Source organism: Peromyscus eremicus, chromosome 12, assembly GCF_949786415.1.
Source record: "Peromyscus eremicus chromosome 12, PerEre_H2_v1, whole genome shotgun sequence".
Taxonomy (NCBI): Eukaryota; Metazoa; Chordata; class Mammalia; order Rodentia; family Cricetidae; genus Peromyscus; species Peromyscus eremicus.
In genome coordinates this window covers 58,435,066-58,723,423 of record NC_081428.1, presented here as the reverse complement: position 1 = coordinate 58,723,423, position 288,358 = coordinate 58,435,066, and the positions used below count along the sequence as shown (strand labels likewise).

Below are 288,358 nucleotides of genomic sequence, written 5' to 3'. Positions count from 1 at the left end.
CACAGCTATGCACTACGGTTTTGACCGCTAGATTAATTGTCTTTTTGTAGATTCTCCCTCCCCTAGACGACATAGGCCGCCAAAGGGACAACTTCAAGGAAACAGCTTGTGGGGTGGCGACTGAGGCCCTTCTCCCCTTGCTAACCAACTGGTCTACCTGAGCCAAAGCCCGCTCCTTACGGTTGTAGTGACTGTCCCGGGGGCCCTTCAGGATCCCAGCTGCAGAGAGAACAAAAGAGCTGCAGTTGTCTCTTGATTATTCAGGGATGGATGGATCCTGTGTGCAAAGCACAGCCAGAGGCCTCTTCCTCTTCTCTGGGTGTCCTCGGTAATTCTATATCTGGGGTGAGAAGCTGAGAGATCTTATCATTTAGTACCAACTTTTGTTTCTAGTGGCCTGTCCCGTCTTCTCTTTCTCCAAGGCACCTTGAGGAAACAAGGAGCCTCCAAGAGGCCTCTGCCACCTCAAGCAGACTACTTTCAGGGACCACATATTTGCTCTGTTGACTGGCCAGAGTTTGTTTCTGTCCAAAAGCAGGGCAGAAGAGAAAAATACCACTGGGACCAAGTTTCGGTAGATGTCCCAGAATCCTGGCATCTTCTCATCCTTCTAGCTTTTGTAAAGCTTGTAGTTTGTTTTTGGAGTCAGTTGGTGCACTGGGTCTCATCAGGAATCTGTAAGAACACTGCAGTGTCCTTGAGCAAAAGCCTCCAAACAGGCCGAGACCCGATGAGGAGTGTCTCTGCTAATGTCCCCCAAGGCTGAAGGTAATTTTCTTACATAAGGCAGGTGCTTTAGGCTGTAGCTCTCTAGAGGTTTGGTGTGCTGGGTCCAGTGGAGAGAAGGCTGCACACCACTGCATATTGGGAGCACTGGCTTGCTCTAGGTCAATGCTAAATTCACTGGTTCCTATAAGAATCACCCAGAGAGCTTTAAAATGCACACATGACGGGGGTAGGAAGATGGCTCAGTGGGTAAGAATGTTTACGTTACAAGACTGTCAACTTGAGTTCAGAATCCACGTAAAAGTCCAGTGGCTGGGAGGTGTACCTTTAATCCCTGCACTCTTATTGCAGATGGGACCTGAAGACAGGAGAATCACCTGGAAGTTCATGGGGCCAGCTAGCTTTCAGAATGCTATGCAGTGGTAGATGGTGAGAACCAACTCTTGAAAGTTGGCCTCTGACCTACACACACACACACACACACACACACACACACACACACACACACACACACACCACAGCATGTGAATGCCTGCACTCACATACACATACACACAGAAAAATAAAATATTTAATTGGGCATGGTAGCACATGCCTTTAATCCCAATACTAGGGAGGCAGAAGCAGGTGAATCTCTGAGTTTGAGGCTAGCCTGTCCTCTGTCTACATAACCGATTGCAGACCAGCCAAGGCTACATGGTGAGACCCTGTCTCAAAAAAAAAAAAAATCTGAATTTTATATATATGCGTGTATGTGTGTGTGTGTGTGTGTGTGTGTGTGTGTGTGTGTGTGTGTGTGTATTTGGCCATGTATATGAATATGATAATTATACATGACTGTCCTATCCTAGACCTCAATTAAGTTAGAATTCCTGAAGGTAGAGCCTGGCACTGGTGTGTGTGTGTGTGTGTGTGTGTGTGTGTGTGTGTGTGTGTCCCATATGCAGCTCTGGTTGGGAGCCACTGACCTAAATCTTTCCTAGATTCCACCTGGCCTCGCGCCAATGGCATGCAGCATCTCTTAGCCCTCAATCTTCTCAACAGTCCATTCCTTTTGCTCCTAGCATTCAGATCACAGCCACTGCTAATGTTCCTGCATTTTGAATTTAATGACTTTTTATTACAAACTGATTATGGGAGCTCTTCCTAATATAATTTTTGGCCACTTTTTGTCTTAAAAAGCGTTTATAAAAATAATGCATCTATTCAACATGTACTCGAAGAGAGGTGTGTACTCAGTTGTGGTCATATGTGTGGGAGACTTTGCACCCAGCTCTTTTCACTCAACAACATATTGTGATAATTTTCCCATGTCTTCAGTATTTTTCTAAAATGGACTTCTTAATGGCTGCCTGTATTCCATCCTATGGATGCACCATAATTTATTTAGCAAATGCTCTGTGGTTGGACATTTAGACTGTAAGCCATTTTTCACCATTATAAATAATGCTGCAGTGAACATCCTTGGACATAAATCTTTAGGCTATTGATGATTATTTCCTCAGAACAGATTTCCTGAAGTGGGATATTTATGCTTCTTTTTGACGTGGTCCATTAAGACCATTTCTGTCTGATTTCCTATAGCAGTAATAAGTTCTTGAATTCAGACCTAAAAAAGCAAAGTTTTTCAGTGAATTCTGGGGCTATACAATGACTCGGTTGCTTTTTCTGACATGTCGGCCCACCTTCAGATCAATTTCATATAATGCTGCCTTGGCCTTTAGATGAACACTCAGTGTGGTCTACCTCTGACCTTTCACCTTCTCAGCCCTTTGCTCTACCACCTCCAACCCTTGAACTCTTTGCCCTCAGGGCCCTGAAACACTTATTCTGTAATAACCACTATTATTTATCCAGCTGTTCCTATGTACCAGGTAGTGTGCTAAACATTTTAAATGCATTGTCTTTTTTCATGCTCTTGTGCCTTATGTACAGATATTATTTTTCTCTCCACTTTCCACATGAGGAAATTGAAACCTTGGAAGATAAAACAATTTGCCCAAGGTTACACAGCCGATAAGCTGGGATTTAAACCCAGAATCTTCATGCTTAATGACTGCATATACGTTTCTTCAGTCTTTTTAGTAACTTTTGGCTTGTGTTCCACCAGCATCCTATGGGTTTATATTGTGCCTTTCTCTAGCAGAAGAGGGGAAACTGCTCACATGTGAACGGTAGGAAAGTAGGTGTGTTAGACATTATTTTTTCCTTTATTCATTTATGTGTTTTTGAGACAATCTCACTGTTTACCTCAGGCTGACCTTGAACTTGTGATCCTCTTGGTTCTGCCTCCCCAGTGCCAGGATTGCAGATGTATATCCCCGCTCCCTTCCTGTTTGCTTCCTTGATTATGTCCTTGCCCCCTCTTCCCAAATAGTCTGCAATAGGAAATACTCCTTACCTCCTCACCAACCGACTGCCAAGATCCCAGCATACCTTGCAGCTGAGCAGGTCCAGGTATGACACATCTCCGGTACAGCTTTCCCAGCAAGTGGGGAGAAGTGGGCTACCACTTTCTCAGGATGGACTACAAAGCTGTCAGGGTTGTATGCTCTGGTATTATGGAGGAGAGGAAGCCTAATTTTGTTGGAAGTCAAATATTGTTTCAAGTACAAGATTGGGTATATTCTTGTATTCTTACATCTATAGCATGTCATTGCTGAGAAGTGGTAACCAAGCCTGTCCGTTCTGATTGCATTCTGGCTGTGACCAAGAACCAGGTGGAAATGTGACACAATGCTCAGATGAAAGAGAACATATCAGCTCGTGGTTACAATGTCCAAAGAAAGAAATGACATGTCGAGAGACCTTTCTTGGGTTGTAGGAAATCTGATTTGGAGGAGAATGATCCTATGATTGGGGATTCCAAAAGGGAAGACGCTTTGTGGCAAGTGAGCTTCCAGAAAATGAAGCTTCTCATTTTTATCCAGTACTTGGATAAGACTAGAGTAATCGAGCTTATCAAATTTGTTGATGACAAGGCCATAATGGGCAGCTTCTATAAAAGACAGAATAAAGATTCAAAAATGATCTCAACAGACTGGAATGCCGGGTTTAAATTAACAGAATGAAATTTAACAGGGGCAGATGGAAAGTCGCATTTAGATTGCAGAAATTAATTACTGAAGTTCTTGAGGGAGCTGGAAGTGGGGGCAGACCTGATTTGGCTGAGAGCCTGAGAAACAGATCTGAGGGGTTTGATGCTGCACAGACTTCAAAGGAACCCCATAAGGTGATGAGGTCGCTCAAAACAATATTATCTTAAATGGCACAAAGAGATGCAAGACCCAGTATGTGTTCTCCCTGGTCATCTGGACTCATTTCTGGATGTGGATTTTCAAGGAGACCTCAGCGGACACAAGTTTGGTCAGTGGAAGGCACTTGGCATGAGGAGGGTCTTGGAACACTCAGTCATGGAAGCACCAGGGAAAGAAGCTACTGTGTTCAGAGAGGGGGAAATGCCTGTGACCACAGTCATGGTGGCTGACCACAGAGAGAACATAGAGCTCTTCAACCTTGAGGAAGCAGAGGACTGTTGCGAGAGATATTTGATCACACTGTGTGAAGATGTGTCTCTGTCCTTCCTTAGCTGCCTAAACCATCTTATAATCAGTTTAATAAAGAGCTAAGAGGCCAATAGCTAGGCAGGAGAGGATAGGTGGGACTTCTGGGGAGAGAGAGGAACTCAGGGAAGAGTCTGAGAGACCAGGGATTTGCCATCTAGATAGGGAGGAAGTTGGTACTGAGGAGAGCTAATGAGTCACATGGCAGAATATAGATTAATATAAATGGGTTAATTTAAGTTATAAGAGCTAGTTGGGAGCCGGGCGGTGGTGGTGCATGCCTTTAATCCCAGCACTCGGGAGACAGAGGCAGGTGGATCTCTGTGAGTTCGAGGCCAGCCTGTACTATAGAGTGAGTTCCCAGGAAAGGTGCAAAGCTACACAGAAAAACCCTGTCTCGAAAAACCAAAAAAAAAAAAAAAAAAAGAGCTAGTTGGGAACAAGCCTAAGCTAAGGCCAAGCTTTCATATTTCATACTTAATAAGAAGTCTCTGTGTCATTGTCTGAGAGCTGGCAGTCCAAAGAAAGTCTGACTGCAGAAGATTCTGGAATAGAAAGTCCCAGAAGTTGGGATTTTCAGAAGGCACCAGATGAGTTCAGTGAGGTAACTGTCTATTCAGTCCTACTGCCTGGGGAACTCCTGCCCCGAAGACAGATGATGGCCAAGTCTCAGCCTGGAGCACTCAGTTCCCTTCTGCTACTGGAAAGCAGTGGTTCTCCAGGTGAGTTCCCTGGTCAGCAGCAGCAGCTGCGCCATCTTGGCCTTGTCAGCATTTGAATGGCACCTACTAAACCAGCAGTTTCTGTCACCTAGCTCATTAAGTCTCCAGGACATTGGACTTCTTGCTGGAGTTGAAGCGCTGCTTTGGATCATGGCTCCTTCTATTGCTGGATGCTTGAGACACTTACTTCGAAGTCCTCCTGAACCAGTTGTTAGGGAAGCTGGGGAGAGCCTTAGAATGAGTGTGGACTGAGGGAAAGAGTCCGACTTGGGTTCAAATTCAGGGTGACTTTTTTTTGGGGTGCTGGGTTTAATACAACTTCTTTTCCATCTCTTAGCCCCCTCCCCTGCCCCACACTGTATGATTAAGGAATATGGGTTTAATGGTTTAATGGACAATAACAGGATGTAGTGGGAACTACTGCAATACCTGAGATAATCATCTTCTAAAGACAAAAGGTCTATTTTGGTTCACTGTTTCTGAGGTTTCAGCCCATGACTGATTGAACCCTTGCTTTTGAGCCTACAGCAAGGCAATATATGTTGGCAGCAGCATCAGACAGAACCGTTCACCTCACAGCCAGGACACAAGAAAAGAAAAAGGAAGAGGCCAGGGTTCCACAGTCCCTTTCATGGGCACACCCCCAAAGACCCAAAGACCTAGGCTCCATCTTTTAAAGGTTCCATCCCTTGGCAGTAGTACCATGCTGGGGAACAAGATGCCACTGCACGGGCCTCTTGGGGACACTGCAGATGCAAACTCTATCTGAGGCTCTTGTGGATGTTCATCGTTAGAACCAGATCATGCTGGAAGGTTTTCTCCCCATTGACATCACGATTGCCCTTCCCTGTGAGTGATCCTGGAGGCCTTCACAGAGAAACCTTGGGTATGGGCTCCCCTACTCTCTTCACGGCCCGCACTAGTGTGGGGCTCCCTCAAGTTGAATTAATTAACTTCTTTTTACTTCGAAGTGCTGGGCCTTGTGCATGTTAGGCAAGCCTCTCAGTGGACTCTAAAGTACCAACTCCCAACTCTGAAAAGAGAGAGCCAGGGCTGCGGTCCTTCTTATTCCTTATCCCCGAGACCTCCTGGGAGCATAGGCAGCTTCCTCCTTCCAGTCTCACCAAATCTCATCTGAATCTTGACTGCTTGCCCTTTGTGCACAGTTCAACCTGCTAAAGCCAACTAGGAAAAGTCTCGAGGGCAAAATATCTATCTCATGGTGGCCTCAGTTTAAATAGGTAGGAAGCCTACATTGGTGGCACACCAGGCAGGAATGTGAATGGCCCCTTCGTGGAGTTATCAAAAGGTGTGACTCTTGAGTCCTTCGGAAATAGAAAGCTCGTTTCTCCTAACAGGTACAAGGTATTTGATTTACGTATGTACTTATTTATTTGCGATAAGGCCTAGTAGAAAGGTCCCAAGTCTGTTTCTCTCCCTACGAGCTGCAAACCGTCTCTGTGTGATTGCTCCTAGCAAGCCCAGACCTTCTCCTCTGCTTCTCATCTCTTCCAAACTACTTGAATCCTCTGACGTGTCTCTTGATATCTGGGACCAGGACTCTGAGATTCCCCCCATCTTATCTCAAAGCAAGGCTGTGAGAATCAAACGTGGCCCTGGGGGGGGGGAGGCGTTAAAAGGGGGCGCTGACCAGTCCAGGTACCACACCTTCCATTAAGGTAGCTTCAGTTTTGACCAGGATACTTTGGGCAGCCACACAGTACTGCTGGTTTTGGATTGACTTTACAGCCAACCATCAGACGCTTCCAGGTCCCTTTAACATAAGCCGTTACAGCTCCATCTTCCTGATTTTGTCTTTGGGCATCAGGAACTTGCTAGGCCTGCCATAACAAAGTCCCATCAGTGTGGTGGACCAAACATCAGATACTTGCTGTCTCATAGGCTGGCAAGCTGGAAGTCCAATATGGGCTGGGTTGGTTCCCTCTGAGGGATATGATGGAGGATTATGCTGGTGCTTCTGGTATTAACTGGCAGTCTTGGGTGTTTCTTCACTTATAGATTTAATCTATTTCTGCCTTCATCTCCACTTGTATGCATCTGTCTCCAGATTTCCCCTCTTTACAAAGATACCATTTGTGTTGGGTGAGGGGTTCACCCTTTGCTGGTATGACTCCATCTAATTCAATCTACAGTTAATCCTATTTCCAAATAAAGTGACATTCTGAGATACTGGGGAACTACAATATTGGTATATGATTTTGTGGGGGCTATGATTCCCCGCTGTGAGTGTGCTGAAGCTTTTTGGTGTCCTGGTTGGGACTTTTACGTTTTTCCCTAATTCATTTTCTCTAGTTAAGTTGCATCTGTCTCTCTAGCCGATTGGGATCTTGCAGGCCCTGTTTCTGGCATCCAGTATTTCTGCTGTTGCTCCTGGCTTGCTGTGCTTCCTGTGTGTTGATCCAAGGGACTGATAAGACATTGAAGTAGGCTGGAGCCCTACAGCAGGCCTCCTCTTTCCTTCCAAGGCCAGTTGGGAAGCACTCCCAGGGTACGATCATGTAGCAGGGACACGTTCTGCTCACTTCTCCCCCTTTCCAGCTTCCTTGTCTGCCTTGTACACATCATTTTGTGAAGAGCTCAGACGTTTTGCTCAAGATCAGCACTGTGAGTAAACCCCATTTCCCTCGCCTGCAGCATGGTGACCCCGTCAATGGAGAGATGAGCTCTGCCTGACAGAACTGTATTACAGCACGCGAGCTGTCTGCCTGTGATCTCAGCGTCCTGCCCAAGTGCCCACCATCCTCCATTAACAGTCTCCACAGGAATTTTTCTCAGGCGGCACACTGGCTTTGCTACTCGGTGGTTTGCAAAAACAACCTCAGACCCTTCTGGAAATGAGGGCTGCAGGGGCCTGTCAGAGCCCCCACGCACCCCTGGGGTTTGCCAAGATCCTGTCAGGACTCCTGTAGGACCCCCACAGCTGTTTGGAACCTCGTCTGCATGTTCCCTCTTCCTGGGGCCAAGTGGCTTTGACTGCATTCAGAGCAGCTCAGGCTCTGGGGTTCCTGCCGGCCTCGGGTGGCCCTCCAGCCTCGGGTGGCCCTCCAGCCTCGGGTGGCCCTCCAGCCTCGGGTGGCCCTCTAGTGCCTGCACTGCTCCCTTATTCTCCTTCCCGGAGAGTCTCATAGCCTCCCAGAGGAGAAGAAGCAAAGGGTAACTCAGGACCTGACTGAGGAGCCGCTGGATCTGCCACTGCCATCTTAGTTCCTCTTAGTCTTTGTGACTCCCTCGTCTTCTCCTTGGGTGATTCCTGCTCCCCAGCTTTGTAAAGGTTGGGCTCCTACCAAGGTGTGCCCTTTAAAAGCTGGGTTGGGGCAGGGAGGGGGTGCTAGTGTGAAGACCTCATGCTCTGCTGAGGAGTGGCAGAAAGAGCCAGCCGCCATGCAAACCTGGGTTTGAATCCCCACTCAGCCATTTACCCCTAGGGTGATTTAAAACAAAACATTTCTCTTCCCCAAGGCTCAGTTTCCTCACCTGCAAAATGGCCATGATACTTGCTTCAGGATTGCTGTGGGACTGATCAAAATATGTTCCTTTTTTCGAAGCAGGTCACCGGGAAGACAGCTTAGTGAATCTCAGTTGGCTGAATAAACCAGTGTTTCTGCGGCGTGCAGGAGGGAGCCGTAGTCTGGCATGGTTGGGGAGGGGAGGCCCTGTAAAGCAGGGTCCAGTGTGAGGGGCTGAGTGCCTGTGTCTGCCTTGAGGCCACTGACAGGGAAAGTGTGATGCTGAGAAAGGCCAGGAAGACTGAGCAGTTCCCAGGAGGGGTGTACAGCGTGAGGGTTTCCTAGTTTTCTGAGAGCTTATACTGAAGGAAGCCCAGCTCTTTAAAGCTGTCTGTATTTCAGTCCATAAAAACCCTAAGGGTAAATGTGGTTTTATTACCCCCATCTTATAGATGGGGCTACTGAGGCCCACCAAGCTAGGAGGTGTGAGGCTGTCTGTGATGGAGCGCTGGGCTCTCCCGTGTGCCTCGGCTGCCTCCAGCTCTCTCCTCTTTCTGTTTGATTGATGTGCTTTTCTGCCTGCTTTCCCTATCATCTGTCATGTCTCCTGCCTCCTTGCTTCCACCTCCAGGATTTTGTATTGAAACAAATCCTCAGACTATCTCTCCTTCTTGGAGACAGGCTCACACCTCTGCTCCTCTCTAAGGACCAGGACTCCTATGGGGCCTCACTCTGACCTCCATGCTTCCCCCACTCTTCAGTAGGCTTGAGGGAGGGATTTGAGACCCACTCCAATGATTCTGGTGCGGCTTAACAGGAACTCTTTAGCATTGGGGTGGTGGATGGAGAAGGAAAGAGAGGGAGGTGGCCCATGTTGGCTCCCACAGCCCTAGATCTCAGGGACTCCAGGATGAGAGCGGGAGGCAGCAAGATGGCTGCTGCTACTACTAATTAACCCGTGGCTTTAATTACACTTCACTGCCCTGTCCTGCTGTGAGAGAGGATTACTCAGAGGCTGTCACACTGGGCTAAATGTCTGGAACTCTTCCACTTCAGAAACTCTTTTCCCTGAGAGGGCAGGCCTGGGTTTGAGGTGGGGTAGAGATGGGAGGGGGGACATGCTGGTGACTTACCCCTACCCTGGTCATCTGCAGGGAAGACCTTACTGATGGTGACTGAAGCTCTGTGGCCACATCCAGGGGTCCTAATAGGAGGAAAATGGGGCAGGGGGACACAGAGGGAGAAGAGAAAGGTAGCCTTAGGGTGGATGGAAGCCTCCAGCTACAGGAACTAATTCTGGTGAGACCTGAATTGTATTCCCAAATAAAAGCTACCTTGTGTGAGAATCTACTGTGAGCTAATCTCAATTCCTCATAAAAGCCTGAAAGAGAGGAGAAGGGGGAGAGAGAGAGAGAGAAGAGAGAGAGAGAGAGAGAGAGAGAGAGAGAGAGAGAGAGAGAGAGAGAGAGAAAGAACTCAGTCAGTAGCTTGTCTTGTAAGTATAAGGACCTGAGTTCTCTTCCGAGCACCTGATAAAAATGCTGGTCGTGGTGTTATGGTGGTATGGTGGTATGGTAGTATGGTGGTATGGTGGTATGGTGTATGGTAGTATGGTAGTATGCACTTGTAATACCCACACTGGGAAGCTGCAGGCAGGAAGATCTCTGGGGTTTGTCGGCCAGCCAGTCTAACCTAATGGGTGAGCTCAAGGCTAATGAGAAACCCTACCTCAAAGAAGGTAGACGCTTTCTTGGGGGACGACACTCAGGGTTGTCCTCCTGTCTCCATATCCGCGCGCACACACACACACACACACACACACACACACACACACACACACACACAGAGCTGTGCACATACATGGGCATGCACATACACACAAGCACATATAATAGATTGCCTGCCATCCCAGGACCAGGCCACAGTGCACCTAAGCTGGTCTTTTCCTCGGGTTGCTGGGCCTCTTGGGAGGAGGAGGCAGCCTGCAGTCTCCTGGTGAGCGAGGTTGGAATGAGATACTGAAGCGATGCTCTAGAGGTGGAGGAGAGGTTGAGAGCCTCTTTTGACAGGGGAGAGGTTCAAGTATTTAAGGGATGTGGCATTTCTCAATGAGGATTTGTTACTGGGAATCAGGGGGACTCGGGAATTCTCTAGGTCATTCTGTGTCTCGGGAGGTGACGAGTTTTCGTAGAAGCCACTCTGCCCTTTCCCCGTAGGAAATGCTTCTCAGCCAGTGCAGACCCAGGCTCTTCTCTCTCATCCTTGCCTCTCACTTCCCAGTCTCTGTCTCCTCCTTCTCACACTCCAGAACTAGGTCCCAGGCTGTCCCTCCCAGTAGTCTCCCCAAGGCAGCATCATTGGCTTCATCCTGAACCCTCTAGCAACCTTGACAACCTGTACCTGTCAGGATCCTGGTGGTCCTGAGCGGTCCTGATGCAGATGCGAACCTTGAATCAGACTTGGGTTAGGAGCTTCATTCACACAGGTCCCGGGTCGTCTAATGTCCTGTGGAGACCTCAGCTCCCTAAGGATTTTCTCTGTTCGTTCTATACGACAGGAGATCTGGGCAGTTGGGTCCTCTACAGTGAGTCAGCATGACTATGGGCTTGCTTCTGCTCCTGTGTGACAGGAGGTGGCCGAGGGTGACAAATTTAGATGGCTTTGTACATCAAGTACTCTGATAACGACACACTTCCTAATCTCCAGGAGACCATCCCACAGGAGCTCTCCCATCTTACAGATGAGAAAACTAAGGCCTAGTAGTCAGTCATTGGCCCCGGATTCTACTCTGCCTCCTTGGATCACTCACTGACAGGTGAGGACAAGGAGGAAGCTTATAGTTATACGGTAGGGCTTTTTTTATTTTATTATTATTATTATTATTATTATTATTATTATTATTATTATTATTATTTTGGTTTTTCCAGACAGGGTTTCTCCATGTAGTTTTGGTGCCTGGATCTTGCTCTGTAGACCAGGCTGGCCTCGAACTCACAGAGGATCCACCTGGCTCTGTCTCCCGAGTGCTGGGATTAAAGGCGTGCACCACCACCGCCTGGCTACGACAGGGCTTTCTAATACCCACCTTTTATTTGTGTTCAAGATTGACCTTTGAGTCTGTCCACTAGACAAGAAGACCCCAGGACAGGTTGTGTGTCCCCCATATGCAAGGAAATCCCTGGTCTCAGTGACAGGGTCCCATGGTTGTCCAACCTAGACACTCAGCTCAGTTCATAGCCCATATTCGTTTAGGGCTCAGCATTGAGGTTCACGTGCTGGCAAATTTTATGTCCACTTGACACAAGCTGGAGTCATCAGAGAGGAGGGAGCCTCCGTTGAGAAAATGCCTCCATAAGACTGGGCTACAGGTAAGCCTACAGGGCATTTTCTTGATTAGTGATTGATGGGGGAGGACCCAGCCCATGGTGGGTGGTGCCATCCCTGGGCTGGTGGTCCTGAGTTCTATAAGAAAGCAGGCTGAGCAAGCCATGAAGAGCAAGCCAGTAAGCAGCAGCCCTCCATGGCCTCTGCATCAGCTCCTGCCTCCAGGTTCCTGTTCTGCTTGAGTTCCTGTCCTGACTTCCTTTGATGATGAACTGTGATGTGGAAGTGTAAGCTGAATAATCCCTTTCCTCCCTAAGATGCCTTGGTCACAGAGTTCATGGCAGCAATAGGCACCCTAATTAAGACAGCTGGTGAAGAGATTTTGTGGGGTTCCTTTAAGAGAGTGTGAAGGTGGACGGGGGCAGGGAGGGGGTAGTTCTCTTTGGGGTGCTTGTTCTGTTGGGGCTTTTGTCAAAATTCCAGCTGGTTTTCAGTTTAAACTCTGAAGTGATCACAGTGTGCCTGGAAATGTTTTGGGGGACCTGGTGGCTCCCAGGGCTCAGGAGACATGGGATCACACCTAGTGCAGGCCGAGGAGATGCCATATGGAGGCACAGTGGCTTTGATCAGGGCCATGCCAACTGTGACTTTGGCTTCAGTGGACACTGACAGAAGCTGGTGTGAGGAGCCCACAGGCTTTCTCGGGGTTTGCTGAGAGATCCTGTGGGCTTCCAGTGTTTGTCCTTGTTTGCTGGTAGTATTGACATCTCCGCATGAGTAGTCAGAAATCCGGGTCTCTGGCCTCAGTCAGGCGTGTTGGGGAAGGGGATTGAAATGTGAAGAAATGGACAAATTTCTGTATCGTCACCGCAGCCTTCTTTCTACCCGCCATGGATGTGAAGGAGCCCCCATGGGGAAGAGGGCAGACACTGCTGCCTGGGGCCGTAGTCGGCTGTAGGAGTCTGGCAGCGCTCAGGAAGCACAGTGCTCCACAGAATGTCATTGTTTGTGGTTGGTATATTGTGCACCCCAATAAACTTATCTGGGGGGTCAGAGAAGAGAACAGCCACTATATTAAACATAGGTTCAGACAGTGGCCGTACATGCCTTTAATCCTAGCATTCAGGAGGCAGAGGTCCGTCTGGATCTCTGTGAGTTCAAGGCCACACTGGAAACAACCAGGCATGGTGACACACACCTTTAATCCCAGCACTTGAGATCTTATGTCTTGTTTGGGAAAGACATACGCCTTTAATCCCAGGAAGTGATGGCAGGAAGCAGAAAGGTACAGAAGGCATGAGGACCAGGAACTAGAGCCTTTCTAAGCTTTTAGTTTTTAGCAGCAGTTCAGCTGAGATCCGTTGGGATGAGGATTCAGAGGCATTCAGTCTGAGGAAACAGGATAGGCTGAGAAGTTGGCGAGGTGAGGTTGACTGTGGCGTGTTCTGTCTCTCTGATCTTTCAACATTCACCCCCATATCTGGCTCCGGGTTTGTTTTTATTAATAAGACCTTTTAAGAGTCGTGTTACAATTGTTTACTGACACCCCTAGGCCATCCCTTCTCCAAGTTCCCCTCCAATGCCTGGTGCACACTTCTCACTCTCTCATTAGCCAGATATTGACTTGAGCACCCGCATGTCCCAGGACTGCTGGGCCCTGGAGAGGTGGGTTGAATACAGCACAGCTCTATCCTCAGTGCCCCTTTGCTCAGCCCACTGCTAGGCAAAGAGGCCTCGATCACTATGTGCTGAATTGTTAGCACTAAGTCCATAAGCACCCAATCCCCACTACCCCGGGAACCTTTCGGTACATGCGCAGAGCATGTTTTCTTCCCGGAAGCCCCTGATTTTATATTTCCAGTGTAGGCCTACCTAGGGATAGAGACCCCGCAACCCCCAGGACCTTAAGGTGACTTGGTGATTCTTTCTCTCTGTATCTCTCTCTTTGTTTTGAGACAGGATCTCTCTACATGGCCCTAGCTGTCCTGGAACTCATTGTGTAGACCAGGCTAGCCTCACACTCTCATAGGTCTGCCTGCTTCTGTCTCTTAAAGGCCTGTGCCGCTGCCCCAGCTTCAACTTTGTGATTCTTAATTCTCAGTACCAGGAGGCAGAGAAAAAAACCCAGAACTCTGCCCTATCCTTTGTGGGGGCAGCCATGGAACGAACGCATGCATGCACACACATTCACACATACGCGCGCACACACACACGCATGCACACATACACACACACACACACAAACACATGCATACACACTCTCTATCTTCCTCCTCCTTCCCTCCCCCTCCCTCTCCATCGCCCTCCCCCTTCTGCTCACAACTGCGTCAAGGAGACAGTAAATCAATCTCTAAATGCAGAGCTGGGACTGGTGGTGTAAGGGTTCAGGGAACACCTTTTGCACTGTGCGCTTAGGCATAATGTCCGTGGGACTTGCAAGGGAAGCTGGTAATTAGAACCTGCAGAAAGAATATAGACTTTTCCTCAGCCTCAGTCCCCTCTTCTTTAACACACCACGCAGCACTCGGGAGGCAGAGCCAGGCGGATCTCTGTGAGTTCGAGGCCAGCCTGGTCTACTGAGCGAGATCCAGGACAGGCACCAAAACTACACAGAGAAACCCTGTCTCAAGAAAAAAAAAAAAAAGAGGGAGGTGGGGAAGGGGGAAGGGAGTCTCTAACCCGGCTCCTCAGAGCATGGAGCAGTGAGTGTGGGTGCACTTGATAGAGGTCGATGGGGGAGGATGCCCTTTCATCTTCAGCTGAACCACTGAGCCTTGATTTCCTGCCAGCGGCTCTGCCCGCAAAGCAATGGCCCTGCCCCGGGCCCACCGGCTCAGTCTCCCGCAGCCTCATTGAAAACTGGGTGGCATTGAGGAGCAGGCTGCCCAGGCTGCCTCGGGCTCCCCTCTGCGCAGCAGCCAGAGCTACATCAAAGGTGCACCTGCTGAGGACCTAAGGTGCCACCCTAGTCACTGTTCTTGGGTGACATCCAAGCCTGGGCAACTGCAGTCCTCCCAACTCCTCCTGCCGAAGTCTGGGCCCCGACCCTGCAATATGAACCGAGGGCCCCGGGGAGACAAGTGCCACATTCTGCTGCCTGAATGACCACTATTCTCTCCTACCTCTGTCCAGACCCTGCTGGCCTCTTTCCACAAGCCTTCTCCTGTCCCTCTGGCCTGAGAGGCTCAAGCTTCTTTTGTCTGCTAGGTTTATTCAAGGTGTGGCATGCGCCACGGCAGTTATATAACTACTCGGAGTCCGCACTGCGGGTGACCACCTCTCAAAAACCCTTCCTAGTGCAAGGTAGTGGGGGTCGGTGCTTAACACCTGAGGGGCCCTGGGTTCGAGTCCTAGCGTCAAAGAGAAAGGAAGGAAAACCCAGTCCTACCTGGTGTCCTTTACACCTTGTCTACACGGACCACCCCTGCTTTGGGCCCCCCCACTCCCTATGGCTCCCTGTCAAGGCAGATGCAGTGGCCCTTTTTTTTGTGGGGTGCAGCCAAACACCTACTGTGCACTCACAGGAACCAGCTGCTCCCCCAGTGCTGGGGAGGGAAAAAATTAACAAGAAGCCCTGTGCCATGGAGCTGGTTTTCTGAGCATGGAAGACAGAACTAGCGGGGAACTCAGTAAATCATATCATGAACCCCATAAGTCCTGTCAGTGTGCGAGAAGCTGATAAACACATGATAAGATGTTGTCTTGGTTTGGCCACTAATGTGAAAGCAGAAACAGAAATTCGAATTCCCGTATAACCCTCACGCTACTTCAACCCTTACTGGGCCCATTTCCTCTATTTTCCCCGCAGTGGGTATTTTTTCCCTATCATCTTTCAAAAAGATTTTAAAATTACAGTTGTGTCCTTGTTGTGTGCATCTGTGTGTGTGCACGTGTGCCACAGCTCAGGAGTAGAGGCCAGAAGAGAACCTGTTCCTCTCCTTACACCCCGTGGATCCCAGGGACTGAACTCAGTCAGTGAAGCTTGGTGGGAGGTGCCGCCACCTCTCCAGCCCCCCTCTATTTTAAAGTAAATTTCAGATATCACGAAATTTTGTCTATCGATACTTCAGTGTGCATCTCAACTGATAAGGATAAATTCCTCTCAACTGTCGCATCTAACAAAAGGGACAAGATGGGGAGGAGGTTGCTTAATTCTACCATTAAAAAAAATATGACAGGCTTGCCTCACCCCACATATTAAAAGCACCTTGAGGGTAAAGACAAGGGTTTGAGAAAAAGACATCCATCCAGTGCTTGGGAGTGACTCAAAGGGATGATTGTATATCTAACAACACTTCCAGGTCCATCCGAGGCTTATTTAATTTGAGAGGAATGCTCCTTGGGTATTCAGTTTGGTACTGATTAAGACCAGACCTTATGAAGTGAGATGTTAGCTTATAGACTGATGATTTTCGAGGCTCACAACGTACAATAAGTGTGTGTTTTCCCTAATAGAGACATAAATGATTTCTATGCCAAGGGAAAGATAACTCATACATCATGGTTTCACTGCCCTGAAGCTTGTTGGCCAGTTCTGCCTCTGCCTCAGACTGATTTCTGCATACTTTTTCTGCATGGTTGTCCAGACAAGAAACATCATTCTTAGAATCCCCTTTCAAATCAGCTTTACCCTTCCTCATCAGTGAGTCGGATAGTTTTACTCACAGGAACATTCTGAACTTTACACTTGAGAGAGGCTTGTGCATGCATGGCCCATGTCGTTCCTTGCTCAGCTCCCTACCTAGACTGTGCATTGGTGGCCTAGGGTTGGACTTGACTTGCCGTCTATGAGGGAGGAGTCCAAGTTTGGATGGGAAATGTTTAGCAGATGCCACTTGCTTGAGCTAGAGAGGAGGTCGAAACATCCCCCTCCAGTCACCCAAAGAGAGGTCCTGGCTCTGCCACATGGTGTCTCATTGTAGTGAGGGGGGGACAGAGATGTTCCAGGAGGCTACACAGAGAGCCCTTGACCTTCCTCAGCTCCTGGGAGCCAGGTCCTAAGAGTAGAAGATGGGAAGAAAGGGGACAAGAGCGAGATGTGTGTGTGTGTGTGTGTGTGTGTGTGTGTGTGTGTGTCTGTGTGTCTGTGTGCATGCAGGCATGTGTATAGAGGTCGGGAGAGATGTGCCCAAGAGGGCGTACTGGTTTGCCAATTTGTCCCGTGCTTACAGGGCAAGGGTGACGTTGTGGGAGTGTTCTTTTATGTCTAAAAATTACCAGCCTCTCATTCCTCACGCTCCTCTGGGTGGGAAGTTCTCTTTTATATCTTATTCCAATTATTCCATTATAGTTCAGGCCCCGGGATGCAGAGAGAGGCGGAGAATATCTGGAAATGCAGCTGCGGCTGGGCTGCCGTGGGAGGGCTTGTTTGGGGCTCTGAGCAGCTGCCCTTTTCATCCTGAGAGGCAGTGTTTCTGTGCTGAGAGCCCACTGGGGGAGGGGCCGAGTCTTCCAGGGAACCGTGCTGACTATGGTTGGGGCATCCCTGGGTTTCCAAGCCTGGGATGCTCAACAAAGAGGCCCATGACTTCCCTTTGTTTAAAGACATATAGTTTCGATCCCGGCCTTCTCAACCTTTCAGGAACCTGTAGGTTAAAAGTAGGTTACGCTCTATGGTCCTGCCCTGAGCAGAAAAGCCCGTCTCCGGTTTTCAGTCTCAGCCTCAGAGGTACAGCAGCAGTCATGCCAAGCTAATACCTTATTAGCTTGTTAAAGGGAAATGCGACTGTGTGTAAAGGCTGACTGTTTTTCGATATTTCATTTAAAACGACTTTTTTTTTTTTTTGGTTTTTCGAGACAGGGTTTCTCTGTGTAGCTTTGCACCTTTCCTGGAACTCACTTGGTAGTCCAGGCTGGCCTCGAACTCACAGAGATCTGCCTGGCTCTGCCTCCCAAGTGCTGGGATTAAAGGCGTGTGCCGCCGCCGCCGCCGCCGCCGCCGCCGCCGCCGCCGCCGCCACCACCACCACCACCCGGCTCTTAAAACGACATTTAATGACATCCTTTTCTATGGAGTGAGGACGACTTTTGAAAGTTGCCCAATCAGACACTGGGAAACTGACTCCGCAGAGCACTTGGCCTGAGTTTGGATCCCCAACTCCCACATAAAACGTTGGGTATGACAGCTAGCCATTTGGTGGGCTCCGGGCTCAGTCTTATAAGACAAAGTAGAAGGGCTGGAGAGATGGCGCAGCGGTTGAGAGCACTTACTGTTCATGCCGAGGACCTGAGCTTGGTTCTCAGCATCCATACCAGACGGCTCATGATTGCCTGTACTCTAGCTCCAGAGATCCAATGCCCTCTTCTAGCCTTCATGACACAAACTTACATAGACACACATGCACATAAGTAAAAACAATAAGTCTTTTTGTTTGTTTGTTTTTTCAAGACACGGTTGGCCTTGAACTCACTGAGATCCGCCTGCCTCTGCTGGGATTAAAGGCATGCGTCACCACCGCCTGGCATAAAAACAATAAGTCTTTAAAAGAAGAAGAGGAGGAGGAGGAGGAGGAGGAGGAGGAGGAGGAGGAGGAGGAGGAGGAAGAAGGTGGAAAATGAGAGGGGAAGATACCCAAATTGATCTTTGACCTTCGAATGCACACACACACACACACACACACACACACACACACACACACACACACCACAGAGTAACAATGTGTATGCATGCCCAAACACACACAAACATGAACACATACACTCACACATTGTTTAAAAAATTTATTTGTTTTTATTTTTTTTTTTGTGTATGAGTGCTTTGCCCGTATGTGTATTTGTGGACCACACATGTGCCTGGTGCCAGTGGGAGTCAGAAAGGACATTGGATCACCTGGAACTGGAGTTACAAGAGCCACCATGTGGGTGCTGGGGCCCCAACTCAGGTCCTCTGCAAATGCTCTTAACCACTCAGCCATCTCTCTGATGCTGCTACCCCTCCACAGATTTCTAAAAAAAAAAAAAAAAAAAAAAAAATCTAAAAGTGAGTTGCCTCGTCAGCGGAGGGGGTAACGCTCGTTAGGATCTGAGCACGGTTGGGAGATAGATAGGGGACTTCCTTCTCTTCTCCTTGACTGTCACCAGTCCATCATCTTGACTCCTGTCAGTCACTGCTCGATCCTTTCTCTCTTCCCATCTCTAGCCATCCCCTGGGACACCAGGCAATGGAGATATCAAAATGGATGACCCATTTTCTCTACTGTACCCAGCGCATGGTGATCCTCGGGGAGTGACAGTACCGTCTGGCTGATGGGGCTGTCGCATTTGTTGTGAGCCTGGGACGATCTGAGGTGGTGAGCTGATGAGGAGTGTCTCGGGGGCAAGCATGCTTTCTCCCTTGCCTAGAAAAAAGGAAAGGATATAGAGTCTTCCCTCCAGGCCAACTTCCATTTTGTCCCTGGGACAGCTGCTGGTTCCCCCAAGGAGTCTTGTGTCCTAACTCATTCTCTCTTCTCACCTCTCTGACTCCCAACATGAGGGCTAAATATAAAGTGAGCAACTTATTAAAGATGGAGTCGGGATGGCGTGGGAAATCAATTGTGAAAGGAACCCGTGAAGCGGAAATTGGCACGACGCCATTTAATAAGTAGCTGTGCCCTTCTTGGCTGCTGTGGGACCAGGTCTGTCACCCCTGGTTTCCCCCAATGACCTGGATGCTGTCACAAGTGGAAGAGGTCTCTAGGTAGGGAGAATGTGGGAAGGGGAACAGTGGGGGCTGTCTGCAGGTAAGTGATGCTTTTGAACATGAGGCACTTAGTGGATGGGCCGTGTCAGACCCTAGAGTCAGAACTGTGCATGTCTCCCAGAGCCCCCACAGTTTATACTGACCTTCCCAAAGACAAAAGAGATGGCCTCGTACAAGTTCCACGAGGCCCTGGCTCTCCCTTCCAGAGAGCTTTTCCTACAGACTATTCTGGATCCTCAGGGAGGTAATGGTAGGGTTGATCATCAGATTTACTAGGGAAACATTCATAAAAGACGGACTTCTGGTGCTACCCATGCTATTTGTATCTGCGAGGTCTAGGTGGGCTGGGAGTCTGTACGTTATGAAAGAGCAGCAATGTGATAGAGATGCCTACTATTCCCATGGCCTCTGTAATCAGCCGCCTGACCCAGCAAGGAGGTGCAATCCATTTCCTTCACAGGATGGAGCCTGTGGGGAGTCCAGTAGTTGGCTTATCGTGGCCCTGGGTATCATATTTGCAGTCTGCACCAAATCCCAGCTCTCCGGAGAGGCTGGGCTAGGTCCTTCCTGATTTTGAAGTTGTCTAGCCCTACATTTACCCCTTAAAGCAGCAACATTTTAAGATTATTAGCCACCATGTCTGTACTTTATAAAATATATTGCGTGTATCCCTGCCTTTTTAAATAGAGTAATGCAAGCATAAACATAACCTTTTCTGGATGCCCCAAGGGATGTTAGAAACCTTAATTAATGTACTAGGCTATAATTCACTGGGGCGTGTGGGACAATTTGCTTATACCAAATGGCCCCCTGAGGTTCGGGGATTTTGTTCCTGCTTTTTAGTTTTTAGTTGTACTTCTTGCTGATGGATGTCCCTTCCTGGTAGAGATGGTGTAGCTGCCTAAAGCCAGTTTGTCTTCACTTTTAATTTGCATTTATTAAACAGGTTTAGAAAGTGGATAACTGGGGCCAAGAAGATGGCTCAGAAGGTAAATGTCTTTGGTTGGAAAACATGACAGCTTGAGCTTGATCTGTGGAACCCACATAAAAAGCTAGATGTGAGCCAGGCAGTGGTGGCGCATGCCTTTAATCCCAGCACTCGGGAGGCAGAGGCAGGCGGATCTCTGAGTTCGAGGCGAGCCTGGTAGACAGCAAGTTCCAGGCAGCCAAGGATACACAGAGAAACCCAATCTCAAACAACAACAACAAAAAGGATGTGGAGGTGTGCATCTGTGATCCCAATGTGCGGTGGCCGTTCTGAATGAAGTGTGACCTCAGCCTAAGGAGGCGGCTCTCATGGGGTAGAGGTACGCTGCTTTGCTTGAGAGTAGGGTTTGCTCGAAGATCAGTGTAATTTTAACTCAAGAGATGTGAGGAGAGATTTTGGACCGGTTTCTAGAAATGGTTTTCCTCTCTGACAGCGGAACCACCGGAAGTCGCTCTCCAGGGAGACTCAAATCATTCAGATTGCCTTGATTGCTCCTGGGAATCAAATGATCTCCTCGAGAGCTCCCATGGGAAGAGAGACCCACTGAGGACCTCAGAAGGGCAGGGTATGGAGTTCTAGCAGCTGGCAGAGGGGAGTGATGGAGAACCTGAACTGCAGGGATTTCCTGAGCCTCTGAACTCTTCGCCTGTGAATTGCTCTATGTGCTTTGGTTTAAGGCACTTTGCACAGAATTGGGTTTTTGGTTATGAGTCTGAAAGCACACTCAGTGGTGGATACCTGGTGGGATCAGTGGTTAGTGGTGAGTCCTGAGGCTTTATACCCTGCTAACTGTTAGTGTGTGTGTGTGTGTGTGTGTGTGTGTGTGTGCATGTGTGCACATGTGTGTGAGCTTGGAGGCCAGAGACTGACACTAGGTGTATTCCTCAGTTATTCCACCTTATTTATTGAGACAGAGTCTATCACTGAGCCTGGAGATTGCCTGATTTGGCTAGACCAGCCGGCCAGCAAGCCCTGAGGTTTCTCCCCAGGGCTGGGCTTACAGACTACATTACCACATTAGCACACCTGGCTTTTACATGGGTGTTAGTAGCCCAAACTCAGGTCCCTGTGCTCTCATCTCAAGCACTTTACTGACGGGGCCATCTCCCTGGTCCCAGGTTTTACATTTCAATCATGGAGTGAGGCTCATCTCTTCATGAGATTTTCCAGGTGAGAAGTGGTCCTCTCCGTAGTCCTCCCTTTGGTTCTCCCCCTAGTTCTTCCTCTGATCAGCCCCCTAGTCCTCCCTCTAGCCCTCCAGTCCTTTCACAGCACCCAGTGCTCTCCGGACAGCCACAGGACAGCTGGGTTTGAATTCAGCCATCTGCATTCATCTGCGGTTTGCTTTTTCCCCAGGTTGCGTTTATGCTCGCTGCTTTTTACCAAGACAGGTTTATTAGGATGTTAAAGACGTACTACAAGCTATCAGGGCTAGCAGGAATCTCCCAGGGGTGCTGGGGACTGTGTTCACTGGTCCATTGCTGGACGCTGGGAATGACGGCGGCTGGATCCAGCCCTAACTTTCTGTTTGGTTTTGGTTTAGACAGTGCTTGGTTTAGAGTGCCACGTCATCCTCTTCATAGAGCTGGAGTTATTACCACTTTGCAGATAAAAGGCCAGAGGCCATCGGATTTACATTTCATAACTGGTTAAAACACATTCAATTTTAAACTGACGTCCCAAATCCTTTCTTTTGGAATAAATAATCCCGTGTTCAAAGAGGAGCCTTTCTTTTAATACTTCTGAAACAAATGTTCCAATGTTCTCTCGGAGAGACGTAAATAACTCCCTCAGATGGCTGCTACAGGTCAGGGCAGCGGGAGGCCCCTCCCACTGGGGGCTGCCTCTGCCCCCCCCCCCCCTTCTTCTCCTAGGAACGCAATTTGCCATCAGGTTAAGGCTCTTCAGGATTCACAGCCAGTGCTTCTCAGTTAGCTAATTGGTGCTTGTTCTTCCAATCGGCTGGAAGCAGGAGTTTGCCTCTGTCTGTCTGCTACAGCAAAGCTTTGCAGCTAAAAATGAACTGTGAAACCAGGGAGTTTCTGCCTTCAGATGTGTCCACATGACGGTTAGCTGCACAGCAGGACTCGGGGTAGGTCTGTTTCTGAGGAGACACAGCCTCCTGACTCTGTGAAGAGTGTAAAGAGCTCCTTGGCAATGCCGTGCGCCGGATTAATGAGGAAATTAACTCTTGCGATCCTTGTCTGTGACACATACCAGTGCACCTGACCCCTGCATCCAGCTCCGAGCCATGCTCTTAGCCTCTTGCCTTGCTCTCTCTCCATTGCCCCATTGGTGGGATTCATTCACATTTCCTTGTCCTTGGGTGTCTCCATCCCTCTGACCCATCAGTGTCTGGATAGCTGGACACCCCATTCAGCACCCTGTGCCTCTGGTTATCAGGCTGATCTTTCTCCCTTTAAAACATATAGAAAAACTATCGTGTGGAACACTTTGACGTGGCTCTGAAAATGGCATTGCATGTCTCTTTGACCCTTGGGGTGCAAGGATTATGTCCCCTATTGCTGTTGTAGACTGCATCCCATCTAGCATTCACTTCCTTTTGTAGACTGCATCCCATCTAGCATTCACTTCGAGCAGAATTTTAGAATTACCACAGATTTGTTTCCCCATAAATACCTGAGGAATGTCATCACTTTTCTCTGCTTTATAGATTCTCAGTGCTCATTCCTCCCGCCACTAAGTACCTTGCCTGGCTACTCAGTGTGAAGCTGAGAGCAGCGTGTGTTGTCAGAGTAGGACTTCCAAGGGAAGGAGTGGGTGTGGACTTAGCTCATATTGTCTGAATGCATTCTTCAGTGTGTTGGGAATACATTGTGGGTGTTCTGAAGGGAGACAGGTGGGAAGGGAAGAGATAGAGGGGTTGGTATAGTTGAGGACAAGGAGGGAAAGGTTTGAAGGCTACTCCACAGGCCTGCCAGCACATCAGATGAGGGATAGAGGGGTTTCCCCATGCAGGGGACAGGGGCTCTCCTAGCCTAGGTGCAGCTCTGTGGCTCTGTGAATTTTCCGCTGCTACCCAAGGTTTGAAAACAGGGTGTGGGCAGTTTCTTCCTCCAAGCCCACGGATCTTGGTTCGCTGGCTTCGTTCTCATCCTCTCTAGAAGGTTCTGGTTGCTGCCCAGCCTTGCTGAAAAGCCCACGCTCAGAGATTCTGAGCTGTGGCCAGGCTCTGCTTCCCACTGAGTGCAAGATGCAAAAGTGTGGGGCAGTTGATATGAGGGAAACCCCCACATTCACAGTCACCTGAGGTCACCCTTGCAAATCCTGAGCACTCAAGTGTCTCCTCCCTTCCCCCCAAGTATCACTTCGATCTCCTCCCCTGCTGTAGCGCAGTACCCTGGAATCTGAGGGGCTCTTGAACACAACATACACCTTGTTCCTCCCTAATGTGCCTTCCAAGGACCCAGCCAGCTCATTTCCAGCTGCTAGCCCCCTGGGACTCAGTGTGCCAGTCAGTCTATTCTTGTTTCTCACCTCAGACAGTTCTCCACCATCACCTCATACATTGTATCCAGAAGTTTCGGGAATCAAAATGGAGTCACTGTGTCAAGCCCAAACCAAACAATATCTGGATAAATGAAACTGGGAAGTGATGCAGGACATCTCATATGTGTTGTGTGAGATAATAAGAACTGCTCACAGAGACTCTGCCAGAGCCACAACCTTCCGCTGCAAAGTTACACAAAGGATGCTCCCGCAAAAATCTGTCCAATAACCGTGCGCCCTTGACCTGCTGCCTCCCTGGCTATTGAACCTGAGCAACCTTGATTTCAATCCTGGTGGCTAGGGATTATCACAAACTATTTTACGTAACCCTCCTCGGTTCACTTAAAAGCAAAAATGGCAAAACCTCTCCCTTGCGTTAACCTCTTTGAATACGCACACTGCAATGGTCTCCACAAAGAAACGCCATCGGTCTTTAGAGAAACTATTCGTCATTTAGTTTGACAGTGTCAAGGTGACTGGAGAACTCTAGCTATAGTCAGTCGGGTGGCCAGGAATACCAAGGCCATCCCTTGACCAGTACCACCCCCCCACCCCCCCACCCCACCCCCATCCAGCAACACCTTAGAAGCTCAGGTGAGTGAAGGACTTAGTGTGGGGATAGCTGGGGAGGCTCACAGTAGGTCTGAGAATGGTCTCCTGCTCTGCCACTTCCTGGCTCTGTGACTTTGGATCGCTAGTTCCTGTGTCCTTATTTTTCACATGGTTAGATTTGCTTGGAGGTGTAAAGCACTTGGGACAGTGCCTGGTGTGTGCTAAGAGCTCTAAAGCATTTTTTAAAATGATTTTAGTTTGTGCACACACACACACACACACACACACACACACACACACACACACACACGCACGCGCGCGCATAGGTGCTTTCAATGGCCCAAAGAGGACATTGGATCTCCTGGAGCTGGAGTTACAGGCAATTGTGAGCAGTCTAATCTGGGAAACCTAACTCAGGCCCTCTGCAAAGCAATATCAGTATGTGCTTTTGGCTGCTGGGCCATCAGCCCCTCTAAAGCATTTCCTTTCTTCCTTCCTTCCTTCCTCTCTCTCTCTTCCTTCCTTTCTTCCTTCTTCTCTCTCTCTCTCTCTCTCTCTCTCTCTCTCTCTCTCTCTCCTTCCCTCCCTCCCTCCCTCCCTCCCTCCCTTCTTTCCTTCCTTTTTCTCTTGACAGGGTTTCTCTATGTAGCCCTGGCTGTCCTGGAACTCACTTTGTAGACCAAGCTGGCCTTGAACTCACAGAGATCCGCTTGCCTCTGCTTTCCAAGTGCTGGGATTAAAGGCACATGCTCAGCTAAGCATTTTTTATTATTCGCTGGCTTTGTAAGGACTAATTCTGCCTGAGGCCTCCCACTAGCCTCAGGTGAAACTTGTGACAGACACTTGCCTCATGAGAAGAAGGTCCTTTGTCAAGAGACTGAGAACCTTGGTCCAGACTTCTACACCCACTATGTGCATCTGCCCTTCCTGGCCTCTCCCCTCAGCCCAGCCCCTCCTTCCTGGCCCTACCCCTACAGGTCTTCTAGAAGGCCGCTCATCTGTTTCTTCCTTAGTCCATTCTTCCTCTGTCTTCAGAGTTAGTGAATGTTCACTGCCTTCTTTCAGACAACAGTACGTAAAAGCCAGATTCTAGGGGCCATTCCACAGATCCTGCTCCAGGCTGTCCAGGTGGGGGGGGGGCCAAGAGCCTGCATGCCACCTGATGCTGGTGGCATTGCCCAGTCATTAGTTCCATGGGTCCTATCTGACTGCTCAGCCGCAGGAAGGGAAGGGTAAGGACTTGCTGACCTTACTTTCGGGAGGCTTGAGGCTCATTAGCTTGTTATACAGCTGGGCACCATCTGGCCCAGGTACACATGTCATCATCCGTGGTGGATTCTTAGAAATCTGCTTAAAATTTCACTCACGTTTTCTTGCATGCCTCAGCTTAGAAAGGCTCCTTTGGAGCGTGGTTGGTTATAGAAGCTGAGGGGTGGCATTGCCTTCCTTTGGGACAGTAGAGAAACGGGAAGAGGCTCCGGGCTAGATCTCCCGGGCCTCTGTTGTGAGTTTCAGCCTGTGCTGCAGGCTGCTGTGTGACCTCGGCCGAGTCACTCACCATCTTTTGACTTTACTTTCCTGGTTTGTAACACGAGGGGTTGGACAGGTTTAAAGTTGCCTTTCTTCTGGAAGTCTGCGAGTCCATGAGCCTATTTAATTGTGCTGACAGCTTTAGAACGGCTAATTAATGAGAGTTTAGTGGAAACACAATTAAGTGATAATGAAGGCCTTAGAAGTACATCTCTACTTCTTGTAATGAGTTGAGCCGATGAGACCACGAGCGTGTCTTCACTGAATGAGCCCCCGAGAAGAGGAACAAAGAGCCACAGGCTCCTACCCTCCTACCTGGGGACTGAAGGAGGCCAGGAGTCAGGAACAAAGTCACACACCCGAGGAAGTAAAGAGACAGACTGTCCTGCCTTAATGAATCTGACAGGAAAGGGCTGGGAACCACGTGTGTGAACCAAAATCTCTACAGGGATGGATGAGGGCGACTCCACTATGGTCCCCTAACATCTGCAGCATCCTATTCTGGGCTCTTCCATCCAATGAGATAGATAAGCTAGAAGTGTGTGTGTGTGTGTGTGTGTGTGTGTGTGTGTGTGTGTGTGTGTGTTTTACTGGAATTGAACCCAGGGCCTTGTTCATATTAGGCAAGCACTCTACCACTGAGCCACACCCCTAATTCTCTTTTGTTTTGAGAGAGGGTCTCACCAAGTTGCCCAGTTTGGACTTGAACTTAGTGGTGTAGCCTAAAATGGCCCTGACCTTTTCATCTTTGTGCCGCAAGCTCTCAAGTTTCTGGGATTATAGGCCTCTGCCATCAGGCTGAACTTGGAACTTTCTGGCCAGTTTCATGAAATGGAGGCTTGAAGTAGTGTCTGTCCTGAGTCAGTAATAGTAAGAACTGAGATTCACCTGGGCTTCTGAATTCTGCAAGGTGTCAGGGAAGGGTAAGGTCTCCTGCTCCAGCATTGGAGACTCTGAGCCCATGAACTTCTCAAAGATTCTCAAAGACAGCTTGTAACTTTGGCTGCAAGGACCTTCTCTGGGAAATGGGGCATAAGCATTATGCAGAAATGCTGTCTCTTTGCTGCAGAGGGAGGGAGAGAGGAGGAAAGAGCATTTGTCTGGGTCCTGCCCTAGAAATGCTTCAAGTAATAAAATCAGGACAGCTTAAGAAATCCATTACCCCCTCTGGGCCTCCCACAGCCACCACCAGCCCGAGCCCTGGAGGAGGTGGGGGAAGAGGCCTGGGGACTGGCCAGGTCATGTGGCTCCAGACTCCTCACCTGTACTGCAGGGGGTGAGGTGAGGTGATCCTGAGGCTCCACAGCTCTCTCCTCTGGTGGGTCTGGAGGACATTGTTGGTGGAGGTGGAGGCAGAGCAGTGGTTGAGAAGAGATGCCAGAAAGTCAGTGGGGAAGGATATAGACAGACAGGAGCCTGGCAGGAAGTGAGAATCCATGAGGCCCCTGGGCTAGCCCTGTCACTCACCTGGCTGTGACCTTGGGCCACTTAGGCCCTATGGACCCTGGCTCCTACTGTTAGGATCCTGCTCTCACTCTTCCGGGTCTAATGTCTTACATCAGGTGGGCGCAGGTACATACCCGCTGAATGGTCACGCAGTCCCCGCCTTAAAAAGCCGGACTCGCGGGACCCCCACCCCTCTCTTCCTGTGTTTCCTCTCTCTGTTCCTGCTCTGTTCCCTCCACCAGACCTGGTTCTCTCCCCGCTGCCCAATAAAGCTCTAAAAACTCATACTGGGTTCTTCCGTGGCCCGCGACTCTTCCATCGACCAACAGCCTCCCTGTGGTGAAGGTACATGAGCTGGTACAAACCATAGAGTGCCTGACAAAGTTATATAGGGGATTTACAAGGGGCTGGGGCGTGTTAGAGGGGAAATACCGCTTTCTCTGCAACGTAAATAAAGGAAAAGGTTGGAGTGGAGAATAAATGACCTGAAGGTAGACTGAGGAAAAACGAAAACCCTCCCTTGGTGAGGCTTTTACCTGTCCTCAAAGAGTCAGGATTCGGGGCCTGCCTGTGTAGCCTGCTTCTGCATCTCTGGCTGAGGGGGCTTTACCTGGCAAGCATGGAGCCAGAGAAGGCTGGATGCCACTCAGATCCCCTCCCACTGGCCCACATCAGGCAAAGAGCAGTCTTGGTGTATTAGAGTTCTCTAGAAGAAGACACACAGAATGAAAATGTATCTTAAAGGGATTTCTTAAATCAGCTGATGTCAAAATAGCACCAAGAACTGCCTCATGCCTGAGTGGCTGAGAACCCTGCAGTGGCTGCTGCTGCGTCATCCTCAAGGCTGGTGCCTCAGTGACCCCAAGCTGGTGCCAGAAGCCCAGAGGCTCCTGGAGAGCCATTGGTCCTAGTCCGCCATGGAAGATGGGAATGCTGCCTCTGATGTGATTGAAGGAGTCGGCAGCCACAGAGGTGCATCGAGAGGGAACGCTGAGCAAGCAACTCTTCCTTCCTCCATACCCGGGTGTTCAAAATCTAAACTGCTACAGAAGGTGCTGCCCACGTTTGGGGTGTGTCGTGGGTAGCTGTTCCAGCTTTGACCTGGAAGTACTACCCCTAGTGAGGCTTCTGGTAACTGCCATGCCTACCTATGACCTGCCCCTGGGGCGGGGCTGAGCTGGGGCCCCTTAAGACCTGAGATCTTGGTTCCTCGTGATCCTGGATGCTGGATGGCAGACCAGGTCAGAGTTCTCCAGAGAACCCCACTGGACTGCACCTCACCTCTCCTAGATCCTGTAACCAACCCCTTTACTGGCTGTAAGTTACCCCAAAATAAACCTCCTCTTTAACTACGTGGAGTTGCCTTGTTAAATCCCCACATTATGAGTGGGTCTCCCCACATCGCTTAAGGCAACCTGGACAATGCCACAGGTGAGGCTCCCTACTCAGGCAATTCTAAGTTGCTTGACAGTAAAACCAATCATCACGTTTGGGCTTCTAGTTCCCGGAGAATTCCTCAGTTTCTGTCAGACCTAAATCACTTAACCGGTTGAGAAAGCTGGTGTAAGGGTCTGGGGGCAGCGGTGGCGGGGTGGGGGTGTTAGTCATTTTTAGTGCTACGACAAAAATACCGAACGAACACAACCTAAGGAAGGATGGGCTTATTTGGCTCACAGTTTGAGGGTACAGACCACCACAGTGGTGAAATCATGGCAGCGGAAGCTTGAGGCGGCTGGTCACATGGCATCTGCCGTCAGCACACAGAGAAAGAGGAACGCTGGTGTCTAGCTTACTTTCTCCTTTTTATTCAATCCAAGACTCCAGGTCATGGGATGGTGCCTTCTCACATCCACGGTCAGTCTTCCCTGGTCCATGAAACCTTTCTAGAAACACTCACGAAGAGGTGAGTTCCCATGGTGATTCTGAGTCCTGTCAAGTTCACCCTTAAGATTGACCATCCCCAGGGCCACGGTAAAACCCCGTAACAGAGTCTCAGACCAAGGGAAGAAAGATTGAAAAAGTCAAAAGAGAGAAATCTGGGTGAGGAACGTTCTGAAAAGCCTAGACAGGCCCCCAGTGCAGACAGGTCTGGCCTCACAGGCCTCCCTTGTGCTGCTTGGGCCTGCACCCCATCTTGGCATGAGGCAAGGCCTAGGTGGGGAGGCACAGGGCTGGGGTCAGGGCAGCCGGCTCCCCTGGCAGACTAGATTTATGATTTGGCTGAGCTGGGGAGAGACGGAGCCATCCAGACTGTGAAAAGCAGCCCAGTGTTTCTTGGAGGAGCCTCGGTGCCAAAGGCGGGGGCATCCATCTGGCCTCTCTGTGTAGTACATTTGTCACCCTGGAGCTCAGGGCCTGGCTGGCCTCCCCGTTCTGCCTTCTAAAACCATTGAGGCCAGCTCCCTCCTTCAGCACGCCCCCCCCCCCCCCCCGCTATGGCGCTGCTGCCTACCTTAAGACCCTCCATGATCCCAGCCAAAGCCTGTGTCTGTCTATCTCTCCCTGGGGTTTAAAAGCCTGGCATGGGAGAGGTGCAAGACCTTCAGAGACGGCCAGAACTGTAGTTTCTCACTGCATCCCAGCTCTATTGCTGCTGGGAAAGTGAATTCAAGTCTACATAATTGATCTCATCATTTCAAAGACGAGATAGAGGGTCTGAGAGGACCAACAAGCCAGCCAGTCAGTGGTAGCATGGGAACTAGAACTCTGGCTTCCTGGCTCCCCAATCCGATCTCCCCGTAACTGGCTGCCTCTTGGTCATGGTCCACCCATCTTCCCAATCTCCGATGTGCTGCTACACTGTTTCAGCCTTACCTCTTTGAGAGATGCTTCAGGATGGATCCATACATGGGCCAGACTTGAGGTCAGCCTCTATGGTCACCTGCCCGGGGCCCACCTCTATGCCCAGGCCCTTGGGTGCTGGCTGCTCTTCTCTCCCAGGACCTTTGGGGGCTCCGGAGAGTTTCTTGAAGACTACAAGCTGTTTCCTTGTCTCCACTTTGGTCTCAGAAGCCCAGCCCTGGTCTCTTAAGGCCATAGTCTGTCCATGTTGGTTCTGGTTGTATATGCTGCATCAGCTGCCCTCTTGGCACCTGGTCTGTGTTCCAGAAAAATCCAGACTGATGTGTCTTAGGGTAAGGGGCTCCCTCCACCCCCAGAACTCCATGCCCTTTCTCTCAGAGCCGCCAGACCCTGGGGTTTTCTTTCCCAGCTTCACCTGCCCGTTTTTACTTTCTACCCTTGGCTCTGCACTTAGTCTGTTCTCTCCCTGGATGTATAAACAGTGGCTCTGCTTTCCTTAAATACTTTGACTTCCTAGAGCTGGCTCCTTGTGCGTTTGTTTGTTTAAGACAGTCTTATGTAGCGCAGGCTGGCCTGGAGCGCCCTATGTAGCTAAGGATGATTTTGAACTTCCCGATCCCCCTACCACCAGCTGCCAAGTGCTAAGATTACAGACATGTGACCCCATGCCTGGTCTTATGTGGTGCTGGGGAGTTAAGCTCGGGGCTTTGTGTGCGCCAGGCCACGCTCTGCCATCTGAGTTGCGTCTACAGCCTCGCTACTCTTTCTAGCCTCGCTAGAGGCCCCCTTCCCACAGTCTAGGTGGCCACGTGTGGGCTCCAGCATTTTCTGAGGCCAGACCTGCTGGGTAGGTAGCACCTTAATCCTTTTATCGCATTTGATTGTTCTACAAACTAGATACTTAATAATCTATGCGGTTAGCTTTCTGTTTCCTTGACACACACTGGGTCATCTGGGAAGAGGGAACCTCAACAGGCAAAAATGCCTTCATCAAATTGGCCAGTAGGCAAAACCTACAGGGCATTTTCTTGATTAATGATGGATGTGGGAGAGCCCAGTCCACTGTGGGTGGTGCCATCCCTAGGCAAGTAGTCTTGAGTTGTATTTTTAAAAAGCATACTGAGCAAGCCATGGGGAGCAAGCCAGTAAGCAGCACTCCTCCTTGGCCTCTGCATCAGCTCCTGCCTCTAGGTTCAAGTTCCTGCTCTGAGTTCCTTCATGATGAACTGTAAACTGAATTAAGCCCTTCCCCCTTCTCTCTTACACTCCCTCCACCACCACCCACCCAAAGGTGCTTTTGGTCTGGGTCGTCACCACAGCAACAAACAAGCTAGGACAGATTCCCACTGTCTGCACAGAAAAACCAATGAGAGACTTAGCACCTCATTCAAGGTCATGCCCTGAGCGTAGAGTGTTCATTCTGCCTAGTCAGTGAGCCTAGGCAGTTCCCCGGGACAGAGCTGCCCGGCCTGGCTCATGACCTTTAGACCCTTGCTGGCACTGATGTTGGTGGTGATCTGTCCTAGGACATTCATGCCAAAACCAAAGATGTCACTCCATCGCTACCTACTTGTCCATTTCTCGCTGCAAGTCCACCAACACAAACCAAGCATGGGGCGAATGAGATGGAAGATAGGCAGGAGCCTGCTACCGATTTCCAGGCCAAGAGGGACTTAAGTAGGTTTTGCCTTATTGAGGCAAGCCACGGTCATTTCCCACGGAGCGGGATGTTAGAGCCAGGATGGAGTTCTGAGCTTCTCCATGATGGCCAAATAGGAAGGTGTCTCTTCTCACAGGAGAGAGTGAAAACATCTCCTCTGTGGTTTTCCCCAGGCCTGCCTCTTTCTGTGCATTGTGTGCACAGCTGGAGTCCCCATTCACCCCCTCCTGGGGTTAGCAGGGTCTGGGACCAGGTAAGGCAGGTGGAAGAAGCCCGGAGGCAATGCTCCTCCTCTGGCCCAGAACACTCAGCAACTGGAGAAGAGGCCTATGGCTCTGGGTAGGAGCAGGTACTGAGACACTCTGGACTGTCCCAGAACGGGCACGGGGCAAGGGGCAGCCTGTGTAAACTGCCAACAGAAAAGGACCGGATTGGAGCAAGAAGCGTCTGAGCTGCTAGTTTCCTGGAAATGCTGCTTCTTCCAAAGTTATTCCCTGAGAGTGTTCGGCAGAGGGGCTGACGGCTGACAGCATCCACTGTGGGGGAGACAGGAGCAGACCAGTGGCTTTGTCACCCTCTGGGCCAGGCAGGCAGAGGATGAGGAGGAAGACATAGCATCGGCTGCTTGTTCTGGAACCTGGGTGTCTAAGGGAGCCTTTCGCTGGGCTCAAAACCAGGAGAGAGGTCTGGGATGGAGATTAGAGACAGGCCACAGACAAACTCTGCTTCTCATCCTCTTCTCTAGTACACACACAGACATACAAACACACACACACACAGACATACACAGACACACAAACTCACACACAGACACAAGCAGACATACACACACATACATACATACACATACACACAGACACAGACACAAAGACAAACTCACAGACACACACACACACACACACACACACACACACGCAAACACACAGACTCAACACACACACACACACACACACACACACACACACACACAGAGCCCTGGGTCACACTTTCTCCGCCTGTGTATTCCACTACTGCTTGCTGGTGGAGCTAAAAACCACGATCTTTTCTGGGATGAGCAAACCAGTCTGAGAGGATAAATCATCTTTACCCACTCTTGGGCTGCCTTTGAGGAAACTCCAAAGAGGAGGCCAGCCCTTGGTGGGGTGGCCCCGGGCCCAGCCAGCTGGGAGGACAGGCCAGGCGCTGGAGATTGGTGTCCCACCATTGAGATTTGAGAGTTGTTCACAGCGCTTTTGTCTAGTGCTGGGAGCGAGGCCCGGCAGTGCGAGAGACAATTGGGGCTGTGTAGGACTGGTTCCAGGGCTGTGCCTCGCTTTCCCTGGGGCTGGACTCATCCACCCGGAGCTGCCAGACAGGATGGAGATGTTTTCTTGCTGATCCCGCTTGAGCGCAGCAACCAGGATCGATTTTTACAGGCAAATGTTTTCTGATCAGCAGACCGACCTGTCCTAGCTCCCCTGGGCTGAGGCACACTGGCAGGTCCTGAAGCTCTGGTCCCTCATCTGCTGCTCTCTGGGACCTGGGGGCCTACATGGTCACAGCCTTGGTCTGCCTCTAGGTTTGAGCTGGATTCTGAGCTTTACTTCTGAGGGTGGGTGGCCATCCAGGCTGGTGTGCCAGGAGTGCGTCTCCTGCCTACCTTCTCTTTTTCCCACACCAAGTCCCAGCTGCTCATGGTGAGTACTGGCACGGATGTACCTGAATCACACAGAGAAGTGCTGAGGCATCAGAGACTGCACTGTGCCTTGGCTTTGTGCTACCTGCATGGGGGGAAACCTAGGGAGGAGAGCCCACATGGGATGAGGAGGTAGGACGCTGGGGGGTGAGGTCTGCAACTAGTTATCACTGGAGTAAGGATCTGGAAGGAGAAGTTTCTTACACTTCTCTCTCTCCTGGTTGTACAAAAACACATCTTAAGAGTATGTGGAGGGGACTGGGGGATGGCTCAGCGGTTAAGAGCACTGGCTGCTCTTCCAGAGGACCCGGGTTCAATTCCCAGCACCTACATGGATGCTCCTATCTGTCAGTAGCTCCGGTTCTGCATGGACCCAGGCAGGCACGTGGTGCACATCCATACGCGAAGGCAGTACACTCATACACACCAAGTAACTACGTTTAAACAAAAGTGCACAGAGGGATGGCCGCACCAACATGCCTGGCCTCACAGGTGTTCTAGGTTTCAGAGCCAGTGTGGGTCTTTTTCAACAAAGTAGTGGTGGTTGAAAGTCAGGAGGGCAGAGTGAGATTTAGCACCTTCCCAGGCTCTGGCTCTCCACCCTCCACCATGACGTCCCCACCCTTGGAGCCTTTGAGAAGGTTTCTGCCCTTCTGCTCACTTCCTCAAGAGGCCCTGTCCCCTAGGTTGCTTTCTGCTTCCCATCAGGCCCCAAGGACGGGCACCAAAATAATCATTTTTTTTTTCTAACAATGACAAATCCCACCTGGAATGTGTATAAAATAAGACAAAATATGGCTGGAGAGGGTGCTACAGCTTTGGGAGTTGGGGACCCTTTTACAGCTGTGCCCTTACCCTCATCCATGGTGGGACCGCTGCCTCCTGGTTGGGTTTCTTCTAGACAGAGAGAGGTCGCAAGGTTGCTATGCTGAGTGGACTGAGCTTCCTGCCTCCCTGCATGGACTCTCCTGTCTTTCACCTCCACAGTGCTAGAAGGACAGGCTGTCTTGCTTTCCTTGTGTACCTGTGACCCTGTCTCTCTCATGACTGTGCTGGCTTTGACTGATATCACTGGCGGTTTCATATGATGAGTGTTCCGGACAAGATAACCTCGAGGTCCCACTGGGAACATCGTCAACTTCCCAGAGTGTTGTTGAGGGGTCACAGCTGAAGTATACTTTGACCCCTGTTCTTGATATATCTCAATCTCCCCGTCTGAAAATCTGAGGCAGGACTGGAGGACCACGATTCTGACCCCTTGGATGACCTTTTCCTTGCAGTTCAACACCGATGGCAGAGAGAGTGTTGTGGGCAGGGTTTCTCAAAGCCATTGCTATGACTGGAACGGGTGATTCTGGATGGAAGAGGAACATCCTGTGCCTTATAGGAGATCCAGCAATATCCGCTGCTTCTGTCTACTACATGCCAATAGCATCTTGATTTGTGGCAATCAAATTGACTCTAGATATTGCCGAAGGACCTCCTAAGACAAAAGTACCCCTAGATGAGAAGGGTGGGTCCACACTTACCCTGCTGCTGGCCACCTATTTCCCCTGGATCTTTATGTGTCCTCGGTCCTCATGATACTGGGACTATGGGAGACAGGTGAAGCATCTGTGTGACAGGTGTGACATCTGGGCTCTGGGCTTTGGGGATCTTATTCATGATCTTACCCATTCTAGGCTGAAGGGTTGTTTTGGGTCCTCCCCGTGGTCAATAGGATGCCGATTTCTGAGTGGAAATGTGGAGGAGAGACTTTGGGTACTGGCTGGAATTCTCCTCCTAGGAGGTGTGAAGTCTGGCAAGGAAAGTCCCACTCAAGGCTACCACTGTTCCTGCCTGTCACTTCGGCGAGCCAAAGTGTCCTCAAGGCCAGGACAGGTACAGAGCCGTCTGTATAAATGCTGCAGCTCTGCCTACACAGTTGGCTGAATGAACATCCTCTTATGCACAATAAAGAAGTCAGTGGTGGAGGCACATGCCTGTAATACCAGCATGGGGGAGGTAGAGGCAGTAGAGTTGGGAGTTCAAAGCTAGCATTGGCTACATATCAAGTTCAAGGCTAGCACTGGCTACAAGAGACCCTGTCTCAAAAAATAATGAACAGACAAGAAGAATAAGAGGAGGAAGAAGGAGAAAGAGAAGGAGGATGAGGGATAGAAGTAGAAGTAGAGGAGGATGGAACGATGATGGTCACCAATCAAGGGTTTCTGTGCCTTCCTCGGATTGTGTCACCCTTTCATACAAAATACTTCTGAGGAAGTGTCAGCGAGGGCCAAAGCAACCTCTTGACTCTCCAGGAGCGCTCCATGGAGGAGATGTTTCAGATGCTGTAATCCAAGGCACAGAAAGCAGTGTGGTGTGTGTTCACACGTGTGTGCATGCACAACTCGAGCTCACTGTGAAGAGCTTGGGTCTTTTTTTTTTTTTCTTTTTTGGTAGTGCATTTGACAAGCAGGAAGAGTAGGTAACTCAGGGGTGCCCTTTCCTTCTTTGGTAGATAAGTGCCTCCCTTTTTCCTGCCTTCCATCTACTGTGCTCAAATGTGTCTCCAGAGCTGAAGGACAGCTCCCCACCCCCTTACTTAGCACAGAGGAAGGACTTACAGGCAGGCCCCCCCCCCCCCCCATTGCAGGAAACTTACGGCCAGACTCCGATTTGTGGAATGGAGCCGAGAGATGCTTCAGGTGCCACAGAGGAGCAAATCGTCTGCTAATCAGCCTGCTGGGCTTTTCAGTACCCGTGGGATCCACTTGGGCACATTTGATTGCGAGGATGCCTGATTCTGGCAGATGAGACTCCGAACCAAACAGCTACTGAAGAACAAGGACCGGAAGTGATGGGACGGTGCTTCTGAAAGTCTAAACCCAGACGAGCCAGCACACGGTCCTTTCAGCTCAGGTCTGCACGGCCCGTGCCCAACTACACGGACTCTATCCTCCCAGCAGCTGTTTCAGGGCCTCTCCCCTTTCTCTGGCTTTTTTTCCTCCATCAATGAACTGGTTTTCTCCGGACACCTTGATGGGAATGGGAACAGGGAAAGACATCTCACCAGAGGGGCAGCTTGAGGGCCATGTACAGCTCCATTGCTCACCACTTTCAGCCTGTGGAGTGAAGGATGCTCTGAGGTTTACAAACCCCTGTCCCAGGGACAGAGCTGGCTTCCAATGGGGCCGTGATTGCTTCGGGGCTGCTCTTCATATCTTCTTGTACTGGTGGAAGGCTTGCTCAGACCGATCCAAGGGTCAAGAGGTTTCCTCGAGTCCCAGAAGCCCAGTGTGCTCCCACAGAGAGTAGAGGCCAGACACAGGACCAGACATACTCTCAGAACTCTGATAGGCCAGTCTAGAGCTCACCCGGGTTCCAAGTCAGGACAATGCTTCTGCAGCACAGTGCAGCTCTGTGTGGTCCTTCTCCTCAGCACTGAGTTTGGATGACACCAGCAGCAGATCCCCAACTCCAAGTCTTTCCTGGTGCCCATAGGGCAGGTCTACGAGGCTTCTGGGAAGCAGCAGGGAAATGAAACCCTTCCATCTGAAACTAGATGGGACTGAAGAACCATGGAGCGGGCAGTCAGAATGTGTTCTGGTCAGATGCAGAAGGGTTTCTTCCTTGAGTAGAACAGAGAGAGAGAGAGAGAGAGAGAGAGAGAGAGAGAGAGAGAGAGAGAGAGAGAGAGAGAGAGAGAGAGATGTGCAAAGGGCGACATTGGGCAGAAGGACTTGGGCCCCTACTACACCACTTAGTAACAAAGGCCCTCCGTCTTTCCCAAGGCGGGGTGGGGGGGGGGGAGTGGGGAGACTTAGGCTGAAAGCTCACACAGGTGTAATTCCTGTGTCAATTAGGAGGTACTGGCAGGAAGGTCTGTTGCCCAGGGATCAGGGTGCTGTATTCATTGCTGAATTCATTTCTTTCTCCAATTTGCAGTGAGTGCTTACTAGCCCTATGCTGGGTAATGTTGTCTCCAACTTTCTGTAGCTCATGGGCACTGAAGACAAAGACAGAGCCTGGGGGAAATGTGGGTGCCCTTACATCACAAATCTGGCTATGAGATAAATTGGTTTTCTGGCTCTTCTCTAAGCAAAGCTCTCTAGGGTCTACCCCAAGGCCTTCAGGAGATAACAGATGTGGGGGGGGGGGGGGGAGGTCAAGTCACAGCTGGAAGCAACATTGCTCCTGGCTTCCAAGTCCTGTGGAGGCTTGCTAATCTCTGCCCCACTGCCCTGATTGTTTACTCTGGGTTAATTGCTTTCCATAATCTGTTAATTCCCCATCTTCCTCTTCTACTGCTTAGCTTTGGGGCAAACCTCTCCTAGGTGTCCTCTGGGACCCTCCAGTGAGACCCCCCCTTGGGTACTTAGCTCTCGCTGGGATTTGTCCTTGCCTATCCGGTTCACCCTACAACTGGGGTTTCATGCTAGAGCTGGGAGCCACACCTTCCTGTGTCCCAGGGGAGGAGGCTACCAGGGCTGGGGGCTGCCATCACTTCAGCTTCTCGGTATATAAAATGAGGAGTTTTCTAGAGCGGCCGACCTCACAGCGAGAACCATGGAGCTGCAGGAGCAGCACGGGGAATTTGTTAGAAAGTTCAGGGTCGAAGCGGGAGTGGGGGTACCGGCCTGTACTCCTTAGCTCTCAGGAGGCTGAGACAGGAGGATTGCCCCAAGTTAGAAGCTACCCTAGAGCTACATAGCAAAACCCTAGCTCATAAAGATAGATAGATAGATAGATGATAGATAGATAGATAGATAGATAGATAGATAGATAGATAGATAGATAGATATCTGGGCTCAGGGCCCAGCAATCAGGTTGTCACGTCCCTCTGGTGAGGCAGGTGCAGCTAGGATTGGACTGCTTGCTGCTGTAGGTCCCCTCTGGGGTCCCCTACCATTTTAGGTCCACTATTTCTCTCATTCTCTTCCAGCTCGCAATTCTGGTGATTTGCAGAAGTCCCGTGACTACATCCTAGACCACTGACAGTTATCTTAAGGGAGCCATTAAATTCTCAAAATGTCGAACCAAACCCCACCACGCTTTTCTTGCCCGTGTCTCCCACCCACTCAGCTCCTTGAGGCCTGGCCTGCTCCCTGGATGCCCTCCCAAACTCATGTTTTATATGGGAACGTTCCCATTCTCCTGGAAAGTGCAGCCAAGTTTGGGGGCGGGGGGGGGGGGAATGTCAAAAGGCTTTTGAAGAGGGTGGAGGAATGCAAGGGTTAACATGGGCTGAACGTTTTTTTCCGGGAGTCAGGCTAATTTATGTCTCTGCCAGTCTTTCTCTGGAGGAGGCTGCTGAGGTGCGACTGTCCCCCCCCCCCACTTGCAATCAAATGAGCAGTTGGGGGTATCCAGCACTCACAGCCCCCTGACAACTGTGTAGCCTCGCAGGATGCTGTAGCATAAACACTCCTGCCCTTTCGGTACCTCTGGTGAGAGCTGGACAGGGATTTTCATGCTGCCTCACCTGGGTCCCCAGAGGGACAGAATGCCCTAACATCTTTCTCCAGCTGCTGGCATTTAGCCCATTGCTGGGTTAATTCAAGCAATACTAATAACCGGTTTGCAGGGAGGAGACCTCTTGCAGACCCTTAAATCCTGCTCTCTGGGGCGCTGATAACAGACTAAAAATCCTGTCTGGCCCCCTGCAACCATTCAAACACAGTATGTCCAAGCCAGTGTAGCTGAATTCTGCAAAGACACCAAAAGAAACAGAACATTTGTGGGCATCCCCTGAGAACAGGCACTCAGGAGGAGGAACAGGGCTGTGATTTCAGCGTCTCTCCCACTGCCCACTCCCATGGCTTCCCCTTCTGAGTCTTTGGTCTCTTTCCTTCCGTGGTAGGTGGAGGGCCTCAATCTCCCGCAGGTCGTCAAATGCCAGCCCAGCTGGCTCTATAAGATCAGGCTCTCTATTCCTTTTCGGCTGCTTCTGTGAGGGCCTGGGCCCCAGTGGAGACCTCTCGGGGCCTCTGTGTGGTCTCCAAGGAGCCTGGAAGAAATGCAGTGTGAGAAAACAGCCTCTCTGCCCTTCCCCCACCGCGCTCTTCTTGCCCATGTCTCCCACCCACTCAGCAGCTCCTTGAGGCCTGGCCTGCTCCCTGGTGCCCTCCCAGACTCATGTTTATGCAGAACGTTCCCATTCTCATGGAAAGTGCATCAAAGTTTGGGAAAGAATGTCAAACCGCTTTTGAAGAGGGTAGAGCGAATGCAGGGTTATAGGGTTAACTTCAGCTGAGAGATTTTCCTGGCCGAGTGGATGCCCCTCGTGTGTGTGTGTGTGTGTGTGTGTGTGTGTGTGTGTGTGTGTGTGTGTGTGTGTGTTCCTTCAACACGGGAAGGGAGGGAAGGCAAACACTCAAGACTCCCTCCCACACTCCATATACCCCTCGGGAGTTTGCCTCAGCTCCCATGACCTTTATACCTTGACTGGGGACACCAGAAGGGGCTTACATTGGATTTAAATCTTCTTTGGTGCGTGAGAGAAAAAAAGCATTTGTTTTGTTTTCATATATTAGTAGAAAAAAAATGAAAATATATGTGAACTCTGGTCTGGGGAATTTTCACAAGCTCGGGGATCCCTCCGTTTTTGAAACATAAAAGTGGGTGAACTTGATTTAAAACATAAAAGTGGGTGAATGTCATTGATTTAAAACCCGGAGTCAGAGTTGTTGGCTATGTCCAATTGCACGCCACAGGATGCTCCACCAGTAATTCCAAGTTTCCGGTTGTGAAAACACCTGTCCCTTCAGAAGCCCGGCGGGCCCCTCCCTTCTGACAGTTTGTGAGAAGTGGGCAAAACCTTGAAGAGAAAAATCCGTCTGCAGCACACTCCGGTGTAAGACAAAAGACAGCCTTATGTTTTCTGGTGAAGACAGACAAGGGCTTGTTGTCAGCCCGGGAATTGTGAGAGGGGAGGGAGACCTTCGGATTGCGGCGCATGCAATTCGCTCACCAGAACTTCCTCTAATCAGATTCATTCTCTCGGCCCTCACCTGGACTCCGTTCTGATTCTTCTTTTTCTTTTTCGTTCCCAAAGACTGAAGATTTGCCTACACCAAGACCAGTGGCACTCTCTTTTCACATGTTAATTTACATCCCTTGATTTGTAGCATGCTTTTCCAAATGTGAGCCTGTGCCTTTCACATGTAGTAGAGGTCTGAGGAGACAGACTGGAACCCTAGAGTTCCACCATGGGGGGGGGGGGTCAGCTTGAGAGACCCCCAGCTTCTTCTGGGCCTAAACCACTGTCTGCAGCTTTGAAATGCTGACCATCTGGGGCCTTGGGGAGGGTGATCTCCCAAATGCTACAGCTACCCCTCTCCCCCTCCAGTGGCCTCCATTCCCTGAACCAGTACTTTCAATAATTCCAATTGCTGAGGACCAAATTTTCCCATTTTTTTTCATTGAAGTAATCACTTTATTTTCTTCTATACTTATGAGTGGAAATGTACTATGACTCCCAGGAACAATCGATTTTTTCTGTAGGTCGTTTAGAAAGGAGTGTCAAACAAGTTGCATCCTTATGTGCACACGGAAGATTGATGGAGCCTGTCTGCTTTTAAATCTTAGGGCATGCTTCTTAGAAATAGTTTGGGCTCATTAAAACACTCTATTCTAAGCAGTGCATTTATTCTAAAAAAGTTTTAGAAACCAGAATTGTAATCGAAATCATATATTGCAAAGAAATCTTTGGGACCAAATAGAGGAGGAAATATATATATATATGTATATATATATTCTCCTTCTGTATTTTTCCTAGGCCTTCTTCACGTTTTCAGCCTTGTCCCTGGGGAATCCTGTACTGGGCAAATTTAGAATAAAATCTACTTTGCACTCTCCTCCTCAGTGGCTTCCTTTGTTGTTAATCTTGAAGAAAAACATGTGTGATGTGCCTGGAATCCCACCATGGGTTTCTGTTGGAGGAGAGATGCCCGGGAGCTCCAGAGGATAGAGAGCAGAGGTCTAGCCGTGGGCCCAGACCAACCATGGACAGACACCAAGAGATCCTCAGGTCGCTTCCGCTGACAAAAGGGGAGGAAATAATAACAAGCTAACAATAATAAGGGCCTAATAAAGGCCCTTGGAACAATGACTCCACCCCCCCCCCCAGCCACAGTGGGAGTGGGGGCGGGGCGCTTCCAAGCACTTTGCCTTCCTTAGCTACAGGGATGGAGAGGTTGAGCACATAGGAATTGGGTGGGGGTTCCTTCCTGAGCCTTTAGACCATGTCTGCAGCCCCCAACCCTGGGGATTGGCCCTACAGGGGTGGGTTTACAAGGCCACTTGGGAGAGTCGGTAACAGGAGAGAAAGTCCCTCTGGCAGTGCATGGAGGAGAGAGAGGGTGGCCTAGGACAGCCCTGCTTCTTGTTTCTTTGGTGCTTGGCACAGCAGCAGGCCAGAGTATGAGGCTGATGAATTAATTTCCTACCAAAGCCAAACTGGGGGCGACCTTCCCTCCTTCTCTGTCCTTCCTTCTCACCCTGATGCTTCCCTTCCTTACCTCCGTAGCAAGTAACAGAAAGCCAAGAGAGCAGTCTATTGTACAGTTACCAGTGCTAGGCTAAGAGACTGGGCTGGTTACAGCGCCTATCTGACCCCATTGTTGTCTGGGTAACATCAGGAGCCTCCAGCCTTTAGCGGTGGGTGAGGCCTGGAGACCACCTCCTTACCTGGCCGAGGATTGCTGTAAAAGGCAATCGCAAGCCAAATCTCTACACATCCAACACAGCACAAACGTGCAAGCTGGTGTTCTGGAAGCCCCGGACGGCTCCCTGTCCTTCCATGTGCTCCAGACATACCTAAAAGGTAGTCTAAAAAGTTCCCTTGAGCATGGGCCAGGACTACAGGCTTTGACCAGCCATGCATGGCAGGGTCCCAAGTTTCACTAGGGGCACTAAAGGAGTGGGGTTGTTCACCCCAAAGAAGAGCTCCATGGAGAAAGAGCCATAGAGACGGCAGGGGTGAGTGGATGCTGTTAACGCTCGGATTTAATTTTCTTTACATTTTTAAGCTTTGAGATATTGTTAAGACCAAAAACAGAAAGCCACCCAAAGTAGGAGGTGATGAAGTATATATAAACTTGACCTCCCTTCACCCATGCCCAGGTCAAGTCAAGAGAGAATTCTGGCAGCCATTTCTGGAAGTTTCTCTGAGTTCTTTTCTGTACCTTCTTCCACCCCAAGGTTGCTAGACCTCCATGTGTGTCTTTCCAGGTTGGTGTGTTTACCCTAATGATGTATTATATGGAGGAGGCAAGAGTTCAGTGCCCACAGCTCAGAGCAGTACACCTACAATAGAAAGGTTCAAGTTAGACCATAAAAAGAATTTCTAGAAATTGGTGGCCTAGAGACAGAAAGAAAAAAAAAATGAAGAGAGACTGCCATATCCTTGAGATGACTCAGGTGTGGTTTTAATGGGAGTAAGAGGTAAAGGAAGGCCCCTCAAAGATCATCCAGGGCCAGGGGCTGCCTTCCAAGGATGAGCCTGGCTGTGCAGCTGAGGGGTTTGTAATTGAGTTGGGGGTGGAGACCCATGGTCACTTCATCATGCAGTAGTTCTGCCTGGCCAGCCTTAGCCTGCCTGGGTCTGGATCCCCTCCTTCTGTGGTTGGAGGCATGCTCTCACTCCTGAAACCTTTAATTCTGCCTGAGACTCTCAGAGAGAGTGATTCTCCAGAGAGAGAATGACCGGCTGGTGGACAGGCCTGGGATCTGAGCCCACCCCATTCCCGGGTGACCAGGGCAGCCGAACAAACACAGTCTGGCCTCAGTCCCAATAGACACCAGGCAAGGTGCCTGGAGGAAATGGGGCAGTGGAATACGAAGAAAGTGAATGGTCTCCCCGCTTTCTTTCCATTCAGTGTGTGGTTTCCATGGGGTTCCAAGTGTGTTTATAGGCAGGAGACCTGGGGGTAGGGGGCTCTGGGGGGCTCTGGGCTGCAAGGGGACAAAAAAGGCCAGGCTGGGAAGGGGAGGGAGAAGCCTAGGGCACTTGAAAAAAAAAAAAACAAATAAAAAGTTGGCTGTTGAATGCTTTTTGCTAACCATAGTCAATTCTTAATTACCCCCGTAATGGGAGGCAGCAGCAGCAAGAATGATTCAAAGCACCAAATAATCCCAAACCATTTAAATGACATGATTTTTAAAAGAGAGGAAAGGAGGTTTTCCTTCCTAATGATGTCTGGCTCAGGCTCATGTTCAATGAGGGAAGTATTAACAGCAAGCTCCCTGGGGATCAGGGCTTATTTAACATGTTTATAAATTATTTAGGGTTCACATTTCCTGATTTTGTGAACGGGTGCTGGGACGGAGGCGTTTAGGCCTCTCCAGGACTGGGTACTCCCTGGAGGAAGTCCATGAGGAAATACAGGAGACATAGATTTGTGAGACTAACCAATGTTGCACTGGGGTGGAGCAAGAGGTCCCGACCTGCGCCCCCAAACCTGTGACTCGAAGGAACTGTGATCTTTGCTCTAAGGCGTCTCATGGCCCCTAGTATCTCCTGAATTAAGTGCACTCAAGGCCCCTGCGGTAGGGTCCCTGCCTCCATACCTGTCACTCCAGCCATGCTCCTGATGTCACCTGTCACACTCTACAGCTGAGACAAAGCCTGAGACCAGGTTCTGGCTTGAGTTCCTCTATCTGTTTATGTCACACTGGATCCTGGCTGCCACCCAAACCTGCCTCTTGCTGGCTTCTGCAATGTGACTTCTACAGTGTCTCCTAGCCATGGCCAGAGTTCTGTGATTTTCAGTGGGTCCTCTCCCCACTCCCGGCAGCCTTCCCTACTCACTGCTAGAGCATCCTGGCTGTGAGCCTCTCCTGGTGTGGATGATCAAGCTCTGCTGTGCAACAGCTGAGGTGTTCCTGTCTCCCTCAGGCTCAGATGCTCCCAGAGCTCCCAGACACAGCCTGTCTGTGGTGTGGGCTGTCCAGGTGTTAGCTGAGAAGAATGGGAACTTCCTCTGGAAAAGGTGGTTCAGCTTGGATCTGACTCTCAGGGTCAGTCAGGCATGGTGGTGCACACCTGCAAATCCCTCCCGGCACTTGAAAGCAGAGCGTGATGGTTGCAGACTCGAGGTCAGCCTGCCTTAAAGACACAATGGTAACAATCATAGCAGCAACAGTTTAATGACTAATGCTACAACACGGGCGAGTCGTTCTAAAAGGCATTTATTTATTTATTTTACCTTTTTATGAGTGTACGTACGTGTGCATAGGTGAGTGTTTGCCTCATGTGTGGTTGCCCACAGAAGCCAGAGTGACATGGTCAGTCTTGTGTTCTATTTTACCACAATAAAAACAAGAACGGTAATTTGGGCCGTTGCCCCACTTCTGGGAAAGAACATTGCTGGTGGGAATGATGACCTTGAAGCTATGCAGAGAAGGTGGATGACAGTTGCCTAGCCCAGAATCCTGAACACTCAAGATCAGGGAAAACATCTTTAGGCCTTGAGCACCACACCATAGTAAGTCTCTCTGGGCTTGAGATGGGCTTTGTGTCATGAGTCAAAGATTGACTTAAGAAGGGAGAAGTCACCACTGGGGAGAAGACACAGTGGATAAACACAAGGACCCGAGTTCAGATTCCAGAACCCATGTAAAACTGGGCACAGTGGCAAGCATCCGTAATCCCAGTGTGAGATAGGAGGCAGAAGCAGGAGAATCCCTACAAGTTCACAGGCCCTCTAGTCTGGTATAGACATCGGTAAACAGCAAAGAGATTCTCCCTCAAATAAGGTAGGAGGCTAGGGTGAATCCCAAGGTTTTCCTATGACCTCCATACCCATGCATGCTGTCAGTGTAAAAGAAAAAAATTCAAAGCAATAGGGCAGAGCTGGCTCCCGTTAGAGACCTCTCTGGAAATCCGCCTGACGGGCTCCATCTAACAGGACTGCAGATACCGACCACACAGCCCAGCATCCCTGACCACTCATCATGGCCGCATCCCTTACTGCTTCTGCAGCATCCCTGAACCTGTTCCTATATTTAGCTTATACCAGCTCTGGGGGTTACAAGTTCCATATAAGTTAACTACCTGCTGGGTAAATAGCATTGGCTTTCATTTGTGCCAATGCTGCCTTTTGCCAGCTTCTGGGACTGCCCTCCCCACTTGCTCTGATTACAAGCACTTGGAAGTCCAAGCTACATGTCCCTCAGCCACAGCTTCAATAGCAGGATTCACAGTTGGGACGTCCCCCTCATGTGTCCTTCCTGAATGGAATCAAGATGGTCCCTCTGGCCCCAGAAAAGCAATCCCTTGAAGGAAGAACAGACCATACACATAACCTGGAGAGAACCATGTTTCACAGCGTTCAGCTACCTGACTGGTCAGTTTGGCGAACCCAGGGGGTGAGGTCAGAGCTTTTGGGGGGACATTCTGAACTCCTAGCCACGACTATGACTTCATTTATTTCCTCCCAAATGTGTGACCTCACACACGCAGTGTACTGCCAAGCTGACACTGATATTTGGGGGGGGGGGTGTTGTTTACCATATACAACAGCTGATTGACATTTCATCATTTGGAAGGTTTTGATATCATTCCCATACTCTACCAGACCCTGATAGTTCTCACCAGTCAAAGAAGGCTAATTTATTATTTCCTTTTTTTTGGGGGGGGAAGGGGGCATGTCCTTGGGTTTCTCTGCATAGCTTTGGCTGTCCTGGAACTCACTCTGTAAACCAGGCTGGCTTTGAACTCACAGAGATCCATATTGTTTCCTTCTTTAGAGGAAAAAATATCCATCAAAACAAAAAAATTTTTGTCTTCTAATTGGCCTTTGCCCTCCACTGGTCTTCCCCTCCTTCATGTGGGTCCTCGGGATTGAACTCAGATCCTTAGGCTTGGTAGCAAACATCCTTACCTGCTGAGCCATTTCACTGACCCCAATCTGTTGCTTTGGCTCTGGTATTTCTTCTTGGTAGGCTTGTCTTACTTTGTCCTCAGAGTGACAAGGAGTCTCTGCTTGTGCCCTCAATTTATATATAGCTCTTCAAAGAACTGGGGATGTGAGTTCTTCCTGGGGGGGTGGGGGGGCCGGAGGACGGGGGAGGCGGGTTGTCCGCATATGTCTGTGCGCCATGTGTGTGCAGTGCACTTGGATGTCAGAAGATGGCGTCATATCCCCTGGAACTGGAGTTACAGGCAGCCATGAGACACCATGTGGGTGTTGGGGATTGAACTTGGGTCCTCTGGAAGAGCAACCAGCAGCCACAGCTCCAACCCCTCTATCCTCTGACCATCTGCTCTCTGAAGGCCCTTTCCTGCTACTGTGCAGTCCCTTTAAGGGCAGGCTGATGAAGGTTGGGAGGACTGGGTGAAGAAAGTCCGGGAGTGTTTGAGGTCACTTGGGAGCACGGCTACAGAGCATTCCAGAGCTCTGGACCCATCGGCAAGTGTCAGGAGCTGCAAGAAGGAGCCACCTGCCACCATTTCTTACTTAACTATCCCCCTTCGCCCAGCTGAACAGAGCACACATTTATTGAGCACATTCACCCTGCATCAGGTGTGGTGATATTGTGTTCCCAAAAATATTGTGCACCTTAATAAACTTATCTGGGGTCAGAGAACAGAACAGCCACTAGACATAGAGGCCAGAAAATGGTCGCACACACACCTTTAATCCTAGCATTCCAAAGGCAGAGATCTGTCTGGATCTCTGTGAGTTCAAAGCCACACTGGAAACAGATAGGCATGGTGACACACATCTTTAATCTCAGGAAGTGATGTCAGGAAGCAGAAAGGTATATAAGGTGTGAGGACCAGGAACTAGCCTGGTTAAGCTTTTAGGCTTTGAGCAGCAGTTCAGCTGAGATCCATTCGGATAAGAAGACAGAGGCTTCCAGTTTGAGGAAACGAGATCAGCGGAGGAATTGGCGAGGTGAGGTAACTGTGGCTGGTTCTGTTTCTCTGATCTTCCAGCATTCACCCCAATACCTGGCTCCGGGCTTGTTTTTATTAATAAGACCTTTTAAGATTTGTGCTACAATCAGGTGCTAAAGGTAACACGTCCCTGTAGGAAGCTTGCTCTTCTGGCCTCTGCCCTGTGGAGGTCTTGGCAGGGATCTCACCATCCCTGGCTGATGCCTCTGTCCCCTGCTGCCCTTGATCTTTCCAAGTGATTCACAATGCTGGTGCTGGGACCTAAGCAATGGCCCAGTTTCTGGTTGAGCCAGCCCCCTTCCACTCCCATGTGGTACTCATGCAGCTGTTAGGGGTTTTTTTTTTGTTGTTGTTGTTGTGTTTGTTTTTTTCAAAGGGTGACATAACTTTGACCCATGAACCACAGCAATGCATTACAAATCAAGCTATGTCGTAACAGTCTTCTGCTGCCTAGGATCGATTTTTCTTCCTTTTAGAAGGTGCTTGGGATGCGGTGTGGGTCCCCCACAGCCCTGTGCCCTGCCTCCCCAGCCAGCCTGGGTGCATTCAGCTGCCAGCATCCCCTTTCCCAGCTGAGTGAGCACTTCTTTTCAGGAGCAGCGGAGTGCACATGGATTCCCAAGCCATGATCTCATCGGTGTGTGAGAGGCCAAGCACGTCCACTCCGTCACCCCACCAACTCACACACAAATGCCTGGGGCTTGGTTCGGGGTGGTTTTAGGGGGCTATCCTTTGGAGTCTTGCCCTCTCCCTGTAACTCTGGTTGCTGTTCATCTGCAAACTCACCTACGGATCACACCTGGGACCAGACTGTGGGCGAGTTTCCCCACTAGCCATTACTCTACCTGCCTCAGAGCCCCAGGGACACAGTCTGGCTGGAGAGACCCTTCCTGCCTACACTCGTACCTCCAGCGTTCCTTTGGCGAGTGCCAACTGCACAGCTTCCCAAAGAGGGCCCATGGAGCCCCCAGACTGGAACCATCTGGAGTGATGCTGAGAGTGCCCGCGGCTGGGCGCTGTGCCAGACCTGAGGCATCAGAATCGGCGGGAGGTGGGGGGCCGGGGGAAGGGAGCTGCGTTTTAATGAGTTCTCCCAAGTGATAACCTTGGGGTCTGAATGTTGAGACACGATGATCGTCATTGTTAATTTTATATGTCTACTAGGCTGGACCACCAAGCCTGGGTGTTTCGGTGTTTCTGTGAAGGTATTTTATCTAGATGAGGTTTAACATTTAAATCCTAGGAACATGAGAGGCTACTTCGACCAGGCAGTGGTCCCCTTCACCTAGCCCTGGCTTTTCTCTGGATGGAGGGTTTCAAACCTGCTGACCGTCACAGAACAAGACTTAATTTTAGGATCACCAGGCTTTGCAAGCACAAATATATCCTCTATCGTATCTATCCATCATCCCTCTACCGGTGCATTCATCCATTTCATTTTTTGATGCATTTCAAAATTAGCTGGATGTGGTGGCACATGCTTTGAACCCCAGCCCTTGGAAGGCAGAGACAGGAGGATCTCTGTGAGTAGCAGGGCCAGCCAAGGTTACAAAATAAAAAATAAAATAAAAAAGAAGAAAAATAGAAAGAAATGGATGAATTTCAGATAGTAATGATAATATTTCAGTGTAAGTATGTCTCATTCAATACTTAGAATATACTTACCACTAAAAAGTTGTCATTTACCCATGACTTAAATTTTATCTGGCAGTTATAGCTCTGGCTACTTGCTCTGTAGCCTGGAATTAGAGCTTGCTTCCTGACTCAGATGGCCTTTTTCAAAAGGTTTTCTCCTGTGTGATTTCATCACAGCCTTCTGTGGAAGGGATGGGGAGGCGGAGCATCATCGTCTTCATCATCACCTTCATCCCCATCCCCATCCCCGTTGCACAGCGGGAGCTGAGGCTTGGAGGCTGTCAGAGCTTCCCAGCTGGGATCAGAGCAGCCCTGGCTGCACAGTGTAACCACCTGGAGGGCTTTTAAATCACTCACATGTTTGTGTGATGTGTGTGATGTCTGCAACCTGCTTTGAAATGCATCAAAAAATGAAATGGATGAATGCGCGGGTAGAGGGATGATGGATAGATATGATAGAGGAAACATAGCAAAGTGTTGATGATAGAATCTAGGTGTGACTGTACAGGCCTCACTCTGCTATCTTTTAACTGCTTTGGGGGCTTAGAAATATTTCTAATAAAATTTTAGAAGGAAGGAAGGGGGTGGGGAGAAAACACCAAAAAGCAAAGGAATTTGTATGCATGACTCCCTTCCCATGCCAATTAAATCCAAATCTCCATAGATCAGGCTGGGGCAGCCATATTACTTTTCAGCTAGCTGCCCAGGTGATCTGATTAAGCTGGCCACTGCTCTCTGTATACCCAATGCCACTTGTAGGGTACCTTTCATCAGTGATCCCACAAATGAGAGTGAGCTTGGTTGAGGCAGATTCTGCAACCCTTACCTCCAGAGTTCTGGATGCAGCAGGTCTGGGTGTGGGGCCAATTTGCATTTTAAACAGTTGCCAGGGAATGCAAATGTAGGTGGTGCTAGTACCTAGCCACACTTGGAAAGAGCTGCCCACCTGTGCTGGGAGCAGGTAAGCCTCGCGCTGCACCTGTTGGCAGAGGGAGCCGGATTCTGAGAGAGACTGGCATCTGTCAGAGCCTTGGAGGGTAGGGGTTCTCACTGGAGGACAGCCGTTCTAGTCGGACGGCTAGATCTGTTTGTGACGGGGAGGTACGGACAGAGGGAGATGAGGAGGTTTGTGCCAGATGGAAAGGGCCTTGCTATTCAGGGCATTCGGATTTGATGGTGTCAGCAGTGGGGAGCGGGGGGGGGGGGGGGGGGGGTTTCAGCAGCCGAGTAATGTGACTGAATTGTCACTGGATTGTTGTCCTGGCAGCTCTGTATACAATGGAATGGAGAGGAGAAATGACAGATAGAAAGGGTACGGAGGAGGCTATTGTGAACGTCTGGAGTGAAAGATGGAGGGTCCACCGAGTCACAACACTAATAAGGACGGTAAAATAATAGCTGACATTTATTGAGTGCTCTCTGGATGCCAGACAGTGCTGTGTGCTTTTGCAAACATTATCTTTGCATCTTTGAAACTGCCCCCCGTGTTCTCTTCCAGATGAGGAAACTAACTCAGAGAAGCGAACAGAGAGCTGGGCTAGGATTCGGGCCCAGTGTATCCTGAGTCTTCAGCAATGATCCAAGCTGAGCCTGGGAAGAGAGCGGGGTTGGTGAGAATGAGGTCTCCGCATCCTTAGAGAGGCCTGGGTGCCCCTGGCTCAGGGTTGATGTCCTTCCTTTCCCTGTCCAGGCTGAGGCCTGATCTGAGAGAGGTGTGACTGACAGAGAGCGTCTTCTGCCTTCTCCGTTCACCCACAATGGCCGAGGCTGCAGTCACACAGGCAGGAGCCAGCAAGGCTGCCTTCCTCCCTGCCTGGCTCCAGCAGGGACCCTCTCTTCACCACTTCTGTTGGCCAGCACTTCCCAGGGCTGCTCACGCACCACACCGGCAGGCCCTCGCCTAAAGCGTCCAGGAGGATGTGACAGGGTTTCTCTTCTAGCTTCCATGTCGCTGCTTTCCTGGGGACCAAGCAGAGGCCATTTGCAGGCCCCCTTCCTCAGGACTCTCCCACTATGGACTTTCTTCCAGCAGGTCTCTCTGAAGGCTACTCTGTCCCCAGGCTGTCCCAGCAAGGCAAAGGGGAGCTGAGGGAGCCAGAGATGCAGGCCTGCACATAGTGAGCCTGTTTGCTTTCATATAACTGAGTTTCATCCGTGTAGTGCCTAAGGGGCCTCGGCACTAACAGCCAGGTTGAAAGAGGCATTCATTAAGCACTGGGAGGGCTTTGTCAGCCTTTGCCCATCTTTCTGTCTCTAAGAAGGGCTGCTTTGACACCCGGTCAGAAAGCGTTCACTGTACTTACTGCTCTTAATCCCCTTCCGCTACTTCTCATTCCCTTGTCTGGGCTTAGAGCTCCCTACTCGGCCTGTACCAAGCTTCATAACCTGCTGGCCTTCTAGATACTTCTACCTGAGGAGTTTGTGGGCTGGAGCTCGGTCAAGTGCACATCTATGTGTTCAGGGGTGTGTTTGGGACCGTGGTGGGGTGCAGCCCCAGACTCAGCCTTCATTCAGACCTGTCTCTTACCTCTCCGTGCAGGACAGAAGGGGTCCCTTGGATAAGAGACCTGGGCTGGGAGCCGTTCCCAGAACGGCTGCTTGCTAAGGCTGGACAATGGGCTGGACTGGGCTCTGTTCTCATTCCCAGGCTGTCCTCACGAGCCAGCCACCTGCAGCCTCCCCATCCCAGGCTGTGGCACGTGGCATGTGTTGGAAACAGATGGGGAGGGGTACATGGGCTCTTTCTCCCAGCTGCCGTCAGCCAACCATTTGCTCTCCAGATGGACTGGGCACTGTGGGGGTGGAAACCCATCCCCAGCCAGCCCAAAGCCTTGCCCTGATGAGTTGGGACACAATTATGTTTTAGAAGTTCAGGAATCTAAGTTTACAGCCTCACCAGGAATTCTGCTTTGTGAAGAAAATCCCCTGGCCTCCAGGAGGAGATCTGTGCTGCGTTTTCTCTTCCACTCCCACACCTCCACCTCTCCATCCTGGGCTCCACAGTGTCTCCCTCCCCAGGACTCTGCCGCTCATGATGTTCAAGCTTCGCCCAACTCCATCGCAGGTGGAAGAGCCTCATAACATCTCTGCCGTTTTACTGATTGCAGCCAATGCCATCCTAACAGAAATAACATAAAGCCAAAAGAAAGAAGCTCCATTTCACACCCTTCACAGATGACCTGGTTTCAGTTCATCCTGCTTCCTGGTCCCTGTCCATATTCCACTCACAGCCAAGTCTCTACAGACATCCATGTCCCCAACCACATCTATGTCCATGCCCTTAGCCCCAAGTAGCTCAGATCTAATCGAAGGTGCACTCTCAAAGTGAGACTTGGAGTACAGAAAGGGGACAGGAGGCCAAGGACAGACCAGAGGGTCTGGACCTGTGGCCTCCAACTTCCCATCTGTCAAATGGGAGCCAGGTAGACCCACCTGCAGATTTCACAAGACCCTGATGGCATGATGACTGTGAAGATGTGTGATATCCCATGCAGGTGAAGGACCTCACTGCTGGGTCACCTATGCTCCACCCACACAGCATGCCAGTCACCCTAACCATTCAGATGGAGGCCCTCCCCTCGATTTCCACTGGATCCTTTGGGTTAAATAAAGAGCCCAATAGCTCAATCTGTAATGGAGAGAATGCAAATCAAAGTGTGATCCAAAGACAATTTTTATTTGACTCAAACTCAGGGGTTGACTGGCCCAGGCTTTTTTTTTTGCACACAAAACTGGGTGTAGGACCAGATTTCATGTGTCATTGATGCCAGGGGAAAGAGCAGGCATGCATCATGTGGGACAGCAGAACCATTCATGTTACCTTTGTGGGGTAGTTTGAGTAAGAGTGACCCCACAGACTCATAGATTTGAATGCTTGGTCATTAGGGAATGGTACTACTTGAGTGGGATTAGTAGATGTGGCCTTGTTGGAGGAAGTGTGTCAATAGGGGTGGGCTTCGGGGTTTCGAATGCTTAAGCCAGGCCCAGCGTCTCTTTCCTGCTGCCTGTGGATAGCTCTAAGTTCCTCCAGCACCATGTCTGCGTGTGTGCCGCCATGCTTCCCACCGTGACGATAATGGACTAAACCTCTGAAATGTAAGCCAGCCCCAGTGAAATGCTTTCCTTTATCAGAGTTGCTGTGGTCATGGCATCTCCTCACAGCAATAGCACACTGACTAGGACACCATGGCTGTAACCTGCACTGGTTTGGACATACCAAAAGTCAGAACACGTTCCTTAACATTAGTGTGGGACCTCAGAGAATCTATTGCTGGATGCCTGGAAAGGCAGAAGAAACAAGGGTAAATCCACTCCATACTTAGGCCAGCCATTGATGGTGCTTCTCTATCTGTGGGCACCATGGACAGTGGGATCAGAGGCCTTCTGCTGTAGCAGGAGAAAAGCAGGCAATGGAAGACCTTCGGGCTAGAGAGGATGAGGGTTCTCCATCTCAGCCGCTAGAAGTGACTGGGCCGTGGAGGAGCTATTGGGAAGCACCTGCTGAGTGTTGCTTCTATTCACAACTATTTCATCTCCGCGGCCCGTCTGTGAGGTCTTCATCCTGACTACATGATGCGGTTGCAAAGAGAAGAGAGGCACCTGGCCCAGCTAGTTCAGAGTGCCATGTGAGGCTGGAGAGATGGCTCAGTGGTTAATAGCACTTGCAGCTCTTTTAAAGACCCTAGTTCAATTCCCAGCATCTGCCTGTAACTCCAGCTCCAGAGTATGTGATGCCCTCTTCTGGCCTCCAGGGGCACCTGCATATACCTGGCACACAACACCCACAGGAACTCATACATATACAAAAAAAGGAAAAAAAAAATGAAGTGCATGAAAGAGCGCCATGGCCAGTATCGTTCCCATCAGGTCAGTGTCTTTTGACTGGTTTAGGGTGGCTGGCCTCAGGCCTCAGGGCTTCCTGCTCACAGTCATGCTTTTCCTCTCAAACCCCATCTTTCTTCTTGAAAGTTCCTTGGATGGCTTCCTGTGTAGAGGCGCACGACCACCCACACAGCGCCTGTGACACCTTTTCTGTTGGGCATTCAGAGTGAGAGACACATTCATTCATTCAGCAGGCGTGGGGCTGGGGATCCTAAGATGAATAAGACAAAATTCTTGCCGGCTTTCAGCGGACCTATTCATATCTTGGCTTCTCAGTCCATGATGGATTTGCAAAACATTTCTGATCAATTATCTTGAACAGAATATCACCGGCCACATCTTCCTTCTCGAGGCTGACTGCTTTACGAGTGTCTACACTTTCAATCACGAGTGGGCATGTCTTCCAGAGTCCCTTTGGCTGGCAGCAGATTCCTCTCTCTTTGTCCTGTCTTCTTCTCGTCTCTCATTCAACAAACGTCTCAGGGGGGACTTGAAACATCGGGTGCTGGGTCAGCAGCCAACCGGGCAGCTCTCCTGCCCATAGAGACCCCGCAGACTGTTCTCTCTCCTGCTCTAATGTGGGCCCTGTGACTCAGGGGTTGTCATCGGGCATGGTATTTTGTCTGGCGATGCTGCCCCAAGGCTAGGCCACCTGTTTTCTGAGAATCACAGGCCAAAGGCTAGCACTCAGGGATAGCACATCTTGGCTGAGCCTTCTCTTTAGAAGGAGCCGAAGGACGCTCCCCCAAGTCTCTCCAGGCCATCCACCCACTCTTCCTGCGAGAGTGGCTGCTAATGAATGTATCTAGAAAGGCCCCTGAATAGAAAGCCGTTCTGCTCAGAACCAGGAGCGGGCATTGCCTCTCTGTTGTCGAATTTGATAGCTGGGAGAAGCCAAACCACCAGAGTTACACCGATGGCAATCTTAGTTCCACAACTGGTCAGTTCTTTGCTCTGCAACTTTAGTTGAACAAGCCATGAACGTCTCTGGGCCTTGGATCCTCTGGGGTAAAGTATGGAGCAATGGTCCCACCTTGTAACGGTGCTGTGATAGTTCAATAAGATGGTGTGATGTTCCCTTATCCTACAGCCAGCTTCCAAAGCATGGCCCCAGCCCACCCTGACAAGCATCACTTGGGAACTCACTTCTATGCCAGACCTGCCCAATGAGAAAACAGGAAGGGTCCCAGTGATGCGTAGACAAGAACTCCTGTGGATTCTGATGTCCACAGCAGGCAGGAACCACCAGCCCGGAGACTGCAGAGCAGTTGACAGTGGGCCAAACCCTCCACAGATGTGTTTTGTTGGCTTCTGTCATCAGCTGGAGCGGAGGAGCAGCTGTCCCAGGGGCTGTCATGCCTCCTGAAGAAGCACACAGTTATCGCCCTGTGCCTGCTCTGGGGTCCACCAGCTGCTCTCGCTCACTGGCCCTCCTGTCACCTTGGGCGTCTGTGTCTGCAGCCTGGGCTCTGCATCAGGGCCCCAGGTGATCCATCCCCAGGCAAGGAAGAGCTCTGTGTCTGCTGGTCCCGACACAGAGCCACAGGAAACAGGAACAGGATGGACAGCTTCCAACAATCAGGTCCTCCAGTTTCCCTTCAGTATTTTGTTTGAAGTGTTGTGAAATCCCAGCCCATCACACACACACCCACATTCAACTGTAAGTCCAAAAATACCCTCCCTAGCCAAACAGAGATGATTTTTTTTTAACATTCTCGCTACCTCGGATTATCTGCCTCGCTGATCTCGGCCACCCACCCCCGCTGCTGGCACAACTAATGAGCAGTGACGGTCCCTGTGTTGGCAATGGTGAAGGAGCAGAAGGGGCTGATGACTCCAGAGCTCACAGTAGTGAGCCGCTCAACAGGGTGCCAGGGACTCTGAAGGACCTGGGGACTGTGATGTCTGAGAGGCCAGACGGGATGGGAGCTGCCTGTGGTCTCATTGGAGAAGCTAGAATAGTGAAGCCTGATTAAAGGCCCCCGGTGGCGGCAGGAATTCTGACCAGGTGAACAACGTGAGTCCAGATGCCAGCATGGGATAGGACATGATGGCGGCGGCGGGACTCTGGGTGGAGGGAATGGAGCTTAGCTGGGCCCAGCCCGGGATCCCAGAGGAGGGAGACACCTGAGCAGCAAGCAGCTCCTCTCCAGTCCTCCAGGCTGGAAAGAGCCCTGGCCTTCCTTGTCTTGGCTCCCTGGGGAGATCCTGTGAAAAGCCTCCCTGAGAACAAGTGGGGAGCAGAATAAGCCTAGACCTTGCATCCAACAATGCCTCACTTCCCCAATGCCTGTGTGAGCCCTGGCAAGCCACCCGGCTGCTCTGAACTTCGGTTCCCCCCTCATCTTCAGAAACCCCTCCCACACACAAACACAAACAAACAGAAAAACAAACAAACAAAAACAACTTTTTTTTTTGAGACAGGGTTTCTCTGCTTAGTCCTGGAACTCTCTCTATAGACCAGGCTGTCCTCAAACTCAGGGATCCACCTGCCTCTGCCTCCTTAGTGCTGGGATTAAAGACGTGTGCCATCACACCTGGCTAGAAAAATCCGTTTTATTGGCACATGGAAAGAATAAAGAGAGGTCCCATTTGTAGACCAATTACCACATCATCTTCCCCAGAACAAAGGACACAACAAAACCCAGATGTAATGATAGTTTTTAGGGAGCACAAACTGCGTGTTTTTGTCAGAAGACCTAGTGTCTGGGATTTGATGAATCAAGGATCACTGGTGAGGAAAAAATGGAATTAAATATAAGCATTAATTAGGGCCAGAAGGTCATAGAATGATCCAAAGAATGGTTCCCCTGGGAACCTGTAATCCCGGCTCCGTGGAAGACTGAAAGACAGGAGGATTGCAACTTCAAGGTCAGGCTGTGCAACTTTGTGAGACCCTGTCTCTAAATAGAAAGTTTAAAAAAAAAAACCCACAGACTTTTGGGTGTAGCTCAGAGTCAAGAGCAATTACTTAGCATATGTAAGGTGCTAGGGTCACCCCTAGTCTCTCTCTCTCTCTCTCTCTCTCTCTCTCTCTCTCTCTCTCTCTCTCTCTCTCTCTCACACACACACACACACACACACACACAGAGCACGGTTTCCCTAAAAGACCCACTAAGACACATAGCATTCATTAGGGTCCTTCACAAGTGTTCCAATAGCAGAGAAACATGCAAGGCTGCTTTGAGAGTGGGGGGTGCCACACACCACTGAGGTCACCCAAGTGTGGCTGCAGTGAGGTGGTCCTTCCCTTCCTTAATCCAGCTACTCTGGATAGAAAGAAGAGCTGTCTTACCTGGAGGAAGGACAGAATGACCTCAGATCATGCCCACGCAAAGCATATTGTAGGGAGATGCATACAGTAGGGAGATCAGAACTGAACGGAGGTCCCCTGACTTTACCAAGAAATGTATTTCCATCTGTGTCAGGGGTTGGGGTGGGCTTCATAACAGCAGACAGCCTCACCTTCCACTTTTCAATCCAAGAGGCACAGCAATCGGGGTGGGACCCTCTTATCACACCCCACTGCTAGGGATAGGACCACCTTCCCTTCTCTGCCTCAGGTTCATCGTCCCTGGGGCAACCAAACCCTAAAAAACGGGCCCTGGGTGAGAGATTAGCATTCATGCCTGACTCTTTTCAACTCTGTAAATGGTTTAGAGGAGAACAGAGCAGACCACCACGATCAGAGTTATAATGAAAAGAGAGAGGCACGGATGAAGCCAAATGAAACTGTAGAGGGCTGCTCCCTTCCTTCCTAAGGCCCTTTCTACGTTAATACTTAGGAGTCTATGAACCTTGATGTAGCTGGGGCTGGTCTGGGTGATCTGGTAACTCGGAGACCAATTGATTTTGCATTTTCAGCTTTCTGGAGAAATATTTCTACGCCTTGGAGAGGATCTATAGTTTCCTTGGAGAGAAAGGATTTGGAAGGGCAAGAGTGCAGGACGGATGCTGGGCGATGGGATGGGTACCTGGACCAGGGATGGGAGCTAGGCTCAGCACCAGTCTTTCTCACATTTCTGAGTGTGGTTTAGAGGCCACCATCAGTGAGGTGACTGGGAGGGAGAAATATTCATTTTTTTCATCACACGGCAATCCACAGGATCATACTCAAAAGTGAATAATTGCTGAGATAAATCTTCCTACACAAATCATGTTTAAACACTTTGGTTGTATTGTCTTATTATAATAAACATCTTTAATTGAACTTCACGCTGACTTGATTCTCATAATGGTACATGAAATACAGCTTATTGTGGCTTCTATTCAAAATGGTTGCTCATAGTGGTGGAGTGTTCGCAATTCACCTAGTCAAAGTAATCCATGGCTAGTAGTAAACTTTCAGACAGTACTCCTGACATCTGGGGGGCACTATATTTAGGGGAGCTACTCTGTTATCAGTCTTTCAGTATTCATTCTAAATGTGAATCTCAAGTGAAAATATTTCTCATTTGTCTTTGATACTGGTGCTGGGAGCTTATGAAGGATGTTGCTATCTATCTCAGTGGGCTTGGAATCCAACCACAGAGCCAGATTTGGAGTAAGTGGGGAGGTCTGATTAAGTACCAGTTTAAAAGGTAGATGAGCATCTTTGGGACTAGGCGTGGGGGGGGAAGCGGGGGAGGGGGGGACTTCTACAGGGAAGACAGTCCAGGTCCAGGTTGGCCTTCTTGGAAGAATGGATCTTGAATCAGCTGGAGTAGGGCTAGCTGCTAGATCCCTTCTTGCCAGCTGGTTGTGATTGGGGCAGTCGTGCCAAGAAGTGGTACATCCATCCATTCATGAATTCAGTTACAGAGAAGCCCACGTTGGCTGAACTCCCTCTATATGGCAGGCTCTGGACTTGGCTCTTAGGAGACAGAGAGGAGAGGGCTCCTCAGAATTCCCATCCGAGGCAGACATGGCTCTCATGAATGTCTACTCTTGTTCCTAAACCCAAAGCTTAGGCAGTCCAGGGTAGGAATACAAGATGTCTGCTGGTGACTTCACCCTTATTAAATGATGCTCGCTTATCTTTTTGGAGAGAAGAGGTTTTAGGGAATGGAGTGTACCGCTTAGGAATGCTTTGGGCTTCCACTAATAGGAAAACACCCACAATAACTTGAAATATAGGGATTTAAAAATCCTTCACAGTGGGTTGTCTTTGCTCAGTGGCTCGTCAGTACCAGAATATTCTGTTACCTGCTCAGTTAAACCCTGGCTGCTGTAGATGAAGCCACCACACTCATGTGCTAGACAGAGGGTAGAGGCAGGAAAGAGGCTGACGTCCACTATCTTTCCTCTTCTTAAGAAGTTCAGCATTTCCCCAGGATCTGTAGCAGGCTTCTGCCTTAGACTCCCCCGGCCAGATGCATGCCCCTCACTGAAAGGTAAGCATCTCATCTGGGCTAGGAACATCACCACTCTGTAATGAAGGGCACAAGATGTTGGGGGATGGGAGTAAACATCAGACCAAAGTGTTCTTCAAGTAATGAGGTCGACTGTGTGTGTGTGTGTGTGTGTGTGTGTGTGTGTGTGTGTGTGTGTAGTGTGTGTGTGTGTGTGTGTGTGTGTGTTTGGTAGGTGTGTGTTTGGTAGGTGTGTCTGTGTCTGTGTGTGTATGTGTATGAATGTGTGGGATATCAGGTATCCTAGGAGGCCGGGAGCACTGGATTCTCCTTAGAGCTGGAGTTTCAGGATGTTGTGAGCCACCTGACGTGGGTGCTATGAACAAAACGTGGGTCCTCTGCAAGAGCACTACATGCTCTTAACAACTGAGCCATTTCTCCGGCTCCTCTCCTGTGTTCTGAAGATAGGATTTACACTTGACTTTTCCTTGGCCACTAGAGAGTCGGGGACTTCGTGTTGGGTCCTAAACACTGAGCTTATGCCCCCCCAAGTCCTGTCCAGGTCATCTGGGGACTGCTGTATTTAGGGAGCTCCTTTCTGAGTCAGTGTGTGTGGCTCTGGGCTGTGAGGTCCCTCCTGCCAGAACATAAGCCTGTTTCTTCCTCATTTGTTATCACAAGCTACAGAGCTCTGAGACTGCCCTCTGACTTTCAGCACTCAGGGACTAAACCCAAGCCCCTTCGGTTCCCTCTCCAACTCAGCCAGGAGCTGGCTTTCCTGTTCTCTGTTCAGCTTCACCCACCACAGAGGCCCTCTGGGAAAGTTAAAGGGAAAATGATTGAAGGCAGAGAGGGTGTTAATTAAACACCAGATGTTTAACTCTGTTAATTAATGGCTCTGTCACCCTGAATGGCACCAGACTTCTTCCCTCCGTCTCACTCACCCTCGTGGCTCTGACCACCTCTGGAGTCAGAGTCTAAAGCTGAAGAGCTCATGCTGTCCATTGAGGCCTGAGGACAGCAGAGGACTATGAGACCAGAAGAGAAATGTCAGACATACTGGTATATCTGAGTGACAGAGTAGAAAAGCCCAGAGGTGACAGACATGTTTTGTTTGCAAATGTAGACATGTCAAAAAAAAAAAAAAAATACAAGTGGTTGGCATCATTTAAACACAAGGGAACTGAACATACATCCAGATGTGTAGATTTCCTTTAAGATGGATAAATCTGGACCAGAATCCTCAAGGCAACAAGAGGCTGGAAGAAAAGGGCTGGAAGGTGGCTGTCTGTCCCACCCCATCCACTCTGCCAGGCCTGCAAACATCTCAGGTGGAATCTGCCGTCAAAGTTCAAGACCTAGACTTGACAATGGATTCCACATGGTAGATCCAGGAGAGGGGAATCTGGGGATGCTGGGATAGGAGGAACAGGTCGGGAAGGATTGCAGGAGCGTTATACAGTTGGTGAACAGTCCGTCTGCTGGTAACACCAGCACGGTAGGAGCTGGTTAAGGAGAAAGATGGAGGTACTGGGTGATAGTGAGAGAGCTATGTCCCTGTGGTGGACAGCCCAGAAGAGAGGGCCTGGAGGTTTAGGGAGCTGATGCCCTTCGGGGAGGGCCAGAGACCACCCAGGGGCAGCCATGGTGATGGAAGAGGGAATGCAGACTCCAACCTTGAGAGACGTTAGAACTGGCTCTCCAGTGAGACAGAAAACCAGCCACCATGTCTTGGTGCCTTTTCCTCTTTCAGGCCCTATCACTAACAACTTCAGAACCAAAGGCTTTAGCCCAAACGGAAGTGTTGATGGCATTGCAGAAATTGCAGGTAGGCGATGGCTGAGTAGTCTCTGTCCAGCCTCCATGAGTCTGTGAGAAGGGTGAAGCTACAGTTCCTGACAGTCTCTGAAAAGCTTCCTCCTCTGTAGAGGATGTCCCCGGGCCAGCCCTGGACTCGTCGCTTCCCTGGAGTGGTTTTACGCGTGTGAAATGAGGGTCAGCTGGCCATGAGGATTAACCAGCATGACTTTAGTGGCTGGGCCCAGAGCGGAGGAGTCTGAACCTGTCTTCCCTACTCGGTGGTTCTTTCCATCTGCTGGTGTCACCAGCAGCACAGAAGGCAATCGGCAGATGTGCCTGGTCTCACTTCATTTCCATAGATTTACAAGCCTCCCTGTATGTGTTACTGAGAGATCGGGTGTAAATCCTATTTTAAGACTATAGACAAGCTCGTTACTTGAAGAACGCTTAGGAAAGTCCTTTGGGGAAGTGAATAGCAATCATCCTTTCTGTAACTCTTGTGACAGTGTTCATGAATTTTCTGTGACAATGCATTTCACCTACGCTGTCCCTCTCATAGCCTCCTGTTTACATCTTGTGGACATCCTCTTCCTCACGGACAGACATCGTCACCCTGGCCTGAGCTTCTCACTTGTGGTCCTCTCTCTCCCCTGCTCTTTGCTCTACACCCGTGGTCCCCAATTGTTCCCTCCACAGTAGCTTTTTCTCACCTGACACTGTGGAGCTCTGGCTTACAGTTGACATTTACTGGCAACTCCTCCTCTGTCCCAGAAGTCAGGACAGATGACTCACTGGATACCAGGAATGTGATGGCTGGGTGGGAATACCTGTGGGGGGTGTGGCAGGCAGATTCATGGCCATCAAAGGGGTCCCTGACTCGATCTCAGGGACCAATGAGGTATCACTTTACCTAGCAAACAGAACTAACAGTTAAAGCTTGGAGGTGGGCCGGGCGGTGGTGGCGCACGCCTTTAATCCCAGCACTCGGGAGGCAGAGCCAGGCGGATCTCTGTGAGTTCGAGGCCAGCCTGGTCTCCAAAGCGAGTTCCAGGAAAGGCGCAAAGCTATACAGAGAAACCCTGTCTCGAAAAACCAAAAAAAAAAAAAAAAAAAAGCTTGGAGGTGAGGCGTCTGCTGGGACTTCCCTGGCGGGATAATCTCATGAGTCCTCGGAAGCAGAGGACCTTTCCAGGCTATGACTCAAAGGAGTAGTAACAGTGGAAGAACGGGAAGGGAGATAGGAAGTTCTTTGAAGCTGGAGAGTGGGTAGCTCCTGGGAGCTGGAAAAGGCATGAGACTAGATTCCCTCCTTCACGCCAGCCTCCAGATCAGGCTACGGCTGGACTCAAGCCCCGTGGGACCCAAGATGGACTCTAACCCATAAAACTACAAGACACTAAGTTCCTAATTCTGTGATGATTCGTTATAGCAGCAACAGGAAAGGAATCCATTGGGCAGTTGGTCTCCAACCATGGCTATGGTCGGGATGGACTTTTTTAGAATTCTCCCCTGCCTTGCCTCTCGGCTTCACTCCATCTCCTATTGTCCCGACCAGATGGCTAAATTGTGATGGGCAGTGGGGAGACTAGCTTCATTTAGCCAGGGTGGGTGTACCCCAGGAGAGGAAGAGGGGTGACAGTAGGTGCCAGACCGAGGGGTGAGCAGAGAAAAGAACCCACTGTCCAGAGGGGAGATCATCTACAAGCCTCCAAGAACCTTAGGCCAGCGTATTTTAGGAACCACAATCTTTTTTAATTAAAAAATAGTATTATATTATTTCATGTGTATGGGTATTTTGCCTGCATGATGTCTGTGCGCCAAGTGCATATCTGCACCAACTACATGCCTGGTGCCCATGGAGACCAGAAAGGCATCAGGTTCCCTTGAACTGAAATTGCAGATGGTTGTGAGCTGACTTGTAGGTGCTAGGAATTGAACCTGGGTCCCCTGGAAGAGCAGCCAGTGCTTTTAACTACTGAGCCATTCCCTTCAGTGCCAGGAGCTAATACTTTTAAGAAATTGTAGTAATGTGTATAGAACATAAAATGTATTATCTTAACCATTTTTAAGCATAGGTCTCCACGGTATTAATGCCAATCATGTGGTTGTGCTCCCGCCCTCACCACCGTCCAGCTCCAGCTTACAGCACAACAGTTCTCCTTTCCTCTCAGCCCTCGGCGGCCACCTTTCTTTTTCTTGGTTCCATGGATTTGACTGTTCTAGGAACCTCATGTAAGTGGAGTCATGCGATGCCTGTCTTTTTATCTCAAGCTTATTTCACTTAGCGTCATGTCTCAAGGCTCATTCATGTTCACACGTTTCATTCAGCACTTCCTTTCTTTTTAAGGCTGAAGACTATCCCCGTTTGTATCGATCATATTTTGTCTATACGTCCATCTGTCTACTGATGGACACAAAATGGAGTTACTGCTCCATTTTGGCTATTGTGAATAATGCTGCTCTGAACATGTTGCCCCAGATAGACAGACAGATACACATAGATGTACACCTAAGGTGTACAAATACCTTTAATTCTGCTTTCAACTTTCTCTGGAGATACCCAAACGTGTGCTTGCTTGGTCATATGATAATTCTATACTTAGTACTTAGAACAACGGTTCTCACGGGGTCCCAAATCAGATATCCTACATATCAGATATTCACACTACAATTCATAACAGTAGCAAAATTACAGTTATGAAGTAGCAACCAAATAAATTTATGGTTGGGGGTCACCACAACATGAGGAACTGTATTAAAGAGTCACAGCATTAGGAAGGTTGAGGACCACTGGCTTAGAAGAAAGAATCTAAAAATCCCTTTACATTGCCACCAACTCATCTCCACCATAGGTAAGGGTCCAGTTTCAGTGGCATCCACATAGTTGTGCCACCACCACCACCCATCTTCTGGGGTTCTCTCAATGACAGAGGCGGGTCTTTGGCCATGGAAGGAGAGCATGAGTGGGTTCTGTCCACTAAGGTCTGCATTCAACCGATGAATCTGGCCTGGGAAAGAAGTCCAAGCTTTCCGCTGGATTTGAATCTGTTTTTGAGCTGTGGGCGTGTTTTCAAATGCAGTTCCCATTTTCATCAGCCTCAGAACATCTGATAGCAAAATGTTTTCACAGAGGGCGCTTGCCCATGGGGAGGGGACAGGCGGCTGCTCTAATGAGTAGATAAGCGGGATGCGTGTTTGGCAATGTCCTTAGCATTTAATTCCAGTAATTAAAGTAGGCAAGCTTCCTTTGTTTTCTTTTCCCTTGCAAAAACAATGAAATATTACAGGCTATTTGGGGACCAGGGAATAAAACCCGCATCATATTGTCACAGTGCCACCGTCACCGCCCCCCCCCCATTTGTGATACTGACTGATCTGTGCAAGGCACAAACCGAACCCACTCTTCACCTGATTCCTTGAAGGCACGCTGCAGCCCCATGAGGTGCCCTGACCCATGACCTTCTCCCACCTGCATCCACCCGCTTGGCTTTCCCCACAGGGCTTCCTCAAGATGGTCTCACTTGCAGCAAGCACTTGCTAGCAACCCTAGCGCTTGGGAGGTAGGAGCAGGAGGAATTCTAGGTCATCCTTGGCTACATAGCAAGTTAAAGGACAGCCTAGGCTAGGCAGTCTGTCTCAAAACAAAGAAGCTTCTCATTCTTTTGTTGTTCTTCAGGTCTGACCTGTAGTTGACTCCTTCAGAGGAGGAAGTCCAGGCTCCTCGCTCAGACCATGTTGAGGAGGGTACCCCTGGAGTGGCCTGGGCTCTGCTCACAGGGCTCTCTCAAGTGCTGTACCCAAACACCTGTGCCGTGTGCTGAGGGCCAGCTGTAATGCCTGGCTGCCCAGGTTTGATCGACTTTCTCCTGGTTTGACCTTTTCCAAATTACTCATCTGTGCCTCTGTTTCCTTACCCAGGCAACGGGAATACACATTAGCTGCCCGATCCCATAAAGTTATTGTGTGGATTAAAAGGTGTGTCATCAAGAGCATGGGTACCTAACACTGTCGTGGTAGTGATTTATTTCTGAGTCTTGATTCAGCCACCAGCTCCCTACCCAATCTTGAGCTGGAGATGCCCTCCAAGGCCTCAGTTTCCCCAGAGCTGAAGCATGGTGTTGAAGCCAACCATCAACAAGAGTTTCATTTATCCAACCGTGTGGACACCTGTTCCTTTTCTTTGGGGCGTTTAATCGCAGGTGGAAGGTGTATGTGGGAGCGCATGGATGACTTCTAAACTCAAATGGGACAAACAGACAACTTGGCGGTTGCTAGGACCATGTGGGAGAGATGCAGACACTACCTTGCAGCTCCCCACACTGCTCAAGGCAGAGGAGAGGCTGAGTTGAGGAGCTTGTGCTTGAGAACGTGTTTGGGGTGAGGAAGGGATGGATGTTCCCCATACCCTCACTTCCCTGGTTTCAAGAGCTGGAAAATGCTGTGGAGCTTCCCAGCCCTCAGCAGCTGTTCTTGGCCTATCTGGACCCAGCCTTCCTCTGGGCCCCAGTGGCCCAGGGGGTCCAATTGGGAAGAAAGGAGAAAATCCGTATCCAATCTGTTCTATTCAGAGCAAAGGAATGGAATCTACATCCCAATGTTACCTTTGTGTGAGTTTGGCCCAACTGGGCCCCCCAAGTGGTGAGTGGTGTGTGGGTGGAAAGATGTTTCAGATCCTGGCAGAGAAGCACGCAGCTGGGCATTCGGTGGCCCAGGCCGAGTGTGGGAGTGAGGGGCAACCTCACACCTTTGCCTGCTGCCAAACCACAGGCCAAGGAGGGACCGTCTTCCCTGATCTCGTTCTCCCCGTTTCCTCTTTTAATTTCCTTCTCCTTTTCTCCTCCTTTCTCAGGCAGGCAGCCAAGTGGAGAGTTTGAATGGCAGCAGAGAGGAGGGGGTGGGTACGGAGGTCTGGCCTGAGCCCCTCCCCAACAGGTCTTAGTGGAGCTGAGGTGGGCAAACAGCTCCTTAGAGGATCCCTGAGCTTGGCCCCTGGCCTGGGGCCTGGGCTGGGGGGAGGCATCCAGGTGGCTGTCAGCACTGGCTGGGGGATCTGCACTCCGCCCTGTCCATCTGGAACCCCTGGCATTTGTTCCTCCGCTGATGCCCAGGACCTGGGTAAACGGGCTCCTGCAGCCCAAACTCACAGGAGGCTGATTTGTAGCAGGAATCAGCTTAATAATTTATAGCTAGAAAGTGCTCTCCTTGGGAAAAAAAAAAAAAAAGAAAGCCAACTCAGGAAACCAAATTAGACTCTGCAGAAGGCTGAGAGCACGAGGCACCAGGGCTGCAGAGTGTGCCCACAGGCCTGGGACTGTGTGTCCTGGGGGGAAGCTGACCAGGACATCCCAGTTCCATTGTTAACAGTCATGGGACCTTGGGCTGGTTCCTCAGCCTGGGTGAGCTCTTTTCTCCCAGTCAGGTGGACAACCAGCATCTTGAGATTTTTTACAAAGTTGCCATGAGATCTTGCAAAGCAGGAGCTTTGCACCTTCTCTGGAACATGGCCCATGTGTTCTAGCCATTTTTACTCAAGCCCTGCTCTTTGGGGTTGGGAATTGTTTTTTTTTCCTCTTTAATTTCATGACACCCCTCCCCCACAGCCTCTTTCAGTGGAAAAAAAATGTTTTTGATTGGTCTAGGAAGCCCTCCTCATCAGCAGCCATTTGAACTGTCCCAATGCTACTGTTTGGGGACAATTCTGTGGCTACTGTGGCTGTCAAGGCCTCTGTCCTAGACCTCCAGCTTCATTTCCCTTATCTCTAGTGGGTGCAGGAGCTCCCAGGATTCAACAGTCCTCCGGGTATGGGCCTAGGCTCTCTGGGGGAGGTGGGTGCTGATTCCATTTCCCAGAGGTGTCTGTGACAATGGCCTACCCCAATGCCCGTCTGGCTTCTGGAAGCTCCAACACAACCACATGCATGCATTGTCTCCCAACCACTGCATCTTCCTGGGAGTACAAGAGTCTCCTGGAGACTTAGGGTCACCCTCAAGAACTGTCACGAGTGGCCTCTTGACTTCCTTCTCAGACTCCTCTCCCTCTATCTGTGTCTCTGGCCTCTGTGGGTTCTCTGGGGATGTCTAGAATCAAGTCTTTGCCTGTGCTATCCCTGCTGGCATCTTCTTGGCTCCTGGTGACTGGGGCACTCCACCTTGTAGTCTTCCCGGCCCCACTGAGCTCAGCCTTCTGTGTCGGGCATGCAGCACCCCCTACTTTCAGTTTTCCAGGGTGTCTGGTACCTCAGCAGCAGCCCAAGTCTCTGCGGCGTGCTGACCCACGCTGTGGCCTCCGATGTAAACGGTGGAAGATGATTGGGACCCCATTTCCTCTTCGTTCACAGTGGAGCCAGGAATGAATTAATGCTCCTTAGATGGTCTGGGTAGTTGACTCTGGCAAGCTGGGAAAGGCAGAAAATGCTTACTGGGGTTCTGTCTGGGCTCTGTGGGGGCCCTCGTGGAAATGTACTCTCTGTCTTTTTCTCTCCTCTCTTTCACCCTGTGCTAAAGACAGAGGTCCATCTAACTGTGCTTCCAATGGCTCTGACCACGGCCCTCTGCCCTTCCCTGGCTCCCTACCATCTCTGTGAGAGACCATTCCTCCACTGTTACAGCTCATCTTTTGACAGTATGTGCCAAGTGCCAGGCACTGCCCAAGTCCTGGGAGAGAAGTAGGTGCTTGCCTGGGTGGTATGTTCTCTCTTATGTACTCAGGCCTCTACTTACCTCCAGGTACCATCGGAAATGACCCCACAGAGAGCACCCACAAGAAACTAGGGCAGCCATGTGAGCAAAGGCAAGAGAGACGCTGGCTGGGATCTGGAAAAATGCTTTCTTCCTGGCTCAGGGTTTCCCAAAATAGAAGGAGTCAGATGGCGCAGTACCTCCATTCCCCCGCTGCTAGAGCACCCCTCTCCTAGACACCATGCAGGTACAACAGGCAGCCTGGAGACAGGGTCGAGACCCGTTTCTGTGACCCCTTCTCCATCCAGCTGTCAGGCCATGGTCACTATCCCTGCCCTTTGGGGACACATTTCCTTTCTCCGTGAAGATAATAGGTTCCCTGCTTGTGAGCCTCTCTCTCCCTCATGATCCCACCATACAGGACCTGGCACATAGTGGGTGTTCAGTCACACTCAGTGGAGTGCCAGGTACACAAATGGCAACTAGCTAAATGCTCCAGACCGGTGGTTCTGAACCATCCAAATGCTGCAACCTTGTGCTGTGGTGACCCCCAACCGTAAAATTATTTTCGTTGCTACTTCGTAACTCTAATTTTTCTACTGTGATGAATTGTAATGTAAATATCTGATATGCAGGATATCTGATATGTGACCCCTATAAAAGGGTCTGTTGACCCCAAAGGGGCCGTGACCCACAGGTTGAGAACCACTGCTTTAGATTCTATGGAAGTGTTTCATAAGCAGCCTGCCCTGGTCTAGCCTTCATTCTTGGTGTTCTCTAAGGCAAGGCATGTTTACCCTTATTTACAAGTGATGAATTTGAGATCCACACCCAGGGCTGGCAGCTTTCCAAGGTCAGGGCTTTCCACAGTGCTGTGCAGAAAAAATTAGATGGCCTCTTGCTATGCTCTGCTGGAAATTTTCGGTTATGGTTTTACCATCAGATCAGATGCGTGTTAGAAGTGGAAATTCCTATCTGCCCTGGAAACTTTGGATTTTAAGCATAGGAAGCCAAACCGTATTTGGGTGGTAACAGTGTTTATCTAATGCTAATTGAGACCTGGAAAGCAAGCTCTTGAACAATCTCATCTCTAATAATAATACTAGGAAGCCTTGCCACTTAAACAGCACTTACTTTGTGGCAAGTGCCCATTAGGTGGAGCAACGTATTTGACATTTGCAACAATTCTGAGGGATGGATTTCATCTTCCCCCATTGGACTGGTAAAGAAGCAGGAGGTACAGAAATGCAAGGTCAGGGCAGAGTAGGTACCGAGCATGCACGCGGCCTTGGGGTCCACCCCCAGAACAAATAACTAAAGAAAAGGAAAGATTCAGACCTGCTGAAGAGACCTGGAGGTCAGCTTAGGGGGCTGGTTCTTTGTCATCCACCTGGCTTCCTTCCACCTGTCTCCCAGCACCACCCTCCTTAGCATGAAGCCAGAAGGTTCTGAACAGCTTCAGGTGGCTACAGGCTGGCAGAACACTATGCATCCTGTCTACGGGCCAGGCAGGAAGAAGTGGTCCCTCCATGCCCATCAGTGACTTCCTCTTCTTCATCATTGGAAGACTGTGGCCCAGCCCCACAGCCATGCAGAAGTGATGCTGGAAAAGGAAGTAGACACAATGGGCCATGTCTGTGACCAGCTTAAATAAAAAACATTTTTTTTTAAGCAGGACTTGGGGCAGGAGAGATGGCACAATAGTTAAGAGCAATGATTGCTTTTCCGGAGGACCTGGGTTCAATTCCTAGCACCCACATAGAGGCTCACAGCTGTCCGTAACTCCAGTTCCAGGAGATGGAAGCCCTTTTCTGATTTCCTCTGGCACCAGACATGCACACGGTACACAGACCTACACGCAGGCAAAACACCCACCATAAAAATAATCTTTAAAACTGGGATGTAGAGGGAGTCGGCTCAAGAAAGTAGAATCTCGCCGGGCGGTGGTGGCGCACGCCTTTAATCCCAGCACTCGGGAGGCAGAGCCAGGCGGATCTCTGGCGAGTTCAAGGCCAGCCTGGTCTCCAAAGCGAGTTCCAGGAAAGGCGCAAAGCTACACAGAAAAACCCTGTCTCGAAAAACCAAAAAAAAAAAAAAAAAAAAAAAAGAAAGTAGGGGCTAGCACTGGGGACTGGGAGGCCTCGGTCATCTTCTCAAGTCTCTTCTCTCTGTGTCTCCTGTCACCTTAGTGTCTTCAGATCGTCCTCACCCACAGGTCAGGCAGAAGGTGACCACACTTTCAGAACCACAGTTCAGGTCCCTCTGTCAAGACTGACTTGACCCAGTTACCAAATTGCTGTAGGAGAGTTCCTTATTGGTCTGTTTTGATCACATGACATGAGCCGCTGTGGCTAGAGTGAGGATCACATGATCCATGTAAGGCTGCAGTGACGGGGGTGGGGATTGGGGGCTCTGCCCTTAGCTGTTGGAGTAACTTCCAAAGATAAGAAATTCGCCTCCCAAACCCAAAAGTATCTAGAACTCAGCTCCAAAGGCCTGGCAGGGGAGCACTCTGAGGGAGATATGCTCATTACTCACCCCATTTTGGTAGGGCACCCCACTCTGCTTCCACTTGCAGAACTGAAGCCCTTACTTGTCACACTCTGCTTTGGCTATCAGCACCCCATATTCCATCCCTTTCCTCCTTGCTCCTCAGATTCTGAGTTGCACCCCTCTCGGGCTCTACAGGCTCCCTAAAACAAGCACTGAAGGTGAAGGTAGGACCAGGCTCATACAGGAGCTCCTGTGAGCCCCAGGTCGGTCCCAGGCTTTTCCTGCAGCCTCCTGATGCGTTTCTGTATGTGTCTGGGTGACCTGGGTATGTGCTGTGTGAGCGGCCACAGGCCTCCCTCTCTGTTTCCTCCTTCCCATGGAGGCCTAGACTCTGCCCTTCCCTACCCCCATTGTGTCCTGCACCTGGATTGCAGAGGACTGTGCTGGGCCCGGGTAGACCATGTGACATTGACCTAGCAGTTATTAATTCAGGAAAGACTTGGAGAATAGCACTTCTGCTATAGAATTTGGGGACTTTAGGGCCTCGAGACTAGGGCAGAGAAGAACCCAGGATGTGTTTCTATCCTAGACCCCTTGGACACAGGATCTAGCCACAGAGAATGTCAGGCCTGGGCCTGAGGCAGAGCCATATAGGAGGAGGGTGGAGTTGTGAAGGTGACTGTGTTGCTTACATTCCTCATTGTGCCCAAATACCCAACAAAGGCAACTTCGAGAAAAGACTTCTTCTGCCCCATAGTTCACGCACCACAGTGCATCGTGGTAGTGGTAGAGGAGACACGAGGGGACTCAAGCTTGAGAGGCTGGCTACCTGCATTGGCGGTGAGGGAAGAGAGAAGCTAGACAAGAGGCAGGCTGCACTGTAAGCGTAAGTCCTCCCCCTATGCCCTACACAAGTCACCTAGGCCCCACATCCAATGGTCCCCGCAATCTCCCAGAAGAGTGCCACCAGCTGGGAACTAAGTCTGATGGAGATGGAAGATTTCACCTTCAAACCCTAACAGTGGGGCATGAGGACAGGCCTGGTCATGCTGTCTTGGACAATCTCACGAGCTGATGGGAGAAAACGTGTGTGGCCTGTGGACTGGTTATCCCTAATTAGTCAAGGTCTCTTCCCAAATTGCCCCCCCCCAAAAAACAGGTGATACCATCAAATGGGGGGAAGTGATGGCATCTTAGTAAAGCCACTGTTGGCAGAGGTGTGGGAAGAGGTTTAGGGAGCCGGGGGTGGTCACTGTGCAGCACCCTGAGATCCGTAACCAAGGCTGTGGTGACACTTTGGTTCTAATGGGAGGGGACAGCCATGTTTCAGAAACCCAGAGGCGGGGGAACAGAGCTGGTGCCCTGACCTGGCTGGCAGGGGTGGATGAGAGGGGGGAAGGAAGGTTGCAGACACACCCGCTGCTTTCTCCTTCTCACACCTTGGCCAGGCACACAGCGGAAGGGAAGTGGGGCCCTGGATGGAGTCCCTGCAGTGCCCGGTGTGTACATGGAGGGAAGGTGTAGTAGGGAGGAAGAGGTTTGGAGATACCAGCCAAAGGTATCACGACAGCGTCGGAGGGCAAAAAGGGTCCTCCGGTGCCGCCGCCTCCTCCAGACACCAGAATATCTCATCACGCTGGTTGACGGCTCGCTGTCGGCTCTGTTCCAGTCAGGCCTGGCTCGTTAATCCTCACAATTGCTGGTAAAGTTGGTATTGTCACCGCCATTCCCAATTTGGGGAAACCAAGGCAGAGAGAGAGGTTAAGCTGTTGTTTCTCCACACAACCTGATATTTGACCCCAGTCTTTCCTTCCTGAGAGTGGGCCCCACACCTTGATAACCGTTCCCAGACTCTGTGACCTCTTGGAAGGGCTGGGGACCAGTGTCGGGGGATGGATACAGCAGGTACCAATGATGGGATGGCACTGAGCTGCCCACAGCAGAAAACCTACCTCGTCTAGCACTGAGGAGAACGCATGTGACTGCATGAGGAAAGATGTTCTCCATCTGCCCTCCCCCAGGGTCTCTACTGGAAGCTGAGAAGATGCATGTGGTGTGCCTGTGGGTGAGGGGATCTAGAAGGTTATGAGAGCCAATTCTCCCTGGGGTATGGAATGGGCCGTGCCAGCAGGCACCTCCCGGGTCTGTCGACATGCTTAGTTCAGCCATGATGTGCTCTATTCATCTGTGTCTGTAAACAGGCAGGAAGGATATCCTACCTGGGCTGGAAGCAAAGGTCCCAGGGCAGAAGAAGCCCCAGGAACCTCTCTCCTCTGACTCCTACCTGTCCTGACGGAGTTACCTTTGGGATCCCTCTCCCAGAGTCCTAGCTCTGCCCAGGGGAAGTGATTCTACCCCACTGCCCTCCTGGTCCTCAGTCCAACCTAATTCATTTCACTTTCTTTCATTTCACTTCGCTCTTTTCTACAGCTTTATAGTACTCCACGGCAGACCCACCAACAGCTTGTTTAAGCGGCTCCTAGGTGTAGCTATTGGCGTATTCTTTTTCTTTTTTCCTTTTGTTGTTTCTCAGAATGCCACCGAGAATTATCTTGTACACAGTTCACTTTATGCGCATACGTATGCCTCTGTGGTCTATTTTCGCGTCTCAACTACGTGTTGCGAGGAAGCAGGTTTGACTTCTCAATTTACAATCTGTTGCAGATGGATGCTTACCTACAATTCAATAACAGTAAATTACTAGAGAAATGAATTGAAAAGCAACATGCAAAATACAAGCCTAAACGTCTTTGTCTTTTCTCTTTGTTTTATGGTGCTAGGGCCTTGTATGTGAATGCAATAACTCTACCACTGAGCCACACTCCCAGACACAGACATTTGATTATTAGAGTCAATGTCCAGAAAAATTACTCAGATTACCATCTGGGATTTTAAACACTGACTTCTAAATGTCTGCATCTGTCTTACCATGGAGTTGTGGCTGTGTGAGACTCAATGCTGGTTCTCACTTGGAGGACCACAAGTCTAGAGTCCCATGTGAGGTTAGTGGGTCAAAGGGTAAATGTCGAGGCTCTTTTACCGGTTACACAGGTTATCCTCCAGAGAGGCTGTGCCATTTGACACACACCAGTAGACTAGGACAGGGTGCTTCGTTTCTTCATAGTTGCTTCACAAGGGAGAGCTACCTGACTTGGATCTTTGCTGATGGAGAGAAATGCTGTGTCAGGCTAAGTGTTCATTTGCATTGCTTTGGGGTCGTGAGAAAGTGTCCGTCAGATTTTAAGCTCTGTTCGGATTTATTTCCTTTTACTCATTTTTCTACCGGTTTTTGGGTCATTTTCTTCTTGATTCCTAGGAGTTCTTTGCATATTTGAGACTATTATCTCCTTGTCTGTGTTCAGAACCACAGGTATTTTTTGTTCAAGTTTGTCAATTGCCTTGTGTGTATTCATCTGTGAGCATGAGCACTCATGCTCATCTATGTGTATAGAGGCCACAGATGGCCCTTGGTGTCATTTCTAAAAAGCTGTCCACCTTGCCTTTTCAAACAGAGTGTTTCATTTGGCCTAGAACTTCCCAAGTAGATTATGTTGGCTAGCGAGCAAGGCCCCACCCCAGGGATCTGCCTGTCTCTGCCACCCCAGCATGAGGAATACAAGCCCTCACCTTTTTTTATCTGGGTCTTGGGATCCATTTCAGCTCTGCAAGCACTTTACAGACCGAGCTACCCCAATCCCTCACTCCACCCTTAGACTGAGCTACCCCAATCCCCCACTCCACCCTTAGAAGATCTCACTGTGTAGCCCAGACTGACCACAAATCTTCAATCCTCCTGCCTCAGCCTCCTGGGATTGCAGATGTGTACCACCGTGGCTACCTTTTGTCATCTGCCTTTTGATGTTATTTTTAGTGGCAAGGGGTTTACACTTTCATGCAGATGTTTATATTTTCAGTGACATCAAATTTGTCAAGATTTTCTTTGATGATGTCTGGATTTTGTTGTAGTTTTTCACTCCAAGGTCCAAAGGATTCTGTTCAAATTTTTTTCTAGTATCTTCACGACTTTACCCTTAACATTCAAATCTCAAATTCAGTTTGAAATTTTCTTGGCATAAAATGTGAGCTCAGAATTGGACTTGAGGGGCTGGAGAGATGGCTCAGCAGTTAAGAGCACTGGCTGCTTTTCCAGAGGACCCAGATTCAATTCCCAGCACCCACATGGTAGCTCACAGCTGTCTGTAACTCCAGTTCCAGGGGATCTGACACCTTCACACCAATGCACATAAAATAAATTTAAGTAAATTATTTTAAAAAATTGGACTTGAATCTGAGCTTTTCTTTCTACACATGACTGCCCATTGCCCCAGTTCCATTTATTAAATGGATCCCACCTTTATCATTAAAGCTAATTTTAAAGCATTTGGAATCATAATAGAAAAGGCTCTATAATTTGTCAATTTTGTCCAGAATACCATTACAAGGGAAATTAGCTTTCAAGATATGATCTATAACTTTGCGTTATTAGAGCAGAGTAACATAAATACAATATAAATTTATTTTTAAAAAACCCTCTGGGGCCGTTGACGGCCCCGAGGAAACAGAGAGAAGTGGGCATTGATGGAAGGCACACTTGATGAGATTGAGTGTTTCATTGCAGGTCTTTCCCGCTGGCCTGCCTCCAGGAGCTAAGGCGGCAGAGGGGCCCACCATGGTTGGCCCAGGACCCCTGGCTGTCTCCATGCTGCTGCCCAGCCTCACCCTGCTGGTGTCCCACCTCTCCAGCTCCCAGGACGTCTCCGGTGAGCTCAGCAGTGAGCAGCAGCTCTGTGCCTGGAAGGAGCACCCTATTGTGGCCTTTGAAGGTGAGAGCGCCCCGCATTGTCCTGAAGGACTTGGGTCAGTCCTTGGGAGGGCCTTCCAGGTTGTCCAAAGCCCTTCCTGTAGGTCCTGAGATCCTTCCTCTGGTGGCTGTTTTAAGGCTAGGCAACAGTGGGCTGCGGAGCTCTGATTACTCCAGATAAAGTAGATAATTTTACCCGGGCCCTTCACCCACACCCACGCCAGAGCAGTTATTGTCTTTCTGTGGGATCTTCGGATGGATGATGAAGTTAATGGATGCCCCAGTGGGAGGGACTCGGATTTGGTTGGTGGTCTCAGCTCTGGAGGTTCTCAAAATGCAGGCTCCTTTTCTTGGCTTCTCTGAGGGCAGGAGGGAGATGACTCACTCACCCAAGAGGAAGAGCCTAGAGGATCTCTGGAAGGCGTCCTTCTTGCTCTAAGCTGGCTGCAGGGATGCCTGTCTTTGGAGTCCTGGGAACCCCCAGCAGAAGGGGCCCTGGTGACTCATAACTCCTCTGCCTGTCAAGGGAGAGCGTGGGAGTGTCCTATTAAAGGGTTTCCCAATCTTGGATGTGCACATCCCTGGATGTATTCCAGGGGGTCCATAAGTTCTCCAGAATTTCTAAAATTAGGACAGCCAGCCATTAGATAGATGATAACCAAAAAAATAAAACACAAATCTCAGAGAGGCCTAGATCATCTCCCATGACCTGTTAAGCCATCTGAATGTCCCTGGTCACATTCGTACTCTGGGAACCGCCTACGTGGCAGGCTCATACTGGAATCTGCAGAGGAGATGACAGGGTCCCCTGGTTCTTAATACTGACCAACACTGGCTTTGTCACTCTCTGTACTAACCCTTATGGGGGAGGGCGGGTAGGAAGACCCGGGCCTGGGGACTGAAGGGACTTGTCAGAGCCAGCCCTCAAGGTCAGTCTCCTGATGTCACTACCATTGACAAGCCATCAGACACTCAGCCTCCCAAGACCTGTCCTGCCATGTGAAGGAAGCAGTGTGGAAACCAGAGTGGAAAATCAATCACTGAGTCCAAGGCTGAGGTGGAATTTGAGGGGTAGATTAGGGCTCATGGATGGGGGAGAGGCTGGGACCTTCTAGATGTTCAGGCTCCCAGCTGTGTGCTGGCTCCCTTCTCTGAGAGGAAAACTTCCAGCTGTCTTCTCCACGCTGACTTGTTTGAGCTGGGATCCTGGCTTTGAAGGCTTAAGTGGATTATAGGAAATTAGCGATGTCTTCAGTGTACAAAACGTGCGCACACTCTCAGACTTCTGATGGCTTCTGGTGGCTCTGAGGGGAAGGACCGAGTGAGGTGGCAGGCATTGAAGGAGCAGCTTTCCCAGGGCTGTCACCATGCCAGGAGATGCCTGTGACAGCTCTTAATGCAACATTCCCTGTCAGGGACTTTGCGTGGATGCTGGGGGGTCCGGCTGACCCAGAGGGATCTCACCCCCTTCCCCTTGTCAGAGGGTCTGTATGGGGTACTGGGAGATAGGAAAAGTGAAGTTGGGTTCTGAGTTCCTGGGTTTCCAATGAGCAATTTTAATCATTATGTCGGAACTGAATGCGCCTCACTGTCCAGCCCACCCTCTTACAGAATGAGTGACTCGGCCACATCATCATTACTATCCTGACAGCTTTGGGTTGTCACATCCATTCACAAAATTGTGTGTGTGTGTGTGTGTGTGTGTTTTCCTGGGGACTGGGGCCAAGGACTCATGCATGGTAGGTGCACCATATTTGAATTATTTGAATGACCGTGCTCGGTGCCAGGCATGGACCAGTTGCCATGGGGCCTCAGAGGCAAGCATGTTTTTCCTTTGGTGCTCGGTCATTTTCTATTATTCCTCAAAGGTCTGAGCCCTTAGCAGCTCTGTTTCTTGGGTCTCCTCACATCTGTAGTACACTAAGCACACAGTAGGTCCCATGGGGGAGAAGCTGTTCCAGGGAAGTCGTTCTAATCCAGCTCAACACCAACCACTTCCAAGACCCCAGACCTTATGCTGCACGTCTGAGCGAGCCACAGGCCTCCCACCTTGCAGCTGCGATCTGCCTTCTCTTCCCCAGACACCTGACGGATCTGTGAATAACCCCCAAGCATCCACAAGCATCGGGCAGTTGCAGAAGCAGACTGGCGGCTTTTTGTTTTATACGGTTCGGTTTCCTCCTGTGGGTTCCTTTTAAGGAGGCCCACCTGGGTTTCTCTTTGGCCTGTGTATTATTCGTTTGCCACAGCGTGCCCTTTCTAGATGGCAGGGAGAAGCCAGCCCGGAGTTAACACTGGCAGTGGTTAATCCACAAAGTGGGTAATTGAATTGACTATAATTAAAATCACAGGCGCGTCATGGAGAATGTCATTTTTCTCTTAAAGTCGCCGTCCAAAGCCTCCGCTGCACACGGAGCTCAGAACGTGCTTGGTGTTTTAAAGCCTTCCCTCTGGTCCCCTTTGCCTGTTTAATAAGAGGAGGCTGGCTCTCTTCCCAAGGCCTCCCCAGGATCGAGGCACTGCGCCCAGCCATGGTCCCCTCCACTTGACTGTGAGTTCCTTCAGAGCTGGGGGAGAGGGACACCAACGGAAAGAGGCCCCCACTTCCACCTCCTCACTGTCCTCGAAGCCCAGACTGTTTCCTCCTTGCCTCTCCCCACCGAGAACAGACCTGAAAAGAGACCCTGCTGAGTCCTCAGGCGGTATCTGAGACCAGTCATCCCAACTCCCTCCTACCTGCTGCCTTCACCTGAAATGCCCCGACCACCGAGAAGTGCTACCGTTAGGGACCACCTGGTCTGAGGAGGCACACCCCTGCAGAGTTACAGTAAAACCCACCGTGAATTGCACAGGGAGGGCAGAGAGGATGTGAAGACAGTCGAATCAAGGAGGTCTTCCCGGAGGAGATGAGCACTCCATTTAGTCTCTACCGGAATTTCCTGTGGCCCTGGCTCAGCTGAAAACTAGCCCACTGGACTTCAGACTCTTCTCCTTGCCCAGATGCCGTGAGACTGTATGACAATTCTTGCCAACACACAGCCACCTGCTGGGTCTTAAAGAGTTTGCTTCATTTTGTTGCAGGATTTTTCTCCCTCACCCTTTTTTTTTCTTTCCTTTTTTTTTTTTTTTTATCGTGCATATCACAGTTTTCTGAAAAACATCCAACTCGCAAAACCTCCGGCTCTCCCGAGAGTGATTAAGTGTTTGCCTGTCGTGCAGAAATGAAGGGCCGCTTTTACTCTGTAGTGGAGGGATAATGAGCAATGATTTATCTCTCTTGGATCACACACACACACACACACACACACACACACACACACACACACACGCACACACACACCCTTTTGGACATTGTGTAACAGTTGCTCACAGTGGGGACAAAGCATGGGGCTTCCCCATCAGCATCCTCCCCTCCCCCCAAGCACGGGACCTGCAAGAGAAGTTCCGGTACTATGGGTCAACCTGGGAGAAATGGATCTCCAGGAGAGGGACTGAGGAAAAATCAGCGAGCTTCCACCCATCAATTAGACCATAAGGCCTTTTCTTTGCCCACCCAGTCCCCATGAAAGGCTTTGGCTTTGACAGGAAGAGTGCACCCAAAGACGGAGGTAGACACTGACCGCCCAACCTCTGCCCCTCCCACCTCCGTGGTATCTTTTTTTTTTAATTAAATTTTTAAAATTTATTTTACACACCAACTATAGTTTCCCCTCCCTCCTCTCCTCCATTCCATGCCCCCACCTCCTTTCCACCCCACCCCCATCCACTCCTCAGAAAGAGTAAGGCCTCCCATGGGAGTCAACAAAGCATGGCATATCAAGTGGAGGCAGGACCAAGCTCCTTCCCACTACATCAAGGCTGTGAGAGGCATCCCACAATAGGGAACAGGTTCCAAAAAGCCAGCTCATGCACCAGGGACAGATCCTGGTCCCACTGCTAGGGGCCCCTCAAACAGACAAAGCTACCCAACGGTCACCCACACGCAGAGGGCCTAGGTCCGTCCTATGCAGGCTCCCTAGCTGTCGGTCTATCTTATCAGAGAGCCTGATCCTCTTTCTAGGAGTTGAGGGGTATTCGTTCACAAATTCAAACGCTGTTACAAGGGTGGAGCCTGCAGGTATCTGGAGCCAGGGCAAACTGCCAGGCTGAACACACACTGCGGTGGAATAAGGATGTCAGGTAGCAGAAGCCTGTAAGGTCTCCTCAATCCTACTGGGTGGAGTCGGGGAAGTCTTGGAAGAGGTGGGGATGGGGCTGGCAGAACTGTATTATTAAAGGGATCATGGAGTACAAAGGTTTGTGGGCTCTATGGAACGGATTAGGGAAGTACGAAATGTTCTAGATTAGCGTGGGTGGAGTGAAGAGCTTGAGTGAGTGTCCACGGGTTGATCGATAAGTAAATAACAAATGCCAGGCACTGGGAAAGTCAGTGGGGCCAGAGCCCAAAGGTCATGGGAGTTGAGACATGTTTGGGGTTGCTTCGAGGGTTCTAAACCCTGAGACTGGCGTAGCTACGCTGAAATATCACTCGAATTGCCTGTGGGAAGTGAACCGGAGGGACAGACAGACATGGGAGGCAGGCCAGTTAGGAGGTTGTTGGCACCAGTCCAGGCAAAAAAGGACAGTGGCTTGCATTGGGGTGAGGTCTGGGGTGAAAGAAGTGAGTGGAGCTTGGAGGAAAAGCAAACCGGGTATGTATTGAGGTGGCTGCTCAGGGTCTCTGGGGAAACCAAGGGTGATTACAGGTTTTCCTTTGTGCGAGGCAGAGTCCTCCCCAGAGACAGATGGTCACAATACTCTAGTCCCTGACGGAGGTCACAAGGCTGGCTGTTCACAGAGGCGGACAGGTGAAACTCAGGTCTCCTGGGGCTTCAGCCCTGCTCCACCCCAGCTGTCACTCATCCTCTCTGGGTTGATGCTGGCAAAGCTGGAAGCTTCCAACAGTAACAGAAGGTCTCTCTCACCAGATCTGAAACCGTGGGTCTCCAATTTCACCTATCCTGGAGTCCGGGATTTCTCCCAGCTTGCTCTTGATCCCTCCAGGAACCAGCTCATCGTGGGCGCTAGGTAATGGGGTACAGAAGATGGGGGGAGAGAAGAGGGGCACTTGGAATGGGGTAGAGGGGATTGTCTTAGTTAGGGTTTCTATTGCTGTGATGAAACACCATGACCAAAAAGCAAGTTGGGGAAGAAAGAGTTTATTTGGCTTACACTTCAGCACTGCTGTTCATCATTGAAGGAAGTCAGGACAGGAACTCAAACAGGGCAGGATCCTGGAAGCAGGAACTGATGCAGAGGCCGTGGAGGAGTGCTGCTTACTGCCTTGCTTCCCCTGGCCTGCTCAGCTTACCTTCTTATAGAACCCAGGACCAGCAGCTTAGGGACGGCACCACCCACCATGGGCTGGGCCCTCCCTCAATGGTCACTAAATGAGAAAATACCTTCCAGCTGGATCTCATCGAGGCATTTCCTCAGCTGAGGCTCCTTCCTCTCTGATGACTCTAGCTTGTGTCACGTTGATAGGCGAAACCAGCCGGTACAGGGGTACCTACTGGGATGAGTGCTCTGTGGACACATTGGTCTCCTGGGTCCCTGTCCTCCGTGCCAGGCCCTGTCTGGGTTAATGACTGTCTATCATCTAGGGAAGTTATGAATGCTAAGAAGGAAGGGAGTGGCCCTCAACCTCGCCACCTCAGCTAGATTCATTCATCAAAAGTTGTTAGGGTAGTAAGAGCAGGGACCTTGGCCCTAATGCCAGGACCAGCCGGGTTAGAGGTGCCCAGGAGCCCCCTGCTGGCCATCAGGCTGTCTGCACGTCGGGTGCGCATATGCTTCTTTTACAAAGGGCCTCATGTTCTGTAGCCTGTCCACCTTTGTCCCCCACTGTCCAGATCCAGATTCAGAAGCAAAACTGCATCTTCCAGGCTTCCGGGCAGAATGGGAGGAACTAACCACCCTGAATCAATCACTGCCAGTAAGGAGTTTAGAGATAAGTCAGGGGGTCCCTAGGCCAGCTTCCCCCATAGCCCCTGGGAACTTACCGAAAGGTAATATTTGAGTCTTACCCAGTCTCTTGGGTCAGAAGTTGTAGGAATAGGCCCCAGCCTTGTTTCAACAAGGCCTCCCATGTTGAAATGGTCTGACCCAACACCACACAGCAAGAAGACACAGGCTTGGGACTAGAACTCAGGCCTGCCAACTCCAGGGCTATGGGTCTGTATTGGGCCAGCTGAAAGCATGACATTCTGGCTCAGCTTGTGCAGGTGAGAAGGACACTCCAGGTGACGCCATGGAACTGGCCATGCCTGCCCTTTCGTTCTCCCCCCTTTTGTTTGCTGTGTGAAAAGGAGGTGAGTCACCTACAAAGCTCTCGTCTGCAGTCAGCTGAGCTGGGTCCTTAGTCTGGGCAAACTTGACCTTGGGGCCTCAGTTTCCTCTTCTATGGCCATCCTCCCAGGGATGCTGGGATGCTGGGATGCTGGAGCTGAAAGCTTTTAAAATTTTTCTGAATGAAGTATCATTTTATAGCAGCATTGTATGTGTTACAGTGTAACATGCCAGCTACATATAATATTCAGTAAGAACCAAGCCACCCCCTCCCATGAGCAGGCCTCTCGAGGCGCTCCCAGCATCCTCTGAGAGATGGTCTCTATAGATGCAGACAGACCAGAGTGTGGGCTTTCTTTCCCAGTAAAGAACGCACTTGCTTTGCTTTCTATGTTGAGAAGGTTGCCCACTCATGCACAGAGAGATTTCACATCCCGGGCTCTCAGGTCCTGCCTATAGCAACATCATATATATATATATAATATATGTATGTATATATTACAGAAATATAACCTGGAAACTGATATTCATGCCATTCTTTCTCCTGGCTAAGGTTTCACCAACCAGCACTTTGAGCAGCATATGTCCACTCACATCTGTAACCCTAGCATTAGGGATGCTGAGGCAGGAGGATCACCTTGAGTTCAGGATAAGCCCAGGCTACATAGTGAGGCCTTGTCTCCGAAAATGAAAAAGCAAAGCAAACAAACAGGGCTAGTGAGATGGCCAATAAAGGAGCTTGATGTCAAACCTAACGATCTGAATTCAATCCCCAGGACCTACGTGCATGCACGGCACTCACATGCTCCTGCATATACACACCCACACACATTCACATACACACACCATAAATTAAAATATAATAAATACTAAATACAAACAAACCCAGAAACATACATAGACACCTTTTATACCTGAAGAGTAGCATCCCAAGACTGTGCTCTGAACCTCAAGACAGCATTTGGAAAAACAAAAAATGTTTGTTTCAGGACTGCCACACGGACGATTTTATGTGGCAGCTGCATGATAAATCAGATAACACACGTAGTACACCACAGAACAGGTAATCTAGTGTATGTAGGAAACCACGCATGTAGAAAATAATCCGGGCTTCACTGTCAGCCCTGGGGGCACATGCTGTGATGGCTTGCATTTTGTAGATGATAAAGAGTGACAGAGAGGTTGCCACCTGCCTGTGGTCACACTGTCCCCCAGATCCACTTTGGGTCTCCCATGAAGAAGGTGGTTATGTTTTCTGTCTGCAGGTTTTCTTCATGTATGCAGCTAGAGGCACAGCTTCTCCTGGGCCTTTGAGCCTAGCTCTGCCTTTAGAGAGGGAGGTATTCTATCCTGGACTGGTCCCTTCTGCCCCTAGAGCCGGTGTCCTGGATCCTGGGCTCTTTCTGATGCTCCACCCTTGTTTTATTCTGAGCACCACCACCCCACCCCACCACCACCTCTGCCTGATTTTTTCCCCCTTCTCTCCTCAACACCCCTGGACCTCTGGAATCCAGAATGGGGAAATGTTTTTATCCATCTATAGCCTGCCTTATTCCCAATGGGATCGGGAGCTGGGCGGGATGCAGCGGTTTCCTGCTCACATCTCCCGGCTCCCTAAGAGCTGACTGAGATGTTATGATGAATGATTTTTGATGGGATAAAAATGAATCGAGTGATGTGATGTTTCCCCTAATGTGTTAAAGCTGGGAGCAGATGCCGACATTACCTGAGCACACAGCTGGGGTAGAGCCACACGCTGGAGTCCATCTGTCCTGGGGCCAGGAGATTGGAGGCCAGGAAGCCCTGCCAAGGACCTGGAGAGGGGGCTGGGGAGGGACAGCAGAGGCTTGGAGCCAAGGTCATGGGCAAGGCCACCCCGCCCTAGGCCAGTGGAGAAGCAGCGTGAATCTTCTTCTGGGCCAGCAGCCAAATCATGAGAGGAATCTCCCAGGCTGAAGTGTCCCATTCCCACCCCTGCCTTCCTTCAGCAGGGCCCCTCCTTCCCTTTCTGGCTCAGTCTCTCCTCGTTTCTTCTCAGCACAGCTGAGGTGGCCAGAAGTTCCTAGATTAATTATTCCTAAAAAGTTCAGGAACCTGAAGAGGGATGGCCAAAGGCAGATAGAAAAAGGAAAGAAGGTTCTTTGGAAAAAAGCCAAGCTACATCTGCTTTTCATTAATAAAACCTTTTAATGTGTCTCCACGGGACCATGAAGAAGTCAGGCATGAACTAGTTCTCCATTTTACAGACACAGACACCGAGGCCCACCAGGCCCCATTAAACAGTGGAGCTGGGAATTCTACCTCTTTCTCCTACAGGGTCTATTCTCAAAGCCTGAACTCATTGTGATGGCACACTCTGACCCTCCCCACCACCCTCGTGACTCCCAAATTCTAAGTCTTGGTCTTCTGGCTGCCAGAGCTCAATCAGGATCAGTGGTGGTGCTGAATTTGATGATGTTATCATCATCGTCATCATCATCATCATCATCATCACAGTTAAGGCTTGTGAGCCACCAGCTGTCACATGAGAGTGGTGTAGAGGCTGGCAGGACTGTGCAGGCTGGGCTGGGGAGACAGTAGTCAGGGAGAGGCTGTGGAAAAGGCAAATCTAGAGTCACTGGGCAGAGATGAGGCTTCACACAGGACCCCAGGGCCTCTGTGGGAACCTATCTGCCTCCCTGCAAGAGGTCTTGAGGATTCAGTTGAACAGAAACAGGCCCCATGGTTAGGAAAGGTGAGGTCACAAACTAAACAAAGCCATTTAGTTTGCAGCTCTTAACTGACCTTATCTTGATTCTAGAATCTGGTGGACATGGCCGAAGAGGTTGGCTTTAGAGACAGACAGAGAAGGGAGGCAGGGGGGTGGGGGTGGGAACAGAACAAAGTAGACCAGTCACTTCAAAACTACCTTCCTTGTAAAGTGGACACAGGGAGACAGAAAATAGAAGACTAATCATCGTTAGCTCCAGGTGACGTCACATGACTCAGGGCAGAGAGCACTTCACTATCATGGCAACAGAAACTAGCCTGGCTGGGAATGTGGTCGTACTTTTCCCCTAATTTCTCAAAAGGTCAGTTTTGCTTTCATGAGGAGCACTGAACATGAGCATAGGTGACTCCATTTTGATTTTTCAGTCTGGTCCATCGGGGCCTCTTATGAAAACTTAGTCCAAAACAATTCTGTTAATTTTATTTAATAATGGATTCAGGCAGTTTCTTCCTGTTCTTGCTGGGTCAGCCAGGAGCAGATACACCACGAAGTCTGCAGGTTCCTCCCAACTCTTTGATTTACTGTCTCTGTGACTTGGACCATTATGCAGCCTGCCTCCTGTAAAATGGAGTTTCTTGTAGCTACTGCCAGGCTGGGTGAAGGTTCAATGAACTAACCAAGGTAAAGCTCTTCCTTGGGGTTGGCTTACCCTAAGTCCTGCAGAGGACATCTTCCTGGCACCCCATGAGACCTGGGCTGGGAGATTGCCTTCCGGGGTCCTAGCTACAGAGTGAGTGACTTGTGATTTTCATTCTGTTTATTTTATTTTCACAGGAACTACCTCTTCAGACTCAGCCTTGCCAATGTTTCCCTTCTTCAGGTACATTTGCTTTTCTTCCCTTCCTGTGCTTTTTTCTGTATTTGGAAGCTGGGAGCCGGGCAGTACGAGTAGCGGGATACCTAATCATCCCCTAGGATCAGCAGCAGGAACCCCTGTTCTTTTCCTGATCACCAACTAAAACCCTGCTTATCAAAGCCACCGCTGGGAGGACACGTGGAAGTGGGGTGCAGAGCACTCTCCCGTGGAGCACACACAGGTCTCGGGCATTGTGCTGAGGAGCTCGACAAGGAAAGGCAAAGGGGGCACCAGGCTGAGGTGCCCCCACCCGTCGGCTGGGACTGACGGCTTTGCCAAGATGCAGAACTTTCGGGCTAAAAATGGGACTCTACAGAGCAAACGAGGCCAGTGAGTCTCACTGAGTACAAAGCCCAACCCAGAGTTTGGGCCTCAGGGAAATGGTGTCCCTGGCTCCTTTCTTAGCTTGTCCTGAGAGATCCTGGTCTATCTCGGCATTTTCATTGAACTGTGATTGATTTATTATCTGCTGCCAAGCAAGGCTCCCCAAGCATAATTCCCTAAGTGCTCTGAGAGGCTTTTTAATGGGACTCCTTGATCCAGAACAGTTATCCCAGATTGAGAAACAGATGCCAAACCATCTCTGCTGAGGCTGAACATTATAGAGAAAGGACAGCCATTCTTCTTCAAGGAGGGGAGAGCTTCCATTGGCCTGTCCAGGAGCTGTCTTAACAGCCTAGCATTCGTTGGGCACTTATTGAATACCAGCACTGAGCTGGGAGCTTGGGGGTATTAGACAAGCAGAATCTCTGACTCCAGGGAAAGATGATGATGGATGCAAACAGTCTAGTTAGAACTCGGGCGTTAATCAAGTGCTGGGCTGTTTGGTGTGCGGCTTTGCAGCAGCAAGCAGTTAAGGAAGGGTAAACCTCCTTGATAAGCTAGTTTGACCTTCTGGTCTCCTTGCATCCAACCTGGTCCACACGCTCAGTGATTATTGTACCTCTTGGCTGGACACAAGAGGAAGTATCTAAGGGTATAAGGGATGTGCCCTTTGGAAAGGAGGGGTCAGAGGAACCTGGGGATTGAAAGGAAATGCCATGCATCCATTAATGCATACTTTCCCTAATCCAACCTGCCATCCATCTGATAAACATTTAATGAATATCCATAAAGGCCAAGTCTAGGCCTATGTATACTACGGGCTGATGGTGAAACATCTCCCACAGGCTCATGGGTTTTTAACACTTAATGGCCAGTTGGTGGCACTGTTTTGAGACGTTGTGGAACCTTTAGGATATGGAGGAACCTACCTGGTAGATATAGGTCACTTGGGGATAGACAGCTATAACCTAGTCCCAATTCTGGCTCCGTCTCTGTTTCCTGATCCATCAAGATGTGAGGAGCCTCAGACAGAGCTCCAGCCTCCACGTCCTCGGCCATGCCTTTCCCACTGTAAGGGACTGTATACCCTCTGGTAATGGACCAAGAGCCACATAAACTCCTTCTTCCCTTAAGTTACTTCTGCCAGGTATATGATCACAGGGATGAGAAGAGTTACTATAGCATGGTGCTCGGCATTTACATTCAGGTGAGGCCCATTTCTTTGCCTCAAGGAATGCGCACAAGACCGTACAGGATTCCTTTTCCTGTAAGGGGACCACGTGTCATGTCCCTGCAGGCCAGGCTTATGGCATGCCAAGTTCCCAGAGTCACCAGTCCATGCTCACAGTGGACAGCCTAGAGGTTAACTTCTAATTGGCATCCGTAGGCGACAAAGCCAAACCTGACTTTGGTCGGGACATGGGGGAGCCAGCCCAGAGGTTCCAAACAAAGGTGAAGCAGGTGATCCAGGGGGCCTGCCCTGAGCACCTGGCAGTTGCTTTTTATTGGTTTCCCATGGTCTGCAAATGAAGGTCGTCTGGCCCTGGAGAGTGGGAATGTTGAGAAATAATGGCAGAGCTGTGAGAAGCTGTAAGGGATGGTGGCCTGGAGACAGGAGGAACCCTCCAGGCCCAGCAGGGTCTGCCTAGCTATTGAGAGGTGTTGCCTTTGAGCTGGAGCTCAAAGGCTGTGTTTGCCTGGAAGCTAAGGGGAGAACAGAGGAATGAGATAACACATAGCACTGGGGGGAGGCAGGATCAGAGAGGAGGAGGTGGGAGGTGAAGCCCTGGGAGAGAGAGGGGTCTTCATGGCTGAGCTGGGAGTGAGGTCCACATATTATTTGGAAGGCAAAAGAGATCCATTAATGAGTTTAAACAGAGAAGTGACAGGAATAGACTTGTCATTTAGGTCACCTGACCCAGAGCAGGTACTGGAGTCGTGGAGGAAGCAGCCAGGAGACAATTGTGATTGTCCAGCTGAGTGATGGAAAGGCTTGAGGAGGGCAATGGAATAGGGACGGAGGACAGGAAGGAAATCTTAATGTGATAAGGTCATACAGGGCCATAGCCTCCATAACCTGAGGATCATCAGGCATGCTGACTTGTATATAATGGAGTTAGTCATGCTTGGACCACGGAGGTGACATCTAGGTTTCTGGCTTACACAGCTGGCTATCATAAATTAGGATGGGAATGAGGCCGACTGGAGACCATTGGCTCCCTTGCCTGTGCCCCAGAACTGCTAGGGGAGCTTTGACAGGCACTGGTAACTCAGAGGTTCTCATTTGATTGCTCTGGGGCTCAGCCTGAATGCTGGGGTTTTCAAAAGCTCACAAGTAATTGCAATGGGTAGCTAAATTTAGGGACCACTGCTGCAGGATGTCGAGAAAGCCTTATCTGGGGTGCTGCCCCGCTGGCTCGACCTCCCCTGGCCTCCTCTCCAGCTGGTCCACAGGACATAAGTCATGTACCTTTCTGGATGTTCAGCCCGGGGCCTGGGGTTTGGTTCATCCGCTTCGGTGTTGATGTGATCTTAGCATAGGCAGACACCTATGGCACCCCCAGAGCTCATACTTGGAGTCGGGGTTCAGCTTCAGTGGGGTTCTCTAAAGCACCCTGCAAACCAAGAACTCACCTTCACCAGCATGGCTCCTAGAGGTTTAACCTTAAAATTCAGGCTGGGTTCTTCTGACAGAACCAAGGAGGGAGATTAATACATCGATGCCATTGTTAACCGTTCTAGAAGGCGCTGTCTGGCCACAAAGGTGGCGGGTGAGCAAGTAAGAGGTTGTGGCAGGCCATCCGGTGCCTCCTCCTTGAAGCGGGTGGCAGACCTGGGGCTCTGGTCAGTTGCCTGGCCTGAGCAGAAAACCCTGGCTTTGGTCTCTAAGTACCCACTCTGTCATGTGACCTGGCACACCCTCTTTGGAGAACCCACTCCCTGTCCTGGGTGTTGACCATGATGAGCTGCTCAGCAGCACCCCAAGGCTAGAAATGGGCTGTCCAATTGCACTGACAGGGGAGGGGGGCACTAAGCTGTCCACTGGGCCCCAGAGTGTGATCTGAGTCAATTTAAACCTCAAGTGTTTTATCGATGCTTTAAATAATTGACATCTATTTAAAAAGAAATCTAAGTGCAAACAGTTTATGCAAACCAGTGTCTATTAAAGGGACCTCTAAGAACCTAAGCACTATTAAACAGTTGATGTAAGCGATTGTTCCTTAAGGAGAACTGAAATTCTCAGCTCCTTTCCAATCCTCAAGTACTACAGAAGGGGAGTGTGTGTGTGTGTGTGTGTGTGTGTGTGTGTGTGTGTGTGTGTGTGTGGTGTGTATAGGGTAAAGTGAGGGCAGGGGATGAGAAGGGGGAGCAAATCAAGTCAGTTCATCTGCTGCCATTATTACCAGCATAACTCAACCAATGGTCATAAGAATCTTCAAAAAGGAGGTGTGTGATCTGCCATGCTGGGAGCTAGGGGGGCCAGCATGATGCTAGCCTGAATTTGTCAAGTAGGCACTCATGAAAGACCTTCATCATGGCAGTCCCAGGGCCTGATTGCTACCATGTTATGATCTTAGGGTACCAGAAGGCCTGTAGGAACAGAAATGATTATGTTGGCATACATATACACCAAAACATGTAATAGGACTTTTTGGGGGGGGAGACATTGGGGGTGATCCCAGTTCTCTTCTAGCCTGCTTCACATCCTCCACATTTGGGCCCAGCAGCCTGGGGCTGTTGGTAGTTTAGACTCTGCTCAGTGGTGAACTCAATGCTCAGATAGTGCTGATGCTAAGTACTTATCTCTGATGTGTCTAGGGGAGCTGCCATGTCCACACAGCGACCATTCTGTTTGTATCCTGGTGGCTTACCTGCTCTTCCTTGTAGACCACTTTCTAAACAGTCTTATTAAATAAGAAACGCAGAGCCAAATACAGAGGTAATAGCCGAAGAGATCAGAGTGAATAGCCACGACTAGCCTTAGCTTACCACCAGCAGTAGCTTCCACAGAGAGCTTCTTCTCGTCTAACCTATGTTTTTATTGCCTTCCTGTTCTGCCTTCTCATTGGCTCTAAGCCCAGCCACATGACTTCCTCGTCACTGCCTGTCTATACAGACCTCCAGGTCTCTATGGTTGGTATTGGGAATAAAGGCGCGCGTCACCACGCTTGGCTGTGTCCTTGACCACACTGAGACTCTGCCTGCCATGTGATCAGATTAAGGGCGTGGGCTACCACCGCCTGACTTCTGTTTATGGCTCGCTGACCTCTGATCTCCAGGCAAACTTTATTTATTAACATACAAATAAAATATCACATTTCAGCACAAATAAAATATCACCACACTTCCTCATAGCACAGAAACCACAAGTAAGCTGTGCTCTTGCCTGAGATCATCACCTGGAATTTCTGGAGCAGTCCAAGTAGAAAGCATTCTTCTTGATGCTGACAACATAATCTCCGCCTACCTCCACTCCCTCACAGGAACCCACCAAAGGCACATGGGGAGTTGTGATAGGTACACATGCACACAGCAGAGAGAATGAGAGGGAACACGTCTGAGGAGAAAAAAGTCTATCTCTCTGGAGGATGGAAGTGGATGGAAGGATCATCCTGACTTAACAGAGCTGAGTAACTTACAGAGGGGGTGTGGCAGGAAAGCAAGCCGAGTCTCCAGAAAATCTCAGACTGAGGTACTGGGTATTACAGAATAAAGACAACTAAAATAGGCCACCTTCTAAACAGAAAGGCTGGCACCAGGACTCCTCATCGATCTCCTTCACCCAATAAAAGAGGCTGAGACCTCTTCTGCAGAGTCCCAATGGAGAGTTCATGTTTAGAGTCTATGGGAAGGGTGGAGGGCACTCATGGGGTATGGGTCTAGAACGAAGAACTCAAGTTTGAATCTTTCACTCCTTCCCTGCTCCCAGGCTGGAGAATGAAGGAATCTTTGCTGGAGAAACTCAATGAGTTCAGAGACCAGACTTCTAGAGTATGACAGAGATGGGGTTCCTGGGGGAAGCTTAAGAGAGAGACCCCCCCATAAGCACCTAAGAAGTCTACCCACAGAGTTCCCAGTGTAATGTTTGATACTTAAAAGCAATTGTTCATGGTGTAAAATAGCGCGCACCTGAGAAAACAACAGCACGATAAACCAGAGCACTCAGCATTAGCTCAGGGCAACACTTGTTACATCTAGGGTCCCCACCTCCCTGTCAAGAGTCATTTGAAGCAAATCTCAGACATACCACACCAATCATGATTTCAGTACACAGAGCTTGAGATGGAGTGCAGTGGGAAAGCCCTGGCCTAGCATAGGGAAGGTTCTAGATTCCATCCCCAGCATTATAAAAAAAACTTAAGTTGAAAGAATTTAAGGGGGGAAGAGGTGAGCATGGAAGGGAGGTAGGGAGAAAGGAGAGAGAGAGAAGTCTGGATGGGATGGTTTACACTCATAATCCCAGCAGACTGAGGCAAGTTCAAGGCTAGCCTGGGCTATGATATCATATCTCAACAAGAGACAGAGAGAGCGAGAGAGCGAGAGAGCGAGAGAGCGAGAGAGAGAGAGAGAGAGAGAGAGAGAGAGAGAGAGAGAGAGAGAGAGAGAAGACTTCACTATACATTTCTTAAAGATAAGGATTACTTTTAAGTGACTTAGAGATATTTTCATATCACTAAATTCTAAAGTTTTCTTAATCATATCATAAAATTTCAATACAGAGCTGGGGACATAATTCAGTGGTAGAGCTATTGCCTAGCATGTGTGAAGCTATCCCCAGGACAGTAAAAAGAAAAAAAAGTCACAATACTTTTGGATCCAAATACACTACAGCTTCTAAAATGTCTCTTAAGTCTCCTTAAAGAATGTTTCTTCATTTTCTTTCTTTGTGTGATTTATTTATTGAAGAAACCTGGTCATGTGTCTAATAGTTTCCTGATTCTTCTGACTACAATCTGGGTGGCATAATTTATGCTCTGTCCCTGCATCAGATGTTCATTGATTGTTACAGACTTCATCAATTTGGACTCTGGCAAGATTACTGCATAGGTGCTGGATATTTTCCTCGGGAGGTACATAGAATCTCTGTCTGTGGTATTGATGATCATTTCCTAGCTCCATCTACTCTTTGGTGTTACAGTATATTGACTAGATTGCGTCTATAAAGCCAATTTCTTTGTTATTTCATTACCCAACAATACATTTGTGCACCAAAGGCAAGCTAAGGGTTTGCTAAATGTTTCCCACAGGTTCACATTTGAATGTTTTGTCCTTGGGTAATGGCACTGTTTTGGCAAGTTGTGGGACATCTAAGAGGTGGATCTTTGTCGGAAGTGTGAATCACTGGGGGCAGGCCTTGCCGTTTACAGGCCTGCTGTCTGGTTCTTGGCCCTTCCAGATGTGAGCAAGCTCCCACTGCTGCGGCCTCGAGACATAAAGCACTGTGCCTTCCCTGCCATGATCGACCATACTCATCGACAGTTGAAGACAAATAAAACTTTCCGCCACGAAGTTGCTTTAGCTGGGCAAGAGAAGCAACTGAATAGCATACACTAATATAGAAGAGAAAGTCACTCCCTTGTCACTCCCTGACTTCTTCTGAGGGTTCTAGCTGGATGGGAAACAAAAAATACAAGACTGGTTAACCAGAGAAAACCATACATGTTTTCATGATTCACACATAATGGGAGATCTCTACACAACAATGAAATCCAAATAAATGACCAAAGCAAGAAGCTTTTATATTTTTAAACAACGAACAATGGGTTTATAGGGTCTAAATTCTTAGGAATGGCGCTAAGATACATTGAGGGGGGTGTAAAAGTTAGTTGGAGAAATGTTACTCCAGTGAGTTACTTATTTTAATTGCTGTCCTAGCTCCCACCAGTCTGTGGTAATTAAAGCTATTGTCCTATTCTGGTACGGAGAGGATTCCTCTGCCATAAGACACTTCATGGTTTGCCACCTGTAGGAAAAGTAGAGCAAAATGGTCCTTTCTAAAGTTTCAATTCCTCGGGTGATTTCAACTTGAAACCATCAATATACCAACTTGACACACTGTTGCAGGACATGTCCTATACCCTTTCAGTATTCTGCTGTTGTGTGCTGGTTTTCAGATGAACAGCTGGCTCGCTAGTACCTTTCAATAGTGGGCTATCTATCTATCTATCTATCTATCTATCTATCTATCTATCTATCTATCTATCTATCATCTATCTATCTATCTACCTATCTATCTATCTACCTATCTATCTGTCTATCTATCTATATCCATCCATCCATCTATCTATCATCTTTTGAGGCAGGGTCTTTTGTATTCCAGACTAGCCTGGAACTCACTTATGTAGCCAAGGATGATGGTGAAGTGCTGATCCTCCTGCCTCCATCTCCCAAGTGCACCTCCATGCCGGTGTGATGCAGCGCTGGGTAGGGATCTAAGCCAGGGCTTTGTGGATGCTAAGCAAGCCCTCTCCCCAGTGAGCTGCATCCCAGCCTCTTTCATTTGTTATTATTTCAGAGTCCTGAGTTTACACTTGTTGATATGTTTCGGTCCGTAGCTGCTGTTATCTTTCTTAGCTACCCCATCTGTCATAGTGGGAGGCCTCTTCAAGTCGGCTTCCTGGTCCTCTCTGTCTAATTCTATCTAGTTAGTGCGTCAGCCTAGCATTCTGGAATGACAAGATGTTCTAAGCTTGCCTTGTGCATTTACTTGAAGAAATGGAACCAGCCATTTCTTCAAGAAGCCTTGGTTCTTTTCAGGAGAAAATACCCAATGGCTTTTAAAAAATGCGCACAATAGCCAAAAACCATCAACTCAAGGAAAGCCTTAAAATAAAAGGGAAGACCAAAATAAACATGAAACGACACAAGCTGCAAGCAGCAGAGAATATACAAGAAACAGAAAGTGTTTTAAATCCAATTACAAACTAATTTGTATCTCCTTACACATGAAAAATGTTTTTATAAAGCAATAAGTTGAAAGTATGACAGCTAACATTGCAATTAGGAAAATAAGAATTGAAGGATTCAAAGATAAAAGTTGAAGACATATCTACCAAAATCAGAACAGTAGGATCAAGGAGTGAAAACTAGGGAATGCCAGAAAGCTAGAGACTGTACCAAGGCAGGTGGGTCAACTTGGGTTGGATTAATACACTTTCCAAAATAAAGACAGGGAAGGGTGAGGAAGAAAGGGAAAAAGAAAAAAGAAAATTTGCAAGACCAAGGCCAAGTCTTCAAGTCAAAAGTGACCCAAACTTACATCAAATTAAAAGCCCTGTTTTTAAGGGGTGCACAGGGAGCATAAAGCTTCCAGAGTGTTAGCATTCAGACCTGCCCCTCAGGGACCCGGCAATGAGCAAGCAACACTTTGGTGGGCCCAGTGTCCTAACAATGTCAGTCATCTTACGACATAAAGTCCTCTTTAAGAGAAACCCCGCCCCCTCCCTTCCTCTCTCTTGCCAGGAGTTAGCGCCCACCTCCACTTCCTCTCTTCCCTTTTCTCTTTCCCTTCTTTCTGCTTCCCCTCTCTTCCCTTCTCCCTTCCCCCCAACAAAACTTTCCACGTGAGTGCTATCGCATGGCGTGAGTGCGTGCCCCTTGGCCCCAACCCGCCAAGGTTGCCTCTGTGCTGGTTTTAAAATACAACACAGAGTCTAAAGAAAATAGAATGGCCTTCTTCTGACAGATAAGGAGGAAGAATTACACCAGATTCTTCAGGTGATTCCGGAATAGAGAAGACAATGTGGATAGATGTTTATAAAACTGGGTGGGGGCTATAATCACTTAGAATTCTGCATGAAAACCATCAGTATGAAGAAAGAATCAATCAGACACAAGTGAACTCTAAAAACTGATCCACAACGTTCCTTCTTAGGAAGATACTAGAGTTGTATGCCACCAAAGTAATCAAGCAAATCAAGAACCAAGGCAATGTGGCTTCGGGAAGCAGAAGAGAGGCAAGGCCCTGGTTTTAGCCAGCAGGAGGCCACACAAGCAATGGGTTGGGTTCACTGGGAGGTTGGGGTATGAAGATGAGGAAGGAAACCAATAGATTATCAGAATCACTTGTGCACACAGAAAGGATATGGAAGGGCATTTCTTTTGGAACATTTGAGAAAAATCAATGGAGAAGGTTGTTTGAGAAAGGAAACCGCCTCTGATTATGAGTATTTGATTGACTTTCAGATAACCGTTTTCACAGTTTAATGAGTCTGTGTCTCCCAATGGACAGCATCTTGCAGTCATGCTAGCCACTGTTACACTTCGGTCCTGATGTAGTTGTAGCCTGAGCAGGTGTCATTATTCATGCTGTCTGACTGTGGTCAGCAGCAGTCCCTTTGGCACGACAGTCATTGGAAGAGCCTACAAGAAAGATGAATCTGGATGGGTCAGAGACCTGTGGACGCCTCTGGTGAGATCAAGAGAGGATTGCATCCAGACTTGCAGACCAGTCAGTGTCTCAGAAGAAAGTCCTGCAGACCAGAGTGAAGCGCTCTGAGAATCCTTGCCTTGCTGACACCTGGGTAGTTGGATGAATGATGTTCTAGATAAAAGAAAAGTAACAATATGAAAAGTGACAGTTCCAAATAGAAAGGAATTCAGAAGAGGTGTGCACTGAATGTAAGAGAGTTAAAGACACTTAGATTTACGGATGTTTCCTTTTTTAATGTGCAAGATCAATATGTGATAGAAACACATCTCAATAAGAGCACTTCCAATAAGTTTACATCAAAATTTTAGGCGATGAAAGTGTTGACTGGCGGCATATTTTCTTTCAACGTGATTTGAGTCACCGATCAGTGGCTTACCGTCAGGGAACTCTGAGGCACTAGCTGGTTGGAGGGAAGAGTTTTTATGTATTTACAATAACGTGAATACCAATGTTGGATCTTAATTAAAATATGAATTGTTGAGGAAGGACAGATACAAGGGAGTTGTAGGTGTGCTCTGGGCTGGGGTAAAAATGGAGACAGACAAGCGGGAGAGCTTTTCCGGTCTAAAGCTGAGTGTGAGATGGATTTACATATTTAGGATTTTAGGGTTTTTTTTTTTTTTTTTTTTTGTGTGTGTGTGTGTGTGTGTGTGTGTGTGCAGGTGCTCAGAGAGGCTAAAAGAGGGTATCAGATGCCCTGGAGCTGCATTTACAGGTGAATGTGAGCCACTCAGTGTGAGTACTGGGAACCGAACCTTATCCTCTGCAAGAGCAGCAAATGTTAACTGCTGAGCAGTCTCTCCAGCCTTGGGGTGTAGGTTTTTAACAGCTGCTGCTGTGAAGTGGTTGCTGTAAGGCAAAGCCACTGCGGCATGGAAGGAGTGGTTACTAGGGGGGTTGTTAATAATTTTTTATGTTTTTAAAAATTGCACATCGTTACTTTGATAAAAAGTAATTTTCAAATAAAACGACTCTGGAAAGCCCTTTTCTGTGCTGTTACTGTTATAAACACGCATGTTCTTGTTGGGCCATATGGTTTAACTTTTGTTTCATGGAATCTGCTGACTGTAACGGGAGGCAGAAGGCTCCTGGGTGCCTGGATCGGTGGTCTGCTCTGCGGCTTGTTCCTTACCAGCATTGTGACCTTGATCAGATCGTTCAACCCCACTGGCTTTAGTTTTCTCCCTTACAACGAAGGTCAAAGAGACAATGCACAAGTCCCTGGCATGTGTCTGTGCCATTGGTGAGTTCCGTATGACCTTAACTTCCCCCTTAAGAACAGGCTGGCCCCTTCAATGTGCCCCATGCAGAAACCCCAAGGTTCTGTGCAGTTTGCCATTGGCTACCTATTGTCTGTGTTTCAGCGTGTGTGTGTGTGTGTGTGTGTGTGTGTGTGTGTGTGTGTGTGTGTGTGAAGGGGGTCATTGACCCTCCCTTCCCCCAGAAACCCCAAGAACTCTTATCTATCCTCTTCTCTTCTGTGGGGCTTAACCTGGGACCTGATGGGTCCTGAGGCTAACAATGCTTTATCATTTCCGTCCAGATGAACCCTGACCCTAAAGGTCATCTGCCCTTCTTTAAAGTTGAGAAGCCGACCTAGAGGGGCAGACCCAGCCTGCTTAGTGGAGACCAGCTCCTGGGTGCAGGTGCTTGCGGGGGGTCAGCCTCTTTCTGCTCTAAGCAGCCATGCTTCTCTAGGTGAAGGGCCAGTCTGGAAGGCAAGGAACAGCCCTGTGGCTCCCTCTTTGCCCCCAGCTTCCCATTGTCTAGCAAAGCAGCTTTGTGAGGAATTAGAGCCAGAGTGTATGTGAGGGGGGAGAGAGAGAGAGAGAGAGAGAGAGAGAGAGAGAGAGAGAGAGAGAGAGAGAGAGAGAGATCTGCTTACTCAGGCCTTCTAGGACAGGTTGTGTGGTTCATGTTTATACATCAGCGCTGTTGGCAGTTGACTGTGTGAGAAGTATCACCTTTCCTTTCAGTGCTCTTCAGAGATGGGGAGAGAATAAACAGGGGAGGGGGGGAATCCTGGGTGGAGACAGCCCTCTCCTAATGCTCTGAGCATGAGAAAGCTGTGTCTCCAGCCCCTAAGCCCACGGCGGTGTGAATGATGCCAGAGTGAAGGAGAGAGGTGGACAAAAGCTTGGGTTTCATTCCCAGTGCTCTATAAAGTGGGAATCATGGAGATGCTTGTGACCCCAGAACTCAGAAGTCAGAGGATGGGGGATCCGAGTTCAAGGTCCTCCTCAGCTTGTGTTTTCAAAAAGCAAACAAAATGGAAGAAGGGAACGGGAGACTTCACGAGAGGAGTAACTGAGGCGAGAGGAAGTCTTCATTTCCTGGAGCCAGCAGGGTAGAGGGCACAAACACACATAGCCTATGAAGACTCCTACCCATGGCCTACCACGCACCTTCAACTGTCGCCAAGAACTCAGTGTCTACAGAGATTGAGGGGGAAACATAACGTGTTGCAGGGCTTTAGTGGGAAAATTACAACTCCTGTTTCTAAGAGTTCCAAAGTCTAACCTTCGGAAAGAGACCCAGGTTAGCCTCCCATTCCCTTGAGGGACTTCTGGAAGGCATATTTCCTGTCCCCCACCAAGACCTGGGTGGTACTGAAAACCCTTCTTGGTCACTTCAAGCTTCAGAGCTGTCCTGGGGAGAGGCTCCCAGAAAGCTGTGTGGGGCTAATGGAGCCCCTGAAGTTGAAAGCAGGTCCCTAGATGTCCCCACTCCAATCAAGCAGAGAAGGTGTTTGGCTGGGGGACCACCCTCTAGTAAAAGACCTCGGGGTGAAAGTCTCTGACAGCCCCTCAAATACCTCAGATGCTGGGAGAGAAAGCCCTAACCTTCAGGCCCCCATCTACCCAAATGAGCAGTGTCCAGGAGCACACCAGATGATGTCCTTGTTCCTTTCACAGGCTACAGAGTGGGCCTCCAGTGAGGACACACGTCGCTCCTGCCAGAGCAAAGGGAAGACTGAGGTACGTGCCGGAGGCAGCAGAGGCTCTTCTGGAAGCTTATGGTCAGATGTTGGGGGTCCTTGTGAGCATGAGGTCGCTTGCTCCAGAAGCCTGACTGGGATGAGGGTGAAGGGAGACAATGGATTCCCACAGACACAAGCTGGAACATCTCAGAGCAGCGTGGATCCAGGGCAGGGGCATGGTAGAACATTCCTTGGCATCGATGATGCAGCCGTATGAAGTAACCATGCCCAGAATTACACACGTAGAGCTGTGGCCCGCCATTGTTTTTCCTTCCCACCTCAGGAGGAGTGTCAGAACTACGTGCGAGTCCTGATTGTTTCCGGTCGGAAGGTGTTCATGTGCGGCACCAATGCCTTTTCCCCAGTGTGCTCCAGCAGACAGGTGGGCTGTTGGGAGGGGCAGACAAATTGGGGGTATCGGGGGATGGTATCTTACCCAGACACGCAGGCTTGGAGTGGGGGACTGAAAAATGTAGCAGGGTGGGTGGAGAATGTATGTCCATGAAATATTAGGACAAACATTAAAAAAAAAAATCATTCTTCATCTGAAATTCAAATGGAACCTCTCTTCAGTATTTTCTTCATTAGTCTTACTTGAAACATCCATCTGGTGTCCAGTGGACACTCGTGAAGGACCTCACCCTTTGTAATGGCTATGAGATCACAGAGGGGAAGTGATGAGGGTACTTGAGGCATGGGAGGGCGGGGGGGGGGAACGACACAAAAACCAAGGGTCCCAAGCTCTAAGGTGGAAACAACAGATGGTCTCAGGACCCCATGGTAAAGCTCTCCTCTCCCACTGTCTCCAGGTGGAGAACCTCAGCCGGACCATCGAGAAGATCAATGGTGTGGCCCGATGCCCCTATGATCCACGACACAACTCTACAGCGGTCATCTCCTCCCAGGGGGAGCTCTATGCCGCTACCGTCATTGACTTCTCAGGTCGGGACCCAGCCATCTACCGCAGCCTGGGCAATGGGCCACCGCTTCGCACTGCCCAGTATAACTCCAAATGGCTCAATGGTAAGGTGGCCCAGGCCTGGGGCAGATCTGTCCTGCCTTCGAAACTCCATAGACCTTTCCTGTCTCGGTTGCTTCATCAATAAAGCGAATAGGGCAGGGGAGGTGTTTCCCCAAAGACCAAGACACACTGGAGCTGAGCCCCAGATGTCCTGAGGACCCAGAACAGACAAAGGGCAGGCTATTAGGGGAGAGAGTTAGAAATTGAATAGAGAAGGGCTTAAGGGAAGGAAGAAATTAGGAAGGAAATGAGGAGACAGTACTTCCTGTCTCTTGAGGTTGAATACATTTCTTCACTAACTAGCTGTATGGCCTTGAGCAAGGACCAAGCTGCTCTCTGCTGTGATGTTCTCATCTGTAACGGACAGCAGTCCTAGGACTTGCCTTCTATACTGTGGTGAGGATTAAATGGAGGAACCAATAAAGTCCTTATGACGGAGTACTTTATCCAGTGAAGTAACACTGTTAACAATAGCACAAGTAACAAATACGAGAACTTCACTTTACGTGGAAGTGGGACCAGGCTTCCTTGGAGCCCCTGGGTCAGCGAGGATACGGTATTCAAGATGCCCACCCGAGAATACTGACACAGTCAAGCCCTTCCTACTCCGCCTTCTTCTTTCCATCCCCACAGAGCCAAATTTCGTGGCATCCTTCGACATTGGGCTGTTTGCGTATTTCTTCCTCCGGGAGAACGCAGTGGAGCATGATTGTGGACGCACTGTGTACTCCCGGGTGGCTCGAGTGTGTAAGAATGACGTGGGGGGCCGTTTCCTGCTGGAGGACACGTGGACCACGTTCATGAAGGCCCGGCTCAACTGCTCCCGCCCAGGAGAGGTCCCCTTCTACTATAACGAGCTACAGAGTGCCTTCCACCTGCCCGAGCAGGACCTCATCTATGGCGTCTTCACCACCAACGTGTGAGTCCCCCCACTCTGGTGCCCAGCTTCCCTATCATTCCAGGGCTTGCCCTGCCTAGCCTGGCAGCCTGGTGGCTCAGCAGACCCTTTCTCAGAGTCTGGTGTCTGCATCCACAAAGCAGAGGTCTCCTGGCTCCCGCAGCTGGCCGTTTGTGGCTTACCACCTCTGGAGCGGTAAGGACCTGCTCTGAGCTGCTGGGAAGGGCAGGCCCAGGCCAGATGTGCAGAGAGGGAGGGGAGTTGCCTTATGGCTCCTAAAGGGAGAGCGTGCTGGTGAGGACAGTGATGAAGCCAGCATGGGGTGAATGGGCGGCAGCCCCAGGCACCCATTCTCTATGGCCCCTTCTAACCTATGTGCAGCAGCATTCCAAGAATCCTGCTGCCTCCGCCCTCCTGGCTACACCAGAACCTGCAAGCTGGCATCTGGCACCCCTGTTGTTTCCTTGGATGTGAGGAAAGGCAACCTTTCCAGGGATATCAGACTCTCCTCTCCTGCTCCTCCGTGTGGAGGCTAACAGATCAAGTGATCTTCAGGTTAAGAGTGATGAATGGGCCCCACTGAGACTGAGGAAAGCCTTTGCAGCGGGGCATGCTGTGCAGGGTATTTTGTAAGGACATCAGGAGCTTGGTGAGCCACAGAGTGATGCCAGGTAGCAGGCGCTGGATGCCCCAAGTTGGCTACAGAAAGGACAGTCTGAGGCAGCAGTCGAGGACGTGTAAGACTGGCAAGCAGCAGCAGAGAGGCCATCCTGGCCAGGGGACAGATATTCAGCACAGCTCACACAAGCCATGAGCTGAAAAGCTGCTGACCATGACTAAGTATGGCTGGCTCTCGGTGTAGGAAAGTGAGTGACTGTGAGCAGAGCAAAAAGAGCTGGAGAGACATCAAGGAAAGATAAACGGTTTATTGTCTAACCCCTCCATGCCAGGTGCCTGTCCTGGGGTGGGGCGGGGGTGGACAGCAGTGAGCAAAAGCAGCCACGGCAATGTCATGAAGGGGGTGACAGTCTAGAGTGGGCAAGGCTATTTTGAGCAACCCACTTTAACCTTGCTAACTCCTACAGAGGGAGAAAGTGGGGTACAGGGTGGCGATCACAGGAGGCTTCCTATGGAAGTGAAATTCCTGGGATCTGAAGGGCATTCCAGCCCCCATGCCATAAATTGTGCGAAGCTTTGGGTGGATGGGAAAAAAATGTTCACGTACTAAGAAGAAGCCAGTGTGACAGGAGTATTGAAGGAACAGAAGGGAGGTGGGAGAGAATAAGGCGGCGGCGGCGGCGGGGGGGGGTGGGGTGGGGGGGGTGGGGGGGGGGGTGGGGGGGTGGGGGGGTGGGTGGGGGGGTGGGTGGGTGGGTGGGTGGGAGTCCCAGGGGCCTTGTAGACTGTTCTTGGGGTTTTGATCTTTACCCTGTGGACAAGCAGACATTACTGGGGGATTTGAAACAGGCCGCTGAGCAGCTAGGTGTAAATCTGAGGACTTTCATGCCGGCTGCTCTGTGCAGAACGGATTAGGAGCCTTTCCAGGCTGAGGGGAGACCAGCAGAAGGATAGGTCAGGACTCAGGAGGACAGGGGGGTCTGGAACCAGGATAATGGACACATTTGGGAGAGAAGCCAGTGCAGAGACTAGACTGGACAGGTGGATGTGACGTCATCTTGTGACCTGGTCACTTCACATTCGTAGAGACCTGTGATTCTGGGCCTGGAAGGGTTGTAGTGATTATCTAATTCTGAGGAGTTGCAGGATGCAGCATAAACCAGTGGCATGCTACCCATCTATTTAATACATACATGCATACCGCAGAATTTGGAATCAAATATCAAAGTATAACATATTTAGCTTGGATAGTATTGTTTCACAAGACTTCAATGTAGATGTAATATCAAATGTCTTCCTTCCTTCTTTCCTTCTCTCCTTCCTTCCTTCCTTTTTTTCTTTCTTCCTTCCTTCCTTCCTTCCTTCCTTCCTTCCTTCCTTCCTTTCTTTTTTTTGAGACAATGTTTCTCTGTGTAGCCCTAGCTGTCCTGGAACTCGCTCTGCAGACCAGGCTGGTCTCAAACTCACAGTTCTGCCTCTGCTTCCCAAGTGCTGGGATTAAAGGCATGCGCCGCCGCCACCCAGATAAAATGTATTTCTTAATATGGGACACTGACTGTGTTCCACCCCTCACTGAATAAGGGAAGGGGATGAAGTGGCACGGAGGGATGGACGCCCCCCGTGCTTCTTGCCAATGGGATCCTCCTGTGGTAGGGTGGGAGAGTGTGAGGATTACCTACCCTTCACTGTGCAAAAGGTACCAGGCTCATCAGAGTCACTTCCTAACCTAGGGGGATTAGGAATGGTGGCAGACTGAGGGGCCTCTGAGGAAGATGCTTAGCCTGCAAGGAGGGCCGAATCCCAAAGGAAGGGCCACATTCCACCACCTCTTTCTTGCCTTTTAGAAACAGCATCGCCGCTTCCGCCGTCTGCGCCTTCAACCTCAGTGCCATCTCCAGGGCTTTCAATGGCCCGTTTCGTTACCAGGAGAACCCCAGGCTGCCTGGCTCCCTATTGCCAACCCCATCCCCAATTTCCAGGTACGGCTTTCTTCCTTTGCCTCTCACCAGCCACAAATGGACTCCCAGCTGCTCAGCACAGCCCTGATGCTCTAGGCTTTGGGGTCTGTGATGGGTCCCCAAGAGGGCGGTGACTCCTCGGACTGCTGTTAAGGAGATAGAGGAGAGGCAGGGTTAGGGAACCCACTCTTGTGGAATTGACTCCACAAGTCCAGAGAGACAGGGACCTCAACTCTACAAAGCAGGAGAGACCAGGAGGGTACTACACAGGTAGATTGTGGCCAGACTTTGGGGTTTTTATCAGAGATCATTCACAGTATGCGCACTAAGGGACCTAATTAATGCCTATAGGATCTCTGAATCCTGGCAGTGGTTTGGGCCAGCATGGTTGGTACATGCATCCCCTATTCTGTGATGGGAAAGCAGAAATTTTTTTATTTATTTCTTTATTTTTGAGGAAGCTCTCACTATGTTGCCCTGGCTGGCCTGGAACTCACTTTGTAGCCAAGGCTGACCCTGAACTCACAGAGTCCTCTTGCCACTGCCTCCTGTATGCTAGGGTTGAAGGTGCCAGCCACCGCACCCAGCCTAGATGACTGACTTTCATGTCCTTCCAACTGCCTGTGCCAGGAGTGTTGTGGCCTTGAGAAAGGCTGGGGCTTTTTCAGTTCAGCAATTCTGAGCCAGATCCAGCCCAGTGATGTTGGGCACGTCACCCTTGAGCCTCTTATTCCTTTGCTGGAACCAGGGACAGGACTATACTAGGTCATCCCTTCTGGTTCTGTGCAAGGGTTCTTGTGGTGTGCACTAAAAAGTGGCTGCCTTCCCGCTTTAAAGTAGAAAACACGAACTTGAAGCCAGTAGGGATAAAGGAGAAAACACCTTGGCCCACTATCGGGGGTGGGCGCCTATGAAGCAGTTTAAAATTACAGGATACCATTCACATTCAAATGATTTGTCTGGACAGACCCCTTTGCGTCCCTATCCTCTTCCCCAACCCCGGCAGGTCTCTCCTCCTCCATCTTCCCAGCCTCAGTTTCTCCTAGTTTTAAAGAAAACACATCCTTTCCTGAAAGATTCAGGGGCCCAGAAAGAATGCTGGGGACCAGGAGTGTTGGAGAATTAGTGTCTACCCAAGGTCTTCATGGGTGGGAAGGACGCCACGCCAGTCCCTGCATGTGAGGACTGGGCTCCAGTGACTGGGTCCTTTGTGGCAGTGCGGCACCCTGCCAGAGACTGGCCCCAACGAGAACCTCACCGAGCGCAGCCTGCAGGATGCACAGAGGCTCTTCCTGATGAGCGAAGCCGTGCAGCCGGTGACACCAGAGCCCTGTGTCACCCAGGACAGCGTCCGCTTCTCACATCTCGTGGTAGACCTCGTGCAAGCTAAGGACACGCTCTACCATGTACTCTACATAGGCACGGGTGAGCTGGCCCGGGCCCATCTGCACGGCAGATGGGGAAGTGCGTGTTGCCGGGTGGGGAATCAGCTGCGAGCTGCCCCTGGTTTCAAGGCCACTTTCCTCTGACCCGCAGAGTCAGGCACCATCCTGAAAGCGCTGTCCACTGCCAGCCGCAACCTGCGGGGCTGCTACCTGGAGGAGCTGCACGTGCTGCCCCCTGGGCGCCTTGAACCTCTTCGGAGCCTGCGCATCCTGCACAGTGCGCGTGCGCTCTTCGTGGGATTGAGCGACCGGGTGTTGCGGGTCCCTCTGGAGAGGTGCTTGACCTACCGTAGTCAGGGGTAAGCCAAGGCAAGAGGACAAAAGAAGGGCCCCCGGGCGGTCTGCTGTGGTGGTGGTGGTGGTGGTGGTGGTGGTGGTGGTGGTGGTGGTGGTGGTGGTGGTGGTGGTGGTGGTGGTGGTGGTGGCGGCGGCGGCGGCGGCGGCGGCGGCGGTGGTGGTGGTGGCGGCTATCCTGCCAATCACGTGCCTCGGAGGGAAATGGTGCTTAAGTGATGTGGCTTTCCAGTGAGCCACTTGCCCTCGCATCCCTGTGGGTCTCCAGTTGGGAAGTGCCTTTGAACAAGTGACTTAACCTCTCCAAACGTTGGTGGCCTGCTCCTGAAACATCTTGGAAGGATTTTGTTAGTGTTAATCAGCCTTGTTGCTGCCTAAGGGAACCATGCACTTAGCGAATTGTGGTGGCTGTTATTTTGTGTGTGTGGGCAGCCCCATAGTTCTGGCCTGCCAGCCATCTCTAGCTCACTTGATTAGCTCTCGGGACCTTTAGTTCATTCAGAAAGAGAGATCTTGGCCTTCAAAACCACAGCACTTCTTGCCCAGATGTGGGGCGGTGGGGAGATGATGCCTGGGTCAGCCCCTAGTCTTCAACTTTCTTGAAGGCAGACCAGCCAGATGGGGCAGCCATGTGTAAGAACTGTAATGTTCCGTTGCTTTCGGTCACATTAGCTTTAAGTAGAGCCACAGATTTGGCAGCAATGACACTAGTATTTAAGGGGAGGAAGCCAAGGCCAAATGGAGCTGTGTCCCAGACTCCCAGCCCCTGAAGCCACCCTGGCTTCGTCCCTTCTCTGTATGATCATCAAAACAGCCACGTGGACTTCATGGCCTTTGCAACGGAGTCCTCCTGGCTGCGCCATCTGTCCTTGGGATTTGGGAGACAAATGGGCTCCATGCTGCCAAGGGTTGCTCTCTGAGAGAACCAGGAGCTTGGACAGAGGCCTGCAGATGGCGGCGGAGGAGGAAGGACGGACGGGTGTAGGAGGCCGCTGGTGGAGGGTAGTCGCCGGAGCTCCTGTCGGCCCCCAAATGTGGTTCCATCAGAGTGACACACATTTGCAAAGCCCTGCTGTGCATGGGGCGCCTTGCTAAGCTGTTAGTGTGAGGGGAGGCTTGTGTGACTCCATAACTGCAGCCTTCCACACTCTGCCAATCCAGTTAGGGAGAGAAACCCTGGCCTGGATCTACCACGTGGGGAAAGGCAGAAGGGTGTCTTGGGAAGGATGCGGACGGTAGAATTAGACACAAGTGGGAACCCACCTCAGCTCCACGCTCCATGAGCTGCATGATCTTAAGCAAACTGAGTAACCATTTTGAGCTTCAGTTCTCTTGCCAAGAAATTGAGAGATTTGATGGCACAGTGATGTTTTATTTTGGCAGAACTGTGAAGACCGGGCCTGGTACTCATGAAGAGCCCAGGCTCGCAAGTCATAAAGGATAGACAGTATCTTTATTCCTTTTTATTTTCTGCTTTTAGGAGGCTCCAGCCTCCTGGGCTCTCTGGCCTCGGAATCTATGACACCAAATACACACAGCTCTGTTTGGCCAGAAAGCAGCGGCTACCTGCTGAGAGCATTTCCCTTGTTTCTTGGTCTCTTTAAACACGGTGTCGCTGTTAAACTTTTAACACACGCCTTATTCTCCAAGAGGTTATAAATCCTTGAGGGAAAGCCCAGTAGCCCAGTATTTTTTATTCTTCACTAGGCAGCCCTGCCCAGCACAGGGTGACCTTCCTCCCAGGGCTGGTGCTTCAGTCAACCAATTATTTGGCCTCAGAAGAGGCTGGTGCAGGGGAGTGGGCCTGGAGAGTGGATTGAGGCCAGCTGAGAATGTCATGGGAGGATTTTGACCTGAATCATGGTGGCAGCACAATGGTTAGAGTCTCAGACTATCCAGGGAGTTACTCTAGAGGACAGGTCAGACTAGCAACCTTGTCATGAGTCAGATGGACATCTGGGATGGGTTAGTGTGGCTCCCGCCCACTGCAAAGCCATGGGTCTGCAGTGGGATGAGAGGATGGTGAAGGGCAGGGACAATTCCCCACTCGCAGGATCTCGCAGAGGAAGCCAGGAGCTTGTATAGTGTCCCCAACAGGCTGCCGTTCTGCAACAAGGTGCCAGGAGGTCAGCTCGGAGTCTTGTTTCCTGAGTTTGTTTTACAAGCTGCTGACGTATACGGTGAAAATCCTGTCATAAAGCTAGAGGTGGGGGGGCCCTCCACACACGTGCCATGGCAAGGGCATGCCTGCCCCCTACATAACATAAACAAATAAATGTAATTTAAAAAAAAAAAGGTAGATCTAAAACCTGGAAACTGCAGAATCCTATTATTGCAAAGCTAATAAAACGAGACAAGCAAGCACGTGCAGCCATCAAGCTGTGCTCTACATGTCAGGGAGCCAAGTACCAATCACAGCGTATCAGAATTAGTGCTATCAAGGGGGCGGGGGGGGGGGGGGGGGGCTTCGTTATGTTCCAGGCATTTCATGTCTGCCCCTGTTCCTTCCAAAGTTGTCGGGAAGATCAAAGTGGGTAAGCAGAGACACTCCCCAGCCTCCTCCTCTACCCAGCATCCAGGAGCTTGCCTCTACCTCCTTTAATCAAAGCAAACTCTGTTCCACATAACCAATACGCTGGCTTGGCCAGAGAGGAGCTAAGATGCTCAGTCCATGAGTCAGCCCTTTCCTCCTTCCTGTTGACCTTTCACCTCAACCCTGGCTCACTCACAGATACCCTCTGTCTGCCCCATGGCTTCAGGGTTAGGCCCAGGCTCAATGGTGTCTCTTCCCAACCAGGTCCTCGTTCTGGGCAGTCTTGAGTATTTGTTACTTCCTCCAAAGCGCCGTGATGCTGTTTCTACCCTGGACAGCTCCCCCCATGCACTATTGCTGCAGGGAGCTAGGATTCTCAGGCTTACAATGCCCACCATCCATCTCCGTCCTACTTGTGAGCCAGTGGAATAAACCTGTTCCCCTCGGTAACGGCTGCTTGAGACACTGCAGTAAAAAAGACACAGTGATGTATTATTGGCCTGATGGCTCTTTTCATGAAAGAACTCTAAATTCCCGCTACTTCCTTCAGTGACAGGCACTTCCGTGCTCTTTAGCATGGAGCTTTCATTTTCTAAAGCACATTCCTTGTTCTGTTGGCTTTGAAGTGCCCTTTAGCCCAAAGACAGTGAGTGTGGACTCACCTGAGCCGCGGGAGTAGCCATCCCCTCTAGTTATTAGCAGGAGGAGGAAGAGGAGGAAGAGGAGGAGGAGGAGGAGGAGGAGGAGGAGGAGGAGGAGGAGGAGGCGGCACTGGCCCTGAAGAGAAGTCTCAAAGGCCTCTCAGACCAAGGGGGTGGGCTCTCTGTAGAGCATCTGCTGTCTTCTTTTTTCTCAAGACCTTGACTGGAAAGAGAGTGAGTGAGTGAGTGGACTTGGGGTGAGAAAAGTGTGTCAAGTTTCTACTTTGTCTTTCTCCCCTGTCCCCTTATTCTGTCAGGACCTGGGAGGAAACAAGATCCCACTTGACTTGGGACCTTGACAAACATGGTCCTGGAACAAAAATTTTCCGCCCTAACTCTTCACTGGAGATTCTAACACCATAACTATTCACTGACGTTTAAAGATTCTAACCCTGGACTTTTAGTTCCAGAGGCCCAGATGCAGGGAGGCGTTTTGTTCTGTTTGCATAAGTGTTTCAAAGGATGCCCAGGGAATTAGGGTCTGCACTCAAGACTAGAAACAACTGCTTTAGACCCAGCAAGGCTTTAGGGGAAGAAGTAACATGAGGCATACTGGGTTCCACCAGAATCTTTTGCTTTAGCCTTATAAACCCTGGTTCAACATTTCCATCCTTAATCAATCTCTCTGCTAGCAGACACTTGTTTTGTTGGGTAGAATCTTACTTTGGGGTTTTCAGGATGGTCTTGTCAACAAAGCACTTGCCTGGCAAGCATGGGCAACCAAGTTCAACCCCTAACACCCACAAGAAAATCCCTGTTGTGGTGGCTCCCACTTGTAATCTCCTCATTGAGGTGGAGATGGGAGGTTCCAGGTCTTGGTGGCCAGCAATCCAGCTTAATTAGTGAGCTCTGCCTCCCAGTGAGAGACCTTGTTATAAAGGAAGTGGGTGTGTGACACCCAAGGTTGTCCCCAAGCTTCTACACCCAAGTGCTCACATGCGGCTGCACGTCTGTGTGAGCATGCACACCACACACACAGAATCTTAGTTGTTATCTATAACAAGTCATGGGCTCTATTGAGTTCCGACTGGCTGGATTTGATTCTTGTGATCCAACTCTTAGTCAGTGAGCAGGATCTCAAAGCCATAGGCACCAATATTCTTTGTGCACTTGGATTGTTTTGAGCCCCACAACATCCAGTTTGGTAAAATTCTGCCAGTGAAAAACCCTCAAATCAAACTGTTGGTCTCAAAGGCAAAATATGAGCATGCTTATGCTATAAAATGTATTATGTTGTCTTTGAGCGAGTAAAGAGGAAACATTCACAAGCCCCACAAGTGCTCTGGATTCCCAGGTAGGCCACGGTGTGCTCTGTGGGGTCCAATCAGGGCCTCTTCCACAGATGCCCAAAGCACCACCTGGATTATACAAGATCATGGGCCAGCCTGGAACACGGGCTAACACTACTAAAAAGCCACAGGTGGGGGCCCTCTGCACACAAGCCATGGCAAGAGCATGCCTGCCCCCTACATAACATAAACAAATAACAACAGGTAGATCTAAAACCTAGAAACTGCAGAATCCTATTATTGCAAAGCTAATAAAATGAGACAAGCAAGCACGTGCAGCCAACAAGCTGTGCTCTACATGTCAGGGAGCCAAGTACCAATCACAGCATATCAGAATTAGTGCTATCAGGGTGGGGAAGGCGTCTTCAATTATTCCTTCTGTATTTGCATCTCTCCCTTCCTCCCTCTCTCTCTCTCTCTCTCTCTCTCTCTCTCTCTCTCTCTCTCTCTCTGCAAGGCCTCCTTTTCCCTCCAGTGCATGACATGACCTATTGAATTTGCTAAGTGTACAGAACTTGCAGGAGCCTGGCATGGTGGCCTATGGTTCGAATCTGAACACTTGAGAGGATGAGAAAGAGGATCGCTGGGAGTTTGAAGCCAGCCTGGGCTACCTAGTAAGATCCAGGCCAGTCTGGACAATAGAGTGAGACCTTATCTAGTAATTAACTAATTTATTAGTGGATCAATTAAACCATGGCTGACAAATGACTGTCCCTGAAGCTTCAAGAGAAAAGAAGAATCCCATCGCTAGGACAGCAAAAGCTGCAAGCTCTTGGCTCTTGTGTGTATCCCGTTGGCCTGGAGGGGCCCCCTCCCTCTGCCTCCAGGATCTGGTACTCTTCAGTTAGCAGTGGACAGCACATCTTGGCTCTGTGATCCCCACAGACTCTCTTCTTCTTCCTTGAAGTCCTCCTAGCAGAGATTTAACTTTCTTATTTAAAAAATGTAAACCACAAGAAAAGGAAGAAAGGAGCCCTGGAGTATAAGTGGAGGATTCTGGGGCATGCACTGGGGTGTGAACCACTGTCTTTTCTGGGACATTGCAGAAAGGCCAGCCCTGTGGCCAGGGAAAGGTAGGGTAGCATCCCACCCTAGTGGCTCAGCTTATTCTCCCAATGCTAAAGTGCTAGCCGCTGTTCTCTGGCCCCAAACAGCTCAAGCATGGGGAAACACACAGGACCCTAGACTGTACCCAGCATGCTGAGTTTTGGGAAATGGGTCCATACACCAGTCAGGGTGTGACGTGCAATAGGACTTCCAACTGGTTGGAGGATGGAAAGTAAGGGGGATGACAGTTGGGAAGCCTAGGTCTGGGTCCAGTTCCGCAAGATACAATTTGTGTGATCACTGGGAAACCTCCTCTCCCCTCTCCTTGGCTCCACGAAAAGATGGTTAGCCATCCTGGTGATTCACAACAGGACTTCCTTTAGCCTTGTCCTGGACTTCTAAAAACCACACAGACTCGTGTTGGGGAGCACTTGGGTACCACTGCTTCTTCAAGCTCCTCAGGGGATTTTCATAGGAGCCAGGCTTAAGAATAACTATGCTCTGAGGGTCTGACAGGGAAGGGCTGTCTCTTTGCATTTCTGCAGACCACATCTCCTCCAGTGGTCCCAGGTGAGGAGCAATGGGTCCCTTCAGCTCAGGAGAAAACAGTCTAGTCTCTTGACTAAGTCTGAGTCTTTGCTGAGCTCTCTGAGTTTCCTCCTACCTGACGGAACAGTAACAGCCTACCTCACTGGGTTATTGCACCGAACTCATTCATGCTTCTGCACGTGCTTTAAATGGGTCCAGGCCCACAGCAAGGACACAGTGAACTTAGCTGTTTTCTTTTCCATCTTTCTGATTCTGGGGATGGAACCCAGGGCCTTGTACTTGCTGAGCAAGCGCTCCACCGCTGAGCTAAATCCCTAACTTTGAACTTAACCTTTTTCATAGAGGAAAACCAGGATAGAAAGAGGTGCCCAAAGTGGGCTTGCCAGGTGCTTTCTAGAGACAAAGCTGAGACTGGGAAGCCAGTAAGCTTGAGTCTCAGGACCTCCATCTGGCAGGGCATGCCTGGCAGCGCGGGACCCATACTGCGGCTGGGATGGGAAACGGCAACATTGCAGCACACTGGAGGACAGTTCCAACATGAGCCTCTGGATCCAGAACATCACAGCCTGTCCTGTGAGAACCCTTGTGTGCCCTCCCCTAACCCTTCCCCTCCATGCCAGCCACGACTCCCCATCAGTATATGCCCTCCCCTGCCTTTGCCTTGTGTGACAGAAGTCTTGCCCCTTATATGAGTCTGCAGGTGCGGAATGTGACACGGGACGGGGGCTTTGGCCCGTGGTCACCATGGAAACCGTGTGAGCACTTAGATGGAGACAACTCGGGTTCTTGCCTGTGCCGGGCCAGATCCTGTGACTCCCCAAGGCCCCGCTGTGGGGGCCTGGAATGCCTGGGGCCAGCCATCCATATCGCCAATTGCTCCAGGTATGCGAGTGAGGACAGGGTTTATATAGTGTCCGCTTAGGACTCATGGAGAGAACTGGGGACATGGGGCATCTCACCCAGGTGTTTACGCTTCAGTGCAGTACTGGGGACTGGACAGGAAGCTATTGATTGTCTGAGGCAGGAAATGTGAGCACTAGGAGAGTTTTCACGTCAATGGAAGAAGAATCTCTGCCTCATGGCTGGAATTCGGAAAGAAAGACTGGACAGGCATGCCGAAAGCTAGCTGCATTCAGCTTTGCTGTTCCAAACTTGAGGGACAGCATGAGAGGGTGACGATCCCAGGCTGTGCCGTCTAGAGGCATGACCTCGGACAGACCTCTAGCTACTCTTTTTAAAATAAGGCATGCAATACCCACCTGAGAGTTGCTGAGAAGGTTAAAAGAGATAATGTATGTTAGGAACTATACTGCCTGGTACTTGGGAACTGCATAAAGTGGTTATTATCACAACTAACCCATAATTTTAGAGACTCTTAAAATAATTATTTTATCTACATTCATTAATTTAACCCTCACAGCAACTTCGAGGGGTCAGAATTCAGCCATTAGTCTTATATTAAGGATAAGGGTACCAGTACACAGGGGAGTCCAACTTCAGTCACTGAGGTCAACTTGGGCATGGATGTCTGCAGCGGGGGAAAGCTAATGCAGGGGAGAATCGGGGAGAGTGAGGTCTAAGAGGAGGCTTGGGTATCTGAGAAGGGGGAAAGGAAGGTTTCAGGATGGAATGGTAACTGAGACCTCTAAAGAGTGTGTCCTTTTGCCTGTCTGTGTAGGGGCCCGGCCCTATCACTGTGTCCTTGGCCCTGAGCACAGCCTGATAAATGGAAGAAGGCTCTCAATACATATTTGAGGCATGAATGAGCAAACGGATGAATGCACGAATCTGCCTGAGCCCGCCTGGTTAGGAGCTGATATTTTCTGTCACTGTCTCGCCAGTCCTGACAACAATACAAAATCCATCTGCCCCAGATGCAGCCCAGATCTATGAAGCTCGGGCTCAGAGGGGCATGTGTCTCTGTCCCCTCCCACTCCACCAGGAATGGGGCGTGGACCACATGGTCATCGTGGGCACAGTGCAGCACGTCCTGTGGGATCGGCTTCCAGGTCCGTCAGCGAACTTGCAGCAACCCCGCGCCCCGCCACGGGGGCCGCATCTGCGTGGGCAAGAGCCGGGAGGAGCGGTGAGCTTAGCTGTGGCTGCAGGGAGGCAGGGGATCTGGGCATCCTCCAGCCCGGGGATGACAGTACCTCTCCCTAGGGTTTCACGCCTCCCTTCTCCCCAGGTTCTGTAATGAAAATACACCTTGCCCGGTGCCCATCTTCTGGGCTTCCTGGGGCTCCTGGAGCAAGTGCAGTAGCAACTGTGGAGGCGGCGTGCAGTCGCGCCGTCGGGCCTGCGAGAATGGCAACTCCTGCCCGGGCTGCGGCGTGGTGAGGGCACCGGGGAGCGGGGCCGGGGCGCGGGGTGCGGGGAAGCCGGCAGGCTCTGAAACTACCCTCCCCCCGAAGGAGTTCAAGACCTGCAACCCCGAGGCCTGCCCGGAAGTGCGGCGCAACACACCCTGGACGCCCTGGCTGCCGGTGAACGTGACCCAGGGTGGCGCACGACAGGAGCAGCGCTTCCGCTTCACGTGTCGCGCGCCGCTGCCGGACCCGCACGGCCTGCAGTTCGGCAAGAGGAGGACGGAGACCAGGACCTGCCCCGCCGACGGCAGCGGAGCCTGCGACACCGACGGTACGGCCTGGGGCGGTGGGGAGGGAGGTCGGAAGCGAGGGGTGCCGGGGTAGCTTGGGGCGGTGCAAGCCGCCCAGCACCGAGATCACTGAGCCCGCCGGCCTTCTGCAGCCCTGGTGGAGGATCTCCTGCGCAGCGGGAGCACGTCCCCGCACTCTCTGAGCGGTGGCTGGGCCGCCTGGGGCCCCTGGTCATCCTGCTCCCGGGACTGCGAGCTGGGCTTCCGCGTCCGCAAGAGAACGTGTACCAACCCGGAGCCCCGCAACGGGGGACTGCCCTGTGTGGGAGACGCTGCCGAGTACCAAGACTGCAACCCGCAGGCTTGCCCAGGTAAGGTTGTGGAAGAAAACTTTAGCCTCGGGCAAAAGTTCCATCTCCCCAGGAACTCTCAAGCCTGAGGAGGTGAGCCCTCTCTGCCAATTCTGCAAGGGGTCCCAGATTTTATTTATTTATTTGTTTGCTTATTGTTTATTTAAGACAGAGTCCCAATAGGCCTGGCTAGCCTGGAACTCGTTATCTGGAACAGCTTCAACTCACTGAGATCTGAGTCCTGCCCTCTCCATGGACTCAGTGGCTACTGAGTGGAGCAGGAGCGAGGGTTTCCTTTCTTCATTATTGCTGCGCTTTTTCATTCCTCTACCCAGCTAGCCAAAAGGGGAACTTGATTTGAGATGAAACTCATACGGAGTTTGGGGAGACATCCTTTAATACTTTGATCTGTTGATTCTGCGTGGTGTGGATGTTGAGGGAATGAGGCCCCGGTCAGCCTCTCTCTCTCTCACACACACACATACACACACCCAACCCACGCTTACAGTGCGGGGTGCCTGGTCCTGTTGGACCGCATGGTCCCAGTGCTCAACATCCTGCGGTGGTGGCCACTATCAACGCACCCGTTCCTGCACCAACCCCGCACCGTCCCCGGGTGAGGACATCTGTCTCGGGCTGCACACGGAGGAGGCACTATGTGCCACGCAGGCCTGCCCAGGTACTGGGTGCCTCTGACTGGGGGTGGGGAGTGTTTGGGAGCTGCTAACCCCTCAACAGGGAGACCCTGAGACATTCAACCTCATCCCAACCCACAATCCACAGAAGGCTGGTCACTGTGGTCTGAGTGGGGTGTCTGCACGGAGGATGGGACCCAGAGCAGGAGCCGGAGCTGTGAGGAGCTTGTCCCTGGGCCGGGTGCCTGTCCTGGCAACAGCACCCAGAGCCGGCCCTGTCCCTACAGTGAGATTCCTGGTAGGTCCTTTGGCTAGTACTTTTCCACCATCTCCCCCTCGGTCCCCTCACACACACTCTTCCCTTTCTGAAACCTGAACCCTGTGGCGGAGATTGGAGTACAGGATGAAGCATCAGAAATGATACATTTGTCTCATGCTTGAGGCTCTCATACTACACACCTATTGAACGGTCCACCCTATAGAGGGAGGAGGGGGTCTACAGAGAAGCTGGAGGGAGTGAAGGCCATTGACCTAAAGGTTCTCTTAGATGGCACCCAGCCCAGGCGGGAGTCCTCCTTCTTTACTCTATTCCAACCATATCCGTTTATCTCCCTGCAGTCATCCTGCCTGCCTCCAGTGTGGAGGAGACCACCAGTTGTGGAGGTAAAGAGTCACTCCTGTCACTGCCCTCCATCCATGTCACTCATGTCACAGTCCCTCATCCACCACTTGAGTCTGCATTCTTCCCACTTCTGCTGCAGACAGCCAAGCCTGGGTGTATGTGTCGGGGGGGGGCGGGGGGAGCGGGTCCCCACCTGTCTTCAAGGTTGTGTATGAGGAGGTCTGCACAGTCCCCTCCGAGGCCTCCCGGCTAGGAGGCCATCATCAGCCCGCATCCAAATCCTTAGGTTGTCACTTCTGACTCCACCTACAGGCTGTCCTGGGAGAGGGGGTCTTGGTGACAGCCTCCCCCACCTCTCTCTTTGGTTCTGGCCCCAAAGCCCTTAGCTTTCTCCACATCCTGGGACCTCTTGACAATGTGTCTGCTCCCAGGGAGACAATCAGAAGGCCTTCTCCTTGCCAGCAACCCTTCCCTTCCCACCCGTCTCTCTTCCTCCAGGGTTCAGTCTCATCCAGCTGGTAGCCACGGGTGTGTCCTGCTTCCTGGGCTCCGGGCTCTTGACCTTGGCGGTGTACCTGTCTTGCCAACACTGCCGGCGCCAATCTCAGGAATCCACGCTGGTCCATCCTGCCACCCCTAACCACTTGCACTACAAGGGTGGAGGCACCCCCAAGAATGAGAAGTACACCCCCATGGAATTCAAGGTGGGAACCTCTGGGTGACACAAAGAGCAGGGTGAATGGGACTGTGGTCCTGGCTCGATGCTGGTCATCGCTGGGTTGGGGGGTGGGGGAGCAGTGGTCACGTGAAGGAGCACTGGGTTGATAGTTAGACTTGCCCCTTAATGGCTGGCTTCCAGGACTCCTTGCCCTAGGCTGGCCCTTTCCTTATCCCTTCTCTCCTTTCTGATTCCTTCTCCTCCCTGCAGACACTGAACAAGAATAACTTGATCCCTGACGACAGAGCCAACTTCTACCCATTACAGCAGACCAATGTGTACACAACCACCTACTACCCCAGCCCACTGAACAAGCCCAGCTTCCGGCCAGAGGCCTCACCTGGACAGCGCTGTTTCCCTAACAGCTGATCCCACCCTCCTGGACTTGGGCTCCTTGCCTTCCCAAGGCACAGAACAGTGGAATGGGACAGTAGAGCCGTTTTGATTTGCCCTCTGCCCCGGGGCTGAGAACTTGCTTGCCTGGCCTGGGAAGGGGTCCCATCTGGCTTCAGAAAGCTCTGCCTGTCGTTGACCATGGGAGAGAGGGCTGGCTTCAGGCTGGCATATGGCTGCGGATCCAGTTCAGCCCAGGTTTCATGGTCTCCTGTGACCCATCATCACTTTCCCCTGCCATATCTGAGCTGTGGACCTACTGGGCATGTGTGGAAACTGGAGAGTAGAGATGGCAGGAGAGAGAGCTCTTTGGTTTGGGTTGGAAATGACCTCCAGTGGCTGCCACCAAGTCTGCCCCTTTTGAGTGGCCCTCCAAAATGCCTGAGCTGCATCCAGCTTGTCAATGAAAGGAATTCATCAAATGTCCCAGCAGCTTCAGCTCTCAGCCCAGGGCTGGACCACTCTGATGCTGCTCCCTGAGTGTCACAGGGGACCAGTGCTGGCCTAGGTTGACCACCTCTGTCAGACAGTCTGTATCTTGACCAGGGGCATCCCTCTGGTTAGGGGCAGTGAGGTCTGAGACCTGGAGGCTGGGCTGTGCTGAGAGGCCCTTTGATCTGACTTGGTACAGGCCTTAGCCTTGCCTTCAGAACACACGCAAGGTGACCCAGAAGGAAGAAAGACTCAAGACCACAGGAGGCAGAGTCTAGCCTCCATGCCTATGGAGACTGTTGCTGCTCAAGAGTCGTTGGCTGAGAACTGCTTGGGAGTCTCTGCTGGCCCCTCATGTATTCAGGAACACACACACACACACACACACACACACACACACACACACACACACACACGCCATCTGCCACGGCAACGAAAAGGATGTTAAGCTGTGGCATTATTAATTAAAGATGACATCCAGTCTCCAAATGGAACTGTCTTTGTGCATATGTGTGTGGGCCCTCTTGGCATGGAGTAGTCCATCAAGGCAATGCTGGAGCTAACAGATGGTTTCTCAAGATGGAGGAAATGACCGGAGTGGAGTTTGAGTTTAATAGAGACCATCTTTCTGTGCACACATATATATTCTGCTTTCAGAAAAGAAGCTGGGTGTAAACAGAATTCACCAGTGAGGTCACTAGGTACAGCAAAGTCAACAGCACAGAGTGGTGTGGGACTGCCCTGAGCAGCTCCTGCATGGAGATGGGGAATTCAGCAGGAGGGCATTGATGAGGATGATTCATGAGATATGCTCGAAGCTGAGTTTAACAAAACCAAATTGAGAAATGATGCCTGGGAGGGGGGAGCCTAATGGAGTTTGTGCTGGATTAAATAAAAATCACCTCAAAGCTCCAGTCCTCCAAATCAATGTGGCCATTGTGGGTACGATTGATGGACATGTTAAATTTAGAGAACAATTTCCTGGCTTAATTGGATAGATCAATTCTCATAAGATTCTCAGTAAAAAGGAAGGTAGATGGGCTAGGAAGCGTGCACTCTCTGTGGTAGAGGGGTGAAGGGTCTTGGGGAGCAGAGGAAGAAATACTTGAAGCTTGAAGGTGTCTGGAAGAAAGGAGAGGTGGAGCCTTCCTGGAATTTTGGTGCTCATGTGGGACAGCTCAAACGCCAATGTCCCTGGGCCAAGGGGAATAGAGTACAGGCTTTTGGATCCCTGTATGGTTCATGTCAGGCTCCTGAGCCCAGAGCTTGTGGAGGCCTGAGGGGCGTTTTAGATCCTGGAGTTTCAATTGCCTTGAACCCAGTAGTGCTAATTAATAAAAATTGAAAGTGTTCCAGGGCCAGTGCGTCTGCCTCACCAGTGCCATTCACATGTGACCAAGTGAGGGGACAGCTCTGTGGGTGCTAGTCAAGGAGAATTGCCAAACAAAGTGTACCTCTGTTGACTGGAATGATGTCCCCGGGACGGTACACCCTTGGGTACCTTCACACACACACACACACACACACACACACACACACACACACACACACCTGAATTCTCTTATCAGAGCATGGTTTTGGAGGTTAATCTCAGAATGGGGGTCGGGGGGCACCACACAGCATGCATGCAGAGAAGCTGGCATGGTCAGCAGAGGCTATTTAACAAATTACCCCCACCTCAGAGCAAAGGACCCTGAAAGTCACCCTCTTCACGTGCCCTGACAAGGAGGTGTTCTCTGGTAGACATCAGGAGGCTGAAATATCAGAGGAAAGCGGGCCTTCTCCACCCCATTGGCTCAGTGAGAGTGAGGGAGAGGCCAGAGCCGGTGCTTGGGGCCTTCTAGGGCCCTTTCATGTTCACCCTGTGTGTAAGTCGACTGTCTTAAAGCCGTGCATATTCACTGCAGCAAATTTAGAGACTATGGGGGGGGGGGAAGTCTTACAATGATTATGGTAAAAACCAAGACAGAGATCTAAGGATTTTAACTTGTTATGCGAATACAGTTCTTCCCCTTTCTCTCAGAATCAGCCTCCCAAAGCAAAGGGAATAAAAAGCAAAAGCTCTGACACCATTTTCAATAAAACTAGGATGTAGTTCTAATCCCAACTCATAATAAGTCGTCCGTCTGTATTCCTGGGGAACTGGTTCCTAGGCACTGCCCCCTGCAGATGCCCAAACCTGCGGATGCTCACAGTCCCTTATGCAAAATGGAATGGCATTTGCGTCTAGGCGGGGCATACCCTCTTGAACCTTCTCTGGATTACTTCTGATACCTAATGTGATGCAAATGCATTATGAATCACTGTTCCGTATTGCTGAGGGAATAACGATGAGAAGAAAAGTTTGGGTGTGTGCAGTTCAGATGCAAATTCTTCCCCCCAAACACTTTCCACCTGTGCTGGGTTGGACGTGGATATGGGAGCTATGGGAGGTCTGTCTGTCTATCTACAGTGTCAGAGAGCAGGGGGAGTAACACCGGTTACCTGGGGGAGTGGGAAGGGGGGGCAACATCCAAAGGATTTCAGAAAAGGATCAGAAATGGGGGGAGAATGAGAAAGAAACTAAAAAGAGGGGGTTGTATGAAAATCAATATGTACGCTTCAGCTACACATTGATTATTTATGTTGCATGGTTAAAAACTTTTTTTTTTTTTTTAAATAAAAGACAGGTACAGAAAAGTCAGGCAAGGCAACGATATAGCTTAGTAACTCTGGGCAAGATCTTTGCAACAAGGACTCAGGTCGAGAAAGAGAATGATGACAGCTGTCCCAGGACCCCTTTTCTTTCATCCTCCTCCCACACAACAGGATAGTCATCAGCACCAGGAAAAAGTTAAGAGCCCAGGTAAGGAAATCCAGCTGCTGCTCACCATGCGGCTAGACAGCGATTTCTATAATGGTGGCAAGGGAGATAGGGTATGGTCCCACTCATGACTTGTTATTCCCCCCACCATTACCATGATATGTGTTCATTGAAGAAAATTTGAGGCCAGAAACACCCACCTGCACCTAGCCACAATGTGCTGCGTTTAAGATGGGCCTTTGCTCTAACTGTGCTGAGCTGTTTGAGCCTTGTCCTTCCAAAACCAGGAGCTAAATGAGCCTTGGTTTTTAAGTTAAAAGGCAGGAAGATAATTTGAGAAAGGGATCGGATGTGCCTTGTATCCATGTGACCCTGGGTTTGACTCCCCAGAACAGAAAAAAACAGTAATTAATTAGGGCTGGGGATGTAGCTCAGTTGGCAGAGTGCTTGCCTAGCATGCAGTCTTGGGTTCAATGCCAACACAGAGTAAACTGGGTCTGGTGGTGCATGCCTATAATAATCCCAACCTTTGGAAGGTGGAGACAGAAGGATCCTGACTATATAGAATTTGAAGCCAGCCTGAGATGAAAAGGACCCTGTCTCAAAAAAGAAAAGTAATTTTGGAATAAAAAAAAAATAAAATATTCATATCCTAAATAGACAATCATCAATATCTTAATATGTCTTTTCCAGATGTTTTTCTGTGGTTCTGTGTGAATTTGGTTGCATTTTATAAAAGTGAGGCATACTAAGTGTGTGAGTTTTATTCTGATTTTTAACATATAACATTATGTCATAATTTTCTTATATTGTTAGAAATTCTTCTGCAAGCCTCAGGGTCCCTTGCAGGCCCTGTCCTGGCAGTGGGTAGGGAGAGCAGAGAGTGCCTTGTTTGCAGAGTCCCATGAGTGATAAAGTTCCCCCATGCTACTACTTCAATTAGAGAAAATACAATTTTTACACATTTCATTATATACCACAGTATACTTTGAAGTGTTTGCATAACAGTTGAAAAACTTGAAACAGTCTGTCACTTGAATTTCATTTTTATTACCTAAATTTGCTCTCCCCTACTATATAAATATAATCATTCTACCACATAAATGTATCATAATTCGCATTAGCCACTCTGATTAGTTTCACATTTTCCTTTCCCAATGATTACTATTCTAGGCCTCCTTGTGCATCTTTCTTACATGCCCTTAGGATACATTCCCAGAAGTGGAGGCAAGTAGTTAATGAGCCTATCATGTGGCTTTCTGATTTAGTCTTGGTAAAGTGGGAATACATTGCTGGCCAGAGTGTCACTGGTGGTCATCCCTTAAAGAAGATGTTGGTCACAGAAGTAGCTGTGCTGCTCAGGGCTGGAACCCTGGACAACTGGATACATTGAGCCCATTGTCCTTGCACTGGAACCTGGAAAATGTTGTCATCTCCTTTAAAAACAAATCTTTATTTTATGTGTATGGATGTTTTGCCTACATGTATATCTGAATACCATATGTGTGCCTGGTGTCTGTGGAAGCCAGTAGAGGGCATTAGATCCCTTTGAACGAGGATTACAGATGGTTCTGAACCACCACTTGGGTGCTGGGAACAGAACCTTGGTCTTCTACAAGAGGAACAAGTGCTCTTAACTGCTGAGCCATCTCCCCAACCCCAAAATATGTTGCAAGATATTTGATTGCACTGTGTAAAGATATATCACTGTGATTGGTTTAATAAGAAGCTAAACAGTCAGTATCTAGGCAGGAGGTATAGCCAGGACTTCTGGACAGAGAGAACTCTGGGAAGGAAAAAGGGGAGTTGTCAGCTGGACACAGAGGAAGCAAGACACACAGGAGGAGAGGTAAAAGCCACGAGCCACATGGCAGCATGTAGATGAATAGAAATGGGGTAATTTAAATTATAAGAGCTAGTTAAAAACAAGCCCAAGCTATAGGCCAAGCTTTCATAATTAATAATAAGTCTCCATGTCATATTTTGTGAGCTGGCTGCCCAAAGAAAAAGCCTGCTACAAAAATCTCTCTATCTCTGTCTCTCTGTCTCCCTCTCTCTCTATCTGTCTCTGTATCTCTCTGTCTCTCTCTGTGTCTATCTCCTCTGTCTCTCTGTCTCTGTCTCTCTGTTTCTCTGTCTCTCTCTTTCTCATACACACACATACACATTTACCTGTTTATTGTGTTTATTGGGGAGGTACATGCCATAATGCGCATGTCAGAGCCAGAAGGTAACGTTGTAGAGTCAATTCACTCCTTTTGCCTTTATGGGGGTTTTGGAGATTGAACTCAGATCTCCTGGATTTTACCTACTGAGCCATCTCAGTGGTCCTGAAAATGCCTTCTTGAGCCAACTAAATAGCTATTGTCTCTCCAAACTGCAGTGCTCTGAAAGGGGAGCTTCAGGTGAAAAGAGAAACCAGGTTACCAGTACCAGCCAGTGGGTACTGCTGTGCTCTCAGTCCTGACCATCAACACAACTGTATCCAGGAGTGCCTAGAAGTCTAGAGAGGCCTCGGGCTGTATCTGTGATGGCATACTCAGAGACAATTAGATCATGGGGGTAATGACACAATTAATGGATTAATCATTTGATGGATTCACAACACAATGGCTGTGGTGGTGTGAATAGGTATGGCCCTCATAGACTTATGTGTTTGAATGCTAGACTACAGGGGGTGGCACTATTAGGAGGTGTGGCCTTGTTGGAGGAAATGTGTCACTTTGGGCGTGGGCTTTGAGGTCATATATGCTTAAGCTATGCCCAGTGTTACAGACTCCTTTGGTTGTCTGGTGATCAAGATGTAGAACTCTCAGCTCCTTCTCCAGCACCATGTCTGCCTTCACATCACCATGTCCCACCATGATGATAATGACTGAGCCTCTGAACTGTAAGCCAGCATCTGTTGTTAGTTGTTTTACTCTTTGTTCTTTGGAGGCCTGCCACCCAGGTCCCAAATAAAGCACATGGAATCTTATTATTTCTTATGAATGCCCGGCCTTAGCTTGGCTTCTTGCTAGCCAGCTTTTCTAACTTAAATTATCCCATCTACCTTTTGCCTCTGGGCTTTTACCTTTCTCTATTTCAGTACATCTTTTCTTTCCTTCTTATTCCATGTCTGGCTGTGTGACTGTGTAACTGGCCCCTTCTTTTCTTATTCGTTGATCTTTCCCCCCCCCAGATTTCTCCTCCCATTTATTCTCTCTGCCTGCCAGCCCCGCCTATCCTTTCTCCTGCTAAGCTATTGGCCATTCAGCTCCTTATTAGACCAATCAGGTGTTTTAGACAGGCAAAGTGACACAGCTTCACAGAGTTAAACAAATGCACCATAAAAGAATGCAACACATCTTTACATCATTAAAACAAATGTTCCACAGCATAAACAAATGTAACACATCTTAAAATAATATTTCACAACAAGCACCAATTAAATGTTTTCCTTTATAAGAGTTGTTGTGGTCATGGTGTCTCTTCACAGCAATAGAAACCCTAACTAAGACAATGGCATTATTTGGAAGGATGAAAGTTTGTTGGAGGCAGCAGGTCACTGGGGATGTGTCCCTGGGTGGTGTATCTTAGCCTGGCCTCTTCCTGTATGCCCTCTCTCTCTGCTTCATATCTACCGTGAAGAAGGTCCTCCACAATATGCTTTTGTCTTGATGTTCTACCTAGTGAACAAGGCCAAGGGACCGTGTACTGAACCTCCTCAAACTGTGAGCCAAACTAGGTCTTTCCTCTGTTAAGCAGTTTGTAGAGGATATTTGGCCATAGCCATTAGAAGGGCCTCTAGCACACTCACCTTGGTCCCAAGGATTGGAGCTCCTGAGTCTAGTGTAATTCTGAGGAAATGAATTTTGAAATGGAAAAGCAACTAGACCATTGCTTTCTGACTCTAGGCCTTCTCACAGGACTCTGTCTCTTCTACCCCAGCCTAGTCCTCGCCTCAGATCACCTCAGATCATTCTGCAGCCTCCAGTTTCACAGCTAGGTTACCTCCAAAGACACACTGGAGAACTGCAGGCTAGCCCACAACAGGTCCTCCAGCAGAAGCGTTCTCCTTGTCCCAAGCTTCCAAATGAATTACCCTCAGTCCTCAGAGGCTGCACCTCACTCTCTGGCTGTGAATACTGGAGGGGACTGCACTCCGAAATTCACTAGAAAACTCATCTGTGTTGAGAGGTACTTCCAAATACCCTCAAAGGGATCTGTTTTCTCTAGGAGTGAACCCCGGTGTCCAAGACTGGCAGGACACAAAGCATTCCGTATTTGGGACATAGCTGATCAACTTCTCCCAGTACTGAACATTCTCAAACACAAGAGATCCACTTTCTCACTGGGTAACTCCCCTTCAGGAGACTGGAGGAGGGTAGGGTTCCCAGGGACTGCCTGTGGCTCATATTACCAGGTAGGGTCTAAGTCTTGCTTGGCAACCTGCAGCCTTGAACACTGCTTTCCTTAAACAACTTTTGTTCTACTCACATTGTTTTAATAACCTCTTAAGTGATAACAGCAGATATTTAAAAGGGATAAACTACTGGGATTTAAAAAGCACCAGACAGTGAACTGGAGAGATGGCTTGGTGGTTAAGAGCATTTACTGCTCTTGCAGAGGACCAGGGTTCAGTGCCCAGCATCCACATAATGGCTGTCAACTGCTTGTCACTCCAATTTCTGGGGTACTGATGTCCTCTTCTGGCCTCTGTGGGCATGGCATGCACGTGGTGTACATAAACTCATGCAACTCCACACACATACATATAAACAAAAATAAATAAATCCTTAAGCCAAGCATGGTAACACACACCTTTAATCCCAGCATTTGGGTGCTGTGGGATATTCTGTATGTTCTGAATGTGTTGCTCTGATTGGTTAACAAATAAAGTGCTGATTGGCCAGTAGCCAGGCAGGAAGTATAGGTGGGACAAAGAGAGAGGAGAAGTCTGGGAAGCAGAAAGCTGAGGCAGGAGATGCTGCCAGCTGCCGCCATGAGAAGCAAGATGTAAAGTACCGGTAAGCCACAAGCCATGTGGCAACTTATAGCTTAATAGAAATGGGTTAATTTAAGATATAAGAACTAGATAGCAAGAAGCCTGAGCCATTAGGCCAAACAGTTTAAATAATATAAGCATCTGTGTGTTTATTTGAGTCTGAGTGGCTGCCGGCCCAGGCAGGACTGGAGATAACTCCAGCTACACTTGGGGAAGGTACAGGCTGGCAGATCTCAGTGAATTCAAGACCAGTGTGTCTATATAGCCAGTTTTGGGCCAGCCAGGGCTGCATAGTGAGACCCTGTGGTGGCAGGTGAAGACACTTGCTCCCAAGGCTGACCACTTGAGTTCAATCCTGGGACCTACATGGTGTAAGGAGAGAACTGAGTCCCATAGGCTGCCCTCTGACCTCTATGTGTGTGCCACGGCAAATTCACAAGTGCAGGGGCATATTTATGCATACAATAAATAAGTATAATTTTTAAAAAATTGAATAATATGAAAGAATATACAACTGGACATTGTGGTGCACACCTATGATCCCAACATTCAAGAGGCAGAGACAGGAGGATCATTGCAAGTATGAGGCCAGCATTGTCTATGTAGTGAGTTCTAGGCAGCCAGAGCTACATAATGAGACTCTGTCCCCACCCCAACAACAAATAACCAACACAAAAACCCAAAACACTATACAGTCTTTTTAAAACTAATTTTAATGGATAACCTAAGATGGTATAGAATTATAGGTATTATGTAATGTTTTGCTGCACACTTACCTGTGCAATGTTCAAATCAGGATAAACATATCAACCTCCCTATGACTGTCAGTTTGATATAATCTAGAACCTCCTGGGAAATTGATGAATCTCTAGGCATACCTGTGAGGGATTTATCTTGATTGCTTTAATTGAGGTGGGAAGACTTGCCCACTGTGGGCGGCACCATTCCCAAGCCGGAATCCTGTACTGTGTAAGTGGAGGAATGGAACTGAGTAGCGGCCTGCACTCATCCCTGCTGCTTCCTGGTTATGGGTGAGATGTGACCAGTTGCTCCAAGCTGCTGCCTTGACTTCCCAATCATGTCGAACTGTATCCTCTAACTGTGAGTTGAAATAAACCCTTTCTCCCTTGAGTTGCTTGTGTCTGAGTATTTGTCACAGCCACAGAAAAAGAAAAGACACTCCTTAAACACGCCATTTCTTTACGGTAAAAAACGTTCCAAATCTTTTAGCTTTTTAATTTCCACTGTATAATATTTTGCCATTATACATATCTCCCAGTCTTAATTTTTAGCCTCCAGGGTTCTCCTCCCTGAGGAAGCTGGGGTCATAGAGATACATGCATATGCAGGTTCGTGTACGAAGATGCTTCCCTACTTACGATGGATAGCATGCCTATAAGCCTAAGGTAACCCTGAAAATATAAGTCAAAATGTATCTAATATGCCTGACACACCAAACATCACAGCTTCCTTTGGCCTATGTCAAATGTACTTGAAACAGCCATATAGCCTGTATTTGGGCAAAATCAGCTAACACAAAGCATGCTTTCTAATCAAGTACTGAGAGCATCTCACATGGCTATGTGGTAGCTCACTGACACCATAGGGTATTTTGAGAGTAGGATACCACATATTGCCAGGAAGAGTGAATAAAAAAATTAAAAATTTTGAAGTACGGTTTTAACTACATTCTTACTTTTTTCATACAATCCGAAAACCAGAAAGCAGATCTCCGTAAATGGGAGACTGTCTGCATTGGCGCTTGTACGAGACGCACTGGGAGTTCAGCCCCAAATCTGCAAACTGCCCTTTTGCCTTCAGCATTTGGAGCTGAGCTTGATGGACAGCTACGGTTGCAGGAGGTCATCACTGAATCTAAGCAGCCCATCTACAGCAGAGACATGTGCAAGGCTTGCCTTTAAGTTTGTTAATAGGAAGTACTGTGAATGTCTAGCTGTGAAGATCTCTCTCATGCATCCCATGTGAACACTCTATTAGTCAGTGAAGCTATGTGTGTACACTTAGGATTGCGAGATGAAAGTGCCATGATAATTAATGCTGATTACAAAAGCAATTAATTTATGTTCCAAAACAATTCAAGCACTTGGAAAAAGCAAGTGAACTGGGGAAAATATTGAGAGTTTAAAAGAATATTAGTCAGATAAATTCAGGAAGAACATTATTATAATCTTTGTGAGCCAATATATGTTAAACAGTTTTCAATGATCGAAGGCGGAATAATAGAGATTTGATGAAATCATGAGTCTAATAGCTGTCAGCCGCCTTGATGGCTGTCTCACATTCATTATATCAAATGAAATTACTTTTAAGAATTATGTTCATTTTGGCTATTTAATCCCATTTAGGTTATGAGTCTTTCAGAAATAAATTGTATTTGGGAATTCACCTTACGAAAATTTAATTTAAAAAATAATGTCAGTTTTTCTACCTCGACACTTTATAAGCAGAAAAAAATACTAATACGTCTAATATTTGTGACTAAATCACCTTTGATCCAGACAAAGGAATACGTGGAGAAATGAGGAAAAGGAAAGAGTGTTGCACAGTGTAATAGTACTCAGAAAGTGAAGGGCTTTGGAGTCGGTGCAGCGTTTACCCAGTGAGCACTAAGCCTTGAGGTCCAGCCCGGACACAGAGGAGGTCACAATGTGATGGTTCACATCTGTCACCCAAGTACTCAGGAGGTGGGAGGATCAGAACTCCGAGCTCATCTTTAGCGACAGGGCAAGGTTAAGGCCAGCCTGGGCTCCACGAGACTGTAGTTTTCACTACTGTGACATCTGTCCCTGATGATGAAGCTGTAGTGACATGCCCACTGAGCCATCCCATCACTGACAGCCCTGAGCCCTTGCTGTTGCTACACAGTAACACCCGGCTTAAATGACCCCTGCAGATCTCAGTCGCAAAGCTGTAAGAAGAATTTCATACTTCAGAGGGAAAGTTCGGATTCCTTGCATCCCAGAAGCTTCGTTCTGAGACGGTGCTGTCTGGCTTCGGCCCCAGCTGGAAGCCTAGGTTGGTTTTTAACATTTGCCCAGGTGTGTGTTCTGAGCCACGTGGACGCACACATCTGTGAGGCTGCTCGGAGGCTTTCCCACCCACAACCATCCTCGGGATCTCTGTTTCTCTCTTCCCTGAGAACTGGCCCACCGTTTATTTAACCAAAGCCCTAATGGAAGACATCAGATGCCTTCAAACTTGTGTTACAGGCATCGAGGCAAAGACTGTGACGGCGGGGTGAACTCTGAAAAAGACAACTGCTCAGAGTCCGTGTATGTTAAGTTTTGATAGGCTGGTCCATTCTATTGCTTTTGTTTTGTTCAGTTACTATAATGTCACAGTGTGTCTTGCAGTTTATTCCTACCTGCTTCTCTTGAGATAATTTTATTACACACACACACACACACACACACACACACACACACACACACACACCACAGCATGTATGTGGAGGCCAGAAGACAATTTGTGGGAGCTGGTTCTCTCCCTCTACTGTATGGGTTCCAGGAACCAAACTCCGGTCATCAGGCTTGGTGGCAAGTGCTTTTACCGGCTGAGCCATCTTGTCAACTCATTTCTCTTCCCGGAGGAGATCCCACAGTTTTGGTGGAATGACCACTGATTCTGTGGGAACAAGAATCAACCAAAGAGCTGGGTGCAAAGTCATAGGCCTATAATCCCAGGCACTCAGGCACTTGAGGCAGGAGGACTGCAAATGTCAAGAACTGTCTGGCCAGGCCAGACAAGGAAGTGAGATGTGGCCTTAAAAGCTTTCAAAAGGGTGGATAAGATACCTCAACAGATAGAATTGGTTGCCATGGAAGGTGGCTGACCTGAGTTCGATGCCTGGAACCCACATGATGAGAGAAGAGAATGGTTCTCACAAATTGTCCTCTGACTCCTAAATACATGCTGTGGCACAGGCATGCGTGTGTGCGCACATTGCACATATACACACATACATCATCATCATCATCATCATCATCATCATCATCATCATAGCTTTTTTTTTTCTTTCTGTTTTTCAAGACAGGGTTTCTCTGTGTAGCCCTGGCTATCCTGCAACTTCCTCTGTAGACCAGGTTGCCCTCGAACACAGAGATCTACCTGCCTCTGCCTCCTGAGTACTGGGATTAAAGGCATGTGCCACTACCACCCAGCAATATTTTAAACTAAAACTTACTTAAAAAAATAAAACAGAGCTGGGTGGTGGTGGCGCACGCCTTTAATCCCAGCACTTGGGAAGCAGAGGCAGGTGGATCTCTGAGTCTGAGACCAGCTTGGTCTATAGAGCGAGTTCCAGGACAGGCTCCAAAACTACACAGAGAAATCCTGTCTCGAAAAACAAAACAAAAAAACAAACAAACAAAAACCAGGGCTACAGATATAGCCCAGTAATAGAGTTCTTGCCTAGCACATACACAGGGTCCTCCCCTCTGCAAACAGAAGAGAAAGGAAAATCAGCTAAGGCTACTTCCTCTCTCTCTCTCTCTCTCTCTCTCTCTCTCTCTCTCTCTTTCTCTCTAATAGCTGGTTTACCAAGTACCTGCCTCCCTAGTTAAATGCCCCTGGAGGACCTCACCACATCTCTGCTCCCAATCAAACCTTGTTTTGATGCCCTACATTTCGTGGGTCTCTGTTTTTAAAGTACCAATTAGATAGCCAGAGTCTGACTAAGATGTGACTGGTTGACAAGGTTTTAGTTAATAAAGGCTTCAAGAGCCTGACCTAAAGGAGGTGAGTCATGCTGGGTCTTTCGGAACCTAATTTGGCCGGTGAGCAAACATTCTGGACAGGATTCCCAGAGCTCTGCCATGAAAGCTGCCTGGGTTACTACAGCACTTCCCTATCTCAGCCCGCAGCTCTCCCCATCCCTGCCTACCTCCCCCTGACCCTGAACTGCCAGCACCCCTGACCTGGGCAAGGAGTCGAGTCCCTCCCCTGGCTTAGTCATCACTTTGTATGTAGAAAATCTCTGTATTCCCTAAAGCTTCATTTTAACATCCGTCGGGGAACATGGTTCCGAAATGGTTAGGGAGAAGCTGTACTTGATCTGTGTGGGAGGGACTTGAGACAAGAAGCAGGGGGAGGACCAGACTGTGTTTAGCCAGGAAAAATGAGTCTCACACCCCTATCTCGGCTGCCATCCTGTCATGGCCATCATTACCTCATGTTCAGTCTCAGCACCACAGCTCATCATGTCTGCTTCTGTCTGAGTCGCTCTTCTATTGCTGTGACGAAACACCACACCCAAGGCAACCTACAAAAAGAAAGCATTCAATTTGGCTTATTGATTCAGAGAGCTTGATTTCCAGCAACAACCACTAGGCACTGGGCATAGCAGGTTTTTTGAAACCTCAACACCCATCCCCAATGACATGCTTCCTTCAACAAGGCCACACCTCCTAATCCTTCCCAAAAAGTTCCATCAACTCAGGACCAAGTCTTCAAATGTACAAGCCTATGGAGGCCATTCTCATTTAAACCATCAGATTAAAAATACTCACAAAGGAAGAAATTTGCCCAGGCACGCTGAAGAACTCCACTCCAAAGTCTAGGCTGAAGTATGGAGAGAAATAGAGGAAAGAGAAAGATCCTGCATGCCTCTAGCTCGTGTGTCAGTCTTCATTCACCTTAGTAAAGATGGCTGGCATGGTTCTGATCCCTGCAGCCCCAGGAGCATTCTGTCTTCAGGATATCTACCCACCTGCATAGCACAGAATTCACTCTCTGGTCCCTTCTTCCTCCACCCAAACAGCTGCTCAGGAGAATCTTTAACCAGAACAGGTAAAAATGGCTATGCTTAGGATTCTTACCTTCAAACTCCCTTTCAGAGGACAGAGGAGGCTGGCCCTCCTGCCTGCCTGGCCCCATTCAGAAGGAACTGTCCCTGGTGCAGAGGCAGAACCACTCTCCCGAACATCTCACCTCCCTGCTCATTAATGACTGTCAGTTCCCAGCCAGCATCATGCCAACTCCTGCTCAGTTCTTCATGGGAATGCAGTGGAGGAGAGCGGCGGGTGTCTCTTTATTATTATTATTTTACCCACACGTTTTCTGAAATGACTGAAAAATTCAGCCACACTCGCTATGGTTTCTCGGTTGACATGTAGAATTTTTCATCATAGTTTAAATGCAATTTCTGGGATATTGTAAACACTGACATTTTAAAAGCAAAACTATTCTTTTAAATGTAGCCAACAGAATCTTAAAAAACACAACATTAAAAAAAAAATACTGGAAGAATCCATCAACAACTGAGCGTTTATGCCACTCCTTCTACTCTCCCAGCTAATATATCATACTACTTCTCCCACACAATTTTACCCAAAATAATACGTTTTTAAGCTTGAATATCTTGTATCATATTTTCTGCACCTAGAATATATATATGAGTTATAACTTAAAATTTAAAAACTTCCATGGCTGTAAGATTTAAATTAAAAATTTATGATTACTGCTAACAGACATTATAGGATATTTGAGCTTGTTGAATAAAAAGACACATTTTAGAGAGTTGGTATTTAAGTTAATGATGTGAAGAGAGAGGGGGCGGAATATCGTTCAAGCACACAAACACCTTTAAATTCAGAATTTAAAACAGACCCTGATAACTGCTGCTAACTGACCAGCCCACAGAAGGACCTGCACTGCTGTCCGGTAAGAGCACTGATATTGGAGTCTAAGGCAGAGGTCTGGTTTTTAATAGAGAGGCTGGTAATGAAAATGAGACTTCAGCTAAGGACTCAGTTCATTGGTGGAGTGCTTTGTGTCACACATATGAGGGCCTGGGTTCAGCCCTCAGCACCCCAAAATAAACCAAGGAAAGAAAAAGATGAGTTCGAGTAAATGCATATATAGTGTTCAACCACTTAGCAGAAGTTCATAAAAATGATTAAACTAGAAAAGAAGAAGAAGAGGAGGAAGAAGAAGAAGAGGAGGAGGAGGAAGAGGAGGAGGAACAAGAGGAGGAGGAGGAGGAGGAGGAGGAGGAAGAGGGCAGACCTTGGGTTAGGCAAAGCCCTAACATAATAATCTTAAGACCTTGGGTTAGGCAAAGCCCTAACATAATAACAAAAGCACAAATCAATATTGACAAACTGACGTAAACAAGGTTACTGTTTTAAAAGACACACTGTTGGTAAACAAGACAGTTCAGCTGGTAGAGGCACTTGCTACATGAGCCTGGTGATTCCGAAACCCCGGTAAAGGTGGATGGGGAGAACCTGCTTCACAAGCTGCCCTCTGACCTCCACACGTGTGCACGCACAAGTGGCCTGCACGCATCCACATGCACTTAAAAAAAGACCCTGAAAATAACAAAAGAGGTAATCCACAGGCTGGAAGAAAATATTTGCAAATCTGGAATACATGCCTATTAAGATCTATGGGGGGCTGGAGAGATGGCTCTCAGAGGTCTTGAGTTCAATTCCCAGCAACCACCTGGTGGCTCACAACCATCCATAATGAGATCTGGTGCCCTCTTCTGGACTGCAGGTGTACATGCAAGCAGAATACTTTTACATAATAAATAAATCTTTTAAAAAAATCTAACTTTTTTTTTAAAAAAAAGAAAGAAAAGGATCTAAATCAAAAACAAAGAACATAACAAAACACCAGGAAAAGGTCTGAGGTCATGAAGAATGTGAGTGAAAACTACAAGATGCCATGGCTTCCTGTCAAAATGACTAGCTGAGTGTGGAGAGGATCCTCAGCGCTGCAAAAACAAAAAATAAACTCCTCATGGTGAGCACAGTGAGGATGCAGATGTGATTCTCGCACACCGCTGGTGAAAATGATGTTGTTATGGGGTCTTAGGGCAAAGGCCTCAGCTTCAGGGGTCCCAAAGGACTAGGTTCTTCCAACTGTCCTAAGGTACCAACCCAAAGAGACCCAACCAACCAAAATGACAAGCAGTGGAGAAGACAGAAAAGAAACTTTCATCCATACAACCGTGTGGAAAGACAAGGGCACCAGCGTCCCCAGGCCTGCCTGCAGGGCAGTCAAGAGTGTGCACAGGCAAGCAGTCTTGTCGAACTGTGGTCTGGCAGGCCATTTTCTTTAGTCTGTCTTTGTGAGGTGGCTCCTCAGTCATCACTGCTTGGAAACCAGATAATCTGGATTCTACCATGAAATGATTGCTCCAGTTTAGGGGGCAATCTTAGTTGGTATCATTCGATGTCCAATCTCTTTCCACGTAGGCTCATCATGGGTCAGTCACTGTCTTTGAAGGTCCAGGACAAGGACTTCTAGGACTGCTCCCAGGGTCTGGAGCAGACTGTTGCAAATGTCACCAGTTGACAATGTTGGTTATCACGTCCTTGTAAATCTTGAAAGCATCCTAGCTCTTCCCTTGGCATCTTCAACCCTTGAGGGGGAGAGGAGAGTCTAGATAGATTCAGGGTGCATCAACCTGTGTAATCCGTTTTCAGACAGACATCTCTTCAGTGACCAACGGGCCTACTGTGCAGAGCCGAGCAGGCACCCGACACAGGGGCAGGGCAATTAAGGGAACAGACACAACGTGGAGGCAAACGTGCCAAGTTTTCCTCTGTTTTCAGTTCCCCATCGGGCATCTCCGAGCCCAGGGAAAAGCCAGGGCTTTCAGCAAAGCAGCCTGCGAGTTCCCATTACAGGATGAAGCAAGCATTCAGGGAAGCCCCATGGCAATTCCTGGACAGACAGCCGCTCCGCTTGTAGACATTAGGGGGAAGTTTTAAATTGATTCCTTTCCCTCTGAAGCTTCAATAATTTCAGTGTATGAACTAATTAAAATGTCAATAGACAGATTAACAGGAGAAAAGCAACAAATATTAACTTGCAGAAACACAAGGGCCAGACGTAAAGTATAAGACTCAAAGGAGGGCTGGATAGGGGAGCTTGCATATGAGCTAAACAGAGGGCGGGGGAGGGATTCTGGAGAGAAGGGGAACCGAGAAGTGGGAGGCTTAGCAGAGCAGGTGCTCAGAGAGCAGGGGGTGCCATTCAAATGAAGCCTCCCAGGTGACAGCCACCAGCAGTAATTTCTGCCTGTGGTAGCTCTCAGACATGCCCACCCCTACAGTGTCCTTTTCCTGTGAAGAGACCTCTGCTCTGCAGAAAGGGGCCTGTCAGATGGGAAAGGTTGTGTAAATATTCTCTGGCTATTTATAAGTATGGATTTCCTTTCTAGGTCGAAATTTCTCTAAAAGGAGCCATCTTTTCAGAGTTAATGTTGTCTGCAGTTTTTCAGAATGGCCATTTTGATATATGACAAAGAAATATATTTTGGAGGTGGCACATTTTGGGCGTCTCATAGTATCTACTCAAGAGGGAAAAAAAGTATAATAGTTACACAAATGTTCAAAATGGTTTTATTTGTAAGAGTCAAAAACTATGCATGGGGCAAATATCCATCAACAGGTGAATGGAAAAACAAATTGTGGTCCATCCATACAATGTAATAATATGGAAGTCAACAATAAAAATGAGTGAATCACCAATACATGCAATATGGATATGAAAACATTTATATTGAGTGAAAGAAACCAGACAAAATTAAAGAGTAGTAGTATATACAACAGGATTCCATTTTATATGATTCCAGAAAAATGGAGCCAGTCTATAGAAATAGAAAGCAAATCATGATTGCCTGGAGACAGAGGGGAGAATGGAAGGAAGGAGGATGATGGGTATTTATTTCATCATCTCAATGGTGATGATGGTTCCATGGGTATACATGTATCAAAATGTACTTCACACCTTAAACATACAAAGTCATGGCTATATATGGTAGCACAGATCTAGAATTCCCGCACTAGCTAGGTGAAGGCAGGTAGATCAGAAGTTCAAGACCGCCTCAGGCACATAGCACTTAAGACAAGCTTGAGTTACATGAGACTCTGTCTTAAAAACAAAACATACCTCAAGAGAGCTGTTAAGATGTGTGGGCTAGTGTGTAAGAGAATGCTAACTACTACCTTATGTCCTAAGGCAGTGGTTCTCAACCTGTGGGTCATGACTCCTTCAGGAGTCGAATGACCCCTGCACAGAGATTGCATCTCAGACATCCTACATATCAGATATTTACATTGTGATTCATAAGAGTAGCAAAATTGCAGTTATGAAGAAGCAGTGAAATTAATTGTATGATTGGGGGTCACCACAACATGAGGAACTATGTTACTGGGTTGCAGCATTAGGAAGGTTGAGAACCACTGTCCTAGAAGCTGCTGTACTGGTGACCTGTCAGAAGTGGATGGGCAGCTTCCTGTCTCCCCTTCTTGGTCAGGTGTGATACAGTACAAGGTAAAGGCAGAGGTAAAGGAGAAGATGGTGGAGCACCTTTTCACTGAGTGTGTGGAAGAAGCAGAGGGGATGTGCTTAAACTTGGCATGCTTTATCCCACCCTGGACCATGGAAGATGATGCATGCAGCCTTGACATGAGTGTGTCCTAAAGAAATAAGGACCCAGGCTTCCATTGTTTCTCTAAGGCAGTCTTTCAAATCTCCTCAGGAGTCTGTTGACTTTCACAGTAATTGGAGACGGAACACTTAAGCCACGGTTCCTGTTCCCCTATTCTAGAACACAACTGAATTCTGGACATTCACACTGGAGACAGTACAGTGTTGCCCATAACAGAAACACGGGAGGAAGGGATAGGTAAAGAAGTGTGCACAAGGAAGCGACAGATATGCACAAGGGTGTGCGACCCTCTGCTGGCACCGCAATAACTTGTTCTCTTAGAGGCACCATGGGCATGGTTTTATTTATTTTTGTAAATTAACATTTTTCATTTATTCTTTGGCAATTTCATGCATGTAAATAATGTACTTTGATCATATCACCTCATTACCCTTCCCTATTCCCCTCACACTGCCTCTGGACTCCTCTTCCCAACATTTCCTCCTTTTATTCTTTTCTAAGTAAACCACTGAGCTTAATTAGGTTGCTTGAATGAGCAAGAGTGTGGGGGTATTTACTAAAGATGGGCAATTTGCCAGTGGCTACACTATGAATAAAAAAACTATTCCCATTCAATAATAGCTATTAACTGCCAATGGATCCTTAGCCAGGGGTGGGGACTCATGTGCTCCTCCCTTATTCATTCTGGAATGTTGGCCTCAATCTATTTTTTAAAATTACATTGATTAATTGATGGATACTGTGTGCACGTGTGTGAGCATGTGTGTGTGCATGTGCGTGTGTATGCGCATGTGCAAGTGTGCGTGCGTGCGCGTGCGTGTGCGTGTGTGTGTGTGTGTGTGTGTGTGTGTGTGTGTGTGTGTGTGTGTGTAGGTCAGAGAACAACTTACAAGACTCCGGTGCTCTCCCTCTACTATGTTTCCATGTAGGTCCCAGGGATCCATCTCAGGTTGTTCGGCTTGGTAAGCACTTTTACACTCTAAGCCATCTCACAGCCCTGACAGGCTCTTTCTGTGAGAAGGATTTACACTGTAGGAACTCTGTGAGAGTACTGCTGAATGTGAGCAATGCTCTGGTTTGCGGAGGAAGGGAATTAATGAAAATTGGAAGTGGCAGGCAGAACACAGCCATGGCCTCTCATCTGTGGGAGAGACTCAAGTCAGTATTAGGAAAGGAAGTTCTCAGTGTCCTTAAATCTCCCACATCTGTGAACCACATGCACTCCTGTGCTCTGCTCCAGGGCTCTGATGCCGACCCATGACCCCGGACTTTGGCATTTCAGCCCCATCATCAGTTTCATGGCCATGGATGGGAGCTGTGACATCTGCCTCCCTGGAGCCTGGTGAAGCATAAGTGGTGACGGAACAGGACACAGCACAAAAATTAGCCAATACACATCCCCGATCCTTGGAAAAGCCCATGTGGGTTTGTTTGACCAAAGGGTTACTCCTGCTTCCCCGCAACTACGAAGCCTGGGCTCCAACCCAGCTTCGGGCTCACCTGCTATTCGACCTTGGGCGATTTGCTCCTCTTATGCAAAATGCAGCTAATAATAGAACCTGCTCTGGTTTGCTGCAAAGGCTGACGCACAGGAGTGCTTACAACAGTATGGAGGCCGGCAGCGCAAGCGCCCTAAAGGATGGGTATTGTTACTGAGCTCAGCCCTGGGCTGAAGGTGTGCTCCTGTGGCCCAAATCACAGGTATGTCGGACAAACGGAATCTGCAGCTTCCCAAAAATGCTCTGATGACAAAATTCCAAGACACCCTAACTTCTTATGGAACCATCGATGCCCACCCAGGAATTTAGGCATGAAACAGCTCTCTAGGACTCTAGGGTGGAAAACTCATTGCCCTACAACTTCCCATCTCTACATATTCGAACTGAATTTCCCTCCCTGCCCCATCTCTTCTTACCATGCCCTTCCCTGCCTTTTATTTACTAGAATTCAGAATAGATAGGATTTTATTTATTTATTTATTTATTTAATCTTTTATACATTTTGATCATGTTTCCCTCTGCCTCAACTCCTCCCAGATCTTTCTCACCTCCCTCCCTCCTCAACTGTATGTTCTTCCTCCTTCCTTGCCAAACAAACAAACAAACCCAACCAACAAAACAAAAACAAACAAACAAAAACCAAGGGGCTGGGCAGGGTGGTGCACAACTTTAATCTCAGCACTCAGGAAGCAAAGGATTTCAGCCAGGTCTACATATTGAGTTCCAGGACAGCCGGGCTTACCTACATAGAGAGACCCTGTCTCATAAAAAATAAGACAAAATAAAAATAAAAAAGCAGCCAAACAAACAAACAAAAAACCCCAATAAGACAAAACAAAAAGCAAGCACGTGCATGCGCGTGTATACACACACACACACACACACACACACACACACACACACAAAAACAAAAACATGGAATTAATTTTGTGTCGACCAACTACTCCTAGGTATGGAGCTGATACACGCAGTTATACTTCCTTGGGGAAAACGGACTTTCCTTTTGCCAGAGGGTATTAGCAAATAGCCTCTTGGTTAGGGGTGGGATTGTGTGCCCATGCTCCCTTCTCCATTCTGGGATTTTGTCTGGCTTGAGTCTGTACAGGTCTTGTGCAGGCTGCCATGGTCTCTGGGAGCCTGGATGTCTGTCAGTCCTGCTGTGTCTGGAAAAAGCTATTTTCTTGGAGTCATCCATTACTCTGGCTCTTACAACCTCTTCTGCACGGCTCCCTAAACCTTGAGGGGCGGGCTTTGATGAAAATATCTGAAGTCTTTCACTCTCTGGCAGAACAGGCAGGGTTTTAAAGAGCATCAGGTCCAATGTTTTTATGGGAGAAAGAGCTAAAGGGATGAGCCCTGGCTCATTCTGGGTCACGTGGCTATGAGAAGGGCAGAAAAACACAAGAAGGAGAGCCTGGTGTGGCACCCCACCCTCTCCTAATGGAGCAGATCTCTCACTCAGGGCTGACTCTTCTGCTGGTAGAGCCTAACAGGCCTGAGAATGAATGTGGAGGTATAATGATGCTCAGAGCCTTCATAGCCGAACTAAGCAATTCTCCTTCTGGGTATCTTTTCAAAGGAAACCATTAGGAACTAGGATAAGGATAAATACACAACCACATATTCCCCAGAATGCATCTCCTCAGGGACAAAGTTATGCCCAGCAAGAGATTATAATATTTTAAATCACACAGTTACCTTGTCACTGGAAAAATGCTCAGGAAATAATATAAAGGCACAAGTATGGCATGTGCTGTATTAAAATTGTATGGCAAGAAGGGAAGAAAAAACCCACATCTGTGGTTAAAAATCCCTCCATACTTGTGTATTGTTTTACAATGGAAAAAATGCCAAAAAAAGGACAAGAATTCTGCTTCCTGTATGACCTTGGAGAAATATGCCTTACGCTCGTCCAGCCAAGAGTGGATGCTGAAGACTGGGAGAGAGTAGAGAGTGACGGAAAGATGAAACCACACAGCACCTGTGGGAGGACCACATTTTCCAGGTGCTTTATGTTTACCACTGGGATGGGGATCACATGCCTGACCTTGAGCAGACTCGAGGAGGTTAGGGGAAGAGGAAGCATTTGAAGGTAAACTGAGGAAGACCGCATTAATTCTTTCAGGAAAAAAAGTCATGCTGGCGGTGGGGACCAATAACAAGGATGGCAACTATCCAAGGCTTTGTGTGTGTGTGTGTTGCGTGTTAGAGGCCTTTGTGCAAGGCTGTGACAGAGGCAGTGTGTGTGTGTATGGTGTTTGTGCGTGTGTGTTTACATGTGTGTAGTGTGTGCATGTGTATATATGTGTGTATGTGTGTGTGTGTAGTGTGTGCATAAGTGCATATGTGTATATGTGTGTATGTATGTATGTGTGTGTGTGTAGTGTGTGCATAAGTGTATATGTGTATATGTGTGTATGTATGTGTGTGTTTGTGTGAGTATGTATGCGTGTGTGTGTGTGTGTGTGTGTGTGTGTGTATGTGTGTATGTGTGTGAGTATGTATGCGTTCGTGTGAGTGTGTGTGTGTGCGCGTGTGTATGTGTGAGTGTGTGTGTGTTGCTAAGGATCCAGTCTAGGGCCTTGTAGATTTGCACTTGCTAACCACCTTTCAGGCCCCTTGGTAGCTTTCTGATAGTTCTTGTTACAGGACAATTGTATGTGAGGACCCTCTTTATGTGGCCTTCCTGCCGTCAGTCAGGATTTGACATAAGTGGTGCCATTTTGATTTTGACAATTTGCACACCCCCGAGGTCAACATATCATCTTCCTTCTTGATTTTAATTGTAATTTTTGGTGGATGAGGAATGATGAGCTCCAGAGACAGAAAGAAAGGGATTCTCCAGTCTCAGGGCTTACCGGTGGAGGAGCTGGAGCTGGCTCAGCTTCTTCCACTCCCAACCCGTGTTTTTCCCACCACATCTTGCTGCCTGGATGCTCAGAGAGCTTTGGCTCCACTTTTCCTGCCATTTGGAGTTTGATTAAAAACAAAATCCGTGGGCCACGTTATCACGAGCGCTTTCGGTCGGTACACGTTTACCGCAGATCCACAAGCAGACAGCCGTAATGTCAACATGACCATATTTCCTAAGTGAACAGGAAATCGCCATCCCGAAGTGTCTTTTCCCAAAGATACGGAGGCCCGTTTGTAAGCTTGGCTCGGTGAGCGGTGACTACAACCCCTATTCCGAACTAGGCGTTCAAAACCATTAAACATTTAATTACCACTTTGGCAAAGCAATCCACATTACCATCTCCACAGTGTAACAGCGCAGGGGTTTTAAAAGCACCCTTATTTTTCAGAATCTTCAGTATTCACAATGTGTAAAATGAAGCAGCATTTCAAAGAAAATACTCTGCCAAGGCATAGTTCCTTAAAAAGTCCGATTGAAAGGAAGAAAAATTGCATGTGAACAGTATTTATCAGTGCTTACAGTTGACGTTAACTATAGTTTTCTATAAAAATACTCAAGATGTCAACATTCCCTTACAAAAGTATACTTGGCCAGAAAATGAAAATCTAGCAACCCCCAAATATTACAAAAGCAAAATGCAAAAAAGATGCTTTTATTAAAATGTCACACAATCTTTTCATAGTAAGAACATTTAAAAGCACACAGAACATTTCAAAGTTGTGTGCACCATCGTGGGAATTCATCACAAACACCCCATATTCTGCCACTACACAGACCCACTAGGTGCCAGGGCTAGTGTAGCTGGTCTCTGGGTACTAAGCCTCCACAGGCAGGGCTTGACCTCCTTCCTTGAACCCAGTCATTCCCCATTGCACCATTTCTCACATGGATCCAGCAGTTTGCCCAGGCACACAGGGTGTTGCCATTTTAAATCAGGTCTTAGGACTGGGACCAGTCTGGAGAGATGATTCTCAAACCTCTGGGCTAGTCCTGACCCTTCTCCTTACTCAGATCCTCTAGGTGCGGAGTCTGGTAGAGTTGCTACATACTGCGCACTGTTTCCCATGGCAACAGCTTCCACCAACGCCCACTCTCAGAATGGACCCAGGTCCCCAGTGGGAAAGGATTGTCCTTCCATACGGAGTCAGAGGCTCCCAGGCAGCCAGGAGTAGGCAGGGAAGGGATAAACTAGAGTGAGAATCTAGGCCCAAGGGAGGCTCAAAGCTGAGAGAGAGAGAGAGAGATGGGGGCCCCAGGCCACCAGTGTGGAGGGAAGTGGAGGAGGATGTCACTGGCTCCCTCGAAGCAGCAGCCTCCACCATTTTTATTAAATCTGCAGTTACCTTCCCCCTTATCACCGTATTGGTCCTGCCTGCCTTCCTATCCTATAAAGCATGGAGCTATGAAAGCCAGGTAAGGAACGGCACATGATTAGTCCAAGTACCAAGTGCCTGGGCTACGGGAGTGCTCTCCACAAGGCAGGCTTCTCCTTTGCTTCTGGGGGTGTAACGGAGAGGCTGGGGCCGGTAGAAGAGTCTGACATCGGAAGATGGCCAGTTTTCTTGGATGTAACACCCCTAGACTGCTCAAGATCTCTTTGCATCCAAGAGTTGGCCTGAGAGCCAGCGAGCTGAGTGCGTGGAACACAACAGAGAGTGAGGAAGAGGCCTCAGGCACAGGCTGTTCCTGCCGAGGGGGACTTTGAGAATCACAGACCTTTGACTAGGACTCAGCTCCTCCTGGGCAAGGCGGCACTGTACACTGCCTTCCAGGGTGGCTGTCTAGTTCCTTCTACTGTGCCAGTCAAGACACCTGGAGTCCCCAGATGGCTATTTCCACCCCTGAGAGTCCCCCCAAAGCCTTGGAGTCAGCAGCTCACATTTAAGTGTGGGAAGAGTGTGACTATGGAGACTGCTCCCCACCTCCAGCCGCCCTCCCCCTTCTGGAGCCCTCTGCCTTGACCAGTCTCCTCTGGTTCTGGTTTTCCCCTTTCTCCCACGAGTCCCATTCTTTGAAGGCTCACACTTCTAAGAACAGCAGCAGATGCCAGAATGAAGCATAGTATCTCCATCAAGGGAGCCAGACACGCTCAGACAGGATGTGCTTGGAAGCAGGAGGCTGGGACAGACGATTCGGTGGGGGCGGGGGGAGGGCAGATTTTGGCCCTGCTTTCCAGAGCCTGCTTCACACATGCCTCCAAAAGTCTTCCTCCACTTGGGCTGGGTAGACACCCTAAAAAATATGTCTACATGACCAGTTTAGGTTTATTTTGTGAACTTGTGATGCTCCTGGGAATTGAACTCAGGTCCTTAGGCATGCTAAGCACATACTCTACCACTGAGCTCCTCCCTAACCCTTGGGCCTGACTTCCAGCTCAATGACTTCCCCTGGGGTCTCAGGTCATGGACCTCCTCACACAATCTCTGCTTCCTCTCGCTAGCAGGCTCTTCTGGCCTTAATCCAATGCTCGAATGCACACTGGCACCTCTGAGATTTCTGGAAGCTTGTTAAGAGTTCCCTCAGAATGTTCTACCTCTTTCCAAACCATGGAAACAGATTTCTCTGCCTTTCCCTTCCAAGGCCACCCAGGGGCAGTTTTTACTCTATGAAGGTCGCACACATTGATTAGTAACAAGCATGGATTTTTAACGGCTTAAGAAAATGGGATTTAGAATATATTTCCCCAAGAGAGTAATATCTCCTACAGAAACCAAGACAGCGAGCCGAGATGAGCCACACAGCTTCCAATAGTCCTTCGGGGTGGCTGTTGGTTTTGAGTTACAGTTTTTTGTTTTGTTTTGTTTTGTTTTTTTAATAGGCTTATTGGAATGCAAATCTCTGCAAGGGCCAGGACACCAGAGTCCAGCCAGCTTCTCTGTGCATCTGTAGTGTCTACCCAGTGGCCAGCATACAGCAGGAGCCAAAAACATGCCAAATTCCTGGATGCAGATTCCTCCATCCTGGCGCTTTTCCTTCTTCTAAACATCTTTATATGATCTGCTTCCCCCAGCATGCAATGTCGGCTGTGATGAAATCCATGCTTGACTTTAGAGTGTCCTGTTCTGTCTAAATTGTGTTATCAAGTAGATGGAGAAATCACGGTCCACTTTAAGATGAAATTCGTTGCTGTGAGAAACATTAAAGTTTGAAAACAACATGCATTGCAGGACCCAGATGATAAAGAACTCACTGGTGCAGGAATATTGATGAGCACACAACCAAGAGAGCCAGCATCGGCTTCATTAGTGCAACCTTTTCCCCAATTACACAGAAGGACAATTCCAGGTGACTGGGAGCAGCCCAGTTTCCTGTGGTTGGTGGGGAGGGTCGTCTCTATTAAACCCTGGTAAACACGGTGAATGAGGACGGACGTCTCCATTCTGAGACAGAAGATGATGTAAGGACTAAGACAAGGATTGATTTCTGTTTTTTCCCCTTGAGAAGGACAAGTGAGGTTACAAGAGTCTCGGGTTTGGAGTTGGGGGTTGGGCTCCTTCAGGACTCAGTGCAAGGATTCAGGAGTGGATGGCCACAGACAGTAAGATATTCGGGAGAGGGGGCATCCACTGGAAACGCTGCATCACTTTTTTCCTCAGCACTAACTCAGGAAGAGCACTGTGAATTACTGAGTTCCGAGAGGTGCTGACCCACGCAGCACACCCGGTACTGGATTCACAGTCAGCTGGATTTATGGAGCAGCCCCGTTCTGCCCAAGGCAGGGATCCTGCAGGGCCTCTCAAGGCTTCTCCCAGGCACTTGTCTCAGAGTCGCAGATGGATACAGATGCAGGCAGTCATGTGTGTAGACTAACGGAGTGACTTTGTTGGGGACTTGTGGGTGTGTTTTAGGAGTGATACTGACAGAATTTCCCTAACGCATAATTTTCATCAGCTTCAGAAAAGGCTATACTTCTGGTGGGTGGGAAGCAAGCCTGGAATTGGGGACAAATGTGGTAAATAATCCTCAGTAGGAACTAATGTCTTTTATTATTTATTTTTAAAACATTCTTTATGCTTTGGCAAAGGCGCAGGGGACAGGGACTTCGATAGCCGTGCACCAGGGATGGAAGGTTCTCTTAATGGTGGAGATCTAAAGAACTTCCGTGGTCTCCAGTCCCAAAAGGGACCCTTTCCTATCTGGAGGTTGACATCCTAAACTCTATGGATTAAAACACTTCCTTTCAGTGTGAGCTTTGTTAAAATTCAAACTCCCCTTGGAAAGGAGACCCCGTGGCCATGAGAGCACCTGCTTAGTATGTCTGCAGTTAAGTTCTGCAGGAACTTATGGTCAGTGCCCAAAGCCTCCATTTCCCAAAGAAAACATCAGATTCTCCAGCTTTGGGGACACATGGAAGGGTTGGATTCCTGAGGCCCATGTTGATTCTATGCAACCGCCAGCCCTGTGTCTTAGCTCACAAGAAAAATCTTCTCTTGAAATGAACTGAAGTTCCCAGCCTAAGAGTAGCACCTCCATCGAACATCTGTGAAAACCTCCAAGGATTCTGAAGAGTTGGAGTGTTACAGATCCAGGGCTGAATCATCTCGAGCTATCTCAGCCACTATAGTCATTCACTAGCTACCTCAGTACTTGACCTAACATCTGTCTATCGGGTAAATCCTTTTGGAATGTACTAGCAAACACCCAACTAACCTAAAGACTAAGAATGTTATCATCTAGCATCTGAGGCCCACAGCAGGAATTTCCCCATTTTGCTGTATTTGTAATCTGCCTATTTGATGTTTCCGCCAATATATTTAAGAAGTGTCTTGGGGGCTGGTGAGATAGCTCAACAGTTAAGAGCACTTGCTGTTTTTGTAGAGGAGCTGAGTTGGGTTTTCAGCATCAACATTAGATGGCTCACAATTGGCTGTGACTCCGGCTCCAGGAGCTCCAACACATTTTTCTGGCCTCCATGAAAATCTGCTCCTGCACGAGTGTGCATGCATGTACACACACACACACACACACACACACACACACACACACACACTTTTTTAATTAAAATATTTTGGCTGTATCTTGATATATGACTTCCGTAGCTGGAGACTTTCTCTCCAGCTCCCACCAAGCCCCGGCAGTCCCGCAGCCCACTTAAAAATAAAATAAACACACAGACTCTTATATTATTTAAACTGTTTGGCCTAATGGCTCAGGCTTCTAGCTATCTAGTTCTTACATCTTAAATTAATCCATTTCTATAAATCTATACCTTGCCACATGGCTCATGGCTTACCAGTATCTTACATGTTGGTACTCATGGCAGCAGCTGGCAGCATCTCTCTGCCTCAGCCTTCCACTTTCCCAGAATTCTCTTCTCTGCTTGTCCCGCCTATACTTCCTGCCTGGCTACTGGCCAATCAGCATTTTATTTATACAGAGCGATATCCACAGCAGACTTCATTACTGTAAAGTTTTGTAAGCTTCTTGTATCTTCATAGGCATGTCCTTCTTTAGGGTGAGAAAGTTTTCTTCTACTATTTTGTTGGGTATATTTTCTGTACCTTTGGACTGGGGTTCTCCTTCTTCTATTACTGTTATTCTTAGGTTTGGTCTTTTCATGGTGTCCCTGATTTCCTGAATGTTTTGTGTTAGGAATTTTTTAGATTTAACATTTTCTTTGACCAGTGAATCTATTTCTTCTCTCGTACTTCAATGACTGAGATTCTTTCTTCCATCTCTTGTATTCTGTCAGTGATGCTTGCGTCTGTAGTTCCCATTCTCTTACTCAGATTTTCCATTTCCAGAATTCTCTCAATTTGTGTTTTCTTTATTGCCTCTATTTTGATTTTCAGGTCTTGAACAGTTTCCTCCACCTGTTTGGTTTTTCTTGGCTTTCTTGGCATTCTTTAAGTAATTTATTGGTTTCCTCCATTTTTTTCTTTCTTTTCCTTGATTTAAGTTGATTTTAAGGTCATTTTCTTATGCTTCAGCTGCACTGGAATATTCAGGTCTTGCTGTCATAGGACAGTTGGGCTCTGGTGGTGCCATATTTCTCTGGCTGTTGTTGATTATACTACAGGGGTTTAGGCATCTGGGTTTGGGGTGATTATAGGTCTAGGTGCTGATTTCTGAGTTTGTCTTTGTTGGATGGGTGTTTTGTTCCTTGGTTTCTGTTTCCTCTTTGGTCTTCTGGTCTTTGTGGTCTAGATTTCTGGCAGCTGGTATGACCTCTGATCCAGTAGGGAGTCTCTGTCCAAGTTGGGGACTGGACTTCAGGTGGCTAGCTTGGCTTTTGGTGCAGCAGGCCGGGGCGGGGTGTGGGGGGAGCAGAGCAGTCTCTGCTAGAGTTGTGGGTGGGATATGGTGATGAGGAAAGGAGTGGGAATTGGGGGCACTGAGTGAGTGGAGGAGGTCTGCTGGTGGGCCACCTACCTGTGGTGGCAGCAGGTGTGGTCTCTGGCCCAGCAGGGATTCCCTGCCTATCTGTTTTTCTGGCTTGCTCAGCCTGCACCAGTTCTTCTGACTGGCTGATTGGCATGGCCTGCACCTAGGCAGCAGAAGTCTGCTGGAGTTGGGGGTAAGGGCTCCACAGCAGGACAGGTGAGGTGGGGGGGGGCAGTGGAATGGGTCTTTGGGAACCGAATCTAGGGAGTGGGGCAGTTCAGCCAGCAGGTGGGTCATTCCTGTTACTATAAAGTCACCAAAAACACTTTCTGAAACTGTCTGTATTTGTAGTAACCCAAATCTGTGCTCCTAGGCCAGTGGTTCTCAACCTGTGGGTTGCAACCCCTTTGGAGGTCACATATCAGATATTTACAATTATTTTAACAGACAAACCAGACACAAAATTGTAGTTACGAAGTAATAAAATTAGTTAAGAGGTAGCAAAATTATAGTTATGAAGTAGCAACAAAATAATTCTATGGTTGGGGGTCACTACAACATGAGGAACTGTATTAAAGGGTTGCAGCATTAGGAAGGGTGAGGACCACTGTTAGGCCACAGTCATTCATGTAGCTCCAGAATCAACTACCTCTTATTTCTTTTGAGTGGGAGCTGAAGTTTTTGTGTCCATGAAATTGACAAATTCAATTATGGTTGATATGAGACAATATTTGGGCTTTGCTATGCATGATCATGTGTTTGGGAAACACATTATTTCTTTGTAATTTTTAGTTCAGGCAAGCAGATATTTTTGTTTTTCCTTTTCTGTTCTCTCCTTTTTTTAGAAGCTTTCAAGGAAGATTTATTTTTATTTATTTAAGCCTGCACGTTAGTATGAGCTTGTGTATGAGTGCCTGCAGAGCCCAGAAGAGGGTGCCAGATGCCCTGGAGGTGGAGTTACGGGCAGTTGTGAGCTGCTAGGCATGGGTGCTGGGAACTGAACACAGTTTCTCTGCAAGAGCAATACAAGATTCTGATGATCTCTCCAGCCCTCTTTCTTTTCTTTTAAAAAAATCTTTTGGAAATGTTTCTGCAGAAACATCTTTCCCATTCTCTACTGTCTATGTACTGTATACACAAACTCACTTTGTAGACAGAGCGAATGAAAGTATCAATGGATAAAGGACTCTGCAGACATGCTAACTCTCTGGCATTAGCTTCTGGCATCTCTAACAGGCCACAAACAGGGCCTCACGGAAGTGTCTGGGTTGTCTGCAAATGCAAAGTGTAAACTGGGAATAAGGAAACAAAGGCATGTACTCCACCGAGTCCCAACTGGGGCATCTGTGTCGCACAGCTCCTTCAAAACTCAGCGGTCTGTGTGGACGAGGGGGCAGGCAGTGATACCGCAAGAGCCAGAGGTGGTGGGTGACCACGAGAAAACAGTGTTTTCAGACACATAGGCCACATGCCCATGAATTCAGAGCGACTGTGACAGAATGCACAAGACCCCCGTAAGCTCAAGCCAGGCAGAATCCCAGCTTGGAGAAAGGAGGTGGCCGTGAGGTCCCAACTCTAGCCAAGGAGCTACTGGCATTTGATTGCTGCTGGGAGGGAGAGAGCCCGGTTTCTCCCACTAACTTGGCATAGCCACCACACCTCATGCGGGACCCGCATACAGGAGTAGTCAGCCTGCACAAACTGGACTTGACGGGGGAGGGGGGAGGCATTGACCATGAAGAACATGAAGTTGAGTGGGTGGGTAGGGAGGTAGAGGAGTAGGGGGATGAATATAATCAAAATATGAAGCCGGGTGGTGGTGGTGCATACCTTTAATCCCTCGGGAGGCAGGAGCAGGCAGATCTCTGTGAGTTTGAGGCCAGCCTGGACTACAGAGTGAGTTCCAGGAAAGGTGCAAAGCTACACAGAGAAATCATGTTTCAAAAAAACCAAACCAAAAAAAAAGAGCATGCATTATATGAAAATCTCCAAGAATTAATAAAAAAAAAAACCCATTTTTTAGAAAAAGGTATTACACTCCAGTCCTTTTTCACTTTCTGTGGGTGTGACTCATAGGTGTGGACTAGAGGATTCCACTCACTCTCCCTTTCTAGAGGTTGAGAGAGCAGCAACTCAGAGAGAACCACTTGCTCAAAGCCGCAAGAGAACCACTTGCTCAAAGCCACAAGGATGCTGGGCACGAAAGACCTCTTACCTCTCATCTCACGATGCTCAATGGTCATCTTCAACTAGACTGGCCCACGTCTGTGAGGGCATTTCCAGACAGGATTTGGAGAGAAGAGAAGGCCCACCCTGAGTACTGATGGTCCCAGTCCACGGCTGGGGTCCCAGCGTAAACAAAGAGTAGAAGGAGGCTGGCTGAGCACCAGGGTTCACCGCCCTCCGATTCCTGACTGCAGATGCCATGCGACCCGCCTCCCGCCGTCACACTTTCCTGCCATGATGGACTGTGCCCTCAAACTCCGAGCCCAAACACACTCTTCCTTCTAGTTGCTTCCGGTCAAGGGTTTTGTCATAGAAATGAGAAAAGTAAATAACACAGGACTCGTCTTTTCTTTCCCTCTCTCTTCTCTTAAAGAAATCTTTTGGAAAAGTTCTGGAAGGCAGAAACATCTTTTGTTTTCCTCCCCTTTCCCGGGTATACACCAAATACCCCAAATTTGGGTTCATATCTGTCCCTGGCAACTTGTGTGCCCACATTAGAGTCAAAACAGAGCTCCATTCGCTGACACCAGCACACAGCACACTTCGACCCACTGTGCCTCTGCTTGGTCAGGAGATTTCAGCCTTTCAGAGAGGTCACCGCTGCCACGGACCCTAGAGACACACGTTCAAGGACCAGCCTTCCCGTCTGACCTGGAGGTTTGATTTCTACAGCCGGAAGCTCAGGCCACCTCACGAAGAACCACACCACAGGACAGGAATCTGGCTTGGTCTGACTCCAGTGAGCAAATGCAGTACTTCTACCTGTCTGCCGGGATGCTATCTCAACATTGGGCGGCAGATTTTTCTCTTATTGTATTTGATAAATTTAATAAATCCTGCATTGATATATATAAAGTCCTTTGGAAAGATAAATAGCACCTGAAGCTTATCTCCTACCACAGACACCAGAAAGCCACCTCTTCTTACTGAAAGTGAATGCAGCACAGTATTTCATGTATACAGGGACAGGGTACCGGGGTAGGGGGTGAGGTGGGGGGTGGGGATGGCGCTGCTTTGCAAATGAACTTGAAAGCACCAGCGAGGTCTTTAGGCTACAGGCTGAGGAGGCCTCAGTCATTTCCAACACTGCAATATGCATGGATTGAGATTTCTGAAGCAGAAGAAACCCTGGGAACATCTCTGTCTACCCCTTCATTTTAGAGATGTGCATAAATGTCTGAGCTGTCTGCTCAAGGTCAGACAGCTGAAGGCACTAGGCCTGGCATGAGAGCCAGAAGCCCCCAGGCCTGTTCCCTGTGTCCTCTCTAGTCTAGGCCACGAGGAAACAGCAAGGCCAGCTCTCTTCTGCTGGCCGTCTAGCTTCGCACAGCTTGCTTCTAAGCAGGGTCAGAAATAGTTTAATAAGGACCAAAAAGGAGTAAGCAGGATGGAAGGGAAGACTGGAGAAAAAGGTCACCCAAGTTGGACCTGGTGTCATAATTACGTCATCCAAGGTACTCAAGAGAGCTGAGGTAGGAGGATTTCAAGTTCAAGGCCAGCCTGAGCAATTTGGTGAGATGTTGTCTCAAGAAAAGGGCTGCGTGTTGCTCAGTGCCACAGTCTTTGCCTAGACTGTGAAGCTCTCCATTTGGCTTGTAGTGACACACACATACACACACACACACAAGAACACACACACACACACACACACACACACACACACACACACACACACCCTGCACAAAGAGGAAAGGAAGGACCAAGTAAAACTGAGTTCTTGTTTTGCTGTGGAGCATGACCCTGCTGATGCTTGAGGAGCTGGGTGGCTAGGGAAGGTAAGACGCAAACAGAATTACCAGTTCATTAGCTGCAATGAGCTATTACTTTACAAACACGAGACACCACGCGCTTACTCTTTCAGCATCCTGTTCTTGTCTCTATTGTGTGCCTCTGCAGAGACAAGGGAGCCTGGAAAGTCCTGTGAGGAAGACCAGTTTGGATTTGGGAGTTGGTCATTCTCTCTTTCACTGTGTAGGATCTCAGTTGAGGAGGCAATAACAAAGTGTCTTCTCAGTAAGAAAGCAGGAGCATGCACACTAGAATTCACATTGCAAGCTCAGGAAAGCTAGAGCTTGTTGGTGCAGAACCAACTTATTGAAGGGTCTACATTAACCACTGCTTCTCTGGAGAGAGAGGCCATGAGAAACAGTTCCTCAGATGACTGGAGTCTACGTTTCCTTAAGTGTCCACGTAAACAAACAGACAGGGTCTCACTATGGATCCCTGGATGGCCTTCAACTTGCTATGTAGACCAAGTAGGCCTTGAACTCAGAGATCCACCTGCCTCTCCAGTACTGGGATCAGAAGTGTGTGTCCACCACACCCAGCTTACAGAAATCTTTAACAGACTGGCCCAGATAAGCAAACAGACATTATCGATCTATATCCATGTTGTTTGCAATATTTATGGCAGGTATTAGTTTTAAGGCTGCTCCCATCCTGCTTTGTGTTTTCAGTAAATGATTACCACACACATACATTATTCTGGGTCAGGGGCATGGAAGAGAACATAACCTAAGCTTAATGCTATGTATTAGCTTAGGCTGTAAAAGCTGATTGCTTAGAAAATCCAAGGTGTAGTAAAGTTGGTTACAGTGTTCTCTTAGAAGCAGATTAAACTTAAAACAGGTTTATACATAGTAGGACAGCAGATTGAGTACATAGTTTTAACTAATCTTGAGGCATATTATTAATTTGATGGCAAGGTCTGCTAAAAAAAAAAATTGAGGGCGTCAAGATAAGTTTCCAGAAAAAAATTGTATCACTACAACTCTTGACTCTTGCCCTGGTTTTTTTTTTTTGTTTTTTTTTTGTTTTTTGTTTTTTGTTTTTTGTTTTTTTTTTAAGCATGGAATTTTTATTTATTTATTTAAAAGTTTTTTTTTTCATTTTACATACCAACCACAGTTCCCCCTCCCTCCCCTCCTCTCACTCACCCCCCCCCCCATCCATTGCTCAGAGAGGGTAAGACCTCCCATGGGGAGTCAGCAAAGTCTGGCATATCAAGTTGAGGCAGGACCAAGCCCCTCCCCCGGAATGGAGGCTGAGCAACTGTCCCTTCCATAGGGAATGGGCTTTTTCATGTTTGTGGGGGTGGGGCATGTGTGTACAGAGGTAACAGAACAACTTGCACGAGTCACTTTTCTCCTCTTAGCTGGTGGGTCCTGGGAACTGAACCCAGGCCGTCAAGCTTGGTGACAGACCTCTTTCCTACTGAACCATGTCACCAGTCCAGTATTGCTTTTTGATGTAAAAAGACCTGTGTGTGAAGTCGGTACTTGCCGTTCTTGTAACTTTGGCCAAGCCAACTTCTTTGCTGTGGTCTGTTAAGGGATTTGTAAACTCACATGCATCCCTCCCTTGGGTGGTTATATTTCTTCATTGCTGAACATGGCACCTGCTACATGAAAGGTATCTCAAAGGCTTATTTCCCTTCCCGGACTGTGTTGTATTACAGATCTGTAGTTGATCTGAAGACACACCTTCATTGCTACTGTGGTAGCCCCCATCCACGTTTTGCTATAGAACCTTAGGCTGTTGTGTTAGGATGTAACTCTTGGATGATTCTAAGTTTATCGTACTTATTGAGGTCTGGTTCAGTGCTGGGCAGTGTTTTCAGGGAATCAGGTTAACAAGTCACTGCTTAGAGCCGTGACTTTTCTGTGGATAAAATACCACGACTGGAAGCCACTTAATGAAGAAAGAGTTTGTATTGGTTTATTGTTCCAAGGACAAGTTCATAACGGCAGCCTGAGCAGCAAGCTGAGAGATCTAGTTTTGGCCACACACAGGAAGGAGAAAGAGAACTGGAAGTGGAGTAAGGCTCTAAACCCCGATTCCAGTTGCGTACTTCCTCCAGCAAGGTTCTGTACCTGAATGGTTCCATAACCTCCCCAAACAGCACTACCAGGTGGGGACCAAGTATCCCTTGAGCCTATGGGGGGTGTTTCTCAATTGGGCCACCTCACTGCTCTCATTCTGTGATGGTCTACAGCGCCATAGACTGTGCAAACCAAGAGTCTGGTGGTGCTGATGTTGCGGAGATGATGGTGGGGGTAAGAGGACAGGCACTGAGGATACTGGGATTTCTATTCCAGACAGACGGAGTCAGGACTGCCTCTCTGACGAAATACGATTTTGAGATCTACACAGAGGGCATCAAGATATGTTTCCAGAAAAAAATTGTATCACTACAACTCTTGACTCTTGCCCTGGGGGGAGGGGGGTTTGTGTTTTTCTCCAAAACTTCAGAAGTGAGAGAAAATTTATTTAAAAGAATTACATCCAGCCTGGTCTACAGAGCAAGTTCCAGGACAGCCAGGGCTGGTACACAGAGAAACCCTGTCTCAAAAAAAAGAATTGCTTCTAAGACTCTGATCACTCGTGAAAAGAATTCAGGCCCCCGGAGCCCAGGAGCCCCGTCAGAATCCAGCCACAACCACCATCTCCCTAAGAGGATCCCTCTACTTATTTGTAAACTTAGAGGTTGGATAAGATCATCGGGTCATTCCACAGTCCTGGGTGAATGGACAGGAAAGCCAAGGCAGGCAGACCTCGATTAAAAATTGTAGTTGTTTAAAAGGAGTATTGCTTTCTAAGATTAAGGTAACCCAGAGGAGTCTGTAAGTCCATCCGCCTGACCATTTTGTCCAGTCGGCAGAAACCTTTATAAATGAGAGGACTCAGTGGGGCAGCCGAGGAGCACCACAGCATTGGGGTTTTCTAGGAAGCCCCGGCCTTGCAATGTGCCAACCCCACGTTTGGAGCTAAAATGGTTTGTTGTGTCCACGCTACATTTTGTTTTCACCTTTGACACTTGATCTGGCTAAAAGGCTGAGAAATGATCACTCTATTTTTGCATTCACACACACACACACACACACACACACACACACACACACACACACACAGGTTAAGTCTTGTTTAATGGAACGACAGCTGAGTTTGGGGCACGTGTGCTGCCGTTCTGAAGTGGCTGAGATGGAGAGCTGTTATTCAAGGCCTACCTGGTTGTAAGGCAACATCAAAGGACCAATCAAGCAATGAGCGCGTCATTTAAAAACACACGATAACCATGATGGTCCCTTGTAGAGCTCTGAAACTCCAGTTCATGGAGGTAGTCTACTTCTTAAGACTCTTGGTATGAAAACTGATCTTCCCCTGGCTTTCCTTAGGTTCTTCCCGGGTCAATGTCCTGCTCAGGAGAGAGGGCAGTGAACGCTGCCCAGTTTGCTCCTCAGAGAGGAGGTTGTCCTTTCTCCTGGGAGCCTGTGGAAGGGCTCAGGTCAAGAAGCCACAGGAAGTTAGTGCAGAGAAGTGGGGCATCTTGGGCACAGAGCTGAGTGCACAGTCATCCACGGCGCAGAAAGCTGTGGTACTTCGGGCAGAACAAGCTGGAGCTCCAGAAATCCGTGGGATGAAATGAAGCTGGCATGACTCCAGACCTGACCCAGAAAGAGTTCAGAGCTAGGGCTGACTGACTGCGTGTCCTTTATCCTCGGCCTCTCTCACTCCCGTCTCCCACCCAGGGATAGCACCCTTGGGTTCCCCTGGTGTCCTGGCATTCATTCCTGGAGCTGTCTCCTAAGTCTGAGTTCCCACTTGAGCCAGGGGGCTCCTGAGTGGGGATGAGTTCTCAGGATGGCCAAGATGCCTGTCTGGGCAGACATCTCTACAAACACTGGGGACTCTGGTCCATGCTTTTGATGGTACAGCAAAATTCACTATAAACTTCTGTTCTAGAACAGTCCACCATTTTCCTGTACTATCTTTCCTAACAGACTAGCAAACCATTGTCATAGATAAGATTTATCTTATCCCTCTATATGATTATAAGAAATTGTATCTTTTCTGCATTTCTAAGTCTGCTCAAATGTTTTTATAGTTTTGTATTTTAATGTGACAGGGTTTTTGTTGTTTTGGTGCCGAGGACCGAACCCAGGGCCTTGCGCACCCTGGGCAAGCGCTCTACCACTGAGCTGTACCTGCAGCCTCACGTAGTTTTTTACATGATCATAGTAATGCCTGTGCTTAGCATTTCAAGAACAAATGTGAAATTAACGTGCGTTTTAGCATTAACTGAAAGCAAATTTGCTATGTATTTTTACTTGATCTTGACTTAAAAATAAAGCTGGTATGGAGGCAGAATGCAAGATGAGTACTCAATTTTAGTAAAAATAAGAGTTTTTAAAAAACCAATTAAAAGATAAGTAGATGGGGATTTAATCTCTTCAAGTCCCTTAGCCTGGATCCCTCGTTAGACAGGCTTCATTAAAAACAAGCTGTAAACATTTTCAATAATTAAACATGAATACATGATCCAGGATAAGACCTGGCCCTTAGGCCATGCACATTTAAATATGCAAAATTACATGTGTGCTCTTGTGAATTCCTTCTTCCAGGGAAACGCGTCTGTGTAATTATCTTGTCCCTACATCTCTACCGTGGATCACATTAAAAACACTTCTTCCCATGAACTGTGAAGTATTAATTGATAAGCCACAGGGAACTTACACGATAGCATGTCCTCACCAATTAATAATGCTGTAGGCTCGCTTATGAGGACTGAATTATTCATCGGAATCTTCACATAAAGTCCCTGCGAGCTAAGACCGGAGACAGGCTAGGGAGCCTGTGACACCGCTTCCTTTAAACTTTATGGAAGAACCAACGGATGGAGTCGAGCTCCTGTACTTCCCTTGGAGTGGCAGTTATGCACTCCACAGCCCCTCCCTTCTGGACATGTGACTCTTCATGAATATCTGAGCATTTTAAATTAAGCTGTAGTGCTGTGAGGTAGGGAAAATATGAGTTTGAGACTCAGAAAATACGGGTCAGCATTTGCCACTACAGTGCCCCTTCCCACTTCTGCATCTACGGTCTCAACCCACCAGAGATCTGAAATATTGGAAAGAAAGAACTGCAACCGACCTGAGCATGCATAGACTTTTTCCTTACTTCCTAACAACACAGCATCACTGTTCACACACAGACTGTACTAGGTAGTTCAAGTATTCTAGAATACGGTTTCAAATACCTGGGAGGTGTGTGGAGGCAACATGCAAAAACTACCTCATTTCCTACCGAGGCCTGGGACAGATCCCCACAGACACTGGATGGCTCTAGTCTTCTGTCAAGGGAATTTCCTCTTCTAGGGTCATTTCTATAAATTCTACATAGAGAGTTCGGACTGGTGGAGGGCTAAGACTTCTTCCAGTATGAGACAAGGACTAAGCTAGTATGTGTTGACTAGAAATAATAGGATTTGCGGCACTGAGATACATAATACACAGTCCTTCCCTTCCGCAACCACTCTGGCTGCCCTATGAAGTTTTCACTACTCAGAAAAGTTGCAGTGCGTGAGTAGCACACTTGTTTGCTGGAGAGGAGGCCACACAGTTGACATGGGCGACTGGCCACACCTCAGGCGTGCTGAAGAGTTGTTGACTGGTACAACGCATCCACTTGGAATGCCTTGACGTGATTAGCTATTTTAGGTTATATTTTTAAAGCATTATTCTGTACTTGGTGTTAAAAGTAGAATTAACCATTAATTAAAGTGTTCCTCTTCAGAAGTCTTATTATAACAGATTTTATACAGCACCATCTAATCCTTCACATCTCTTCCCTCTGCCTTCTCTCTCCTCCCTAAATGGGAAGTGGTGGTGGTGGTGGTGGTGGTGACATTGCATGTCCACAGTGACTAGCTTCCTGTCACCGTCAGAACTCTGTCTTCTATTTCACTTTACAAAGGATGGCGACAAGTTAGCGGAGCTGAGCCTGGCTGAGGACGGATTGTTTTCTTCTCTTTATCAGGCTCTTCCTTCCGTTCTTGCTGCTAAGGGAGGAGACTGGTTAGAACGGGAAAAGATGTGATGTGATGCGGAGGTGGCTGAAGACAGGTGTGAAATCTGAGGGCCTTGCATTTCTCACTTCACAATTCAGGGCCTCCGAAGACACTAGGCAATCCCAGAACCCTCCTCCAAGACCAAGGTAAGTTGGAGCAGAGCCTTCAACTTGAATTTACAGTGAGAGGGGCATCTGTAGGCATGTGATGGCGCATAGGGGTGGGCGGAAGTCAGTACTGCCCAGCCTTTCCACCTGGGCTACCAGGAGCTGGCTTACACCAGCACAGAGAAGGAGCTGTGCGCAGCTGGCTGGCAATGGAGTTGCTGTTTTATGTGAGGCAAGAGAGGGGGAGCAGACAGCAAAAAGTGCTGCTGCTCTGGAAGCTTGGGGAAGGTTTGGTTCTGTGTGAGAGGAGCTATGGAACCATGTGCAGTCAAGTGTCCCAGTGTCCCAGGCCCAGCACAGCAAATTTTATGACCTAGTGAAAGACAGGTCCAAGAGCCGTCCAATGAGTATGTTTTTAAAAAATCCATTATTTATAGAAAGAAATAGGTATTGGCAAAATGCTGTCCAAACAAATACAATGACTTCATTTAGAATTGAGTATATTACAATCTAAATTAAAACACAAGGATCAATTCAGAAATCACGCACAGATCCGAAACCTTCAACGTTACACACCGTTCTTCATAAATGGGGGTCATTTAAATACAGTCTAGCCTGGCCTACAACAGTGCTCGCTGGACACTTGTGCTATCTCAGGCTGCTGCAGACACACATGCTGCGCGCGGCTCTCATTTAATCTTTAACAAAGCGCCAAATCATAATGGAATAACATTTTTCCCACGACAGTTAATGCAACCCCATCAGGCATTTAGTCCCCTTGCTGCTGTGACTGACAGAAATAAGGGCAAGTGGGGATGCGGCAGTGCCTGTGCCCAAAGACAGCGAAAGGCTTCCAACCTGATTAAAAATAAGGAGTCATATAAGAAATGGCTTTATTAGAAAAACATGTAGTGTACATGTGAATAACTTCTATCACTGGTATACAGCTCAGCTATTTTGTAATTAAAATCTGATACAGGGTTCAAACGTCTTTAGAAGTTAGTGGCGTTTCTCCTATTCTTCTGTCGTGTGCCTGGGAGGAGCCATCTTCAGGGGACCCATACCCTTGCTTCTTCTCGGAACTCAGCTCATCAGCAGGTTAGCACTGGTACAACACACACAAGGGGTTACTCATGCGGGCAGTGCATCCCGTGTGAGGTCACACCTCTACTCCAACCAGAGTTTAGCACAGGTGTGCTGTCCACAGCGTTTTCCAATCCCCAGACACTCAAGTCTTGCATTGTTATTACCTAGTAGTCATTAAATTAACGCGAGATTCTGTAACCTAACAAGACCTCTGGAAGAAGTGTCTTCTCCTCGTCTCCCATGAGCTGTGCAATTCCAAGCCAGCGTGCGGTGCTGACATCCAGTCCCTTTGAAGTCCCGAGAGCCTACGGCATTAAACCGAGACGACCACATCAAGGTAGAGTCTGTCATAGGATTCCCTGAAGCACAGAATGAGGAGAAGACTGAGCAGACACGACCCCGGAAGGCACCAGTTGAACCAAGACAACTCTGTAAGTTCAGAAAACAAAAAACAACAGTTTTAAGTATTTTTGCATCACCTGCGTCCGCTCTGCATTCCAAAGGACGTAAACAAAGGCACCGGAAGCCAGTTCACTACACATTGACAGCCTGGAGGCTAAGTGATGTGTGTAATGTATTACCAGACTTCCATGTGGAATATTTAATCAATGTTGTTAACAACTTTTCATCAATTTAATACACCTTGACTCTGGTTGCAAAATCAATCTATGAGTTGAAAGGGAAAAAAATTGATCACTTTAAGTGTTAGCTTGTTAATTGTTTTTTAAGTGCCCTCTATCACCGTCATTTTCTGTCTGTTTAGAAATACCTGGTGGGTTTAGATAAAGAGAAAAATTGCCTCATTTTATTTTATTTATATGGACACACACACACACACACACACACACACACACACACACACACACAAGTGTAAGTGTACACACAGCCAGAGGACAGAGAAAGGTGTCGGTGTCCTTCTCTACCACACTCTGCCTTATTCCCTTGAGATAAGGCCTCTCACTGAACCTGGAGCTCATGAGGTTTTTGCTTTACCAGCTCCACTGGTGGTCAGCAAACCTCAGCAATCTCCTGTCTCTGCCCTCGCCAATGCAGGAGTTACAGATGCGTGTGACCATGCCGAGCGTTTCACACGGGTGCTGAGAATCAAGTCAGGTCCTCGTGTTTGCACAGCGGCCTGCTGAGCTCTCTCCCACCTCCTCAACTGACTTTGAAGATAACAGTTTTATAGTTCTTGATGGAAATATGTACTTCCCAACAAAAATATTAAACAGTAACCACTGCAAAATGAATTAGAATACATGGAAAATAAGGTAAGACATTAAAGAATTAATCATCTCTACTCCAAGAGAGACCACTGCACTTATCTTTTCTAGATTTTCCCCACAGTCACGGACTATGCCAATCATTGGGAAACCTGCAAAAGTCATCCAAGCAGGTGATTTGACTCTTATCTGATTTAATGGCATCAAGGATCAGCTTAAAGAAATACTTTCGTGAACTAGGACTAACAGGACATTCCCAGGCATTTGCTGTCACTCAACTGTGACTGCCCCTGGCTGTCCCTCCCTCTGCCCCCACCCTACCTGGCCACCAATCCCAGGCTTGGGAGAGAGCATCTTCTTGGCATAAAGAACTTGTCAATGGTGGTTGGGGACAACTTCTCTAGACTAATATCACCAGTTCTAATGGAAAAAAGTGAGTGTGATTTTTTTCCTTCTTCCCTCCTCTCCACAGGTTTACACTCTCCCTTTGTCTTCCTTAAAGCGCTATGCTGCCTCGGGCTCAGAGTCATCCTAGAACGCTCACACCACAGCTTTAGTTGACCCACAACTCTCAGAGCCTGAGAGAGCAACCCACGCTGGATGGCATCAGGAAACCGGCAGGGAAAGCAGGTGCTACGGTGACTTTTTCTCTACTGTGCTCACAAGGCCGCTTCCTCATCTCTCAACGACTGCGCCAAAGACAGACCCGCTGCCCACAGTGTAGGCAGATGTGGACTCCTCCATCACTCTCTGCCAGCGGTCCTTCTGCGCTCGACCTGGATTTCATGGAACTAAACACTGGGAGAAAGCGGGCCCCCACCATCCTGCCTTCACTCTCACGGTCTGCTTTTAGATTTAACATATATAAATATATTTTATATTTAAGCTGGTGATAATTTTACTAGGCAAGATGAAGCAGTTAGAGGAGGGACTGAACATCGGAGCACAGGCTGGACTAACAGCGAGCTCTCTAGATCGAAGGCCACACTGTAAGCACCAGATAAAAGGAGGCTGACACCCGACCATGTGGTTCACAAGAGCATCTTCTAAATCTTAGTGACTTTAAATCATGGGAAGTGAAAACAACACACGCCATGACTGACTTGGCCTTGGCTCCCTCTGAGGCATGGAATTTGTCCAATACTGCCAAAGTTGAACATTTATTTCATTAGAGGGTGAAATTATTCCTTCTGTCTAGGTTCAGATGTCTGTTTCATTACCGTGTCTCTCCGAAAAGTCAAATTCACTTTAAGGAAATTCACTTGGTTCAACAAACAGCAAGTGTTCTTTAAAAACACTTCCCTTTTCAGAAAGCAAGAGATCAGAGGCAGGGGAGTACCTGCATCTCCCTGCTGAAGACTATTCATGGAAACCACAGCTGGGGGTGCGGGGCAGGGAGAGACCCCCTTAAACATTTAATCTGTCTAAGTTGCCGAGCCAACAAACCACGGCCTTCTGTACTTGGTATCACAGAATACAAGCGAATGGTGCCAGTCCACCAAGACGTCCGCATTCTCAACTCTTTTGTCTGTTTGGCTGAGCGTTTCCTGCAGTCCTTCCCATTCCCTTCCCCTGGAACAAACAGAAATCCATGCCGGAAGGCAGGACTACACAAGACACCCCTGCATGAGCTGCTTGCCAATGTCTACCACACTGCAGCCTCATCCTCAAAGCCAATCTTCAGCTCCGCATGGTCTCTGCACAGGTCCTCTGCACTGGCTGTGTACAGCATGTCAACCCTGCACAGCAACTCTGCACTGGCTGTGTACAGCATGTCAACCCTGCACGTGTCCTCTGCACTGGCTGTGTACCGTATGCCAACCCTGCACAGGTCCTCTGCACTGGCCCTGTGCAGCAGGCCAACCCTGCACAGCACCTCTGCACTGGCCCTGTGCAGCAGGCCAACCCTGCACAGCACCTCTGCACTGGCCCTGTGCAGCAGGCCAACCCTGCACAGCACCTCTGCACTGGCTGTGTACAGCACGTCAACCCTGCACAGCAACTCTGCACTGGCTGTGTACAGCACGTCAACCCTGCACAACACCTCTGCACTGGCCATGCACAGCATATCAACCCTACACAGCACCTCTGCACTGGCCATGCATAGCACGTCAACCCTGCACAGCACCTCTGCACTGGCCCTGTGCAGCAGACCAACCCTGCACAGCACCTCTGCACTGGCCCTGTGCAGCAGACCAACCCTGCACAGCACCTCTGCACTGGCCCTGTGCAGCACACCAACCCTGCACAGCACCTCTGCACTGGCCCTGTGCAGCACACCAACCCTGCACAGCACCTCTGCACTGGCCCTGTGCAGCACACCAACCCTGCACAGCACCTCTGCACTGGCCCTGTGCAGCACACCAACCCTGCACAGCACCTCTGCACTGGCCCTGTGCAGCACACCAACCCTGCACAGCACCTCTGCACTGGCCCTGTGCAGCACACCAACCCTGCACAGCACCTCTGCACTGGCCCTGTGCAGCAGGCCAACCCTGCACAGCACCTCTGCACTGGCCCTGTGCAGCAAGCCAACCCTGCACAGCACCTCTGCACTGGCCCTCTGCAGCAGGCCAACCCTGCACAGCACCTCTGCACTGGCCCTCTGCAGCAGGCCAACCCTGCACAGCACCTCTGCACTGGCCCTCTGCAGCAGGCCAACCCTGCACAGCACCTCGGCACTGGCCCTGTGCAGCACATCAACCCTGCACAGCACCTCAGCACTGTTTGCTCATCCTCTCTCCTCCTTCCAAACCTGCTGACCCTTCCTTCCTCTCTTAGTGTCTACACTTTGCCTACAGTTTGATCACCTACAGCTACCATCTCCAGAACCTCTAGAGGCACCCCAGATGTTGGATCAACGGCCTGCCCCCTCCAATCCACAGGGATTACCCCCACAGACCCCACACTACAGCACTTTCCTGAGGTGGAACATCATCACTCCTCACCAGTCCATATCTGCTAGACCTCCCTTTGTTCTCCCAGTAAGCATAAGCCAACGTGCCCATCTCAGCTAGGTCCCGAACCTGCTGAGTGACTGACACTGTACCGTCAAATTCAATCAGCCACTTCAAAATCTTTATGCATTCAGACAAAACTCACTGCTGAGCTTAGAAACAAAAACTAACAGAGAAAACAAACTTCAGACTAAAAGAGAATGCGTTTCAGAGTCCATGGAAGACAGCAGCATCCCAAATTGATTTTTTTTTCCTGTGATGTTATTAGAATACGGCATCACTGCACTGTCACAACTCACTGAGGGTCTCAGAGCAAACATCCCCTTACAGTAGGGAAGAATAACTTCCTTCTCAGAAACTGACCTTGACACCCCCACGTCAGAAAACTGCTGAAACATTTCTGACATGGTTCCATGCACCAAGGCACCACTGAAAGGGTCTACGGCGCAGAGCTCCACACAAGCCAGTGGCCTTGATCCGGATGCAACCAGAGGTGGAACCCATCCTTAGGCAAGGCATTCTGATCCAACGTGTTCATGTGGGAGAGAGTTGCACAGCCTTGAAAAATTACTCGACACAGTTGCCAGACAGCTCAGTGTGGGTGGGAAAGAACCTCGTCAAGGAAGCAGCGTACTTCTTTGAGAGGAATGCTAAAAACCACAGCTCTTTACAATGCTCAAAACCCAGGCTTCAGCCAGGCATGGGGACGCTTATCTGTCGGTGTAGGTACTTGGGAGGGAGAGCAGGAGGACGACTAGGGTTCTGGAGTCTGAGACTAAGTCTGGGCAATACAGTGAAATTGTTATGTCAAAATGTATGAATGAATGAATGAATCATTGAAACCCAGGCTTTCTTGAAAAAAAAACTGAACTCAGGACTTACAAGAGGACAATGACAGTTGAACCTTCACATCTACTTCCCAGATGATTTTGCATCTTAAAGTTTCTGGATTTCCATTTCTATACTTGCTTTATGGAGGCTCATCAAGTCTATTATACAAAATGTTTAAGGCACTGGGCCACAGCACTAGGGGTGATCGGAGGAAACCGTTTCATAGAATTTGTAGATTTTCAGCTTCTCCTAAAGTCCCAAAGCACACAGCACTCTGCTGCAGGATTTACAGGGTAGTGTCAGCTAACTGTATGTGAAGGATTTCAATGAGGGTCACACTAAGTAACCTGTGCTCGGGCTCTTCACACACTCACAGGGCTCACTCCTCTAGGACAGAAGCACTCATTCACAATGCAGCATCAATGAGTCAATTACCAAGAAAGAACAACACAGGCCTCTGGGGTGTGCACACTGTGCTCTCTCGCACCTACCCACACATCCACGACCCACACACCAGCATTTGCTCAGTTTCTGTCTGGAAATCATTTTGGTGGATTAAAATTAATTAGTACAAAGGTTTCATTTGCTCACAGCAGCCAAGAGGTTAGGCAGAAACCCTGCACCAGCTGTTCAGATATGTGTAAGAACACATGTCAGCAAATGACTAACAAAAGGACGGTGTTTTCCTCCCGGTCAGATACATTCCTGGTAGGACAGGGGTTAGCAGGTACCATCATTAGGGCAGGGGTTAGCAGGTACCATCACTAGGACAGGGGTTAGCAGGTACCATCACTAGGACAGGGGTTAGCAGGTACCATCATTATGACAGGGGTTAGCAGGTACCATCATTAGGAAAGGGGTTAGCAGGTACCATCACTAGGACAGGGGTTAGCAGGTACCATCATTAGGGCAGGGGTTAGCAGGTACCATCACTAGGACAGGGGTTAGCGGGTACCATCACTAGGACAGGGGTTAGCAGGTACCATCATTAGGACAGGGGTTAGCAGGTACCATCACTAGGACAGGGGTTAGCAGGTACCATCATTAGGAAAGGGGTTAGCAGGTACCATCACTAGGACAGGGGTTAGCAGGTACCATCACTAGGACAGGGGTTAGCAGGTACCATCATTAGGGCAGGGGTTAGCAGTCACCATCACTAGGACAGGGGTTAGCAGGTACCATCATTAGGACAGGGGTTAGCGGGTACCATCACTAGGACAGGGGTTAGCAGGTACCATCATTAGGACAGGGGTTAGCAGGTACCATCACTAGGACAGGGGTTAACAGGTACCATCATTAGGAAAGGGGTTAGCAGGTACCATCACTAGGACAGGGGTTAGCAGGTACCATCATTAGGAAAGGGGTTAGCAGGTACCATCACTAGGACAGGGGTTAGCAGGTACCATCACCAGAGCAAAGGTTAGCAGAAATGGTGCTCAGTGTTTTTCTGGTCACTTATAAACAGGTGGCATGAGAGGTCCAGATAAATCGTGCCAGGTGACAATTCCTGCACATATATCAAAATCTCCTCCTTGACCTAGAAGAGTGATGGACACTAAACACTCAGCACTCTTCTGTAGTAAGACAGTACTGAGGTGTGAACATGGACTGCAGTGAGGCAGTGCTGAGGTGTGAACATGGACTGCAGTAGACAGTGCTGAGGTGAGAACATGGACTGCAGTAGACAGTGCTGAGGTGTGAGAACATGGACTGCAGTGAGGCAGTGCTGAGGTGAGAACATGGAGTGCAGTGAGGCAGTGCTGAGGTGAGAACATGGAGTGCAGTGAGGCAGTGCTGAGGTGTGAACATGGACTGCAGTGAGGCAGTGCTGAGGTGAGAAGATGGACTGCAGTGAGGCAGTGCTGAGGTGTGTGAACATGGACTGTACTGAGGCAGTGCTGGGGTGTGAACATGGACTACAGTAGACAGTGCTGAGGTGTGAGAACATGGACTGCAGTAGACAGTGCTGAGGTGAGAAGATGGACTGCAGGAGACAGTGCTGGGGTGTGAACATGGACTGCAGTAGACAGTGCTGAGGTGTGTGAACATGGACTGCAATGAGGCAGTGCTGAGGTGAGAACATGGACTGCAGTGAGGCAGTGCTGAGGTGTGAACATGGACTGCAGTGAGGCAGTGCTGAGGTGTGAACATGGACTACAATGAGGCAGTGCTGAGGTATGAACATGGACTGCAGTAGACAGTGCTGAGGTGTGAACATGGACTGCAGTGAGGCAGTGCTGAGGTGAGAACATGGAGTGCAGTGAGGCAGTGCTGAGGTGAGAACATGGAGTGCAGTGAGGCAGTGCTGAGGTGAGAACATGGAGTGCAGTGAGGCAGTGCTGAGGTGAGAACATGGAGTGCAGTGAGGCAGTGCTGAGGTGTGAACATGGACTGCAGTGAGACAGTGCTGAGGTATGAACATGGACTGCAGTAGACAGTGCTGAGGTGAGAACATAGACTGCAATGAGGCAGTGCTGAGGTGTGAGAACATGGACTACAGTGAGGCAGTGCTGAGGTGTGAACAAGGACTGCAGTGAGGCAGTGCTGAGGTGAGAACATGGACTGCAGTAGACAGTGCTGAGGTGTCAGAACATGGACTGCAGTAGACAGTGCTGAGGTGTGAACATGGAGTGCAGTGAGGCAGTGCTGAGGTGTGAACAAGGACTGCAGTAGACAGTGCAGAGATGTGAGAACATGACTGAGCCTTCAAGGGCCATGTACTGGGAGCATAGCCCCAGTGTGTGTTGGACTTTGAGAGGTGGGATCTAGTGGGAAGTTATAACTGCCCATCCTTTGTCCTTGTCTTGTCTTGTCATCTTGCCCTGTGATCTCTCTCCCCATACCCTATGAAATCTCATCAGAGTGATACATCGTCATGCACAGACCCTCCAAAACAATGAGTCAAATAAAACTTTTCTAAACCAAGGACCCAGCCTCCAGTAGTAGTGGGAAACTGAGGACAAGAAGCCGTTTTTAGAGGGTTGCTGTTATCAGGGCCTTCTTTGCTTCACACTGATCAATATGTATCTGTTACAGACTAGAGACCAAGAAAACAGATTCCCTGGGGAATAACACCATGCGACATCAACTGCTGTTTTTAAACACCTGAGAAAAAACTCTATTTCTAGTTGACAGGAAAAACCATGTTCTGCTAGGCTGCACAGACCACTTAGTAAACCCGGGCCCGTCAGCTGGAAAATTGTCTCTGTCATGCTAGGGGTCCATGCTAGCTCAGAGGCTTTGCCATGCAAAGAGGTGACAGCCCCTTCCTTTCCACTGTGACACACTGAAATGAGTCGAAGCTGTAACACAGCAGTTGCAAGGCTCTGTGGAGAAAGTAAATGTCCTTTCTGGTGTTCTTCTGACCGGAAATGAAGAGAAGCCTACGACTACCCAGAGTTCCTCCCCTTGACAGTATACTGAGCCCAAACCAGACGTGGTATGCCCAGTCTTTTATACGTGACACTGACTGACAGCGACCACCTAGTTTGTCGTTAATCACATTATGAAAATCATTTTCCCAATGATTTTCCAGTTAGGAGAAGTTCAGCTGTTGTGATTTTGCTTCGTTGCTTTGAAAATGTTCAAAGTGTATTTTTTGGCCGTAGAGGTTAACACGGTTATTATTTCAATTACAGGCTTGTCAGGAAGTTCCCTACAAACAACATGGCCTCCTGGAGTCTCCTGTCTTAGAGAACAGCTCAGCTTATTGACTTCCTCTCATTTGTCCCCACGGCTTTGAGCCACATCCACACCCCTGACACCAATTTACACTCTGTGCTCAGAGAGCGGAGTCTGCGTGCATTTTAAAAGTAGTATTACCGTGACTTTCAATGTGAACTCGAGGGTTGGAATCACCTGGAAGCGGGTGGGCTGGGAAGACATGAAAATAAATGACGGTGCTCCCAGCCCAGGTGAATTCAAGCACTCTGGGGATGGGGTGCCCGGGGGCACACTTACAAAACAAACAAACCCAACTGTGGTTATCATTTCCTGGCATGTGAATGCTTCATAAAGTAACAGGCTTTAGTGAGAATTCTCCACGCAGGTCCCCTATCCATCACTTCCACAAACCTGTCTCACAACACAGATAGCAAATAAAAAAAAATCAAATTCTTACCTGTATGGTAAAACGTGAGAAAAAATAAAAGCACTCCCATGAACATGTTACTTAAGAAAGTGACAACGCCACAGGTAATTCCTTCTGGAACGGGGTAGACTGTTTCCACAAAGAGCTCAAAAAATATAGGAACGCTGCTGTTCAAGAACACGCCCAGGAGGATGCAGGAGGCGTACAGTGTCACTGAAATAAAAACACAGATCTTTAGGTCACGGGAGGCGGCAGGGACGAGTCGGGGCAGGGGGGCTCTGGAGCTGCTTCGGTGGCTGATGGAAGTCTGACAGGCCAGCACACAGCCGTGGTCTCCTCGCTCGGCTTTTCTGCGGTAAGAACAGGTTCCATTGCTGAATGATTACCAGTTTACCTGCTTTCTCTTTCTGTTGGATTATTCCAAAGCACAAAAGCAATTTAGTATTAGAGTTGAATTAAAAATATTCTGGGCCAGCACGATGGCTCAGGGCACCCACCGCCAAGCCTGATTACCTGAGTTCAACCCCCAGAACCCACAAGGTGGGAGGAGAGAACAGGCTCATATAAGCTGTCCTCTGACCTCTACTTGTGTGGTGTGGCACATGCACCACACAATAAATAAATGTAATAAACAATAATAAAACTCCTGATGAAAAGACTCATAAAAAATATACACATATATACTTTTCTCTGAGTCACGGGCAAATGAGGTGAGGGAATAAAACCCAGCAAGGTAATTAACAAATCTTGTCACATTTTACAATTTTAAAGAGAACTTAAAATGCAAGAATAAATGTAAGACACATAAAATGTTATTGACAATTACTCATGCAGAGACTGGTTCACAGTGGCTTCCAGGATCCACATGAGGCACTCACTGTCCTTGCAGAGAACACAGGAGAACTAATCCTCAGCTGGAAGGGAGTTCTGTGTCAGTGTCTTTTGAAATAAGGACTCTCTCCACCCCCAAACACAGACTGAGCCAGCCCTGCTGATGCCTGCCTTAAATTGCAACACCAGGGGCTCTGAGGCAGGAGGATCGCCTGCTCGATGCCAGTCCAGGCTACTTAGATACACTCTCAAAAATAGATAGATAGATAGATAGATAGATAGATAGATAGATAGATAGATAGATAGATAGATGGATGATAGAATTAAAAGGTGTGGAGGGTGGTAGGATCACAGATTAGCAGGTTAGCCTACTAATGTTATTCTGTAGTGAATCCACTGGAAAAGGGTGCATTCTGATGCTTGTATGAACGCCTAGAGAAGAGCACTCCATTCTAAACGTTACCACGGCTCCTGTTCTGCCTACACACTTTCACTAATTCAAGTTCGAAGATGAAACAGGGCCAGTGGAGAAGAGCTATAATATGTACCTATATTTTAATAAAGGTATCTGCTGGCAATAATGCACAGAATACATTCTAAGTTTAAAGTTAAAGAAAAATACTTCTGTTATATTAAGAAAAAAAATTGCTAGCCAGGCGGTAGAGGTTAGCACCTTTAAATCCCAGCACTCCAGAGGCAGAGGACAAGTGGATCTCTGTGAGTTCGAGGCTAGTCTGGTCTACAGAGATAGTTCCAGGACAGCCAGGGGCTACACAAAGAAAACCTTGTCTTGAAAAAATCAAAATTATTTATTTATTTATTTATTTATTTATTTATTTATTTATTTATTTATTTATTTAAATAAAAAGCACAGAAGCTGCGGAGAGTGGAGGCCTAACCCAAATCTCTCACACCCCACCCCTAGATTTTGGCATTTCAAAGCACCAGGACCGACCACAGCCGACTGCAAATCATTACCTGTCTACCGCAGGACCGCAGGGGTAAGAGGACAATGGTGTCCCTGGGTTAGCTTCTCTGACTGCTCCCCCAAAACTATAAAATAGTGTCTTCTAATAATTGTAACTAGCTGGAAACTGCTCTGGCTTCCCTTTATTTCTGTGACATAGACAAATAGGAAGCTAGAGAGGCAAAGAATGACACAAAAGCTAGCCCTACCGCAGGGGGAACAGTGGCCCCGTTCTAGTCACATGAGCAGTCAAGCTGCCCTGTTAGAAAACACGGCAATCATTTTCAAGAGACTCTTTCTTCCTACTGTATGCATCATATCACGATGTCTGTGTGGGTGTGAGTGCCGTGGGGCTCGTGTAGAGGGCAGAGGACTGCTTCTTGGGAGTTGGTTCTCTCCTTCCGCCTTTACATGGGTTTGGGTTTGTCAGGCTTGCCCGGCAAGCTGAGCCATCCTGCTGCTCATGATAGTTTTATTTTTCCCCCAATGAGAGTGTGTGTGTATGTGTGTGTGTGTGTGTGTGTGTGAGAATACACATGCCCAGGGTACCAGAGGTGCTGGATTCCTCTGGAGCTGGAGTTGTAGGTGCTGGGAACTCAACTCAGATCCTCTGCACTCTTAACCACTGGGCTACTTCTCCAGCCCCCCTGCACCCTCACCCCCAAGAGTTTCGTAGAAATAAAGCACAACCTAAGACCCCATGCTCACTATCTATTGGCTGATGTCAATTACATGCACCTTCAGTACCCTCTACTCACATGGGACTCGTGTGACACACTGGGGATGGAATACTACTGGTAGCTTTCATCGTGTATTCAGTTTCCCATGTACAGTCACTTAATGATTGGTCAGTGGTAATCAGGGAAGAAAAGACTACTGACCCAAGAACACATCAGCTAGGGTTTAAAACAAAAAAAGTACTGAAATAAATGACAAAATATTTCCAGCTCGTAGGGACCAGCAAGTACTACTACTGAACACAAGATCGCACACTGGTGGAATTAGATGTTTCAGGAAACATGGTTAGAAATAATCTTCCCATCTCAACATTTTGGCTTATGTCTGTAACCCAGGCCCATGTCTGTAACCCAGGCCCATGTCTGTAAACTCAGGCTCATGTCTGTAAACCCAGCACTCAGGAGTTGGAGACAGAGGATTTGAGTTCAAAGCCAGCCTGGACTCCAAGGAGGGTCTCAAGACTGTTTGGGCTGCAGCGAGATCTTGTTTCAAAACAGAACAAATCAAACTACAACAAGACAAAACAAAGAACCCCCTACCCCCAAAAAAATCTACGTTTATATTTTTGAAGGAGCTCTATCCCTACATGAGATTCTAATCAGGTAAATTAAAGTATAATGACTAAACAATCATGATCAATACAAGAGAATCGACATGGCAAACAAAAATACAATGAGTAGTACATAGTGGAAGGGGACTGGGTATGAGGTCTTGAAAGGAGAGGCTAGAGTCTATTGATTTTTACCAAGCTTGCTACCCAGACACACCTGGGATACACCTGAAGAGCAGCGTTCAGACAAGCCAGGCCTTGTCAGACAACTTCAAGGCCAAGCAGCTCTCTTGGCCCACGCTCATAAGGAGTCTCAAAAGAACTGTCACTGGAAAGGTGTAAATTCTACTGTGGTTAAAAACTACGGATGGCCCCATAGTTCATCTTGTGGTGGGTGATTTGAAATACCTAACTTAAAAAAATGTGCTTACTCTTTGATTTAGCAGTTCTGCTTCTGGGACTCCATGCTCTATCTGTGCAGATATAGACACACACAGGACAGTCACTGAGATGCTGTGTGTAGTATATGCAAAGACTAAAGACAAGCTAAATGGGGTTGGAGAAATGCCCGGAGACTAAGAGCCCGTACTGTCCTTGCAAAGGACCCAAGTTTAGCTATCAGCACTCACATTTGTAATTCCAGCTCCAGGAGATCAGAGCCCCCTTCTGGACAACAGAGGCATATGCACTCACACATGCCCAAACCCAAAGCATATACACATCAATTAGAAAGAGAAAGCTGTGTGTCACCTTTTAACAGCATTCTAATACAAGAACCCTGGGCATGGTGACCCGTGCCTGCAACCCCAGCACTTGATGACACAGGAAGATCTGGAACTCAGGGTCCTCCTGGGCCACACATAAGTTTAAGGCCAGCTGTCTCAACAAAATGAGACAAAAAAACCCAGCAATAAGCCACCACTGACAACAACAACTAAAATAAACTAAACAATCTCCCAAGTTCTTGAAGCAAAGGTATTGCTATATGATCATTAAAAACAAGGGGACATGTATATGTGAATATTGCTGGATATACACATGAAAAGCAGCTGAAAAAAGAGAGATACATACACATTGTAAATGTCTAGAATTTTCCACAACACAGAAGAAACTGGTGATAGAGCTGTCTCTGGAACGGGAGGCGGAGGCACAGTAGAGTGGAAATATGGCACTTCACTTTCTTTTTCTATTGTTTAAATTTTAGGGTTTTTTTGGTGGTGGTGGTTTGTTTTACTATGTGTCTATCTGATCTATTGACTAAGAGGGAAATTTCCTTACAAATAAACACTGACCACCGAGAGGACTTCACTTCCTAGCGTCTGTTCGCTCCATGACTCAGAAACCCCCAGCACTGCCCGTCACCATGTACCAGGATCCTAGCATAAAAGTCCCACTTCACGTATTAGAAACGGGGCTATGTCATGTGTAGAAGAAATGGGTGGTATAACTTCAAGGACCACAAGTGAAAACACAGCTGACTCAGTCTCAGTTCAAATTATTTTCACTTGTGTGCATGTGTTTGTACATGTGGGTGTGTGTGTGTGTGTGTGTGTGTGTGTGTGTGTGTGTGTGTGTGCATGTGCGTGTGCGCATGCACGCCTAGGGAACCAGAAGAGGATGCTAGGCCCCCTGGAGCTGGAGTTTCAGGTGGTTATGGAATGCCCCATGTGGGTGCTGGGAATGGTACCCTGGGGTCTTCTGCAACAGCAGCAGGGCCTCTTACCATCTCATCAATCTCAGTATTTGTTTCTTCCATTACCATAAAAATGATGACTTAAGAGGGCTTAAAAAATAAACAAACACCACTGGATGGATAGGCTGAAATCATTTTCTGCTGGGGAAACTAGAGAAGGAAACAACTGAGACAGGGCAGAGCTGAGTGAGTGCCTTCCAATCAGAACAGGGGAAGACAGCTGTGAGCACAGTGATTCCACACAACGTTCCTGAGCGTTCTGGGGCATGCAGCATGGAAGCGGACTGTTAGAAGTCTGAATCTGATTTCTACTTGAATTTCTGTTCAGCCTTGATATATTCAGTGAGTGAGTGTCATTTATTCAAAGTCAAGCAGACAAGATAATTTCCTGCTCACCACAGAGGGTTCAAACTACACCATCATTAAACATTTCCGTGATTTTTTATAATAGACAAAAATTAGAATAAACTGCCTTTCAATTAAAACGTCAAGGTAATTTAGCAGAACAAACACAAATGAAGCGCTGATGCAGATTTTTTCCAAAAAGCTAATAAGATTTCATGGGTCTGCAGTTTAAGCTGAAAAAAAAAAAATCCTGTATAATACCAAGTACAGTTAAAATGGATGAATGTTAGTCACATAAATTGAATCACGGCCCTGGAAGTACTCATTCCCATGACAAACCAAATAACTAAACTTTAGAGGGAGAAAACTACCTATGAATACATTTTCATCAAGTAAAATACACAATCCCCAAGGTCAGTGGTTCTCAGCCTTCCTAATGATGTGACCCTTCAATACAGTTCCTCCTGTGGTGACCCCCAACCATAAGATCATTCTCCTTGCTACTTCATAACTCTAATTTTGCTACTGTTGTGAATCGTAACATAACTATCTGTGTATTCCAATGGTCTGAGGTGACTCGTGCGAAAGGGCCGTTCAGCCCCAGCGGTCGCGACCCTCAGGTGCAGAACCACTGCACTAGGTCACCAGCAGTTACAAAAGACATTCCCAAGGACCGGGTGTAGCTTAGTTGGCAAAGCGCTGCCTGGCATGTGCAAAGCCCTGGGTTTGATGCCAGCACCGCATAAATCGTGTGCAGCCACGTACACTGTGACCCCAGAGTCTAGAGGTGGAGGCTGGAGGATCAGACGTTCAAGGTCATCCTTGACTATCTAGTGAGTTTGAGGCAAGCCTGGTCTATCTGGGACCCTTTCCATAAAAGACAAGATAAATTCCCAAATCAGGTAAGAACAAGAGCTGCTGCAGTCAGCATCTAATGAGACTCAAGATAGGTTCTATACACCAAATGGGGGCGCACGCCTCGAACCCCAGCACTCGGGTGGCAGAGGCAGGTGAATCTCTGAGCTACAGAATCATTTCCAGGAGAGCCTGGGCTACAGAGAGAAACCCTGTCTTGAAAAACAAAACAAAGAAGATATGGCCAGCAGCAACTTTGTAACTTTGGACTTAGAAGATTTGGTGGCACTTTGTGTCGGCATTCACATGTTACCAAACTTGATCATCTTATCAACTCTCTGGGGCAGGTAAATAACTGTCTTAAATTAAACTAAAGTCTTGAAAAGAAAACAGCAGCAAATCCCTCCTCTTGTTTAGATAACAAGTTAAATTCGCAGTAAAGGGTTAATGACCTAAACGCCTCAGGTGGGAGGCCATTAGCTCCCTCTGTATTTACCGCTTTGAGACTTCAGCGAACTGCCCTGCAGATGGAATCTGCCACCTGAAAGTTCCCCTCTCTGCTCTGTAAACCTCTGAACCCCTGTGCAGTCTCCACTCTCCTGGAGAGACAGCTGCCGGCCACTGTTCTGATTAGAGGACAATTCTGCTTCTGTAGACGATGACCTCCTCTTACTCCCACGCCACCTCCATGCATCCCCATCTAACAGCGTCAATAATACCGTCCAGGCCTACGGGCTGTGGCTTGTTTGCTACCACGCCACCGTGTCGGACTGAAAGCCACCAACAATCGGTACTTTTTATTCAATAGTACTGATGCACATGGCCTAGGCCTCCCATCTGTATTCAGTACCAAGGCTGGAAGTGATTGCACGGAGCCTGATTGACAGAACCGAAGGCAGAGCATCCCAGGGTTACAAATGAAAAGAATTTTCATCATCTATCTGCAGAGTGGGTCAAAATGATTGCTTAAGTATCTTCGAGGGAAACTGAGTCTGAACCTTTCTTCACAAGCACTCTCAGGAGCCTATTGTGGTGGGCTGCGAGGCTACAGCAGTAAACAGACACTGCTGAGGTGACTCCTGCGGTCTCCTGGCTTGGCAGCCATTTCCAGCAGTGTGGAAGGGAATTCCATGCCTGATCACAAGCAGCCATACATACCCGCTTGGTCTCCGGCTGTGCGCACAGCAGGAAGGTGGGTGCACCAGCTATAGGAATGTTTTGTTTTTAATTTAAAAAAATTTAGGAGCTAGAGAGATGGCTCAGAGTTAAGAATGTGTACCGCTCTTGAGTTCTGTCTCTGGCACCCGGGTTCTGACGCACTTACAAATGTTACTATTGTTAAGTCTGCATGAGGAGAACTCTGTAGAATCAGTTCCCTCCCTCCCCTTTAGGTGGGTTTCTCCCCCGCCACCCCCCCATGACAAGTGCCTTTACTTGCTGAGCCATCTCACAGGCCCTACCCTAGCAATGTTTTAAGGAAGACCCTGAAACACTAGGGAAGCTGAGCCAAAGGGACCAGGTCGGTCAGTGGTGTGTTGACATGCCAGACATGGTAGATGCCTCCAGAGGCTGAGGGCCACTAAGTGAGAGGGAGGGGGATGGCTTGCTGTGCAGGCTTGCTGCTGCACAGATTATAAGTCCCCTGTGGGAGATATGCAAGTCGCCATCAGATAAAGGTACATCCGAAAAGCTACAGAAGAGATTCCACTTGAATTTTATCATATTTTTTCTTTGAGATGGGTGTGTGTCAAGGTGCTCAGGTGGCCTTGAACTGGCTATGCAGCCGAGGAAGACCTTGAGCTTCTGACCCTCCTGCCTCCAAGCATAAACCACCACACCCAGAACATGTGAGGCTGGAATGGACCTAGGGCCACATGGACACTAGGCAGGCATTCGACCAACTAAGCAACATCTCCAGCACAAGGCTCATTTACTTCATTGTTTTATTTTTATTATTCTTAATTGTGTGTGTGGTTATGTGCACATGCATGCAGAGTCTTGGGGTCCCCCTGGAGCAGAGTTACAGAAAAGTGTGAGATGCCCTAGGGATGCTGAGGACCAAATTCCAATCCCCCGCAAGAGCACAGTACGTTCCTAACTACTGAGCCGCCTCTCCAGCCCCAAGGTTCACTTATTCAATGATATACTGTACCAGATGGGTAAAGTTCAGTTAAGCAGATCAGTGACCAATTTTAACTCATGTGGCAAGAAGGTATTTACCAGAATGTAAAAAACAAACTCTTATGGTGCTCCTAGATAGACAAGAGTAACCGAGATTTGTTTACAGTTTTATTAAGAAATAAAAAAGCAGGCTGGAGAGATGGCTCAGCCATTAGGAGCATTGGCTGCTCTTCCATAGGTCCCGAGTTCAATTCCCAGCAACCACATGGTGGCTCACAACCATCTATAATGGGATCTGATACCCTCTTCTGGCATTCAGGCATACATACAGACAGAGCATTCATACCTTTAAAAAAATACATAAATAAATAAAATTGAAAAAAATAAAAGGAAAGAAGAGAGCCAGGCAGTGCTCTGGCACACGTCTTTAATCCTGGCACTCAGGAGGCAGAGGCAGGTGGATCTCTGTGAGTTTGAGGCCAGCCTGGGCTACAAAGTGAGTTCCAGGATAGCCAGGGCTACACAAAGAAACCCTGGCCTGAAAAAAACAAAGGGAAAAAAAAGAAAGAAAGAAAATAAGATATAAACATGTAAAACAAAGAAAATGTATTATGAATTACCTTAAGAGAGTTGGGAAATTTCTCTAAAGTGTAGGTTTAGGATATGAATACACTTTATAAATAGGTTTTCTTATGGTGCACACTGACAGAACTTTTATTTCAGGATAAAGCTGGGAAAGACGGTTGGCAATTACTAGATTACACCTTTACTAGAGCTGTCCCTGTTTCCCTGTCTGAAGGAAACTTGTAAATAACAACTCCTCCTTTGGAAATAAAGACACGTGGAAAAGAAACAGCGGGCAGTACATGGGAATACCCGCAATGCTGTCTACATACTTTTCTCCCCACAGATTTGGAGCAGGCTGAACATACAGAACAAAACACCTCCACAGGGGCTGGAGAGATAGCTCAGGGCCTAACAGCATGTACTGCTCTTGTAAGGACCTGAATTCGATCCCCAAGACCCATGAAGGATGGCTAACAACCGTCTATAATTCCAGAACCCTCCGGTCTCCGTGGACACTTGCACTCACACACACATACCCATATACACATAAAAATCAATCCTGAGAACAAAAAACAAAAACGCATTCAGACAGACAGACAGACACACTTTACAGCCCAGATGAGCAATGAACTTATGACCCTCCTTCCTGCTCCAGCCTCCCAAGTAGCTGGGTTCTAGGTGTGTGTCACCAGGCCTGGCTCTCTGATTCTCCATTACTGAGCTGCGACTCTTTCTCCCTACAAAGTAACTGCTGCAGCCCTGATAATCTCCGAAAAATTTAGCATGTGGTCCATGAGACTGGCCCAGATGAGGATGGGAATCCGGGGTACGATCTCATTAGCGACTATGATTTCCTTCAGTGCTGTTAATTTGCAGACATCCTTGTTTAGCCTCTTTGCTGGCATACTTTAGTCCCATAAAAATTGACTGTTCGCTATGTTTACAGTTCTGTATGGCTGAAAGGCAAAGTAATTATCTTGCAGAAATGAAGCACAACAAATAATCCTTGAAAGAGTGGGCTTGGAGACTGGTCGTGAAACGATACCAGCATGTAGGTTTATCAGACACTTTCCAGATCCACCAAATTATTTACGGGTCTGAAGAAGGCAGTGTACTATTAAATCATGAGCGCTGACTGACTGCCTTCCTCCCGCCAGAAACACAATTCTGCCCAAGACTTATTTCTCTTGAACATTTCCACAAATAAATATTACATGATCTTCTTCAGTAGATCCTTTGAGCATTTTATTACTTTAAGAAATCAGTTTTAAAGCATCCTTTGTGTGTGCACATGGGTGTTTGTGTCACAGTGCATATGTGGGTGTCTGAGGACAACTTGGGGGTTAGTCTTCCCGTTCCATCTACTGGAGACAGGCGTAGGCCAGGAGAGCTGGCCCTGAGTTTCCAGGGCTTCTCCTGCCTCTGCCTCCCCACTCGGCTGTGGAGCACAGGGTTACAGACCTACACAGCTGCCCTAGGCTCCTTTACCTGGGTTCTGGGGGTTCAAATCTGGGTTCTCACACTATTGTGGCATGTTTTCTACACTGAGCCACCTTCCAGCTCTTACAACTGTTATGCCCAGAAGCTTCACAAGTCCACTCTTTTAATTCATATTCTACCTTCCTTTTCTGAGCTGTTACTAATGACCATGAGTAAGAGTCACTTTTGAGCAACAAAACTGAAAAGATTACGTCATTCTTTTCTGTCTTACTTCCTGAAAGCTTCAAATTACCTATTTCTTTAAAAATGTTTAAAAATCATATTCATTACTCTATGAGGGGCCATGGGTATGCTTTTAATTTCTGCATGCTGTTAAAATGGGGCATAGTTGGAGGGGCAATGTGTACGCTTTTACTTTTTGTGTGTTATTAAAATAGGAATAATTATCTTAATAAAGACAAAACGCATGGAAATGAAGCAGCTTACTCCCTGGTCTACATGTCACATGCCTTTCAGCAGCTGGGAATGCTTCCTTTCTTGAGCCAACACTGAAGCTAACCTGTGGTCTGCTATTGCTCTAAGGGGCGTCTATCCAGCAGGACACCTTCCCTCCAGCTTCACCCCGGACATGCTAGGTAGCACCATCACACCCATTCTAGTAAGCTGAGATGAAATTAGATGAATAATCGCTCCCAAGGCAACTTCTGTCAAACAGTCAAATTATATTGTTTCAGCAAACTCAACGCCAAAGTGCTAACGTTTTTCAAAGTGCCATTTTCCAAGCATTCATCTGTTCAGTAAAAAATGACTGTGTGAGTTGTATCTAACAGGGCTAGATCTCATTCTCAGGTCAGGTGAATAATGTGCTTGCATCGTTTTGTTTATAGCAAAAGCCTCAAGATTTTGAAGCTCATGTTATCTAGTCATGAAGTTATTTATTTGTCCCATTGTAAATACTTCAGTTAATTAATAATGGAATTTTAAATACTAAGTTTTCCTAAGAGGAAAAAAATGCATACTGCTGACAGCCTCCCAGAGGACGTGTGTAAGCAAGTGCATATATCAACCCTTGTGCCTTCAGAGACAATGCCGTGACCCAGTTTTCCTCTGCAGAGATGGCTACACAGTATCACGAGGGGTAGACTACAGGAAGACTAATAGGGGTTGTCGTGAAACAGCAGGGAGAGAAAACTTAACTGGCCTTTAGCTTTATGTCCACAGTTCCGTGTGCACTAGGCACTGGTTAGTGACGGGGATGCTCTGAGGAAAACGCTATTAGATGATGCTGCTCCTCCTGGAACAGCGGAGTGTACAAACACAAAGACGGTCGAGCTGCGGGGCAAACGGTCTCAAGGAACCAGAGTTACAGATGCTGCCTGTTCTGACCACAACACTGCTTTGTAGCGTGACTGTTTCACATACTTTTCACGGAGATTCTCCTGACTCATAAAACCCATAAGAGAAAGACTAAGCATGCTAGGCAAGAGGACGACACGTCTCCTGACTAAGAATGACCACTAAAAAGAAACACGAATTTGCCATTACTGACTTCAAATATTGACCTCAAGGTCTAGATGGGTCCATAATTAGATTCTGTAGTAAATTCCCCTTCATGGAACCTCTCTGACTGAAAAGGAATTAGGTCAGATTTTTACAAAGGCAGAGGGAGTATCTGTGATAGATTTATTAAAATTCCCATTGTTCCATTAAAACGTGCCCCTTTGCTTCCCAGCAGCTTGTGCTGAATGACAAAGTGACAGTGGCTGCTGACTCCTGCAGCCTGGAAGTTCTGTCTACTGAGGCTCGGGATGAGGTAACAGTCCTTCCCCATCTCCCTTCGCAGGTGCAAGGCTGGGGACAGAGTTTATGAGACCCAATCCATGCTCTGGATTATCCACCTGGCAAGGAGGGCGAGATTCACTCAGAGCATGGCTGAGTGCCACTCACTGTGAGACAAGAAAGGCTTGGCACTGTGGAGGGGAGTCGGTACAGCTAGTTCTTACCTCGGGGTTCTGTAAGTTAAAAACCGTCGTTTAGGAATATCTAAGTGACATTGAAAAACTGACTTCAACCAAAAACAACATAACATTTATATAAATATTATCACATAAGTATGGTGAACATTCCCCTGGTTGTTAAGATGGGTACATCAGGCCAGGCGTGGTGGCACACGCCTTTAATCCCAACATTCGGGAGGCAGAAGCAAGGGGATCTCTGAGTTCGAGGCCAGCCTGGTCTATAGAGTGATTTCCAGGACAGCCAGAGCTACACAGAGAAACCTGTCTCAAATAACAAAAACAAAACAAAATAAAAAGATGGGCATATCAAATTCAGCCTTTCAATCCGGCTGTGATTAGTTTAGAAATCTGCTTCTTCACTTCCTGCCCAGCAGAATTCTTTTCAACCACAGACTGGAAAACATAGTCTTGATCAGGTCAATCACACGTGGAAGATTAAAAAGTGAAAGACCCTAGCCCTTCAGGCTTACACCCCCAAACCTCAGGAAGAGAGAAACTTCAAGCACCAGGAAATGAGAAACTAAAAAATCTAGTTCCAAGGGCAACCTGACTCAACCACTACTCAATCACCCCTGCCACAATGTAACAATGTAAAAAGATTTCTGTTAAGAGATGTGCTCAACTGTGACTGGGATAATTGCAAGTGTTCCAGGAAGGACCACTGTGACCTTTGTGTAAACTCCACTCCCACCCTGATACCCCCCTTGAGGTTTCAGGAAAAATGTGCATGTGGATGTGACTGTACCCACTCTGTGATCATCCTGTGATCAGGCCATGAAATTGTATGGGAATTGTAATCTTGTGGGTTTTGTGGGTTTTTCCTTTAAAAGCACCTATGTGACTACAGTAAGATGCGACTCTTGCTCTTAGGAGCAGAGTTTGCCCTTCTGTACAGAAGCTTCAATAAAATCCTCATGCTGTTGCATCAACTGGACTGGGTTCTTGGGGCTTCCACTTGAGACCCTAAACTTTGGGGTCCAACAAAAGATGTACAGTTTTCAAATATATTCTGCCTGACTATAAAAGACAGATACACTCACTACACCAATCCAGACAAAAGCAGATGTAAAAATTAAATTCCCCCCAACACTTCCACTCAGAGACGAAGCCGCACCTGAACTTGACAGTTGCACTGTCTTATGAATAACCAACAGGTGTCATCAAGCACCCATGATGATGTTTCTATAAAGTGTCACAGATACTGACTTCTATATGAGACCATAAAAAAATCTGCATGTAATTCCATGGATGAGAGGAGCTGTAAACCAAAATGGTTGCATCTGAATGCTGCCCAACTGCTAAACTATATCAGAATGAAGTAAAAGAAGAAAATCTGGGCCAATGGGCTGGAGAAATGGCTCAGCAGTTAAGAACACTAGCTGCTCTTCCAAAGAACCCGGGTTTGATTCCCAGCACACACAGGGCAGCTCACAACTGTCTGTAACTCCACTTCCAGGGGATCTGATGCCCTCTTCTGGCCTCCATGGGAACTGCATGCATGTGGTGCACAGACATACAGCAAGCAAAAGAGCCATACACATACAATTAAATAAACTTAAAAAGAAATCTGACTGGGCACACTTGCCTAATTATTTGAAATACCACATAGAACACTGGTATATAAAGAGTCACAGATTTTTAGTCACTGTCTAATTATTATACTGGACAACTGGGCTTCACACTTGAGAAAGCTGATGGAGGATGGGTGGGAGCTGAAGTTTCCCAGCATTTTCCCTCTTTAAAAAAAAAAAAAAAAACTTTAATCTTTTAATCTAAAAATTAGATTTATTTATCTATTTAATGTGTATACATGGAAAAATATATTTATTTATTTACTTATTTAACAGGTATGTATACATGGGTTCATGTGTATAGAGGTAACTCTCTGCTTCTCCATGTGGGTCCTGGAGCTTGAACTCAGGTTGTGAGTCTAGGCAGCAAGCATGTTTACCCATGGAGCCATCTGTTCTTAATGCTTACTTAGTATAGTATCAAATTTTAATGGTGCTTCCAAGGCCAAAATAAATAGCTAACAAATGTGCTGTTGACATACTTAGGTGCAAACAGGTCAGTGAGTGTGTATGTCCTGACAACTTAGCAGCCACTTAAAGAGTAGTGTCCACAGACGAAAGAATGGCCCCAATCACTACAGGTGTGTGCATCTGATGGGCAGGTGTAGAGCTCCAAACTTCCAATCGTATTGAATATTCCCACCCTCATTTCCTGCTCCAGATCGGTTTAGTGGACACTTGCTCATTACTACACCAGCTGCTGAAAAACTAACTTCCCAAAGCTCCGACAGCATCAGAATGAAGTCCAGTCTACAGACAGTGGGAATGTCCCTGGACTGGAGGCTGCAGCGGAGTCCAAGGGAAGTCAAGTCCCAGCGTGGCCCCTGTGAGTTTGCTGGGGCATCTATGCTGGCTGGGGCAGTCTGGCAGCCTTACACTACTGCTTATTACCTGTGTGAAAGTCTGATGCTGCTGATGTACAGATCCTGGTTCTAATTCCAGACTGCAGAGATCCAAAGTGGATGTGCAGAGATTCTAAGCTATCTGGGGAAAAGGAACCACCACTGCTGGGCAAGTGGGCCCCCTCAAGCCTTCAGATTCTAATTTACTCCTTGCTATGGGATGTTCTGTATGGCAAATGTGTTGCTAATTAGTCAATAAATAAAACACTGATTGGCCATTGGCTAGGCAGGAAGTGTAGGCGGGACAAGGAGGAGAATAAAGCTGGGAAGTGGAAGGCTGAGTCAGAGAGACACTGCCAGCCGCCACGATGATAAACAGCATGTGAAGATGCCGGTAAGCCACGAGCCACGTGGCAAGGTATAGATTAATGGAAATGGATTAATTTAAGCTATAAGAACAGTTAGCAAGAAGCTTGCCACGGCCATACAGTTTGAAAGCAACATAAGTCTCTGTGTTTACTTGGTTGGGTCTGAGGCTGTGGGACTGGCAGGTAAGAGAGATTTGTCCTGACTGTGGGCCAGGCAGAAAAACTCAAGCTACAAATGGCGTCCAACGTGGTGGCAAGAGTTTCCATCTAAAACCTGAGAAAAGATTCTAAAATGGAGCTAAAAACAGTTCCTAACTGTCTCTCTCAAATGAGCTGCAGCTGCCAGTTTGAGCTACTATGGCAGGTTCCTGGCGTGTGCGCTCAACCTGCAGTATGGCAGGAATGAGGCCTCTGCAAGTGGCACATTAAGCTGCATGGTGGATTTAGACTTTGCTCGTACAAAACAAAAAAAAGAGGTTTCTGGACTACAAGCTGCTTGGATAAAAGCATAGACCCATGACAGCTCCCAGAGCTGGTGGTAAACTTAGCCATGTTGGGAAGCTGAGGTGGGCGGAGCCAGCAGCCACAGCTGCTGCAGTTTAAAGCAACAGATTCACAATAAGACAGATTCAGATGTAATAGTTTACAATGTGTGTAAAATATACGTAGGCTTGAAAGAGACAAAAAAGGAGATATATAGAGTTATAGAAACAAATATATAGTTTTAAAAAATAAAGTCTTTAAAGAGACAGTAAAATTAATATAGAAAATAAGCCACGTAAAGATGAATATTACACAGAGAATCTGGATTGTGTTGTCTTTGGGATTCTTAACTGCTGAGAGATATTTGATTGTAAAGGAAGCTGAGTTAAACCAATATGTATATTTTAAAGATACCTTGACTTCAAAGTTTGGATATAAGGATATGTTGCTTTGGAAAAGAGTCTCTTTTGTTCCCACAGAAAGCCAAAGGCTATGGATTTGTTCCAGATTAAGATACATCAGGTTTGACCAGCCAAGACCCCCTGAAAGGTCTCCGATGACACCATGGCCCAGATGATCCAACATCCAGAATGGTTTCAAGGCGACTGGCTCAGATGATACACCCTCATGGACTATTCCATAATTCTAAAATGTTCTTTGTGTCCCCATAAGATACAGCGCCCCCCTCCAGCAGGAAGTAGTAAGAGAAGCTACGTCCAAATTCCCAAATTATATGTAATTTTACTTTGTTAAGGTTAAAATCTTCCTTTTTGAAAAAAAAAGGGGGAAGTGCTATGGGATGTTCTGTATGGCAAATGTGTTGCTAATTAGTCAATAAATAAAACACTGATTGGCCATTGGCTAGGCAGGAAGTGTAGGCGGGACAAGGAGGAGAATAAAGCTGGGAAGTGGAAGGCTGAGTCAGAGAGACACTGCCAGCCACCATGATGAGAAACAGCATGTGAAGATGCTGGTAAGCCACGAGCCATGTGGCAAGGTATAGATTAATGGAAATGGATTAATTTAAGCTATAAGAACAGTTAGCAAGAAGCCTGCCACGGCCATACAGTTTGAAAGCAACATAAGTCTCTGTGTTTACTTGGTTGGGTCTGAGGCTGTGGGACTGGCAGGTAAGAGAGATTTGTCCTGACTGTGGGCCAGGCAGAAAAACTCAAGCTACAACTCCTACTCGTCAAATGCTGGTATGACATTAATCCCTCAATATACTTCACAATAAATAATCCTGTAATTGAGCACCTAATCCATGGTGGCTAAAAATTAATTGTAAGATGAGTAAGAAACCTGCATCTTAAGCAATTTTATTAGAAGGGAGGAAGAAACAGTCATGGAGTCCCTTGCCTTCCCCAGTAAGCCATCACAGGAACCTGGACAAGACCCTGGGGCCAGCAGAATTATTCCTTTCTCCCCTGAAGATCGATGTTTCCCTCTCTGGAATTTATCAATGTGTTACCTTACAGGGCAATGAGGATTAAGCCTGAGGTGGAATTAAGGTTGCTAATAAATGGCATCTAAAATTGGGAGATTATCCTGGATTATCGGAGTGGGCCCAATGTGAGACAAGGATCCCTGAAGACAGAGGAGGCGGGCCAGGAGGGCACAGACCAACTGTGAACAAAGTCAAGGAGGTTGTAGCTTGCTAAAAAAGCCCCCAGGGAGGGAAAGAGACTCTTCCCAAGAGTCCTCGCGATGCTCTCAGCCCAGACCCCTAGGGAAGCACTTTCCATCCCACGGGGATGTAAGATAATTCTTGGTGCTGTTGTGGAGCCAATACATTTATGCAACTTACTAGAGCAGCAACAGAAAACTCAGAACTTATATTAGTAATAACAATAAGCATAACAGCAAATACAAATATTTCCGGTTAATCACACAATTGTAAGCTGGATCTAGTAGCTTCCAAAAGGTGTTTCCAGAAATCATGCTTCTGTACAGATGATATGATAACGCCGTATAAACTGAGGCACCAGGCCAGGTCAGAGAATTGTACTGAGGTATAGTTTAGATATAATCATGCTTTGCTTTGACTGTACTGTTTAGTAACAATTATAAATAGGATAAAAATATGTTATGCTCTGGTGTGAATTTTACATGAAAGCATTTTCACACTATATGGGATAATGTAAAGAGGACACTTCCCTATGTAAACTATTCAATTATTTCTTGGATTCTTCCTATCTGGGATGTCGGTATGATGATGGGACAAAGGAAGCCTCTTCATCCGTACATGTATGTGTGCGGTTGCACATGTACACAAGTTCATATGCATGTGGAGACCTGACGGTGATTTGGGATGTCTTTCCTTGATGATCCCTTTCCACTTATTTTTTAATACAAGGTCTGTCACTGAACCCGAAGTCCCAGTAAGTTATATGGATCTGCCTCACCTGAGCCCCCAGTCTTCAACCAAAGCCAAAACAAAACATCTTAAACGTTGTGTATGGGCATGGGTATGTGCACAGTTCAACTGCCCTCGGAGGCCAGAAGTGCTGGGTCCTTGGGAGCTGGAGTCACATGTGAGGTACCTGACATGCCTGTCGGGATCTGATCTTGAGCTCTCTGCAAGAGCTGAGTCACGTCTCTAGCCCCTCGCCCCCACCATTTTATGCAGGTTATTGGATCTGATCTCAGGTCCTGTGCCGACCCACAGGCACTTTGCCAATGGAAGCATTGCCAGAGCCTACCTCTATATACTGAACAATTACAGACAGCAAGACGAGGGCCTACTGTCAGAGTATGCTACGCATACTTCTGTAAACTGACAATATTTACCCCAAGCTCAAACACAACCTGTCCTCACCTGTTGTCAAAGGCAAGTGCGTGATGCTGTTTAGACAGGTCAGGGTGAACCACGTGGAGGACAGTGTAGCCCCAGAAAACAGGAGGAGAAGAATTAGTTTCAGCATACCCCGGATAAAATCTGCAAACCTGAACAGAAACAATATTTCATTAATCCCAGCTAGACTTTTCAGTATTATTTAAATTAGCAACATACTTTGTTTAAGCAACTATTACTTGATTTTTCCCTGCTTAGTTCTCAATGCCAGTTATAAATATTTATTTACTTCTTTCCTTGTGTCTAGGATGTTACTTAATAATAACTTATTTTCCTCCTACAAACTATAAAACAATCTGTTTGGAGCCTACAGTTCACAGAATAGAGTTTGAATTTTTAAATTGACTTTTATACTTTCTAAACATCCTATAATGAATACACATTAGCCCAGTTTTACTTGACATTGATGTGCAAAGATGGCTCTTCCAGAACTCACACTCAAAGAATGCACACAAATGCCTCCATAGAGTCTGTGGTCCATGTGACCTGGCCCTGCTCTCCCCCCCCATCTCTCCATCTCCACCCCCACCCCCGTTTCTGGTTGGATACTGTTTTCTGTTCTCATCCATGCTAAGGCTGGTTCCCACAGCAGGGGTTAGCTTTAGTACTTGCTTGTAGCTGCCTTTCTGCTGGTAATACTAACACCCAGACCCTCACACACTCACTCCCGCTCACTCCTCCACTTATCCAGGTCTTGTTCAACATGGCCCTCCATGCTGAAGGAGGGCAAGTCCTCCCCACGGTGGCCCTGCATTCTGTTTTATATCCCCATAACAACTTTCCATGTTGGAAACTGTTTGGTTTTTGCATTTGTTTATTTCATGTCTTCTTACTAAACTTTCTAAGAGCAAGAATACAGCCTAAGCTGTGGCAACATATGGCTGTAATCCTAGCGCCCAGGAAGCCAATTATTTCTATTATAGAAATGTTCCCAGTAAGACATTAACCATGTTCTTTCCCTCTGCATTCAAAACTGAGTGTAGTGTGTCTACTTTATGCAGCTGTCCTTTGTAACACTTCAATATTATCTTTTATTTTTTGCATTTATTTGCTATGATGCGGGTGCTCACGTTTGTTAGACTAAGTGACTCTATGATGTGAGAGCTGCCGCCACCTACTGGTGGGAAGAATGGGCTGGTCTGTTAGTGACAGGGTTGCTTGCTTCACAGAAGAAATTTCTATGTACTCTGGAAAGATCCTGCAGCCTAATAAAAATGTCCCCTAAGAAGATGTGTCCCCAAGGAGATGCCAGATGCTTAGTCTGAATCCTGAGTTCACTGATTATTATTATTTATTAGAGAAAAACTGTGTATGATTCTTGTCAGAATTATCAGGGTAATGTGTTTCACAATCAGTCAAGAGATTTCCTGGCCTAAACCTTTACCTTTTAGATTTTATTCTTCTATGTTTCTCTAACATTAAAAAAAGAAAAAAAAAACAAATAAAGTGACCTGGAAGTTATAAATTCAATTTATTCCTGCATCACCTTAGAAACACTATGTAAAAACTGAAAGGTCCACATATATTATCCTGTGTCAATTATGTTCAATAAGGGTTTAGATACTGAGGGGATTTATATATCTTCGTGATCTCCTCAAATAGATAATTAGATTCTCTTCTTCCTGGTGAGGTGATTGGCTGGTCTTGGTGTGATGCAATGGCTTGGAGGGCGAACACCACTCTTCCTTTAGACACACCAATGTCACCGGAAGGAGGGACATATTCTAAGACTCCTGTTTTTAGAATAAATAAGAACCCTCTTTCTTTTCTAACCCAGTCTAAGAATGTGTTGTCATAATGGATGGGATGAGAGAGAGTCTGAGGAAACTGGAGACCTTTACAGACATTTCCATCCAAGTCGGACACCCACAGACACACTTGCTAACTGGGGTTTGCCTTTCTATGAGCCCAGAGATGCTCTGATATGTGGCTCCTTCTTGCTAACTACTCTTTACCTTTTCATTATTTTTAAAAATTATATCCCTTTTGGGGGGCCCATTTGAAGATGTTGCCCTCAAATAAACAAAGAGAAGGAGTTTAATTATACTGGAAATACATTTCTGGTCTTCAGAAACCATTTTGGGAGGGACTGCTCCCAAGCAGGCTTTTTGTGGATGGAATGCTTTCTGCCACATGAACATCCGTAGCCCAAACAAATGGCTGTTTCTGGCCTTTTCTTCTGCTCTTTCCTCAATCATGTTTATACTGGGGAACCCACTTCTCTTCTGACTTTTCCCCCCGACCACTTACAAGTTTGATACGAAATAGTCTCACCTTGCCATAGCTATTCCAACAACACAGCCTCCAACTATAGACCAAAATCCAATCCAGCCAGCATCTACCTGTTAACAAAGAAGCAGACACGTTAATACAGGTGTGGCATGTTGCAACTGAGGAGAAATTAAATGAAATCCTCTATAGTCAATATTAACTGCATCAAGGGCAACAAATCTAGGAAATATTATTTAAGAAAATGGATAAAACAAAAGGAGTCATGTATAACTAATGAATACAAATGTATCTACATAATTATATCCTCCATTAATTTTTATTGGAAGTTTAAATCAACAAAATAAATACCATTGAATATTTTCGGGCATGTGCTATACACTAGCATCGTCTAGTACTGCCTAGGACTAAGAACTCAATAAGAAGGGAGAGAAAACAGTCCCTGACCTCAAGAAGTTTAAATCCAATCATCATACATAAAATTCCTAGACAATAATTTGTTGCTAAGACATCTGGCCATATCTAAGACCGTATCATAGAGCCTACCTGGAGGAAGGAGGTTACTGGGGACATGTCCCTAGGGACTGTATCTTGTCCTGGGCCCCTCTCCACGAGAAGGTCAAGTGCTCTGCTCCCCGCCATGATTCCGCCTCTCTCAGCCCCACAGAAATGAGCCAAGCCAACACAGACCAGAACCTCTAAAACCACAAGTCACAGTAACACCTTCCTCCTGTTACACTGTTCTGCCAATATCCTTCACTTAGAAGTCTGACGAACACAAGTAGACAGAAAAAGCAAAAGCAAAGCCAAACTCAGAAAATGTTTCTATTCCTGCTACTGACGAGCTCAGTGACCCTGGTCGATTATGTCTCTTACCTACAAAATCATGAAGGAGACCATCTGTGTCCAGGACTTACTCGGTGGGAGCACACAGCAAGTGCTCACTAAGCATTAATGGCTACTCCCTTCTCAGGGTGCCTCTCCTGTCTTAGTCCTTCCCTACTTCAAGTCACATTCCTCAGGGCACCTGACATCACCTACATTTCCACTGCATTTGCATGTATGCTTGCATGACAGAAGAGGACATCAAATTGAAGAAGACATTATTATAGATGGTTGGGAGCCACCATGTGGTTGCTGGGAATTTGAACTCAGGACCTCTGGAAGAGCAGCCAGTGCTCTTAACAGCTGAGCCATCTCTCCAGCCTGAGGAGAGGCCTTTCAACGATGAAGTCATGAGAGATCTGCCATTATGAAAATGGGATTAGCTTTCTTTATAAAAGTAGAAGGGGTCAGCTGGGCAGTGGTGGCGCACGCTTTTAATCTCAGCATTCAGGAGGCAGAGGCAGGTCACAGGACAGCTGTGGCAGTGTGTGTTCTTGCACATTCGAGTGCATGTGTGTGCATCTGTGTATGGGCAAGCATGCACATATGCAAGTCAGAGGACAGTTTGTGGGAGTGTGTCTGTGTTCGTGCACTCTCGAGTGCATGTGTGTGCATCTGTGTATGTGAACACATACACACATGCAGGTCAGAGGACAGTTTGTGGGAGTGTGTCTGTGTTCGTGCACTCTCGAGTGCATGTGTGTGCATATGAAGTCATTTTGCTGACCATGGTCATGTTTGAAAAAGAGAAGATGTTCTAATTCTGAGACAAGAGAGAAAGTACTTAGAATAGCAATATATCAGGTAATAGGTTCATAATTTACGTTATCAAGTATGAAACGAGGATAAATGATGAAGTTAACACACTAAGACTTTTTTCTCTTCTGTTTATCAGTATTAACAGCAGCCCAAGAAATGTGAAATTCATGGCTGATATCAGAGATTGAGTTTTCAACTGTCCCATAGGAATCCTGTTTTTTCAACAATGATTTAGGCAATATTTTACCTAATTCTTGAAGCTAAAACCAAAAACATATCACAATTATTTATACATTAAATGAATTAAAATGCCTACCGTATATACAGGCACAAATACTCACTTGGCTGACATGCACTGGTGTTAAAATTAAGTCCAGAACTCCAGACCAGCCGGCAAACACACCGAGCGGTATCGCATATGCTAACGCAATCATCAAAAACCTCAAATTGCTGCAAAAGAAAACATTATTACAAATTTAAAATGCAGAATTTAAACTATTTATGAAACACTTAAGTCATTTTGAAACTGGAACACAGAATTGAATTAGGAAATATGTGTCCATTTTTAAATAAACTCAAGATTCTCTAACCTGTTAATCTTTTATAAGAACCCAGCCCTAAACAGGATGGCTTTTATCACACCCCTGTGCTCAAGGCTCATTGGTAGAAAGACTGTAGGAGCCCGAGTTGGTGGATGATGCCAGGGAAATGCCTTTTTCCAGACACAACAGGGCAGAGACACATGGGAACTCAGAGTCCGTGCCAGCATGCACAGGGTCTAACCAGACAAAACCAGAGCCTGGGGAAGGGGAGTAGTCACAAAGTCCCATCCCTCACCAAGAAGCTATTAGTAAATGTTATCTGCTGGAAGAGAGGGAAAATCAGTTTTCTTTAATGGAGTGACAACACAGTATCAGTCACACTCCAGGGCAAGCCCCATGCGCAGAAACAGTCGGCCAACACAAAACGGGCCCCATGGTTTTGTTTTGGTTTGTACTTTCTTTTGTTTGGGTTTGGCTTTTTTAAAGGAGAGAATATGAATCTGGGTGGGTAAGAATGGGGGCAAGAATCTGAGGTAAGGCCGGGCAGTGGTGCTGCACACCTTTAGTCCCAGCCCTTGGGAGGCAGAGGCAGGTGGATCTCTGTGAGTTGGAGGCCAGCCTGGTCTACAGAGTGAGTTCCAGGACAGCCAGGACTGTTTCACAGAGAAACTCTGTCTCAAAAAAAAAAAAAAAAGAATCTGAGGTAAGTTGGAAGGGAAAGAATATGATCCACATATAGTATGAAAATTACAAAAAAAAAAACAACAAGAAATCACACCAAAAGTATCCATTTTACTTATGTTTCTTAAAATTTCCAGTGTTTGCTGTGTTATATTTTATATTTTATGTGGTATGTCGTATTTAGGAAGCTTTGAGTTTGGGAGGCTTGGGTTACATAGTGAGTTCCAGAACAGCCTGGGTTATAGACCCCATCTTAAAACATCCAACCAAAACAAAACAAAACAAAATCCATACAGCAACTAGGAATAAACCAGGAAGGCCAGAGAGAGAGACAGAGACAGAGAGAAAGAGAGAGAGACACAGAGAGAGAGACAGAGACAGAAACAGAAAGAGAGAATCTTAAACCTAATTAAGAGAGCAGAAACAATCTAGTAGATGGACAGTCTATGCTATCAGCCTACACTGATCTGTAAATTAAATGAAATCACAACTAAAATCATACTTGTATTTTTTCTAGAAATATGAAAAATAAGATCCCTTAAAAAGTTAGGTCATGCCGGGTGGTGGTGGCGGCGGCGGCGGCGGCGGCGGCGGCGCACACCTTTAATTCCAGCACTCGGGAGGCAGAGGCAGGAGGATCTCTGTGAGTTCGAGGCCAGCCTGAGCTACAGAGCGAGAGCCAGGACAGGCTCCAAAACTACACAGAGAAACCCTGTCTCGGAAAAAAAAAAAAAAAAAAAAAAAACTTGCTTTAAAAAAAAATTAGGTCATACTTAAAACAGATTAGCAGGGAAGCCCTTGTCCACTTGGCTAAGGCAGTGACAATGTGGCATCGGCTCATGACACAGAAACTCTACACAGTGAAACAGCTGCCCGCCAGTGCCGAGGGTGTTTGCAGACGCTGTTCATCAGATGAGGAAAGATGCCCTCCTACCAGCTGTCAACAGCATTGACTAAGGTGGACTAAAAACCTGGATGTGAAATGGAAAACCAAACAACTACTGAAAAGAATTCACGACGGGCTGGAGAGACGACTCAGAGGTTAAGAGCACAGGCTGCTTCCAGAGGACCTGAGTTCAATTCCCAGCACCCACATGGTGGCTCACAGCCATCTGTAGTGAAATCTGATGCCCTCTTCTGGAGTGCAGGTGTGACAGAGCACTCATATACATAAAATAAATAAATAAATCTTAAAAAAAAAAAGATTCATGAGGCAATAGGAATGTAAACACTTGGAGCTGGAGAGATGGCTCAGTGGCTGCTATTCCAGAGGACCTGGGTTTAATTCCCAGCATCCACATGGCAGCTCACAACTGTCTGTAATTTCAGTTCCAGAGAATCTGACACCTCACACAGACATACCTGCGGGTAAAACACCAATGCACATAAAATGAAAATATGAATAAATCATTGAAGAAATTTAAATAAAATTTAAATAAAAGAAAATATAAATCTTGACTTGTCAGTAAATTATTGTTAGGCCCTTTTGAGGTATAATGATATTACATTTATCATAAAAAAATTCTTAAACAGTCAGGGGCTGAGGCAGATGGAGCTAGAATTTGAGGGAAGCTTGGGTAACATAGTGAGACCCTATCTCAGTTTTTTTAAGGTCTGTATATTTTAACATATATTACATATACTGAAGCATTTCTGGATGAAGTTAACTGTCCCTTGATGGAGTGAGTGGGGTAGAGAGAAAACAAGGTGGTTATGCACCAGTAACTACAGTATTGATTTCTTGGAGGTGGCAGGGGGTTCTATTATTCTGCTTTGTACATATTATAAGGTTCTATTACCGAAAACTTATAATGTAGTTCCTTTGGTGCAGTGGTTGCCTAGCACACATGATTCCCAGCCCCACATAAACTGGGCATTGGGGCACATCTGTAATCCCCGCACTCAGGAAATGGAGATACTAAATAGGTGGAGGCAGGAGGGTCAGAAGTTCAAGGTCAACCCTGACTACAGAGCGAATTTGAGGCCATCCTGATCAAAATGACACCCTGTCTCAAAACAAAACAAAACAAAACAAAAAAATCAGTCAAACAGAATGATGCATACAAACTGAACACAGATCTACGTGAAAAGCTATACACATTTTACAAAAGTAAAGAGGTAAAGAAACTCATAGAAATGCACTTGAGAAACAGGAGGGGGATGAGGAGTAGGGAATATAAAAAGACAACGAAAATAAAATAAAGGTGTTGATGTGCTCTGAAGGAACAGGATCAACTATAAAATGCAAAGCCAAATAAATAAATAAATAAAATGCAAAGCCAGCAGCCATCACCACGTATGACACTGACGTAGAAAAGGGGCAAAGAGTCACGTTAGGCCACACAGGCAAAAGTGTATTAAAACAAGTGAACAGCACGGTGAAAACCCTGGAGCAGAACTGCTGAAGGGTTTGCTGTATCCAGATAATGAAATTACTGTTTACGGAGCCAGCTCTTTAAATTAAAACATCTTAAAAATCAAATAAGAAACAAGATTTCTCAAGTTCTTTGAAAAACCAGAGAAAATTATCCTGTAGGCTTGAGGTATGGGAAAAGACAGGCCCACAGAATCCCCCAGAGAGCCAAGAAGTACAGCAGTCCCCAACCACGACACAGAGTGCAGGCTTTGGTGGGGTCTTTTCATGAGGAAGAGGACCACACTCCACTCCACAGCAGACACAGAGCGGCCTTGACTGGGGACATCCCCGTCAGAGGAACAAAGTTACTCTTCTTTCCTGTCAGGACAACTTGTCTGTAACTCAGCATAAGGCCCTCCAATGCTTTGCATTTCTCCAGAATGGCTGGCCACTAGTTTTGCCCACCAACATAACTTCTGCTGTTGGTGTTGCAGTGAGAAAAATTTAGACAAACAGCATTGGAAAGAACCGTTACTTTAGACTATCACCTTGCAAATGGGTGCCACAGACCCAAATCAACAGTTTTTGTTACATTTATTTAATCACTGTGTGCATGAGAGACAGAGAGGGGCCAAGGTGGGGGTCAACTTTCACGAGTCTGTTCTGTCCTTCCACCAGGTGGATCCTGGAGATGGAACTCTGGGTGTTGGGCTTTACCTACTGCCCCGTGATGCTTTTCTTAATCTATTATATGGAAAGTAATAATATACATGGTGCTATAGGGAAGTGGATTTTCAAAACCTTCTTACTGTACCTTTGAGCAAGAAACTTTATTTTATTTGGTAAGTTTCACAAAGTACATAGCATTATCACATGTAAAAACAAAGTATTTCCTACCTTCTATACTTCATCTCACTTTGTCTAAAAAATGGTGCTCAGCCCATTAAATTAGTTGGCCTGGGATCCATGGGAAATGGGGCTAGTACAAGTGAACTTTTAATTTCTTCCTTTTAACTAGTTTAAGCCTAAACTTTAAACCACAAGAAATGCAAAGTACCTTTCCACTGAACTTTATATTTATTCGCTAATTTATGTGCAGTGTTAGAAATGCAACCCAGGGCCTGCCCTCGCTAGGCAGCACTCTACAAACTGTGAAACGACCCTGTCCTTAAGGCTTATTTTTTTGAAGAACTACATCTCACTTTAACACCCACAACACACGAGACATTACTGGGGCACACTGGCCACTGATCTGCCTGGTGTCAATGAACTGATTCTGTCTTAATTTTCTTCTACACACTGATCGACCACTGTAATTCCCTCACTTGAAGAAGACATACTGCAAATATCACCAGTGGCAATATGCTGCAGCAGAATCCAATGTCTGCTGTGGGAAGACGCAGGCCGCTTAAGTGGATCGTGCTAAGAGATACTTTCAGCAAACCTGCAGTGAATTCTGTCAGACATTAGTGTTCAACAATCCAAATGGAATCAAGAGGCCGGAGGTGGTGGTGCGCGCCTTTAATCCCAGCACTCCAGAGGCAGAGACAAGTGAATTTCTGCATGTTTAAGGCTAGCCTGGTCTACACAACAAGTTCCAGGCCACTCAGGGCTATGGAATAGGACACTGTCTTATAAACAAACAAAAAGAAGAAAATTAGTTACTGGAAATTAGAATTAAAAATATCCAAACAATACCCTAAACAGTTGTTGATAGATCTGAAGTTAGGACTTGGGTTAGCTATAAAACATGTTGGGTTCTTGCCCAGAAAGAAAAGCAATTATAGATGACGAGATGGGAAGACTGTTATTTCAGCTATGGAATTTTTTTTTGAATTATAAGGAAAAAACTAAAGACTGACTGTATTCTAAAGAAGTGGCAGATCATCAACTCTGACCCTGATAAAACCTGTCCTTTAACATCAAGGACCTGTACAGTCAAGGTGTGAGAAAACAATGACTTATTCTTTATTTTAGATGAAAAATAAACTGTGGGAAATACTGCTCAATGAGTACTTTTCAATGATAAATTTGATGGAATCTAAATATATGTCAACTGCTTCTAATAAAAATACTGAGTTCAAATGGAGATGTGTTCAAAGGTGAAAACACAGTAGATACTTAAAAAAGTAACAGTAAAATATTCTATTACTAATTTTAATATTGACTACATGTTAAGATGTTTTAGATATATAAGGTTGAATAAAATACGCTACCGAAATTAATTTTAATTATTCCCTCCTAATATTTCCTCGTGAGATACTAAAACTTTATGATGGTGTACGTGGCCTGGGTATTAATACAGAGGATACAATGATATAGTTCTTTACTGGACGGAATTTGCGATGGGGAAAGAAGGGACAGAGAGGTTAAAAGAAAGAACCAGAGCTGGGCGGTGGTGGCGCACGCCTTTAATCCCAGCACTCAGAGGCAGAGGCAGGTGGATCTCTGTGAGTTCGAGGCCAGCCTGGTCTACAGAGCTAGTCCAGGACAGGCTCCAAAGCTACAGAGAAACCCTGTCTTGAAAAAAAAAAAAAAAAAAGAACGAACCAACCAGAGACCTAAGGAATTCACAACAATTCCTGACAGCTAACTAGGAAAGGAAACTCAGAAGGTGACATCACACGTCCCAACAACAAGCCACAACCCACAGTGACATTTGATGTTTGGAGTCAAGCTTAAGTTCTAGGGCATTAGAGCCTCTGAGGGCAGAGTCTAACTGTATCTAACTTAAACCAATAAGATGAAGTGATACATGGCATTTCCCACGCTATGAGCCGAATGGGGTACACTGAGATGGTTCTAGATGATGTGGAAAGGATATCATTTTATTACTTTGTATTGACGAATGCCTATGCAATGTGTGTTAACATACAATAACAAACATATTCTATAGTTTCACAGATTATGTGGCCTAAGTTTTTATAACAGAAATTAAGAGATCTGATCTTTAAAATATTGAATAATAGTCTACATGGAACATGGATGAAACAAAATTTCATAACATTTTGGTGTGTGGTGAATTTTCAAGGTATATTTCTGATAGAAAATTAATTAGTATTTTAATTAATATTAACATGAATTGTTACAATCTGATTAATGCTAAAAATTACCACCTCAAATTATACTTAAACATTAAAAATTCGGGGCAGAGAGATGGCTTAGAGGGTAGAGCACTTGCCAAGCAAGGCTAATGACCCAAGTTCGATCCCTGGGACCCACGTAAAGGTGGAACAGAGAAATGACTTCATAAAGTTGTCCTCTGACCTCCACGTGCATGCTGTGGCACATGTGTGTCATCCCCACACCCATCACACATACACACACACACACACACACACACACACACACACACACACACACAGACATATAGACACAAACACACAGAGACACATACACACAGACATAGACACACATAGAGACACAGACAGACATAGACACACAAGAAACAAACACACACATACATACACAGGCACACACACAGGCACACACACAGACACACACACACACTGACAGCAGCCGCAGCCACAGTCTGCTCACCTTAGTAACCTACAAAAGCTGCGCCGGTAACTCAGCCTCTGGCTCGCCGCAGCAACACTGGGAGGAAGTGGGGGCCGGGGTGGGAAGTAAGCGAGGGTGGCAGAGAATATTAGGCAGGCAACTCCAAACTCTGAAAGACAAGTAAGAGTGAAGTGTTAACCAGTGATACACAAAGTCAGTACTTATTTCTTTAATATCTAGCTCCACAAAGACCAAAATCTGGTGCCCAGAGCAGAGACTGGGTATGTGCAGCCCTAAATTCCACAGGCCACCAACAGGGGGCGTGCTATGAACAAAGATGCACAGTGGTGACCGGTACACACCAGCAATCCAAAGGCTGAGAGATGAGCAATGCTACTCTCCAGGAAAGCCCACCCAAACCCTGAAGGAGAGATTCTGAAGCGGTCTAAGACATTCTAGGAAGCATGGTACTCAGAAAGAAGGAAGACGGGAGGAGACTGGGAAGGACAGGATTCTGTTTGATGGAGGGCAGGACTTCTGATGCCCAGATAAGACAGACAATTCAATGCACACACTGAGCAGCAAAGTGAAACAAGACAAGGAAGCACCGAAAAGTAAGGAACCAAGAGACCGAGAATGTAAACGCAATGCCCCTGTTCTCCCCGGTCCCTGCTTTCAGTTTGATTCTCTCTAGGCCAATCCCGAAATGTGAATCTTGTCACATAACTCTTGGGGATGAACTTCGGAGTGTGGTCTTGGCCCATGGAGGGGCCTTCCCTAGAAGTCTCCATGGCCTGGCTTCCCCTCTGGTTTAATGGACCCTCACTAGATCTGAACTACTCTATACTTTCAGCTGTTTGGCGGCACCAGGTTCTCTCCCTCCACTGGGGATTTTCTCCATGGTTCTCTCTTCATCTTCCCTTGCCCACTGGGTTTTGCTGCCTCCTTCTTTCCCCCAGGTTCCAGGCTAGATGCTACATCTCTAAGGAGCTCCACTGCATGCCCACAATCTGAGGCAGGCATGCCACTGCTGCCTCGTGGCTTCAGAGCCCCCAACACGACACCACCACTCTGTTCTGTGACTGTTTACCTCCCTCTAAGCACTGCTGAGCAGGAGCCATGGTAACCCCAGCGCCTGGCCCTTCAGGGTCCCCTGCATGAAACACCCTCACCCGTTTGAACATTTGGTGGATATCTATGAAATTCTGAATTTTGTTCATCACTATGTTCTTGGTAAAGCTTTCCTTAACCCCTCAACTTCTCTCTAAACCCAGGCAAGTCTGGTTCTTCCACCTCGTACGTCCCCATTTGTACTACAAAGGTCTCAACACTGACCTCACCAATCCCCAGTGCTGAGCACAATGCTTAGACACAGCAAAGATGTAAGACCCAAGGAGCGAGAAACAGGTGTATGGAGGACGACATCAAAGAGCTATAGGAGCAGAGTCGAAGGCTTGGCTAGAACTAACGAGGAACTGACAAGGGAATGGCTGTAAGAGAACATTCAGAAAGGTCAGTACCTCTGACGAACAGACTAACATACACAGAGCAATGAAGAGAAGAATAAACTACAGGTGATGGAGATTAATTAGGTGAGAACGTGGCCACTACTGGGGAAACTGCAAGGGAGAAACAGCTGAATGCTACCAACAGACGTGTGACACTGAGTTTTGTATACAGATGCCACATCTAGAGAAGGCTCTGGGAAACGTGTTATAGAGTGCTTTACTGTAAATGGATTAAAAGCGTAAAATTAACAAAGAATTTTCCATGTAGCAAGAGCACGTTACATTTAACAACTTCCTAGGAAGGGTTGTTTCAAAGCAGTACCTCCATATAAGACAATAAAAGTACATTCTGAGTGTGTGTATCTATCAGTCCTAAGGGGACCCTGTGATACGATCTGGCACACCAGAACTGGGGAGCAGAGATTAGAACAGAAACCAAAGTAAACCAGTTAGACAAAGATCTCCATGGTACCTGCATATAGTACAGTCTCGATGCGGTCTTTGATATGAGCCCGGCTACTCTCTGCAGCAAGAAGGGGTGATGTCCCATTGGGAGCCGGAACAACAAGGGGCCCAACCAGAAATGCGCATGCTCCACCAAGGTAACTCAGCATCGACGCAATTGCTGTGGCAGTGGCTCGTTCATCTGCAGAGAACCATGTTGTGGAGAGAAACGGGGCTGCATTCATGACAGTTGGACCTGCCAGTCCGTTTAATATTTGTCCTCCATGGATTAATCTGGAATTAGGAAAGTTACAAGGCTGGAAGACATTTGAAGCAAGCTTTTCCTAAATCAAAAGGATATTACTAAGCAAACAGCAGTTTAATTACAGCAATAAAATTATACATGTCAAAAACAATGGCATTCTGAGAAGGTGAGCTGAACTGCTTTCGAATGGCATGATGACTCTCTGGGAGGAAGACTAAGTATGGTTAGTTACCACTTACTCACTTCACAAATATTAAACTAGGAACTTGCTAGAACCTTGGTGTGGTGGTTCTAGCATTGAATAGGAATGGCTCCCATAGGTTCACAGATTCGAATGCTTGTTGACCAAGGAGTAGCACTATTAGGAAGTGTGGCCTTGTTGGAGGAAGTGTGTCACTGGATGTGGGCTCTGGGGTTTCAAATGCTCAAGCCAAGCCCAGTGTCTCCCTCTGCCTGCTGCTGCCGATCCAGATGCAGAACTCTCAGCTCCTCTCCAGCACCATATCCGCCTGCATGCCACCACGCCTCCCACCCTGATGACAACAGACTAAATCTCTGAACTGTAAGCATGCCCCAATTAAATGTGTTCCTTTATAAGAGTTGCCATGGTCATGGTGTCTCTTCACAGAAATAGAACACTGACTAAAACACTTGGTTCATTTACCCCATTATTGTTCAAATTTGCTGAAAGGGGAGAGCCTAGGCTTGGAAGAAACTTGCCAAGGTGCTAACAAAGCAAGTCAAAAATTAGATAAAAAATGCATTGTTTTTTCCTAGTAGACTGCCACTCATTAATAGTCCCTAGAAATGATACAGTTGAGATCAATATTTCATACCCACTCTATGCCAAGATTTGAATGATATCCATATACAAAATAATCATCAAGGCTCTTCTAGTGTCAGACAGAAACCGCTCTGGCCTAGGTGGAGACCCAACATTCCCGTTGGGCTGGTTCAGTCACTTTGCCTAGAGCCCGAGGACAGTGAACTCACCTTAAGCCATTCTAAAGAGAGGGCGGATCATCCCTTCTTTGATGAGCTACTGTACTTTTCCTCCCTAGAACTCATGCCCCAGTGTATTAGATTAGGAGACTGCAGCCATGTAGGTGGTAAGTCTGTCTGCTTTTCCGAATTTTCAAAAAGTGTGGCTTTTTTGGTTCTTTCATCCTATCTCTTCTCTAAGCAGCCCCTCCCCAGCACCTGTGCCTCCCTACTCTTTTCCTAAAGCCTCTCTCCCCGCCATGTGGCTCCTTGTCCACCCTGTGTCTGACCTCCATGCCAGTAGAGATGGCAGTGATTTTCCTCCTCTTTTCCATCTGCCTCCTCCAAGCAGCTGCTGAAGCTTGACTTTTAAGCACTAATAAAACTGTTTCCATTTCAGTCCATACTTAAATTCTTTTATTAATGAGACTAGGAACCCCAAAGCGGGACCCTGATTTCCCCTGTATCACTATCTGGATCCCATGAGCAAACAGATGTCTGAATGGCCCCGAGCACTGAGACTCCACTTCCGCACAGTGAGAAGGCAGGTTTAGACTCCTGTGCGTTTCCTGGGAACCTGTGAGGCTGAGGTCCTGGAACAACCTTCGGCTAAGGAGACCTTTCTAAGGTGTGGGTGTGTTGAGGACTGCACCCAGGACCTCGGCCCCACAGTTCTAACATCCTCCTGACTTCAGGTGTCAGGGTGAGTGAAGGGGAGCCTCGCTGACCTCAGCTGTTCTGGTCACTTTTCCTCATCCGCTACCTAGCACTCTTACCTCTTACTGGCCAAACCCTCGTCCCCTCCGTGTCCTGCTCTCAATAGCCACTCATATTGAAAACGGCATGTGCTCACGGAAGTCTAGGCAGGAAAGGCAGGCAGGGCAGGGCAGTGCCTCCTGCCTCAGGGCATGGAGGGGGGCACACGATGCCAACGGACGAATGGATGGACAGACAGATGGATGGGACAGACTCTGCCAGGTGACCTTCTCCAATCTGAGATTTCAGCAAGTGCATTTTCAATTCTTTCTTTCTTTTTACTTTCTGGCAACTGGCATCTTAAGTCATTCAAAAAAACATTTCCCAAATGCAGAAAGAAATATTAAACAGGCACACAGAGGAGGCAGGGTTGCTAAGCAGGAGCTAAGAAGTGAATATGCAAGCCAGGTCTGCTCTTCTCTCCATGAATGTTAGGTAGATTATTTGCAGGGAAAATAGCTCTAAATGCCATCAATATTCCTAGGTTCAAAAATGAAAACAAATGAAGATCTCTTGTGGAAAGGAAATAATTTTCTAGGTAAAGAAGTGAATTCAAAATGTTTATGTGACCAAATAGTTCCTGTAAAGGCAGCAGATCCCAAGATACCTACAGCAGTTCTTTCATGTGAGATCTTTTTCACTGCAGACCTGTTTAAGTTTAATCGGCATGCTGTTTAAAATCCTCCAAGTCAGCAGGGTGGTGGCGGCACATGTCTTTAATCCTAGCACCTGGGAGGCAGAGGCAGGCAGATTTCTGAGTTCAAGGCCAGTCTAGTCTACAAATCGAGTTCCAGAACAGCCAGGGCTACACAAAGAAACCCCGCCTTAAAAACAACAACAAAACCCCCAAACAATAAAATCCTCAAGTCATCCAAATGCACACATGGGATCAATACCGTTTAAGTTTTTAGAAACTTCAATTTAGCAATACAAAAAAGCAAAGGCAGGGCCGGGAAGACGGCTCAGTAAGTTAAGGTGCTTACTACCAAGCCTGACACCAGAGTTCGATCCTTGGGAACCGTGAAGTGAAAAGAGATGATGGACTCCCACAGGCTGGCCTCTGACCTCTATAACCATGCCATGACACACATGTACTGTCCCCACCACACTCTCTATACTAAGAAAAAGAAAGGTCATTAGCAAACATTCTGGAGTTAATGCTGTTACAGAAGCTGTTGAGAGTGTAAAGGTCAGTCTGACATCCCTGTCACAGCACAGTGGCTGGGGGCAGGGCGGAAGCTACAGGCCAATAAGCCAGGTGGCACCACGGGAGTGGCCAGGAGCTGCCCTGGGCTGTTCACGGGGTATGACACTTCCTCATTTGAAACCCCACACCGGATGGGGGTCATCCATCGGGCCTGCGCAGGTCTGTCAGGGGCAGCTGTGTGGCCTCTTTCCTCCCAGCCTCCTCACACGGCTTCCCTCAGTGTTCTCTGTCCCCAACCTCAACTCCTTTTGCTTCCTCTCTCCCACAAATCTTTTCTTTTCTCCCACCTGTACAAGCCTCACTTACCCCACCACTGTGAGCCAGGTGGGAAATGGAGGAGACCTCACTTCTTAACTATGGGCTACAGTTGGGCTTCCCATAGCAAGCAGTAAGGAGAGTAAGAGAGGCCCCTCTTGTACCCACAAACCTGGGATGCAGGGACAGGAATGGGTATCTCCATGGCTTGTTAGCAAGGCCCTGGCCGGGAGAGGTCTGCCAAGTCCTGCACCTGCTCCAGGCGCCTCTGGCCTTCAATTACTGCCCTGTACACAGAGGGACAAGCCCTGAGGGACACACAGGGTGGAACTCATGCACTTCTGCACTCCTTTTCATATTTAATGTTATTTGTTTTTTCAAAGACATGCCAATGGTGCAAGTTTAGACCAAGAGCTACACTGTGTTTTCTAAGTACTTGATGTTTCTGCTTGTGTTGAATGATATTCTGCAATCTTATTCTTTTGTTTTCTGGCATCACAGGACAAATACCTACGATTCCTAAATGGTATCTATGCAGAGTAATGTGTCTCATCATTTCAATTTTTGTAGCTAAAAGCGATTTCAGACCTACCTCCTTGAGAAGTTAATAACACATTTAAAATTAATATTTATGTTGGGTGGTGGTGGCGCATCCCTTTAATCCCAGCACTCAGGAGGCAGAGGCAGGCAGATCTCTATGAGTTCCAAGATGGCCAGGACTACACAGAGAAACCCTGTCTCAAAAAGAAAAATACCATTTGTAATTTGAAAACTTCCCTTTCTCTGGAAAGCATTGGGTGGAGTCTCGGTCACATAACTAACAGCTAAGGCAGGACTAGAAAGCACAATCGGAAGTGACGTCATCACCCAAAGACCCCTCCGCTCTCCACGGCATCATCTGCAGGTTCTCCATTTACAATGGGGCAGTAGAAATCAGCGGCTGCCGCGATGCCCCGAGGCAGGCAGAGTGAAGGGACACAGTGCCCGGGACATTTTCATCCCGAGCACAGCCCTACTTTACCAGCCCCTAGGGTATGACTATACTGCTGATGCCAGAGACTGGCTTTTTTCAAACATAGCAGATACTTCCTTGGGGTAAGCCAGTGTTCTTTACTTAAGGTCTATTTTTAAATATGAAGTATTTTAGAATTCATAAAAAATTACTTACTTCTTAGACTTAATATGCTAACAATTCAGAAACATCTCCCAATTCCTAACCTCCCATCAACATAAACTCACGGGATATTGAATATAGGAGAAGTGCTAGAAACAGTCTGCCTTCTTTGTAGCCCAAGAACAGTTCAGAGTTAACTCTAGGAAAAAGGAAGTTAGGCAAGGCGAGACAGAGACCCTGGGAAAGTCCCAAGCTTTGGACACTTCATTAGAGCTTTTTTTTTTTTTTCTATTTCAGGATTTTTTTTTATTCATTTTACATACCAACCATAGATCCCCTTCTCATCCCTCCTCCCGTTCCCCCCCCCCAGCCTCCCCTCTCTGCTCTCCCCACCACTTTCTCCTCCACAGGGGTAAGTAAGGCCTCCCATGGGGAGTCAGTAAAGCCTGGCATATTCAACTGAGGAAGGGCCAAGCCTCTCCCTGCTGCATCAAGGCTGAGCAAGGTGTCCCACCATAGGTAATGGGTTCCAAAAAGGCCGCTCATGCACCAGGGATAGATCCTGATCCCACTGCCAGGGGCCCCTCACACAGACCCAGCTACACTGTCTCTCATATGCAGAGGGTCTAGTCCGGTCCCATGCAGGTTCCACAGCTGTCGGTCTGAAGTTTAGAGCTTCTATTTTTAAATGAAAACTTAGTGTACTTTCAAATCTTTAAACAATTTGGCCAATTACGACTGAATTACAAACACCCCAAGCACCCACACTGCTCAAGGCAGCTGCAGCCATCACTGAAGAGAATACAAAGCCTCAGCCCTGAAGAGGCTGTTAATAGTAACTTCTCAAATACTAGTCAGAGAAAGGACCAGGAAACAGCGCAAAGCACACTGGGTTAGACATGAGAAGATTCAGCCTCTGGGCTCCCTTGACTTCCTTAACTATATAATCTTTGCTCAATCACTCGTTCTCCTGTTTCAATTTCTCCAAAGACACCTTATTACTCTAACAGGCTGTTTCACAAGGCCAAATACAACAATCTTTCAGCAAGATACAGAAGGAAAATGGATTTAGTCCTGGCCTGAGAGATGCCTACCTCCCCTCACGTTGCCTCATACCCTTTTTCTTGTCACATAACTTTTATTTCATCCTCTTAACTGAAAGTGTATGTATTCATAGCAGAAAAATTCAGAAAAAAATGCACAAAGAAGAAAAGCTTCACCCATAAAGTCCATACATCAGTTTGGATGGCCGTTATTACTATTTTGATTTTTCAGTCATTTTTTTCTTTCAGTTTTTTCCTGGTTGACAATTAGGCAAGGCAATCAGATAGTATACTGAATATACAAGTTTTATGTAGTAAATTATTTTGACTTTTAGTTCCTCATGAGCATTTTCTCATTTCATTATTTCTATTATCATAATCATTAATGGTTTATGGTATCTTATGGTAGATAACAAAAACGTTTACCTAATGTTAGTTATTAAGTTTTCACTAACACACTGTTTAATATTAATACTGTTGGTGGTACTCATCATATGTAAATATCAGCCATTATCCAAATTTCCTCTCTGGGGCCAGTAAGGCAAAGCATAGGAACCATGTGAGGTCTACAAAACACCCTCCACAGTGTTTCACTGAAGAGTCTGTAGTAATTTACATTTCCGTCAATGAAAGTGTCTCCTCAAACTGCCTTGCACACTAACATTACACACACATTCTTACCTCTTATATTAGTTTTCTACTGCTGTTACCATTAATTACCTCCACTTTATTAGTATTGTATGCCTCTGAAAATCTGAAGCTTAACTTGGGTCTCAGGGGTAACCAAGGAGTGGCAAGACTGTGCTTTGGGGGAAGAATCCCTTTTCCCCCTTCTCCAGCTTACAGCAGGCCCCTGAATTCCCTGGCTTTGGCCCCCACTGCTCTCTTCAAAGCCAGCAACTGTGGTTTGGGACCTCCCTGCCCTCCTCCCTGAGCCTTGTGATCACACAGGCCCTACTTGAACAACCCAGGGTACTCTCCCCATTCTCAGGTCAGCAGGTCAGCAAACTGTATTAGACACTCTTTGTTAAAAAAACAAAACAAAACAAAACCTGATCTAGCCCACTTACGAAGCAAAGAGGGCCACTCGGTTCAGCGTTTGGGGGGCTGACTGCCCAATGTCATCTTTCAGGCTCTGTACTGAGTGCTGATGTGTGGCTGCATCATCCCATGCAAGCAGCAATGATGGGAACGGGCATGGGAGAACAGGCAATAATCTTAACCCATGAGGCAGCGAAGACAGGAAGGCCCGGTCTTAGGCCTTCTATAAGAACACTCTTAGATTACAATCCAAGGGTCATGGATGACTAACATATGCCCCAAACAAACTAAGGACCTGCTACGATGCCCTGTCTCCTTAAAACATCGTATTATACAGGGTTACGTAAGACAATCTGCATGCACGTATACAATGTACTTAGAGCACCCCCATGATCCGCTCCCCTCCTCTACCCCCTCCCCCGTTTCACTGGTCCCCTTTGCTCTCTAGACACTTACTTCCGCTCCCACGTCATCTGTACACATACAGCTTTATGTCTCTATAGCGACTAGGACCCACAAATGAGGGAAAACATATGGCATGTGTCTTTCTGAGACTGACTTAATTAACTTAATATAGTTATATCCATTTTCCTGCAAACAACTTCACTCCATTATTCTTTATGTCTAAAAAAATCAGACTATGTATGTAAACCACATTTTTGGTCCATTCTTCAGCTGAAAGACACCTGGGTGTATCCATAACTCAGCTCTTGTGAATGGGGCTGTGGCAAACACGGATGTGCCTGTATCTCTACCAGGAGTCAACTCTGAGTCCTTCGGGTAAACACTGACAGGTGATATAGCTAGGTCACGTGGTAGTTCTATTTTCAGTTTTCTGAGAAACTTCCATACTGATTCCTAAAGTGGCTGGACTAGTTTTTACTCCCACCAGCGGCGGGTAGAGTTCCCTCCGCCTGCATCTAGGGCAGAACTGGCTGTTACTTCTATTCTGAAGTGAGATAGAAAGTCAATGCAGTTTTAAATTTGCATCTGATGGCTAGTGAGAATGAACATTTTTTTTCCACGTTTCCTGATTATTGAGAACTGTCCGCTCATTTCACTGACTCACTAATTGCCTGGGTTGTTTGTGTGTTTGTTTGCTGGCATTTGGTGTTATCACATATTCAGCTAGCGTTACACTTGTCCTTCTGCACGCTCTCCTCACTTGATCATTTCTTTTGCTGTCCAGAAGCTCTTCAGTTACAAGAAATCCCATTTAATTGTTGGCTGTATTTTCTAAGCAGCTGGAGTCTTACACAAAGTCCTGCCCACGCTGCTATCTTGAAACATTGTGTACTCTTTCCTCCATCAGAGTTTCAGGCCTTCCATTGGCTCCACCTCCTGTCAATATAGTCTCAATACACAGTCACAGTGGACCTTCAGGATATGCCCAGCCCACATCTACCACAGCACAGGCATCATTTCATTTCAACCGTAGTACTCTTCATGTATAACACAATAATCACGGCTCTGCCCACTGCCCTTGTCAAGTCAAAAGTCTGCTTTATATTGCATTTCTTTTCGGTACTTTTGCTCTTTCTCTTGGTATGTGACAATGTTTTCAGGTGGACACATGTGTGCAGTGTGCGTGGCAGGAGGCACTCTGTGGATGCGTGTGTGGATGCGTGCACATGTGTGCACAGATGGGAAGGAGGCCAGAGGCCTGTGTCAGGTGTCTTCTCTGATTGCTTTCCACCGTATCTTTTGGAGACCTGGCCTCTCAGTGAACTCAGTGTTTGCTGACTGGCTACAATGGCTGGCCACCCGGCTCCAGAGCTCTGCCTGCCTCCGCTCCCCACCCAGAACGAGTGGTACAGGTGCACCCTGACCACAGCTGGCTTTGTGGTGTGGGTTGGCTGCTGAGATCTGAACTCGGGCATCAGCTTGTACAACACTTCACTGACCGAGGCCAACTCCTAGCCTGCTAATCTATTTTTGAAGCATAACAGTTAATACTTTATAAACAGTCACACCTATCCATTTATCTCTTTATGATTTTCCTTGGTAAAGCACCCTCATGCAGTTCAGGCATAAACGGGCCCACATACTGTTTTGCTATTAAATATCTAACTACTTCATCTGAATTTGTTTTGATTCACGGTATGAGGTGAGAATACAAAATGATCTCTTCCTCCCAAGAAGGACCAGACACTGAACTATACACCCATGTGCAGGGTAAGACACGGTCTTCACTTACAAGCCCCCACTGATGCTCACTGTATCCAAGTCTGGGCTAATGACTTTATACCGGAAAGACTTCAAGGTCATGTCCCTACAGACAAAACTGCCCTCCTGGGTTTCCCTCCTACTGTGAGTGGTGGCAGTACAGATGACCCTGTGGGCATATGACTTCCCTGGGGGAACTTATTCCAAGGTGACCTGTAGAACAGAACTGCCCTGTGCCCCAGCCCACCTGCCTGTCTATCCTGGACCATCAAACAAGAAGCATTATGCTGTTTGAGCAGTATGTTCTGGGATCTGCTTGCTTCAGTAGGTCAACCCACTCCCTGACTGAGAAATTAGTCAAGAACTAAGGAGCTGTACCCTCAAAGGCATGCCATGCGTGGCACTGCCCTAGGGCTCAGCTGTAGGCCGGGAGGGCTGGTCACCTGTAAACTTACAGTAAAGCTGTTACTTCAAATGACTAGGAACTAGGTGAGAAAAGCTGTAACATGACTCTGGGTTCCTTGCTTCTTGCTGATTACTGTGGTTTGGATCTGGACTGTGCCCACAAATCCCCGTTGTCAGGCTTGGATGCCAACCTATGGTAAACGTTTTGGGAGGTGGGACCTCACAGAAGGAAGCTGGTCACTTCCTACCTTGTGGTGCACAGTTTCCTTTGACCTGAGGCATTGTCTTATACCACAGGCCCAAGAACAACAAAGCCAGCTGACCTTGGAGCAAAACCCGTGAAGCCATAAGCCAAAATAAATGACACCTCTATTTAAGTTGGCTTTTTTTTTTTTTTAATTTTGCTTTTTTTGAGACAGAGTTTCTCTGTGTAGCCTTGGCTATCCTAGAACTCAGGGTATCTGGCAGCTGAGCTACACTTTCCTCTTTTGCAGATGGGTACGCCTGACCCCATGATAAGCCTGTACCAATGAGAGGCGAGCAGAAATGATGCACAGCCTTTAGCCATCTAAGTATGCTGTAATACTCTATTCTGGAGGCAGCTCTAGTCACATGGGCAAGGTGATCATCCGAGGGGATGCTGGAACTGCCCACTTCTCTTAAGTAGCCCACTGTCTTTTGGACTGCTTTTGAGTCATTTCATAATATTAATATTTGGGAAAAATTATACTTTTATCAAACTATATTTTCGGTCTCTTTGTTACAGAGGCTAGCCTATACTTTATTAATACGAGCATAGGCTGTTAAGTAAATATTGACTGAATTATGCATTTAAATGATGGAATATAGACATCAACATTTATTAAGTATGGCTACTATTTCCATTTCCACGGACATTTTTCCCATTTTTTTCTTTTATTTTTGAGATTATAATATAATGACGTCATTTCTTCCTGCCTTTTCCTCCCTTCAAACCCTTGACTTTTTTTTGTTTTTTTTCAATGCTGTGAAGGCAAATCTAGGTTGTCAGCTTGACACACCTGGGAAGAGGGAATGTCAGTTGAGGAACTGCTTCCATCCAAGTGGCCGGTGGGCATGTCTGCAGGACACTTCCTCGGGACATTTCCTTGATGGCTAAGTGATGCAGGAGGGTGGCTCATCCACTGTGGTGATGCCGTCCCTGGACAGGTGGTCTGAGCTGCAGAGGAAAGGCAGCGAAGCAGACCAGGAAGCACAGCTCCTCCACGGTCTCTGCTTCAGTTTCTGCCTCACGCCCTGCTCTGACTTCTCCCAGCGCTGGAGCGGAAAGAAGAAATAGCCTTTCCGCTCCTACATTGTTTTTGGTCAGTGTTTTATCATGATCAAACAAGGCAAAGCTTATATAATTCACAAGCTATCTAAAACATTTCCAATATACATTCTCCCATTTTGCGTGTGTGTTTTTTTTTTTTTGGTTTTTTTTTTTTTTTGTTTTTTTTTTGGTTTTTCAAGACAGGGTTTCTCTGTGTAGTTTTGGTGCCTGTCCTGGATCTCGCTCTGTAGACCAGGCTGGCCTCAAAGTCACAGAGATCCACTTGGCTCTGCCTTCTGAATGCTGCTGGGATTAAAGGTGTGCGCTGCCACCACCCGGCTCCCATTTTGCATTTTATGATTTATTTTGAAGCATAAAATTCAAGATGTTGATGTCAAAATATTAACTTAGCCATCACCCTAACCCTAATCACAAGTGTTTGTTTGAAACCCTTTGTGATTTCTTTACTGATTTTATGCTCAGGAAAACAAACAAGTCTTTGGAAACAAGATTTACTTTGCTTTCTTTTGTCTCATTTGAAATACCAATTTTCAAACCTGTCAGGGATGAACTTTGATGCATGCTGCAGAATAAGGACCCTGCTTTATTTCTAATAATAACAATTTTATGAACAGATACTCTCTACTTGGAATGATTCAACAAGCCCCACTGACTCCCATTTTCAGTATGTTATTACCACCAACAGCTTTTAGCCTATTTTGTTCCTATAACTACTTTGTTGTGGATAAAATTAATTGTTTCTTTTGGTATTAAGAGGAAAAATATTCAAGACAAACTCTCATTTTGAAGGGAAAAAGAAGCAGGCATTTTTCAACAGCCCTTGCAACACTTTGAAAAATGTATTTTCTTCTTGGAGCAGAATGTGGCTCTAGTAGTAGAGTTCTTGCCTAGCAGGCAAGTTGGGGATGAATCCCTAGAACTACATAAGCTAGGTGTGGTGGTGCACCTGGGAGGTGAAGTCAGGAGAAGTTCAAGGTCATCCTCAGCTACACAGGGAACAGGAGGCCAGCCTGGCTATACTATGAGACCCTTCCCAACCCCCCAGCACTCCCCCTCCAAAGAGTCAGAGAAAAACATTTATTTATTTTGTGTGTTGGGTGTAAGTGTGGGCACATGTACCATGGCATGTATATGGAGATCAGAGGACAACCTGCTGTATTTGGTTCTGTCCTTCCACCATGTCGGTCCCAGGGATTGAATTCAAGCCATCAATTGTGGCAGCAAGTGCCTTGACCTGCTCAGCCTTCGTGTTGGCCCTGAAATACTCTTAGTGACCCAACTTAAGCTACTCTGAAAATCTCACCCACATGCATGATGTGCTCCTACAGGGGAGGGAGAGGAGAAAGTGGGTGATCAGTTATGCACTGGCTTTTTAGAGTTCTGACCTGGGCGATGGGACTCAAGGATGTGCTTGATGTTTCTTTTAATCAAAATATGTGTTTTATATATTTTTGGAGGGGGGGGTTAGAGACAGGGTTTCTCTGTGTAACCCTGGCTGTCCTGGAACTGGCTCTGTAGCCCAGGCTGGCCTTGAACTCCTGAGTGCTGGGATTTAAAGTATGCACCACCATGCCTGGCTGTGTTTTATATAGTTATCTGTATATGTATGATATGTTAAACAAGAACAAAATTAATATTCCTGTGTGATACTGGGGGCCTGGGAACGATCGGAAATCAACAAATCACAATGACAACAAGAGGGGAAAAGGACACATATCACCAAAGCTCTAATTTCACACCTTTCTCCTCTCTATTGAAGACTCACCTTGTGGCCCCTCCTATCACCAGTCCTGAATCTCAGCACCATGCAGAAATACTCAAAAATGTGGCCCTAGAGCTTTAAGAATCAAATGGGGCAACTACAACTATTAACAGAGTCTAACTCATTGAGATTTATTTTTGTTTTATGGGTGTTTTGCCTGCATGTATGTATGTGTACTCTTTATGCCTGGTGCCCAAGAGGACCAGGAGGGGGTGTCAGATCCTTGAGAACTGGAGTCACAGAAGGTTCTACATGGCTATGTGGGTGCTGGGAACTGAACCCAGGTTCTCTGCAAGAGCAGCATGTGCTCCTAATTGCTGAGTTATCCCATCAGTCCCTAGTATCTCAACAGTAATCTGCCTAAACGTCATTTATGTGATTATATTGCAGAACATATTAGTGAAATGCAATTTACTTAACTGATTGTAATGTAAAGTGAAGGTACTCTGCACCTAGGCAGGTAGTTCATGAGCCTAAACAGAATGAGATTACCTAACAGACCTTGATTAAATTGATAGCACTGGGCTGGGGACCAAGGATCTAGAATATTAGTAAACAGGTAGTTTCTAGAATTTATTTTTAATGACACTAATGTAGGGAAACCTTAATTTTACACATTTTATAGAAAAGAATCTTAGTTCTTAAATGTTCATATTGCTCTTTTTTTATCAAATGATTCATATTTCTACACTGGAAAATTTACATATAACCCCCCCAATATTCATAGTCCAGATGCACAAAATATGGTGCTTGATCAACAGGGGTAACTGGGAATAAAAGGTCCAAAAACACCCCTTACGCTGACCCTGTACAAGGCAGATTAATTAGAACATGACCTGAGAGAATGCGACGTTTCTAGTCCAAAGACAAATTACCTTGGGTCGCCTTTAGGCCCCTTAATGACCCCTTAATTGCCCTCTTCCGTATGTGACCTAATAGCTTTGTGACCATTAGGTAAATCCCTGGGAATGTACAGACTACTAGTTCCCACCAACCAAAAGGCTGAGAATGCTGTCCTAGGGCACCTGAGGCCCACGGTGAGATTTCTGTGAACTACCTACCAGATGTCTCCATTGATGTATTTGAAAAGTGTCTTGATTGACCATTTCTCTGTTCTGCACGTAGAGTTTGTGGTAACCTGAATCTATAGTCCCAACCACGGCGGTTCATACTGGCTCCAGGAAAAGTTCTCTCTTATCCTCTTTGAGGTAAGAGTTGGTTTTTCCACTGACATTTAGTAAACACTTCAGTTTCACTTAGTCAAAAAGGTAATGCACACTGCCCTGGATTTTTGCTTTTCTTTGTCAACTTGACACAAGCTAGAGTCATTTAGGAGGAAGAACCTCAGTTTTAGATCAAATGCCTCTATCAGATTGCCTACAAACAAGTCTGTGGGCCCTTTTCTTGATTAATGTGGGAGGTCCCAGCCCACAGGGGTTGGTGCCATGCCTGGGCAGATGGTCCTGGATGTTGTAAGAAACCAGACTGAGCAGGCCATGGGGAACAAGCCAGTAAGCAGTCTTCCTCTGTGGCCTCTGCAGCAGCTCCTGCTCCAGGTTCCTGCCTTGAGTTCTTGCCCTGACTTCCCTCAGTAATGGACTGTAAATTGTAACATGAAATCAACCCTCTCCTCCCCAAGCTGCTTTGGGTCATTGTGTTTATCACAGCAATAGAAAGCACCCTAAGAGATACGCACATGTGGCAGAATATTCCCAATAGTAGGAAAGAACATAAAACAGGACCTGGATGTTTTCTTCCCTCCAGACCTACAGTGTCTCCGCTCCCTCCCCAGAGACAGCCGGCAGCAAGGGCTTCGTCTAGGAACAGTCCTCGCCAAAGCTGTCATATACACCTCTGCCGTGGTTTTCCAAGAAGAAGCATACTAAACATCCTTTTCTAAAGCAGACTGCTTTGCTCAGAAGCACATTTTACCGACAGTCCACATCAGCACCTGCAAAACTGTTACCCTTTCCACAGCTGCAAACAATCCCACAATCAGCTGCACTGCGCTTTGTGGCCGGCAACTGGGTGAGTCCAATCTTCCTCTGTCACAAGCAAAGCTGCACACACGGTGGGCCCTGCCCCTTGGTACAGCTTTGCACGTGGGCTAATTTTCTATAATGCACATGGTAAAGGCCAGATATAGTGCCGAAATGCCCTGCAAATGGGACATCCCAAACTGCTCCAACACCAGCCATGCCAGATAGAGAGGCAATTACTTTTTAACTCTCGTTTATAGAACCATGACGGAAGCTGGCTTCTTTATCTCAGTTTTGTTATTTGCATTTTAATTTCTATTATCGCCTGTCATATCCATTACATATCCACTTCCTACTGGGTTGCTACTTATTTGCTGACTTGAAATAATCACTTTCAACTAAAGAAACGGCCCATTTGTCTTATTTGTTATATTTCCTACTTTTTAATGTCTCTTTTGACTTCGTTTTACAGTGGCTAATCATGAAGACATTCTAAAGTTTTATGTAGTCAAATCCCTTTCTTTGTGCTTTTTAGGATTTGTGTCTTAGTTGGAAGGGCTTCCTCATTCTCAGCTTCTCTAAAACAACCATTTCTTAACACCTTTGTGGCTTTATTTTTATGTTTAGGTCTTTAATCCAACAGAAATCATAAAGCAGGAAGGCAAGAGTCCAGGTTTCTTCTCATTGTTTTTAGATAGTTATGTAACTTCTAAAAGCCTTTTCTATGGCCATTTGAAAGATAATTTTGCCAGCTGCAAAGCATTTCACGATGGAAACTATTTCTAGAAAAATCTAGGTTTGTCAGAACCACACTCTTCAACTGTCTGACACATTAGTAAAGGCCATTTGCCGTTTGCATTGATGAGAATGGTTCTGCATGGAGAGGAATAAACACAGCAGGTGTTATGGGATGGCTGGTACACCTGTGACTGAGGACAGACGTCACTGACTCCAACTTCCCCTTAGGACATCTAGATTGTTCCTGGAGCATGCCGCATAGTACTTCACACTATGGTAGAATGCCATTCACTGCTGCAGAATATTTACAGCTTCTTTTGGTCGTTGTTAGATTTGCTATCAAAGCTTAGGAGAAATGCTTTATAATTCATTATTTGAGCCCCCCTTTCTATCTGATGATAACAAGAAAAAGTGGCAAAGTAGTTTTTCCTAAGTTTTCACCAGGACGTTCAGATAAAATACTCCTGATAGTCACAGGAGTCAAGATTAAAGAAGTCAGGGTAGCCAGGTGGTGGTGGCACACGCCTTTTATCCCAGCACTTTCGAGTCTACAGAGTGAGTTCCAGGACAGGCTCCAAAGCTACACAGAGAAACCCTGTCTCGAAAAACCAAAAAAAAAAAAAAAAAAGAGGCAGGGTAAAGGGCACCACTTCAACAGGCTGAGTCTGAACTCAAAAAGTCTGAACTCCATGTGAGACAGGCAGACAAGACACAGATTGCCAAATTCTTGTTTCAGTGATGTTTAAATACATACTGTATGTCTTTATTCCTTCCACGATGTCATATAAGCTGAAAAGTAGCAATCTAGCACATTATCAGATAAAAATATAGGCTCTAATTATACATTTTCATTTTGACAGCTGCATTGTGTACTGTGAATACTGCTTGAAAATACAGTATGGACACAAAGTATCTTATTCCTGGGGAAAACTTTTCTTTACAGATGAATGCAAAACTGAAAATTAAATTTATACTGTCTTTTCAGGAAAGTTTCAGTATCTCTGAGCTGTTTCTCCTACCTGTCCATCCAACTTTTATTCACATTTCTGTGTGTCTGTGTGTGTGTGTGTGTGTGTGTGTGTGTGCGCGCGCGCGCGCGCATGCACACAGTGGTGTTTTGCCTGCATGAATGCTTGTGTGAGGGTGTCAGGTCCCCTAGAACTGAAGTTACAGTTTTAAGCTCCCACATGGGTGCTGGGAATTGAACCCGGGTCCTCTGGAAGAACAGCCAGTGCTCTTAACTGCTGAGCCATCTCTCCAGCCCCGCTATTCACACTTCTTTTCTATTCTCTTTTGTTCCACTTTCTCTGCCAAAATGCAGACCCCACTCTATTTCTTGAATCCTAACTGGGAAGGATGAGGAGGGCGGGATGTAACAGCATAGGTGGTCCAGGGCAGGATAAAAGCCGGAGGCTGCCTGACCTCTTCGGAGTGCCTTGATGATGTTATAGTAAAATTGTATTTTAACACAGTGGATGCTCAAACACAAAACAAACAAACCTGTGATTTTTAAAAAAATCAAGACCATCTCAAACACAATGAAGACCCAACTCAGGAAGGATGGAAGTGACAGCCTTCCACAGGAGCCCACATGATCTTTTCTGGCTTTCGTATCATAAGAGAATATATTTCGAAAATCAGAAACTGAACATTTACTTTTAAACTTTAAATTTCTGTTCTAGAGCCGGGCGGTGGTGGCGCACGCCTTTAATCCCAGCACTCGGGAGGCAGAGCCAGGCGGATCTCTGTGAGTTCGAGGCCAGCCTGGGCTACCAAGTGAGTTCCAGGAAAGGCGCAAAGCCACACAGAGAAACCCTGTCTCGAAAAACCAAAAAAAAAAAAAAAAAAAAAATTTCTGTTCTAAATGAAAGTCACCTTGTCACTGAAGCCCACCTTCCCATGTCCCCATCTCGGCTAACAGAATCAACAGCCATCTACTCTAGTGATGCCTCAGACCTGTCCTCACATTTGCTCGCATGCACAGATGCATCCTTCCCATTCCTGCAACTCCTCGAAGCCAAGAGTTATCCTGGATCCCCCTCCTGCCCACACCTGCATTTCCAGCAGCAAGTGCTCCAAAACGTAACAGAATTTCACCACTCTGTCACATCATCATTGCGAACACAACACCCAGCCACCATCCTCCCTGGTTCATGGACTTGTTTCCCCATTTTGCCTGTGACCTCCAGCTTCCCTACACCAATACAGCAGCCTGTAACCAGGACACGCCACAGCTTAAAACCTCCAGTGGTTTCCTAGCTTAGAAAAAGCCCTGAACCCTTACAGGAGCTCACACACTCTTAAAGACTCCAGCCCCACATTCCGGCAGCACCTACTGCTGCTTGGACCTTCCCACGCTTCCCCACTTGGTTCTAGCCATCCCTGCCAGGTGTGATCTTCCATCTTCTACCATTTACACATCTGCACACAACCAAAACTTCTTTATCTCACGGGGTAATTTTATATCTCCTCTTTACCATTGATTTTACTTTATCTGTCTGAATGTTTGCCTGCATGCACGTATAAGCACCATGTGCATACCTGTTGGATCCCCTGTAACTGGGGTATACAGATGGTTGTGAGCTGCCATGTGAGTGCTAGGAACTGATCCCAGGTCCTCTACAAAAGCCAACAAGTGCTCTTAACCTCTGGTCCATTTCTCTGGCCCCATTGCCTCTTGTGTGTGTGTGTGTGTGTGTGTGTGTGTGTGTGTGTGTGTGTGTGTATCCTGTTATACTTATTTGTGGAATACTATGCTTTCATTTTCTCATGGTTATTACAGTTCCTGGGTGACAAGAAGACTCACTTGTTCTGTTGTATTTTTTTTATTTCTATAACTAGTCCAGCATCTTCCATGTGATAAGAAACTAAGCTAACCATTACATAGAGTAAGAAGAATAAATGCTTCCACACCTATGGCCCTCTCAGATCACATCACCAGAGACTTATAATCGAGCATAAATAATACACTTGTAAGAAAAGATTAAAATTGTGGAAATGTCGTACAGGACTTACCTTTTCTTAAGGGTTAAGTCTGATACAGGTATGCACCTTAGACCAGTTCCCAGAACCACAAGAAGGGATGTCAGCAGCACGGTTACCCGTAAACCTAGGGAGGAGGAGAGCATCCAGGTGAGTCCTATTTCCTTGATGTGAGCCCAGCATTAGCTGAGATTCTTTTTATGTCATCAACCTAATATTACATTCTAACACAATAGCTCTTTTCTAATGCCCCAACATGCGGATGGGAAAAATCCACCTGAACACTGAAAAGTAGCTGGCCTTCCCTTGAATAGAAAACTGTGATGATCACAAAGACAGAGGGGGAGCCTTAACCCTCTAGTTATACAAGTGAATGTCCAGAAGGCTTCATTCAGGTATAATAATAAAAGCATGGAAAATTACTTTAAAAGATGACTTAAATTTTATATCTCAGGCATGTACACACACACACATAAAAATAAAAAATAAATCTTTATATATATATATATATATATATATATATATATATATATATATATCTCCAATGTAAAAATTCCAACTTTCAAATTCAAACTGCTAATAAAAACTACATTCTCACTAAAAACTATTCTAAGGTGACAGGTATATTAAGAAAAAAGAAAAAACAATTGGCCAAAACTATATATTTTATTTTATACTTGGTACAATAAATTATTGTTTATTCTGGGGCATGGAAAGTCGTCTTTACAACCCTCTGACTATTAATACAAATAACAGTATTGTGATTGTTTTGTGTTATCCAGCTGGTTTTCAACTTCTAAAATGATGCTCTCAGGACTAGAGAGATGGCCCGAAGGTTAATGACAGAGGACAAAGGTTCAATCCCCATCATCTCCATGGTGGCTCACAACCATCCACAACTCCAGTTCCAGGGGAATCGATGCCCTCTGTGAGAAACAGGTCTAAAGGCCATGTGCCTGCTTCTCTTCTCTCCCCTCCTCCCTGGGAACGGAAATCCCTCGAAAGAAGCTGTGAATGAGAAACTCCTGGGAAGAGCCTCCATGTCTGCAGAGACTGATGGACCCGCTGGAGCTTCGGAACTCCAGAGAGGCTGGGATTTAGCAGGTTCCGAGGCACATTACTTTGTCCTGGGCCAGTGTTAGTCTTCTGGGACAGTCATTCCTTCCACTCTGTATCTGAACTAAAACCTCGTGATAATACATAAATTAGAATCTGTTGACTTCGCGGACCACTGGCGTCTACCAATGCTAAAGCTAAGAATGTCATCATCAGTCAGCATCTACACCTAGAGAACAGCTCCCTCATCTCATGTACCTGCCTCTCTGGCGTACCCACCAATGTATTCTAAACTTGCCTTGATTTATGACTTTCTCTGTTCTGTGAAACTATACAAGCTTCATGTAACTGCTTCCACGTGGTACCTGGAATTTAGAGTACCCTGAATCTGTTTGCCCAGGCCATGGTCACTTAGAATGGCCCCAGAATAAACCATCTCTTACTCCTTCAGGATGGGAGCTGTGGTTTCCACATCAACATGCCCCTGGAGTCTCTTTTTTTCCTTTCCCTTCCACTTTCCAAATCATCCAGTTGAAAGTGGACTGTGAGGTTGAACCTTCCACAGTGAGGAACAGCCAAATGCCCTCCTGTGTTAGAGAAAAAAGATACCGTGGCCATCTAGGTGAGCACGCTTGCTAGCCCGGTCTTGGTGATGATGCGCCTTTGTACAAACAGAAATTGCACAGCCAGGTTACTTTTGCCTTGTTCTCGTGTTTCTTTGTGTGACTGAGAGCAAGACCAAAATTACTCATTTCTTTGGTTTTTTTTTTTTTTTTGGTTTTTCGAGACAGGGTTTCTCTGTGTAGCTTTGTGCCTTTCCTGGAACTCACTTGGTAGACCAGGCTGGCCTCGAACTCACAGAGATCCTCCTGGCTCTGCCTCCCGAGTGCTGGGATTAAAGGCGTGCGCCACCACCGCCCGGCTAAATTACTCATTTCTAATACCTCTTCTGACCTCTGTAAGGCACTAGGCATGCACAAGGTGTACATACAGACATACATCTACGCAAAACATTCATGTACATAAGCAAAATATATTTATATATTAAATAATATGTTATATACATTATAGTATGATTTGATGTTGATACAGTGTATATATTAAATGAAGCCATTAAAAAAGATTAAAATCAGAAGCAAGCAAGATGGTACAGAGGTAAGCTCCTTGCTGCCCAAGCCTGACTTTAATCCCTGGAACTTGTGATGGAAGGAGAGAATGACTCTGGGGAAGTCTCCTGACTTCCACAAAGACCTCCCTCCCTTGCTGTATGGCAGCTCTACTCCTTGCATCAAGATTCCATTTGGAAGGTGTCCTTAGCCACCAATCAGAGCAGAGCAATACCGTGGAAGCCAGGTCTTTGGTCATGGTAATGGAGCTATTAACATTCCCTATCAGGAAACCCTGCCTGGGATTTCAACTATCACTTCCCCCAGCTCTGAGTGCAAGTGCTCTTGGGAGATGCTAAACTACATATGAAGTGGAAAGTTATTAAACAGGACTCCATGAGGTAGCGTCCATGAGGCTCCCCAACCATGCTGGAGTAGGCCTTGTGGTGATGCAGGGCCTCACTGTCACCCAGGACTGTAAGGAAACCTTGCCCCAGCCTGTACAAAAGTTCAGGAAGTTCATTGGTCACCAGGCTGAACTTGGGTGAGGTCCTATTTTGTCTGCCTTTGGTGCCCAGGTGGGGTGACTGGACAGTAACATGTCTCCCCAGGAAAGGTTAACACAATACCCCCATCATACATACATACACCGATAATAATGAAAATTAGAGGAAAAAAATGGAGACACTATGTAGCTCTGGCTAGCCAAGAATTTGCTATGTCCATAGGTTGGTTGGCCTTGAGCTCACAAGATCCACCTGCCACTGCTTCCTGGGTGCTGGGATTAAAAGTGTGTGTTACCATGCCTAACAAGTTAAAAAAAAAATTATTTCATTTAAGTCATGGCTCATGACTTTAGGAAATAATATGGGTCAGGTAGTTTTTCCTTTGTATTATTAATGTGATCAGTTATTTTCAAATGTGTGCCAATGACCAGGCACATAAGTAAAGGGCAAAATACACACACACACACACACACACACACACACACACACACACACACACACGTACACAATCAAGGTGTCTGAGTTGAGTCAGTTTTAACTGGAGTCACCTGAGAAGGGAGCCTTAACTGAGGGACTGCCCAGAGCAGACTGGTCTGTGAGGCATTGTTTTGATTGTTAACTGATGTAGGCGGGTCCAGCCCACTGTGGTCCAGCCCTCTCCTGGGCAAATGGCCCTGGGCTGTCTACGGAAACCTGAGTTAAAGATGAGTCATAAACAACCTTCCTCCAAGGTTTCTGCTTCAAGTTCCCGTCCTGACTTCCCCTAACAATGGATGACCTGCTACCTGGAATTGTAAGCCGAATAAACCCTTTCCCCCCCTAAGATGCTTTTGGTCATGGTATTTGTCACAGCAACAGAATGAAAGAAAACACCAGGTAACCAGAAACACACATGATAACTCAGTGAGGCGTACACTGTGAACACATAATGAAACGGTATAATGAAACTGCGTCGGCCTACGTTTGGAATGCTGTTCGTCTGTTCACACTGAATTACGATTACCTTCATGGCTGCGGCAGCCACAGCACACGGGTGACTCATACAAGTCAGGGTATGGGGGCTCTTATTCCTTCAAATATCTCCCAAATCCAACATTTGAAACTATGCCACAGAGAAAACAGAACTAAACAATTAATGAAATGGTTTTTTTTTTTTTTCAGAAAAAAAATTTAGTAGAGGATAAATGGTTAAATATTTGATTTTCAAATTTCTTCTCTGCTTGAAGGAAATTGAAAGTCAACAAAACGATGATTATGCAGAACAAACATCGCAGGGAAAATAAATTTAAGATCCAGATCTGGCACATAAATGCCACACTGAGAATACTTTGTGATATGAATGGCGCAAACTTTATAATATTCTTATATAATCTGAATATGATTAATACAATTTGGCAGGAGGAATGCCATAGAGAATCGTGCTTCCTGCTAACAAGTAATGAATACATACTGCTCATTACTGCTTCTACTAACAGAACACAGGCTTGGAAAAGGCAGGGTAGCTGCAGGAAATAGAGTGTAATTAATGAAAAATACACACACTGCCATAAATACCCTAAAACTGCTCCTGTAAAGTTATTCTGGGCACCCGAAAAGACACCAGAGTTTACATTTTACACTGTACACGAGGCTTATCTTCCTCCCAAGGGTTTTGCTTATAATTCTAGAGGCAGCAAAAAAGTTGTGAGGCATTGACTGTGCCATATGGTCCAGGCAACCCAGCTTTCCACTGCTACTGCCCAAGACTTCTATGCAGCGCTGCTTTCAATCAAATATATGATGTTATAATAGCTTATATAAACGTGAGAATGAAGAGGCTGTGAAAGGTGATTATTAAAGCAATTCTGGAACAGATAAACTACAAGCAGGCTTTTTGTTTAATTGTTGCCATGTGTTACTTAATCTATCCCACTCAGACTCTCTATCTTGAATGGAATGCTTTCTGCCTGTCACATACCTCAACAAGGCAAGACTCTCTAATTCCATTTAATCAGAGAGATATCAACTCATCCCGGAAGAGAGGTAATAAAGGACTCAGTGAAATCCAATAAAGAGATAAGTAAAAGTTATACATGAATGGATCTCCAGGGGTCACAGTATCTGAGGGCAAAAACCACACAAGGAAGAGTATGGTTAGAACACACTTGCAAAAGTAAACAAAATCAAAATTAAAAATAAAATTCTATCAAATATGGCATCTAGATACTTCAGGAAGTTGTGCCTTTCAGTGGATGAGATATGGGGACCCACTGGATACAGGGATGGGATTCTCCACAACATATACCAAACACCAGGCTATAACACAAGAGAGTCAGAGATTTTTTTGTGAAACAGAACTTGACAAATATCTGCAATGGAAAGTAAATTCAAGGGGCTGGAAAATGGCTCGATGGTTAGGAGCACTGACTACATTTCCAAAGGACCTGGGTTCAAGTCACAGCAAGTGGCTCACAAATATCTGTAACGCCCTCTTCTGGCCTCTGTGGGAACTGCATATATGTAGCACACAGACATGCATGCTGACAAAACAGCCACACATTAAAAAATAAAACAAAATAAATCTTTTTATAAGTAAATTTAAAGATTTCTAAAATTACACTATAGAAAAATACAAGTATTTAATAAAACAGAAACAAAGAATCCAGGTGAAGTTAATTCAAGAACAGAGCTGCAGAGACAAGGTTCATGTGGTGAGAACATGCTTGCCCAGGGGCCTCATTTTCCTCAGGTGCGGGGAAGACAGCTGCTGCTCACTGCTAAGCCTCTCCTGCCCTCACATCAACCAACCAGGGACACGATCTGGATAATGACATTGTGCCTGCTCATCCTGCTTACAGCGGTGACACAGACCCAAACCCACAGGCCATCCTTATCCCACAAGGTGTCTATCTTTAATCCAATGTCTCCGAAATCTAACCCCAGAAGCCTTCCCACTGCGCCTTCTGGGGGGCTCAGCACAATCGAGGGGACCCCAACCTTCTCCAGCACTTCTCCAAAGGATCTCTCCACCTTGTCCTCCATAGTGACTCCCTGCTTAGGATGTTGCTTCCACGGCCGCTTCCTAAGCATGCCATGTTTTTCTGTCTTAAAGCTCTCCAGTCTTTTTCTCTCGTGCATTTTAACATTCTCTGTTATCAGCTGGACAGTGGTGGTGCACGCCTTTAGTCCCAGTGCTTGGGAGGCAGAGGCAGGTGGATCTCTCTGAGTTTGAGGCCAGCCTGGTCTACAGACCAGGACAGCCAGAGCTACATGGAGAAACCCTGTCTCAAAAAAAACAAAAAACAAAACAAAACAAAACAAGATCCTCTGTTACCACTGGCCTGGAGCAATATGATTGTATGTTTTGATGTAGTTTTCCTCTGCTTGGATTCCTAGATATATAAGATAGAGAAATCAAACTTGGAAACTTTTCTTCCATTATTTCTTCAAAACATTTTTTCTATCACCTCATTTTATCTTTACCCTTTATCCTGCCCACCTTCCTCTGAGATCCCAATCACACGTATACCAGGCCATTTTAAATGGCCTCACAAATCACTGAGCCCCAGTACAGTATTTTTTAAAAGCTTAGCCACTAAGTAAACTTTTCAACTTTGCTAGTTTAATGTTGGCCTTTTAATGCTTTCTCTATTTCTCCTTAACACAGTCAAGCTTCCTTCCATCTTAAAGACATATGGGGTATATTTATAAAAGTTTTCCCATCCTGGCTGTCACAGGTGTATGCCATGTACAGGCTTCAGAATCATTTTCTTCTGCCTTCTCTTTTAGGGTAGTTTTTCCTCCAGCTTTTGGATGTTTTCTCAGATAAAACTCCTCTCATAGATCTAGAAATTTCTTTCTCCGAAGCTTCCTCCTCTTTGGTACTGTACCCTAAGAATTCTTTTTGATGGCCTCTTTTTCTTTTTAAATTTTTTCTTTACATTTATATTGTGTGGATGTGGATACATCTGTGGAGGTCAGAGAACAACTTGCAGGAGTTCTTTCACCATGTGGGCTCCAGGGATTCAACTCACGTTGTCAAGCATGGCAGCAAGTACGCTGACCTGCTGAGCCGTCTCACTAGCCTAAGAACATGCTGTTGTAACTATCCTGTTGTTTTGATACGGTCTCCTTGAATCCATGTAGGCTAGGAGCCAAATGAGGCAGAGGACAGTCTTGAACTACTCCTCCTGTTCCCACCTCCACAGTGGTTGGAATTACAGGCCTGTGTACCGCTGTTCTGATTTATGTGGTGCTGGGGTTAAACCCAGGGCATCTGGCATGATAGGTGGGTACCCCACCAACTGAGCTACACTGCCAACACTGAATTCATAACTGAGTCTTCACCTTAGGAAAAAGGATGGCTTCTCCATCTGTGCACTGCTGCATGGAAATTCTCCCCACGGAGTAAGTTGAAGCCATTATAAGGATCATTGCTGTGCCCAGTCACTCAATGTCTGAGAGCTATGTTTCATGTACTTTTCTGCTGTTTTGTTTTAGTGAAAACCCAGTTCCTGATTTTTCCATCAGGTTCTATTGTGGTGATATATTGTGTACCCCAATTAAAGCTCTCCTGGGGATCAGAGGACAAAGCCAGACACTAAATTAGACATAGAGGTCAGGCAGTGGTGGCACACGCCTTTAATCCTATCATTCAGGAGGCAGAGATCCGATTCTGGATCTCTGTGAGTTCAAAGCCACCCTGGGAACAGAGCCAGGCGTGGTAGCACACACCTTTAATCCCAGCATTTGAGATCTCAAGTCTTTGCTTGGGAAGGACACACGCCTTTAATCCCAGGAAGTAATATGGCAGGACACAGAAAGGTATATAAGGCAGGAGGAAACAGGAACTCACTCTCTCGAGACTGAGGATTTCGTAGAGGTAAGAACTAGTGGCTGGCTGTTCTGTTTCTCTGAACTTTCAGCTTTCACCCCAATGTCTGGTTCCGGGTTTTCTATTAATAAGACCATTTAGCAATTCGTGTTACACCCTATTAGTTTCTTTTCTGCTACTTTGATAAAATACCATGACCAAGGCAGCTTATAGAAGAAAGGATTGGTTTGGCTTATGGTTCTAGAGGGTCTGAGTACAAACTGCCAGGACAGCAGGAAAGCTGGCAGTGGGAACAGGAAGTGGGAGATCACCTCTTTCACAACAAGCATGAGGCAGAAAGCAGACCGGAAGTGGGACAGAGCCTTAACTCTCAAAGCTCATCCCCAGCGATGTTCTTCCTCCACCAATGCTTTCCATAAGCTCTCCAGACACACCAGCACCAACAGACAAGTGCTCAAATACCTGAGCCTGTGGGGAGCACTCCCTGGTATCCACAGTCTCATGGCGATATCAGAATGTAAAACACATTTAGTCCCACTTCAAAAGTGCCCATAGTCTTTCACAGCTTCAACACTTTTTAAAATTCTCTTCTGAGACTCAAGGTAATCTCTTAATTGTAACCCCCTATAAAATCAAAACTTCTGTTACAAACTTCCAATATTTAGCAGCACAGACTATAGGTCACCAGACCAAAAGGGAGGACTGAGGGCACAGGGTGGGATACTGGACCAAAGCAAGACCAGAACCCACCAGCACAAACACAAATTCTGTAGCTCATGTCTGGTGCCAAAGGGCTCAGACGACCTCCAGCTTTGCTGCCTGCAACACACATCTCTTTTGGGTTGGTTCAATTCCCTATATGCAACTCTTCTTGGCAGACACCCCATGGCTCTGGCATCTGACATCTTGGGTTGTCCACTGAAGCCCAGACTTCGTTTTCGCAGCTTCACTCAATGAATCCTCATTCTTCTGTCCTTTGTGCCTCTGAAACCATCACCGTGTGGACTGGATGACACTGTCAAATTGTACTGTCAGCTTGGACTGGACCCTTAGCCCCTGGGATCACATTACCAGCAGTTTTCATTTGCAGGTGCTTTCTAGGAATAGAAAATTCTTTAGGCCTTTTCCTTTGACAAGGTGGAAGCTAAGCTGGCAGCGAGGGTGAGGGGGTTCTTGTCCTGGGAGCACCCTTCCTTCCTTAGTCCAGTGCAGAGCAGGCCTCTCTTCAACACCTCAGCACATTAATCTCCTTAACAATCCCAGCCTCTCTTCCTGCACAAGCCTTGGCTGTAACATTAAGTTAACATTAAGTTTACAAGTGTTTCTTCTCTCCCGACTGTACATTTTGTATTTCTTTTTGCCCCACTTGCTCTTTTTCACTGTAGACCTGCCTAAGCCCCATCATAACAACCATACCACAGTTTCAACATTGTTATCTTGAAATTTCCTCCACCAAATAAATGAGTCAATTATGTTTCAATTTAGTCTCAAGTAAGTTCTTAGGACAGGGACAGAAGACAGCTAGATTCTTTGCCAAATTGTCACGGGCATGGACTCTTGCTTAGTTGCTGTTAAAGTCCTTGCTTCTCTCTGGACTCTTGAGCTGGGCCCTATAGTCAGCTTTGTTCTCAGTATTGCAATCTTCCAAGCTCCTACGACAGCAGCCCACTGAGCCCTGTTTAGCATTCAACCACTTTTGTAGTCCAAAGTTCCGAAGTCTTCCACATTCCTCCAAAGACAACACAGTCAGGTTCTCCACAGCAACAGCCCACTCTCGGATATGAACTTCTGTCCTGGTTACTTTCTGTTGCTGTGATAAAATACCATGACCAGAAATAACTTTAAAAGGACGAGTTTATTTGGTCTTACTGCTCCAGAGGGGAAGAGTCCATCATGGCAGGGAAGCACAGCAGCAAGCAAGCAGGCAGGAACAGAAGCAGAGAGTGAACTGGAAGTGGGGTGGGGCTTTAAATTTTCAAAGCCCACCCTCAGTGATGTACTTCCTCCAACAAGGCTGCACCTCTCCTTAATCTTGACAAACAGTGCCACCGACTGGGAACAAAGCGTTCAAATGTCTGAGCTATGGGGGCACTTCTCACTCAAACCTCTACGATGGCCAAAGCAGCCTTTGATCTATACGATCTGACATAATATCAACTCTTCCTCCTTGTGGTTGTTTATAGACCACTACATACCTGCCTCCACATCACTTATCCTCATTGTCTGAAGAGACTTGATTCATTTCTACTCAACACAATACTCCTTTCAATTACCTGCTAAATAATGCTTTCATCTTGACCTCTCAGTTCTCTGACTTCTTACTCATGATCATGCCCTCCCATCTATTTCTACCACTATGCTGGCTCATTTTTTTGTCAACTTGACACAGCTATAGTCATATAGGAAGAGGGGGCCTCAACTGAGATGACGCCTTCACAAGATATGGCTACAGGCAAGCCTGTAGGACATTTTTTAAATTCATGATTAATGTGATTAATGTAAGAGAGCCCAGTCCATTGTGGATGGGACCACCCCTGGGCGGTAGTCCTGGGTTCTATAAGAAAGCAGGCTGAGCAAGCCATGATTAGCAGGCCAGTAAGCAGTACACTTCCATGGCTTCTCCATCAGCTCCTGACTCTGGGTTCCTGTCCTGTTTGAGTTCCTGCTTTGGCTTCCTCAATGGACTTGTGATATGTAAACCAAATAAACCCTTTCCTCCCTAAGTTGCTTTGATCATGGTGTTTCATCACAGCAGCAAAACCCTAACTAAGACAACCATCTACTCTCTTGGTTACATTCTGCCTTTATTATATAAAATTACATCCATGACATAATCTGAGTTACAAGTACCTGGCTTTTCAATCATGACCTCTCTTTCCCACACATTCCCTTTCATACACTAACAACTGTGACAAGAAAATTTTTATCTTATAAAAAACAATGGGTAAGTCTACTACTTTTTCTTATTTATCTAAGGATGCTTTCTTTTTTCTTGACTCAGCTTATATTCTATGGTCCCTTTTTATATCACTCAACCTTTTAATCTTGGCATGAGCTTTTTTTGGTCCTATTCACCTAGGGAAACACCCCCACATACATACACACAAGCACATGTATGTACACACACACTTCTGCTTTTACCTGCTTTTACTAATCAAACACGGTGAAGGAAAACATACAACTACTCTGACTTATCTCACTTCAAATTAATAATCAATCATTTAAAGTAGGCCTTCGACACGTGGCGGCGGCGGCGGCGGCATTGGCGGTGGCGGCGGCGCACGCCTTTAATCCCAGCACTTGAGAGGCAGAGGCAGGTGGATCTCTGTGAGTTTGAGACCAGTTCCAGGACAGCCAGGACTGTTACACAGAGAAACCCCATCTCCAAAAAACAAAACAAAAAAAGTAGGCTTTCAATGCTGAAAGAATCCATCAACTTCTAACTGATGTATTCTGAAGTTCCCGAGAAAGTGTTTCATAAGTGTGGTGATTTGAATAGGTCCATAGGGAGTGGCTCCATTAGGAATGCGGTCTTGTTAACGTAGGTGTGGCCTTGGTGGACCAAATGTATGGCAGAGGATGGGCTCTGAGGTCTCAGAAGCTCCAACCAGGCCTAGCGTCTCCCTTCCTGCTGCCTGCCAACCCATAGGTAGAAGTCTCAACTCCTTCTCCAGCACCATGTCTGCCCGCATGCCGCCATGCTTTCTACCATGAAGATAATGGACTAAACCTCTAGAACTGAAAGCCAGCCCCAATTAAATATTTTCCATTATAAGTTGCCATGGTCACAGTGTCTCTTCCCAGCAATGGAAACCCTAACTATGCCAGTAAATTATTCTCTCTCCAATAACTGTTCCCTTAACCTCATTCATCAAGCGATAATTTTGTTTCTGATTTTCTGCTACATAAGAGCAAAATAACCCTCGTGAGCTACCACCTACCACCTTAAATACATCTTGTCTTCTATTACTAGTAAGGATTAGTTGTCAATGCTCCTAAGGCCAACTAGTCTATCTATGTTGTGAAGACTACATCCCACTATGCTAATACAACAGCATGGTTACAACAATTCCTCTCTCTCCTCCCAGCATCTACGTCCTCCTTCCTCATGTATCCACAACACCACTGTATTACTGAAATATGCTTTAGGTTCTTTTACTTAAAAAAAGAAAATCCTTAGCGCTACATTCCCTCTGGCTCTTGTTCAAATTCTCTTTCGCCCTTTATGTTATGATTTCTGCAAAGACATATCCACACTCACTATTTCCAATTCTTCTTTCCCATTTTATTCTTACCTCACCCTACTACTCTAATGAGGCCATTCTTTCAAATGACACCAAAGGTCTTCATGTTGCTAAATCCGAGGCTCTGTCTGTCTTCACTTGTGGGTTCATTCTTCTTCCCCCAACCTCATAATAATGGGGTGTCCCAGGTTCAATCCAATTGAACCTCAATCCCACCTCTCTCCACAGGTATCCAACCTAACCCTGAGACTTTAAATTCCATTACAGCTAACAGTTCCTACACGTATCATGCAGGCTCTTCACTGAACTCCTTATATATTCAACTGACAGTTAATCTATCTTCATGAGTATCTAATGCGCATTTCAAATCCCCAATCTTCATGCCATTTACCTTAAACTACTCCCTTCATAATCTGTGTGTGTGTGTGTGTGTGCGTGTGTGCGTGTGTGTGTGTGTGTGTGTGTGTGTGTGTGTGTGTGTGTGTGTATGAAAAGGTTTCACTATAAAGTAGCACTGGCTGGCCTGGAAATCACTATGTAGACCAGGCTAGCCTCAAACTCATATAGAGAACAGCCTGCCTCAGGCTCCCAAGTGAGGGGAATAAAGGTGTGTGCCACTCACTACTCCTGACCTCCCTTCCATATCTTAAATATCCCAGTAGATCAAAATTCCATTCTCCCTGTTACTAGAAAGTTAATAGATTAGCCTTCTCTTTTCCTTCACATTCTATATCCAACTCATCAACAATACTGGTGAGTCTACTTTCAACAGGCATGTTCAGTCTAATCTCTTCTCAAATCCTCCACTGCTCCCACCTGGGCTGGAAGCCAGCCTTGGCTCGGTCTCCCACCTGGCCTCTTCTACTAGCCTAAGAGGTCTTCCTGCTTCTGCATTCAGAATCAGGACAACAGCAGAGTCATCTTTACTCCTCTGTTCAAAGCCTCATGGCTAAGCTCACTGCTAACAACGTCCTTAGAGTGGCTGAGGAGGCCCAGCCTCAGCCAGTCTCTCTAGCTCGCTGACCTCAACTCTGCCTACAGCTTCCCTCACTGGGCTGCTCTAGCCTCAAAGGCCGTACAGCTCCTTCTGGAATATGACAAACAAGTCAGGATCTCTGTCATCGCCATTCTTCCTTCAGCCATTGTTGTCCAGCACTGACATGCCAGGCTTCCCTCTTCCTTCAGGCCTCTATTCAAATACACCTTCCATGTGAGGCCGGTGGGACAGTTACACAAGCTAGAACACACTGGATGACACCATATTGCACGCCCTTCTTCCTTTACTGTTCTGTATTTTTCTCCAAAGCATCGCTTGTCCTCTCTGCTTCTTAGTGTTAGCATTCAGGCATCTGTGCTGGCCTGCCTTCAGGGTCCTGACAGGATACACTTCAGCTGCAGCCACTAAGAGCACCCCCTGTGCACATTCGCTATGTTTCCTTATAAAAGGCGGGCCTTGTACACCTCCATCTCCCTCTCTCTCTCTCTCTCTGCTCTGCTCTCATCCCCAGGGCCCGGTCTCTGCCCCTTTCTCTCCCCTCCCCTCAACAAACCTCCTACATGGGCCCTGTTGTATGGTGTGACTCCTTCCCGTCGTTTTTAAAATACACTTAGTCCTCTCACTAGATGAAGACTTTGGTAGTCTCTAGTCCCAGCTCACTTAGCACATGCTATTGCCTTAATCACTCGTTGGTTGCTTTCCAGGGTGCAGGCCTGGCACCCCTATTATCTCACTAACAAGCTCTTATGTTTCCTTGCTGGTGAACGCAAAGGGGTGGAAAGGTACAACACTTGTTTCAGAAGATAACAGGGCTTCTATGCTAATCAGACAGAACTGCATCCCTCCCAGTGAGCAAGCCACTGAAAGGGAGAACTTGCTGGGTGTGGGTGCAGTTGGGACACCAAGATTATGAAAGTATATTAACTGCTCCCACTGAAAAGGAGAACTATTCCCAAAAGAGAGAACTTTGGGGGACTGTTATATATGTGTACAGTGTATGCTGGGGATCCCCAGCCCAAGGGAGAGATCTTAAATTCATTTTTGTATTGCTTCGACCAATGGAAAATACAAAGTTAAACTGTCCATACAGTTATTGGAACTATGAAATAATCCCCAAAGCAACTTATTTTCTGAAGGGAATAGTAATTTCTAATGTAGACAGCCGTGGAGGATAGATACACTTACGATAAGTAGAATAAAAACTAACATTCTGTAACACAAAAGCAAGATTAGCTAAACTCAGAAAACAACATTAAAATACTACTTGGGGAAATAAGAAGTTAAAAGAAACTACAAAACAGCATTTTGTTCCGTTAAGCAAAACATGACTATTTTTTGGACTGTTTTGTACTGAGTCCCTACACTAAAAACCAACAGACCAGACCAAACTAAAATAGAGTTGTCATAGTTAAAACACCATGACCAAAATCAACTTGGAGAGGAAAGGGTTTGTTTCAGCTTATAACTCTCAAGTCATGAGAAGTCAGGGGCAGGAACTCAAACAGGACAGGAACTTGGAGACAGAAACCGAAGCAGGGGCCATTGGAGGAATGCCTCTCTCTGTCTTGCTTCTCGTGGCCTGCTCAGCCCGCTTTCTATAACACTCAGGACCACCAGCCCACAGGTGGCACTGTCCACTGTAAACTGGGCCCTCCCACGTCAATCATCAGTGAAGAAAATGCATCACAGGGGCTGGAGAGATGGCTCAGCAGTTAAGAACATACATTGTTCTTGCAGAGGACCAGAGTTTGAATCCCAGCACCCACATCGGGCAGCTCACAAGCACCTGTAACTCTAGTGCTGGGGAATGGCTTTGACCTCCTCAGGTATGTGTACACACACACACACACACACACACACACACACACACACACAAATAACATTTTTTTTTTTTTTTTTTTAGAGAAAGAAAATATACCACAGGCTTGCGTACAGGCCAATCCTATGGAGGCATTTTCTCTAGCAGGATTCTTCCTTTTCAGATGACCCCAGGTTGTATCAAGTTGACATTAAAAACTAGCAGCCTAAGAGTCATTCATGCTAAAATTAAATTAAAATTAAGGAAGTGGATAAAACCCAAAGCAGACCAGTCTTTCCTGAAGAGGAGATTTCTAGTAAGTGAGTATCCTACGTCTCCTCTGCTTGAACACAAATTGTGGCCAGGAGCACTCTGGTGTTAACGGCCATGTTCCCTCTGTTCTGTGTTCTTGTTTGTACTCATTAAACCCAGTGTCCCCAGCTGCATCCTATTGTGTAGAACAGGGTATCTCACTCACCTATCATAAGAAAATTAGGGAGGCTATGATTAAGCCTTTTCTGATTTTGTTTTCTTTAGTTTACTCTGTGTGTGTGTGTGTGTGTGTGTGTGTGTGTGTGTGTGTGCGCGCGCGCACATCTGTGTCTGCAGGTGCATGTGTGGCCAGAGGAGTACAATGGGCACCTTCCTCTATCACTTTCCACTTCACTGTTTCAGACAGTCTTCCACTGAACCTGAAGCTCACAGGAGCTCCAGGGATCCTCCTGTCTTGGAGGCCATGCTCAGCTCTTTTACATGGGTGCATGGGGATTTGAACTCAGGTCCACCTGCATTCACAGCAAATACTCCGACCCACTGAACCATCTCCTCAATTCCTTAACTGTTGCCTTTTGATGACTCGTAACACGGCCAACTTTTAAAGGGATGACTAAGGAATTTCCAGATTGGAAGAGACAGTGGTGATATTGTGTTCCCCAAAATATTGTGCACCCTAATAAACTTATCTGGGGGTCAGAGAACAGAACAGCCACGATATTAAACATAGAGGTTAGGCAGTGGTAGCACACGCCTTTAATCCTAGCATTCCAGAGGCAGACGGAGCTCTGTGAGTTCAAAGCCACACTGGAAACAGCCAGGCGTGGCGACATGAGCCTTTAATCCCAGGAAGTGATGGCAGAAAGCAGAAAGGTATACAAGGCGTGAAAACCAGGAACTAAGCTGGTTAGGCTTTTAGGTTTTTGAGCAGCACAGTTCAGCTGAGATCCATTTGGATGAGGACTCAGAGACTTCCAGTCTGAGAAACAGGATCCGCTGAGGAACTGTCGAGGTGAGGTGGCTGTGGCTTGTTCTGCTTCTCTGATCTTCCAGCGTTCACCCCGATACCTGGCTCCAGGTTTGTTTTTATTAATAAGAACTTTTAAGATTCGTGTTACAAGAAACTAGACTAAATCTTAAGATAGAAAACAAAACACCAAACAGTGAAAACATTGATGAATTCAAATAAGATCTATAACTCAGTTTAAAGGCAAAAGGAAAGCCCCCACTCCCTGTACTGTGGGAGTCTTTCTGGAATAAGCACCCCGACACCAATGAGGGTGGAAGAGAGAGAGATGTCACCAGTAGACAGAGCCAGGGCGGCTCCTGAAAGCCCTTCAATCCCAGGGCCAGTTTGTATTCTTATTTTATACTAAAAAGCCACAGGGTGGAATGGGCAAGCAAGCTCGATTTTTGTTTGTTTCTCAAGACAGGGTTTCTCTGTGTAGCTCTGGCTGTCCTGGAACTCACTCTGTAGCCCAGGCTGGCCTCGAACTCCCAGAGATCCACCTGCCTCTGCCTCCCGAGTGCTGGGATTAAAGGAGTGACGGGATTAAAGGCCTCTCACCACCCAGAGCAAGCAGGATTTTTACAGAAGTGATCACGGCAGTCGGCGGGTTGTTAGGGGAAATGACCCATTGTTTCAGCTATTTCTCTAGGTCATTCTGCTTCAGGCAGCAAGTGAAGTCGTGCTTGGCAAAGAGTACAGACAGTGCTTTGAGTACATCACCAAAGAAATCAGTATCTAATAATTGGTCTCTTCTACCTTATTCTACGTCAAGTGCTGTTTCGGAACTCCATGCCCACATGCCTGCTCCTCCTAGAAGTCCTAAAGTCCCTTCCTCCACTACACACACACCTCTTATGGCTAGCAGAGTCTTCACACCGCAGTTACATCACAGTTCTTCCTTTAGAACTACACACATGAAGTCTACTGCTCTTTTACTTGATTTTCATGTAGTCTATATTCTGTCTCAGTTGTTCAAGCTTAAATTTCATGATTTTTTTTTTACACCCATTATCACTCTTGTCATACAACTCTCACGGCCATTCCAATTTACCAAATGACCTTCTTAAAAACAAACAAACAAACAAACAAAAAAACAGCTGGGCGCAAGCTTTTAGTCCCAACACTCGGGAGGCAGAGCCAGGCGGATCTCTGTGAGTTTGAGGCCAGCCTGGTCTACAGAGTGAGATCCAGGACAGGCACCAAAGCTACACAGAGAAACCCTGTCTCGAAAAACCAAAACCAAACAAACGAATGCACAGGACTCGATGCTAGGGTAGAACATACCAAAGTACTTTTCCTTCTCTTTTGGACACTGTTCTGGGCTTAGACCTGCCCTCCCTTTTTGAGCATCTATAACACATATTGATCATATGTATTACTCATGATGATTGAATGTATTCAGTTATCAATTTTGTCATCTCTTCCATGTGGACTCCTGTAAGGGAATCACCAGGATGGGAGCACACACAAATAGTTTGACAGCTATGTCACACCAGACAATCACAGCTCCACATCAACCTCTGTTCACTTTTACTTCACGGAGAACATTTGTGGGTCCACTCAGAATCCCGTTGAAATTCTACTCCCAGCAAAGTGATTGGACTAAGGGGTGGGGCTTTGGGGACCTAACAGGTTGTCAGGGCAGGGTCTATACAAATAGGATTAATTCCCTTATCAAAGAGACCCCAGAGAGATCCCTGGCCATTTCCCTTGAGAGATTACAAAGAAAAGAGCATTGTATGGATGATGCTCACCAGACAAGCAATCCAATTGGTCCTTTATCTTGGACTTCCCAGTTTCCAGAAAGGCTATAAATAAATGTCTTTTGTTTTATAAGTTTATGGCTGTTTGTTAACAGACCTGTAGACTAAGACAATGTTACTCCAAAACTAACCGAAGAATTTATTACATCAAAACTCATAAAAGGTTGAACAGAATCTACACAAAGCAGTTTCCGACCATTATCCAACTACATACCTAACAGCCTCCTGGAGGCTTACTTATACTCAGGAGGGATAATTCAACATCTTGACTCTTCCCGCACTGGCCTTCTCCCCATCTCACAGAATCTCACGGGCAACTGGCAAAGTGTGATGCCTGGAGTCCCCATCTGAAAGGGAGCCTTCTTGCATCTGCGATCTTTATCTCAGAGTAATAAATCGCAACCGAACAGTCACCTGGAGAATGTGCTCATTTTAACCCGGGGAGCTACCTTCCAGAAATCCAGACGTCAGACCTGAGTTTCCCAACAGTGCTTCCAGGGCTGGAGTCACCATGCCAGCTCATTGCTTCCTTACATCTGGGCATCACCAGTCTCTTTTCTGACCTTTCACCCTCAGCACCTCAAATTCCTTTGAAATCAAAGCATGAGTCACTTCTGTCAGGTGTCAAAAACATTCACAGCAAGTGCACTGGGTCGCTCTGGTGTCCACAATACGCAGACTTCAACATCTGATGACTGCCTAAATCTCTAGTGTTGCATAAAGGGCGTAACAAAAAAAAAAAAATCAATACTTGGAAAGCATCCTCCTTATTTGTCGCTTTGGGGACAGAGGGTTCCCGAGTTAGGGATGGGATGCCAGCGACTCCGGGTCACCTCACACAACCCCTAGACCAAGCCGGGAGGCACAGGCAGGCTGGGATCCTGGCAGGCGCCGGCTCCCGGAGAAGGGACACGCCCGCAGGCGTCCCGGACCCCTTCCTTACCTTTCTTGTCCAGCAGCCACATGAAAGCGAAGCAGGGCAGGAAGCCGATGGGCCCCCACATTACCAGCAGCGCGATGTCCAAGCCGGAGAAGCCATAGGCCTGGCGCGCCGAGTTCTGGATGGGGCCCCAGGTGTTCCAGACCAGGCCCTGGGCGAAGGCGAGCAGCGAGAAGAGCAGCAGCACCAGCCAGCGGCGCCCGTACACCCGCCCGGGGCCCGGGCCGGCCGCTGGCAGCACGGCCGCCGCCTCCCGGCCCCTGCGCGCAGCCCCCGGTGCAGGCCCGAGCCCCGGGCCCAGCAGCGGCTGCCGCTCCTCCTCCTCGCTGCTCCAGCCCGAGCCCATGGCGACGCCGCCCGCCGGCCCTGCCCGATGCGTCCCGGTGGCCGCAGACCAGCCAGCCGGGCGCTGACTGGGCGGGTGGAGCCGGAGCCGGAGCCGCTCTGGTCCTCGGCCTCCCGGCCGCGTCTGCTGCGCCTGCGCCGCCCGAGCCCGAGGGGAGGAGGCGAGGCAGGGTCCACCCTGCTGGCTGGGAGCGCAGGAACGCCCTGGGAGAGCCGAGCAGCGGGGGTCGCGGGATGCGACCCACGGAACGAAAAGAGTGGAGGAGAGCGCCTGGTCGGGAGGCTGGAGCTGGGAAGGCTGAGCCAGTCCCTCGCGGGTTGCTGGAGGAAGTGCCCAAGTTTACATCACGTGCCCAATAAACAACTCGCTGACCTCAGGTCACTTATCCCAATGTTTGCTTCTATATTAGGCTTTTGTTTTTATTGGGGTTCTAACTGCAGAAATTATAGGCGGCAGGACATTGAGGTATAGGAAGGTCTCAGGGTATTGTGTCATGAAAACCATTTGGTTTTGTCTGTGTCTTTAATTATCCAGTGAGATTATAAACTAACCAATTTTCATTCATACTTGAGTCTTTCTACCCATTTTGTTCGTCACGCAAAAGGGTAAACAATACGGATTATGTTAAGGTTGGAAGACAGTGACCTAGATTACCTCTCATTATGGTGTTAACCAGACTAAATAAACGGCAGAAGCTGGGGTAAGGGGTTAGACATTTGTTTGTTCTGATGTACAAATCCAGACCCCTGACAGCTGTCTGTGTCCTTGAAAACGACAGTCAAGCAACTTGGCGTATCTGGCTCGGGAAATGAGTCACAGGGGCACTGCCTGAGGTTCATGTGCCCAGGCAGCCAGGAAAACCAGCTGGGATGATCCCGATGCCAAAGGAACCAGCGAAATGGAGGCGCAGGCAAACCTACCCCGGGTTCCCCTAAATCGCGAGTCCCACTGAGTGAGGGAAAGCCAGGGCGAAAATGGAGGACCTTCGAAAAACAAAAACAAAAACAAAAACAAAAACAAAACAAAACAAAACAAAAAAAAAAAACAAAGCTAAGGGTGGGAGAAGGAGGTACCCGGGCCCAGGCCACGTGCTCGGCGCTTTCAGGATCCTTAGAGCAAAACAAACTGGCGTGGCCACGCCCAGCGTGGTCACGTGACCCCGGGAGCGCCGGTTCCGGTGAAGGCGGTGGATCCTTCCTGCGTGGAGGCGGCAGATCCCAGAGGTTCCTCTGACCCGGTACTAGCTCCATCCTTGGCGCGGTAACCATGGCAACAGGCTACGAGGAGAGCGCGTCCGGGACCCCAGCCCGGATAGCTGTCGGGGAGGAAGGTAGGTGCGGGTCCGGGACTCCCGAGTGCCTCGATGGTGCAACCGGCCACGGTTCCATCCCAAGTCTCTCCCGCTGTGCGTTAGGCAGTGAAGAAAGTGACTTGTTTTAGTGAATGTGACTTCTTACATCGTGCCGTTCAGTTGTCTGATCGTATGTAGGCTCCGTGTTCCTTTGGCGGAGGCTAGCTGGCCTGTGAGAGCGCTTTGTGGTGATTTTCTCGTCTCTGCCTCCTCATCTCCAGGATAAAGTGCTGGGATTACAGATGTGTGCGAACATAGCTTTTTATTTAGGTCTCTGGGGGAGTTCGCTAAACTTGTGCACCAGGTGTTTTTACTTGCCAACCCATCATCTCTGCTGCCCCCAAATTAGTCTTTTGTTTGTTTGTTTACCTAAACCATTAGTTTATCTTCCTGATAGTGATAGTGTCCTGTATCCTATTTTATGCCTCTCTTTTTTTCGTCACCATTCAGAAAAAAAAAAAAAAAAAAAGGGGGACACAATTCTTTAATAATTTGATTGTACTTGGAACCTAGAATAAAATCCAAGCTCCAAATCATGGCCTACAAACAAAAAAAATCTTTGATTTGAGGTCTGTTGATGTCTCTAAACAGCATCTCTTTTGTTTTTTCATTCTTCGATTAAATTTTTTAATTTGCCATAAAATGTAACAGGCTTTCTTAGGGCATTTTCATACATTCTCGACTTGGGTTGATTCCCCTGACCTGAATCAGACTTCTTTCACCTCTCTCTCGGCCTCCCCATCATAGTTTGCACCCTTGCGCCCCCTGCATCCCCTTTCTCCTCACATCATACCTTTCTGCTGTCCTCCCCACCTCCCTCCCCTAATGCCTCCCCCCACCTATGGACCCCTTATAGTTCTCCGGCTTCTATCCACACTCCTCGTATATATTAGAAGTTAAGAGCTGCATTTAATATAATTTCAAGCCCCATTCATTTTCATGATTTTGATTTTCTTTATGGCTGAATATATATAATATATAATATACATATATATTCATCAGTTTATGGACATCTAGGCTGATTCTGTTTCCTTGCTGTTGTGAATAGAGCAGCATTGAACATGGATGTGCAACCAGCCTTGTAGCAGGATAGAGTCCTCTGTGCCCAGGAGTGGTACAGAAGGATCACCTGGTAGCTCTGTTTTAGTATTTTGAGAAGCCTCCACACTGATTTTCAAGTGGCTGCCCCAGTGTACACCCTTACCAGCAGTGAATAAGGGTTCCTCTTCTCCCACAGTCTCAGCAATATTTGTTATGCTTTGTTTTCTCAATAATAGCCATTCAGACCTGGGTGAGATGGAATCTCAGAGGGGTTATAATTTGCATTTCTCTGAGAACTAAGGTTACTGAATGCTTTATAAAATATTAATGGGCCATTTTTTGTTTATTTTGAGAATGTTCTTCAGTTCATTGGCCAATTTGTGGTGTGGTGTGTGTGTGTGTGTGTGTGTGTGTGTGTGTGTGTGAATAATTTTGCATTTCTTGTACATTCTAGATATTAACCCCTGGTCTAAAGTATAGCTGGAAAATACTTTCACCCTTTCTGTAGGTTGGTTGTTTGCTCTGCTGTAGCAGTACTTTCTCGTTGGGACCCCAGCCCACAGATAATGACATAGAGACTTATTGATTGTGAAAGTCATTGACTTGGGCTTGTTCTACCAGCTTTTATAACTTAAATTAGCCTGCTTTTATTAATTTACATTCTTCCACGTGGCTCCGTTATCTCTACTCTGTACCATATGTCCGACCTCTTCAGTGTCTCCCTGGCATCTGTCTAGAGTAGATTCCTCCTTCTCTTCCTCTCCCTGGAAATCCTGCCTGTGCTCTCCTGCCTAGCTATTGGCCTTTCAGCTCTTTATTACACCAATCACAGCCATACATTTTCACACAGTGTGCAAATATCCCACAACACTCCACTAAGGGGTTGTTTTATGTACAAACTTTTTAATTTCATTCAACCCCATGTGTCAGTTTTGGGGACTGTTTTCTAAGCAGTATCTCTTGCCCCTCACCCTGCCTTCTGCTTTTCATGTATCTGACCATCTTAGTCTTCAGGTTTCAAAGTGTGTAAGCATCTGAGACCTCTTACTACATCAGACTGATCTGAAACATTCACTGTGACTTTCATTATCACTAAATGTATTATAACACAGAATCCTGATTCTGTCATCATACTTATCTTTAATACTTGCTTATGCCACTAGATTTTAATAACTTTGAGGAAATGACCTGCAGTGGTTCGAATGAAACTGGCCCCATAGGCTCATCTGTTTGACTATTTGGTCCCCAGTTGGTGGAACTCTTTGGGAAGGATTAGGAGGTGTGACCTTGTTAGAGGTATGTCACTAGGGGTGGGCTTTGAGGTTTCAGAAGCCCATGCCATTCCCAGTTAGGGCTCTCTGCCTCCTGCTTATGGATCAAAATATAAGTTTTCCTCTACCACTGCTACTACACCATGCCTGCCTGGCTACTGCCATGCTCCCTGCCACAGTGGGTCATGGATCTAACACTCTGAAACTGTAAGCCACCCAGTAAACTGTTTCTTCTATAAGTTGCCTTGGTAATGGTGTCCTTTCACAGCAATAGAAAACTAAGACCAAAGTTGGTACCAGAAGTAGGGCATTTCTGTGACAGACCATGCTGGTTTGGGAGGAATGTGGAAGACTTTGGGACTTTGGACTAGGAAAGTGGTGTCTTATCATGGCAATAGAAAAATAACTAAGACAGAACCTACATACATTTCATTTATGTAATATGTATGGTGAGTGGATGAATAAGGGAATCCCAGCCAGCTACGGTGTAGTGCACCTGTAATCCCATCACATGAGACAATGGATGAGGAACTCAAGGTCAGCCTTGGCCACATAGCATGTTTGAGGCCAGCCTGTACATAAACCCCGTCTCAAAGAAAAAATAAAAAGGAACCGGTGAGATTGCTGAGGGGGTAAAGTGCTTGCCATGTATGCCTGGCCACCTGAGTTTGCCCCCCCACCCCCCCAGAATCCATGGAAAGATGGAAAGAGAGACTTGATATCACAGAGTGTCCTCTGACCACCACACGTGAGCTGTGGCACAGGAATATCCACATGCATACTAATAATTTTAAATTTAATTTAAAATTAAAAACAAGTCCTGTGCTGAGTCTAGAGGTAAGAGGAGAAGAAGCAGGACATGGTCCAGGGATTAAAAGATGCTGATGTGAGGAATGTTGGAGAAAAAGCGATGATGAAGGTTACCTTGTGCCCAGTTATCTGGACTTTAAAAAATAATGATAAGAAGCCGGTCGGTGGTGGCATACACCTTTAATCTCAGCACTTGGGAAGAAGGGACAGGTAGATCTTTGTGAGCTCCAGGACAGCCAAGACTGTTACACAAAGAAACCCTGTCTTGAAAAACAAAACAAAACAAAAAATAGTAAGTTTTAAAGATGTTTAATGGTGGGTGTAATATGATCAGATTTAAGTTTAGAAAGATCACTGTGCCTGAAGGACATGGGATAAATTAGAGGGAGAAAGAGTGGGCCCCAGTTTCTTCTTTTATGAAATGCACAATAGTTGTGAAGATTAAAGATAATACTTGTAGCTAACCTAGCCTATAGTGTCTGGCAGGAATTAGATAGCTAAGAATGATATCCATTTTCTATTGCTAATAGCAAGTGTACTGGCTGGTTTTGTGTCAACTTGACACAAGCTGGAGTCATTAGAGAGGAAGGAGCCTCAGTTAAGGAACTACCTCCATGAGATTCAGCTTTGGGGCATTGTCTCAATTAGTGATCAATGGGGGAGGGTCCAGCCCATTTGTGGGTGGTGCCATCCCTGGACTGGTAGTCCTAGGATCTATAAGGAAGTAGGGTGAGCAAGCCATGGGGAGCAAGCCAGTAAGCAGCACTTATCCATTGCCTCTTCATCAGCTGCTGCCTCCAGGTTCCAGCCCTGCTTGAGTTCCTGTTCTGACATCCTCCAATGACGGACTATGATCTGCAAGTGTAATCCAAATAAACCCTTTCCTCTTCAACTTGTTTTTTGATCTTGGTGTTTTGTGGCAGCAATAGAAACCCTAACTAAGACAGCAGGTGCTCGGACTGAGTGTGTGGGTCAGTGGTAGAGTGTCTTGCTTATTCAAGCCCCTAGGTTCATTTCCCAGCACCACAAATAGAGAAGAAGAAAGTGTTGGCCTTGGTGACTGAGGTGAGGAAAGAAATTGGAGATGTCTGTTTTCCAGCCTGAAAAACAAGGTGTGAATTAGTGTGCAGAGTTTTGAGTACAGGGGGACCTATTTCAGCCCATTTAGACTTGACCCAGGCTCCTAAAGTACAGGAAACTCTACTGTCACCTGAAGTCAACCTGAGACAGTAACTCTGAGTTCATTGTCTGTAGGTGGATTTTTCTGCCCTGCCAGCCAGCTCCTAAATAACCACACAGAGACTTCTTATTAATTGTGACACCTTGGCCAGTAGCTTAGGCTTGTTTCTAACTAGCTCTTATAACTTAAATTAACCCATTTCTATTAATTCACTTTTTACCTCGTGGCTTTATTACCTTTACTCTGTACTGCCCATGCTGCTTTCCTGTTTCCTCCATGCCTGGCTGGCATCTCTGCCCTTCTTCCTCCCAGCATTCTCTCTGCCTTGAAAATCCTGCCAAGCTATTAGCCATTCAGCTTTTTATTAAACCCATCTGAGTGACACATCTTCACAGTATATAAAAAGATTATTCCACAGGAGTTGTCTCATGCCAATGAAGACTAAGGACACAAACTCTTCTCAGAGTGTGCAAAGTGGAAGCAAGCTTAATTAGGGAAAATTACAGAAAAGTGAGAAATTTAGAGAAAGTCCCAAGTGTGGGAGGAGTTTCCACGAAAGGAAAAGCTAGTGAACTCCTTTGTCTAGGGGTTTTTATAAGGACATGGCCATAAGTGGACGAAGACTGAGGTAACTCTTGGGATTGGCTAGTTCTCGGCCCATCATGGATTGAACCAGTGGAGAGCCTACACACTCAGTGCATGCCTCTGACCTAACCAGGGTGATGAGCGTGTGCTCTTCATGTACTGCGCACTCAGTTAGGGGTGCTTGAAACCCCCTCTGTTAGCTTTGATTCTGGCCTTGTTAGCGATGTACCTTGACTGCTAGCTGTTAGTTACTGGCCTTAACCACCTTCTAACATTGCAGCTGTCTCAATTACTGGTAATTATGTACTCTAAGCTCTTTGTTCTCATGCCTACCGAGAGGTAGCTGCATTTGTTCTGTTAGCTCCTTGTTTATGGGATGGTCTGGGGTCTCTGCTGAAATACGTAGGGGGACACCCTCACTTACAGTGAGAAGTGAGAATGTAAGAAAGGACAATAATGTCCCACATATGTTCCTCAAGGGCTTGGGAAGGAAGGGTTGCTGTCACTCTGCTTGGCCGTCTCACAGCCCGCTCCAGGACATCTTAGTTGTCTCCTCAGTCCGTCAGACCTTGCCGTGTTAACCCTTGATGTTTCATTTACCCCAAGCCTGTGTTCTCACAGCGACATATGTGAGCAACTTACGGTCTCATGGAGGTGGTGACCGAATGCAAGAGAGAAGGAGGACATTGTGTCTGTTGAGTCCAGAGAAAAGGCAGTATGAAAGTAGAAATGTTGAAGTGGTGAGGGGGGAAGTCACGGGTTCCAGGCTTCTCAGAGAAACAGCAAAGCACCACAGGAATGAGGATGTGGAGAAGGTTCTGGAGCGCTGAGAGGAAAGCTTGGAATGGTTGCTTGAAGGTTGGGGGTAGTTAGAGTGCAAGTAACCGGGTGGGTGGCCCGGTGCCGGGGAAGTGAGCCTGAAACTGGAATTGATCCTTGTTTGAAACTTTTTCTGGTTATGCTTAACGGAGCATCATTCAAAGGGTTTGTACATTTGACCACTTTAAGCACTTCTCTGCGGGGAATCGCGCAACAGAGTAGCTTTGTGGCGGCTTGTTTCAGTTAGTGTTATTCTTTCATTTTCCTTCAGGCTACATAACACACTCCATAGCTGGCGTCAGGGTGGCTCCCACCACTTAGCTGTTCCTGGAGTGCTGCTTTCCATGGGTGCAAATGTCTCATTGAGATCTTACTATTGACTCTCTGTAATTAAAAAAAAGACAAAGCAAAATAACCAGTTTACTTTCAGTTGTAGAAAATCTACTTAGAAGCATCTGGAGTCAGATCAAAATATTTTTGTTGGGATTTTGAAGATACTATGAAGCATTTGAAAAGAGCGTTAGTATTTGAGATTCCATTCTTCCGAGTGTGAGCCTGATTTAAAGTGCAGATTTGCTTGTCCTTGTTTTAAGTTTAAAACCAGTATTATTTTTAAATTTGTAAGTTTTATTTTCTGAGCCGATTTTTTGGGAGTGTGTGTGTGTGTGTGTGTGTGTGTGTGAGAGAGAGAGAGAGAGATGATGCACATGTATATATACATATGCTTGTTCACATTTGTGTGGGTGTGAGAGTGCATGTGTGTACGTAGGGGTCTGGGGATGCTTCCCGAGTCTTCCTCCCTGGATCTCTCAACCTTACGGATTGAGGCAGGGTCTCCTGTTGGACCCGGAGCTTGTTGTTTGAGCTAGTCTGGTCGGCCTGCTCTGAGGATTCCTTGTCTCTGCTGTCCTGTGCCGGGATGCATTATGTGGCCTCTGGGGATCTGAACCCTGGTTCTCACACTTGCCTGGCTAGCACTTGACCTGCTGAGCCATCTCCCTAGCCTCTTATGAGCCAATTTTTGAGAAGGCAGCCAAGTTTCTGGCTCAGCTGGGCAAGAGTTATAAGTGCAGTGTTGGAAGGATCTAAAAGGCCTGTGTCATGTATTCAGCCCAAGCTGGGCAATGCCATGATTAAGTCGTAACTGCCTCACCCTTAAAATGTGGTCTTTCTTCAGTAGCAAAAGGCCACCTTGTGTGGTGATGATCTAACAAATAAAGCTTGCCTGATGATCAGAGGGCAAAGCCAGCCACTAGTTAGCCATAGAGGCCAGGCAGTGGTGGCACACACCTGTAATCTCAGCACTTGGGATCCCATGCCTTTGCTCACAGTACTTGGGCGGTGGGGACAGGAAGTGATGATATAGCTAGGCTGAGAAAGGAATATAAGGCGGGAGGAGACAGGAGCTCAGCTCTTTCAGGCTGAGGAGTTGGCGAGGTAAGAGGTGGCTGTGGCTTGCTCTGACCTTTCAGCATTTACCCTGATATCTGGCTCAGGGTTTTTACTAAGACCAGTTAGGATTCCTGCTACATTCCTTGAGTCCTTGAAATTTCCAGGATCTATGCCTATTGCTATTCTGTTTTTGTTTTTCGAGACAAGGTCTCACTATGTATCCCTGGCTGGCCTGGAGCTCTGTTATGTAGACCAGGCTGGATTCGAATTCACAGAGATCTGTCTGCTTCTGCCTCCTGAGCTCTGGGATTAAAGGCGTGCTCCACTATGCCTGGCCAGCTACTGGTCATTTTACTCAACATTATGTTAAGCTTTTTAGGAGAACTTTCATAGTTTTTATTGACATTTCAAAGTAATGCCTACAAAATGAGAAAGTATCTTTGTCTAAGTTTCCTCCTCTCTCTTTACTTCTAATCCAGCATTTTGTCCTCTTCTTTTTTAGACAGGGTCTCACTGTGTAGCCCAAGCCTTAGAGACTCCCGTCATCCTGTCTTAGCCTCCCGATGCTGGGATCACAGGCACATGTCTGTCAGTCAGTCATTCTGTTAGACGTGAGTCTATCCAGTTTTTAGACCTGGCCCGGATGATAACTGCTTTTTGTCCTAATAGCTACCGTTCTAATGGTGTGAAATTTCACACATGTATGTAATAGTTGGCAGATTGGAGAGATCCCCACACATGTCTATATTTCAGAGATCTCCCCATGCCAGGGTTTTGTCATTGTGGTTTTTTTTAATCCTGTTGTGTTACTCTGGGGGTTTCTATATTGTAACTTTTATGACACCTTCTGCACATTTTTTATTATTTATTTTTCCATTTATATTTTCTAATGTGAGAGACATTTTTATTTCAGGATCTTTGTTAAATTCTATCAGTATTTGGAGAGTCTTCTGAAAATCTGGTAAATGTCCTTTAGTCTCATCTTATTCTAAATTTTTAGATGCAAGTCCAAGTCAGATATTAATTACGAAAGCCAGATAACTAGGAAATTCAGAGAAACTGGTTTTCAAATTATCTTATGCTTTGTATAGTTTTTTTTATTATTGTTACTGAAAAGGGCAGTTCATTCTTTTATGATGTTTCAACTATCCCCAAAGAATTATAGTAATCAGACCGCAACAAATAGACTGCATGTACTGGCTTTTTCTCTCTTCTTTGTTGTTGTTGTTTTATTGACTCTGCAGTGTTTGAAGGGAGAGTAGGTAGTTGTACAACATCTGGATCAGTGATGTTTCTTCCCAGCAGTTTCTAAACCATCTCGTTAGAAATCCCTGCTTGCAAGTTTGGACCTAAATACACTCATCCTTCAAAGACGGTTGCGGTTACTTCAGAATCTTTACAGCTCTTTGCACATATCCCTGGCGTGTAATGACTGGGTATATCCCTAGGCTATTTAATTAATAGGATATAGCCTTACATCCTTCTTTAAAGGAAATCATGAGACTTAAACTTGCTAATTTAATGGCTCAGTTCATTGTTGATTAAACTATCAGAAGCCAAATTAGTTTTATCTCACAACCAACTGATTGTTATTTCACTCTGGGCCTGAAATTCTGTAATATGCGCTACTTTTCTATTATGGAAACATCTGATTACTTTTTTTTTAACACACATTTAATAGCACTTTTTATTTACTTGGCAAATGTTTGTTTTGTATGCCCGTCACTAGGCCAGCTGCTTTCTCAGCAAACTTTGGTTTGGGTGCTCATCCATTAAATAGGCTCTGGGGTATCTGGGATTTTTAGATCGTAACAATAAAGGCATTTAAAAAAAATCTAACATGTAAAGAAAAATAGTTTCTTTGAGGCTGTTTTGTCAAAACAGTCTTTGTGTGTTAATAATGTCTGACTATGTATTTGTAGAAGGGGAACCAGGTGTACCATCCATGTGTGAGAACTGTTTGTGAGGGTGCATTCAAAGCTGTGTATTTTGTTGGCTCTGGTTTGAGTTAAAGGGAGTAAGTCAGTCTCTACATTGGAATGTTGGGGAATATTATTTTAAGGTGTGTTACTTTTGTTTATGTTGCATTTGTTTAACTGTGTGAAGCTGTGTTACTTTGCCTGTCTAAAACACCTGGTGGTCTAATAAAGAGCTGAACAGCTAATAGCGAGGCAGGAGAAAGGATAAGCAGGGCTGGCAGGCAGAGAGGATAAAGAGAAAGGGAAATCTGGGAAGAGAGGATCAAAAAAAAAAAAATGTAGCCAGAGGAAGAGGATGACTCCAGGGGCTAGCCACCCAGCTGCACAGCAGGCCATGGAATAAGAGAAGTGAGAGAACGGGAAAAGCCCAGAGGCAAAAGGTAGATGGAATAATTTAAAGTTAAGTAAAGCTGGCTAGAAACAAGCCAAGCTACAGCCGAACATTCATAATTAAGAATAAGCCTCCGTGAGTGATTTATTTGGGAGCTGGGTGGCGGGCCCCCCAAAAGAGCAAAAACAAACAGCAACACTGGAAGCACCAATGCATCTGATTGCCTTTGCCCTTTAAAGTTCTAGAAGGGAAATGTTCACAGGTTGAATGTTTTACCACATTAGAACTGAGAAATGCTACGGTGAGTCAGACCAGCCATGATTTATCTTGTCTAAGCCACAAAGCATTATAAGGGGAGAGTAAGGCTGTCCCTGAAAGTGTCCTTGCCTGAGACAGCAAGGTGTTCCTCAGTTTGAACTATTCATAGCAATGATGTCTTGACTATGAAGGTTTATTTTCATACAAAAACAATTGGGAGGTTGTAGTGGGTAGCTGTTCCAGCTTTGACCTTGAAACACTGCCCCTAGAGTGACGGCAGGTAACTGCCACACCCACCTGTGACCTGCCCCTGGGGCGTGGCTGAGAGGGAGCCCCTTAAGACTCGAGATGTGCACCTGCTTGCCCCTTCTGGATACTTCATGGTCCTGGAAGCTGGATGGGAGACCAAACCAGAGTTGTCCGCTGGGTGGTACCTCATCTCTCCCGGATCCTGTAACCAACCCCTATTGGCTGTAAGTTACCCCAGAAATAAACCTCTCTTGATTACCAGATAAATTACGTGGAATTGCCTCGTTAATTACAGTTATAGGGGGTAGAAGTTTGCTGGTGCTGGTGAAGGGGCACAGAGGTGAACCTCTTGCATTCTTTGGCAAGTTTTGCCATTTCCTTTTGTTTCTCACGCTGGTTAAATCTGTTTCCAGGCAAAAATAGGTGCCGGAGAGGAGGGAGGATAAGGGCTAAAATGCTGACTCAGGAACTTGCATACCTATGCATACATCTATAAATATGAACACACGTGTACATTCACACACACACACATACACACACACACATATAAATCTTTGTCCACTCCTCTCTGCAAAGGAGCCTAAGAGAGAATTTTTTTAGCCATTGTTCCTCATGCAGAATTCTGTTAATAAGGAGGAAGAGGGAGTGGAGATATAGCTCAGTGGTGGAGTGCTTACCTAGGTCCACGGGGACCTGGGTTCAATACCTAGTTCTGAAGAGGAAAATTAAAGCTTCAGGAAGAAGAGAATGGGTATTAGGTAGGCAGACGGCTAGTAGTCTCTACTGCAGATGTAACATGACCTCCATTTTTCTTCAGACATTCCTGTCTGCCCAAATATGCATGTGTTATTACCTGTGAACTGATCTTGAGATTTCCTAGACCTGTATCTTTTCAGATCATACTCTATGCTGTCTAGTGTTTTGTCAGCCTGACACAAGCTAGGGTCATCAGGAAAGAGGGAGCCGCAGTTGAGAAAATGCCTCCATCAGATTGGCAGGTAGGTCATGCTCCACAGTTTGTGTTCTCTGGAAGCAGGCTTGTGTAGTGTGAAGAACATTAGGCTTGCAAATCAGACCTGATTAGTTATTTGTCATTGGCTAGTTCATTTGACATCTGAGTTTCTATTTTATCCTTTGATGATGGAAATATCTTCTCCATTTCATAGGCTTCTTAGAGGAGCAGATGGACACTGTAAATACATGATATTATGATGATGGTGTTCAAAATCGTATTCCTTATCTTCCCAACCAAACAAGTGGCTGCGTATGACTTCTCTGTGTGGCAGGTCACTAGTCTGGAAGCCCCAGGCTGCCTCTGGCTGCATCTTCCTCCCACCCGGTCTCCGGTTGCCATGGTCTTTGATATTGTTAGTATTTCTCCAGCTGTACCGTCACTTCCTTCCTCACTGACACCCTTGTTGTTTAGACATCACATTTCTCACGTGACTTTTGTAATAACTGAGAGTCAGTTCAGCCCCCACTCTCCCTAACCACCTCACATCTTTACACTTTTCCACATAGCTCTTATTTTTATTTTTACTATATATAAAATATGCCATGTGGTTGCTGTGTTATAATTTAGTAAGTATTTGGGGAACATTAAGTATCCACACTTTTAGCTGCTATAGTGTGGTATTAATTTGTGTGTATTTGTATGCTATACATAATATATATAATATGTATGCATAATATGAAGCTTATGATTATTTTGTTGAGTAATTTCTATTCTATGAGTTATTTGAGTTATTGAAATAGTGGATGGTTCTTTGAGACTTTGGCTTCATTGTCCCAATTATTTCCCAAAGCATAGTTCTAATTTATGTGTATAAGCATAGAGTATAGATATATTGTTTTTTATTGTTGTTGTTTGAAAAGGTCTCACTATGCAGTCTTGGCTGGCCTGGAACTCATAGAGATCTACCTGCAACTGCCTCATGAGTACTTAGATCTTCCTTTTTTTAAATGTTGAACACTGATCCCAGGGTCTACCTCATGCTCAGCAAGCCGTCTATCCCTGATACGCAACCCAATTCAGTTATGTCTTTGTATATTGTGGGGGATGAAAACATGCCACTTTGGCATATTGATTGTTTTGTGTTAAAGGCATTTGGAAAACAGCAGGTACAAGAAAGGACCTTGCTTTCTTTTCTCTTCCTAAACCAGGAAGTAAGACTCCATTGGGAAGGTATCTTCCTGTACTGAGGGAAAGGAAGGGAAAAGGAAGTCATTCCACAACCAGAGATGGCAGTCAGCACTATAGGCGGGGCAAGGAGGAGAATAAAGCTGGGAAGTGGAAGGCTGAGTCAGAGAGACACTGCCAGCCGCCATGATGACAAACAGCATGGGAAGATACCGGTAAGCCACGAGCCATGTGGCAAGGTATAGATTAATGGAAATGGATTAATTTAAGCTGTAAGAACAGTTAGCAAGTAGCCTGCCACGGCCATACAGTTTGTAACCAATGTAAGTCTCTGTGTTTACTTGGTCGGGTTTGAGCAGCTGTGGGACTGGCAGGTGAGAGAGATTAGTCCTGACTGTGGACCAGGCAGGAAAACTCCAGCTACAAATGGCGTCCAACGTGGTGGCAAGAGTTTCCACCTAAAAACTGAGAAAAAAGATTCTAAAACGGAGCTAAAAACAGTTCCTAATTGTCTCTCTCAAATGAGCGGCAGCTGCTGGTTTGAGCTACTTGTGGGTTCCTAGCTTGAGTGCTTGACCTGCAGTATGGCAGGAATGAGGCCTCTGCAAGTGGCACATTAAGCTGCATGGTGGATTTAGACTTTGCTGGTACAAAACAAAAAAAAAAAAAAAAAAGAAGTTTCTGGACTACACGCTGCTTGGATAAAAGCATAGACCCATGATAGCTCCCAGAGCTGGTGGTAAACGTAGCCATGTTGGGAAGATGAGGTGGGCGGAGCCAGCAGCCACAGCTGCTGCAGTTTAAAGTGATAGATTCACAATAAGACAGATTCAGATGTAATAGTTTACAATGTGTGTAAAAATGTACGTAGGCTTGGAAGAGAGAGAAAAAGGAATATATACAGTTGTATAAAGAAATACATAGTTTTTAAAAATAAAGTCTTTAAAGAGACAGTAAAGGTAATATAAAAAATAAGCCACGTAAAGATGAATATTACACAGAGAATCTGGATTGTGTTGTCTTTGGGATTTTTAACTGCAGAAAAACATTTGATTGTAAAGGAAGTTGAGTTAAACCAATATGCATATTTTAAAGATACCTTGACCTCAAAATTTAGATATAAGGATATGTTGCTTTGGAAAAGAGTCTCTTTTGTTTCCACAGAAAGCCAGAGGCTATGGATTTGTTCAAGATTAAGATACATCAGGTTTGACCAGCCCAGACCCCCTGAAGGTCTCCAATGAAACCATGGCCCAGATGATCCAACATCCAGAATGGTTTGAAGGCATCTGGCTCAGACGATACAGCCTCATGGACTATTCCATAATTCTAAAATTTTCGTTGTTTCCCCATAAGATACAGCGCCCCCTTCCAGCAGGAAGTAGTAAGAGAAGCTACGTCCAAATTCCCAAATTATATGTAATTTTACTTTGTTAAGGTTAAAACCTTCCTTTTTGAAAAAAAAAAGGGGGAAGTGCTGTGGGATGTATGGCAAATGTGTTGCTAATTAATCAATAAAACACTGATTGGCCGTTGGCTAGGCAGGAAGTATAGGCGGGGCAAGGAGGAGAATAAAGCTGGGAAGTGGAAGGCTGAGTCAGAGAGACACTGCCAGCCGCCATGATGACAAACAGCATGGGAAGATACCGGTAAGCCACGAGCCATGTGGCAAGGTATAGATTAATGGAAATGGATTAATTTAAGCTATAAGAACAGTTAGCAAGAAGCCTGCCACGGCCATACAGTTTGTAACCAATGTAAGTCTCTGTGTTTACTTGGTCGGGTTTGAGCAGCTGTGGGACTGGCAGGTGAGAGAGATTAGTCCTGACTGTGGACCAGGCAGGAAAACTCCAGCTACACAGCACTGAGAAATCTGGATAAGCAGACTTGTTAAGTCATATTATCTTCTGGTCACTTCTCTTCAGTGACTGCCCTAGCCCAGACTCCTTGGTCTCGTCATGTTCTCACAACTTACTTCTCTGACTGGCCTGCTGTTTAAGGATCATGCTCGAAGTCCGTCTGTGGACCTTCATCTTTCCGATGCAGGCTCCTAGGCACATGTGATACATACTAAATAAAATCTGTAGACCTTTCTCATGTTAACCTGTCCTATGTCATTTCCAACCAGAGATTCTTGGAGTGGAAGAGAAATTTCACCTTCCCTATAGCAGCCTAACTAAACTTTAAAAATATATTATTCTTGTTATTATTATTGGTGGTGGTGTGTGTGGTGTATGCATGGGTGGGTTTGTGTATATACATAAATGTGCGGAGACCAAAAGAGGACATACCTTGCTCACTCTCTCTCTGCCTTGTTCCTTCAAGACAAGCAGGTGGGACAGCTCCTGGATCTGGACGTAGGGTACCACACACATGTGCTCACGGCATACCTAGCCTTTCCATGGGTGCTGGGACCGGAGCTCAGGTCCTCGTGCTAACGCAGCAACCACTCTTAACCACTGGAGCTCAGGTCCTCGTGCTAACGCAGCAACCACTCTTAACCACTGAACCATCTCTTTAGCACTTCAAAAATATGGTTTTTAAAAAATATGACTCGCCGGGCGGTGGTGGCACATGCCTTTAATCCCAGCACTCGGGAGGCAGAGCCAGGCAGATCTCTGTGAGTTCAAGGCCAGCCTGGTCTACAGAGTGAGTTCCAGGACAGCCACCAAAACTACACAGAGAAACCCTGTCTTGAAAAAACAAAAAAACGAAAACAAACCAAAAAAAAAAATGTGACTCGCCGGGCGGTGGTGGCACATGCCTTTAATCCCAGCACTCGAGAGACAGAGGCAGGAAGATTTCTGTGAGTTCAAGCCCAGCCTGGTCTACAGAGATAGTTCCAGGGCAGCTAGGGTTGTTACACAGAGAAACCTTGTATCAGGGGAAAGAAAAAAAAAAAGTGATTCATCCATGTTCATATACAGGGAATCCAGGCACTCTGATTTGATACGTTGCAGTCAGATAACCTTGTACTGAACATTGACAGATCAGTATGAATTAAGACCTTTTGTCACAAGCAGCTGCCTGTGGGCCCTCTTGCTCTATCAGAGAAAATCATAAACAGGCAAGGCGCTGCTGCTCCCTTACTCTTGGCAGCCTGGACTCCAGAGGCCTGTGAGCTGGGCTTTTGAGTACAGAGGCTTGTAGATCTAGGCTCTGAAGTCCTTGCTCAGACCTTACTGGTCTGCACTTCCAAAGCCAGAGATTCATGGCTCTAGACCTTGAGAGCTGGGGGCTTAGAGCTCTAGCCTTGTAGCCCGAGGTAGGCTCTAAGTGTCCAATGGCTCAACATTGGACAGTCTTAACAGCTCTAGGCTTTGGACATCTGCTCTCTCAGCCCATAACTCAGGGCAGCTCCTGAGAACACTTCAGCCTCCTTTAAGCTGCTGGATGAGCTGAGGGCTTATGGCATTGGGAGGCTGCAGGACTTACAACCTGACACTCTCTAGTTACCATACTAGCGCTTACCTAGAGCTAAACTCGGTGCTCCATCTGTTCATAGTATTATCTGCTCATGTCACTGGGCACCAAAAGACCATTTAGAAGAGGCTTTTATTGAGACCTAGTGTTGCATCTCAAAAGGAGCAGTCAGTATACCGGAGGGACACTTCCCAGACTTAACCTAACACGACTGAAAGCAGCCTGTTTCTAGAGCCACAATTGGGGAGCGACTGACTTCTGCACAGCTTCTAGGTCCACCAATCACAAGTCATACATATGCACTACGGATTGAGTTTTTAGAAAGAAAAAAGACCCACACCTGTTAAAGATTGTACAAGATGGGGCTGGGGAGATGGCTCGGTGGATAAAGGGCTTTCCTGTGCAGGCATGAAAACTGGAATGAAGATCTTCAGAGCCTGCGTAAAAACAGGGTAGGAATGACAGCTACCTGTAATCCCAGCACTCAGGGTAGAGGCAAGAAGTCCCCAGCGCAAGCTGCTGGCCTGATTAGCAGATGGGTGAGCCGTGGGTACCATAGAGAGGCCCTGTCTCTATAAATGAAGTAGAGAGATACCAATAAAGACACCCAACATTAACCTCAAGCCTCCACGTGCTCATGCACATTTGCACCTGTGCACCACACATGCATGCATGCACACCACACATACATGCATGCATGCACACTATACACATACACATATACACACCAAAAGAAAATAGATTCTACATAAAGTGACTGAAGTTATGGAGAATTAAAATGTTGCAGACCAGAACCAAAATGCCTTAGGCCATTTTAGTCCCTTGAAAAACACTCATTACCTATTCCATGTCTGAACTAATATTCCTGTGCTTGTCAAAACCTTTACAATGTATTCTTAGCATACCGCTAACTTCCACCAGCCCCAAAGCTAAGAATACTGTTAGCTAGTATATAAAACATATAGCAGATTTGCCTTGCTTTGCTGTACCCTGCCTACCTGTGATTCCCACTGTTGTATTTGGGTGATGCCTTGATGTATGACTTTGTTCTATAACTAATAAAATGTCATATAACTATTTCTATAGTGGAACATGATGTTTGGGGCAGCCAGGTATGGTGCCTCACATCTGCAATCCAAGTATTTGGAAGGCCGAGGCAGGGGATCTTCATGAGTTCTTGGCCAGCCTGAGCAACGTTGTGAAATCCAGGCCAACCTGGACTGCAGTGTAAGGCCCCGTCTCAAAAAAACCAAAACAAGAATTCAGACTTTTGAGGCCAAATATTACCTAAGTGTGGTGCAGTTGCATGGAAAGACTTGCCAGAGCAGAAACAGCATTAGCCATTCTCTCCTCATGCCATGGGAAATAACTCCATAGTTATCTGCCCATTGTTACCTAATGCCCTATTCTTCTTTTCCTAGGTGAGCGTGTCAAACCTTTCACGCCAGAGAAAGCGAAAGAAATTATAATGTCTCTCCAGCAGCCTGCCATCTTCTGTAACATGGTGTTTGATTGGCCAGCACAGCACTGGACTGCGAAACACCTTTCCGAGGTCCTGCAAGCCAAGCAGATGCGATTCAGAATGGGCCTGAGAAGCACGGGTACAGGTAGTGAGCGGTCACCATGGCAGCCCCCTCCGTAGCACCCCCCACTCTCAGCTGTGCTCACCCCATCCCTAGGCAGTCTTTCTGTCTAACCTCAACTCCTCCTTGACCACTCACTGTACAGACAGGAAACTGTTACAAGAAAACGTGGGAAAATAGTTTGACCTCATACAGGTTTCTCCTCCTGTTCAAACATTTGGGTTTAAACACCCACACAAAATGCAAATCTGTTTATTCATGTCTTCCTCATGTTGCTAGACATTATTGTGGCTGATTGAGCAGGATAGACAATAAATATGTTAATGGACTCCTTGTGCCCCATTCCACTGAAAAATAGCAACACTATAATAATATAGAATTACAGTGTAATAATGCAGTAATATCCAAGAATACAGTATCATAGTCCCTTCCTCTTGTGATTACTCTGGAACACATTCCTACATGTATGGCTTCAGGCTATTTATAGCACTTAGTCATGGTTATAATTTTATCTTTTACTTTTTAGTCTTCTTGACCTTTATTGTCCCATATAAGCATAAAATGTATGTAAAGCTGTTTGTAGCCGGGCGGTGGTGGCGCACGCCTTTAATCCCAGCACTCGGGAGGCAGAGCCAGGCGGATCTCTGTGAGTTCGAGGCCAGCCTGGGCTACCAAGTGAGTCCCAGGAAAGGCGCAAAGCTACAGAGAAACCCTGTCTCGGAAAACCAAAAAAAAAAAAAAAAAAAAAAAGCTGTTTGTTCTCTGTGTCTATATGCAAGCGAGGCAATACTGAACTATGCCTCTGCTTCCACCTTGAAAGTGAAAAACAAGCCGGGCGGTGGTGGCTCGTGTCTTTAATCCTCAAACCTGGGAGGTAGAGGCAGGCAGATCTCTGTGAGTTTGAGGCCAGCCTATGTTAACTGGCTAGTCTTCAGCTCCTCCCACGGTCATCCTGTATAGGTGGGGCTATCCGCACCACACCGAGGTCGTCCTGTATAGCCTGGGCTGTCCGCACCGAGGTCGTCCTGTATAGCCTGGGCTGTCCGCACCGAGGTCGTCCTGTATAGCCTGGGCTGTCCGCACCGAGGTCGTCCTGTATAGCCTGGGCTGTCCGCACCGAGGTCGTCCTGTATAGCCTGGGCTGTCCGCACCGAGGTCGTCCTGTATAGCCTGGGCTGTCCGCACCGAGGTCGTCCTGTATAGCCTGGGCTGTCCGCACCGAGGTCGTCCTGTATAGCCTGGGCTGTCCGCACATGCTGCACTGCGCTGTTTTTATCTTATTTTTCTTGTTTTGCCTTCCTTAGTATTCACAGACCATTGTGCTTGTTGCCTTTTTGTCCAGAACACTTTGAAACTTTTGACATTTTTGCCCTGTTGTCAGATAAAGTGATTATCATTATCTCTCAAGCGTCGTTATTTTAAAGGACAGAAATGATATGTTTCTAATCTTAAGGTGTCCCTAGCTGTGGTCTGGTCTTTACCTTGCATTTCAGTGTGCATTGCAGAGAAGTAGTTCTTAAAGACCCTACTCATAGCCTAAGAGGAGCCGAAACATTCCCTGGTCTCCCTTCCAGCAGCTCCTGGCTCCTTTCTCCCTCTTTGACCTTATAGAATATGTCCTGCAATTTGCTTCTGGTGTCTAGAGCCATTTTGGACTCCGAGACAGACACAAGAGAATTACTGTAGTTTGGCATCTCATTCTAACCACAGACTTGGTTGTTTAGTTATTTTTAAATGAAATGCTAGACCGGTGCAATAACTTAAAATCAGATTACATGTTTTCCTTTTGATGTTGTGAAACAAATCTGCCATTCACTGAAGTGTCTGTTGAAATACAAAGTGTGGTATTTTCCCGTCCTGCTTAGACTCCGGCCACCACACTGCTGCTGGTCGCTAGCGTTCATTCGCTGAGCACGATTTACCTGAATTCTCTGCCTTAATCTGCTTACCTCCTCCCTAGGATGCCAGGACTGTTACTGCACACGAACCATGGTAATTTGACGTTTTCAAGTTAATCCTTAAGTCTAAAAGGAGTTTTTTAAAAACTTCTCTGCAGTTGTGAGAAACCACTGAGTTTTTAGAAAAGGTAGCTTAGGCTTTTCTTTTTTAACCACGGAAATAAAATTTTCACAGCATAAAGTGTAGCTTTTAGCTTTTCTAAAGTATCTAATCAAATGGTGGTTAACATTTTCACAGGCTTATAGCCCACTGTCTAACTCAGAATGTTTTCATTATCCCGGCATGAAGGCCAGGGCTTTTTAAGCAGTCAGCCCCAGCAACAACGCCCACTTCCGTCTGTCTAAGTCTGCCCATTCAGGGTGTCATAACAGGCATGAAAGAGGTGGCCTCTGTGTTAGCTTTCTTTCATAACCTGTTTTCAGGGCTCATCCCTATAGGAATATAAATTGATCATCTCTAATCTGAAATGCTTCAGAGTCTGAATTTTTAAGCACCAGCACAATACCACAGGAACATTCCATACCTGATCTCACAAGGCAAAATGTATAACCATTAGCCTAAAGTTATATAATAATACCACCTTTAGCCTATGTATCTAAGGAAGACATGAAGTAGAAATGAATTTCATAGTAGCCTTGGGTTCAATCCACAAAATAGCTCATTCTGTATGTGCAAATATTCCAAAATCCAGAAAAATAAGAAATAAAAAACAGCCGGGCGGTGGTGGCGCATGCCTTTAATCCCAGCACTTGGGAGGCAGAGCCAGGCGGATCTCTGTGAGTTCGAGGCCGGCCTGGGCTACCAAGTGAGTTCCAGGAAAGGCACAAAGCTACACAGAGAAACCCTGTCTCGAAAAACCAAAAAAAAAAAAAAAAAAAAAAAAAAGAAATAAAAAACAAACCACTTCTGATCTCAGGCGTTTCAGACAAGGGGTACTCAACTGGTATGTATCAGTATTTCACTTATCTTTATTATCTGGTCTATACAGTAAGTTCAAAACTAGCCAGATCTACATTGTGAGACCCTGTCTCAAGAAAAAAAAAAAGATAAATTCATATGCACAACACATTTAGAATATGCTTATAGAGTTAATATTCAACAAATATCACTTAAAATGGAAATAATTTAAAATGAAAGTATGGCTTCTGTGTAAAATGTAACTGGAAAAAGTAGAAAGGCCACAGAAATGTAAAGATACCTTATTTTGTTGTTTGTTTTTGTTTTTTGTTTGTTTATTTTTTGAGACAGGGTCTGCCTATGTAGCTCAGGCTATCTTGGAGCTCATTTTGTAGACCAAGCTGGCCTTGAGCTCACAGAGATCCATCTGTGTCTGCCTCCGGAGTGCTGGGATTAGAGGTGTGTACCACCATGCCCAGCAAATGTGTGGCACAGGCTGGCCTTGAACTCATGATCCTCCTCATGCCTTCACCTCCTTCAGCAAATCCTACAGATGTGCGCCTATATTTTTTAAAATAAACTTTTATTTATTTTATGTGTATGGGTGTTTTGTTTTCATGTGTGTTTGTGTACCACATATGTACCTGATGCCCCTGGAGGCCAGAGGAGAACATCAGATCCCCAGGAACTGGAGTTACAGACAGTTGTGAGCTGCCATGTGGGTGCTGGGAATCATACCCAGGTCCTCTGGAAGAGCAGCCAGTGCTCTAACCACCGGGCCATCTCTCCATCTTGACCTGTTCGTATTTTAACAGATTGTATTTAAAAATTAAGATTGTATTGATTTTCACAGGCTTTTTTCTCTCCATATATTCAGAAGAACAACTCATGACATTGAATGAGACTTTTAAATGGCCCCCTAATATCCCATTATATGGCAATATCATAATTTATTTAAGGTTTTTCTTATTTGTTCTGTTTAGATTGATTACAGGCTATGTGAAAGAAACCAGACACAGGAAGCAACTCTTCTGTGCCTTTTACCTCCCTCCCCCAAAAGGGTTGGAGATGTAGCTAGATACTTTCCTATCATGTGTTAGGTTAGGCCCTAGATACAGTCAGTAGTGAACAGGGGGAAATGAGCTGCTTTAAATTGCTTGCAAGCTTTGAATGTATAGACGTGCCAAGTGTCTGATTTTCCCCCAGGATGGATTCCTAGGAGAGGTCACTGGGTGCAAGAGTGTGTGGGTTATCAGCAGCAGCAGCCCTCACTGTCTGAGGAGCTCCTGTACCAGGAGCTGAGTCACTCTGGGGTCTTGTGACTTGCATGTTAACTATCCAGCTGCCACCTGCTGCTCTCTCTCCATGGCGCCCTCTAGAGGGCATGGCCCTTCAGTGTCACTCCCAGAATTTCAGTTGCTTTATTCCTGTCCTCACTTCCCAGGCTGTTCCTCACACTAGCAGGAGACAGTTTATGGGAAAAAAGAAAAAAGAATAGCTGAGCATGGTGACGCATGCCTTTAATCCCAGTGCTCAGGAGGCAGGGGCAGGCGGATCTGAGTTCAAAGCCAGCCTGGTCTACAGAGTGAGTTCCAGGACAGGGCTACATAGTGAGACTCTCAATAATAATGATAATAATAGTAATAGTAATAGTAATAATAATAATAATAATAATAATAATAATAATAATAATAATAGCTACATAAATAACAAGTCTAATGTTATATAGACTTCAAACCCTTTGCTGACTCCTCACTCTGGGGCTAGAGACAGATGTGTGGTGTGGTCCTGGAGGCCCAGCTTCATCTCTCTCCTGAGCTCAGGTGTCTTCTCAGTCTGTCTCAGGGATTGGCTTCTTCTACCTCCGGCCCTTTGCATCTCTCTCCGGGCCCGGGCCTTTGTAGCTCCTTTCCCAGCTCCTCTTCCTTGGCTTTCCATAGCTAATTCTTCTTCCTCGAAAGTTAAATTTCCTCCTTCCACCCTCCCCCATCAGACACGGCTATCAAATTATCACTGAACACTCTGTTTCATTTTTTCCTAAAGACATCTGGAATGGTTATAAACACGTTGTTGGTTGCACAGGTAATTGAAATCTCCTCCCCCTAAGGTCTTTCTTTCTGCCATAAGGGAAGGGCCTTACCTCATCCTGGTTCAGCATCTGTTAGACTTCCTGTGTTTGTGGAGTGACTGGATGAAAGGTTTTTGACACAGAGGCAGTAGAACTACGGAGAAATGGCTTCCTTGTCTGTGCCCTTCAAAACCAAACGAATTTCTCTTAAAAGATCTGGGCGGTGAAAGGGTGGGATCTCATTACTGTAATTAGCATTTTTGCTGGTGATGTTCATATTTATTAGTAATCCCTGCTTTTTCCTCATAATTGTCCTTTGCTGTTTCTGTTAGAGCTTCAGGGGTTTGCTTCTGTTTTATTTACTTTTTAAAGACAATTCTTTATCTTATGGCTGTTTTCCCATTTATTGCTTGCATTTGTTTTTGCTACACATGTGCTTTTTTATAATCAAATCAGCTAGTGCTCTACTAACATTTATTTTCATTTGTTTCATTTTAGAAATTTCTTCTCTTAAAATAGACTACTCTAGTCCTTTCCTCTAACAGCTTAATGATGGTGTTTGCTACAGTTTTTCCAAATAACGAAGTTGAGAAATTTAGTTCTAGCATCACTTACAAGATAATCATTTTTAAATGTGCTGGCTTTGGCAACGTTCTTTAGCATGTTGCTGTATGTTCTTGTGTTTTCTAGCATCGGTTTCGAGGCCACATCTTAAGCTGTCAGCTTTGGGGCTAGTAAAACATTTGAAAACACTCTTTTAGCACGATACACATTTTAGTATTTAAAAGTACATCGCAGACAACCTAATTACTCACTTCTTGTTTGTTTGTTTGTTTGTTTGTTTGGTTTTGGTTTTGGTTTTGAGATGCTGTCTCACCCTGTAGCTCACTGTATAGTCCAGGCTAGTCTTAAACTTTAGGTAATCCTCCTGCCTCAGCCGTCACAGGGATTACAGGCCTACATCATCATGCCAGATGTATTTATATTTTTAACTGACATAAATTGTATATATTTTATGTAGCATATGATATTTCTGCATATATATATCAGAATCAGAATACTGATTATTTCTTCATAATTGAAGAATATATTCAAAATCCTTTTATCTCGTTCTTTTGAAATACATGGTACATTGTTTTCCTGCTGTGTGCTAAGACACCAGAACGTCTCCTGTGTAACTGCAGCTTAATTCCCATGCCCTCCTTTCCCTGTCTACCCTTCCTCCCTGCTCTCCCCAGCTTCTGTAACCACTAGTCTACTCTGATCTTCCATTATTCTTCTTTTCCTCGATATCTTTGAATTTTATTCATCCAAATGGACTTTATAGTTACATAGAATGTTCACTTTAAAGAAACCTTTCTGGGGCTGGAGAGATGGCTCAGCCGTTAAAGGCTAGGCTCACAACCAAAAAATATAAGAAACCTTTATGATGTGAGACAGAGGCAAATAAATTTCTGTGAGTTCAAGGCTGCCTGGTTACATAGTGAATTCCAGGATAGCCAGGGCCACATAGAGAGAGCCTGTCTCAAAAGACAAACACACACACACACACACACACACACACACACACACACACACACACAAAGGCCAGGCGGTGGTGGCATATACCTTTAATCCCAGTACTCAGGAGGCCGAGGCAAGAGGATCTCTGTGAGTTTGAGGCCAGCCTGGTCTGCAGAGGGAGTTCCAGGACAGCTAGGGCTGTACATACAGACACACACACACACACACACACACACACACACACACACACACCCGTCTTGGAAAAAAACAAACAAAAAATACAAAACTGAAAGAAAGAAAATAAACCCATCTGGGGTGTATATATGTCTGTTTGTCTGTCTGTCTGTCTGTGTGGTGCCTGTACATGAGTATGCTTCTACATGAGCATATGCACATGTGGAGACCAGAGCAGGGTGTTGGGACTCTGCCTCACTGCCTGGGTGCAGGGTCTTTCACTGAACGGAACTGGAAGTTCACTGTGAGGCAAGCTCTCAGGATCCACCTGTCCCTGCTTCCCAGTGCTAGGGGTACAGGCATGCGGAGCTCTGCGGCCTTTGTATGGTTTGGGAGATTTGAACTCAGATCCCTGTGCTTTCAGGGTAAGCACCATTACCCACTGAATGATCCTAATGCTTTCCCTTGCTGAGGGTTTTTGGTTTTTTTTTTTTTTTTTTGGTTTTTCGAGACAGAGTCTCTCTGTGTCGTTTTGGTGCCTGTCCTGGATCTCGCTCTGTAGACCAAGCTGGCCTCGAACTCACAGAGATCCACCTGGCTCTGCCTCCCTAGTGCTGGGGTTAAAGGCGTGTGCCACCACTGCCCAGCCCTTGTTGAGATTTTTAATGAAAATTCATTAAGCTCTAAAAATTAATTTTTGGAAAGAAGTTTACATTGTCGTAAAATTGTATCCTTCTACACAAAAAAACATTATCTTTACCTACCAAGTCTGTCAGCAAAAAGGTTTATAGTTATCATTATTTACAGCAAGTGTAAAGAAAATTTTTTTGCCCAATATGTATATAATAGGAAAGTTGAGACAGGGTCTCTACATGGCCTCAATATGGTGTGTTTTTTGGTTTGGGGGGGTTTTTGGGGGGAGGTGGTACATAGATAAAAGCTATTTATTTCTCTGTTGATTTTTGTATCCACTACTTTTTGGTGTAGGTAGGTATTTGTTTTTTCCTGTAGGTCTTACAGAAAGACGGGCACATAATTTTATAATTATATTTTTTGTTTCTTTTGTATATCTCTCTTAGGTCTTGTTTAGAATTTTTTCTGGGATGCTTGCAACAGTAGTATTAGTAACTAGCTTTTAAAAGTAATTGGCATTATTTTTTATCTTCAACTAATACACAGAAACCATAAAAGTTTTACATGTTAATGGAGTACTGTGTTCAATTTATGTAGATATTGCTAATGTTTTAGTTAGGTGAGCATATTTATCACTCTGAATGTCTGTTAGTTCTTTGTGGTGAAATTTTTCAGAATCCTTTCTCCTAGCTCTTTGAAATGTTTAATACATTATGATTATCTACAGTTATAGCACATTTTTTAAAATTTTTTCTTTCAAAGCCAGGCATAATAGCACACGCCTTTGCTCCCAGACCTTGGGAAGCAGAGGTAGCCTGATCTCTGAGTTTGAGGCCAGCCTGGCCTACACAATAAGACTCAGTCTCAAAAAACAAAAACACAATGCCTTCCTGAGTTTATTTTAGGACACAGATAGTGAATAGCATGTAGGTCTTTCAACCCATTTTTAACCAAATTCTTCTGTCAAGATTGAGTGCTCACTGGCTGCACTGTACTTCAGGCAGCAACAGTTATCAACCATTTAGAAAAGTGCCAAACAGCAGTAAGTGGGAAAGGAGTGGAGCGGCCGGAAGTCCCGTGCAGAGACCCTGTCACTCATTCTGTCTAGTTGGTAAAGTGAGGAAATTCTGAAATGGAAAAAGAGTTGCTTGCCTGCTGGGCAAATATATATATATAAAACCCTTTGTTTTAGATTTCAAGGCAAGCTCACTTTGTATTTGGCTGTGACATCTTGGACTGGGGCAGCTGCTTCTTGCCTAATACTTAGCAGTAAGTGGTTGGAGGTGGAGCTGCCCGGACTGCTTCAACGTTAAATAAAAGAACAGAGTGATAAAATTAAAAGGAGCAATCCCCCTGCAGAAAGCAAACCAAGGAAAGCAGGCGTGCTACCAGAGGGGACTGTCACCATGAAATCAGAACACCACTTTGTGCTGCCGCTCCTCAGCCGGAGTGGAAAGATTCTACTTTGAAATCATTCTGTAAATGGAAAGATCTGTCATTCCCATTCATTCTGTTCATTTTAATTTTCCCCTGGCAGTAACAATTCTCAAACATAGTTTTTATGTTTTTTAGATTTTCATTTTTAATGTGCAGAATTTGCTGTGACAGGAAATGAAGCAAGGCCCACTTTTGAAGACCACCATGCAGATGTGCTGGTGGTAAAGGCCGTCACTGAAATGTCCTGTCCTCCCACCCCAGGGCCAGGTTGCTCAGCTAAGGACTTCAGCACTCTGTCAGTCAATTGGGTTGATTCTATGCAGGGAAACTCATGCATTTTCCTGTAGGGATTAGAAAAGGCTCCGGTTCTCGGGATCACGAAAACTGTCTTGCTACATACATTTCTGTCAGAATGAATTCCGTTCACTCTTGGTTTTATGGTGAATTCATGAGGATGCCAATGTTGTTAAGAGCTTGTACATATCAGTGGTTTGCTGCTTGCCGGGCACTGCTCCTCAATGCTTCTCAAAAGTTGTCAAAATTGAAATGTTTACTAAGTGTATAGATTTTTGTCTTTTAGATCAACGTGGCCCACTTAAGTTTTCCCACTTCACAAAGTCAAGTTGGCGAGTCGATGAGGTAGATGGGTTAGATGACATCATCCTGCTTCTGCCCCACCTCTGTGGTTTGGTAGTTCCAAGAAAAGGAAGGGATAGAGATGGTTGGATAACCCTAATGGGGGAGGAAGGAGGGAAAGACAGAAGCTGTTGAAAGAAGAGCTTGAGTATCCCTCTGTTGACTCCTGTAATTTGGAAAAGGTTCCAGGTCAACACTGGACTGAATAAGAAGGACTAATAATAGTGCTTGACATTTACTGAGCATGTGCTGTGTGTCAGGCTCTAGGCTGTTACCCCCCCCCCCCATCCTGAAAGGGTTTCATGCTTTGCAAAGGGGCTCATAATTAGATTTGTTAAATATTCATTTCCCTGTGTTCATTTAAAACACTGCAACTTGCAGACGCTTTCCTTCCTTAGTGTACCTTGACTCCTTGGCATCAGATTCATAAGAGAACAAGCCAGTAGGCACAGATCATAGACTTCCCCTGATCGTAGACATCCCCTCAGAGGTCCTCTGGTCTCTGTCAGCTGTGAAGCTTTTCCTTCCGAAGTGTCTGTGGCACAGTGTTCTGTCTGCATCTAATTACATGGGTCTGCACGTCCTGTCTACTTAAAGCTTCATCTTTGTCTGGAGTGGGTTTTGCTTTTAGTTTTTTGAGATTGGATGTATTGTTACTCTCACCCAATAGAGCTTAAGGGAACAGAACTTGATTTGGGCTCCTGGTTTAAAGGGATACAGTGTGGCTGGGCGTGGTGATGCATGGCTTTAACCTATCTCGGTGCTTAGGAGGCAGAGCGGGAGGATCCCTGTGGGTTCCAGGATAGCCTGGTCTACATAGTGCCTTCCCAGACAGCCATGCAGAGAGACCCTGTTTCAAAAAAAGCAGGGGGAGGGGTAGAGTGCATTATGGTGGGAGAAGCATGGCAGCTGGATTGGCTTAGTTCTTGGTAGTAGGTGCTTGCCACGTGGCTGGTTATTTATCAGTGGGTCATGAAGCAGACAGCTTAGACTGGAACTGGGCTGGGCTGTGTGATCTTCTAGCCTTGTCCTGTTAGTCCTACATCTGCTACTAGACCCATGTCCAAGAGGTTTCACAGTTGTCATAGTTGGGTGAATCTTGGCACTCCTCAGACCTTGTTCTCTTACTTTCCATTCACTCTAGCTCTCCACGCCATTCGTGTCAGAGGGAGTCTCCTTTCCTAGGTTAAACACCCCTGGACGCACTTTCACAGCATGCCTAGAGATGTGTCTTGTAGGTGACCTAAATTCAGTCAGGTTGACAGGGAGGATGAGCCATCACAGTCGGCAGCCACTGGAGAACACACTCGTGAGCCAGTGAGACTGAGGAAGGAAGGTGTGAGCATTATTAGGAGTGGACACAGATCCCCAGAGTGGAGAACTGGAGCATACTATAACAAAGGTGATCGATCTTTAGTCCTTCCTCCTCCCTCCTTCTCACACCATTGCCCCCCTTCCTGTCTCTTCCTTTTCTTTCCCCTTTCTCCCTGCCCCCCTCTTTTCACTGTGTAGCCCAAACCCAAGATCCTCCTACCTCAACCTTCATGCTGGGCAGGGACTGTAGGTCTGGCTTGGAGGATAGTCGTTAATCTTAAAAACAAAACCATTCTTTTTATTTTATTGTGAGTGATTGATGTAAATTGTTATATGAACAAGTACAAAATTCATTTTTAAATATTGGTAAACAATATTGTGGTCAAATTTACCTGTTAAAGTATGAAGATGCTGTGCTTATGAAACATTTCAAGTTGTGTTCCTTATGTTGCAGTTCCTCAGTTTGAAACTGCTTGTAGTTACGTGGACGCTACCCTTGAGGAGTTTCTGACCTGGAACTGTGACCAGTCTAGTGTCCCTGGACCATTTAAAGAGTATGACCATTCCAAATTCTGGGCCTATGCTGACTATAAATACTTTGTCAATCTGTTTGGAGACAAGACAGATATTTTCCGGGTGAGTTATACATTCTTTCTAGTCTTGATAAGAATTCGCTCCTGAGAGCAATCCTAAATTAGAAGTTCGCCTGTCCCTTCTTCCTTAACTGCCTTTTTCTCATATAAGTAGTCGCGTGAGACCTGACCGTTTGACCCACTGAAGCCGAAGACCTGCTCCTCCAACATTTGCCTTACACAGCTGAGCAGCACTTGCTCCACACCCTCCTCCTTCAAACAATGCCTGCCACATTTACATTGTACTGGAAGCATAGACTGTGTGGAAAGCTTCATTTCCCTCAGCCGCACAGAAATTCTTGTCTGTCAGTGGGGAGGTAGATGGAAGCTGCTCCCCATGTTGACCAGGCTGCCTCTGCCTTCAGTCCCTGCTCAGGCTGTGGTTTCCCCAGGTGGTTTCTGGCCTGAGAGTTCTGGGCTCCCAGTGTTGATGACAGAAGTCAGAACATGGAAGTCCTTTGCTGCGTGTTGGCAGGGCTGACAACAGGGTCTGTAGACCACCATGTCCTCTCTAGTATATTCTATCTCAAACCGCCTGTTTGTTTTGTGGAGCAATTTTGCAAATTCCCTGCTCTGGTTTCTGTTTTGCCTGAGGCATGGGGCAAGAGGGCGTGGTCCCAGGGAGCTTGCTTCTGTGACTCTGCCTTGCCCCAAGAGGCATAGCTCCCAAAGCTGTCACCATTACTAATCATCTGTAGAGGGGAGTATTTCCCCTTTAGTCCGGCTACCCCCACCACTACCCTCCGCTCCCCCACCCCCATCTTCCCTGCCCCACCCAGGACCACTCCTGCTCTGGACCCCTCTCTGTGTGTGCTCTGGACCCTCTCTGTGTGTGCTCTGGACCCCTCTCTGTGTGTGCTCTGGACCCTCTCTGTGTGTGCTCTGGACCCCTCTCTGTGTGTGCTCTGGACCCCTCTCTGTGTGTGCTCTGGACCCTCTCTGTGTGTGCTCTGGACCCCTCTCTGTGTGTGCTCTGGACCCCTCTCTGTGTGTGCTCTGGACCCTCTCTGTGTGTGCTCTGGACCCTCTCTTTGGCTTCTCACACTGTCCCTGTTCTGCCTGTGTTTTTCTTTTTCTTATTGAGTCAAGGTATTCACATAGTTACTGTAACTACAAATAGTTTATGATTTTCTTTTATTAACCTTTTAAGAACTTAAAAAGATGTTTTTTACCCAGGATGGTAGCACACACCTTTAATCCCAGCACTCGGAAGGCAGAGACAGGCAGATCTCTGTGAGTTCGAGGCCAGTCTGGTCTACAGAGGGAGTTCCAGGACAACTAGAGCTGTTACACAGAGAAACCTTGTCTCAAAAAATCAAAACCAGAAACAAAGTTTTTTATAAAAATGGGGAAATACACCCTCGTTGTTGGTTGAACTCCCCACTTTCTCCCTCTCCTCTCTGTTTTCCTTTCCTTTCTCTCTTGAGAAGCTCTCACTGTGTAGCCCAGGCTGGCCTTAGCCTCACCATCCTTGTCTCCACATCTTGAGTGTGGGATTCCGGCTGTGCACCCTCGTGTGCAGAGCCTCTGTACTCTTATGGCCATTAGATAAATGAGTTGATATTGAAAATATTCAGTAAATGCTTCCAAATCTCAACACCATATGTTGGAATTCTGGCCACTCCTCCAACTATATGACCGCACATGCGCAGTTCAGTAGCCAAGTAAGGGGCCTTATGTCCTATGTAATCCGTGTGCTGTGTGATCATGTAATTTGTGCGCAGCGTGATTACACAATCTGCATATGTGGTGTAGCTCCGTAAACCCATGTGCGCATGTGCAGGGGAATCCGTAAGAAGCGGATCATAGCCGGGCGGTGGTGGCGCACGCCTTTAATCCCAGCACTCGGGAGGCAGAGCCAGGCGGATCTCTGTGAGTTCGAGGCCAGCCTGGGCTACCAAGTGAGTTCCAGGAGAGGCGCAAAGCTGCACAGAGAAACCCTGTCTCAAAAAAAACCAAAAAAAAAAAAACCAAAAAAAAAAAAAAAAAAAAAAAAAAAAAAAAAAAAGAAGCGGATCATAGACTCCTCCCCCCTCTTCTTCCTTCTTCTCCTCCCCACACTCTCTCTCTGCACGTGTCTTCCACAGGCCTGGTCATTCTCTTCTGTCCCTCCCCTCTCCTAATAAACTCTGCTCTGATAACGAGTTTTGTCGTGCCTCCTGACTTTTCTCGCAGAGTAAGCGCCGCTTTAAAACCAACACCATACACAACCATCTTTGAGTGATACTTCTCTAGTACGTGGGTTTTCTTGTGATTGTAGATCACATTTTGGATCTTTAACACTGGAACTCATAGATTTCATAATTAACTTTTAGAATACTTTGGTCTTCCCTGTACCCTCAGCCATTCTGTAGATTGTACTTCCACCTTCTCCCGCCACATTTCAGTGAAATCTTATGCAATAATGGTATTTACCAAGTGTTCACATGCCCTTGGCTCCTCTAAGTGCCTTACATTTAGAATTCTCACAGTAACACTATGATTTCATGATTATCCGTTTTAAGGAAAACGAGGCGCAAAGAGGTCGTATAAACCTTTTCTCAGAACTAACTGTTCAAGTTAGGTGAAGTACTTCCAGCCTTGCTGAGTCTAGCTCCTGCTACCTTGGCTGCCTCTCACCAAACTTGGTCAGGTGTCTGTCCCATCCCAGGCATGGACACCACTGGGCATACATATGACTTGGCCATTAAGTACAGTAATAAGCTGGAGTTCTCAGTAAACCCTTATAAAATCTGGTAATTTTACTTCAATGAGTTCCTGTCAGTTCACATTGTGGTAGTTAGTTCTCTTTGGAGCAATCAAGACTGTTAATATTATATCATCCTCATCTGACAGTTTTCTGGGTGCCAACTCTTCATATATCATAGGTACCTAAGGTCTTGTTTTGCTTTTAGAAATGTAATTAGCTTGGTTACTAAATCATGCTTGTTGTTGTTTCAAGCCTTTTTATCTTGACATGAGTTAATTAGTAAGTATTTAACCAGGAGATCAAGTGTAACTTCCGCTACATCCAGTCTGGCCTTTTATGACCCTGTCTCAAGAAACCAAAAAATAAGCAAACAAAAAAAAAAAATAGATAACATAGCAGTCCTATTATATGTTAATAACAAATGATATTCTAGGAGAATATACTTTGAAGTTTAATGTGATTAGAAGAGTGGGTTGCTTTACAGATTCTGCAAGTCATCTTACTGCCTGGCTGCAGGACACAGTTGGAGTCTCATCTGCTACAGCATAGCTGTTGCAATTTGTTGGTCTGCTAAGAGATGAAGAAAGCCTTGTCTCAGCATATGCAGCTGAGAAAAGGGGAAGTATTTAACAAGCTTTTCAGACAGTTGTGGAATTCTTTAAAATACCACACCAAGCTTGGTAAGGGCTATTTTATTTTATTTGTTTTGTTTTTTTGTTTTGTTTTGTGTTTTTGTTTTTGGAGACAGGGTTTCTCTGTTTTAACAGTCCTAACTGTTCTGGAACTCGCTCTGTAGCCCAGGTTGGCCTTGAACTCGTAGAGAGCCACCTGCCTCTGCCTCCCAAGTGCTGGGATTAAAGGCATTTGCCACCACTGCCCAGCGGTGGCGGGCTATTTTCTTAAAAGTTCATTAGTTTCAGTATAGCCTCTGAAACCACAATGAAAGACCTCTGTGTTCCTATGATAAAATCCCCTGGCCCAGCTTACACAGAATGGATCTTATGTAATGTCATTCAGTGACTATTTGGAAATGTTGGAGTGCTGCAGTGTGCTTGACGTGTATTCCATTATTTAAAGTCACATTTGTCAACACCACACCGTTTTTATGAGAGAAGTTTTTGATACTTAGGAGCTTCCAAAGTCATGTATCTACAGTGCAGTTCCATTCGATCCAAAATATTTGCTCACTTATCTTGTGATTTATTCTTTGATTTGTTGCTTATTTTATAAGTATAACGTTTGGTTTATGATATGTAGTGGGTTTTCTAACCATCTTTTTGTCGTTGATTTGATTCCGTTGTGGTCAGAAAACATATTTGGCATTATTCCAATCCTTTTAAATGTATGTACATTTGTTTTCTAGCCCAAAGTATGGTTGATGAACGTTCCATGCAAACTTGGCTATTACACATTCTTTTGTTGGGTGGAGTATCTTATGAGTCTCCTTTAAGTCAGGCTGGGGTTTAAGCATCACATCTTATTGATTTCTGTACATTTGTTTTATCTGTTGTATAGAGACGGACACTGTTAGCTTTTTTTCCTCATTATATTGGTCAGGTTTTGCTTCATACTCTCCTTGGTTTTATTAGTGACCTTTTATTGTCATGAAGTGAATTCATCTACTTTGGCGTAGTCCTCATTCTGATTCAGTTTACCCTGTGTTTGTCTTTGATTGATATTAGCATGAAAAAGGAATGTTTCATACAGAGTTTAATTTCTATAAAATCCTAGAACTTGCGCCGGATGGCAGTGGTGCATGCCTTTGATCCCAGCACTTGGGAGGCAGATCTCTGTGACTTCAAGGCCAGCCTGGTCTACATAGCGAGATCCAGGACAGGCTCCAAAACTACACAGAGAAACCCTGTCTCAAAAACAAACAAACAAAAAAATCCTAGAACTTAACACACTAATTTATAGGGACAGGGTAGGTCGGTGGTTGTCAGAGAATGAGGTTTGTAGGGAGACATGAGTCATGAAGGGGGCACTAACTGGGGAAGGTTTGCACTTGGTCAGAATGTTTGTCTACTTGATTGTCTTGATGGATTCTCAAGAATGCAGATAGGTCAAGTTCACCAGTCAAATGCTTTAAATGTATACTGTTTGCTGTACACAATTATACCTCAATAACACCTTTAAAAATAGTGTAATACTTGGGGTTGGAGAGAGGATTCAGCAGTTAAAAGCACTGACTACTTATCCAGAGGACCCAAGCTTGAGTCCCAGCACCCACATGGCTCTTTACAACCATCTGTAACTCTAGTTCCAGGGGATCTGATGCCCTCTTCTTACCTCCATGGGCATCAGGCGTACACTGGTTCACAGACATACATACAGGTAAAAACATGCATATACATAAAATAAAGATAAATCTAAAAAAAAAAATACTACTAGTCTGTTTGACTGCACGGTCTTGACACTAGCAGTTTTATTCACGGTTGCCTATACACAGTCAGTGTAAGTATCCACACAGTGAGACAGGCAATTTAGTAATATTGTGAAGAGAGTTCTGACCTCACAGATCCTCAAAGGGCCAAAGGGAGTCTCTTGAGTCCAGCATTGCTTCTATAATAATTCTGTTTTTCTGGCACTGCCTGCTCTGTTCTAAAATAATTTCTTATGAAAAATAGACTCTTCAAGTCATATTTAATATTAAATACTAAAACATACTGATGGTGTTCATAAACGTTGAATGACTTGAAAATATGTCAGGATAGCGTTTAAGTCCCTCCCCAGCACCCTAGCCCGGTCATGCGCCACCATCTGGTCCGCTCATTGACTGCTGGGTAGACCGTGTTCTCTGAGTCTCACCTTCTGACCTTTGCTCAGACCCCCTCGAATTTTGCCTAAGAAGTTCTACTTGGGGCTGGCTCAGATTCAGCCTTGGCTGTCAGACCTCAGCCACTTAAACACGTACATCCCTAGCCAGCATCCCTTTATGTCCTATTTGGACTAGTATTTCATAAAATTGTGTCTTGGTCCTTTAGCAACACTGGCTCTAGCTTTACTTTCTTTCCTCAGAACTGCTGACATCGTATTGAATATGCATAGGTATTGAGTGATTACATACTCCCTTAGTCTTTAGCAGCCTTTAAAGAACATTTTGACTTAAGTCCCTGGCTTGTCAAATGTTCTGTGCTTGTAGTTAACCAAGTGTAACATCTGTCAATTTTGATAAGAAATTTTGACTCTCTTCAGCCTTCTTCCAGGTTTATAAGTTTTAACTTAAAACCCCTGTTTAAGGTCTCCTCTACTTAATCTTTTCTTCCATAAAGGAGATTAATTCTCTATTAAATGTGCAATATTTATATATTGACAAATAAACTGGTAAATGTACTGATATAATTGGAAAATACCTGGTAGTCTTGGAGATGGCCTGAAATTATTATTATGACAGCCACCTGACTTGTGTATGACAAAATTACACTCATTAGTTTTTAGTTACCCATTAATACCGTCAACTTAGCAAAGCATGTCTGAACACTGTGTCTCTACTGCCCTGGGAAGATAGAAAGTTGAGAAATGTTACCTTTATCTCTTGTAGTTATTGATAAGCATCTTAAAATTGAGACTGTGAAGAATCAGCATATAATAAAAGGGATTTTTTTGTCTGCCAAGAATGTTTTCCAGGTAGATTCTATTTCACATTGTGATTGAGGTTGGCTTTGGAGAGTCAGGAGCTTGTTAACTCACCAGGATATAGAATCTGCAAAAGCAATAATGGGAAGATTAGTTCAGACCTGTTGGACTTTGTAGCATAGCTGTGAGGATGTGTTGAAATGGAAGCAGGTGTTTTGGAAATGATTAAAGGAGTCTCAGACAGGGATGCTTTCTGGTGAGACAGATCGGCACCTAAGATTTCATGTGATTAAAAAAATAGAAAATAGAATTTAGGTATTTACCCAGTAGATAGAGACTTACTGACCTCTTCTGATTCTGTACCTAAAGGTCATTTTCCTGAGGGGGAAAAAAAAGAGAGAGAGAATTTAAATTCTGTATATTAATGATAGTTAACAGTCTTGTTATTTTTCAGAGTCCCAGTTTTATTGCTCTTTACCAACATTGATTTTTTTTTATTCAGGTGTCAGTTCATTGTGGAATTATGTAAATTGGTTTTCCTATAGTATGACCTGTGCATGGGAAGTAACTAGAGCGAGACAGTGACAGGAACAGTGGCAGAGGAACAGTCCTAAGCCAGGTGTTGGAGCCCAGTGGTCCGCCATTAACATCAGCTCGTTTACATCTGGGCCACGGGTGCTTCCCTGGGAAGTGAGGACCAGGACAAAGAACACGTGGAAATACTTCCTTAAATGTTTTCAAAAATCGTATCCTATGAAGCTAAGTAATTTAATCATGGATTTTTAACTTTTATTTTATTTTGTTTATTGGTTTTTGTGGTACACTAACGGAAGCCATCATTCTGCTTTAGAAGCTTCCTACCAGTTTTTCTTTAGTGGTTTTTTTTGTTGTTGTTAAAACTATAAAAATATGGATGACTTTATTATGTGTACAGCAGTTTTAAAATCCGTGATGGATATTGAACTCATTCATTGGAACAGGTTTAAGAGCTATTTAGGAGCTGGCATGGTGGCACACACCTTTAATCCCAGCAAAGATTGGCAAACAGGTGGATCTGAGTTCAAGGCCAGCCTGGTCTGAGTTCTAAGACAGCCACGGAGCTCCTGTGAGTAACCCAGCAGTTTTTCAAAAGTTGGTACCATAGGTATTGAAGAAGTCACCTTAGTGAGAGACTGAGCTGTCATGGTACTTGTCCTGGCTAGTTTTTATGTCAACTTGATACAAGCTAGGGTCATCTGAGAGGAGGGAACCTCAATTGAGAAAATGTCTCCATAGGACTGGGCTGTAGGCAAGCCTGGGGGGCATTTTCTTGCTTAATGATTGATGTAGGAGGGCCCAGCCCATTGTGGGTGACGCCACTCCTGGACTGGTGATCCGGGGGTGTACAAAAGCAGGCTGAGCAAGCAAGCCATGAGGAGCAAGCCAGTAAGCAGCACCTCCCCATGGCCTCTGTTTCAGTTCCTGCCCTGACTTCCTTGGTGCTGGACTGTTTCCTGGAAGTGTAAGGTGAAATAAATCCTTTCCTCCCCAAGTCCCTTTGGTCATGTTTTCTTGCAGCAACAGAAACCCTAAAAAGACAGTGTTTTAAAGCCTGTGCCAAAAGATAGGACCAACACTCACACCAAAAAGTGTGTTTTCTGCCAAAATTCAGTGTACTTCTAATTTATTATCTTGTCCCTTAAATGTTGGTAATAGTTTAGGGATGCAGTACACTATCAAGAATATTGAGACATACTTTCTTATTTTTTACTGTAGAGTTTAAAGTTTCTGTTGTTTAACGTGTTAAGGACCTTTTTGTTTAATTGTTTACTTTTGTTGTTGTTGTTTGAGACAGAATCTATGTCTGTCCTGAAATTCACTCATTCACTATCTATCTATCTATATCTATATCTATATCTATATCTATATAGATATAGATATAGATATAGATATATATGCACACACACACCATGATCTGCCTGCCTTTGCCTCCCTATGGGGGGGACCCTTTAAAAAAATGTGTGACAGTTTCACACACACACACACACACACACACACACACACGTTTCCCAAACCTCTCTAATCCGCACCACACTCCTATTAAACCTCCTTAAATTTCCTCCCACATTCATGTTTTTTGTTTTGGGAGAGGTTCTGTTTTCTGAGCCCCGCTGAGTTTAACCAGGATCATCTGTGTGAACGTGGGTTTGGAACTCTCCGTTGGAGCCTGCTGGGCTCCTTAGCAGGTACACAATGAAAATAAGCCCGCCTCTCCCTCAGAGCCCTCACAGAAACAAAGTGAGGGCTGATGGCCCTAAATAGGATATTTATACTACCACCCCTAAGACTCAGGAGTCATCGTGAAGTAGGGGCCCTTTTAATTAGAAAAGGTGAACCAGAGAGAACACTGTGAGTAAAGGTACCTGCTGCCAAGTCTGATCCCCAGAACCCACATGGTGGAGGGCGAGAACTGATTCCCACAGATTGTTCTGTCCTTCACACGTGTGCCAAGACACACACCATACATGAGTGAAAATTTTAAAAAAGAAACTTTTGGTGTAGAGTCTCATTGTTGGTATGTGTATCTAGAAGATACTTTGGCCGGGCTGTAGAAGCAGGAGGATTGCCTACCCAGGAGCGAGAGACAGCTTCGGGGAGTGATGGAAGAATGGCTGGTCTTTGTTGGAGCTGGCTAACCGGTGTCTACGGTGTCAGACAGGTGGAACTCTGCTCCAGAATGGCGCATTTCATCATAGTTACATTTTACCTCAGTGGAATTACGTTGAAAAGGAAAATAGATTGGGGGGAGACCCTTTCCAAATACTTCTTAGTATACTAGCAGTGTCTCCCTGTGAATGTTCACCTTCACCCATGTAAAAAAGTGTCAGGCCTGCCTTTGAACCTTCATTTCTTCTGTGAGGAACTAGACTAGCATACGTCCATATCAAATAAAACCACCATTAGGTATAAATCACATATTATATTCAGAACACCATGGTAAAGCAGGGCCACCCAAAGAGACAGGACAGTGTCTGCCCTGCTTCTGTGTTATAAACCAAGATCACTTTCATGGGCCAACCTGTCTGTAATTTGTCCCATTGTGTTAACTGTGAGTGAACAATGCTCTTCTATTCAGGAGATGTGTTGTATTTGGTCTTACCATGAAATACTTGTGTAGGAGAGCACATGAGTGTGCAGGGACATGTGAACATATGTGGGGGGGGTCAACACTGGCTGTTCCTCAGGTCTAGTCTCCTTGTTTTGGTTTGGTTTTTGAGACACAGTCTCTCACTTGGCCTAGAAGTCCTTGAGTAGGTGAGGCTGGCTAGCCTGAGAGCCCTAGGCTTCTCCTGTCTCTGCCTCCCCAACACTGGGATTAAAGTGGGCTGCCAAGACCAGCTTTTTATGTGGTGGTTCTGGGGATCGAACTCAGGTCCTCGTGCCTGTACAGCAAACACTGTATTAACTGAGCCATCCCCCAGCCCCTTCAAACACCCTTATGTGTCACTTCTATCCCACTTATCCTAGACATCTTTCTTTAATGTATTATTTTATTATTTCCACCATCCGTAAATTTGGATGTTTTCCAAGATCCTTATCTTATGAATTTAAGCCAAACTTTAAAGCCATAATTGATTTTTCATTTTTTCAAAACCCATCATTTAAACACAGCAAAGCATTCTACTTATATTTTCCCTAAATAACCTCATTTCTTTTTAAAAATAATTTATAAGATAATTACATCTTTCCCCCTTCCCTTTCCTCTCTCCAACCCCACCCATCCATGTACCCCTCCTTTCTCTTCAAATTCACAGCCTCTTTTCCTTTAATTGTGCTACAGATATATGTATGTGTCTTCAGTGGTAGAGATTCATTCACCTTCTGACTCTGGGGACACAATCAAGAGCAACAGCAATAGCTTATAATGTTTGGGGAGTCTCTTGGATATCCCTGACCAACCAACTGTCTTAAAATAAAATGTTTTTCTAGCCTTCCGCAAAACCATCCATTGAATGACTTTTTAAAATCTTTTCTCTTTGAATAAAGCTGTTAATATTTCCCCTCAAAAGTAGGAGAATTTAGATTGCAGATAGTTTTTTGAGGCATTGGCATTTATGTGAGAGTACTCTGCCCATTAAAGTATTTTTGTTTTAGTCTTAAAAAAAAAAAAAAAAAACAAAGCCAGGCATCGGTTGTGCATGCCTTTATTCCCAGCACTCAGAGGCAGAGGCAGGTGGATCTCTGATCTCTGTGAGTTCGAGCCCAGCCTGGTCTACAGAGTGAGTGAGATCCAAGACAGGCACCAAAACTACACAGAGAAATCCTGTCTTGAAAAACCAAAAAAAAAAAGGAAAAATGAATGACTAAAGGATACACCAACATGCGCGTGCTTGGGTTGTAGCTGTTTTCCTTTGTGGCTTATGAGTGTGGGCAGGACCTGCCTCAGCTCCTTGCCCAGGGGAGCCCTGGTCTACAGCAGTGTGCTGTCTTTATTACACTCACGGATTCATGGCTTGGGGCAGAGAGCAGAATCAATCACCTGGGATGCCTGTTTCAAAAGCCACGCTGTGACCCACCTGCTTGCCACTGGCTCAGTAGGCATGAGCTACGGCTGTGGTATGGGTAGCTTTAAATGACTGAGCTCGCCCATAGGCTTCTTTTCTGTGGCCATGGAAGTGCAAACGGGTAATAAAGTGCTCATGCCCACAGGTGCTGTCTCTGCTTAGGGGCCTGTGGCCTCCTGAGTTGAATTTCCATGACATCCCCACTGCCTGCAGTACTTCTGCCCCAGGGAGCTACAGATTTATGCCTGTTGTTTATTGTCTCTGACAGGTGTAGGAGTCACACCTGGTGGGCGTAATTTATTCATTGATTTGTCACAAACTTCACAACAGTTCCCAGCATGTTGTAAATAGTAAATATTTGTTGAATGGCCGCTACTACCGAGGTTATTCAGATATTATTGGTTGAAAAATTTTTCTCATACTGCCCTGAAAACCTAACCCTTCCCATCTCTAACATTTTCTGTAAGAAAATATAAGCTCTAAAAACGGTTGTTTTTTAAAGTAAACGTGTGCACCACCATAGAGGATGGTCACTTCCTGATGGACTGCCCTTTTTTTCTAACAGGAGGTGATGTGGTCTGACTTTGGGTTTCCCGGAAGAAATGGACAGGAGAGTACACTGTGGATTGGCTCCCTAGGAGCCCACACCCCCTGCCATCTGGATTCCTACGGTTGCAACTTAGTGTTCCAGGTACAAGGAAGGTAATGTGCGTGCCTGCGGGCGGGCGGGCGGGCGGCTCCAGTTTTGTATGTCTGCACACAGAGGAGCCAAGGAGAAAAGTAAAAAGGTGGGGTCAGATAGTAGTCCCACCCCCATCCTGTCCACCAGCCTGGGACCAAGGCACTCTTCTCTTCACCACTGTTCCTTCTGTGTGAAGTGAGGGGACATGAAATGACTTCCATGTGTCTCAGCATGATCAGGATTCTCTCTGAGTCCCCATCCTGCTAGGCGTCCTCTGCTTAGCTTTTTACCTGTGAATGTTGACGTTTCACTCCCTTCCTCCACCTCCCAAATGAATACGAACAGAAAAGTTTATTGAAAGAAAGAGGCTTCTCTGTGACCTTGGGGATGCTGACAAGTGCCAGGAAGCCTGGGGCACAGGGTTTTTTGTTTGTTTGTTTGTTTGTGTTTGTTTTTGTTTTAGTTATGAATGCTCGGCCTTAGCTTATGTTTGTTTCTGGCTAACTTTTTTTTTTTTAACTTAATTTGTTTCTCTTCATTTACATTTTGCCTCAGGGCTTTTACCTTTCTCTGTGTATGTCCATCTCTGTGTCTGCTGGCTGGTGGCTGCCTGGCTGCCCCACCCCCACCCCCCACATCTCCCTCTCTCTCCTTCGCTCTCTCCTTGTTCTCTCCTGAGCCTGGATTCCTCTTCCTACTTATTCTCTTTGTCCACCAGCCCTGCCTATCCCTCAACCGCCTAGCTATTGGCCGTTCAACTTGTTATTAGATCAGTCAGGTACCTTAGGCAGGCAAGGTGAAACAGCAACACATCTTTACATCGTCAAACAAATGCAGCATAAACAAATGTAACACATCTTTACATAGTTAAAGTAATGTTCCACAACACACACATACTGAGAGAATATTTGATTTAAAATTTTAGGACACAATTGAGAGTTGAGTATAGCAACATACACCTGTAATTCAGTACTCAGGAGGCTGAGGCCCACCAGCTCCGGGCCAGCCTGAAATACATGAAAAAAACTTCGTCTCAATAATAACAAAGTAGGTTTGAAAGATGGCTCATTGGGTAAGAGTACTTACTGCTCTTGTAGAGGACCCATGATAAGATCCTAGTTCCCAGTACCCAATACCCACGTTGGACAGCTTACAACCACCTGTAACTCCAGCTCCAGGAAATAAAATACCTTTTGGTTTGTGTGGGCACCCGTGTACACAGACTCATCCACATAGTTAAAAATAAAACAAATCTTTAAGCAACAACACAGTCATTTGTCATGAATGCCGTTTATTGAAAGAGGGAGGAAACCTTAAATACAGGCTTACAGCACAATGGGAGAACCCCGGAGGGCAGAAGTTTGCTACAGATGTTCTACAATCTTGCATCTAAGCTGTTAATGCCCAATATGCAGGATACACAAACAAGGAACCTCTGGTGAGCGTTCAGGAGGAAGGAAACCGGCAGGGAATCAGCATAGGGAGGACATCTATCTGGTCAAGGTCGGCAAGCAAGGCAACAGCTACCCAAAACAGGGGGCCAGGGCCCTACAGGCCCCCCCTTTTTACTAAAAAAGGAGCTTCAGACTTAGGTGAGACGTCAGCAGGTCACCTTACCCGTCATGGAGACACCTGCCCAGGCCACACAGGTGCTCTGCCTTAGGTTGTGAGGGGGCACAGGGTTTTTATGCCCAACTTTGACTGAATTTTGGTTTGTGAGTTTGTGTCTGCCGGTGTATTCTGCACATGAGCTTTTGTCTCCACCTGACTAAGTGGCAGAACCAAGTGGCCAGCACCTCAAAATACGGAGTTTGGCAACCTGGAGGATGTATCAGGTGTCATATGGAGACGATGCACTGAAGTGTCATAGGTGCATCCTTATTTCCACCAAATAAATGATGTTCCAGACTTTCCTTCTGACCCTTTGCAACATTTACAGGGCAACTCATAGAAAAAGCCAGAAATGGACACAAATTCCCAGCATCACCGGACACAAAAATGAGGAGTAGATCCAAGAGAAATAGTTTCTGTTTGGAGGGATGTTTGCAGGTCAGCTGGGAAGCTGTGGAGGGGCTTAGCAGTTCCATGTCCGTTCCCTTTCAGGTACACTGTTGTATACGGGGAGTCAGCAGTGAGTCAGTTATGAATATTCTCTGCCCTTTTGCAGTTAAGAGTTTGGAAAGTGAAATGTGATATGAGATAGAGCATTGCTTTAAATTTGCCTCTTCTGTGTGCTCTGAATTGGGAAGCAAGCCAAAAAAAAAAATCCAGTTTTTTTCTTTGATTAAAAAATATAGCTTTACCCTAACTGTATAAGCATATTTTCCATTTTTCATGGCACTCTGATGTAATAAAATAGCTTTAGTAAATGTCTATTGAGTGTCCATCCAGTTCTGTGTGTTAGAATAAGTACAGAGGTGGTCAGGACTCTGCCCTGAGAGCATCCCCACCTGGGGTGCCCGCAGAGAGTGATGAAGGCAGGAAGGATGCTCTTGAAGGAGGCAGGAAGGATGCTCTTGAAGGTGGTAGAGACAGTGCTTCTGTAGGAAGGATCAGTTGCTGTGTGTAGAAGGCTTTGAAGGTGAGTGAGTGTCTGTATCACTCAGGTGGAAGGGACACGGGATCCCTGGAAAGCATGGGCTGTGCAGAGGACCCTGTGTAAATTATAACCAGAAACAGTAGGACTGGGCAGAATAATTAGGGTAGGGCATAAAGGTCTTTACTCCCAGCCAGACACCCCAATTCTCCATTCCTTCGATGTTCAGAACCATGGGAGGCTTTTGAGCAGGGGGTGGCATAGTGATACAGTTCTCTGCTAGGAGGAGGGCACATTTTAAGGTGTGGATGGAGCCAAGCAAAGCAGATGGACAGCTTCGTTGTGATGACTCTTCCTCTGGGAAGTATTACGTTGGTGTAGGGGGAAGCCAAGAGATGCGTGTTCTGGGTCCCCATGAGCCTAAGGGACACCAAGCAGACATGAATCTCTCTCTACTGCTACTTTGGAAATGAAGTTAGACTAATGATCTCTTCAGAGCCCTTCCAGAATTAGCTTCTGAACATACCAAGTAACCAAAGATGGCTTCCACACTAGCAGCAGGTGCTGTGGAGTGGAACAGCTGTTCCTGGAGAGGCTGTCGTCAGCCAGTCAGGCTTCTGCAGCTCAGCAGTTCTTACCCAGGGGCTCTGTGATTGGTCGGCTGCCCTGGAGTTCTGGAAGTCAGGCACTTCACTGTTTCTCCGAAACCTTCAGAGCTCCCAAGAGAAATAGGACTTTAGTATGTACTTGGTAGTTTGAACACGGCAGCCACTGCTTCCCCCTCACAAAGGACTGGGGTGGTCCTGGGGTGACTGGGTGCTCACACACGGGAGGGCCTGTTTTCCTCCTAACGGGGGCTTGGTTCTTTTCCTCTGGTCCCGTCAGCTCTCCTTCATCTCTGTTCACACTTCCGCCTTCTTTGGCTCCAGACTCTTCCTTCTATTACTGTAAAATACGGATTTTTTTTTTTTTTTTTTTAGAGTTTAGAGAAATAAGATTTATTACCTCCATTCCTTTAAAAAAAAGAAAAAAGAAAGAAACAGTTTCTAAAACAGTTTTCTCTTTTTCAAAGATCCTCAGTTATACTACTTTTGGGGCATGTGGCATTAGTTCTCATTCTTACTAAATCAACTTAACATGTCTACCTTCCAGATAGGAGAAGTCTAGAAACTGTTTCCTGGGGAGAGGTCTGGGGGTTTATCCAGGATAATATTAGAGTACAGACATTTGTAGGGCGAGGAAGATGGCTCAGTTGGTAAAATGTCGCTGCACAAACATGTTGATGTAAGTTCAGTACCCAGCACCCAGCACTGCATAAAAGGCCAGGCGTGGTACACATCTGTAACTCAGATGCAGAGGGAGGCAGAGACAGGAGGCCCCAGGGGCTCACTGGCCAGACAGTCTCTTCAGTCTGAGCTCTGGGTTCAGAGAGAGATCCTGTCTCAAAAAAATAAAGTGGCATGCCTTTGTGTTGGCACAGGCCATTAATCACAGCACTTGGAGGTAGAGGCAGGAGGATCTTTATGAGTATGAGGCCAACCTGGTCTCCATAGCAAGTTCCAGGACAGCCAAGGAGGTTACATACCAAGACCATGTCTCAAAAGACCAGGAAAAAAAAAGAGTTAAGGCTGTGCATTGTGAGGAAGACACCATCGTCAACCTCTTACCCCACGTACATGTACGTGTATGTGTATGACACATACACACATAGCACACATATGTACACAAAAACAAAGTGTAATAAAAAAGAATACAGCCGGGCGGTGGTGGCGCACGCCTTTAATCCCAGCACTCGGGAGGCAGAGCCAGTCGGATCTCTGTGAGTTCGAGGCCAGCCTGGGCTACCAAGTGAGTTCCAGGAAAGGCGCAAAGCTACACAGAGAAACCCTGTCTCGAAAAACCAAAAAAAAAAAAAAAAAAAGAATACAGAAAGGATAAAGATTATTCTGGTTAGCTTCCAGATATGAGGAGTGAAATCAATGGTAAGGAAGCAAGTTTTGATATAAGGTGCAAAAAAAAAAAAAAAAGAAGAAGAAAAAAGCACAAAGGAGATCCTCTCCCTGCCACGAGAGGGGCTGCCTTGGGAAGGCGTGAGAAACCCGCCAGAGAGCAGCCTTCCACCAGACATCTGCAGGGGATCAGCTGTGAGTGAGAGGCCAGGTGACGCTGTGGTGGCGCCTGTGTGCCTGTATGAACTGAACTGAAATTAGTAAGACCAAACAGTGAGCTGCTACCTTCTTACATGTTTATGAGAACTCTAACTTGTATCTTATTTTCTCATTAGGAAAAGATGGCATCTCTTCCCTCCTGAAGATACGCCTTTCCTTTATCCAACCAGAATCCCTTACGAAGAGTCCAGTGTGTTCAGTAAAATCAATGTTGTCAACCCTGATTTAAAGCGTTTCCCTCAGTTCCAGAAAGCTCGAAGACATATGGTCACGCTGAGCCCAGGACAGGTAATGGGGCTTTAAACATCGATGACCTGTCAGTGGACACCACAGCCTGGTGCCTGTGCTTCCCTCAGTACAGACGACAGTGATTTCTTCCCCACAGCCCTGCTGCTGCTGGAGGTCGGCTTCCCCATCTGTGGGCTAAAGACCCACAGCTCTGCCCTGGAGAGATGGGAAGAGGGCGCACAGTGCCTCCTGCTGGTGAAGAGGAGAATAGGCGTTGAGAGAGACAACCGGAGAAGCCATTATTATTACTCAGGTTAAGAGATCACGTCAGGGCGTGGGGACTAGGACATTTTTTCACAGTTAATACCTGTTCCAGCAGACAGTGAGCACAGGCTGCAGTGCATCCAGACTCTCAGAGGTGGACTGAGGATGATCTTTGCTTTTCAGCAAGAATGGCTGACTGCTTGTGATTCACTTCTAAAGAGACTGTTTTTCCCATTGCCACCCTGTGGGGAAAATTTCCTTTACAACGTTGGTACTTGCCGTCCCAGTTTCCTAGCATTTGGAAGGTTTTCTCAGTCTCACAGAGAATTCATTCCCTCCATCGTCCTTATCCAATCTTCCTCCGCTGCTCCCTTCCTCCGCTGCTCCCTCCTTGCTAGCTCTCTTCCTGCTAGCTCTCTTCCTGCTCTCTTCACACATGTCCGACCAGTTCACACAGTGGACCTGGTCTAGTTGCTTCCATCTCTGCACAGGGCACTGCCCTTCATGCCTCTTCCTCCAGCCCCGACAACCACTACTTTGCTTTATATCTCCATAGATTCTCTTATTCTGGGCATCACACATGCATCCATACAACATATGGCCTTGTGTCTTACTCCTAATGCAGAACATGTTTCAAGGCTGAACGGTTCCTGATTACGTAGGTGTGCAGCGATGATCCACCTGGTCGATTTCATGAGCTGTTACAATGGGTGTTGCTGCTGTGAGCATTTGTGTGTAAGGTCCTTGGGTGTTTAGGGTAGGGTAGGTGACCTTTTGAGAGGTTGCCAGCGTTCTCCACAGTGGCATTTACGTTCCTACCGATGCTGTCTGAGGGTTCTGCTTGCCTCGCTCCTCCGCCAGCACTCTCGTCCTTTGTTGTGACTCAGGGAGCTTTTCCGTAGTGCATGTTTCCTGCCATCAGAATGTGCACAACTGCTTTGCAGTGGGAAAGAGGAAAAGCTGGAGTTTGAAAGCCTTTACTACAACTTAGATATAAACAGAGAACTCGCAGGATTGAGAAGAGTCGAAAGCTGCCAGCGTCCCGTGTAAGCCTGAGCTCACCAGTTAGAGGAGGATGAGGAGAAAGCCAGTGGGGTTTCTTCTTTCCCCCTTCACTCTGTTCCCTTGGATTCATGTGTGTCTCTTTCCCCTTAGCAGTCTCAATTAGAGAGAGAAGTGAGTGCCCTGTTCTCGTGTTAACTATTTTTTGTTTGTTTTTCAGGTTCTGTTTGTCCCCAGACACTGGTGGCATTACGTGGAATCCATTGACCCTGTCACCGTCAGTATAAACTCCTGGATTGAGCTGGTACTTTTTTGTTGTTGTCCTTTAAAAAAAAAATCCCTAAGATAGGTAAAGCCTGTGTACAAAATTTGTCCCTAAATCTGTGTGACCAGCATTCCAGGATGATTATGTTTCCATGTTCTCTGATTCTGTCCTCTCTTGATAAATATTGAGGTTGGAGATAGGAATTTTGGAGATGTGCCCTTCTCTTATTTTATGTGAGTTGGTTGTGTTGTGTTTAGTTTGAGATGGGGTATCTCTATAGAGGCCTCAAACTCACGGTCCTCCTGCCTCGGCCTCCCAAATGCTGGGATGACAGGTGCTGCTGTGCCCAGCTACTCCCTGAGAGGACACACAGTGGCCTTGACATTGGTGTCGTGATGGACCTGGTGGGGTCTGCAGTGGGGTCCAGCATTGCTGGTTCCATCCCACACCATCTCAGACTCAGGGTCCTCATGTCTAACCTTGACGTAAGCGTTGTCTCAAAGTGGAATCATGCAGCACGATATTCTTATCCTTCATTTCTGCCGGGATCCTTTTCCCAGGAACAGCTTCATCCTGGTTCCTTGTTCTGTTTGACAGTACAATAGCTATGAGGCTTAAGTCTGTCTGTCTCTCTTTAAAAAAAAAAAAAAAAAAAAAAAAAAAGTTCTTTTCATTTTACATACTATTCCCAGTTCCCCCTCCCTCCCCTTCTCCTGCCCCCCCACCTCTACCCATCCCACCCCCAGACAGGATAAGGCCTTTCTTGGGGAGTCCACAAAGTCTGGCATACTAAGTTGAGGCAGGACCAAGCCCCCCCACCCCCTTCTGTGTCATGGCTAACAAGGTGTCCCACCCTAGGGGATGTGTTCCCAAAAGCCAGTTTATGCGCCCGGGGATAAGTCCTGGTCCCACTGCCAGGGGCTCCCCAGACAGATCTAGCCACATAACTGTCACCCACATTCAGAGGGCCTAGTTCGGTCCCATGTATGTTCCCCAGATGAGAAGTCAGAGTCCATGAGCTCCCACCAGCGTGGGTCAGAGAAGCTAGGTAAAAAGGAGGACCCTAAGAGGGGACACACATGGAGGGCCCCAGGAAGGGAAAATAGTTAAGACCTCCTGGGTAAACTGGGAGGGGCAGGTAGAAGGGAAGGGATGGGGGATGGGAACAGGAGGGACGGAGAGGGAGAGCAATGAAAGAGATAACCATTAGAGGGTCAGGGAGAAACGTGGTGCTAGGGAAATCCCCAGGAATCTACAAGGGTGATACCAGCTAAAACTCCTAGCAATGGAGAGGGTGCCTGAACTTACCTTCCCTTATAATCAGATCACTGACCACCCTAATTGCCATCATAGGACCTACATCCAGTAACTGATGGAAGCAGAGGCAGTGATCCACAGCCAAGCACTGGGCTGAGCTCCTGGAGTTCAGTTGAAGAGAGGGAGGAGGGATCACAGGAGCAAGTGAGGTCAAGACCATGATGGGGAACCCACAGAGACAGCCGACCCGAGGCTGTCCTGGTACCTGAGGCCTCAGTTAACTGTAGCCTTTGACTGCATCTGCTCCCCTTAAGGGCTCTGGTTGCTTACCTGCCCTCCCTAACCCGAAGTCAGACATTGCTCTCTTCCGAAGCTGCACCCTCCCTGTGCTGAGGTGTTTCCTTTGATTATGGGAAGGACTTTGGAGTAGGTGGAGCCTGAGAATTACTGTAACAGGAAGCAAGCTGTATTTAAGGCCTTAGGGAGAGGGGACACATAGCCTCAGGGCTGAGGTGAGAAGTATGCTGGGAGATAGCAACCTCACAGTTAGAACATCTGCTTGGAGCTGCAGCTGGAGGAACCGTAAGATAGAGTCCACGACAAGAATCACACCTGCCATATCCCATGTCCCAGCAGATGGCTCACTCCAGGCACGTTCAGTGATTGTCACTGAACCCAGCCGGGAGTGTGGTTGGGAAGCTTAAATTAACTAGCATTCCTAACTCACTCTGACGTTCCTGTCCTGAGTCTTGTGGATGGTAGCTAGTAGGCTCTGGTTCAGTGCAGGTGGTAGTGTTTAGCCTTTCTCCCGGGGTTTCACTGTTGAAATGCAGATTCTGCCCTTACACACTCAAGAGTAAAGTGTGTTCTCAGATAGTCTTCGTAGTGCCTTTCTTCCCTTTTCAAATCATTATTTTTGCATATCAAAAGGTATCAATTGTAGCAGTATTTTATTTCAACTTAGCTTAGAAAAAATTGTTTTAATTTTAAAGATTTCCTCTCATTCTTTGAATATTTCCTTTGATATGCCTTTGTATTATATCTGTACATATAAAGAGGATGTATATGCAACATATTTGTAAGATTAAAGATAATACAGTCTCAAGGGCTGGATCAATGGCTCAGCGGTCAGCAGCTTGTAGTACTCTCTCAAAGGACCAGAGTTCAGTTCCTAGCACCCATGTCAAGTGGCTCACACCTACCTATTAACTTCAACGCCAGGGGATCCAACACCTTCTTCTGGCCGCTACAGGTACTGCACACACATGCACAGACAAACACACACATACACCTAGATAACATTAAAATAAATCTGTTTTTTAAAGACAACATAGTATCAGTGAATCCGCGCACTACCTAATTAACCCCAAACTAGAGCACTAATGACTATCTCTGTGTTTTGTCCTTTCCCAGCCCTCTTTCAGGCTGATTATCTACTTTCATGTTTTGTTGGCTGTGTATCTCCATCCGCATATCTGCTGGTACTCTATCTGGAGAGCTCTGACCAACTGTATGACCTATTGTTCCAGGGACTTTCCTTGGGAAGGTACAAACGCACACCGGCTTACCGAGGAGTTCTGTTGCAGTCCTGACACAGCCCCTTCTCAGCCTTTTGCTCTTGAGGCCATCAGCTGAGTGAGTGAAGAACACTCCCATTTGTTATGTAGTCTGACACCCAAAGTCATCGCTGACTGTGATGCTAACGGCATCTCAGGGGATTTCCTCCTGTGTCATCTAGACTTGGGCTGGACTGAACACCTGGGCATCAATGCCTAGCCAGCTTGACTCAGAACATTACCCACCCCCGCAAATCATCCCACGTTAGTTCTCTGTTTAACCTATTAATTCCCACCCACTTCCCAGAGTCCCTGCACCATTTCATGTGCCCATCAGCCATGTGTGAAGATTGATTTCCTCACTAACACTTGTAAATATCTGTTGTTTATATTGTAGCCACGTCAGTGTGAAGTGAGATCTCACTGTGGGGATTTCTTTTTCAGTACTGTGTTTTCTTAGACCTGGCTGTTGTTGAGTACAGCTTTTCTCATTTTCCTATAGCCTGTTGGTCTCTGTATCAAGGTACTGCTGTGTGGTTGTTATTGGCTGTTCTGTTGGTGGAGAATTGAATTGTTTGCAGTTTTCTTCTGACATACGTGTGCTAAGGGGTTCTCCAGGGATGGTGTGTAGATCCGGGAGCGGTGGCTGATCTGTGGAGTACACAGGACTCCAGTTGATGAGATGATGCCAGCGGGTTTCCAGGGTCCCTCACAGTGTGCACCCCTATCTTTAGTAAGGCTGTGTCTGTCGGTCTACATTTCCTTGGCACATGGATTATCAGACCCTTTTTTGAGAGTTTCAGTTGTGATTTTTCCTGAAAGTCAATGTTTTCAGGCATTTGTTAGTCAAATGATTGGTCTTTTTTCAAAATGTTCATCTCCATGTCTGTTGCCCATCTAAAAAATTCTTATTAATATGTGCAAAATCCTTGTTATGTTCTATATAGTGATCTGTTTTTAGTTATGTATGTTAAAGACATCTAGTTTGAATTGTTGTACCCGTGTCTCGAAACCCCCAGAGACCACCAAGGATCCATCCAGTTTCCGATATAAGCACTTAAGTGTCTCTTTATTGTCAGGTTCGATCCTGGGCCAACACTGGGCAGATGGAGGGAAATGCCACACTGGTAGCGGGCCCAGGGGTAGAAAGTTTTTATAAGGAAAAACTGCAAGCCAGGAATTACATGCTTTGGCAATTTGGGATTGGGTAGAAGGGATATGGGGCAAAGTGATTTTTTTGAAACTATTGGTCTAGACTTTTGGCGCAAAACCACATTTGAAACTATTGGGTTGGACTATTTGGCAAGGAACCACAACTTGCTGAGCAGGATTATCTGGACTGCTCAGCAGGATTATCTAGATATCTTCAAGGGCCATAAACCACAGACAGAATGTCTGCAGGAGCATACTGCCCTATGTCTGTTAGAGTTGTCATGGCACATTCCTGAAGTCCTTCCTGGAACTGAGTACAGCGGGTGGTCTAAGATGGTGGCCCTCCCCTAAGATGGAGTCTGTAAAGTCAAGTCTAGGTCTTCATATTGCCTTCACAGAATCTTTTCTCTTACTCTGTTTTTTTTAGGGAATAGTAGTTGCTGATTTTAATTCTGCTTATCAGTAATGCTACTTGGTATACCCTTGTTTATTAAGAAGTCTGCTTGGGCGGGTGGTGGTGGCACATGCCTTTAATCCCAGCACTCGGGAGGCAGAGCCAGGTGGATCTCTGTGAGTTCGAGGCCAGCCTGGTCTACAGAGTGAGATCCAGGACAGGCGCCAAAACTACACAGAGAAACCCTGTCTTGAAAAAACCAAAAAAAAGAAGTCTGCTTGGATGTTTTGCCACTTTTTGTTTGAGTTTCTAAAACACAGCCTCCCTGTAACCCAGACTGGCCTCCAGTGGGCCTCCAGCCCGTCAGCATGTTTGAGAGATTTCAGACTCCAGACTCCAAGCAGTCCCCTACAGGCCTGTGTCACCATGCCCAGCCTCTCCCGTCCAGGCCCCTGTGTAGGCAGCATGTGTTCCACCCCTGTGTGACAACCTCCCCACAGCCTAGCCCCTCACTCCCCTGATTTTCACATGATTTGCTGTCAAACTCCATAAAGATCATTATTCCATGTGGTTAATATTTTAAAAAGATTTTGGACATATCAAGAATTGGAAGAGATTAGAAAAAAAAATATCTAAGGTCATTTGTATATAAGGCCTGTGTCTTCTAAAAAACTGCATTCTTAACTTTGGTGAACTGTCTGTACTACACTCTCGTAGGTGACAGATGATAAGGGCCACACGAGAGTTCCGGTGTTCCCAGCAGCACCCTAGTTCCTTCTGTGACAAAGTTGGCATCAGTTGGGGAACAGAGCATACAGCTAACAGACTCAAATCGTGAGGCACAGAGACAAAGAACAAAATGGTGGGTTTGATTTTTTTTTTTTTTTTTTAAATCTCATCTTAGGAAGAGGACCACCTAGCCCGGGTGGAAGAGGCAGTCACCCGCATGCTCGTGTGTGCCCTGAAGACGGCAGAGGACCCACACCACCCTAGAGCCTGGCTGAACCCCACTGAGGTAGGGTGGCCAGGGTTTCATCCTGGCTCCTGGATTTTGATGGCAAATCGGTCCAGGATAGAGTGTTGATTTCCACTCCAGCTCAGTGCGCTCTGAAGGGTTGTTCTCCTTCTTAGGTTGAAGAAATCTCTCATGAAGTCAATTGCTGCTACTTAAATGATGCTGTTTGTGCTTTTTTTGACCATCGTGGAAAAGCTGAAGACGCAGAAATGCAAGCACTTGGAGCAAACGGGGAGATCTGGAGCCAGGATGAGCCACGTGTGCGGGAGCACATGGACGTGGACCGAGCACACAGCCAGGGCCTCACGGGGAGGACTGGGAAACGGGAAGTCACAAGTCTGTTTGGCCCAGATCTGGTCCCTGTGACACCAGCATCTGAAGACCCGCCTTCGGAGAGAGGAGGCACACTGGAGAGTGACAGCAGAGAACGTATCAACAGAGACGGAGAACGCTGTGCAGAACCGTCCTGTGCCAGGAGGCAACAGACTAGTAGAGGGGCAGGTGCGGTGGCCGAGCAGGTCACCTCCAGGTGTCCCGTGGCCCCTTCTCGAACATTCGTGTCCACAGATGACTTGCTGGACTGCTTGGTGAATCCACAAGTCACCAGGATGGTGGCCCAGCTTTTGATACAAGGGAAAAGTTTGTGATACTAATAGATTACTTTTAATAAAATTTTAAACATATTTTTAGAAGTAGTATGATACACTTACTTGTTTGCTTTTTACGTAGTGGTTTTTACTTTTTGAGGCTGCCGTATATCTATAGTATATTTTGATCATATTCACTTCCCATTGCCTGCCTCCAGCTTCTTCCAATCTCCTTCATCCCCCTCCAAACTTTATTCTTTTATTATTTTCTTGTTTTTCAGCCCCTTGAGTCCAATTACTGCTCCCCATAATATCTGCATGGTGTAGGGCCGTCCCCTGGCCTCCCAGGGGCTGGACACCTAAAGAAGACTGACTTTCCTTCCCGAAGGAGTCATCCACTGTCAGTAGCTCCTTGGCTAGGGTTGGGGCTCAAGTGCCCGTGTAATAGTGACTGGCTCGCTCTTGTCGGGGCAGCCACACCTCAGCTGCCGCGTCCATGGTGCAACGCACGGTTCTGCCCTGTCTTCCCCGACCCCTGGCTTGTAAAAATTTCTCCAACCCCTCTTCCTCCCTGTTTCTTTCTCTTTTGGTGGAGAGGGGTGTGTGTTTTGTTTTGAAACAAAGTCCTACTGTGTAGCCGTAGTTCTACTCTCTATGTAGATCAGGCTGACCTTGAACTCACAGAGATCGCCCTGCCTCTGGCTTCTTCCCCGTTTCTCCAGGCCCTTCATTAACACCACTCACTGCACAAAGAAGCCTCTCTGATGAGGACTCAGGGCCGATCTAGATAGGACTTGGAAGGCATTTTGACTCTGTTCCTTTACAAAAGAGTAGTAGTAGGTTCAGCTCCAGGGCCTCTGCACTCCCCAGCCAGGCTTCCTGGCCAAGCTGGGAGTTTGTTTCTCAGATGGTGTTGCTGTATCCCTCAGGCTGGCCTTGAATTCAAGATCCTCTGGCCTGCCTCCCCAAGTGCTGGGAGTCCAGGTTTGCACTAAACAGGTTGGTTCTAAATAGTATGATTTTAAAATAAAAGGTGGGCAGCAGATGCTGAGGGTGTGCGTGTTTATAGATGGCTTTTCCTAATAAAATTTCTGCGTGGTCACCTTTTTCCAAACTGGCTCGAATTTGTAGACCTCTCCTCAGCCCCTTGGCTTTTCCTTACCCATCTGGTCTTTTCAGTTTGTCTTAAGTGTGAGTTCCACATGTTTCCAGCAGGAATCAGTTCCTCCATCAGCTTTAATCAGCAGTAATCAATCTGCTGCTTATTCATGTAATTTTATTTTTTATTTATTTTGGGTTTTTTGTTTGTTTGTTTGTTTTGGTGTTGGTTTTTTGTTTTTTAGGGGTTTGTTTTGTTTTGGTTTGGTTTGGTTTGGTTTGGTTTTTGAAACAGGAGCTCACTGTGTGGCCCTGGCTGGCTTGGAACTTGCTATGTAGACCAGGCTGGCCTCAAACTCAAAAGAGATCCACCTGCCTCTGCCTCCCGAGTGCTGGGATTAAAAGCATGTGCCAT

General features: G+C 46.9%; 3 protein-coding genes across 5 annotated transcripts in view; 2 read left to right on the top strand and 1 right to left on the bottom strand.

Annotated features, from left to right (window-relative positions):
• The window catches only part of Sema5b (semaphorin 5B), a 122,461-nt gene extending 6,031 nt beyond the window's left edge, over positions 1-116,430 (top strand). Inside the window, 22 exon segments of the mRNA XM_059277090.1 lie at positions 74,967-75,171; positions 80,117-80,216; positions 85,021-85,066; positions 97,775-97,837; positions 98,123-98,221; positions 98,649-98,862; positions 99,494-99,779; positions 102,221-102,312; positions 102,315-102,355; positions 103,552-103,759; positions 103,871-104,078; positions 110,648-110,765; positions 110,893-111,074; positions 112,135-112,278; positions 112,381-112,528; positions 112,607-112,832; positions 112,944-113,162; positions 113,650-113,820; positions 113,925-114,074; positions 114,395-114,439; positions 114,897-115,102; positions 115,327-116,430. Of these exon segments, the coding sequence (XP_059133073.1) occupies positions 75,018-75,171; positions 80,117-80,216; positions 85,021-85,066; positions 97,775-97,837; positions 98,123-98,221; positions 98,649-98,862; positions 99,494-99,779; positions 102,221-102,312; positions 102,315-102,355; positions 103,552-103,759; positions 103,871-104,078; positions 110,648-110,765; positions 110,893-111,074; positions 112,135-112,278; positions 112,381-112,528; positions 112,607-112,832; positions 112,944-113,162; positions 113,650-113,820; positions 113,925-114,074; positions 114,395-114,439; positions 114,897-115,102; positions 115,327-115,485 (3,279 nt within the window). The 5' untranslated portion in view covers positions 74,967-75,017 and the 3' untranslated portion in view covers positions 115,486-116,430.
• Positions 116,431-155,481: 39,051 nt separating this feature from the next.
• Positions 155,482-233,577, bottom strand: Slc49a4 (solute carrier family 49 member 4). The gene is made up of 9 exons (XM_059277375.1): positions 232,923-233,577; positions 214,448-214,541; positions 196,437-196,702; positions 194,496-194,625; positions 187,718-187,826; positions 185,778-185,845; positions 183,468-183,595; positions 165,291-165,473; positions 155,482-156,588 (listed from the first exon to the last, which is right to left on the bottom strand). The coding sequence occupies exons 1-9, from the start codon at positions 233,263-233,265 to the stop codon at positions 156,473-156,475; spliced, it is 1,437 nt and encodes a 478-aa protein (XP_059133358.1). The 5' UTR covers positions 233,266-233,577; the 3' UTR covers positions 155,482-156,472.
• Positions 233,578-234,407: 830 nt separating this feature from the next.
• Hspbap1 (HSPB1 associated protein 1) lies at positions 234,408-286,950 on the top strand. Of its 3 annotated transcripts, none has more exons than XM_059277003.1 (8): positions 234,408-234,595; positions 251,516-251,701; positions 262,753-262,934; positions 274,305-274,441; positions 279,296-279,413; positions 280,840-280,923; positions 286,148-286,258; positions 286,375-286,950. In XM_059277003.1, the coding sequence occupies exons 1-8, from the start codon at positions 234,532-234,534 to the stop codon at positions 286,903-286,905; spliced, it is 1,413 nt and encodes a 470-aa protein (XP_059132986.1). In that variant the 5' UTR covers positions 234,408-234,531; the 3' UTR covers positions 286,906-286,950. The 3 variants fall into 3 exon arrangements, with proteins under 3 accessions (XP_059132986.1, XP_059132987.1, XP_059132985.1); XM_059277002.1 differs by having other exon boundaries at positions 234,409-234,595; positions 279,242-279,413; XM_059277004.1 differs by lacking the exon at positions 251,516-251,701 and having other exon boundaries at positions 279,242-279,413.
• The last annotated feature ends 1,408 nt before the right edge of the window (positions 286,951-288,358 follow it).

Bases quoted from the DNA above. Each gene is read 5' to 3' on its own strand.
- Slc49a4 (XM_059277375.1), bottom strand. From the start codon at position 233,265: ATGGGCTCGGGCTGGAGCAGCGAGGAGGAGGAGCGGCAGCCGCTGCTG. The intron at 185,846-187,717 runs GTGAGTATTTGT...CTTTGTTAACAG, and splicing joins CACCAGTGCATGTCAGCCAA to GTAGATGCTGGCTGGATTGG. The intron at 156,589-165,290 runs GTAAGAATTTGA...CTGAACTTACAG, and splicing joins TCTCACGTTTTACCATACAG to AGTTGTCTTGGTTCAACTGG.
- Hspbap1 (XM_059277002.1), top strand. From the start codon at position 234,532: ATGGCAACAGGCTACGAGGAGAGCGCGTCCGGGACCCCAGCCCGGATA. The intron at 274,442-279,241 runs GTAATGTGCGTG...TTTTCTCATTAG, and splicing joins GTGTTCCAGGTACAAGGAAG to GAAAAGATGGCATCTCTTCC. The intron at 280,924-286,147 runs GTACTTTTTTGT...ATCTCATCTTAG, and splicing joins TAAACTCCTGGATTGAGCTG to GAAGAGGACCACCTAGCCCG.